Here is a 288,358-nt window from a genome sequence, read left to right as displayed (position 1 = left end):
CCATCTTGGAAGTGGAGGAAAATTGTTGTGATAAAGAGTCAGTCCTTACATTCTTAGTACCGGGTAAGAATGAGACAATGTAATTGAAACTAGACAGGAAAAGAGCCCATCGCACCCTTCTGGGAGAGATGTTTTTAGCCTCAGACAAGAATGTGAAATTCTTATGGTCAGTAAGAATGAGAACCGGCACAGTGGTACCTTCGAGTAAATGTCTCCATTCTTTTCAGGGCTAAAATGATCGCTAATCGCTCTCTGTCACCAATCTCGTAAATTGCACTCCACAGGTGACAATTTCTTGGAAAAGTAGCCACAAGGATGCATAAACGCTCTCAGAGGTAGGACGTTGAGACAGAAGGACGCCAACTCCAGTCTCAGAAGAATCAACCTCAAGGATAAAAGGTAATGTAGGATCAGGATGTGCCAACACAGGAGACTCTCAAAGGCCTTAATGGACTCCAGAGACCAACACTGTGGGTTACTTTTCTTTCTGGTCATAACAGTCAGGGGCTTGACCAGAGACGAGAAGTTACGAATAAACTTCCGATAATAGTTGGTAAAGCCAAGAAAACGCTGTAATGGAGGTAAAACCATGGGTCGGGGCCACTGTAGGACTGATGAAAGTTTCTCTGGGTCCATCGAAAAACCAGCAGTGGAAATGACATAACCCAGGAATTTAACCTGTTCACGATGGAATTCGCACTTCTCCAATTTACAATAGAGATTGTTCTCTCTTATTTTTTGAAGCACACGACAGACATCTGTGTGGTGGCTCTCCAGGGACTTGGAAAATATGAGGCTATCGTCGAGATAAACCACCACACATAACTGCAGCAAATCTCGGAGGACATCGTTAATAAATTCCTGGAAAACTGCCGGGGCGTTACAAAGGCCAAAAGGCATTACGAGGTACTCATAATGGCCTGTTCTGGTATTAAACTCAGTTTTCCACTCGTTGCCCCCCTTAATCCTCACAAGATTGTATGCCCCTCTCAAATCAAGCTTCGTGAAAACCATTGCTCCCTTGAGGCGGTCAAATAACTCCGTAATCAACGGAATCGGATAGGCATTCTAAATCGTGAAAGATTGAGAAACCTATAATCAATACAAGGTCTCAGTTCACCACTCTTCTTCACAAAGAAGAAACCAGCACCAGCAGGAGACAAGGATTTACGGATGAAACCTCGAGAAAGTGCATCTGCAACATACTCCTCCATGGCCTTATCCTCCAAGACCGAAAAAGGGTAAACCCTAAACCCAGCCACGAGGGGGTATGGCACCAGGTTGAAGGTCAATTGCGCAATTATACGACTGTTGTGGAGACAAACTACCCGCTTGACCTTTGTCAAAGACATAGCTAAAATTGCGGTACTCTTCCGGCAGGGAGGAGAGAGAAGTGCATGGGACCTTGGCTACCTTCTGGAAGCATGTCTTACTGCATTGTGGCGACCAGGAGAAAACCTCAGCATGGAGCCAATCAAAAGAGGGGTTGTGCCTCTGTAACCAAGGATAACCAATAACCAGCAGAAACTTAGGTGAAAATAACTTTTTAATTTGATTAGCTCATGGTGAAGAGCCCCTAAGGCCATGGACAATGGAACAGTCTCATGAGTCACATGGGCAGGCTGTAGAGGTCTCCCGTCAAGAGCCTCAATGGCAAGTGGAGTGTTATGCAGCTGCAGCTGAATCGAGTGCTTCGATACAAAGTCAGCAACAATGAACAGGCCTGCAGTCCCAGAGTTGATTAAAGCCTGTATCTCGAAGGGACAACTCAGCCCAAGAAAGGGTGACCAAAACCAGGGGCTTATCCTTGTGGATAACTAGGGATGAAACAACACCACCTAAGGTCTGTCCTTGTGTAGTACGGGTAAATATATGAATGAACCTATGAATAAATGTAACACAGATGTTAACCCCTTGTTACACCTTGACAGGACCTCAAAGTTCGGGCGTTCCCTGGACGGGTAGGACAAGACTTCAAAAAGTAACCTGCCTGGCCACAATAAAGGCACACTCTCTCCCTCCTACTAAGGGTTCTCTCATCCATAGAGAGACATGTGAAGCCCAAGTGCATGGGTTCATCTTCACTGACCGACTCCGTACCAGGAGGCATGGGAGGTAAGGGAGGCAAGGGTGGGACTGCAAAGCTCGGAGACAAATATACAGGAGGCTTCCGCAAGCGCTCCTTAAAAGAGAGTCTTTCTCTGAGTCTGGAGTTAATGAGGATGGCAAACGTGATCAACTTCTCCAGCTCAGTGGGTATATATCTCGGGCTGCTATCTCATCCTTGATGGTATCCGAGAGACCATGAGAAAAAGCAGCCACGAGGGCCTCATTGTTCCAAGCAACACCTGCTGCCAGAGTACGTAATTCAATGGCATAATCGGCAACAGTTCTCTTACTCTGTTTGATGGTCATGAGGCACTTGGCAGCAGCAGCGGAGCCTGCGGGAACGTCAAATACCCTTTTAAAGGAAGCCACAAACTCAGCATAACTTAAGACAACAGGTTTTTGCGTCTTCCATAGAGGGTTTGCCCAGGCCAAGGCTCTCTCAGAAAGCAAAGATATCATGAAACCTACTTTGCTTCTGTCCGTGGGAAACGCCTAGGGCAGCATCTCAAAGTATTTCTCAACCTGGTTGAGAAACCCTCTGCATTGGACTGGATCACCCCCAAATCGCTGGGGAAGTGGAGCGGAACCAAACATACCTCTTATAGAGGTAATACTCGAGGCGGGTGCCTGCACAGAGACTGGAGCAGCAGCAGGGATGGCCTGCAACACAGGTTGTACCGGAGCAGTCACAGTGGGAGATTCCAGGTGAGCCGTGCAACCCTGGAGCGTTTGTAACGCCATGGCAAACTGATCCATGCGGTGATCCTGCTCATCCAATCTAGAAAAATATTACCAACAATTGGATTGACTGCAACTTGTGAATTCACGGACTTCTCCTACTGTCAGAAACCATGAATCAGACTGAGACAAAAGTACAGTTAAATCACATTTGTTTAATAATAATAAAAATGGTAAACAGACTAAACGTAGTCAAAACATAGCCAGAGTTCAGGAACCGGAAAGGGATTGTCAGACAAGTCAAAACGTCAGGGAGCCAGAGATGAACGTAGTAGAACAGCAAGCAGGATCTGGTTGGAAGGAAGGAATGTCAGCCAAGCAAGTCTTTAACAGGAACACAGTAGAGCGTCTCTAGAGATGTGACCAAGGCGAATGCAGAGATCATCTGGGCTGGGCAGCTTAAGTAGGCAGGACTGACGAGCAAGATATCATCAACAGGTGATTCACTGTGGAGAGATAGGAGCTGGCAATTAGCCGACAGTTGAGCGGCCAACTCAGAGAAGGAAGGGCTAAGCCCAGCCCTGACACCATCATCCTGTTTTGGTTGTTTGTCACTCTAATCTTTGCAAACCTCAGCACTCTCCCTGGATTATGAATGACTCGCTTTTGTCTCTTAAGTACATCCAGGCAGACATCATGCAAGCCTCTGCGGATTATTTCCGTCTCAATGAAGGTTCGGTCTCTTCTCCTGTGACTCTTTGGGAGACATATAAAGCGGTTCGTGGCTTAGATATAAAAATATTGAACAAGATCTTGGCCAACTGTTTAAATTCCTTTCTACCTCGCTTGATCAAGAAGGATCAGATTGGTTTTGTTCCGTGACAACAGGCAGGAGATGCGATTAGAAGAATTGTACAACTCCAACATATAGCTCATAGCTACTCTTTCGCTTTTGTCTCTTGATGTGAAAAAGGCCTTTGATACCTTTATCATGGCCTTACCTTACGACCGTATCCTTGCATTATGGTTTTGGTGCTTCTTTTTTGAGATGGATGATGGCATTGTACGACTCACCTCAGGCTAAAATTAAGTATTATGGGTTTGAATCATCTCTTTTCCCTATTAGGAGGGGGGCCGTCAAGGCTGCCTACTTTCTTCGCTTTTATTTATCTTGGCGTTGGGACCCTTGGCGGAGGCGGTTCATACTCATCCAGATATAACAGGTATCAAGGTCGCCGGCTCAGTTCATAAGAGTTCATTATTTGCTGATGACATCTCGATGACCTTGACTTCCCCCAGAGTTTCCCTACCTAATTTACTATCCCTTCTGGACATGTTTGTGTCCCTTTCAGGACTTCATGTCAACCCCCACTAAATCTAAAGCTATGTCAATTAATCTTCCTCCCTTGGACCTAGCGGCTTTAAAAGATGCTTTTCCATTTCAGTGGCTGTCCTCTCTGCCTTATTTGAGGATTTGGCTTTCTCCGATGTATGCTAGATTGTATCAGGCCAAGAAAGTTATCCACTATGTTGTCTTCCCGGACTCATCTCCCATTAGGATAGTGGGGGTTCGCATGTCCTACATTCCGAAACTGCTTTATTTTTTCAGAGTCTTGCCAGTCCCCTCACATATTATGCGCATACATCAACACAAACTTTTGAGGTTTATTTGAGGATCCACTTGACCTAGAATTAGTAAACAGGTTCTGTACGCCTGTAGGGTAAACGGTGGATTTTCCGTCCCCAATTTACAAGCATATTATACTACAGCGAGTATAGCCCCACTAGCTCATCTCCACAAGAAAAACCAAATGCTGTTATGGGCAACAATTGACTTAGTGGATTTGTATCCTGTACCTATCTCCTCTCTGCCCTGGATCCTCCCTATTTATTGTCCTACTGTGGTAGGACCATGTTTAACTAATTCCCTTCGCCTGTGGGATACAGTCAAATTTTCTGCAGGCTTGATCTCTCCATATCTCCCTTTACTTAGCCTTCTTCATTGCCCCTTATTCCCACTGGGTTGCGACAACCCGAGACAATTTTCCTGGTGGACTAAAAATTAATTTGTTGATGTGCACCCCTACTAGGATATTGATATTTGATCCCCTACATTCTTATTATGACATTCCCCTGCAAGAACACTATAGTTATCTACAACTTAGGCACTTTTTTCAGCAGCTTATAAAATTCTGACCTACCCCATACACCTTGACCCCCTTTGAGAGCCTTTGTAGAGCCCGACCTCACTCTCCAGGTTTGATATCATTGATCTATTCTTCAATAATCTCCTCTAAAAAAAAACCATTGAGGTCTTACTATCTTCAGTGGGAGAGAGAACTAGGGAAATAGCTGGATCCAGATGACTGGCAGAACATGACTATAACATTATCTAAGTGCTCAAAGAATGTTTTTATACTTGAGAACGCTTAAAAAATACTTTACAGATAGTATTATACGTCAGCTAGGTTGGCCCGTTTTATTCCAACCTTCTCCCCTCTCTGTTTCCGGGGATGTTCCCAGGACAGCACACATTTGGTGGTCCTGTCCAAAGGTATGCAGGTTATGGGTCAGAGTTTACACTCTTCTCTGAAATGTATTTCATATCAATCTTAAAAGGGACCCCTACGAAGCTCTCCTTTGCAAACCGATTGTGGAACTGCTTTGTCCAGAGCGTCAACTGGCTCTACATCCTTTTTACTGCAACTAAGTTAACTATAGCAAGGGCTTGGAAAACTCCTGTACTTAGTTTTGAGGAGGTAAAAAACTGTATGAATGATATTATGGTAAAATTAAAAGTTGATTGCTATCCTAACAGAAACACATGATAAATCCCTTCGGGTTTAACAAACGTGGGTTGCATTTGTCCAAACTTCCAGATTCAATATCGCGCTCCTCTCTATTTAATACGTTCCTGACGCATGCCCCGTGGACTCCCTCTCTTCTCCCCTTTTCTTTTTTTCTCCTCTCTTTCTATCTTTTTCTCTCTTTAGATTCTTTCTCCATGCTTACCTTTTAAATTTATCAGGCCACCAGGTGCTGTGCTGGTTGGGATAGTTATGGTTCAAACATTGCATTTTTGTGTTGCATTTTCCTTTATGTGCAAATCTATTGAGCATAAGGTGTTGTGTTCAGCTGCATTCAGTTTTATGTTTGGACATTTTCAGTTTTTTTTTTTTTTTTTGCTGCATGTAACATTTCTTTGAGTTCCAAGTCACTCCAGACTATGAAGTTTGATTCATTGCTCTTACATGAGGCCTTCCATGAAACTTGTAGGACTCTAGTACTTTTCTTTATACTTTATGTTCTATTTTGCTCAATATGCAATTTAACCAATGAATTGCTGAGCTTATCCGTTGGAATTAATATTAATAAATCTTTTGTAAAAGAAAAATGCAAGTTCACAGTTGATGATTTCCTAACACTTGCTGGGATTTGTTGGGCTCAGTTTTTTATACAACACTTCAGAGTAACACAATAACCTTACTGGAGCTTAGTAGGTGTGATCTTTCCAGTAATACAAACATCACACTCCCCTAGAATTCATTAAGGCTGGTGCAGGCAGATTTTGCAAAAGTGTCCCCATATGTTCTAAAAGTTATGGAGAATGTGCCAAACTCATGTACCTGTCTAGAACTTGTACTTGAACTTGACTCATGTTCCACCATGCCATGTTTAGAATGCACGTGAGACACTTACGCGAAATCTGTCTGAGACAGTTTTTCTCTCTATACGTCAAAAGAGAGATGGTCTTAATTAGCTCCACTTTTAAATTTGGCGCATTTTAGAACCACCCAAATTTAGTGCAGGAGACAGAACCAAAAGTGTTGCAAGTGCTTCATGAGTTTGAAGCAATACATTAAGAAGAGGGATTAACGCCAGAAAAGTGGTGCAGAAGCGTTAATAAATTACTTTCAATGTTCCATAACTCTGTAAACACAATTTGTTTCATACAGTTTGAACATTTGCCAATGTGAAAAGCTTTGAGCTGATGGGATCACATGGGCTTAATGTTCTTTTATTTTTCAGCAGTTGATTATGTTGATTTGAGCACTTAGGAGTTCCATTCTTGTTTTTTTTCTTTTCAATAGCTTTCCACCATATGTATGCTACTACATTTTATAGTAATGAGTTTATCCACAATTGCCTTAGTTTAAATTATGGGATATGTCTCAATCTGGTCTTTTCAAAAAGATTTACTGGATAATATCTATAGTAATCTGTAAGAATGACCATTTGAAAATGTTACCTTGACCCTCTGTTCTGTTGACAACTCAAAAATGTTGGATTTCAAATTACTTTCTGCTGCTGTGACAATGGTCTCCAGGACAAATAGTGAGGGTGAATCTACCTAACAGGGGCACAGACAGCAATGCTTAAACTACGAAATGCGTAGGAAAGGTACTGTAGTGCTTAGATGTTCCAGTGGACATTGTTGCTTGTTGCTTAATTCTCCAGGAAGTGGAACCTTCATCAAACTACACAGACCTCTTAAAGCACAACCTCCCACCTTAGTGTAGCCCACATACAGTAATACTTACCTTCTGCTCTGTTCTTCACCACATGGCCCTACCCAGTGCCACACAATATTTGCAGGTGAAAGTCCCTGCAACACTTATGCCCTGTACACACGATCGGACATTGATTGGACATTCCGACAACAAAATCCATGGATTTTTTCCAACGGATGTTGGCTCAAACTTGTCTTGCATACACACGGTCGCACAAAGTTGTTGAAAAATCTGAACGGTGATGTAAAACACGCACGTCGGGACTATAAACGGGGCAGTAGCCAATAGCTTTCGTCTCTTAATTTATTCTGAGCATGCGTGGCACTTTGTGCGTCAGGATTGTCCACACATGGTCCGAATTTACGCAAACGGGTTTTGTTGTTGAAAAATTTCATAGCCTGCTCTCAAACTTTGTGTGACGGAAATTCCGATGGAAAAAGTCCGATGGAGCCCACACACGGTCGGAATTTTCTACAACAAGCTCTGATCACACATATTCCGTCGGAAAGTCTGACCTTGTGTACAGGGCATTACTGTGTATGCATCTAACACCTACTGTGTATGCACATCATTTTTTATGGCTGAAAGCTGCACTCTTCTGGATGGCTGTGGACTGCCAAGAGAACAGACCAGTAATAGGACTATACAGTATGGAATGCACAGTGCAATCCCTAGATAGCAGCTGTGAAACCAGGTAAAAACCTACTTACTTTCACTTTCCATTCCTTAATTCCTACTGTCCCTGTTTGTTTTAATTATTTTTCTATAGGTTGGCTTAAAAAATAGCTCTACCCAATAAGGAAAAGAAGGAATGATTCGATTATATAAAGGGCAAAAACGACTGGTGTTTACTTCAAAAGTCTGATTTCCAATCAGAGATTTTATAGTGACTATCTAGGGATTGCTAGAGAACTGTGCCATGTAAGACCAAAAAAAAAAGCATAAACTGTCTTTGTATTCTAGTACTGTTAGACAATGGAATAGCAAGAGTAATGGTTTGGTGTACTTTAAAAGACCCTGAGATTTCCCTGCAAGCGAAGAGGTACATTCTCATCTTCTACATCCTGTGTCTCTTGCCTCCCCACATTCCAACAGTACAGCCTTTATCAGTGGCTTCAGCATTCAACACATCTTGAAATGTCAGATGAATGTACGCTGTGTTTGCTTCTGACCTTTGCATCACTGCTGAGTCCTGTAGGGGTCAGAAAAAGGAACCATGGTGTGTGGAGATAGGCACATGAGCGTCGTTTGGAAGAGATGGGTGATGACCTCCGTTGCCTTCAGCCTGTGGTACCTACATTTAAAAAGGGATCAAAGTCTTTACCTATTAACAACAAACTGATTAGTTTAACTTCTATAGTGGGAAGATACCACATAGAAGGGTTTGTGTTACAGAATATTTTAAGCAACGTACAGCAAAGTTGTCAAACAAATCTGCTATCTTTTCTTTTTATGAGGGAGAAAGACAAAACTCAGGCAGTGAGTGGCTGTGGATATAGTATACTTGGACTTTGCAAAAGTGTTAGACACATGGCTATTGTGTAAGGTAAAGTCAGTTTGTAGAAGGATAGAAAACTGGCTAAAAGTCTGTATTCAAAGAGTAGTGATTAATGCTTCATACTCTGGTCTAAAGGTCATTAGCGGTGTACCACAAGGTTCAGCGTTGGGACCCTTACTTTTTAACATATTCATAAATGATATAGGGTCTGGGATTAAAAGTACCATTTCAGTGTTTACACAAGATACCAAGCTATGTAGCGGAAACACATCCTTAGAGGGTGTCTTCAACTTACAAGTAGACCTCAATGCACTGCTTCATTGGGCAACTATATGGTAAATGAGATTTAATGTTGATAAATGTAAAATTATGCACCTGGTACATTCCAGGAGGAGTACAACTGAGGGAAGTCAATGTCTGAGAAGGATCTTGGTGTTCTGGTAGATCATATACTTAATAATAGCATGCAATGTCAAGCTGCAGTATTATGTACCTGGTGCATCATGGGTCGCCTACTGGACTGTATGTAGGAGGTTCCAGAGTACAGCTGGTGTGCTGGCATAGAATCAGCTGACAGGAGGCGCCCGTGAGGTGTTTCAGGATCAGGATAATGCTGAGACTGGAGCGTGGTAAGAAGGAAGCCTAGGTCATGAGTTGGGTGGGTAGCAGAGCAAACGTGGTCAGGTGGATATACGGGGTCGAAGACAGGAAGCAAACAGGAAACAGGTCAAGGACAAGCCGGATCGGTAAAAGGAGACACAGGAACAGGAATATCATGGAGATAACACATTGGAGGAGCCGAAGATCAACCAGCAACTAAAGCCACTAGCAGACTTCCTTATATAGGCTCATGTGACCTGCTGGAAGAGATGTTGGATCCTAAAGTCCTTCTCCTGCCATAAGTGCTAGTACAGATGCTGGGTCCTAGAGCCCTTCTCCTGCTGTTGTTTCCCTGACAGTGTCCCCCTCCCCCACGGGCAGCCTCTGGATGCCCATTTGGGCAATTTTCTCTGGGCACTTGGCCCGAAACTCTCAGAGGAGTATGGGGGCATGTACATTGGCTTAAGGTTTCCAGGAGCTCTCTTTGGGTGGATACCCCTTCCATTTAATTAGGAATTGGGGTTGTCTCCCTCGCTTCCTCTCCAATAGTCACTGGTGGTGGAGGTGGCTCCGCTCTCCCTGGAAATGGATCTGGAACAGTTGATTTAAGCAAGGTGTGAAAGATCGAAAGGATCCTATATGAGTCAGGCAGAGACAGTTCCTACGCCATTGGGTTTATTTTCCGTTTGATCTGAAAGGGGCCAATATACCTTGGCCCTAGCTTCCCCGAAGGGCAGGCCAATTTTAGGTTGGCAGTAGACAGCCACACTTTGTCCCCTACCTTGAAGGAAGGATTCCCCTCCGTTTCCGATCAAAGTGTTTTTGTTATCTACTTGGGCTTTCTGTATGGACTCCTGGAGGACCTGAAAATTGCTTTGTATGTGTCAGGGCTGGGCTCAGCCCTTCTTTCCACTGAGCTGGCCGCTCAGCTGTTGGCAAATTGCCAGCTCCTATCTCTCCACAGTGACTCACCTGTTGATGATATCCTGCTCGTCAGTCCTGCCTACTTAAGCCGTCCAGCCCAGATGATCTCTGCCTTTACCTTGGTCAACATCACAGAGACTATCTCCTGCGTTCCTGTTAAAGACTTGCTTGGCTCCAGATCCTGCTTGCTGTTCCACTACACTGATCTCTGGCTTCCTGACTTTCTGGCTTGTGTGACTATCCGTTCCGGTTACCAAACTTTGGCTATGTTTTGATACGTTTGTTCTATTTACTTTTATTATTAAACATGTGTGATTTAACTGTACATCTGTCATGGTCTGATTAATTGTTTCTATCAGTATGAAAACCAGTCTGTCCTTCTAGGCGGGTACAGTAGTTTTAAGCATGGTTTCAGGCAGGGCAGCAGGGTGGAATCCATAATTGGCCCAGAATGGGGACTGGTTTGTAGGAGAATGGACAGAGTTATTATAGGCAAATTCCGCCAGTGGGAGCAGGGATGCCCAATCATCTTGGGAAAAAGCTGAAAAGGTATTGCTCCAGGGTTTGGTTTGTGCGTTCCGTTTGCCCATTACTTTAGGGATGATAGGCGGATCCTAGGCAGAGTTCCACTTCCAAGGCTTTAGACAGGGCTCTCCAAAACCTGGATTTAAATTGCACCCCCTGGTTCAAAATGATGTTCTTTGGAAGTATGTGAAGTCTGATGATCTCCTTGATAAAAGTATTAGCCGTTTTGGCCGCAGAGGGAGTACCAATCATGGGTATGAAGTGGGCCATTTTGGATAGTTGGTCTACCACAACCAGGATGGTCGTGAATCTTTCAGATGGAGGAAGGTCAACAATAAAATCCATAGAGATCATCTCCCAGGGGCGATTAGGGATAGGCAAGGGTCTCAATATCGTGCATAACTTGACATAGGATCTGCAGTCCTGACTGAGGTTAGGCCACCAAAAGGATCGCTGAATGAGCTTGTTAGTTTTACAGGCCCCAAAGTGCCCTGCAAGTTGGTGGTCATGTAATGTCCTGAGACCTTACTTCCTGCGTTATAAAGATCTTGTCCGGGTGCCAAAGTAATCCATCCAGCCTCCTTAATTACTCATGTTTGGATTCAGGGCAAGGTGCAGAAGCTTGTTCAATGGATGCCTTTAGGCTGGGTTAAATTAGCAAAAAATTTTGGGCAGATAAGATGGTGCTAGGGCCCATCTGGTTGAGGTCTTAGGCATTTTGCAGATCTTAGATATTCCAGATTTTTTTGATCTGTGAAAATCATAATTGGGTGTATAGCACCCTCCAGCAGGTACCTCCATTCTTCGAGGGGGACTTTAATTGCCAGGAGTTCTCTGTCACCCACATCATAGTTTCTCTCAGCCTGATTCAGTTTCCTGGAGCAAAAGGCTACTGGGTGAAACAGGGCCTTTGGGCCCTGACGCTGAGAGAGCATGGTTCCCGTAGCTACTTTGGATGCGCCTACCTAGAGGACAAAGGGAAGAGCTGGGTCTGGGTGTTGCAACATGGGAGCAGAAGTGTTCAAAGGATGTTTGAGAATCCTGGTTCCAGCAGAAGCGTGAGTGTAGGCTAGTGAGCTGGGTGATCAGGGCGATGATAGTCGAGAAATTTCTAATGAATTTCCTATAAAAGTTAGCGAAGCCTACGAACCTCTGGACCCTTTTCCTGTCAGAAGGTGCATGCCATTCCAAGATTACTGAGACTTTTTGACGATCCATGGAGATCCCCTCAGTGGAGATTATGAGTCCTAAGAACTGAATAGATTGTTTCTCGAACTCGCACTTCTCTGCTTTGGCATATAAGCCATGGGTTATTAGGGTCTTTAACACTTTTCTGACGTGATCTCGATGGAGTTCAAGTGAGGCTGAGAAAATTAGTATGTCGTCCAGACAGACGATTAAGAACAGGTCAAGGTATTCCCTGAAAATGTCATTCACAAAAATATTGGAATGTTACGTGGGCGTTCCAATATTGGGTACCCACTAGGTGCCTAAAGCGTGTTCGGAAGGCTGTCTTCCACTCGTTACCTTCCCTAATACGAACCAGGTTGTAGGTCCCCCGTAAATCCAACTTTGTGAAAACCCAAGCTGTTCGGCACCTTTGGCATAACTCAGGAACAAGAGGGAGTGGGTATATGTTCTTGATGCTAATTTTATTAAGGTCCCTATAGTCAATGCATGGTCTAAGAGAATGATCCTTCTTCTCCACGAAGAAGATGCCGGCTCCAGCAGGCGAAGAGGAGGGGTAGATGAATCCTTTGGCTAGGTTTTCATCTATATATTGTCGGAGGGCCTCCAGCTCCTGTTCGGATAAAGGAAAGTATCGCCCGAAGAGTACTTCTGCTCCAGGTAGCAACTCAATCGGGCAGTCGTAGGACCGATGCAGGGGCAGGGCATTAGCACCTTTCTTGTCAAAGACATCAAGAAAATCAAGGTAGGCTGAAGGGAGGGCATGACAGGGATCTGGTGTAGGTTGAACGAAGAAAAACACTGAAGGGTTTACAGGCGTGGGGACGCCAGAGTGTTGGTGACAGTAGGGAGATGAGAAGATGATTTCTCCCTTGGGCCAGTCAATTTGCGGGTTGTGGGCCCGCAGCCAGGGGTAACCCCCAGGATGGCTGGGAATCTAGGAGACCTGATGACATCAAAGCGGAGTAATTCCTGATGGCCTGCATCCATGGTGGCAAGGACAGGGATAGTCTCCTGAGTGGCAGTACCATCTGCTAAATGTACGTCAAGTCTTTGTTCCTTTTAGTTTGAGGAATATGCGCAAGTTCTTGGCGAGGGTGATAGCCAAGAAACAACTACAGGCTACAGAGTCAACGATCGCCCGCAGCTTGGCTTCCTTTCCAGCCACCTGCAGAGAAATGGGGAGAATTACATGAGTGGATACAGTCCCGATAACTGGAGGTACGAGGGGCTTGGAAGACTGGTCTTACTTGGGCAAACAGGACAGCTGCAAAGGAAGTGGCCCGAAGCTCCACAGTAGAGACACAATTTACCTTGTCATCTGGGTGCTCTATCTTTAGGAGTTAAAGCAGGGCGGAGTAGGCCAATTTGCATGGGTTGCCCGTCAGAAGTATTGGTAGACTGGGGAACAGAGACTGGGATTGTTGGTCCTGAAACCTTTGGCATGCATTACCCATGTGGGCTGGAAGCTCTGAGTGCATTCGGACCGTCGCTCCCGCAGCCATCGGTTTAGTTGGTTAGAGAGTTGGATGAGATTCTCTAATGATGCGGGAGCCTTGATCCTAGCTAACTCGTCCTTGAGAGCTTCGGATAAGCCTTGCCGGAACTGGTATTTCAGGGCGGCATAATTCCACCCTGTATCAGCTGACAACTTGCGAAACTCCACAATATAATCCTCCACTGTTCATCTGCCTTGTTCTAAAGCATGAAGAGCAGAGTTGGCAGAAGAAATCCACTGTGGATCATCATATAGGGTAGCCATAGGTTCAAAGAAGGTGGCAACTGAATCCAGTACTAAGTTCTTTTGCTCAAGGAGGTTATGAGACCAGGACTTTGGCTCATCTGATAAGGTTGAGGTGATGAAACCCACCTTGAGGGTCTCAAAAGAAAAAGTCCTTGGTTGCAAGGCAAAGTAAACTTCACAGGCATTTTTGAAGGCCTTGAATTTCTGTCAGTCACCTGAAAAGCACTCAGGAGTGGGGACTCAGGGATCCCTGATGAAGTCACGTGATCGGTGACGTCATGCGTAGGGATGGAATAGGCTTTTTCACATTGACTGAGGCATAACGAGCTCGCCGCTCGTAGGAGAGAGGATTCGTTTTAATACCCTGTAATGTGAGTACACTACTATATGGTTATGAATAAAGCTCCACTCTGTTGAAACCTACTTCACTATCCAGTACCTTTTTGTCCTTCATTACCGGTTGTTACATACACTTGAGATGTGGAGGCAGAGATAGGACCCGTGCTGGTCCAGGACCCCAGCTAAGATCATAGCTATCTGAACTCAGCTGCCATAAGGTTTACCCAACACCGCCAAGCGTGGGGACAGAAATAGGATTTACGCTGGCTCAGGACCCTGAAGTAAAGTATCATAGCTACCTATAGCTACCTCTTTGCGGTTTACCTAGCACTGCTAGGTAAGGGGCCATTACTTACACTAGTGTGTTTCATGCACGAAGAGGACACAGAGTGAATTGTACTTCAGACACCCCACCTCTGTTTATTTGAGCACATAGGACTTTTTTGTTATTGCACCATAGAGGACATTAGCACATTGCACTTTAAGTTGTTGCACCTATGCACCAAGTTGCATGCTACTTGTGGTTTTTCTGCTACTGATCAGCAGATTATTTAGGACTACTATTGCTGGGACACTTTATTATTTTTTGATTGATTAGAGATGTTTAGGTCACCTTAGCACTTGCACTTTATGTGTATTTTTTTTTGCACACAAATATTTATTAAGGATGTATTCATTTATTTTTGTTTATATGAATTGAATGTTTTTGCAATACTTACTATTTACTGTTTACATGAAGCTGGTTTTGCACATTGATATCTACCCACACAAGATTTTAGCATTCTTTAATATTGCACAAGGTTTTCAGTGTTTATATAAATTTATGCGATTTTGTTCACAATGGGGTATCAGCATACAGTGTAATTGATGTTCCCCAATAGGGGCTTTTACCACATTTATAGCAGTTTACACGGAGATTATACCCAGCAGCCCGCTGTTTTGGATAGTGCAGCACCTCCCCCCCCCCTCCATTTTCTACTTATTTTGGGTTTTTTGCTTGGCCCATTTTCGGTGCGTGCAGCTGTCCAGTCGCACACGTTTTTTCTTTTTCCAATAGGGTAGCGCAGGAATACCTATATAGCAACACCAAGGATTGTTGATCCAGGAAATATCTGGGTGACCGGGAAGGCATAGGCGTGCGCACAGGGTGTGCCGGGTGTGCCCAGGCACACCCTAATCCCCCCATGCGCATTATTGTTATCGTTCTGTGTAGCAACAGGAACATGGGAAAGATCTCCCTCTTACCGGCTCTGCCATAAGAGAAGTGTTTATCCTTTTCTCTTTCACTGTGCCAGCAGAGAGATCAATGTTCCGGGGTCATATATATGTAGATACATACACATGCATGTACGTTTGAGCTTAAGGGTGCACACCCTAATGCATTAGGCTGCGCACACCTATGCGGGAAGGTATTTATTTTTCCCCTGCTGGAGCTGGCGAATCCTCTGGATTCTGCATATGGAGGTTGACTATTTATTTATTTAGTTTTATTTATTTTTATTTTTTCTATTGGTTGAACTTGATGGTCCTGTGTCTTTTTTCAACCTAACTAAGTTAAAGTCAAACCATCTTCTTTCCAAAGTTCCAAAGGGACCCCTTTATATGGAAGTCTACATTTTACAGTTGTCGATAACATCCTTAGTAACCTGTTAATCCACAATAAAGGGGGGGGGGGATTAACTAGGTACATAAGTGGTTCTGTCAAGCCTACAGTTACTGACAGCACCAGAGAAGGACACTGTTGTATGGGTAGATATGTGGGAGGGGCAGTCAGTTTGAAGGACTATCCAGATGTAAAAAAAGAACTGGGCCTGACGTAAAAAAAAAGTGTAGGATGTCTATCAGATCATAGCTCTTTTTTTTTTTTTTACAGGGAACTATAAAAAGTAGACAAACCATTGACAACACAACCTCATCCTATTCTTTAGTATAGAGTAACTGCTTTGTTTTAGAATTAGAAAGTCAATTAAATAGTTTTTATTCAAATGTGTTATTTTGTTATAAGTAAATAATACATACAGGCATACATTTAAAAATACTGTCGTAGAAATGGGTATACCTGTTTTATATCTTCTTGTCCATTTTCTTTCGTCCCCTCCCCCAGAAGACCCACACTCCCTACTTGCTAGGATGGATGGTCCTTGTCAGGAAACAATTCCAGGAGGTTCTGGCTGAGGAAGCTGCAGCCTAATAACACAAGCCTGGCATGTATCCTAATTAATGTATGTCACACTGGCTGTGTCAGGGTAAGAGCGCAATGCTCTGAAGATGGGTTAGAGTTTGAATGACACTGAAGTTGTAGGTTATGCTAATGAGAGCAACGTGCCAACATTTTTTTTATGACACTCACATTACATATATGGCATACTGTACTAGTAACATGATTACATACAATTTGTGGAATAGAGGGTGATCAGAGCATGTGCCTGTAAGGTATGTCACACTTAAATAAATATAAATTATAATTGCCAAGTTCCAATGCCATTGCTTACATTCAGAGTGCCTCGCTTTCAGATCTATACAGAATTATTTATAATTGAAAGCATTGATGTTTGTTGCTTATATTTGGTAATCATGTAACAAGACAAATTATGGTGAGTTTGACTTAAAGGACTTCAAAAGATCTCTATTGAACAAGTGTGAATCACAGTAGGCCCTGCTTAAAACACAAGGAGTTTGCAGGTCTCATTTCCATCACAATCTAAAAAATCAGGGGTCATGTCTCATTTTATGTAAAAACAAAAAGAGAATAAAACACTGCTACCTGTGTAACCTTTATTAAAACATATTTGTGAAATGAAAAGCAATAAATATGCACTCACATATACAAGATATTAAAAAGCGTATTGATAAGTCTTGAGCTAGTGGCAACCTTCCAGGTGGTCAATGGTGAGCAAACCCCTCCTCATCCATGTGATATACACAGACAATTGCTTATGTTGGCTCTTCCTGTTTTTTCCCTGTTCAACTTCATGGTACCAAGCACCTTATATCACATCCACCCAGAGGTGATTGCTCAACATTGACCACCTGGAAGGTTGCCGCCTGCTTGAGACATATCAATACGCTTTTTAATATCTTGTAAATGTGATTGCATATTTATTGTTTTTCATTTCATAAATATATTTTATTAAATGCTACACTTGGCAGTGCCATTTTTCTTTCCTCCTTTTTGTTTTGACATGGTTTGCTGGTGGGAGCCTCCCCAGATCCTGCTTGGAAGAGTTTTCTTTATGTCGTTTATCATTTCATGCCTATTGTTATTTTTGGCAGATGCACTAGTGCCCCCCTTTACAAATCTATTTTTATGTCTCATTTTAGAATAGTGGGCAAAGTCATACAAAGTGTCCTATTTTTCCCCTGATCCAAGTGTACATACAAGAATTTATGGTTTACAGCTCATATAAAGACTAATATTTTAGGCCATTTATTTCAAACTACATATAACTGTCTCAAGCATGTTGGTTAGTTCAGTGGAAACAATGCCTTCCATAGATTGCAGCTTACCAGTAAGGTTATAAGGTGATGTGGACTTAAAGGAACCCAAAAGCCCACCATAAATCCTTATTAAGAAAGTAGGGATCTGCATGTCTCACCCTTATGCATCCACTACCCTAAAATGAGGAATAAACCCTTTGAATCTAGCCATATTAATAGAAGTATTAATAATGTCCTTCCTGCTCAATATAACTTTTAGCTGGACAGCTCTGATGTCACTGCCTGGATGAGAGTAGGGTTGTCATTCCTTTACAATATGACAATTAGACCTCATGCACTCTAGGCATTCAAAATGCCACTTTTGGGAGAATTTGACATTTTTTCTGCATCTAAATGCCCCTCAATGTTAGCCTGTGTCCATGCACACATAGGCGATTACAGGTGTTCAGAAGCAGAAAAAAAAGTGCCAGCACATGCAAGAGCAGCAGCATCTTGGTTGGAAAAAAAAAAACAAAACAAAACGCTTGAAGCTCCTGAATGCGTCTAAATGCGTTTACAAAAACATTGCTTTAGGTGTGTTTTTAAAGCTGCTCTTCTCCTGCCAGGAGAAAGGCATTCATGTGAGCTGGGCAAACACTCAGTGTGTATTAGGTCTTATGCCGCGTACACACGGTCGGACTTTTCGTCTACAAAAGTCCGACAGCCTGTCCGACATACTTCCGACGTACCTTCGGCGGACTTGCGGCAGACTTTCTTACGAACGGACTTGCCTACACACGACCACACAAAAGTACGACAGCCTAGTACGCGGTGACGTACACCAAGTCCGACGAGACTATAAAACGGAAGTTCAATAGCCCGTACGACACCCTTTGGGCTCCTTCTGCTAATCTCGTGTTTATCTCGTGTTAGTAGAAGTTTGGTGAGAGACGATTCGCGCTTGTGAGACTCGTATTTTTCAGTTCGTTTTAACTGTTGTTCAGTCTGTGCTTGTGAGGTTTGTATCTGCTTTTCAGTGCGTTTGGTCAGTTGGCATTGAGAAATCTTTGTTTTATTGGCCGCTCGTTCCTGATTTTCAGGTCGTTCTTCACAGGCCTTGCTGTTCTTCAGTGCGTTCTGTTTAGTGCGTTCTGACCAGCCGACCGTTTTGAAACCATGTTACCTGTACGTACTCGTCGTAGAGCTCGTGCATTGTATGTGCTTGGTGCTGTAGTTTATTCTTCAGCCCAAGACCAGTCCATGAACAGGGCGAGGAGGAGTTCATGGACCAAGAATTGGTTGCTTCAGCATGACCAGTTCTGTCACATGCCTTTGCTCCGTGAGATCCGTGAGAATAATTCTGAGGATTTCAGGAACTTTCTCCGGATGACGGACCCCGTTTTTGACCGTTTTTTGGCTTTGCTGACCCCCTATATCAGCAGGCAGGATACCTGCATGAGGCAAGCCATCACTCCGGAGCAGAGGCTGGTCGCTACCTTGCGGTATTTGGCCACAGGGAGAAGCCTGCAGGACCTTAAGTTCTCGACAGGCATCTCCTCCCAGGCTCTGGGGATCATTATCCCAGAGACCTGTTCTGCCATCATCCAGGTCCTGCAGAAGGACTATATTAAGGTAAGATATTTTTCTTTTATTAGCATCACATGTTCTTTTATGTAATCTTTGATAATGTAATGTATTTCTTGCTTCAAACACTACTTACCATCATTGCAATATAGTGTGAATGTCCCCTTTTTATCCTCACACATGCTGGATTTTTTTCCTGTTATTTTTTGTCATGCATGTATATTTTCCTTCAATAACCTTCCCAGCATGAAGTGATGGGAACATATCCACCTAGTCTACTCATTTTGAATGTATTTTGTTTGAGTGTATTTAGTGTGCTTATAATTAGCAATTAGCTAGATTTCACACCCCCCCCCCACCTAAACTCACTCCAAATAGTGTGCTGCTAATTAGCAATTATCTAGATTTCCCAACCCCCCCACCCACCCCCACCTAAACTCACTCCAAATAGTGTGCTGCTAATTAGCAATTATCTAGATTTCCCAACCCCCCCACCCACCCCCACCTAAACTCACTCCAAATAGTGTGCTGCTAATTAGCAATTATCTAGATTTCCCAACCCCCCCACCCACCCCCACCTAAACTCACTCCAAATAGTGTGCTGCTAATTAGCAATTATCTAGATTTCCCAACCCCCCCACCCACCCCCACCTAAACTCACTCCAAATAGTGTGCTGCTAATTAGCAATTATCTAGATTTCACAACCCCCCCCACCCCCACCTGAACTCACTCCAAATAGTGTGCTGCTAATTAGCAATTATCTAGATTTCACAACCCCCCCCCCCCCCCACCTAAACTCACTCCAAATAGTGTGCTGCTAATTAGCAATTATCTAGATTTCCCAACCCCCCCACCCACCCCCACCTAAACTCACTCCAAATAGTGTGCTGCTAATTAGCAATTATCTAGATTTCCCAACCCCCCCACCCACCCCCACCTAAACTCACTCCAAATAGTGTGCTGCTAATTAGCAATTATCTAGATTTCCCAACCCCCCCACCCACCCCCACCTAAACTCACTCCAAATAGTGTGCTGCTAATTAGCAATTATCTAGATTTCACAACCCCCCCCACCCCCACCTAAACTCACTCCAAATAGTGTGCTGCTAATTAGCAATTATCTAGATTTCACAACCCCCCCCCCACCCTCGTAAAAATTTGCTTGAATGTTCTGTGGTGTTGATTTGTCTAAAGCAAATATATGTTGCAGTTTGCAAAATGCATGTGCACTCTACAAGTGCATTTGTTCCAGTGCTTTAGTAAATGAGCAGAAGCTCTGCTGATTTCCATCATCAAATCATATGCAAGCCTCAAAGTGTTTTCATTAATTGCCCTTGCATGTGATTGTGTACTCCTTGCAACATGAATGCCTTTTTACATTACCTCATTTACTGTAAGCTGGTTAGCAACTGAACCTGCAGAGTGCGACAACTGCAGTCTTGTAGCCTTTTTAGTCCCTAAATTCCTGCGTGTCCTAAAAGTAATCTTTTTTAGGGATTTCACAACCCCCTAAAATGTAATCAATGTTCCATCAGAGGGGGTGAGCAATCTGATAAGTGTGCCTTTCCATATTAGTTATTCCAGAAGAATTAAATTATTGAATGTTATACTGATGCTGGGGAATAATGTTTTTAATTGTCTAATTTTCTTGCAATGTTAGCTTCCAAATTAATTGATTTTGGTTTTCTTGTTTGATTCCCCAGTTTCCTTCAACGCCACAGGAATGGCAGACTGTGGCATCCCATTTTGCCAGCCGTTGGGACTTTCCCAATTGTGGAGGGGCTATAGATGGGAAACATGTCCACATTGTGCCACCACCCCATTCGGGGTCATACTATTTTAATTATAAGGGGTTCCACAGTATTGTTTTAATGGCGGTGGTGTCGGCACACTATGATTTTTTATATGTGGACGTGGGGAAGAATGGCCGGATGTCGGATGGAGGAGTATTTGCCCAGACGGAGTTCTGCCAGCGTCTCCAGAGTGGTGGCCTGGGATTGCCACCTGATGCGGATAACGTGGAAGGACTCCCCTTTGTCTTCATTGCCGATGAAGCCTTCGCTCTCAGCAAGCACCTCATGAGGCCATTCCCCCAAAGAACCCTCACCCCGGAGAGGAGGGTTTTTAATTTCCGGCTGGCCAGAGCTAGAAGAGTGGTTGAGAATGCGTTTGGAATTCTGGCCAGCCGGTTCCGCCTGTTTCAAACAGCCATTAATTTGGCGGAATACAAACTTAATTTTATCATTTTATCGTGCTGCATTCTGCACAACTTTTTAAACAAACATTCTCCGAATTATATAGGCACAGTTGGGCCTGAGGCCGGACAAATAGATGCCAACCTTACGGGCCTGGATACTGTCCGTACTGGCTTGGCCCCCCAAAGTGCCCGTCAAGTTAGACAGCAATATGTTAATTATTTTATGGGTAGGGGGGCCATTGCAATGGGCCAGGATATATAATTTTTTACAATAAAAAAAATATTGATGAAATCTTGCATTATATTTATTGCTTGCCTTTCTTTTGGGCTGTCTCCTAGGTTATGGTCGAGCAGTTGTAGTGCCAACTGTATTTTAATTTTAAATGTCTAAATAAGCTCCATTGCCACTGTAAACAACTTTTTTACAATTATAACCAAACTGATACTGAGCCTTGAAATAACAAACCACACATTTATTTAATTCCTATAAGGAGATGTTTTTATTAATGGTTGTTATGCATTCAGTTCTGCATTTAGTATAAAATGTTCATAGACAAAAATATAATGATATCTTAATAATGTAGAAAAATATAATTATATTTAAATATTTCTACCTAATCCACAAAAAAATATTTTTGGCTTTTTGATTTTCGCAAACAGGCTTTTTTTTTTGTTTTTTTTTTGTTTTTTTGAAAATCAAGTTTTGTTAGTTTTTTGGTTTTTTTAAAATCAAGTTTTATTTTTTTTGGTTTTTGAAAATCAAGTTTTTTTTTTTTTTTTTTTTTTGAAAATCAAGTTTTGTTAGTTTTTTTTGGTTTTTTAAAATCAATTTTTTTTTATTTTTTTTGTTTTTTTGAAAATCAAGTTTTGTGATTTTTTTAGTTTTTTTAAAATCAATTTTTTTTTTTTTTTTTGGTTTTTGAAAATCAAGTTTTTTTTTTTTTTTTTTTTTTTTTTTTGAAAATCAAGTTTTGTTAGTTTTTTTTGGTTTTTTAAAATCAAATTTTTTTTATTTTTATTTTTTTTTGGAAAATCAATTTTTGTTATTTTTTTAGTTTTTTTTAAATCAAGTTTTTTTTTTTTTTTTTTGGTTTTTTAAAATCAAGTTTTTTTTTTTTTTTGGTTTTTTAAAATCAAGTTTTTTTTTTTGTGTGTTTTTAAAATCAAGTTTTTTTTATTTTTTTGGTTTTTTTAAAATCAATTTTTTTTAATTTTTTTTGTTTTTTTGAAAATCAAGTTTTGTGATTTTTTTAGTTTTTTTAAAATCAATTATTTTTTTTTTTTTTGGTTTTTGAAAATCAAGTTTTTTTTTTTTTTTTTTTTTTTTTTTTTTTTGAAAATCAAGTTTTGTTAGTTTTTTTTGGTTTTTTAAAATCAAATTTTTTTTATTTTTTTTTTTTTTTGGAAAATCAAGTTTTGTTAATTTTTTAGTTTTTTTAAAATCAAGTTTTTTTTTTTTTTTTGGTTTTTTAAAATCAAGTTTTTTTTTTTTTTTTTGGTTTTTTAAAATCAAGTTTTTTTTTTTTTTTTTTTGGTTTTTTAAAATCAAGTTTTTTGGTTTTTTTTTGGTTTTTTAAAATCAAGTTTTTTTTTTTTTTTTGGTTTTTTAAAATCAAGTTTTTTTTTTTTTTTGTGTTTTTTAAAATCAAGTTTTTTTATTTTTTTGGTTTTTTTAAAATCAATTTTTTTTTTTTTTTGGGGTTTTTGAGAAAATCAAGTTTTATTTTTTTGTGGATTTTTTAGGTATTTACGAGAAACAGCCCTCCTTTTTTAAATTAGGTTAAACAGCCATTTCTGTTCAGCCAAAAAAAGAAAGAAAAGGCCCAGAATGGGGTCAGCAAAACAGGAAATGAAGGACATGATTGATGTTTTGGGGTTTCAAAAAGGGCATTTAGATTCGACCCAAAACATCAATCATGTCCTTCATTTCCTGCTGCATACGATCCAGCCGATTACGCATTTCATCGATGTCCTTATTCCAGGCCATTATTTGACCAATTAGCCTTTGGGCACTTTCTGAGGTGAAATAGTCACTTCTTGTTGTACCTAAAGTGGAATGAAACCAAAAAATGTATTTAGAAATATGCACACATACATAGTTTACCTTACCATAATAAAGCTGTTGTCTCAGACACTGACCTGGTGGGGTGCCCATGTAGCATAATTCCTCCACATCCTCGGGGGTGGTGCTGTTGCTTGAATCAAGCACAACCAGATCCCCTAAAATAGAGTAGACAAATTACATTAAACAAAAGGCAGCCATGCATAGATTAACGTAAGCTGGTGTGTCAGACACTCACCTGGTGGGGTGCCCATGTCGCCCACCTCTCCTTCCTCCACATCCTCAGTGGGACTTGGGCTGATTTCCCAATCATGTTTGGCTTGGGGTGGACTGTCTTCTTGTTGGCTGAGTGATTTTTCCCCTATGTGAAACAAAAAATTATTAATCTACTTAGCACACAGATATTTTAGTACATAGTAATTTTCCAACATTTGTAGTGAAGTGGTTTGTGTAGAGTTCCTATTTTACCTCAATATTTAAAATTATAAAGACATATCGGATAGATAGATATCTAGATATCAATATCTCAAAATATAGTTAATAATCTTTTGATCTCTCTCTCTCTATATCTGGAACAAAATCTATAAATATCTAACTAAATGTAAAGAAAAAAAAAAAAGATAACTTAAAATATTCAAAAAGAATGTTTTACATTTCTATATCTATCTATCTACCTATCTCTATATTTCTCTCTCTCTATATATTTCTCTCTCTCTCTCTCTCTCTCTATATCTATATATATATCTATATATATATCTATATCTATATATATCTATATATCTCTATATCTATATATCTATATATCTATATCTATATATCTATATATCTCTATATCTATATATCTATATATCTATATCTATATATCTATATCTATATCTATATCTATATCTATATATATATATATATAGATATATATATATCTATATATATATATCTATATATATATCTTTATATATATAGATAGATCTATCTATAGATATGTAACGAGGTTTATTAAAAGATCGTTTAAAACGATGAACAAAAAATCGTATAGGAAGGAAAAGCACATGGAGCAGTATACAAGGTAATAAACACAAGAGAAAAACACGACAAGTACTTACTTTTTTTAAGAACTTTCCGGATACGTCGGTATTGATCCGGCTCCCTGAGTTTCAGGTCAGACCATCTTTTTCTCAGTTGATCTCTGGAGCGCTGGACCCCAAAAGATGCCTGCAAAGTGTCCACGACCTTCGCCATTATTTTGGCCTTGGGCAAATTTGGCCGTGCGTACGGCCCATACTTCCCATCATAGTCGTCTTTGTGAAGAATGGCCACCATCTCCACCATCTCTTTAAAACTCATATTAGAGGCCTTAAATCTAGGCCTCATAGATTTTGTTGACGTTCCAGCCTCCGGGCTGTCTCCACTACCTGAGGTCGTCAACATATCAGGTGTCTCCGCCATTATTTACTCCACTACGCGCCGTAACAAAAAATGGGCGGAGAACATGAGTTAAAATCGAACGTCAGGGGCGGGCGACGCAGGCGGAGTTTCACACATGCGTAGTGTATAAAGAGGGGCCTTGCGCACGTGTCGTACGTACGTTCTGTGCGTCGAATTAGGGGGCGGAGAACATGAGTTAATTTCGAACGTCAGGGGCGGGCGACGCAGGCGGAGTTTCACACATGCGTAGTGTATAAAGAGGGGCCTTGCGCACGTGTCGTACGTACGTTCTGTGCGTCGAATTAGGGGGCGGAGAACATGAGTTAATTTCGAACGTCAGGGGCGGGCGACGCAGGCGGAGTTTCACACATGCGTAGTGTGTAAAGAGGGCCCTTGCGCACGTGTCGTACGTACGTTCTGTGGTAGGTGATAGTGGACCAGGACGTTACAAAACGAAGGTAATTTTAGATATATATTTTTTGGGTTTTATGGTCATGACTTTGTAGCAAGCGGCCTATATGGCTTGATAGATTGATGAGGCCTACATAGGGAGAAGATGATGAGGGGTTAGCAGAAACCTATAATAAAAGTGTTTTTTGTCTTGTGACTTCATCTTTTCCAGATATAATGAATCCCCTATTTAAGGATCCAGAGTTCCTTACAGCTTTTATTTCGAAATATCGAGAGATGAGGAATTTGTGGGAGGTGAAACACCCTCAGTATTATGCAAAGCATGTGAGGAAGTCAACGCTGGAGAGACTTCTGTCCTTTGTCCAGGCGACCATCCCGGAAGCAACAATGGAGACATTGCTCAAGAAAATTGGGGTCTTGAGGAACATGTATAAGAGGGAGCATAAGAAGATCCAGGAATCAAGGAGATCAGGAGCATCAGCAGATGATGTTTATGTACCCAGGCTGTGGTACTACAATCAACTCCGTTTTCTGGATGACCAGAATGAAGCCAGGCCATCACTTTCAACCCTTCCCTCCACCCTTCCCTCCACCCTTCCCTCCACCCCAGCAGAGGCTGTTGAGGAGCAAGCTGGGTCTTCCATCCTGGATGAACCAGATATGACCATCTGGAGTCAGGTAAATTATTTTAACAAATATTTACTGTACTAATATTAATGATGTTAACTGGATGTTATAATTGTCTAAAATAATTTTGCACTCAAAATTGTGTATACATATCAATTGACAGTAGTGGCTAAATATGTTTGGCACCTGCTTGAAATAATTAGGGTGTCTGATTAGACTCTTTTATTAAAGAGATGTATTCACATTGAATTTGCTATTCATGAGAAGCAAACTGTGTGTCATTGATGAACCCAAAAAAATATACTCAAACTATTGTCCTTTTTTCATACACAGGATGAGTCCATCCAGGAGGAATGTGGGGAAAGTGGCAGGCAGGAGGAGACCGGGCCCATGGACAGCCTGGAGGAGGCCGGATTCACCATCATCCTGGAGGAGGCTGGGCCCAGTGTCAGGCAGGAGGTGGCTGCTCCCAGTGAGGTGGCTGCTCCCAGTGAGGTGGCAGGGCCAAGTGAGGTGGCTGGGCCCAGTAGGAGCCTGACCGAATCCCAAGTGCCTCCCCTCCACCTTCCCAAAAAAAGGGCCAGGAAGGGGATGGTCACACAGGACGCATCCCTGCGCCTCATGCAAGAGGCCACCCGTTTTTTAAGGAGCCCCCCCGAAGCGGAAGAATCCTATGGCTGCTACTTAGCCAGCAGGCTTCTTCAGATGGATTGGGAGCAGCGCCTCATTTGTGAGCGCCTATTTGGGGAAACAATCCATAAGGGGCTGCAGGGCACGCTAACACAAAACACCCAACTACATGAGGCAGCCCCCCCTCCTCCTCCTCCTCCTCCTCCTCCTCCTGCCACAACTGAAACACCAGAGCCACAGCCTCAAAAGAAGGCTACAGGGAAGGCTGCAGGGCAGCGTGGAGGAAAGGCTGCAGGGAAGAGAAGAAAGTGATGACCTGGGTTCAGTCTGGTCTGACAGAAGACGCAGGCTGTTGTAGGACCACAGTCTGGGGACATCTAGATCATCTGCTGGTGCTGTTGATCTCTGGGATTCTTGGACCAGATTGTGCTCCCTCTTATATGGACTCCGCAAGATCCCAATTTTCTTGTACACCGACTTTTTCCAGCGTTGACTTCCTCTTTATTTTATTTTGACCATGAATAAATGGATCTTTTTTGAGTTTAGCAAAAGACTTTATGTGTTTTCTTTTAAATCATTGATTTTACACACAATGTTAAATTAACAAGGGACAACAATCTCATTGAGTTTGGAAAAAACACACCAAAAATACATTACTAATGTTAATAATGTTCAAGTGCTAAGTCTTGAAAATCAAAAAATTTACATAACCAAAAACGGTGCTTTGGGTTAACTTTATCTAAAAACTAAAAAATAATCACTATAAAAAAAAAAAGAATAATGGGTTCTTTGTGGTAACTTTACAAACCTAAAAAAAAAAAAAAAAAAGGGGAAAAAGTATTATTAGTATGGAAACATTGTTTTTAAAATGCATACTATATCATTCATGAGATCAAAGAGAAAAAGAATCCAGAAATCAGTTTGGGAGAACTCTGATTATGAACAGCAAAACACCTTCGTTCTTTAGAGCATTCGTAAAGAAGAAATAGATTTTGCAGCGTGATGAATGTGCTACCTACAATACGAACACTAGTTTTACTAGACCGAGTGCTTCCGTTTAGTTTTTGCTTATGAGCATGCGTCGTTTTTTTGTCCGTCGGACTAGCATACAGACGAGCGGACTTCGGGGTCCGTCGTAGTTACGACGTAAAGATTTGATGCATGTTTCAAATCTAAAGTCCGTCGGATTTAAGGCTAAAAAAGTACGTTCAAAGTCCGGAGAAGCCCACACACGATCGGATTACCAGCCAGCTTTAGTCCGTCAGCGTCCGTTGGACTTTTGTAGACGAAAAGTCCGACCGTGTGTACGCGGCATTAGAATGCACTGATGTAATTATATAAGTGTAGGGTTTAGGTGTGTTATGACTTCACCATGCAACGTATACAGTACACGGAGATTGCAGCATACAACTCCCATCTTTTATATTTAAAAATTAGAAATTTTATACGCACATTTGTACATGATTGATGATTATGATTGGTGGCTTTGGAGCAACACAGAATAACGCTTGGCTAAAGTAAACCTGTCAGACTTTGTTTTGTAGAAAAGCCCTTCTGGGTACCCCTCTGTAATAGTGATTTTACTTTGTTATAAAGGCTTGCCTTCCCCATGTTTGGGGTTGAATACTGCCCATAAACTAAGCCTTGTCCACTGATTACTGTGGTCCAATGACAGTGGCTCAATGACCTATAAGAGTGTCCTCATTAAACAGGGGAAGATTGGTGGGGGTTAGCATAGGTGGAGCTTGTAGAAGAGAGTGTTGGACCCTTAGGGCTCATTCACGGGGGCATTAAAAACACAGCATACAGATACATACAGAATGTACATATCCGTATAGAGCAGTATACAAATCTACAGGCCTATTCAGACGTGTGCAACTGGCAACGAAAAAAAATAGGACACAAACTGCAACTAGGGTCGTAAATGTCAGCGTTATTTACACTGCATGCATGTAAAGATTTGTGACAATGTTTACATGCAGACAGTGTACAGCGTTAATTCACCCTATTGGCCGCCATGTCATTACCAACAATGTGTAGCCAGTGACCACACTATTGATGTTGACACCTTGGCCCTGAATGAGGCATCCCTGTGGCAACTGCACATGCGCAGAATGACCTGTGCCTTCAGTCATTCAAAATAAACCAAGTTCACTCTGCTCATGCGTCACCGCACTAAAGCCTCTTTCAGAACTGACATGTTAAAATCATTAGTGTGTAATCAGTGGTGTAGGAACTGCTGGGTACACATTGTTGATATTGACATTCTGATTTTAAGCAGGGACCAATAGGGCACATTAACACTGCATGCCTATGAACCAGTGGCAGCCGCTCCATTAAGGGCGCCGCTCCCCTAATCCATGCGCCCGGCCCCTAATCTACATGCAGGGCACTGGACACATGGATTTCAATGGGGTTTTTTTTAACCACATGATTAGAGCCTTAGGCTCTAATTGCCTTCAAAAAAGGGTGGGCTCGGGGCATTTAAGCCTTTTTTTTTTAAATAAATTTATAATGAATAATATGTCACATTCAAGGGAACTTATCATGGATATCGGAATTTAACCTGCAAAAAAAGTATTCGGTTGAGCACTAAACTTATCAACCTTTCATATCCCCACAGGCAGAACTTCAAGTTTATACTTGAGGTTTAGTGTTCAAAATGTTTGAAAAACTTGAAAACAATTTATAGTACATGACCACCTGATGCAAAATTCTGTGAAAATTCTGTGAAGATCAGTGCCATTATTTTTGTCTAATAGCTTTACATGAAGCCTATTAGAATGAATTATGGCCCTGTAAATATTTCTACTTTAACCAGTGTAACTCCATTTTTTAAATTGATATAATGTATAATAATTGTCATACAAGACAATTCACAATTAAACTGCAATTTAATTCGATAAAAATACCCTTGCTTTTCAATCTGAAGACTTCCTTGATTTTCGGTAATTTGCAAAGTAACTCAAATTCAAATTTATCTTTATTGCTTACAGTATTTCCTGCTGATAACATACTGCAGGCCTCTGAGTTATGTAATCAGTATTTCACAGAATGTTAGCCCCCCCCCGCTACACATAACACTGAGCACTGATTCTAAAGAAGGTCTTATTAAAAAAAGAAAATCACAGTTCACATAAATCAACAGGACATTTATTAAAGCAGCACTAGCAAGTAACATATCTGAGTAAAAAGTCCACTTTTCTTGCTATGAATAGCCTAGTTTGAATTGCCTGTCAGAGCCTACAACAGGGTAGTCAATGGAAGGGTTGCATGTGAAGTCTAGGAATCGTGTCCTGGATTCCTGCAAAACTCAGAAGCCGAGCAGTGAAGAACGGTGGCATCCTCAAAGCTCTGGGGTTTGAGAAAGGGGAATTCTTCCCCAAAACACGTTGCCATCGAGACCCCGCAAGCCAGATGCATTACCCCAGAGCTGAAAGGTTGCCACAGCTCTCCACTGCTCGACAGGTCCACCGTATCTCAACTCCGCAGGAATCCAGGACACAAATTCCAGACAACACATGCAACCCTTCTGCAGGCCTTGGAGGATTACTCAATGTCATCTACCCTGCTGCAGGCTTTGAGAGGCGACTCACTTCTAAGTGTTCGTGAGTACATTTTATTTTATTAATAATAAATATTTTTTTTAGTGCATGCACAAGGTTGTCGTATCCTACTTTCTTTTTATCCTTGTACAGTATGCAGACTGTCCCAGCCTGTTTCAAGCAGACATACCCTTCCTGAAGTAAGCCCTAGAGCACAAGTCATATGCTTTTTTTATTTTGAACCCTAAACCTCTCCCACCCAGCCCCAGCATCCATTTAGCAGGGTCTGCCCGATCATGTGACCACTGTGATTGGCTGTCATAGTGGTCACACCAGCTCTCAATCATTACTAGAGACTGGGAGCTGTCTGACGGCTCAGTCACTGTGCTCGGACTTTATGTGCAGAGCGGGCGCCTTAAAGTCCACCCCCTTTGCTGCTATGCATATGCGTTACGGAGACAGCAAGAGGTTAAATTGCACCTGACATAAATTTGACCATAGCAGGGCCTAAATATTGCCAAAGTGAATATTATAGCTAACACCTTTTCGGATTACTTTTTTTTACCAGTCTGTATTTCATAATTAGTAGATATACCGATTGAACTTTGTACTTGCTATGTATGTGTTTCCACAAGGTTTATTGAGTGTGGGGGCGCAAACAAACTGAAAAATTCTGAAAAAAAACCCCATCAATTGCAGCCTCACTGTACCATCAATCGCAGCCACTGTGCCATCAATCGCAGCCACTGTACCCATCAATCGCAGCCACTGTGCCCATCAAATGCAGCCACTATGCCATCAATTGCCGCCACTGTGGCATCAAATGCAGCCACTGAGACCCATAAAATGCACTCACTGTGCCCCATAAAATGCACCCACTGTGCCCATCAATTGCCGCCACTGTGTCCATCAATTACCACCTATGTGCCCATCAAACGCAGCCACTGTGCCATCAAACGCAGCCTCTGTGCCCATCAATTGCCACCACTGTGCCATCAAATGCAGCCACTGTGCCTTCAAACTCAGCCACTGTGCCATCAAACGCAGCCACTGTGCCCATCAATTGCCGCCACTGTGCCCTCAAATGCAGCCACTGTGCCCTCAAATGCAGCCACTGTGTCCCATAAAATGCAGCCACTTTGCCCATCAATTGCTGCCACTGTGCCATCAAACTCAGCCACTGTGCCATCAAACGCAGCCACCGTGCCCATCAATTGCTGCCACTGTGCCCATCAATTGCCACCACTGTGCCCATTAATTGCTCCCACTGTGCCCCATCAAAGGCAGCCACTGTGCCATATCAAATGCTGCCAGTGTGCCACCCTCCATCTGCACTTACCTGTCTCGTGGGACAGCTCCTCGATGTCTTCTCCCGTCCTCTGCTATGATTAAATGCCTGGCGTCCAATCACAGCGCCTGTCGTTTCAGCCATTCAAGTGACGGGTAACAGATCTGAGCACCTGATTGGCGGAGAGGCAGTTTAGTGTTAGGAAAGCGAATATTCATTCACTTTTCTAACACAGCTGAGTGACCTGCGAGCGCCCAGCATGGTGCTCACAGGTCACCTTTTTTGACGCCTATTGGAGCCTATGGCTCTAATCAGGTGCTTCAAAACCACCCCCTGCTGCTGTATTTCAGGCACCCTGTACCCGAAAAGGGGCTCCTGCATGGGGAAGGGGACTCAGAGAAGGGGGCAAGTTGTCAAAGAAGAATACTTTAAGTGTTTTGGGAGGAGGGAGGATTAGAGGATGCTGTATGTGCTAGGGGGCACTTTGGGAGGGGAGAAAACATGTGCTGGGGGGCTCAGATTTTTTATTCAACCCCTCCTTCTAGCACAATTTCCCCAAAGTGCCCCCTAGCACATACAGAATTGTCTTATCCCCCCCCCCCCCCTCCAAATCACTGCAAGTATTCTTTTTTGACAACTTGCCCCCTTCCTTCCCTCTTCAAAGACAAACTGGCTGCTATTGAGGGGACAATCATGGTGTCTGGGATCCAAGGCACCTTGATAGAGATTCTGGGCAATTGCTCCAGGTGCCTATGCTAGTGTCCCCCTGTCAGGCAAGTTAGCATAGCCAAGTGCCTTAACTTTCTTCGGCACTGGGCTCCAGGACTCAGGGCTGGTTCACACCACGATTCACATACAATGCCTTGCAAAAGTATTCACCCCCTTGGCTTTTTACCTATTTTGTTACATTACAGCCTTTAGTTCAATGTTTTTTTAATCTGAATTATATGTGATGGATCAGAAGACAATAGTCTAAGTTGGTGAAGTAAAATTAGAAAAATACATACATAAAACTATTTTTCAGAAATAAAAAACTGATAATTGGCATGTGCCTATGTATTCACCCCCTTTGTTATGAAGCCTATAAAAAGCTCTGGTGCAACCAATTACCTTCAGAAGTCCCATAATTAGTGAAATTATGTCCACCTGTGTGCAATCTAAGTGTCACATGATCTGTCATTACAGGTACACACCTTTTTGAAAGGCCCCAGAGGCTGCAACACCTAAGCAAGAGGCACCACTAACCAGACACTGCCATGAAGACCAAGGAACTCTCCAAACAAGTAAGGGACAATGTTGTTAAGAAGTAAAAGTCAGGGTTAGGTTATAAAAAATATCCAAATCTTTGATGATCCCTAGGAGCACCATCGAATATATCATAACCAAATGGCTAAGAACATGGCACAACAGCAAAACTGCCAAGGGACGGCCGTACAACAAAACTCACGGCGCGGGCAAGGAGGGCATTAATCAGAGAGGCAGCACAGAGACCTAAGGTAACCCTGGAGGAGCTGCAGAGTTCCACAGTAGAGACTAGAGTATCTGTACATAGGACGACCATAAGCTGTACGCTCCACAGAGTTGGGCTTTATGGCAGAGTGGCCAGAAGAAAGCCATTACTTTCAGCAAAAAACTAAATGCCACATTTTGAGTTTGCAAAAAGTCATGTGGGAGACTCCCAAAATGTATGGAGGAAGGTGCTCTGGTCTGATGAGACTAAAATTGAACTTTTGGCCATCAAAGAAAACGCTATGTCTGGCACAAACCCAACACATTACATCACCCAAAGAACACCATCCCCACAGTGAAACATGGTGGTGGCAGCATCATGCTGTGGGGATGTTTTTCAGCAGTCGGGACTGGGAAACTGGTCAGGGTTGAGGGAAAGATGGATGGTGCTAAATACAGGGATATTCTTGAGAAAAACCTGTACCACTCTCTGTGTGATTTGAGGCTAGGATAGAGGTTCACCTTCTAGCAGGACAATGACCCCAAACACATTGCTAAAGCAACGCTTGAGTGGTTTAAGGGGAAACATGTAAATGTGTTGGAATGGCCTAGTCAAAGCCCAGACCTCAATCCAATAGAAAATCTGTGGTCAGACTTAAAAATTGCTGTTCACATGCGCAAACCATCCAACTTGAAGGAGCTGGAGCAGTTTTGCAAGGAGGAATGGGCAAAAATCCCAGTGGTAAGATGTGGCAAGCTCATAGAGACTTATCCAAAGTGACTTGGAGCTGTGATAGCCGCAAAAGGTGGCTCTACAAAGTATTGACTTTAAGGGGGTGAATAGTTATGCACATTGACTTTTTCTGTTATTTTGTCCTATTTGTTGTTTGCTTCACAATAAAAAAAAATCTTCAAATTTGTGGGCATGTTCTGTAAATTAAATGATGCAAATCCTCAAACAATCCATGTTAACTCCAGGTTGTGAGGCAACAAAACATGAAAAATGCCAAGGGGGTGAATACTTTTGCAAGGCACTGTAGGAACATGCTGTGCATTCCTTTGCAATTCACATGCTGTGCAATTTCAGGTAGCAACACAAAAATAACACTGCTCTGAACTACGATATCTGGATAACAGGTCACTGGTAACCTTGCAGACGCGTTTCGGCACAAGCCTTGTTTACAGCTGTGCAATTTCAACCCTTTCACTTGAATGGGCTGAAACTGTGTCAGTCTTTACCAAGAGCTGTGCATGCGCTAATTTGCAAAATGCACAGTAACTGGATCGCATGGTACTGCTGATCATGCATTCTAGTGCAGGCAAACACTGCATTTGCAACCTGCATTTGGGGAGACATTAACCCCTTGGCACTGGCCACACACAGATATGCGGCCTCTCTGCGCTTGGGCCTTGGTGCCAAGAGGCCGCATATTTGAATGAATTCCGATCAATAGCGCTGTCCTGAGAACGCACACGCCCTGAGCGCCCCTTCACAATTACCGGCATCTATCCAAAAGCTCCCAATTGCTGCAAGCGATCGGAGCTTTCAGATCACGTGACCGCCAGGAGGCACATCGTGAAGAGGTTAAGTTGACACCGACTACAGATCGCTATGGCAATGCATTTTGAATGCAGTATGGGAAACACACACAAAATGCAGGTTTCCCTCACAGCATTCTGGTATAAACAGACCCTTATTCCGGATACACAGGATTTCATTTGTATCTCAGGAAGGTCCCACCAAAACCAGGACAGTTGGGAAGTATGGATTTGTATTAGAAGGGGAGAGGATTTGTGTTTTGGGGGGGGTTGTACTGGGAAGGGGGATTTATTTGGGTAGTAGAATTTGTGACAGAACTGGAAAGAGTACTTATGCTGGCATGGGGGAAAGAGGATTCATGTTGGGGAGGATGGGGGGAGAGGATTTGACCCAGAATGGAGGGGGGGTTGTGCTGGAAGGGAGGAATTGGAGGAGAGGATCTGTGCTAGAGATGGGGAGAGGATTTTTGCTGAGAGGGGGAATGGGTGGGGATGGATTTGTTCTGGGGGGATTTGAAGAGATGTCCTTCACGTTGCACCCATCACAAACACAGGCATAATGAGAAGAAGGTCCCAGGGCTGTGGACATTAGGTGTGGAGGGGTGGCAAGTGGACGGTGGAGTGGAAGAGCATCAAAAATCAAAATGCACCTTCACCTGTGTAGACAAAATTTGTGCACCAGCTCTTCTAGCACTGATAACCACCTCCTGACTTGCCCCCCCCTCCCGCCGCCACTCCTCACCTCTGCTAGCCCAATGCTTCCAGTCTGACCTTCCAACCTCCATCAGTATCCCCAGTGTGAGCCACTTGCTATTAGAGCTCTCCTCCTGCACCACTGCAGCTCATATTCCTGGGGTCAGCAACGGGTATGTTGGTTCTCCTGTCATTGGTGATCTGCTCAGGGTCCGCTCACTGAGCCTGTCAGTAACATCCTGTTTAAAAGCCTTTCGGATGCTGGGAGTGCAGGTCTTACATGCCAGTAATCTATAACATTTATGGCAGTACCGAAATACAGGTGAAAACCAGTGGCGGAACTACTAGGGTCACAAAGGTTGCACTTGCGACTGGACCCTGAAGTTCTACCACTGTGGGGGGCCCCAAGATGACAGGAAGGAGGCCACTGTGGGACCCTAATAAAGTTCCCCACAATGAGGGTAAAGGGCCCCAGGCCCAGGACCAAAGGTTAGGGGGGCCCTTCATGGTTTCTTGCACCGGGGGCCTGAAGATTATAGTTACGCCTCTGTCTCTGATTTTAGATGGGCTGTCAGGAAAAGCATGGAATCCAGGCAACCAGAAGTGACGCCAGAGTGGGCGGGACATGTTTCAGTCGCTCTTTCTTCAAACCAATGGGGGAATGCAAGGATAAGAGACATGGAGGAGCTCAGCTATGAGGAAAGATTAGAGGAATTGAATCTATTCCCTCTTGAGAAGAGGAGATTAAGGGGGATATGATCAAATTGTACAACCCCTGGCAAAAATTATGGAATCACCAGTCCCTGAGGATGTTCCTTTAGTTGTTTATTGTTGTAGAAAAAAAGCAGATCACAGACATGGCCAAAAACTAAAGGCATTTCAAATGGCAACTTTCTGGCTTTAAGAAACATTAAAAGAAATCAAGAAAAATAATTGTGGTGGCCAGTAACAGTTAGATTTATAGAACAAGCACAGGGAATAAATTATGGAATCACTCAATTCTGAGGAAAAAATTATGGAATCACCCTGTAAATTTTCATTACAAACACTAACACCTGCATCAGATCAAATCTGCTTGTTAGTATGTAGGTAAAGAGGGTAAATCATCACGCAGTGTTGCACAAGATGTTGGTTGTTCACAGTCGGCTGTGTCTAAAACATGGACCAAATACAAACAACATGGGAAGGTGGTTAAAGGCAAGCATACTGGTAGACCAAGGAAGACATCAAAGCGTCAAGACAGAAAACTTAAAGCAATATGCCTTGAAAACAGAAAATGTACAACAAAACAAATGAGGAACAAATGGGAGGAAACTGGAGTCAACATCTGTGACTGAACTGTAAGAAACCGCCTAAAGGAAATGGGATTTACATACAGAAAAGCTAAAAGAAAGCCATCTCTAACACCTAAACACAAAAAAACAAGGTTACAATGGGCTAAGGAAAGGCAATCGTGGACTGTGGATGATTGGATGAAAGTCATATTCAGTGATGAATCTCGAATCTGCATTGGGCAAGGTGATGATGCTGGAACTTTTGTTTGGTGCCGTTCCAATGAGATTTATGCAGACGACTGTCTGAAGAAAACATGCAAATTTCCACAGTCAATTATGATATGGGGCTGCATGTCAGGTAAAGGCACTGGGGAGAAGGCTGTCATTAAATCTTCAATAAATGCACAGGTTTACATTGAAGTTTTGGACACTTTTCTTATCCCATCTATTGAAAGGATGTTTGGGGATGATGAAATCATTTATCAAGATGATAATGCATCTTGCCATAGAGCAAAAACTGTGAAAAAATTCCTTGAAGAAAGACACATACGGTCAATGACATGGCCTGCAAACAGTCCGGATCTCAATCCAATTGAAAATCTGTGGTGGAAGTTAAAGAAAGTGGTCCATGACAAGGCTCCAACCTGCAAAGATGATTTGGCAACAGCAATCAGAGAAGGCTGGAGCCAGATTGATGAAGAGTACTGTTTATCACTCATTAAGTCAATGCCTCAGAGACTGCAAGCAGTTATAAAAGCCAGCAGTGGTGCAACAAAGTACTAGTGATGTGTTGGAGTGTTATTTTGTTTGTTTGTTTTTCATGATTCCATAATTTTTTCCTCAGAATTGAGTGATTCCATAATGTATTCCCTGTGCTTGTTCTATAAATCTAACTGTTACTGGCCACCACAATTATTTTTCTTGATTTCTTTTAGTGTTTCTTAAAGCCAGAAAGTTGCCATTTGAAATGCCTTTAGTTTTTGGCCATGTCTGTGATCTGCTTTTTTTCTACAACAATAAACAACTGAAGGAACATCCTCAGAGACTGGTGATGCCATAATTTTTGCCAGAGGTTGTATACAGTGGGGACAGAAAGTATTCAGACCCCCTTAAAATTTTCACTCTTTGTTATATTGCAGCCATTTGCTAAAATCATTTAAGTTCATTTTTTGTCCTCATTAATGTACACACAGCACCCCATATTGACAGAAAAACACAGAATTGTTGACATTTTTGCAGATTTAAAAAAAAAAAGAAAAACTGAAATATCACATGGTCCTAAGTATTCAGACCCTTTGCTCAGTTTTTAGTAGAAGCACCCTTTTGATCTAATACAGCCATGAGTCTTTTTGGGAAGGATGCAACAAGTTTTTCACACCTGGATTTGGGGATCCTCTGTCATTCCTCCTTGCAGATCCTCTCCAGTTCTGTCAGGTTGGATGGTAAACGTTGGTGGACAGCCATTTTTAGGTCTCTCCAGAGATGCTCAATTGGGTTTAAGTCAGGGCTCTGGCTGGGCCATTCAAAAACAGTCACGGAGTTGTTGTGAAGCCACTCCTTCATTATTTTAGCTGTGTGCTTAGGGTCATTGTCTTGTTGGAAGGTAAACCTTCAGCCCAGTCGGAGGTCCTGAGCACTCTGGAGAAAGTTTTTGTCAAGGATATCCCTGTGCTTGGCCGCATTCATCTTTCTCTCAATTGCAACCAGTCATCCTGTCCCTGCAGCTGAAAAACACCCCCACAGCATGATGCTGCCACCACCATGCTTCACTGTTGGGACTGTATTGGACAGGTGATGAGCAGTGCCTTGTTTTCTCCACACATACCGCTTAGAATTAAGGCCAAAAAGTTCTATCTTGGTCTCATCAGACCAGAGAATCTTATTTCTCGCCATCTTGGAATCCTCCAGGTGTTTTTTTAGCAAACTCCATGCGGGCTTTCATGTGCCTTGCACTGAGGAAAGGCTTCCGTCGGGCCACTCTGCCATAAAGCCCCTACTGGTGGAGGGTTGCAGTGATGGTTGACTTTCCACAACTTTCTCCCATCTCCCGACTGCATCTCTGGAGCTCAGCCACAGTGATCTTTGGGTTCTTCTTTACCTCTCTCACCAAGGCTCTTCTCCCCCGATAGCTCAGTTTGGCCGGACGGCCAGCTCTAGGAAGGGTTCTGGTTGTCCCAAACGTCTTCCACTTAAGGATTATGGTGGCCACTGTGCTCTTAGGAACCTTAAGTGCAGCAGAAATTTTTTTGTAACCTTGGCCAGATCTGTGCCTTGCCACAATTCTGTCTCTGATCTCTTCAGGCAGTTCCTTTGATCTCATGATTCTCCTTTGCTATGACATGCACTGAGAGCTGTAAGGTCTTATATAGACAGGTGTGTGGCTTTTCTAATCAAGTCCAATCAGTATAATCAAACACAGCTGGACTCAAATGAAGGTGTAGAACCATCTCAAGGATGATCAGAAGAAATGGACAGCACCTGAGTTAAATATATGAGTGTCACAGCAAAGGGTCTGAATACTTAGGACTATGTGATATTTCAGTTTTTCTTTTTTAATAAATCTGCAAAAATTTCAACAATTCTGTGTTTTTCTGTCAATATGGGGTGCTGTGTGTACATTAATGAGGAAAAAAAATGAACTTAAATGATTTTAGCAAATGGCTGCAATATAACAAAGAATGAAAAATTTAAGGGGGTCTGAATACTTTCTGTCCCCACTGTAAATACATAAGTGGTCCATATAGTGAACTTGGTGTTGAGTTATTCACTTTAAGGTCATCACAGAGGACAAGGGGGTACTCTTTACGTCTAGAGGAAAAAAGATTTAATCTACAAATACGGAAAGGTTTCTTCACAGTAAGTTGTGAAAATGTGGAATAGACTTCCCTCCAGAGATGATTCTGGCAAGCTCAGTAGATTGCTTTAAAAAAGGCCTGGATTCTTTCCTAAATGTACATAATATAACTGGGTACGGACATTTATATGTAAAGTCGATCCTGGAAAAATCCGATTGCATTTTGGGGGATCAGGAAGACATTTTTTCCCCTGCTATAGCAAATTGGATCATGCTTTGCTAGGGTTTTTCACCTTCCTCTGGATCAACTGTGGGTATAGGATTGGGTATATGGGATTGTATTTTTTTTTTTTGGTTTAACTGGATGGACTTGTGTCTTTTTTCAACCTGACTGACTAACTATGTAACTATATGAGAGTCAGGGGCGGGACAAATATAAAAAAATGCAATACAATATGATCATTGCTGTGAGCATATGAACATGATACATTAAGGACAATGGAGAGGATTTACTAAAACTGGAGAGTGCAAAATCTTGTGCAGCTCTGCATAGAAACCAATAATCTTCCAGGTTTGATTGTCAAAGCTTAACTAAACAAGCTGAAGTGAGAAGCTGATTGGCTACCATGTACAGCTGCACCAGATTCTGAGTGCAGCAGTTTTAGTAAATCTCCTCCAATGTAAGTGTGGTTGATGAGTTGATATATCCAGAGGGCTGCCGCTGCAGGAGGGTTTCCCCTTTTTTTATATCCACACAAGCTGGTATGCTTAGGGGCTAGTGCAGATGCAGGGCATGGTGCCACTTTATAACAACTATAATAGAGTATGAATTTCCAGCTCCTCGTTCAAGCCTCTGGGGGACAAAATATTCAAGGCATACGTATATTCAATAGGTCTCCCTCAGGCAGAGCTTACGGAATCGCTCGGCCTGAGGGAGGTCCCGAGGAGCAGCTTCAATGACCCAAACTTTTAAATCTTTAGTGGATTTATGGTAGTGTTCCAAGAAATGTCTGGGTACACTATGATGCCTTTGCCTTTTGAACTGAAGTGGAGGTGTTCATTGAAGCCCATCTGCCTATGATGGGAGTGAAATTGGGTAACAAAGTGTATTTCGGAGGTATGAGGATAAATGGAATGACGTGGTTTTGGGACATTGCCTTTGAATAAATTGCAAGCAGTGTCAATGATGTCCATGTATCCTTTCTCAAGGAATTTGGTTTTAGGGACCTCACTCTGGGTGTCAGTCTGAGGCTCTGGTGCAGTAGTTCTACATTTCCAATGTCACTGGGTGTGGCCACACCTAACCCATTCCTCCTTTTTAAAGATCTGAATAGGTTTTCATGTCACCTCATGCTCAAAAGGTTCTATAGCATCCAGTCCGCAAAAAACAAGAACAAAACATCGAATACACTCACTAGTCCCATACCTGTAACCACACCCAGTGACATTGGAAATTAGTTTGCTTGTCTAGCACTACTAGAGGAACTGTACTTGGACAACAATCCAGATGCCTACTTTCTTCATAATTCTGATATTGAGAACATTACTTAAACCTAACATATCATGAGTTCCCCCCAGTACAGTACACCAGCTTATGGCCTAAATCCACTTTTTACCCCAGCCAAGCCAAGGGAGCATGCATTGAGACATTCTACCGAATTGTCTTTTGCAATCTCCTAAACATGTGTTCCTCGATCAATAAGAAGAAAACCACATCTTAGAAAACTGCCTCTGAGAAAAAAGCTCTAGCCACACTCACCAACAACTATGACCTTGTCATCAAACCTGCAAAGGAGGAGGCATAGTTATACAAAGAAGAGTTGACTATGTCTCAGAAGCACATAGGTTGCTGTCAGAAACCAATACTTATATCAACCTCAGCACCGACCCACTACCTCAATTCACCATAGAGGCAATCAACCTAGTCAGAAACTTACTTACGGACCACATCATTACTGAATTGGAAGCCTCCTTTCTGGTTAGGGAATTCCACCACACTCCCTATTTCTACCACCTCCCAAAAGGTGCAAAAGAGCCTTACCAACCCCTCAGGTCAACCCACTGTTGCCGCAATGGATAGTATAACCAGTGGGTTCTCCCAGTATGTCGACCAATACCTCCAACCACTAGCACAGGCTCAGCAATCAAACATTAGAGAACTTCTCTGTCCATAGCCCTCCTACATTTGGATCTCCTTGGATGTTCAATCCTTATATATTTCCATCCCACACAATGTCGGTCTATGTGCCTTGCAGTTCTTTCTGTGTGAGGACCCAATGCTCAATCCCAGACAGGCCTCATTCATTCAGGAAGCAACATAATTTTGTCTAACCCATAATTACTTCCAATTTGATAGAGAGTTCTTCTTGCAAGTAACCGAAAAAGCCATGGGCGCCAACTTTGCACCCTTATATGCGAAGCTCTCAATGGGCTTCTGGGAACATAACCACATCTGGCACCCCTTTTTTTCCCCCATAGTATATTATAGAAGATATGTAGACTATATCATCTGGGATGGTAGTACCGTACAAGTCAGTTAATTTGTCACCTTCTGCAACAATATGGGCCTCTCCTTCACCTCGGTCATTTACCAGGATAAACTTGCGTTCCTAGACCTAGATATGTACCACATTGACAAACAGATTCATGCCAAGAATTACACCTAGCCTTCAGCTGGGAACTCATTGCTTCATTATGATACCTGCCACAATCCGCAATGGCTAAAAAATATTCCAAACAGTCAGTTCTGCAGACTGAAGAGCAACTGCACCAGAGCCTCAGACTACGACATCCAGAGTGAGGCCTGTAAAACCAAATTCCTTGAGAAAGGATACCCCATGGACATCATTGACACTGTTTGCAATTTATACAAGGGCAATGTCCAAAAACCAAGTCATTCCACTGATCCTCACACCTCCGAAATATGCTTTGTCACCCAATTTCACTCCCATCATAGGCAGATGGAAAACATCGTCGGAAAACACTGGCCACTTCTGAGACAGGACTAGCATCTCCAGTCCCTGCTACCAGATAAACCAAAGTTTGCCTACTGAAAGTTATCCAGCATTAAGAGCAAACTGGTCCCAGTAAGCTTAAAATAAAAAAACCCAAGCCACCTAGCCAATCTATACCCACCTTCCTGACTATCACTGGGATGTACCGATGCTGCAAGCCTCTTTGCCAAACTTGCAGCTTTGTCCAACACGGGCAAAAGGAGTTCCATGCCAAGGGCAAAACATACCCCATTAGGGAATTTTACACCTGTTCCTCCGAATATGTGAGTTATTGCTTATCCTGCCCATGTGGTCTCCTTTATGTGGGTAGAACCATTCGAACACTGTGCAAGCGCTTCGGTGAACACCAATGCTTCATTTCAAATTGCAAGGACCGTCATAGTGTACTCAGACATTTCTTGGAACACCGCAATAAATCTACCAAAGATTTAAAAATGTGGGTCATTGAGGCTACTCCTCTGGACCTTCCTCCGGCCAAGCGATTCAGTAAGCTCTGCCAGAGGGAGACCTATTGGATATACGCCTTAGATGTTTTGTCCCCGGGAGGCTTGAATGAGGAGCTGGAAATTCAGATTATATTATAGTTGTTATATTGTGGCATTATGCCACTGCATCTGCACTAGCCCCTAAGCATGCCCACTTATGCCAATTGTCACCATGGGTTTTGCGTATGTGCCTGTGTGGATGCCCCCACCTGCAGGGGCAGCCTTCTGGATATTTCAACTCATCCACCACACTTACATTGTCCATGATGTATAATGTTCATATGCTCACGACTCGGAGGGTGGTGAGCATAGAGGACGTCAATGAGTATGGGGCATGGGGACCTCTAAATAAGAGAAATTTAAGGGCCTCTAAGGAGTTTACCACGGCAGCTTTTACCAGAGTGCAGGGGTTGTTAGGGTCTGGGTTCAACCACCAGAAAGCCGTGACAAGCTGAGTGGCCAAAAAAAATTTATAACAATCCGGGAAAGCTAGGCCGCCCTGGGAGGGGCGCATTAGAGTGGACATTTTACATCTAGGAGTTTGCAGGCCCCAAAGTAACGAAGAGAAAATTTGTTTGAGGCGTGTAAAAAAAGACTTAGGAATCAACTGGGAGAAGTGTCTGAATAAGCAGATTTTGCCAGAGCAGAGGTTTAGATGGACTCATCCTAATAGCATCACATGCTATTCCCATAGAGATGACTGATTCCATCATTACATCAGGGGAACCCCGCAAAACGCGTAGACCATTTACAAGTGCATGTATATATTATATTGATGTAGCTCTGAAATAGCCCGAAGGTTACTTCAGGGCTACATCATTGCCCAAAGCTGGTAGTCTCTCCGCATGCCTCTTTATGGCTAAATCCCACCCTACCTCAGTTTTATATCCTACTGGGGCCACAGGCCTGGACTAAATGTAATATTAAGGTGATATTACAAGTAGTTACCAACCAATCCTTGACTCCCCTGCCTCTACTCTCCTCTACTTATACTATCCCTGTGTCCTATCAATTTTTATATTTCCAACTCTCCACTGCTCTCTGCAGTCAGTTCCCACAGTGCGCCCCACAGGTTATTCAATCTGTTCTAGAGAGTGTACTAAGATCGGAATGTACGGATAAACCCACCAACCATCTGTATTCTCATCTCATTACTGTATGCCTGCCTGTCTTGGAGGGTCTTAGGGCTCGATTGCCACAAGATGTACCAGACCTTGACAATGATGATTGGGATGATGTATGGGATTTTCCCTTTTGATCCCTATTCCCTTTAGATCTAATTCAGTTCAAAATAGTTCCTCGTGCTTATAGATTGCATAAAAACGAATTCCATTTTTTCTCCCTGAGTGCTGGAGGTGTTGAGGGGTCCCTGGGATATGTCATATATATTTTGGACCTGTCCTATAATTAAAAAATTCTGGGAAGAAGTGTTGTAGTTAATACATTTAGTTATCTCCATCCCTTTTCAACCTTCAATGTCCATGTATATATATTGGGCCTGGTGGAACATCTATTACCCACAGTGGTTGAGCGCACTTTGGTTAGCCTGCTTCTATGCAAGAAAAGCCATTGCACTACACAGGAGGAAACCCACTCCCCCGTCCCTTACATTCTTGAAACAACTGGTCAATAACAGCTTACCATTCTACAAGGATACTAACAACAGAGACTGCCCTAAAAAATATGATGGGGTTTGGTCCAAATGGTCAGCAGAACCTTCTACGGCTTCCGATATGTCCACAGAATTATGTTGCTTTTTTAAATACATTACCATCGGGGTATTCCCTCGCCATAGTGACATCTCAGATCTATAGACTATTCATACCTACAGTGCCTTGAAAAAGTATTCATTTTGTCATGTTACAACCAAAAACGTAAATGTATTTTATTGGGATAGACCAACACAAAGTGGCACATAATTGTGAAGTGGAAGGAAAACGATAAATGGTTTTCAAATAGAATAAAAAAATTTGAAAAGTGTGGCATGCATTTGTATTCAGCCCCCAAGTCAATACTCAGCCCCCCTGAGTCAATGCAGAATCACCTTTCACTACAAATACAGCTGCAAGTCGTTTGAGTATGTCTACCAGCTTTGCACATCTAAAGAGTGAAAATTTTGCCCAATCTTCTTTGCAAAATAGCTCAAGCTCTGTCAGCTTGGATGGAGAGTGTCTGAACAGCAATTTTCAAGTCTTGCCACAGATTCTCAACTGGATTTAGGTCTGAACTTTGATTGGGCCGTTCGAACACATGCTTTTATCGAATCCATTCCATTGTGGCTATATACTAATTAGGTGACTTCTGAAGACAATTGGTTCCACTAGATTTTAATTAGGGGTATCGGAGTAAAGGGGGCTGAATACAAATGCACTCCACACTTTTCAGATATTTATTTGTAAAGAATTTTGAAAACAATTTATCATTTTCCTTCCACTTCAAAATTATGTGACACTTTGTGTGGCTCTATCTCTATCACATGAAATCGCAATATAATACATTTACGTTTTTGGTTGTAACATGACACAATGTGGAAAATCTCAAGGGGTAAGAATAATTTTTCAAGGCACTACACCTGTTATGCTGCTTATGCTATCCAAGTGAGCCATGCCTTATGTCCGACTGATGTAATCCTCTCTCTCTCTGATTCTTCTTGCAGTGAAATTTGTTTTAAACTAATACTATGCAGCCCTTATTTGATAATATAATAAACATGTAAAGCCCATATAGCTGAATTTGAGGTCCCGCCTAATGATACATTAACCACTTCAGCCCCGGAAGGATTTACCCCCTTCCTGACCAGAGCACTTTTTACAATTTGGCACTGCGTCGCTTTAACTGCTAATTGCGCGGTCATGCAATGCTGTACCCAAGCAAAATTTGCATCCTTTTCTTCCCACAAATAGAGCTTTCTTTTGATGGTATTTGATCACCTCTGCCATTTTTATTTTTTGCGCTATAAACGGAAAAAGACCGAAAATTTTGAAAAAAAAAATGATATTTTCTACTTTTTGTTATAAAAAAATCCAATAAACTCAATTTTAGTCATACATTTAGGCCAAAATGTAATCGGCCACATATCTTTGGTAAAAAAAATGTCAATAAGCGTATATTTATTGGTTTGCGCAAAAGTTATAGTGTCTACAAACTAGGGTACATTATCTGGAATTTACACAGCTTTTAGTTTCTTGAGGTGCTAAAATGGCAGGGCAGTACAAAACCCCCCAAATGACCCCATTTTGGAAATTAGACACCCCAAGGAAATTGCTGAGAGGCATGTTGAGCCCATTGAATATTATTTTTTTTGTCCCAAGTGATTGAATAATGACAAAAAAAAATTACAAAAAGTTGTTACTAAATGATATATTGCTCACACAGGCCATGGGCATATGTGGAATTGCACCCCAAAATACATTTAGCTGCTTCTCCTGAGTATGGGGATACCACATGTGTGGGACTTTTTGGGAGCCTAGCCGCGTACGGGGCCCTGAAAACCAAGCACCGCCTTCAGGATTTCTAAGGGCGTACATTTTTGATTTCACTCCTCACTACCTATCACAGTTTTGAAGGCCATAAAATGCCAAGATGGCACAAAACCCCCCCAAATGACCCAATTTTGGAAAGTAGACACCCCAAGCTATTTGCTGAGAGGCACGTTGAGTCCATGGAATATTTTATATTTCGACACAAGTTGCGGGAAAGTGACCAATTTTTTTTTTTTTTTGCACAAAGTTGTCACTAAATGATATATTGCTCACACAGGCCATGGGCATATGTGGAATTGCACTCCAAAATACATTTAGCTGCTTCTCCTGAGTATGGGAATACCACATGTGTGGGACTTTTTGGGAGCCTAGCCGCGTACGGGGCCCCGAAACCAAGCACCGCCTTCAGGATTTCTAAGGGCGTAAATTTTTGATTTCACTCCTCACTACCTAATCACAGTTTTGAAGGCCATAAAATGCCAAGATGGCACAAACTCCCCCCCCAAATGACCCCATTTTGGAAAGTAGACACCCCAAGCTATTTGCTGAGAGGCATGTTGAGTCCATGAAATATTTTATATTTTGACACAAGTTGCAGGAAAGTGACCAATTTTTTTTTTGCACAAAGTTGTCACTAAATGATATATTGCTCACACAGGCCATGGGCATATGTGGAATTGCACCCCAAAATACATTCTGCTGATTCTCCTGAGTATGGGGATACCACATGTGTGGGACTTTTTGGGAGCCTAGCCGCACACGGGGCCCCAAAACCAAGCACCGCCTTCAGGATTTCTAAGGGCGTAAATTTTTTATTTCACTCCTCACTACCTATCACAGTTTTGAAGGCCATAAAATGCCAAGATGGCACAAACCCCCCCCCCAAATGACCCAATTTTGGAAAGTAGACACCCCAAGCTATTTGCTGAGAGGCATGTTGAGTCCATGGAATATTTTATATTTTGACACAAGTTGCGGGAAAGTGACAATTTTTCTTTTTTTTGCACAAAGTTGTCACTAAATGATATATTGCTCAAACATGCCGTGGGCATATGTGGAATTACACCCCAAAATACATTCTGCTGCTTCTCCTGAGTACGGGGATACCACATGTGTGGGACTTTTTGAGAGCCTAGCTGCATACGGGGCCCCGAAAACCAATCACCGCCTTCAGGATTTCTAAGGGCGTAAATTTTTGATTTCACTCCTCACTACCTATCACAGTTTTGAAGGCCATAAAATGCCAAGATGGCACAAACCCCCCCCCAAATGACCCCATTTTGGAAAGTAGACACCCCAAGCTATTTGCTGAGAGGCATGTTGAGTCCATGGAATATTTTATATTTTGACACAAATTGCAGGAAAGTGACCAATTTTTTTTTTTTGCACAAAGTTGTCACTAAATGATATATTGCTCACACAGGCCATGGGCATATGTGGAATTGCACCCCAAAATACATTCTGCTGATTCTCCTGAGTACGGGGATACCACATGTGTGGGACTTTTTGTGAGCCTAGCCGCGCACGGGGCCCCGAAACCAAGCACCGCCTTCAGGATTTCTAAGGGCGTAAATTTTTTATTTCACTCCTCACTACCTATCACAGTTTTGAAGGCCATAAGATGCCAAGATGGCACAACCCCCCCCCCCGAAATGACACCATTTTGGAAAGTAGACACCCCAAGCTATTTGCTGAGAGGCATGTTGAGTCCATGGAATATTTTATATTTTGACACAAGTTGCGGGAAAGTGACAATTTTTCTTTTTTTTTTTTGCACAAAGTTGTCACTAAATGATATATTGCTCAAACATGCCGTGGGCATATGTGGAATTACACCCCAAAATACATTCTGCTGCTTCTCCTGAGTACGGGGATACCACATGTGTGGGACTTTTTGAGAGCCTAGCTGCATACGGGGCCCCGAAAACCAATCACCGCCTTCAGGATTTCTAAGGGCGTAAATTTTTGATTCACTCCTCACTACCTATCACAGTTTTGAAGGCCATAAAATGCCAAGATAGCACAAAACCCCCCAAATGACCCCATTTTGGAAAGTAGACACCCCAAGCTATTTGCTTAGAGGCATGGTGAGTATTTTGAAGCTATTTGTTTTTGAAAATGAAGAAAGACAAGAAAAAAAAATTTTTTTTTCTTTTTTCAATTTTCAAAACTTTGTGACAAAAAGCGAGGTCTGCAAAATACTCACTATACCTCTCAGCAAATAGCTTGGGGTGTCTACTTTCAAAAAAAGGGTCATTTGGGGGGGGGGGTTGTGCCACCTGGGCATTCCATTGCCTCAGAAACTGTGATAAGCAGTGAAGAATGAAATCAAAAATTTACGCCCTTAGAAAGCCTGAAGCCAACTTTGTGCAAAAAAAAAAATTGGTCACTTTCCTGCAACTTGTGTCAAAATATAAAATATTCCATGGACTCAACATGCCTCTCAGCAAATAGCTTGGGGTGTCTACTTTCCAAAATGGGGTCATTTGGGGGGGTTTTGTGCCATCTTGGCATTTTATGGCCTTCAAAACTGTGATAGGTAGTGAGGAGTGAAATCAAAAATTTACGCCCTTAGAAATCCTGAAGGCGGTGCTTGGTTTTTGGGGTCCCGTACAAGGCTAGGCTCCCAAAAAGTCTCACACATGTGGTATCCTCGTACTCAGGAAAAGCAACAGAATGTATTTTGGGGTGTAATTTCACATATTGCCATGGCATGTTTGAGCAATATATCATTTAGTAACAACTTCGTGCAAAAAAAAAAAAAAAAGTGTCTTTTTCCTGCAACTTGTGTCACAATATAAAATATTCCATGGACTCTACATGCCTCTCAGCAAATAGCTTGGGGTGTCTACTTTCCAAAATGGGGTCATTTGGGGGGGTTTTGAACTGTCCTGGCATTTTATGTACAACATTTAGAAGCTTATGTCACACATCACCCACTCTTCTAACCACTTGAAGACAAAGCCCTTTCTGACACTTTTTGTTTACATGAAAAAATAATTTTTTTTTGCAAGAAAATTACTTTGAACCCCCAAACATTATATATTTTTTTAAAGCAAATGCCCTACAGATTAAAATGGTGGGTGTTTAATTTTTTTTTTCACACAGTATTTGTGCAGCGATTTTTCATTTTTTTGGGAAAAAACACACTTTTTAAAATTTTAATGCACTAAAACACACTATATTGCCCAAATGTTTGATGAAATAAAAAAAGATGATCTTAGGCCGAGTACATGGATACCAAACATGACATGCTTTAAAATTGCGCACAAACATGCAGTGGCGACAAACTAAATACATTTTTAAAAGCCTTTAAAAGCCTTTACAGGTTACCACTTTAGATTTACAGAGGAGGTCTACTGCTAAAATTACCGCCCTCGATCTGACCTTCGCGGTGATACCTCACATGCATGGTGCAATTGCTGTTTACATTTGACGCCAGACCGACGCTTGTGTACACCTTTGCGCGAGAGCAGGGGGGGACAGGGGTGCTTTTTTTTTTTTTTTTTTCTTTCTTATTTTTTTGCTTTTTTATCTTATTTTTAAACTGTTCCTTTCATTTTTATTTTTTTTTTAATCATTTTTATTGTTATCTCAGGGAATGTAAATATCCCCTATGATAGCAATAGGTAGTGACAGGTACTCTTTTTTGAAAAAACTGGGGTCTATTAGACCCTAGATCTCTCCTCTGCCCTCAAAGCATCTGACCACACCAAGATCGGTGTGATAAAATGCTTTCCCAATTTCCCAATGGTGCTGTTTACATCCGGCGAAATCTAAGTCATGAAATGCTCGTAGCTGCTGGTTTCTTAGGCCATAGAGATGTTTGGAGCCACTCTGGTCTCTGATCACCTCTATGGTCAGCTGGCTGAATCACCGGCTGCATTCTCAGGTTCCCTGTTGGAACAGGAGAGCCAGAGAAAAACATGGAAGACGGTGGGGGGGGATTCCCTCCCACTGCTTGTAAAAGCAGTCTAGAGGCTAATTAGCCACTAGGATTGCTTTTACATGAAAGCCGACCGCTGGCTGAAAAGAATGATACCAAAATGATACCTAAACCTGCAGACATCATTCTGGTATAACCACTCAAAGTCCAGCAACATACCAGTACGTTGCTGGTCCTTGTTGGGCATATATTGTAAACTTTTTTTTCATGCAGCCTGTGGGCTGAACGAAAAAATGAGATTGATCGGTGGGTATGCCCACCATTAGAATACCTCCCTTCATCCACCCACTTCTAATGATGGGCATACATGCACCGTATATATATGCCGAAGCATGGGGGCCTCCTCCCGGAAAAGTTAGGAGCAAATCGCTCCTCCGCCCTCTGCTGCCCCCACGCTTCGGCATATATGCTGAAGTATGTAACTGTGGTGGTGAAATCACCTCCGACAGCCCTGGAGTCACGGCTTTATGTATCGTGGGAGCAAACGCTGTTGCTGTCAAGATAAATAAATCCGCGCTGCAACTGAATGGCGTACCTGCTAAGCAAATGATGGTTAACAATAAAACAAAGTAACATCACAGTATAACAGTAAGACTTACCATACCTGCAAAGCAAATACAAAAAAAAATAGTAAAAAATAAAACATTTAACGCAACCTGTGCCTAAAATATATATATGCTGAAGCATGGGGGCATCCTCCCACAAAAGGCAGGAGTAAATCGCTCCTGCACCCACTGTTGCCCCCACGCTTCGGCATATATGCTGAATTATGTAACTGTGGTGGAGAAATCACCTCCGACAGCGCTGGAGTCACGGCTTTATATATCGTGGGAGCAAACGCTGTTGCTGTCAAGATAAATAAATCTGCGCTGCAACTGAATGGCGTACCTGCTAAGCAAATGATGGTTAACAATAAAACAAAGTAACATTACAGTATAACAGTAAGACTTACCATACCTGCAAAGCAAATACAAAAAAAATTAGTAAAAAATAAAACATTTAACGCAACCTGTGCCTAAAATATATATATATGCCGAAGCATGGGGGCATCCTCTCACAAAAGGCAGGAGAAAATCGCTCCTCCACCCACTGCTGCTCCCATGCTTCGGCATATATGCTGAAGTATGTAACAGCGCTGGAGTCATGGCTTTATGTATCGTGGGAGCAAACGCTGTTGCTGTCAAGATACATAAATCCGCTCTGCAGCTGAATGGCGTACCTGAAAACAAAAAAATGGTTACCAACAAAACACAGTAAACAGTAAAGTATAAAAAAATTGCATATCTGAAAAGCAAGCATGGTAAAACATAATAACAATAAAACATTGCTGAATATAATACAGTAAAAAAGAGCAGAACAATAGAGAGAGAATAGAGAGAGAGAGAACAAAAAAACGACAACTATTTTTGTTTTTTTAATTAATTAATTTATTTTTTTTTACACTTTTTTTAGTAACTTTAACTTTTGTAACTGGTACCAGGTTTGGGTCTCTCAAAATGCGATGGCATCTTGGGAGACCCTGTGAAAGTGTGTCCTAGTCTGTGCAATGCTGTACCCTACGCTAAAACTCAACTAGTGTATGGTAGCGTTCAAAACATTCACCAATGCATAGACCAGGATTGTCAGGACAGGAGGGACAATAATACCGGGTGTCACGCCTTAATCTGCGCTTGCTACAGACACAATGTATTCTTTGGGGGGCTCGTTGGGTAGGGGTACTCGAGAGGACATAAGGAAAATGCCTCTCATGCAGCCAGTTTACTGCATTTGGTTGGGGAAGGTGAGGTGGAGCACCGTCTGGAAACAGAAGGGCTCTGACGATCTCTTCCTGGAATTTAAGGAAGGATCCAGTCCGTCCTGAAGCTCTGTATAGCACATGAGCGTTCAGCAAAGCCAACTGAAATAAATAAACAGGCACTTTTTTGTACCAGCGTCTGGCCTTACGGGCAACTAGGTACGGCACCAACAACTGGTCGTTGAGGCCCACCCCTCCCATATTTTGGTTATATTCGTGGACACAGAGGGGTTTCTCCACAACACCAGTCGCCGTAGTAATTTGGACTGTCGTGTCTGCATGAAGGGAGGTAAGAACGAAAACATTCTTATTATCCCTCCACTTCATAGCGAGCAAGCTATTACACTGCAAGCAGGCTCTCTCCACCAGCCTAAGACGGGAATCTACAAGCCGCTGGGGAAAGCCCCGGCGATTAGGTCGCACGGTGCCACATGCTCCAATCTGTTGATCAAAAAGGTGACTAAAAAGTGGCACGCTCGTGTAATAATTGTCCACATACAAGTGGTACCCCTTTATGAATAAGGGTGACACCAAGTCCCACACTATCTTGCCAGCGCTTCCTATGTAGTCAGGGCAGTTTGTCGGCTCTACGTGACTATCTTTGCCCTCGTAAACCATAAATCTACATGTATAGCCTGTGGCCCTGTCACAAAGCTTATACATCTTGACCCCGTATCTGGCACGCTTGCTGGGAAGGTACTGTTTGAATGACAAGCGGCCAGAAAATTTAATCAGGGACTCATCAACACAGACAACTTGATGGGGAGTAAACAAGTCTGCAAAACGCTGGTTGAAGTGGTTTACGAGGGGCCGAATTGTGTAGAGCCGATCGTATCCAGGGTCTCCACGAGGACAACAGAGTTCATTGTCATTGAAGTGCATGAACCGCAAAATCTGCTCGTATCGTGCTCTGGTCATGGAGGCAAAGAACAAGGGCATATGGTGAATTGGGTCAGTGGACCAATATGACAGCAACTCACTCTTTTTAGTTATGCCCATGTTGAGGGAAAGGCCCAGAAAGATCTTAAATTCGGAGACCTTAATTGGTCTCCAATCTCTGGCAAGGAAGGACTGGGGAATAGTGGCGATGTGTTGACCAGCGTATAAATTGCTTTGGTCCACAACAGATCTATAGAGATCTTCGGTGAAAAACAGCGAATAAAAATCCAGTGGCGTAAAATCAACTGGTTTTCACCTGAATTCTGGGTTGGCCAGTGAATGGGAGAAGTACGGGTGCTGCAGAAGCGGTGGGTTCCCAATTCGGATTGGTGAATGCAGCAGGAAGGGCACTATGGGCACTATGGGCCTGTGTTCGTCTTCTTGGTGGCAGCGGGACACTACTAGTGCTTGCCACCTCGCCAGCTTGAACTGCACTTATGGGACTCGCCACGTCACCACGTGATACTGCAGTGCTGGATGTACGACCAGGGTGTACTAGGCCGCTGGTGCTTGCCAGTTCACCAGAAGGAATAGCGGCGCTAGTACTGCTCTGCTCCATACGAGGGACCTGCGGTTCTTGCACTTCAAGGACAGAAGAAGAAGATTGGGGTCTGGTATGCCTGACCTTAGCAGGGACCACAACTCTGTCGTCAAAGCTATCTGTCATGGAGCCGCTGTCCTCTACAGGTTAGTATTCTGAGCCTGAATCTGACAGATGAGTGACTTCCTCTTCACTATCTGTCGTGCTCAGAAAGGTGTAGGCCTCTTCACTAGTGTACCTTCGATTTGCCATTTTGGGCTCTAAATTTAGGGGTACACTGGTGAGACTCACAGGCAAAAAAGCTCCTGACTGTTAGCGACTGATTCAAAACGCTACCAAAAAACTGTTAGCGATCACAGGGATCAGGCCTGACTCTGTGAACGCTGCAGTTATGTGTGCTTAGTGTTTTGTAAGTGTCAGTGATCGATCGATACTGCACTTGGGTGGGCTGGGCAGGGCTGGGCAGGGCTGGGCCGAGGGGCAAAACGCAGGTGCTAGCAGGTATCTGGGCTGATCCTGCTAACACTGTGTTTATGGGAACCCTAAACTGCTGGGGATGCTAGTATAGATCTGATTGGATCAGATATTGATCCGTTCAGATACTATAGCACTAAGGGAGGTGTATGCTGCGTGCGTGGGTGTTAGCGGTACTGGCGCTAACCTGACGCTGCCTGGGGCGACGCAGACCTTATCTGACCATAAAAACGTAACTTATATCATCACTGGGCAATTAGGGGGTTAAACCTTTATAAGGTAATAAATGGCGGGTGCCCTAAAACTATATTAAACTATAAAAAACAAACTAACTAACCAGCGTCACCCGTAACACTTATACGGTGATCACTGGTGAAAGGGTTAACTAGGGGGCAATCAGGGGGTTAAAATCTTTAGTAGGTAGTATACGGGGGTCCCTGTCGCTATAAAACGCTGACGGCGAACCTATATACTTACCTTAACTAGCATCACCAGTGACACTAATACAGCGATCAGAAAAACGATCGCTTAGTGACAATGGCGACGGGGGGTGATCAAGGGGTTAACCTTTTTTTTTTTAGGGGGGTTAGGGGGGTACCCTAGATCTAAAGGGGGTTACCCCAGACCTAAAGGGGGCTAACCCTAACTGCCCTAACACTTATAACTGTCACAAACTGACACCAATGCAAATAAACCTGCTATTGGTGTCAGTGTGACAGGGGGTACAGAGGGGTGATCGGGGGGTGAAAGGTGTGCCTGGCATGTTCTACTGGAAGTGTAGTGTTGGTGCACTTACTTGATGTCTTCTCTCCTCGGCGCCGGAACGAAAAAGACCGGCTCAAGGAGAGATGACATCACTTCCTCTGCCTCTGTTTACAATACAGAGGCAGAGGTAGATTTGCATTGGCTGGGAGCGATCGCGAGGGGGGGGCCACGAATGGATGGCCTCCCCCTCACGTCTGATCGCTGCCAGACAGAAGCCGACCGCCTCGGGCACCGGGGGGGGGCATGTGGGAGGCAGATCACGTACAGGTGCCTGCCTGCCCGTGCCATTCTGCCGACGTACATCGTCGTGAGGCAAGTGGTTAATGGTATATCGGTACATAGGGAAGCCCTTCCTGCTGCCTGCTCAGTATGGCTTCATATAGAGTTTCACTTACAGAGAAGCTTCTGCTGTCTTTTGAAAATTCTGCGATTTACAAAGCGCACTTTACAAATTGCTTTGTAAAGCGCAGAATTTTTCAAAGACAGAACACAGCAGAAGCTTCTCTGTAAGTGAAACTCTATATGAAGCCATACTGAGCAGGCAGTAAGGAGGATTTTTCTATGTACCAATATACCATTAATGTATAATTAGGCGGGACCTGACGTATTACGCAAGCATGCTACAAGCCGCGGTCATTTTCATTATTGTGATTTGATGCTTAAAAATATTGGATGCTTATAAGTATGTTGTTTTATTAAAGAGATTGAGATTTCCATAAGATCCTTCACTATGGGATCCTTTATTTTATTTATACTTTGCCGAGTTATTGTCATCCGGCAGTTGATTATGTGAATGGTCGTGTTGCCAGTTGCTTGAGCCTTTTATGATATGGAGCTTGAAAATATAGCCGTTAACTTGATGTCCAGTGCCAAGCTAGGGTTAGACCTGTATTGTATGCGCATATGACCTGTCAGGGCTTGACTCAGCCCTTCCTTCTCTGAGCTGGCCGCTCAGCTGTCGGCTAATTGCCAGCTCCCATCTCTCTCCACAGTTACACAGCTGTTGATGATCCTGCTTGTCAGTAATGCCTACTTAAGCCGTCCAGTCCAGAGGAGCTCTGCCTTCACCTTGGTCACATCACAAGAAACTCCTGGGTTCCTGTTTAAAGACTGGCTTTGCTGAAATCCCTTCTGGCTACAGATCCTGCTTGCTGTTCCACTACTTTAATCCCAGACTCCTGGCTTGGATGACGATCCCCGTTCCGGGTTACTGAACTTTGGCTATGTTTTGACTATGTTTGTTCTTTTTACTTTTATTATTAAACAAGTGTGATCTAACTGTGCTTCTGTCTCAGTCTGATTTCATGGCTTCTGACAGTAGGCGAAGGCCATGAATTCAGAAGATACAGTCAATCCACTTGTTGGTAATATTTTTTCCAGATTGGATGTGCAAGATCACCGCATGGATCAATTTGCCATAGCGTTACAAACGCTCCTGAGTCGCACGGCTCACCTGGAATCTCCCACTGTGGCTGCTCTGGTACAACATGAGTTGCAGGCCGTCCCTTCTGCTGCTGCACCAGTCTCTGTGCAGGCACCCGCCTTGAGTATTACCTCTATAAGAGGTATGTCTGATTCCACTCCACTTCACCATCGATTTGGGGGCGGTCAAGTTCAATGCAGAGGGTTTTTCTCAACCAGGTTGAGATATGGTGGGGACAGAAAGTATTCAGACCCCCTTAAATTTTTTACTGTTTGTTATATTGCAGCCATTTTTTTCGTCATTGCACATGTACACACAGCACCCCATATTGACAGAAAAACACAGAATTGTTGACATTTTTGCAGATTTATTAAAAAAGAAAAACTGAAATAATCACATGGTCCTAAGTATTCAGACCCTTTGCTGTGACACTCATATATTTAACTCAGGTGCTGTCCATTTCTTCTGATCATCCTTGAGATGGTTCTACACCTTCATTTGAGTCCAGCTGTGTTTGATTATACTGATTGGACTTGATTAGGAAAGCCACACACCTGTCTATATAAGACCTTACAGCTCACAGTGCACGTCAGAGCAAATGAGAATCATGAGGTCAAAGGAACTGCCTGAAAAGCTCAGAGACAGAATTGTGGCAAGGTCTGGCCAAGGTTACAAAAAAAGATTTCTGCTACACTTAAGGTTCCTAAGAGCACAGTGGCCTCCATAATCCTTAAAATGAAGACGTTTGGGACGACCAGAACCCTTCCTAGAGCTGGCCATCCGGCTAAACTGAGCTATCGGGGGAGAAGAGCCTTGGTGAGAGTGGTAAAGAAGAACCCAAAGATCACTGTGGCTGAGCTCCAGAGATGCAGTCAGGAGATGGGAGAAAGTTGTAGAAAGTCAACCATCACTGCAGCCCTCCATCAGTCGGGGCTTTATGGCAGAGTGGCCTGACGGAAGCCTCTCCTCAGTGCAAGACACATGAAAGCCTGCATGGAGTTTGCTAAAAAACACCCGAAGGACTCCAAGATGGTGAGAAATAAGATTCTCTGGTCTGATGAGACCAAGATAGAACTTTTTGGCCTTAATTCTAAGCGGTATGTGTGGAGAAAACCAGGCACTGCTCATCACCTGTCCAATACAGTCCCAACAGTGAAGCATGGTGGTGGCAGCATCATGCTGTGGGGGTGTTTTTCAGCTGCAGGGACAGGACGACTGGTTGCAATCAAGGGAAAGATGAATGCGGCCAAGTACAAGGATATCCTGGATGAAAACCGTATCCAGAGTGCTCAGGACCTCAGACTGGGCCGAAGGTTTACCTTCCAACAAGACAATGACCCTAAGCACACAGCTAAAATAATGAAGGAGTGGCTTCACAACAACTCCGTGACTGTTCTTGAATGGCCCAGCCAGAGCCCTGACTTAAACCCAATTGAACATCTCTGGAGAGACCTAAAAATGGCTGTCCACCAACGTTTACCATCCAACCTGACAGAACTGGAGAGGATCTGCAAGGAAGAATGGCAGAGGATCCCCAAATCCAGGTGTGAAAAACTTGTTGCATCTTTCCAAAAAGACTCATGGCTGTAATAGATAAAAAGGGTGCTTCTACTAAATACTCAGAGAAAGACTCTCTTAAGGAGCGCTTGTGGAAGCCTCCTGTAGGTTTGTCTCTGAGCTTTGCAGTCCCACCTGTGCCTCCCTAATCCTCCCATGCTCCTGGTACCTAGTCTGGCAGTGAAGGTGAACCCATGCACTTGGGTTTCACGCGTCTCTCTGCGGATGAGAGAGCCTTTAGGAGGAGGGAGAGATTGGGCCTTTATTGTGGCCAGGCAGGTCTCTTTTATTTTTTTTTCAAAATAAATTTTTATTACTTTTTTCCAGTTGACAATAACGTAATATAGAATTACAGTATATCTTGCAATAGTTATTCAAAATCATTAAAGAACAGTATTACACATGTTACAATGTATAAAACAGACATTGTGGTACAATAACAATAGTGTAATATGGGGACATATTTAGGAAGTGGGATGAATAGAGTAGTAGGGGTAGGGGGAGGTGAAGGAGGGAGAAGGGGAAGGGTAATGAGAGCATTGTTTGTAATATGCTTATATTAGGTCGTCCATTCCAGTGTGCATCATTTCAGAAGAATAATTTTGTGAAAAGAGATTTATGCTATTCTGCTATTATACCAGTTTTTCCATTGGGACCAATTTGCTTGTATTTTGTGATGTGATGCCGAACCTCTTGTTCCTATGAGTTCGTAGGTATAGTGTGAGTGGACTAGGGTAATCACTTCCAGTATAGTGGGGACGTTATGTGTTTTCCAGTTTCTGGTTAGAAGTAGTCTGGTTGCAAGGAGAATGTGCGTGAGGATCGTTTTGAATGCGTGAGGAATCGTATCTGGTATCATGTTTAGTATAGCCAGTTGTGGCGTTAGGGTGATATTAAAGTGTCCAATGTCTTGTATTAAGTGTGTTACTTCTTTCCATAGGTTTGTTATTATTGGGCAGTGCCATAGAATGTGTAATAGAGTTCCTGTGTGATTGCATTGTCTCCAACATAGGGCTGAGGAGTTGGTTTGGAATTTAGCTAGTTTGAGTGGTGTCAAGTACCATCTGAGTGTGATTTTGTTTGTAAGTTCCCATAGAGAGGTGCATCTTGTGGCTTTGTGAACCGTTTTTAATGCCTGAGTCCATTGTTGGTCTGAGAATTGTTCGTGGGTGTCTGTTTCCCAGTCAGTAAATGGTTTGGATTTGTTAAAGGTATTTTTTTCTTGTAGTGTGGAGTAGATAATAGAGATGCCCTTAGATTGGGATTCTTGTGTGAAATAGAAGCTCCAGAGTTTGTTTGGTAGGGATCCTTCTATACTTGGGTTTCTGGATAAGCATGATTGAATGCGCAGGTAGGTGAGAAAGTCTGATGTGGGTGCTTTGTGGGTGGATTGGATTACTGTAAATGGTTTATGTTGAATTGTGTTTCTAAGTTCTTCCGTGGTTGACGTCTGTGGGAGTAGCCAGTTGGGGATGGTTAGGTCAGGGGATAGTAGGCGTAGGGTTTGTATTGGAACGTGTATAGGTTTAGTGGTTAGTGATAACCATTTAGTGTTGTGGAGGATTTTCCAGGCTTTGACTGACGCCTGAATGGTTGGGGAGTACAGATGAGTATTCGTGATCTGAGCAGATGTACTGTATAGCCAGCATGCGAGGTTTGGCCCTGGCGTGGCATTGTTTTCAATGTTGCCCCATAGTGTGTTTTGGTGGGTTTGAGTCCACTCTTGGAGTTGTGACAGGATAGTAGCTAGGTAGTAGTCTCTTATGTCAGGGTAGCCCATTCCCCCTACTAGTCTGTGTTTGATGATTTTAGAGTGACTGGATCTCGGTTTTTTATTTTGCCAAATATATCGACTAATTATAGTCTGCAGAGAGTTTAGGTAGGAATTGGATAGAGGAATAGGTAGTGTGCGAAATGTGTAAAGTATTTTAGGTAATATGAGCATTTTGAAGGCTGCCAGCCTACCTGACCATGAGATTTCAAATTTGGCTAGTTTAGCGGTTTCCTGAAGTAGCATTTGTTTAGTATCTATGTAGTTGCTGTTGAAAAGACCTTTTGTTGATTTAGTGAGTGTGATGCCTAAATAAGATATACCTGTTTCTGCCCACGGGTATACATATTGATTGCGTAGGATATTGCTGGTTACTGCATCTAGGCCTAAGTCTAATATGTAGGATTTGGTAGCATTGACCTTGTAATACGAAATACAACTGAATTTCATTAGTACATCTTGGACCGAAGCCAGGGAAGAGATTGGGTTGGTGAGCATCATTACGACGTCATCCGCAAACAGGTTAATTTTATGTTCTATATGGCCGATTTTAAAACCAGTAATATTTCTGTGAAGTCTAATGTGCTCCGCCAGGGGTTCCATAATTAGGTTGAAAATAAGTGGCGAGAGGGGGCATCCCTGGCGGGTGCCATTAGTGATCTGGAATGGCTTTGAGATCATGCCTTCTGTGTAGACTTGGGCCGACGGGGATGAGTATAAAGCTAGTATTGCTGACAAGATAGGACCCTGGAAGCCAAATTTGTGGAGCGTCGCTTGTAGGTAGTCCCAGTTGACCCTGTCGAACGCCTTCTCTGCGTCCAGAGATAGGAGCAGAGAAGGCGTTCTGTTGGTCTCAGCATGGTGGATTATGTTAATAAGTCTTCTGGTTGCGTCATGGGATTGTCTACCTTTTGTGAAGCCGGATTGGTCTGGATGTATTAACTTGGGCATGATTTGTACTAGTCTAGCTGCTATGCTTTTGGCGTAAATCTTTGTGTCTATGTTAAGGAGCGAGATTGGGCGGAAATTTTGGGGTGAGGTAGGTTCTTTCCCTGGCTTCGGTAAAGTGATTATTAAAGCGTTAAGCATTTCATTTGGGAGAGAAGAGGAGGAGGCAGCGTCATTGCATACTTGAGAGAAGTGGGGTGCCAAGGTGGTGCAAAATTGTTTATAATATTCGCTAGTTAGACCGTCCGGTCCTGGCGATTTGTTGGATGGTAATGCAGAAATTATATTTAGGATCTCTAGGTGGGTGAATGGTTTGTTAAGCTCATGAAGTTGATGTTGTGAAAGCTTTGGAAGTCTAATTTCCTGTAAAAATGTGTTGATGTCTAACATAGATGGTTGGGTGGTGTTAGTGTCTTCTTTTAGGTTATACAGTGATTGGTAGTAGTGGCTGAATGCATCCGCAATAGCTTGCGGGTCAATGAGTTTTTGTTTTGTGGCTGGATGAAAGAGGTGTGGTATCTTTGATTTGATGTGGCGTCCTTTTATTCTGAGTGCGAGTGCTTTCCCTGCTTTATTGCCTGTAGTGTAATGATTTGCTTTGAATTTTGTTTGGATTTTAGTGTGGGATTCTAGAAGAATGTTCCTAAGTTCTTGTCTAAGGAGAACTAATTTTTCTTTTGTTGTAGGGTCTGGAGTGGATTGGTTTTGTTTGTCTAATAGATTAATATTAGATATGATAGTATCTAGACGCTGTGATCTCCTCCTCTTTTCTCTTGCACTAAGTTGTATAATAATTCCTCTAACAAACGCCTTATGGGCATTCCATAGAATGATGTTGTTTGAAGTCGATCCTTTATTCAGTTCAAAAAATTCTTCCAGGTGATTTCGTATGTATAGGGAGTTTTCTGGGGATTGGATGATTGACGCATTGGCTCTCCACATCATATGGCGAGGATGCGAAGGATGGTCAGCTATATCTATCGACACTGGGGCATGGTCAGACCATGTGATTGTTCCAATGGAGGAGTTTGTGGTTTTAGTAAGGGTCCATTTGTCAACAAGAAAATAGTCAATCCAGGTGTACGAATTATGTCTGCTGGAAAAGAAGGAGTAGTCTCGTTCTGAGGTGTGGTGGCATCTCCAAACATCGTATAGGTCGTTGTTTCTTATGAAGGTGGTCATAGGGGATGAGGGTCTGGAGGTACGGTTTGAGGTATCTAATTCATTGTCAGGTGCAATGTTGAAGTCACCGCACACAATGAAGTTTCCTTGGCGGAACTTATTGAGTTTTTTCATAAGTTTGGATAAAAATTTAATTTGGCCAGAATTGGGCGTATAGACATTGACGATGGTATATCTGGTGTTATCTAGGGTACAATCCAGCGCCAAATATCTCCCTTCCTCATCGATCAAGCTATTGTGAAGCGTGAAAGTGAGGGAATTTTTTACTGCTATCATGACCCCATTTTTCTTATTTGGGCCTGAGGCTTTGAAAATGTTGGTAAATTGATGGTGTGTACAACGGGGTTCAGCTGAGATTTTGAAGTGAGTCTCCTGGAGACAAAGGATATCACATTTAGAATCTATAGCTGTTTTCCACATGGAGGTTCTCTTGGCAGGGTGATTGAGTCCTTTGACGTTAATTGAAAGGAATTTTGGCATCTTGTGTGATTTGTAGTGGTGTCAAACAAAATGAGTGGTACTCACGGTTGGAAGAGGCAGTTGTTTGGTCCTGGGAGGTTACGTGGAGCGAGTTTTGGTTGTTCTTCAGTAGTAGCTCTCCGGAGGGACGAGTGGAGAATGAGTCAGGTAGGAGAAGAGAAAGGAAGGTTAAACAGTGCTTTATGATATAAGCAATACTAAGTGTAGATATAACTGAGCAACTGCTACAAACAGCCTGACAACACTAGGCTGTGTTAACTGTGCGGGGTAGAGTTTGTGGGTTAAGCTGCGCGAGCAAGGCATCCGACCGGATGGTATGGTGACTGTGTGAACCTAGGTATCGCCTATCAGGTTCGCTTCAGCGTGCATTGTATGTTTGCTTGGGACCTGGGGTCTGAGTGGGACCTCTGTGGTTATTAATTGATACTTCAGGTGCTTCCGGGATAATGTCCCATTGTTTGAGAAGTTTTATTCCTTCTTGCACTGTGGTGATGACGTGTTTGGCTCCGTTTTTGGTGATGATGATTTTTGTTGGGAATCCCCATTGGTATGGGATTTTGTGGTTATTTAGAGGCTTGGTTATGGTATTCAGTTGTCTTCGGAGTTGTCGTGTGTATTGCGACAAGTCTGCAAACAGCTGTAAGTTATTGAATGGTGCTGGAAGTTTACCCAGATGTCTGGTTTTATATAGGAGTTGATCCTTAGTGTGGAAGAAATGAATCCTCATTAGAACATCTCTGGGTATGTCTGCTGCTAGATGTGCTGGTTTGGGGATGCGATGTATGCGGTCTATTATTGTCTCCATTGGTGACAGATCAGGTAAAACCGTGGAGATCATCTTTCTGGCATATGAATTGAGGTCATGTGGCAGGACGGATTCGGGTATACCTCTAATTTTGACGTTATTACGTCTAGACCTGTCTTCTAGGTCCGCCATCTTGGATTTCATCCATTGCTGTTCAGCATGGGTATGATCTTGTGCATCTACAAGATCATTCACTGTTGTGGTTAGGTCATTCGTGTGTTTTTCAATATGGTGAATTTTGTTCCCCATAATGTGTACATGGGATGAGAATTGCTTGAACATGGATGCTATTTCAATATGCAGTGAGCTCTGCAGGGAGATGAGCATCTCCTTCATGGTAGTGTCTAGAACAGGTTGATCTGATGTGGGGAAAGCTGCTATAGCTGATGGCTGAGGTAATATTGAGAGAGATGCAGGGCTTACCTCAGTGCTGTTTTCTGTTGAATCCATTCGCATCCTCGCTTTTGCTGGGCTGTTGCAGGCTGATGAGGAAGGATATTGAAGGGATGTCTCTGGAGAGTGTGGATGAGGCAGTATTTCAGTGTCATCTGCATCAGGGAGGTCTGTGTAAGCTGATGAATTCTGTGCAGGGCCGCGGGCGCCATCTTGGATTTCTGTGTCCAGCTGCAGTGAAAAGTAATCTGTCAGTTTCTTTGGCGGCCTGTATTCTTTCCTCTTGCGAGTCGGCTGAGACATTGCTGGTCCCTGTGGCAGTGTCTCTGTCTGTTTAGGGGTCAGATGGAGCTGTAGAAGCGGCGATGTTCGCTTAGATCGTTCCGGTCGGTGCAGGAGCTGAGGATTCAGACGTCCATCTTGCTCGGCGGTTAGCCACGCCCCCCGGCAGGTCTCTTTTTGAAGTCCTGTCCTACCCGTCCAGGGAACACCCAAACCTTGAGGTCCTGTCACGGACAGACCTTAGGTGGCGTTGTTTCATCCCCAGTTATCCAGAAGAATAAGCCCCTGGTTTCGGTCACCCTTTCTTGGGCTGAGTCGTCCTTCGAGATACAGGCACTAATTGACTCTGGGGCTGCAGGCTTGTTCATTGATGCTGCCTTTGTATCGAAGCACTCGATTCCGCTGCAGCTGCGTGAAACTCCACTTGCCATTGAGGCTCTTGATGGGAGGCCTCTACAGCCTGCCCATGTGACTCATGAGACAGTTCCGTTGTCCATGGCTGTAGGGGCTCTTCACCATGAGATAATCCAATTTCAAGTTATTTCCTCACCTAAGTTTCCGCTTGTTATTGGTTATCTTTGGTTACAGAGGCACAACCCCTCTTTTGATTGGCTCCATGCTGAGGTTCTCTCCTGGTCACCACAATGCAGTGAGACATGCTTCCAGAAGGTAGCCAAGGTCCTGTGCACCTCTTCACTCTCCTCCCTGCCGGAGGAGTACCGCGATTTTAGCGATGTCTTTGACAAAGGTCAAGCCAGTAGTTTGCCTCCACACCGGCCGTATGATTGCACAATTGACCTTCAACCTGGTGCCATACCCCCTCGTGGCCAGGTTTACCCTTTGTCGGTCTTGGAGGATAAGGCCATGGAGGAGTATGTTGCAGATGCACTTTCTCGAGGTTTCATCCGCAAATCCTCATCTCCTGCTGATGCTGGTTTCTCCTTTGTGAAGAAGAAGAGTGGTGAACTGAGACCTTGTATTGATTATAGGGGTCTCAATTGTCTCACAATTAAGAATGCCTATCCGATTCAATTGAGTTATTTGACCGCCTCAAGGGAGCAACGGTTTTCATGAAGCTTGATTTGAGAGGGGCACACAATCTCATGAGGATTAAGGAGGGCGACGAGTGGAAAACTGAGTTTAATACCAGAACAGGCCATTATGAGTAACTTGTAATGCCTTTTGGCCTTTGTAACGCCCCAGCAGTTTTCCAGGAATTTATTAACGATGTCCTCCGAGATTTGTTGCAGTTATGTGTGGTGGTTTATCTTGATGATATCCTCATATTTTCCAAGTCCCTGGAGAGCCACCACACAGATTTCTGTCGTGTGCTTCAGAAACTAAGAGTGAACAATCTCTATTGTAAACTGGAGAAGTGCGAGTTCCATCATGAACAGGTTAAATTCCTGGGCTATGTCATTTCCACTGCTGGTTTTTCGATGGACCCAGAGAAACTTTCAGCAGTCCTGCAGTGGCCCCCGACCCGTGGGTTTACGTCCTCTGCAGCGTTTCCTGGGCTTTGCCAACTATTATCGGAAGTTTATTTGTGACTTCTCATCTCTGGTCAAGCCCCTGACTTATATGACCAGAAAGGATGGTAACCCAGAAAGTTGGTCTCCGGAGTCCATTAAGGCCTTTGAGAGTCTCAAGGCTGCCTTTGTTTCTGCTCCTGTGTTGGCACATCCTGATTCTACGTTACCTTTTATCCTTGAGGTTGATGCTTCTGAGACTGGTGTTGGCGCCCTTCTGTCTCAATGTCCTACCTCTGAGAGTGCTATGCATCCTTGTGGCTGCTTTTCCAAGAAATTGACACCTACAGAGTGCAATTACGATATTGGTAACAGAGAGCTGTTGGCGATCATTTTAACCCTGAAAGAATGGAGACATCTCGAAGGTAGAAGGTACCACTGTGCCGGTTCTCATTCTTACTGACCATAAGAATCTCACATTCTTCTCTGAGGCTAAACGCCTCTCTCCCAGAAGGGTGCGATGGGCTCTTTGCTTGTCAAGTTTCAATTACATTGTATCATTCTTACCCGGTACTAAGAATGTAAGGGCTGACGCCTTGTCACGACAATTTTCCTCCACTTCCAAGTTGGAGTCGGTTCCAGTTCCTGATCGTATTCTGGCTACGGTTGGCACCAGTCTCACTTCTCCTTTGGGTGACAAAATTCTTGCTGCTCAGGTCCATGCTCCTCTTGAGAAACCTTGTGACCGCTGCTTTGTCCCAGAGAGTCTCCGTACTGCCGTGTTCCAGACTTACCGTTGTCCCAAGGCAGCTGGCCATCCTGGGAAGAATCAACTTGTTTGGGCCATTTCCCAACAATTTTGGTGGCCTAGTCTACGTGCTGATGTAACTGCCTTCGTAGCTGCCTTTCCTGTGTGTGTTCAGAGTAAGACTCCACGACACCTTCCAGTGGGCCTCCTACAACCCATACCCGATGGAGAGAGGCCCTGGACCCACCTGTCTATGGATTTCATTGTGGAGTTACCCAAGTCACAAGGCAACACTGTTATCCTTATGGTGGTTGACCGGTTCTCAAAGATGTGTCATTGTATTCCACTTAAGTTGTCCACTTCTAAGGAACTGGCCTCCATTTTTGCTCGGGAGATCTTTCGCTTACATGGGCTACCCAAGGTGATTGGCTCAGACAGGGGTAGTCAGTTTGTGTCCTGGTTCTGGCGATCCTTTTGTGCACAGTTGGGAATTCAGCTTGCTTTCTCCTCTGCATATCACCCGCAGTCTCAGGCCGCAGAACGAGCCCATCAGTCCTTGGCGAAATTCCTACGTTGCTATATTTCTGACCATAACAACTGGTCAGACCTGTTACCGTGGGCAGAGTTTGCTCACAACAGTGCCTTGAATTCTGCTTCCCAATTGTCCCCGTTTATGGCGAAATATGGTTTCCAACCTTCCATGTTGCCTGACTCGTTTGTTCCTCAGAGTATTCCTGGGTTAGAGGAGCATCTCTGTGCTCTTCGTTCCACTTGGGCACAAGTCCAGGAGGCTTTGCGTCATGCTAATGATAGGTACAGACTCCATGCTGACCGCAGACGCCTGCCTGCGCCTTCCTTTTTTTTTTTAACAGAAGGAATTTTATTGATATATTCAATCATTTACATGAATATCAAGCGTTACAATATACAGTGATGTACATTAGGCAATACAAGTACTCAAGATAGTCATATCATAGGTTACAGGGAAACGTAATAATTTGTTCGTATTATGTGCCATTTCAGCGTTAATTCTCAGAATGTTCCAAAATTACATTGAATTTCAAATTCTAGTTCGTTATAACCTATGCTTATTGATAAGTTAGGTACATAGACTTAATTTAACGGTTATTGCCAAGTATCCCAGGTCACAGGAACAGATAATATAATTTGTGGAGGGAGAAGGGACCGGGGGGGACGGGAGATCCCTAGGGGAGGGAGAAGGGAGGGGGGGGAAGAGGAGGACATCCGTGGCATCTTCTGAATATGGGGGACGAGGGAACCCGGGGGAGAGATAGCCCCCACATGGGCAAGGGTGAGAGTGGTAAGGATGGATCTGTACCCATTCCTACACCGTGAGGCCTCTGGCCTCGACCCATGCTGACCATATTTTATGAAATTTCTTAGGACAGTTACGACCCATGTACGTCAGTTTATAGAGGGGGAGGGCGGCGTTCACCAGGTCCCGCCAAGTGGAGATCCGAGGTGATTCTGCCATTTTCCATTGGAGCAAAATAGTTTTCCTGGCATAGAATGCCATGTAGAAGACAGTTTTTTTATGGGTGCTAGTGGGCAAGTTGTCTGTAATACCTAACAGCAGGATCAGAGGATTTAGCCCAGCTAATATACCGCTGATCGAGGTGATATCATCAGTTACCTTTGTCCAGAACTCTTGTATTCGTGGGCAAAGCCACACCATATGTAAGTAGTTGCTAATGCCTTCATTGCATTTAGGGCATTTATCAGAGGTATGATATATTAATGCCAACATTTGTGGCGTATAATGTACCCTATGAAGGAATTTCAACTGTACAAATCTATCTTTTGCTGATATCATAAGAGGAATGAACTGTTGCAAGCCCTCTATCCAGTCCTCCTCAGTCAGGGCAGGAAGGTCCTGCCGCCAGGCCGAAAAGGCCCTATTTGCTCCAGAGCCGGCCACATACGTCAGTCTAAGGTAAATGGAAGATAGTGTTTTGTCTATAATACGTGATGTGAGCAGTCTCTCTACCTGGTGTGGTTCAATCTTGATAGAGCCTGGGAACTGTGCCCTAAGGGCATGTCTTAACTGTAAAAATCTAAAGTACATCCAGGGGGGAAGCTCAAATTTATTCCTCAGTCTTCCAAAAGGGAGCAAACACCCCTCTGGCATGACATCCCTCGGAGTCCGCACACCAAATCTGGCCCAGATCTGTGGGTCTGGTACCGTCCTCAGGTGAGGTAGTGATGGGTTACCCCATAGGGGTGTATGGGGAGAGAACGTCTGCGGTTCCTCTATATGCCTCGAAACTTGTTTCCATACCTGCACCGTAGTCTTCACAGGGGTAGTGATTTGTGTGGTGGATCTAGGCCCTCTGTACACCATATTGCTCAACCCAAAGTATAGCAGTCTCGAGATTAACCGAAGGATTAGATTGGTCTTGCGTGAACCACCACCGCACAGATACAAGGACCGCAGCCCAGTAATATTTTTTAAAATCAGGGAGGGCGAGGCCACCCCCTGACAATCCAAGCTGAAGCGTGGACCTTGCTACTCTCGGTACCGAACCCCTCCATATAAATGACGTGACCGTTTGTTCTAATTTGGTGAAGGAGGCGGGTATATTAATGGGGGTATTTCTAAAAACATAGAGAAATTTGGGGAGAAATGACATTTTGATTAAATTAACTCAGCCTATTGGGGTGAGTGGCAGATTCTTCCATACAGAGGCCTTCTGTATTAGCTTTTGAAGGACCGGATATACATTGAAGTCCAAATATTTAGATAAATTTCTGTGGATCTGGATACCTAAGTATTTAAAATTATCTACCCACTGCAGGGGTGCTGGAAGGTTTGGGGGACGTCCCCCCCGGTCTCATCATGGATGATGGCAAGGTACCTGCCTCCAGGGACGTCAAAAGGACCCCTCTAAGTCTTACAGCCAAGGAGGCACAGTGTGTCTTAAAAAACTCAGCCGGGAGACCATCATCTCCCGGGGTTTTACCAGCCTGCATAGAGGATATTGCCATCTGAATCTCCTTTAAAGTAATTGGGGCCTCCAATTGTAACCATGCATCATCCGAAAGAACAGGGAACTGTATGCTGTCTAGGAAGGACTGAAGTTCTGTTGGTGTGTGGTCGGCTCTGGAGGAATATAGATCTCTATAGTAATCTGCAAAACAGGCATTTATGTTGTTGGATCTGATAGCAATCTTCCTGACTCGTTCCTAATGTTTACGCAATATGCGTCGTATCTGTAGGTTCTCTAGAGAGCCAGGCCAGCATGTGGCCCAACCTCTCGCCCTGCTCAAATACCCTTGGTGATTGATAAAGTAGCTGCTTATTTGCTGCAGTAAGTCTGATGAGCTGTACTTCTCTAAGGGCTACTAGCAAATCTTTTCTCCGGCTCTCCACCCCACCCTCAGTATATTCATGTTCCAACCTCTGGGCAATGGCTTCAGCCTGAGCGAGCGAAGCTCAGGAAGATGAGCGTGCCCACCCCACGGCCGACCTGTATTGTTGTCTAATATGAAATTTAAACCCTTCCCATCTGGCCTGGGTCTCCGTGCCCAAAGGGTCAGGGGCCCAGTATGCCGTAATAGCCGATTCCACCACAGGCTCGACACGCTCATCTAAGATCCAATATCTGGATAGGTGCCACAGGTGATCGCCTGGAGCCACTCTCATGTGTAGTTTCAGGAGGATAGGTGTGTGATCAGAAATTCCCCTCGGGAGAGTAGAGATTTCTTGCACCTCAGCCAGGATTGGGTTACTGACATATATGAGATCTATGCGAGACATAGCCATATATGTGGCTGAGTTACAGGTATAGCTCCTAGTCCCTGGATACTTCCATCTCCAAACATCTGCCAGGCCGAGTGTCGCCGCCCAACGGGAGAGTGGAGATTCAGTTGCTGGAGCGGGGGATAGTCTATCCATGCTGGGGCATGGTACCATATTAAAGTCCCCAGCTATAATTAAAGCGGTAACTGAATGTGATGCCAGTATCTGTGCTATCTTATGAAGGAGTCCTATGGAGGCTGGAGGTGGGTTGTACAATCCCACCAGTAACATGGGTAGACCATCTATACTCGCGTGGATAACCACGTATTTGCCCTCAGGATCCAGATGCAGGTCAAGAAGCATAAAGGGAAGAGCTTTACGTATTAGAATACTGACCCCCCTCGCATGTGTGGAGTGGGTGGCATGGTAACAGTGGGCGACCCATGGTTTCCTAAGGCTAAGGACCATGCCACCCACCAAGTGTGTTTCTTGAAGAATGCATATATCAGGGGAATATTGTTTAAGGAATTTAAACACTAGGGCATGTTTGATTTTGGAATTCATCCCCCGGACATTCCACAAAAAAAATGTCAGGGGGGCCATAAGGGGAGACATGAAAATATGTGTGGAAACCTCAGTCCCGCATCCGGATCCCTGCAGGCAGCCCCCCGGCGGGGTGTCCACCACCAGCAGCCCGCTGGCACTTGCAAGTGTAGCTGCAGCATCTGCGATATACATATATACATCATTCCTTCCTTAATCATGTAACCAGAAAAGGGCCTTTTAAAGCAATAAAAACAACAGAAAAAAAAACAACCAACATAAACCCCAACCACCCCACCCCCCCACCCTGTGCATCCATTCAAACTTAAATGCACCTGGATCCCCTTAACAAACATGGTCATTGACCCTATGAGGACGTGAACATAAAACAAGCAGGCGTTAAAAACCCGGGCACCCGGTGTATAGGGGGGTGCAGCAGAGATGCTGCCAACGGAACGGAATACAGGAATCTCCTGGCCGAGCCAGGGGTACTGAGCTTGAAGTGGTCCTGTGGATTGTCAGTTTACAGGAGTAGAGCGTGTTCACCCATTGAGCCGCGTCTTCCGGTGTGTTGAAGAATCAAACTGATTCGCCATCCGCCACCCTCAGGCGTACAGGAAACAACGTGCTATATTTGATATTTCTGGATCTAAGGGATTGTTTGACCACATCGAATGATTTCCTTCTTTTTTGGGTGTCCACGGAGAAGTCCGGAAAAAACATGAGGCGGGCGGCCTCATGGCGCATAGTATCCATCTTCCGGGCCTCGCAAAGTATTAGATCCCGGTCTCTGAAGTTCATCAATTTAAATATGAATGTACGTGGCGGTGCTCCAAGAGGTCCGCGGGTGGGAGGCATCCTGTGCGCCCTCTCCACTACAAAGTGTGGGGAAAATGGCGCCTGAGGGAAAAGCGTGCGGAGAAGGCTTTCAGTGAATGCCGGGGTATCCGGACCTTCAGGGAGGCCAATGATCCGTAGGTTATTGCGCCGATTACGGTTCTCGGCGTCTTCTGATTTGGCCTCCAGATGTTTCAGCCGGACCTGAACCGTATGTAAGGTAGCCATGTGGTCTCTGACGACCTCCTCCATATCCCCCACACGGGTCTCCACCTCATCCACCCACTGGCAGAGCTTTTCACTGTCCTTCCGCATCAGACCCCTTTTCGATTTGTAAGGAGTCGATCTTAGTGCAGCTTGGCAAGCATTGATGGCTTGCATTAGGGCTGAGAATCTATCTTCTCCCATGAGGGCAGGGTCTGCCTCATGTGTCTGCGTTGCCATGTTAGAAGTTCCCTCCACGTGTGCGGCCGCACCAGAGGAACGGGTCGAGACTCCCTTGTGCTGTGACTTACGATTGCCGCCCTTGTTTTTATGAGAAAGGACCATCTACACATGCCAGTGGGTGAAGTTAGAGGGGTCTCGAGCAGGTCAGGATTAGGCAACAGGATAAATTCCCCTCCGTTGGTGCAGAGCTCCGCTCCTAGACGTCCGACCCGATCGCCATCTTGACCACGCCCCAATCTGCCTGCACCTTCCTACCAGGTTAGGGACAGGGTCTGGCTGTCATCTCGCAACCTCCGACTTCGCGTTCCCTCACTGAAGTTCGCACCTCGGTTTATTGGGCCTTTCCGTATTCTTCGCAGTATTAACCCAGTGGCTTGCGCATTAGAACTTCCTTCTAATATGCATATTTCTAATGTATTTCATGTCTCCTTATTAAAACCTTTGGTCTGCAACTGCTTTACCACCTCAGGGCCACGTCCTCACCCTGTACAGGTTGAGAACCATGAGGAGTATGAAGTACAGTCCATTGTTGACTCCCGTAGGTTCCATGGGCACATACAGTACCTGGTGCATTGAAAAATGTACGGTCTGGAGTAACACTCTTGGGTCTCATCCTCGGACATACATGCCCCTGTCCTCCTCTGTGATTTCCATAAATGTTTTCCCCTCAAGCCTGGTGGTCCTCCAAGGGGGAGGGGTCGTTGAGGAGGGGGTACTGTCAGGGCTTGGCTCAGCCCTTCCTTTTCTGAGCTGGCCGCTCAGATGTCGACTAATTGCCAGCTCCTATCTCTTTCCACAGTTACCCAGCTGTTGATGATCCTGCTCGTCAGTAATGCCTACTTAAGCTGTCCAGTCCAGAGGAGCTCTGCCTTCGCCTTGGTCACATCACAAGAAACTAACATGCTAACATCCCTTCTGGCTACAGATCCTGCTTGCTGTTCCACTACTTTGATCCCAGACTCCTGGCTTGGCTGACAATCCCTGTTCCGGTTACTGAACTTTGCCTATGTTTTGACTACGTTTGTTCTTTTTACTTTTATTATTAAACAAGTGTGATTTAACTGTACTTCTGTCTCGCTCTGATTTCATGGTTTCTGACATGACCGCTTTATAATTTAAGGGTCCAACCCTTCTGGAAAGAAGACTTGCTAGAATCACTGTGGTGTTGTGTGTGTCACCTATCACACTGAAGCTGCTGCGGGGCCTTTATCTGTTTCTTAAATTCAGCTATATGGGCTTTACATGTTTATTACATTATCAAATAAGAGCTGCATAGTATTATTTTAAATATTTGAATTTGCAGTCAACAAATTGATACTGGCTGCTATTTTATGTTTAACAATTTCTATTGCAGATAACTTGTGTATTATTCACAGAGTCAAGGAGACTCTGCTGATCACAGACCGGAGTAAGGGGCCGATTCTGGCCCCTTACCATGTGTTTAGCTGTCAGCCAATGACAGCTGAGCATGTAATGTAAGCAAAAGATCGGTAATCTGCTTTTTTTTTTCCCCTCACGCGGTAAAAAAAAAAGCAGATCCCTGGCTTCTGACAGAGGGACATTGGTCCTAAACAGGGGGAGGCACTGCTACTATGCAGTGCCCTCTGGTGCCACCTGCCAGTGCCCACTAGTGCCATCTACAGGTGCATACCAGTGCCACCTATAAGTGCCCATCTGTACTGCCAACCAGTGCCCATCAGTGCCTCATCAGTGCCACCTACCAGTGCCCATCTGTGCCACCTACTAGTACTGGCTATCAGTGCCACCCATCAGTGCCACCCATCAAAGCTACCTATCAGTGCCCACCAGTGCCACCTTATCAATGCAGCCTCATCAGCGCATATAAATGAAGGAGAAAAATTACCTGTTTTCAACATTTTATAATAAACTATAAAACTTTTTTTTATTTTTCCAAATTTTCTGTCTTTTTTTAGTTTTTTAAGCAAAAAATAAAAAAAACACAGCAGTGATTAAATACCAAAAGAAAGCTCTATCTGTGTGAAAAATATGACAAAAATGTAATTTGGGTACAGTGTTGCAAGACAGCGCAATTGTCATTTAAAGTGTGACAGCGATGAAAGCTGAAAATTGGCATGGGCAGAAAGGTGGTTTAAGTTCCCAGTGGTTAAGATTCAATAAACAGATTAAAAAAAAAAAAAAAAGTTGTGGCTATACTGTATATACAAACTAACTACTTGAAGACCAGACTGTTTCACCCCATTCCTGTCCAGGTCATTGTTCAGTTTTCAGAGCTGTCACATTTTGAATGAAAATTACTCAGTCATGCAAAGCTGTACTAAGATGAATTTAAAATATTTTTTTACGACACATGGAGCTTTCTTTTGGAGGTATTTAGTCACCACTGTTTTTTTGTTTTTGCTAAAATAAATAAAAGAAAATAAGATTTTAAAAACAAAAAGGTTTTTCTTAGTTTCTGTTTTGAAACTTTGGAAATAAATAATCTTTCTTCATACAGTAAGGCACCTTTCACACATGTGGACCGTTCAGCTCCGCCTGTCAGTTTCTGCGGCGGATCTGAACGGTCGCTCGATACAGCTCTATGGAGCATCGGATGTCAGTGTTGACATGTCCGCTGACATCCGATCCGCAAAATCCAGATGGATAGATGTTCTATTTTCCATCCGTCTGGTGGATCGGATCGGATGAAAACGGACAGGCAGTCCGTAATCATCTGATCCCCCCACAGGGACGAGTGGACTCTCTGTCCCTGCACAGAGTGCAGAGATGGACTTGCCATCCGCCGGCTCAGCGGGGATCAACGGACCGATCCCCGCTGAGCAAGCAGAGCAGTAAAAACGGACAGCCCCATGTGAAAGGGGCCTTAGGCCAAAACGTATTCTGCTACATTTCTTTGGTGAAAAAAAATTAAAAATTAGGTGTATATTATTTAGTCTGTGTGAAAGTTAAGAGTTTACAAACTATGGTATATATATATATATATATATATATACACATACACATACATATACACACACACAGTGGGGACGGAAACTATTCAGACCCCCTTAAATTTTTCACTCTTTGTTATTTTGCAACCATTTGCTAAAATCATTAAGTTCATTTTTTTTCCTCATTAATGTACACACAGCACCCCATATTGACAGAAAAACACAGAATTTTTGCAGATTTATTAAAAAAGAAAAACTGAAATATCACATGGTCCTAAGTATTCAGACCCTTTGCTCAGTATTTAGTAGAAGCACCCTTTTGATCTAATACAGCTCTGAGTCTTTTTGGGAAAGATGCAACAAGTTTTTCACACCTGGATTTGGGGATCCTCTGCCATTCCTCCTTGCAGATCCTCTCCAGTTCTGTCAGGTTGGATGGTAAACGTTGGTGGACAGCCATTTTTAGGTCTCTCCAGAGATGCTCAATTGGGTTTAAGTCAGGACTCTGGCTGGGCCATTCAAGAACAGTCACGGAGTTGTTGTGAAGCCACTCCTTTGTTATTTTAGCTGTGTGCTTAGGGTCATTGTCTTGTTGGAAGGTAAACCTTCGGCCCAGTCTGAGGTCCTGAGCACTCTGGAGAAGGTTTTCGTCCAGGATATCCCTGTACTTGGCCGCGTTCATCTTTCCCTCGATTGCAACCAGTCGTCCTGTCCCTGCAGCTGAAAAACACCCCCACAGCATGATGCTGCCATGAAGCACCATGCTTCATTGTTGGGACTGTGTTGGACAGGTGATGAGCAGTGCCTGGTTTTCTCCACACATACCACTTAGAATTAAGGCCAAAAAGTTCTATCTTGGTCTCATCAGACCAAAGAATCTTATTTCTCACCATCTTGGAGTCCTTCAGGTGTTTTTTTAGCAAACTCCATGCAGGCTTTTATGTGTCTTGCACTGAGCAGAGGCTTCCATCGGGCCACTCTGCCATAAGGCCCCGACAGGTGGAGGGCTGCAGTGATGGTTGACTTTCTACAACTTTCTCCCATTTCCCGACTGCATCCCTGGAGCTCAGCCACAGTGATCTTTGGGTTCTTCTTTACCTCTCTCACCAAGGCTCTTCTCCCCTGATAGCTCAGTTTGGCCGGACGGCCAGCTCTAGGAAGGGTTCTGGTCGTCCCAAACGTCTTCCATTTAAGGATTATGGACGCCACTGTGCTCTTAGGAACCTTAAGTGCAGCAGAAATTTTTTTGTAACCTTGGCCAGATCTGTGCCTTGCCACAATTCTGTCTCTGAGCTTTTCAGGCAGTTCCTTTGACCTCATGATTCTCCTTTGCTCTGACATGCACTGTGAGCTGTAAGGTTTTATATAGACAGGTGTGTGGCTTTCCTAATCAAGTCCAATCAGTATAATCAAACACAGCTGGACTCAAATGAAGGTGTAGAACCATATCAAGGATGACCAGAAGAAATGGACAGCACCTAAGTTAAATATATGAGTGTCACAGCAAAGGGTCTAAATACCTAGGGCCATGTGATATTTCAGTTTTTCTTTTTTAATAAATCTGAAAAAATTCTGTGTTTTTCTGTCAATATGGGGTGCTGTGTGTTCAAAAAAAAAAATGAACTTAAATGATTTTAGCAAATGGCTGCAATATAACAAAGAGTGAAAAATTTAAGGGGGTCTGAAAACTTTCCGTCCCCACTATATATATATGAAAATTGATCATTCCTGATGTTTTGACTATCTGTCTTATATCCTGAGGCCTTAAAATGCCAGAACAGTACAAATACCCCCAAAATGGTCCCTTTTTGGAAATTTGACTGTCTGAGGTATTTAGTAAGGGCTCATGCACACTGCAGCTCAAAAAAAGCTGCTGTTACAGGCATTTGATCTTTTGATCTTTTATTTCAGCTTGAAGAAGCTTGTAATTTTTGGGCTCTTTTGCGTGTTTTTATTGAGCTTCTTTGAGCGTTTTTTTTTTTCACAAACCCTCCCCTCTGCTCAATTTTCCTTAATTTTTTTTTGTGTGTTTGAGCTTCTTTGAGCTTTTTTTATGCTCTTTCAAGCTTTTTTCACGTGTTTTTAGGCATTTAGGTGTTTTTTCTGCTTGAAAGCTCATCTGAAAAATGTGAGTTTGGTGGGGTTTATTTTTCTGCCTGTAGGAGTATATGGAAAAAGCTACAGTGTGCATGAACACATTGGCTAACAGGGAGGGAAGTTTCCAGTCAAAAAAAAAGGAGCTCAAAAAAGCTCAATAGCCTGCAGCTTTTTTGAGCTCCTTTGAGCTGGAGTGTGCATGAGCCCAAGGCTTGGTGAGTTTTTAGAAGTTGTCATTTTTGCCATTTCCAATTCTTTGGAAAATGATGAAAATAAACATTTTTTTTTTTATCACAATGTTGTCATTTTAACAAGGTAAATCACTCACACAGCATTGGTATATTTACAATTACACCCAAAACCATATTCTGCTACTCCTCCTGAGTATGGGGATACCACACGTGTGAGACTTTCAAAAAACAAAAAAAACACTCTAATGCACCTATCACTGATATCAGCCAACATGACATGTAATGAACTCATGCAGATCATACAAAACAGCTTGTCAGATTACATGCTACAGAAAAATGGCAACTGATCGCTCATAGGACGCTGACTCACTGTGACCAAAACTAAACTATGTAAATGTAAGATGGCTTCAGCTCTGCTCTGCACCCACAGGAGAGGACCCTCAATAAGCCTGGTTTGGTCATGTTGAGTCGTGTCTCGTGTGTAATCGGTTGCCGTTTTTCTGTACCAAAATACATTCTGCTACTTTCAAGTATGGGGATACCACATATGTGAGACTTTTTCAATGTTTCACCTGATTATGTACCCAGCATAGTAACTTAAATAAACCAACACTGTATAGAAACAATGTACTGTAATGGTCACTTCTGTAGGAATGGTCAGGGAATATAGCTTAGTGTAGCTTCTCCTACAGAAGTCTGTTCTGAAAAGCCAAGCAGGCCTCACCTACTGGTACGTGGCTGCCCCCATAGCATAATGCTATGTTCAGTGGCCTAGATGTACAGGAGTCCATCCAAAAGGGGGAACAAAAGTGTACCTGTGGTTCCAGTAGTGCAGTTGTCCACAGAGAATTGGTGGGACTGGTGTCTCACAGAAACATAATCATTGGAAGGTGCAGATGGGTCAGTACAGATAGTAGGCAGAGACATGGTTAGCAAGCAGGCAAAGGATTGGTCCAGGAAGCAGGCAGAAACAGGGACGATACACAGTTCAGGTAGCAGGCAGAGATATGGTTATCAAATTACTTTAGGATTAGTCCAGGTGACAAGCAGAAATGTGGTCGATAAACAGGCCAGGAGGCAGGCAGAAGCATGGTCAATATGCAGGCAAATGTACGGTCCAGGAGGCAGGCAGAAACATTGTTGTGAAAACAGGCAAATGGTTCACAGTACATCAGATACAGGCAAAATGCAGGTAGCCAGACTTAAAAAGAAAAACAGCTTTACCATATCTTCACTAATATTATAGTAAGGTATGGTAGTGACTGAAGCACTCTACTATGCAGAGGCCAGTTGTGAGGGACATTGGGGACAATGGTAACATGTATCATGCCTTACAACATCTTTGGTGCATATTAAACGTATTTATTGGGGGTTTTCAGCGTGTTCAGTAGGAGGGATGATATGTAGCTTGCTGACTGCATCAAAAGCTTTTCAGGTCCAGGGATTTGCTGGTAAATAAAGGCTGTATAACTTCTTCTTGGTATTTTAGGAAGGAGTTGTGTCTTCCTGTGGCCCTGTATGTGATGTAGGAGCTTTAAGTGGCCAATTGGAATAGATAGATGAACACTTTTTATGCCATTAAATTGATCCTCAGGTTGCTAGGTAGGGAATCAACATGTGGTCATTATAAATCTGCACCTCTCATGAATTGATTGTAGTCGTGTATGCAATGTATGCACTTCCCGCTTATCCTTCCACTTAAGGGTTAAAATTTCCTCATTGTGGAAACTTGCCGACTCCCCCTTTTAGCTTTGTGTTCACCAGTCTTTGAGGAAAGCCCTTGCGATTTACTCCCACTGTACCACACACCGCTTGAGTTTGCTGCAGATAAATGTGTTGGAAAAGTGGCAGGCTGGTATTAACATTGTTCACATGGAGGTGGTAATAGGGGTGATATAAGGTCTAACACAGTTTTTCTGCTGCTGCTCATATAAGTTGGGCATCTAGGAGGCTCCATGTGGCTGTCTTCATAATCACGGAAGTCATATGGTTTGTGCACCCTGTGGCCCTCTTACAAAGTTTATATAACTACACTCCATATCTGGCATGTTTACTGAGGATGTATTGTTTGATGCCTAGCCTGCCTGTAAAATGGATGAAGGATTAATCAATGCGGATATGTTTGTCAGGAGTACAAATTTTGGAAAAATGTGGGGGAAAATAATTGATAAGTCACCTAATTTTGTAAAGTGTGTTGTATTCAGGGTAACGTCAGGGAGGGCACATAAAATTCTTGTTAAAATGCACGAAACTCAAAGTATTTTTTAACGAGTCCTGGACATAATGGAGGAATACAATGACATATGATGAATGAGGTGTTTGAACTAATAGAACTGCAAATCATTTTTTTTGTGTGTCCCATATTTAGGGTAAAGCCAAGAAAAATTTTAAATTCTCCATGGTCTTCCAAACGGGTGGGCATACACGGAATTGGGATTATCGGTGATGTACTGCTGGGCAAACAGATTACATTGGTTCACAAATGAATTGAATAAATCACTGGTGAAATAAAAAAAAAAAAAAAAACTGAAGAGGTGTATAATTTGAGGTTTATTTTTGCCTGAATGGGGATGATAGGTGCTGCTGAATTAGAAGATAGACCTAAAGAATTTAAAAGTGCCTCTGGGACACTAGTAGGGGCCCTAATCCTTTTTGGTTGATGTGATACCCCACTACTTCTATTTACATTTCATCCAGATGTACTGCACTGCTGGTGCTCCTCACACCAGCAGAATGTACTGCCCTGCTGATGCTTGCCTGCTGCTGTTCAAAATGCTTCATTCTTTTTGTAGGAACCCCTTTCGTTGTCTGAATCAGAGGCTATTACTGAACCGCTGCTCTCCATTGGTTCACATTCACAAACCTGAATCTGACTGTGAAAGCTTCTCCTTGCTACTTTTTTGCTCATAACCTGAAAAAAAATCCTTACTTGTGAACCTTCTTTTGGACATGGTGTTCAGGACACCAGTTCTGGCTGGTGATCAGGTTACGCTGGATCTTGTGACACTGTACTGATGTGGCAGTGTTGGCTTTACTGGTTTCTCGGACACTGGCACTGGTGTGACTAGCAATCCGAACAGTGTTGCTGGCTTAACTGCCTCTGTCGACATTGGCACTGGTGTGATGGTGATCAGGACACTGATACTGGAGTATACTCATTTGGCGTCACTGACACAGGTATGCAATCAGGGTCACTGGCTAGCTGCACTGGTCAGGGGACTGTAGCTGGTGCCAAATCACACTGGTGTGGCTATCATTAAGGGACACTCTAGCTGGATTCACTTGTGTTTTGGTGGAGAAACACTGTGCAATACAGGGGTTAAAGCATTTGTTACCCTAAAAAAAATAAAAGGATCCTGTTGCTTTAAAGTATGAATAACAGCACAGTGCTTGTGCTGTGTAATTTGGCCCTTTCTATCATCTAAAATACCTGGCTGATCCTGCCTGGTTCTGCTTTCCCCTCTGTAAATTGACCACGATTTATCATGGCTGCTGAGCTTTGACACCGTGCTCAGTTTACATACCTCCGTCATCCGCTGTCTCTCCTCTGCTTCTCTCCCCCTCCCTCTCTGCCTGTCATATTGTGTCAGTACCTGCCCCTCCCACTGCTGAATTAACTGACATTTTTAGGCATTCCTGTGTGTTCGATAATACTATGTGCCCATGTGCATGTGCTTTATGAAAAAAATGCAGTTCTATACCTTATTTCAGAGCGCCGCTCTCGTGACTGCCTATTGCTCTCCTCTTCTCCTCCTCCCAACATCAGTGGGGGATTCTCAGCCCCTCCCGCTGTAGCTGTCAGATCGGAAGAGGGAACATTGGGCAGTCACGTAAGCTCCGATATGAAATAAGGTATAGAACGGCTTTTTTTTTTAATAAGGCACACACACACATGGCACACAGGGGATTGCCTGAAAATTACCAAGTGGGTTTACAACCACTGTCATTTATTAAAACTGGAGAGTGGAAAATCTGGTGCACCCCTGCCTAAAAAACCAATCAGCTTCCAGGTGTCTTTGTCAAAGCTTAATTGAACACTGAAGTTAGAAACCGATTGGCTACCATGCACAGCTGCACCAGATTTTGCACTCACCAGTGTTAGTAAATCAACCCCCTTGTATCTGGGATAAAATAACTCACAGATCACTAGCTGCAAATGCTCCTCTCTCCTTTCACAGGTATGGTCTTTGTGAGAAGAGAAAGCCGATGGCTGCACCTTGCAGCCTTAGTTTACATTGTGTGATCGCTGTGATTGAACACATCATTCAAATGCTACAGGGCCAATTTCATTGGTCCTGTGATCCGTATGCCCGGGGGATGCAATGATCACAAGGTACACCACTGCAGGCTCTGTGAGTTGTGCAAGAGTGGCTGATGTGGGAGACTGTGTGTGTGTGTGTGTACATATATACACACAGTGTGTATATATATATATATATATATATATATATATATATATATATATATATATATATGCCCTCCCACATTAACACTACTCCTATCGAGCTATTTTTCTACATGGGCCAGATAGGAATACGCAATAGTGGTTTTCCAAAATACTTGCAACATACAGAATTTATCTGATCAGGGTAGGGATAAATATTATTATATTATACAAGATTTATATAGCTCCAACAGTTTGCGCAACGCTTTACAATATAAAGGGAGACAATACAGAAACAATACAATTCAATACAAGAGGGTTAGAAGTGCCCTGCTCCTGGGAGCTTACAATCTAATAGAGAGGGGCTGGTGAAACAAATGGTAATAACTGTGAGGGATGAACTTATGGAAGAAATAACAGCTTCAGTTATTAGCTGAAAACAGGATAGGCTTCCCTGAAGAGATGAGTTTTCAGGGATCACCTAAAAGTAGAAGATAACCAGACAGATTGGGGTAGGGAGTTCCAGAGGATGGGAGAAGCTCTGGAGAAGTCCTGGAGACCAGCATGGGAGGAGGAGACAAGGGAGCTAGAGAGCAGGAGGTCTTGGTGAGAGCAGAGAGGAAGAGAGGACGGTTTGATTAAAATTTGGAGACAAGATTGCTGATGTAGCTCAGGGCAGAGTTGTAAATGGCTTTGTATGTTAGTTAATGTTTTGAATTTCATTGGTTGGACACTGAATGGTTGGTAAGGTGGAAGAGTCTGGCAGCAGCATTCATTACAGACTGAAGAGGGGGATAGTCTACGAAGAGGTATGAAACACCAAATTTCCAAGCTTAGGAGAAGAGAACTGCAGCCCCCCTAACAAGGAACATCACCACAGTGAGGTTCAGAGAACAAAAGAAATCTATTTCAGGGGAAGTGGCGCTATTCAAAAGGTGATCAATTATATGTGAACCCACTGTGCTATTAAATCTAAACCAACTTCCGTAACCACGCCGATGTTACGGAAGTTGGTTACATTTGTGTAGCGGAGCATTGAAGCTCCTTTGTTTTTAACAATTTTGCAATAAATCCTTTTACCTTATGGATTCACGCTATGAGGCTCATCTTTCCTGTATCTATGTGGACGCCTGCCGCTGGGGATTTTTAGAAAGACTTCCGTGAGGTGGAAGATTATGGCACCCACTTGAGGGGCTATCTGCCACAAGGGGACACCGCTACTGGATTTCAGCTAATAGGCTTGTTACCCCTGCAGGGGTTAGTTGCTCCGATGAGTGCGGGCACAAGTTGCGGGAAATATTGAAGAGTCACCATTATTATTTTTTAATTTATGCATGGATCATCACTCACAGACTATTAATTTTAGTGTATAGTCATATACACATGTATATTTGTTTGGACTTTTTTATGTCATTTTTGATACCATTTATTGCCACTTTCTATTTTACATATTTATATTTTTTTGGCATTCACCAACTTGAAACTTTTTCTTTGTATTCACATGGGGGCACTTTTTATTCATTAAGTTACCCCCCTTTATTTAGTACATCATATCATTTGATGTGGGGTATTATCACTGTAATTTTATTTATTGTTCATGAACTTTCACTTTTATATATTATTCATATCTACTTTAAGCACTTTGCAGTTTTATGGAGAGTTGTTTAGATTTAATAGCACAGTGGGTTCACATATAATTGATCACCTTTGAACAGCGCACACTTCCCCTGAAATAGATTTCTACGAAGAGGTATGCCTATGGAGGAGAAAGTTACAATAGTCAGGGCAAGAGATAACAAGGGAGTGAATAAGTTGCTTAGTGGTTTCAACAGTTTAAAAGGGACGTATTTTGGGGATGTTACAGAGGTGAAGTCTACAAGATTTGGACAGCGATTGGATTTGGGGCTGAAAGGACAGATCAGTGTCCAGGATTACACCTAGTACCCTGGCATGAGGGGAAGGACTAATAGTTGTAATATTGATCTTGATAGAGAAGTCAGGGGAGGGGGCACGGGCAGGAGGGAATATTATGAGCTCAGTTTTAGAAAGATCGTATTTGAGAAAGTGGTGTGACATCCATGCTGATATATCAGTTAATAAGTTAGTAATGCGAGAGGAAACTGAAGGAGTGAGGTGAGGAGTAGATAGATAGATTTGAGTGTCATCAACATAGAGATGGTACTGGAAGCCGTGGGAGTTTATCAAGTGACCAAGGGAGGTGTAGATGGAGAAGAGGAGGGGCCTGAGGACAGAACCTTGGGGGACCCCCACAGAAAAAGGAAGTAGAGAGAAGGAGACCAAGTTATAGGTAACAGTGAAAGAGCACTGTGAAAAGTAGGAGGAGAACCAGGAGAGAGCAGAGTTCTGAAGGCATGGAGAGTGGAGATTTTTGAGGAGGAGGGGACAGTATCAAAGGCCACAGAAAGGTCTAGTAGTATGAGTATGGAGTAGTGGACACTGGTTTTAGCAGTTTGAAAAAAGAGAATAAAAGTGATGAAGGGTTTTACAGGTAATTGTTTGCTGATTGGAGAGACAGGCGGTTGAAGACAAGGACACTGTGAAAGTAATGAGGTTGTGATCAGACAGAGGAAATGGGGTGTTGGTGAGGTTGCCAGGAGTGCAAAGATGGGAGAAAACAAGGTCAAGAATATTACCATCAGAGTGAGTGGAGGACTGTGTCCACTGTGTTAGGTCTAAAGATGAGGTTAAGTTGAAAAGTTGAGATGTAGTCGTGCTGTTAACATTATTGGGGATGTTAAAATCACCAAGAATGATAGTGGGTATTACAGAGGAGAGAAAGTAGGGTAGCCAAGCAGAGAAGTCATCAAAGAAGCGTGACATCAGTCCAGGAGGCTGATAGATCACTTGAAAGGTGCTCATGGGAATAGAAGCAAACCAACTCCACTTCCTTTCCGACCATTGGGTCTGGGTGAGTCCAGTGGAGGCCTGCATGGGAGAGGACTGTGAGAGAAGCAGGGTCAGATGCTTGAAGCCAGGTTTCTGTAATTGCAAGTAGTGGGAGACAAAAAAAAGTAATGGACAGGGGTGAGCTTGTTACACACAAAGTGAGCATATTCCAGAGGGCACATGAGAAGGGGGGGTGGATTTTGGGAGCAGGGGGATTGAGAATAAACTGAATGGATTGCAGCTACTGCTGGAGGAAAGAGGGTGCCGGGAGTGGGGGTGAGATACTGGAGGACCCGGATTAGGGGAGATATTCCTAAAGATTAGGAGGAGGAGGGTTATGCTGGCCATACACTATACGAAAAATCGGACAAAATTCAGTCATTTAGCCAGTTCATTCGTTTTTCGGCCAGTTAATGGGCACAAAATTGATAATCGTTGGGATGTTTTTGAGCCAGAAAAAACAAAGGACAAGTTTGGAAATTGTCTGCTGAATGCACGATAAATTGAAAGGTTAATGTGTTTCCTGTCCAAACTGTCTGCACTAGGTATATGTAAAAAAACGAACAAAAAAATGCATTCATTTATGTCCACTGAATGATTTATCAGTCATTACATGATGGCACTATCGTTTACGCTCACAGCCGAATGTTCGTTTTTCGAAAAATGGGTTCGGCCGATTTTTCGTATAGTGTATGGCCAGCATAAGGAAAGTAAGATGGGAGGGCAGTGCACATACCTCCCTGTCCTGGTGTTTTGGTCACAATGTGGGTTAAGTATTTGCAAGAGGTGATGAGAACAGTAGTAGGGAGAGGGTAAAAGTGAGGGTAGAGAGGGCATATTAAAAGGGTAGATGGAGTAGGAAACAGACTTGTAAGAGATGCTTTCCAAAGTGTTGGTGTGGTTGCAGTCAGTCCACAGTGGAGCAGAGTTCTTTGTTGCTTCTTCTTGCGGCTTTAAGTATCCTGCTTTAGTTGAACTGCTTTAGTTGAACTGCTGTGTTGAACTGCTGTGTTGAACTGCTGTGTTGAACTGCTGTGTTGAACTGCTGTGTTGAACTGCTGTGTTGAACTGCTGTGTTGAACTGCTGTGTTGAACTGCTGTGTTGAACTGCTGTGTTGAACTGCTGTGTTGAACTGCTGAACACTCCTGCAAAAAAAGCACTCACGTAGGAAAAAATGCCCTGACTGTGCCCCCTGTCTGTGACTTCCCCCATAAGTTGATCTAAATTTATAGGGAAATGGGGCAGGAAAGGATTTACCAACTAGGAACTGATATGGAACACATAAATAGAAAGATTACTCATGTTTTACTTTATACAAATGAAAAATCTTTTGAAGAGATCTGGCAAGCCACTGGAGAGATACAATGCTTCTTATCTCTTTCCTACTAACTCCTAAACGGATGCACACCCCACTGAAGACCCTACATTTCTTGATAAATGGGGAAAAGACCTTCGACTTACCCTGTCAGAGAAACAAGAAAGCACAATTTTATTCTTCGCCCACAAAGCCTTTTTTATGTGACAAATATCAAGAGATTTCCCACAAACTTGTGACCAGATGGCACAGGAAGACACCTGTAGTCCTCGCCAAACATTTTCCAAATAGTATCCCATTATGTTAGTGCTCACCTAGGTTTTTTCATACATATATTTTGGAAATGTCCTGCACTATGCCCCTTTTGGCAGTCAGTTTTGGAGATTATTCAAAAGGTAACAGATTTTGCTCTAGATAATAAAGAGGTAGAAGAAACTGCTATTAATTCACCTACCAAGCCTTGTAGACCAAGCTCCTGGAAACATACCAGCCCACTGACCCTAAAACAATGGTTTGGCAGGGTGCTACCCATGGGGACCAATTTTAAGATCCCCCTTTAACGTCTGGTTCTTCCACAATCCCCCCACTACAACCCTACCTTTCCCTGGACAAATCCCAAAATTAAAAATAAAAAACACTTGTTGATATGTTCCCTGAATACTTAAAGTGGTTGTAAACCCTTACAGAGCACTTTTTGCCACAGGTAAGCCTATAATAAGGCTTACCTGTAGCTACCCAGGATATATCCTAAACCCACAATGTTTAGGAGATATCCCCTGTCCGCTGCATGTGCCAATGTCATCGGCACATGCAAACTGAAGCAATGGCGCGTATGTGCCGCTGCTTCAGTGAGTGTGTCGTTACCGGTGGCTCCCGCGCGAATGACGGAGTGACGTCATTGTGGCTCCGGCCAATCACAGCGCCGGAGCCGCGATACCCGGAAGTAACTCCCAAGGGCTTCGATCTCAGGTGAGTATTACATAACGAGCTAGTATGCTAGGCATAATGAGCTAGTATGCTATGCATACTAGCTCATTATGCCTTTGTCTTGCAGGTGTTAGTTGTTTTTTTTCAAAGTGGGTTTACAACCAATGTAATGCTGATAATTTCATTATTTTAATTTTCTTAATTTAATGAAGATTATATTGAGATTAATAGATGTTCCTTGTGCCCTGTTAGACTGTATTTTTTGTATTTTTCTACGGTATATTTACAAATCTTGCTGGACTGGATGACTTCAAGCACACAGAATACGTGTTAAGTGCTTTGTTTTTCCTGTTATAATGAACCACTCTTCTAAAAAAATAAATAAATAATAATAATAAAAAACATGAAAAATCATTCCTAAATAAAATGAAAGATAACAGCACTATAAAATATATAAAAATATATATTTGCAAAAAATAAATTTTCCCCAATAGTCCTATACAACTCAAACATTAATAAAGACTGTATGACAACAATTCATACAACCCAGTCTTTGACTGTAGTCCCACAATCCAGATGGAAAAAGACAGCTTGAGTCTATAGAAGATTTCTGAATCCTTCCACTCTCTCTTGGTACAAACGATGAAATGCTTTTGCCAGTGCTCGAAATGGCTGATCAAAGTTTTCCAGCTCCTTCTGCAATGACATCATATTACATAGAACAATCGCTCAGTTAACATTAATTTATTTAAAAAAAAAGAAAAGAAAAAGGTTTATAAATAATCTCTAGAATGTATTACTGTTCAGGAGCCCCTACAGTCCAGACTTTTTGAAGGTTTACGGAACTTTCTACTGTTAACCTTAGCAATGCCACACTGTATGATGTGGGATAAATTGGGAAGAGTGAAACTCAAAAAGAATACATCAATAGAAGTGTGTTAGATATTTGCATCTGATATTTCTGAGAAGAAGGGCCACACAGTGTTTTAACCCAAATGAAATCAATGGGTTTGTGAAAACACACTATCAATTCTCCAAAAGCCAAAAGGTTCAGCCCCCCCCCCCCCCCCCCCGATCTCTTTTATCACCCAATAATCTTATCAGTAAGGGGTGGAGGTAAAGCATAGGGACACAACCATCCTTAATGATTTTCCATCCTCTTTTAGAGAAGACCCCTCTAGAAATGGTACATACTGTACATTAAGAGGAGATTAGAAACTAAGCATGTTGAGATCATATAATTTGTTATAAACCGAAGAACCACTTTCAGTGTTGGTAAGGTTGAATAAAGACATCAGTCCATCCAGTTCAACCTGTGTGGGTGTGTGTATGCATTTGTCTCTCTACCATAGTAATACATTTTGCTCAAACTTAATCAAAGAGTTAATGTTACCACTCAAAAAGTACTCATCATATCACTATATAAAGACCTAGTTTCTAGTTTGTGAAAAAAATAAGACTTATTCTAAACAAGTGATAGTGCAATTAGCTACTGAAAACTTGATGCTGCCAACACCAGATTAACTGAAAGAAAAAGGGGTGGATTAACAAAACTCTCTTATGTAGAGAAGCAAAAAGGTAGAAGAATAGTTCTCGAGATCGACAGCTGTTTGGTACAGCATGCAGCCAAGAATAGTTTGTCTCGCTTATCTGCTTTATACACAAGATGTAATTACCGCGGATGTCTCAAAATACTCCAATCCGTGGCTCACTGCCCACTCTTCAGCTTGATTCTTCTCCACCACTCTGCGGCCAGTTAGGTCTGTTTTGTTTGCCACCAGAACTCCTAATGAGAAAGAAGAACAGATAAGCGATGGATCTGAACCAATACTACAGGGACAGAAGGCAAAATAAGAAACAGAAAATGAGAACCAGAAAGCAAACACAGTGAATAGATGCAAATTTTGAAAAGCATTGAGGGAAAAAAAAAAAAAAACGTCAGACATCCATATTTCCCTTCATTATTATGATCACCACAAGGGACAGAAACTGGGCTAGTAGCAAAGTTCTGCAGCCACTGAAGTGGGTCAATGGTTGACGTTCCACAGGAAGCCACAGCTATATTGTCAGGCAAAGCTTTTGCTGTATTCATAAAGCTACATCTTGTCACTAGCCTTGCCTATGGCCTAGTCCCACAGATAAAAAAAAGTTTGTGTTGGGTCTTTTGAATTACCCCCCATGATAGTGTAGGAAGTTACGTTGTTTAGAATAGTATAATAAGAGAGCAGCATACATGTAAGGCCATGTCCAATAGTATGGAAATATCAAGACCCTGTCTTGAAGGCTCCACCTGAAGCAGTTCCAGGTATTTCCTAACAGAGGAGGCTGGTCCTAATGCAAAATTGAACAGCATTATATTTCAGTCAAAGCATGCCTTTTGTTTGTTCAAGGATCAAACATTGCCATTAAAAACAGAGGATAAGCGGCAGGCATATCTCAGAAATTTGGTTACTGCTGTAGCCAATAAAAATAATAAGGTTTTCACTGCCATTTGCACAGGCAAGAAAATCAACACAGTTCTAAATAGCTTTGTTTGCTCTGGATCAAGTACTTCACTTGCTTCTTTTAAGTGAAACATTTTTTCCCCCCAGCTCTTGGGATGCTTTGCATCAGCAAAATACAGCGGGTAAAATAGGTATTGCACATATCACCATTTTTCTAGGTAAATATATTTCTAAAGGTGCTACTGACATGAAATTTTCACGTGGGTAACAACCCATAGTTACATAGTTATTCAGGTTGAAAAAAGACACAAGTCCATCTAGTTCAACCAAAAAAAATAAAAAATACAATCCTATATACAAAATCCCACCCACAGCTGATCCAGAGGAAGGCGAAAAACCTCTCCAAGCCATGCTCCAATTTGCTACAGCAGGGGAAAAATATCCATCCTGATCCCCCGAGAGGCAAACGGATTTTCCCTGGATCAACTTTACCTATAAAAAGGTTAGTACCCAGTTATATTATGTACATTTAGGAAAGAATCCAGGCCTTTTTTAAAGAAATCTACTGAGCTGGCCAGAACCACTACCTATTCCACATTTTCACAGCTCTTACAGTGAAGAAACCTTTCCGTATTTGGAGATGAAATCTTTTTTTCCTCTAGTTGTAAAGAGTGCCCTCCTGTCCTCTGTGATGTCCTGTATGTATTTTTTACATGTTGATCATTTCCCCCCTTAACCTCCTTCTCAAGAGGGAATAGATTCAGTTCCTCTAATCTTTCCTCATAGCTGAGCTCCTACATGTCTCTTATTAGTTTGGTTGCCTGTCCCTGCACTTTCTGCAGTTTCCTTATATCCTTTTTGAGAACTGGTGCCCAAAACTGATCTGCATATTTCAGATGCGGTCTTACTAATGATTTGTACAGGGGCAAAATGATATCTCTTAATACAAGAAAGGACTTTGCTCGCTTTGGAAACCACAGCTTGGTATTGCATGCTATTATTGAGCTTATGATCTACCAAACCCCCAGATCCTTCTCCACTATGGATTCACCGTTGTACTCCCCCTAGTATGTATGGTGTATGCATATTCTTATGCCGCGTACACACGTGCGGACTTGCCAATGGGCTAAACTCCGTCCAAAACCCCAGATCCTTCTCCACTATGGATTCACCCGTTGTACTCCCCCTAGTATGTATGGTGCATGCATGTTCTTATGCCACGTACACACGAGCAGACTTGCCAACGGGCTAAACTCCGTCGGCATTTCCGTCGGGAAGATTTAGAACATGTTCTATATCGGAGTCCGTTGGAAATCTTGACAGAAAAAGTCAGATGGGGCATACACACGGTTGGTTGATATTCTGTCTCTATCATTTAAAATACACCTATGATAAAAATTATAGACCCTTCATTTCTTTTAAGTGGGCAAACTTACAAAATCTGCAGGGGATCAAATAATTATTTTTCCCACTCATGACAAATGTACACATAGGTATAAAATTTAATGCCGCGTACACACGATTGGATTTTCCGCCAACAAATGTTGGATGTGAGCTTGTTGGCTGAAAGTCCGACCATCGAACATTTGCTGTCGGACTTTCCGCCAACAAATGTTTGATAGCAGGTTCTCAAATTTTCCGCCAACAAAACTTTGTTCTCGGAAGTCCGACGCACAAAAGTTTACGCATGCTCGGAATCAAGCAGAAAGAGCTGTACTGGCTATTGAACTTCCTTTTTACGGCTCGTCGTACAACTTGTACGTCACCACGTTCGTAATTGTTGGCCAACATTTGTGTGACCGTGTGTATGCAAGGCAAGTTGGAGCCAACATCCTTCAAACATAAATCCAATGTTTTGTTGTTGGAAAGTCCGATCGTGTGTACGGGGCATTAGGATCAAAGAAAAGAGGAGCATTAACTGACAGGAGGCACATATCAACAAGCTATGCAAAATTAAGTTGGCGGTTGTCACTAACCTGGGAGGTGAGGGCTCATGGTTTTGGATTTCACTCTCTGCAGCCATCTTGAACAGTCAATAAAAGATGCCTCACTGGTTACATCAAACACCAAGCACAAAGCACCAGGCTGGTCCCACTGACAAGGTAAAAGCATATCAAACCATTAACGTACCATCCCTGTGGGCTTTCAATAACATGCACACTGCCAGATTTATGTCCCCAGATAGGTGTTATGAAATAAGGATGGTGCTCTCTAATTGCCAGCGATGCATAAAGAATACAATACTGGTAGTTGATACAAGAGGTCCTGTGTGTCTTTGGCATGTGCCCAGTTCTGTAAACTGAAATCTGAAGACCTATCTTGCTGGTGTGTTCCGCCCACATTGAGGACATGCACCATCAGTGAACCTTTATGTGATGGCTGTTACATTTATTCACTTTTGCTAAAACATACCATGTCAAAATACACAGTTTATATCACTAGGCCTCTGTTCATGCCAGGAAGAGCTTCTAGTCCTCTGCTGCTGTTCACACAGCATTTTGAATACTGCAGACTTCTGCCAGTCACAGGCTGTGTCACACCCCTCCAGGAAAAAAAAACAGAGAAAGAGGTGCCTTCTAAGTGCAGACAATGTAGTATTTAAGTAGACAAAAGGTATAAAAACACTCACATGGAGGTAAGTATGTGTCAGTATGTAGGGATAGTCCTGCAGTGGTGTTTCTCTATGTAATCTGGTTCCCGGTAGCCACTCGTTTTCCCTTTAGGAGCCGTCCACCGGCTCTGTGTGTGATAAGTCCAGGGAGGAAGGCTGGAACGCACATGGACCGCAGCGGTGTGGGACATCACTGGAAGTGATGCAACGCGTTTCAGATCATGCGCACTGTCGGTGAAGAAGACAGGCCCGCTCCTTTCTCAAGCTCGAGATGGTGGACAACGACTACAGGGAAATGAGCAGCACAGCTACCCGGACCAGCGTGCATAGGGACACACAACTGCGGGACTATCCCTACATGCTGACACATACTTACCTTCATGTAAGTATTTTTATGCCTTGGTCTAATTAAATACTACACTGTTGCACTTAGAAAGCACTTTTTTTCCTACATGTTTGGAGTGAGATCCGCTTCTCTCAAGAGGCCTGCCTTGAGCTGAGGACTGTCTGCCATTCCTGCTGGATATCACCATCCACTCTACTTAGTGTATAACTTTTACCCCTCCCTTGTCTCTTGCCACACCATTCTTATCCAAGACTCATGGTTTCTGGTATCTTTGATCACAGTTTGCGCCATAACCATCCCCGTCACACCCCTGCAGCCTGTGTTTTAGAATAAGAGGGAGGTGATTCCTCCATTAATCTACTGTACATGTAATATCCTGCCATCATTGTATTTTGCTGGTTAGTGGGCATGGGGGAGGAAGGAGGAGTGGAGTGTCATTTACCACTGTGTATATGCCCACATCTTTTATAGTCACATGGGCTGCTTAGATGCAATAGGGAGGAAGTGCTCAGCAAAGAAACTTACTGAAAACTGGGCATGTGCAGAGTTGCCACTACAGCTGCAAAATCCCTAGCTGAATTGGGGACATGAACAGAAGGTGGAGATAATAGAGAGCAGCAGGATCATCCAGTTTTTTTGCAGAATACATATAATGAATATCATAGTGACTGAGTATGAACAGCATGTAACACAGCATTTATTGATAGTTTTTTATGATGTGGATTTAGTGACACTTTAAACAGTTAACTAAAAAAGCCCTGACGTTTTAGGGATCTTTGATGTAATGATGCACATGTGTCATTGATTATGCTAGAGATCAAATTGAATGCCCCTTTCAAAAATAGATACAAGCATAAGTACTGATTAACAAAGTATATACATTCATGTGAAAAAGTAAACACACCCCATGGAAATTGTTGACTTTTTTAACATATTTGAATAGGGGAATACTAGATCTTCATTCAAACACTACCTACAGAAAAAGGTGACATTTAAAAATAAATTATATGAAATGGATATGGTGTATTCATTCTCATCACCTGAAAGAACAAAAATGCAGATTAATCATGTGAAAAAAAGCAAGTACATCCCTACTAGGGATGAGCCCGATGTACGAGTCGAACGTAAGTTCGACACGTACATCGGGTGTTTGCCTGTTCGCTGAACAGCAAACAATATGCGGTGTTCGTGGCAAATTTGAAAGCCATGGAACACCATTAAAGTCTATGGGACACTAACATGAAAAAAGTGCTCATTTTAAAGGCTTATATGCAAGTTATTGTCATAAAAAGTGTTTGGGGATCTGGGTCCTGCTCCAGGGGACATGCATCAATGTTTTTAAAAAACTGTGGTTTTTTTGGGAGCAGTGTTTTTCTTTAATGCTTAAAGTGAAACAATAAAAATTAAATATTGCTTTAAATATCGTGCCTGGCAGGTGTCTATAGTATGCCTGTAAAGTGGTGCATTTTTCCCGTGTTTAGAACAGTACCACAGCAAAATTACATTTCTAAAGTAAAAATTGTCATTTAAATTGTCATTTTATCGAGGCTGTAATGAATTGTTGGATCTCGGCAATATATATGACACTTTTATAAAAAAAAGATTCCCCCCCCCCAGTCCTTTACCAGGCCCTTTGGTTCTAGTATGAATATTAAGGGGAACCCTGAACCAAAATGTAAAAAAAAAAAAAAAATTGCGTGGGGGTCCCCCTAAAATCCATACCAGGCCCTTCAGGTCCGATATGGAAATTAAGTGGAATCCTACGCCAAATTAAAAAAAAAAAATGGCATAGGGGCTCCCCCAAAATCCATACCAGACCCTTAACCTGGCCTGCCGCAGGAAAAGAGGGGGGGACAAGAAAGCACACCCCCCTCCTGAAAAGTACCAGGCCACATGCCCTCAACATGGGGAGGGTGCTTTGGGGTCTGACCCCAAAAGCACCTTGTCCCCATGTTGAGGGGGACAAGGGCCTCATCCCCAAAACCCTTGGCCGGTGGTTGTGGGGGTATGCGGGCGGGGGGGCTTTAATAAGGGGACCCCAAGATACCGGCCTCCCCCCCATGCGAAATGGTAATGGGGTACATTGTACCCCTACCATTTCACACAAAAAAAGTGGCAAAAATGTTAAAAAAGACAGGAGACAGCATGGGACAAGTCCTTTATTAAAAAATAAAAATGTCCCGCCCTCAGCTATAAAAGAACTGTCACAGAGAAGAAGCGTCAGTCGGCGGGAGCCTCCCATGGAGGCGGAGCAGTCGCAGCTTTTTTTTTCTTCTTCGATACCGTCGGGCGGCGTGAATTTACATCACGGGACATTTTTATTTTTTAATAAAGGATTTGTCCCAAGCTGTCTGTCTTTTGTACCATTTTTGACAATTTTTTTTGTGAAATGGTAATGGGGTACAATGTACCCCATTACCATTTCATATAGGGGGAGGCCAGGCTCTGGGGGTCCCCTGGTTAAAGGGGGCCCCCAGGGCCTGGTACGGTTCAGGAGGGGGGGGCGCTCTCTCGCCCCCCCTCTTTTCCTAAGGCCTGCCAGGTTGCATGCTCGGATAAGGGTCTGGTATGGGTTTTGGGGGGACCCCTACGCCTTTTTTTTTTAAATTTGGTGCAGGGTTCCCCTTAATTTCCATATCAGACTTGAAGGGGAACCCCCACGCAATTTTTTTTAAAATTCTGGTTTGGGGTTCCCCTAATATTTATACCAGACCCAAAGGGCCTGGTAATTGACTGAGGGGGAACCCATGCTCTTTTTTTCAATGAGTTTTATCCATATTGCCGAGACCTGACAATTCATTACAACCACAATCAGTTTTAAATGACAATTTTTCCTTTAGAAATGTCATTTTGCTGTGGTACTGTTCTAAACGTGGGAAAAATGCGCCACTTTGCAGGCATACTATAGACACACCCTAGGCACGAGATTTAACAGAATATTTCATTTTTATTGTTTCACTTTAAGCATAAAAAAAAAAAAAAATCACTGAAAGAACGTCCGTTTAAAAAAAAAATTTTGCATTGATACATGTCCCCTGGGGCAGGACCCAGGTCTCCAAACACTTTTTATGACAATACCTTGCATATAAGCCTTTAAAATGAGCACTTGATTTTTCATGTTCGTGTCCCATAGACTTTAACAGTGTTCGCGTGTTCTGCCGAATCTTTTGCCTGTTCGCAAGTTCTGGTGCGAACCAATCGGGGGGGGGGGGGGTGTTCAGCTCATCCCTAATCCCTACATTTACCTCCAACACAAATCCATGAAATCAGAATCAAATGTTCTAGATTAGGTTCCAATGGCTAGAAGCTACTCAAAGTGGTTGTAAAGGTAGAAGGTTTTTTTTATCTAATATCCTAGAAGAGGAGGATCAGGGATCAATGGTTTTGCACGGAGCAGGTAAGAACAACATGTTTGTTATTTAAAAATATAGCATTTGCAGTCACTTTAAGGAGTATGTAGATGGAACAGTCCTAATTTAGCTCTCAGATATCTAGGTTCTCTTTGTAATTTATGTGTATGCTGACATCATTTAACCACTTCAGCCTCGGACCATTTGACTGGCCAAAGACCAGAGCACTTTTTGCGAATTGGCACTGCGTTTTTTTTTTTTTTTTTTTACTAGTAACGGCGGCGATCTGCGATTTTTATCGTGACTGCAACATTATGGCGGACAGATCGGAAACTTTTGGAGCTATTTTGGGACCATTCACATTTATACAGCTATCAGTCCGATTAAGAATGCACTGATTAAAACTGAATAAAAGAGCTCTCTAAGGCCCTCACAAAGGTTGTGGATGCCTAGGAGTCTGGCAAGGAATTTAACAAGATAATCAAATTATTTGAAAGCAATCATTCCACTGTATGGAAAATAATCTACAAGTGGCGTAGATTTCAAACAACTGCTAATTTGCCAATTTCACTGGGGTATCTACAGGTAATGCTTGCAACAGTTGATGTCCAATTACATGCATCTACAAATCAGAAAGAAACTGAACTAACTTAACCTGCATGGGAGATGTACCAGGAAAAAAAATTGAATTTTGATTAACCAGTGAATTCCATATTTTGGAGTATAGTGCAGGACACAAAGTCACAGACAATGTTTTATATGCTGCTACCTTCAGGTGACTCTGTAGGAATTTTATAGCAAGCAAGAAGGAGAAACAGAGGACAGACAGAGGGGACTTGCGTATTGTACTCCAAGATGTGGTGTCCATTGGTAAGTCAACATTCGCATTGTTTTAATTGTATAGTACAGGACACTAGATAGCCAACCACAGATCACAGACCATGGAACACTGAGCAATACACTAAGGGGTGGCCAACAACATAGCAAATAGAGATGGGCCTAAAACCCCCCAGTCTGGTTTGCACCAGAACTCTCGAACATTGCAAAAGTTTGCAAAAACTGCAAGCCCTATCAAAGTCTATGGGACCCGAACGTGAAAAATGAAAAGTCCTAGTTTTGAAGGCTTATGTGCAAGTTATTGACCATAAAAAGGGTATGAAGGCCCGGTTACTGCTCTGGGGGTCATGTACCATTGCAAAAAAAAAACTTTTTAAAAAGATTGTTTTTAAAGGAGCAGTGATTTTAATGATGCTTAAAGTGAAACAAAAAATGAAAAATTCCTTTAAATACAGTTGTGTTCATAAGTTTACATACCCCGGCAGAATTTATGATTTCTTGGCCATTTTTCAGAGAATATGAATGTTAACACAAAAACTTTTCTTTCACTCATGGTTAGTGTTTGGCTGAAGCCATTTATTATCAATCAACTGTGTTTACTCTTTTTAAATCATAATCACAGAAACTACCGAAATGACCCTGATCAAAAGTTTACATACCCTGGTGATTTTGGCCTGATAACATGCACACAAGTTGACACAAAGGGGTTTGAATGGCTATTAAAGGTAACCATCCTCACCTGTGATCTGTTTGCTTGTAATTAATGTGTGTGTATAAAAGGTCAATGAGTTTTTGGACTCCTGACAGACCCTTGCATCTTTCATCCAGTGCTTCACTGAAGGTTTATGGATTCTGAGTCATGGGGAAAGCAAAAGAATTGTCAAAGGATCTGCGGGAAAAAGTAGTAGAACTGTATAAAACAGGAAAGGGATATAAAAAGATATCCAAGGAATTGAGAATGCCAATCAGAAATGTTCAAACTCTAATCAAGAAGTGGAAAATGAGGGGTTCTGTTGAACCCAAACCATGGTCAGGTAGACCAACTAAAATTTCAGTCACAACTGCCAGGAAAATTGTTCAGGATGCAAAGAAAAACCCACAAATAACTTCAAGTGAAATACAGGACTCTGAAAATGTGGTGTGGCTGTTTCAATTTGCACAATAAGGAGGCACTTGAAGAAAGATAGGCTGCATGGTTGAGTCGCCAGAAGAAAGCCATTACTACGCAAATGCCACAAAGTATCCCGCTTACAATACGCCAAACAGCACAGAGACAAGCCTCAAACCTTCTGGCACAAAGTCATTTGGAGTGATGAGACCAAAATTTAGCTTTTTGGGCACAACCATAAACGCTACATTTGGAGAGGAGTCAACAAGGCCATGCTGGCTGCCTCTGGAGGACATCCTACCTCGTTGGGGTTATGCCTCCCCCTCACTTTCCACCTCTGCTCTATCCGGTACCCAAGTCGCATCAGTGACCTCATCATCATCATCCCCATGACTGCCAATTGTTTTTTTATCAGTGTTCTCCCCTCTCTGTAGGTTCATGTTACTCCCTTTCTCTACCTCAGAACCAACATCCGAATCAAGTAATGTCTGTGCATCCTCAAGAAGCAAGTGGCTGACGCTGTGTTGGGGTTATGCCTCCCCCTCAATTTCCACCTCTGCTCTATCCGGTACCCAAGTCGCGTCAGTGACCTCATCATCATCATCCCCGCCCTCATCACTGGAGCCAACTTGGCAATACGCTGTGGCTGGGGGAACATGACTGCCAATTGGTTTTTTATCAATGTTCTCCCCTCTCTGTAGGTTTATGTTACTCCCTTTCTCTACCTCAGAACCAACATCCAAATCAAATAATGTCTGTGCATCCTCAAGAAGCAAGTGGCTGACGTGGTGTTCAAATAATTCAGCTGACTCCTCCATGCATGATGCTGGGGCTGTCAGGAGTAGCTGTGGACAAGAAGGCAGAATAAGCTACTCTGGCAGCTGCAGTGGACTGTGCAACAGTGTCAGCTTGGGTCATAGGGGATGAGGATGATTTGGTAAGCCAGTCCCCCACCTCCTCTACATGCTGTGGCTGGATAGCACGGGCAACATCACTAAAACAGAGACAAATGTGCCCTGCCTGAGGATGGACCACGTCCACCCTTGCCTGTGGACACAGACGCTGCTGGCGCCCTCATAGTGGCACGGGAAGGTCTACCTCTCTTTGTTGGCATCCCAGACATAATGGGGGGGCTTGTTACCCAAATTTAATATAAACTGGGAAAAGTGCGATTGGACACATGCTGACAGAAATGTAAAAACTATAAAAAAAAAATAAAATAAAAACATAAAAAAGGGGGAAGCTTTTCGCCAACTCTAATAGCAAACAGATCCACAAAAGAAAGGGTTAACAGACCTTAAAACACTCAGATGACAGCTTGAAGCACCTTGCGACCAAAGCATCAGCAGAGGCCTGAACATCTACCCAGTAAAACTTTTTAAAAGTATGAACAGAAGACCAGGTGGCAGACTTGCAAATCTGCAAAACAGATACTTGATGCTGAAAAGCCCAAGAAACATCCACAGATCTGGTGGAATAAGCCCTAATAGGAAATGGAGGAACCTGTTTCCTGGGGACGTAAACCCTGGAAATGAGTTGCCCGAGTCACCTAGCAATGGTGGAAGAGGAAGCAAAATTCTCCTTTCTGGGGAGGGCATAAAGGGACTTTTTCTGAAAAAAAGATATTGCAAGTAGGTAGACATTAACCACATCCAGGCAATAGATTGAGATCTCCTTGGTGTGTTTTAGAGCAGAACATAATTACACAAGTAAAAAAGGCGCAGTACAAAGTACCTCAGTCAACTGTTCCTATAAGTGCAAGGGCAGAATCTACACAAACATATATAAACCATATACATAGGTGGAAGATCAGTCTATCAAGGCAGCCACCAAAAAGGACCAGAAGCCAAGTCCACTGTACTGGAAAAAAACACAAGGAAAAGGGGCGCCACTGAGTATGTATCAAACACAATTTATTGATAAAAAGCAATATCCACTCACATGTAGAGCTGAAATGTTGAGTTCAGGTACATTTCCAGCAGGAGAAAGAGAGGAGGACTACAGGTAGCGGCGAATCCGTATGTACTGACATCACATCTCGTCCACTGGTGATGGGATGCAGTAAGCTGACCTGGTAGTCCAAAAAGCACACCAAAAAGAGGAGATCACAGGGGAGCAGTCAGAAATGTTGTGGGTTCCGGGAAAGGGGAGATCAGGGTGTCAGAGCTGGTCTTCAGCTGTGTAGCAGTGTGGAGCAGTGCCTCGTCTGGCATCCGTGATAGTAAGATGACATGGCCCTGTGATCAGAGCTAGATCGAGGCTTGAATGGCAAACACAGTGGCGCCGGGCAGTGACGTCACTACTGTGCGACGCGTTTCCTAGTCAGCTCGCTATCGATGGGAAGAATAGCGGCACTCCTTTGTCAAGCATGGGAGAGGGATGCTGGGCAGTGACATTTTATAATCAATCAAGGGGCGGGGCCAAAAGGAGGAATAATAGACACACATAGGTAAACATAATGACGCACAGAAGGACGGAACACTAAGAACATGTTATGGGGAATGTAACTGAACCAATCAGGATACATTATTCTATAGGTACATGGCTACAACAAGCAATAACATATCATAAATATAGAATATGTAAAGGGAGATAAACAAGATTATACAATTCGATCAATAAAACATGCATTAGCCACAGATAAAAAATGCATTAGCCACAAATGAAATATGGATATAATTAATATTAAATGGATGGACAAAAGAGGTCACATATAAGATATATGTATGTGTAAGTGTAATAATTGTGGAGCATGATAATATTAAAAATCAATAAATTGGGAATAAATAAGATTGTTAAAATGGTAATTAAAAGTAATAAAAAGTGGATATATGGCATATTATCATCAATAACAACATGTTGGGGATAAGGGCACAAAGCCAAACACATGTAGGAATGAGAGGATGCGAACCACATGTGCAAAGGCCGCCAAGACAAGCATGATACATGTGGGGAAGGAAAGGGGGGGGAGAAGAAAAAGGGGGGGGGGGGAAGAAAAAAGGAGTGGGGGGGGAAGAAAAAAGAAGAAAAAAAGAAGGGGGGGGGCAAAAAGAAAAGGAGAGGGGAAGGGAAGGAAATGGGCAAAGGGGAATGAGTGATGATACTTACAGGGTTGCGAACCCGCCACCCCCACACATATATGTAAAGGGGAAATCTATATACATCCGCACATACACATATACACACATATGTGAGGAACCTGTGGTGAAGACAATAATTGAATAGTTAAAATATGTAGTGGAAAATGTAGTAAACAATAAGGGATGGAAGAAAAAAAAATAGATATATATATATATTTTTTTTAAATATAATGATAAAGAGTCAGGGAAACATCTGATCAGTGAGAACTTATAGAACAGTGGCTATCTCTATACTCTTGTTGAGGCCGCCAGGCGAAAGAACATCGAGAGCATAGATCCAAAAACTCTCCCAGAGTTTTTTTTAAATGTTCCGCTGCAGTATAAGATTTGGGGATTTGTTCAATAACCCAAACCCGGAGACCCGTGGTGGATTTTTTATGGAATTCCGCAAAATGTCGCGGAACGCTGTGCATGTCCTTACCACCCTCTATTAATCTGCGGTGTTGGCCAAAACGCTGTCTAAGAGGGCAGATCGTTCGGCCAACATAAATGAGACCGCAGGGGCAAGTAAGGCCATACACCACAAAATCAGAAGAGCAATTGTAAAAGGTTTTGCCCTTAGAGTAGAAGGACTTTTGTCCATGTGTGATAAAGGAACAGGTTTTACACAATATCTTTTTGCATTGATACATGCCAACTAGATATATAATGCCCCGTACACACGGTCAGACATTGATCGAACATTCCGACAACAAAATCCTAGGATTTTTTCCGACGGATGTTGGCTCAAACTTGTCTTGCATACACACGGTCACACAAAGTTGTCGGAAAATCCGATCGTTCTGAACGCGGTGACGTAAAACACATACGTAGGGACTATAAACGGGGCAGTAGCCAATAGCTTTCATCTCTTTTATTATTCTGAGCATGCATGGCACTTTGTGCGTCGGATTTGTATACACACGATCGGAAATTCCGACAACGAATTTTGTTGTCGGAAAATTTTATAGCCTGCTCTTAAACTTTGTGTGTCGGAAAATCCGATGGAAAATGTGTGACTGAGCCTACACACGGTCGGAATTTCTGACAACAAGGTCCTATCACACATTTTCCGTCTGAAAATCCGACCGTGTGTACGGGGCATAAGAGTGGTGGGATGGTCTGTAGTATGGATAGATGGTGTGGTTAATAATTTACTAGGGGCAATTTTGTTTTTTAGGTTCGGAGCTTTGTGGTAGGTTACTCTTGATTTCGTAGGGAGGATAGTTTTGTGGAGAGGATCCTGTAGTAAAATACTCCAGTGCTTACTCATTATATTTTCCATCTTTCTGTATTGGAAATGGAAGGTGGTGATAAATCGGGTAGAATGATTAATCTCACTTTTTTCTGTTCTAGTGGGTTTGCCTTTGGAATATAGGGCACATGCTTCATCTACTGAAACTTTGGGATATTGTTTGTCTGCAAATTTCTTTTTCAGTGGATTGCTAGACGCAGCATAGTCAGTATCCAAGGTACAGTTCTGTCTTAAACGACAGAACTGCCCTTTGGGTATGTTTTTAATCCACTTCGGGTAGTGGCAGCTATGGAAGTGCAGATAGGAATTGCCAGCCGTCGGCTTGGTGTAGTTTCGGGCAATAATATTTCCATCTGCGTGACTTATATCTAAGTCAGGCTGATAGAGTCAAAAACATGGGTGAAGGCCAATCCATATGAATTATGATTGCAGTGTTCTACAAATGGGGTGATCAGGTCTGCAGGGGCATCCCAAATCATGATAAGATCATCGATATACCGCCCAAAAAATACAATATTGGCTGAGTAGTGATTGTTGTGCCAAATATACTTTTTTTCCCAATATCCCATGGCCAAATTCGCATAGGATGGAGCAAAATTAGCTCCCATGGCGGTTCCCTGTAACTGTAAGAAGAACTCGCCATCAAAATCAAAATAATTATGGCGCAAACAAAAATTAGTGGCCTCCAAAATGAATGAAGCTTGTCTGGAGTTTAACATAGGATCCTGAGCAAGGAAGAATTCCAAGGCTTGTAGGCCAAATTGGTGTGGGATGGAGGTGTACAATGACGTGATGTAGCTGCCACTACCCGAAGTGGATTAAAAACATACCCAAAGGGCAGTTCTGTCGTTTAAGACTGAACTGTACCTTGGATACTGACTATGCTGCATCTAGCATTCCACTGAAAAAGAAATTTGCAGACAAACAATATCCCAAAGTTTTAGTAGATGAAGCATGTGCCCTATATTCCAAAGGCAAACCCACTAGAACAGAAAAAAGTGAGATTAATCATTCTACCCGATTTATCACCACCTTCCATTTTCAATACAGAAAGATGGAAAATATAATGAGTAAGCACTGGAGTATTTTACTACAGGATCCTCTCCTCAAAACTATCCTCCCTACGAAATCAAGAGTAACCTACCACAAAGCTCTGAACCTAAAAAACAAAATTGCCCCTAGTAAATTATTAACCACACCATCTATCCATACTACAGACCATCCCACCACTCTTATACCTTTAGTTGGCATGTATCAATGCAAAAAGACATTGTGTAAAACCTGTTCCTTCTACTCTAAGGGCAAAACCTATCAGTTGGACCAATTTTACAATTGCTCTTATGATTCTGTGGTGTATGGCCTTACTTGCCCCTGCAGTCTCATTTATGTTGGCCGAACGATCTGCCCTCTTAGACAGCGTTTTGGCCAACACCGCAGATTAATAGAGGGTGGTAAGGACATGCACAGCGTTCCGCGACATTTTGCAGAATTCCATAAAAAATCCACCACGGGTCTCCGGGTTTGGGTTATTGAACAAATCCCCAAATCTTTTACTGCAGTGGAACGTTTTAAAAAACTCTGCGCCAGGGAGACTTTTTGGATCTATACTCTCGATGTTCTTTCGCCTGGCGGCCTCAACGAGAGTATAGAGATAGCCACTGTTCTATAAGTTCTCACTGATCAGATGTTTCCCTGACTCTTGGTATCATTATATTAAAAAAAAAAAAAAAATCTCTAATTTTTTTTCTTCCATCCCTTATTGTTTACTACATTTTCCACTACATTTTTTAACTATTCAGTTATTGTCTTCACCACAGGTTCCTCACATATGTGTGTATATGCGGATGTATACAGATTGCCCCTTTACATATATGTGTGGGGGCGGCGGGTTCGCAACCCTGTAAGTATTATCACTCCTTCCCCTTTGCCCATTTCTTTCCCTTCTCCTTTCTTTTTGTCCCCCCCTTCTTTTTTTCTTTTTTTTTTTTCTTCTTTTTTCTCCCCCCCCCTCCCCTTTTTTCTTCTCCCCCCCTTTCCTTCCCCACATGTATCATGCTTGTCTTGGCGGCCTTTGCACATGTGGTTCGCATCCTCCCATTCCTACATGTGTTTGGATTTGTGCCCTTATCCCCAACATGTTGTTATTGATGATAATATGCCATACATCCACTTTTTAATAATTTTATTTACTTTATTTATTTTAACAATCTTATTAATTCCCAATTTATTGATTTTTTATTATAACATTATGATGCTCCACAATTATTACACTTACACATACATATATCTTATATGTGACATCTTTTGTCCACCCATTTAATATTAATTATATCCATATTTCATTTGTGGCTAATGCATTTTTTATCTGTGGCTAATGCATGTTTTATTGATCGAATTGTATAATCTTGTTTATCTCCCTTTACATTTTATATATTCTATATTTATGATATGTGATTGCTTGTTGTAGCCATGTACCTATAGAATAACGTATCCTGATTGGTTCAGTTACATTCCCCATAACATGTTCTTAGTGTTCCGTTCTTCTGAGCGTCATTATGTTTACCTATGTGTGTCTATTATTCCTCCTTTTGGCCCCGCCCCTTGATTATAAAATGTCACTGCCCAGCATCCATCCCCCATGCTTGACAAAGGAGTGCCGCTATTCTTCCCATCGATAGCGAGCTGACTCGGAAACGCGTCGCACAGTAGTGACGTCACTGCCGGCGCCACTGTGTTTGCCATTCAAGCCTCGGTCTAGCTCTGATCACAGGGCCGTGTCATCTTACTATCATGGATGCCGGGCGAGGCGCTGCTCCACACTGCTACACAGCTGAAGACCAGCTCTGACACCCAGATCTCCCCTTTCCCAGAACCCACATTTCTGACTGCTCCCCTGTGATCTCCTCTTTTTGGTGTGCTTTTTGGACTACTATGTCAGCTTACTGCAGCCCATCACCAGTAGAAGAGATTTGATGTCAGTACATACGGATTCGCTGCTACCTGTAGTCCTCCTCTCTTTCTCCTGCTGGAGATGTACCTGACTCAACATTTCAGCTCTACATGTGAGTGGATATTGCTTTTTATCAATAAATTGTGTTTGATACATACTCAGTGGAGCCCCTTTTCCTTGTGTTCAGAGCAGAACATAGGAAAGGGAGGACAAATATCCTCATTGAGGTGAAAGGAAGGGACAACTTTGGGCCGCAAGGAGGGTCTGGGTCTCAGGACAACCTTGCTTTATATAAGACAAGAAAGGCCTCCTTGCAAGAAAGAGCCACCAACTTGGAGGCACACCTTGACAGAAATAATGGCCACCAGAAAGGCTACCTTACCCTTGAGATCTGTCAATGAGATATCCCACATAAAATCAAAGGTACTGTAAAATGTTTAAAATGGGATCAAGCGATGTGGAGCTTTTCTTTACATGATTAACTAACCATGGAGTGATTTGCAACCCTAACTACCCTTGGTATTCGGATGAAATCCCTTTGATTTTCCAAGGCTTGTGATATACTTCTTGATGGTGAGTTTTAACCCCTAGGGGAGTGACTCACGCGGTGTGGATCTTAGTGTATGGTGCACACTTATTAACATCAACTAGGACTACCACCTATCAGAACTTTTATCACCAGGTGCCATCCAACTGCTGTTCATAAGATTAAATACATATGAATGCCGGTCATGTTTTAACGATTGACAGGAGCTCTGCTATAGTATTGGATGTTGCACAAGATTATGCTTTTGGACTATCCTTTTTACTATAAGTTTATGCATTTATGTGATTTTTATGCATCATTGAGTTATATGACATCATTCACATGATTGTTGTATTTTTGTGATTAACTTTATTAGTCACATAGCGCTGAGTGGGGTGAGTAGGCCTAAAGATTACACTTAGATTAGTTGAGGGAGAATATTCACTGAAGGGAATGCGTATACGAGTCTGAACTGAGAACAAGAAATCACCAGGGCATCCACTGCGAAAGCCAAAGGATCCCTGGGCCTGGCCAAAAACTTGTTGAATCTGAAGACCATGATGGCCACGACCATTTGGTGTTCCCCCATCAGGAAGATCTTGGGGTGGAAGGTCCACTCATCTGAGACCAGACTTTGGTGACTCAGGAAGTCAGCATGCCAATTTTCCACTCCCAGTATGTAGATAGCAGAGAGTGTTTGAATATGGCTCGACACCTAGGAGAGAACCAGGCTTGCTTTGTTCTTGGCTGCCTGACTTCTGGTGGTTCATGTAGGCCACAGCTGTGGTGTTGTCTGATTGCACCCTAGGACACTCCCAGTCCTCTCAGACCTCTATGTTCTCTCAGTCCTCTAGACTCGCTCAGCCATCTCGACTCTCCCAATTTTTTAGGCAAGGAACATCTTGACCTGTCTCTTGAGGGGAGCACACCTGTCTCTAATGGGAGTCCTGAGCTATGCCCAAGCCTATAATTATAAAGGCTGTGTGCACCTGCACACTTAGCCTGCTGGTCCCCAGTAAGACCTGGATGTTGGGTTGGAGGCTTCTTCCCTCCCAAAGTTCTTTGAGGCCGCAAAATGCTGGAAACCAATCTGAGAGTTACAAAACCCAGATTTTGAGTGCTCCAGTTTTAGTAAATCTTCCCCAATATGTGTTGACAGCACATGCCAAAAAAAAAAACTTTGAACAGTGGACCTAATAGCAGTTCTTGTATGTAAAAATAAGACTAAAAAAAAAAAAAAAAAAAAAAAAAAAAAGGAATAGAAAGTTGGAAAGCCACTTGTAAGCTTATTTATTGCAGCAAGCATAGTCAGCACCTCTCTTTCATTCAACTTCTTCTTATTTAGACCATTGTTATGTTATCAATGGTCCTGCTTATTACATGACTATTCTTTTCATGAAGCAATCAAATTTCTCAATCTTATGAAACTTTAGAGAAGAGGCTCAAACCAGGTAATTGACATCTGCGACATAGTTTCCTCTTTTGTTCACATCACCTGTGATCCCACAAAAAACTTTTTTTGGCTCGAAGGCTCTGGCTCAATCTTGTAGGCCTCCCTAACCAGGTGGTTTGCATTACAATCACAATCCTTATGGATAGAGAGACCAGCACTGATCAAGGAGGTTCAATGGCCAAATAAAGGAAAGGATGCAGCAAACGATGGTGAAATGGAGTGCATCAATCACATACCTACCAACTATCCCGATGTCCCGAAGATCCAGGCTGTGATGTTTAGAGGGAGGGGTGCAGTGTATACAGAGAGGGGGAACAGCCTATGCATTGGGTGAATTTATTTTGGGATAATTCCCAGGTGGTGTTGATTTGTGGTTTCTAATCAGACCATTAGGCCACACCTAACATTCATCAAAATTTAACCACACCCTTTTTTCAGCAGCACGCTACATGCAACACAGTTCAGGTTTTTCTTGAAGTGGGAGATATGCACAAGTTGCTCTACATCCTACATGCACAATACTAAGTAGATATAAAGGGCACATGATTGACCTAATGCACTCCCTCCAGGGAAAGAAGAGGTAACAAGGCAAAGTAAAAGGATAAAAACAAAATGCATAAAGGGGCAGAGGGTGGAGTTAGGTTACACCGGCTTCATAAATTCACGTTTACATTTATGTTTTTTCCTTTTTACTTCTAAGACCCTAAACATATTGTGATATCGCACTGTCCAATTTTTGTCATCTATCTTTCATTTTTATTAAAGTTGAAAAGAAAAAAAAAAAAAAAAAGACTTACCAACATTTCTGTCATCTCATAAAACATTGCCTTCCCAGGAGAGTCACACAGAAAGAGTTCCTAGAAATAAGGCATAGATTTAGTATGGAATTAAATTATAAGAAAGTCCTAGAATACTCAAATTCTTTAACAAAAGAATAGTATACTTGGTCATATAAAATAACCTTATTTGCCATTTTACAGCCTTGCGGAGCATTAACTAAGCCTTGTAAACATCCATGACATATCTGCCCATACTCTAACAGATTTTGGACCTGACAGACACTTCTACAGTAGTTTAGGCATTCACTACATACAGTAAGTAGGGTCTTCGACCAGAGGGGTAGGAGGAACTTCCCTCTGCAGACAGGAACACAAGTGCATTGCTCGCGCTCGTTCCTCCACCACTCAGAAACCGCTGCTTTGTATTTTTGTCAATGAATATTAGACAGGTTCTGATTGGCTGATGTGGAGATTGTGACACCATCTGATCCTCCCCTCCACCTCACCCAATCTGGGCCTGCCTAATATTCATTGACAGATTACAAGGCGGTTCTTGAATGATGGAGCAGAAAAGGTTGCTCCTACCCCTTCGGAAGAAGACACTGCTTACTGTATGTAGCAAATGATGCTGCAGTGGACTGCGACATCATACAGTAATGCCATGTATAGGACTGGTTTAACCAAGATGGTCCACAGTAAGTCTGATACAAATACTGTAACAGCTGACTTTTATTAAAACGGGCACTAATCTGTCCAGGGGTCCAGCCCTGTGCTCACCGAAACATCTTCAGGTCCCCAGCTGTCAGGAAAGGGTTCACCTGCTGGTAGCACTGTGGCTCCCAGATCTATAGGCTGCAGTTCCGGTGTCCACCAGTGGGTGTCCCTCAGCAGCCAGAAGCTCAGATCATCTCATGTAATCAGTTATCACCTGATGCTTGTTGCAGGATGTATAAGCCCTGCCTATGCTCTTCCTTCCTGCCTTGGTGTTTGTCTCCATGTGCCCCTGACCGGCGTTCCCACATCCTGATCCTGGACCCTGAACCTGCAGCCTGATCCCTTCCTACCCGTTTGCTCCATCTTCTGTTACCTTCTCTTTGTCCTGTCTTGTTCCTAGCTTCCTTTGCTTGATCTCCGTGTATGACCCTGGCTTTGTTAAAACTACGCTTCGCTGATCCTGTTTTCATGTAATGTATATACTTGGTTTGGGCAGTTGTTCATTGGGTGTTTGGTTATCTGGTTTGATTTACACAGTTTTGGTAAATTGGAGGTGCATTTACCTTTATTTATTTTATATTATTTTACACTTTACTTGTGTATGGTATTCTCTGTGGCAGACCACACATTTCTGGTCACACCTGTTTCTGACACCAGTGCTTGCATGTTTACTGTGGGTAGTTGGCTGTGAATCCTTGCAGCTTCACAGCAACTGCCCACTGCGCATGTGCAAGCCACGCTGCACTTTGTTTATAGTCCCACAGTCTTCTGGGCCTGTGACATGTCCCAGGTGATTACAGGGGGAGGTGAGAACTTCCGGTGGATAGCAGCAGCAATCAGACTGGAAGTGGGAGCAGGTACCTCAGGTACCCCCGCTCTCCCACCTTCCTGAAAAAGTGCCATAATTAGAAGAGGAGGGGGGAGGAGGGCATCAAGTGAAACTTGCACTTTTAGGGTGATGTTCTGCTTTAATTTGTTAGTCAAGTCCATCTAAATCTGCTAATGCATCTAAAGCTACTATCTCACCGAATGACAATGCTGTTACCAAATGGTGTCTCCATTGCTCCTCCAGGGTGGAGACACTCTATGACAGGAAGTGTGTTACTGGCCATGTCACCAGGTGAAAATAAAGGAAAAAAGCTTAAGTCCTCATGCACACAGGGCGTCTTTCCTGATGCTTTTAGGAGCGTCAGGCGTTTTTTTTTTTCTTGCAGCTTCCAAATGCTCCTCCATGTTATGCTATGTGTCCATCCACATTCTGGCTTTTAGTGGCATAGGCGTTTAGAAGCTGTAAAAAAAAAACCCCAGGGCCAGCGTGTTCCGAAGACCAGCGTGAGAGCTGTAAAAACGATTGACGCTCCTAAATGCACGTTAACGCTGAATACAGTGTTTAGCCGGGTCAAGCTTCCCTCCCCCTTCCATCCTCTCTTTGGCCCCCTCTTCCCTTTTCATCCTCCGATCTCGCCCTTTTTTCCCCTCCCCTCCTCCTATTTCTCCTCCCCCCATCCCCTTACCCCTCCCTTCCCACCTTCTTGTCTCCCCATTTGCTTCCATTACACTATTCAACTGAATCTAAACATCATGTTCCTCTGTTGAACACGGTATTCCAATATACAGATTTATACATCTGACAATATCTGCAAATATTGATGGACTTTGGAGGATTGAGTTGTGTTCCCCATGGACTTGGCTGACTAGGTGATATCAGTGTCTCACACATTGATTATACAGGTAACTATAATATCACAAACATTTAGTTTAGTATAAAATAATTTTCAATTCCTCTGTTTAGGATACCCACGTTGGATATACCATCTGTATACGATAAAATCATAAATTAATGTAAAATACTACATTATGAAATTAAAATAATATTCAAATATGTCCTTTACTCACAAGATAACACTATAATAATAAAATGTATAAATGTCCTAATGAATGTTTGTAATCAATTACAGTACCTTCTAGACTTTAGAGGATTCAAGGCCCTGATGAAGCGGGGCAGCCTGTAAAACGCATTGGCCAATATATGGAATCTTTTAAAAAAAAAAAAAAAAAAAAAACCCCAGTGAAAGTGAAGTGCCCTATCGTCCACACTAATCCCTCCAAAAAACAAAAAGGAGTAAGGGGTTAATAATAACCACCTTCTCCTTTACCCTTGTGAGAAAAAAAAAAAAAGGAGATTGACAAGTTTGTGTAAGAGGCCATTATTGGCCATATCACCCAAAAAAAGAAAAATACAAACCCTTGAAAAAAGCCCTTTGGACACACTATCTCCCCCAAAAAACTAGAGAGTAAGGGGCTACTAGTAACCACCTTCTCATTAACCTTGTGAAAGAAAGAAAAAAAAATATACACCCTTGAAAAAGCCCTTCTCAGCCACACTATCTCCCCCAAAAAACTAGAGAGTGAGGGGCTATTAATAACCACCTTCTCATTAACCTTGTGAGAAAAAAGAGAAAAAAAAAATAGATAGGATCAGTATTCAAATTATTCAAAATTCCACTTCTGTGTCAACCTCTTAGGCTATACAAAGTCCCTGGACCACTTTCTAATCTCACCTACTTCATGGTACTTCCCTCCTACCCTAACTCTGTGGTATAATGTACCCACTCTGCCCATATCTTTTCAAATTTCCCTTGTTGGTCCTTCACTACATAGACCCATCTCTCAGCTTCCATTATTGAGTTAACTTCCTTCCTCCAGTCCATTAGAGTAGGGCAGTGGGTCTGTCTCCAGAATTTAGGTATTGCCGATTTAGCTGCATTTAATAAGTGCGGGGTGATGCTTTTCCAATAGGCTTTAATAGACACAGGCATCCCATGGAACAAATAGTGTAGAGGTGTAAATTCCATGGGTCTGGGGGTCAATTTCTCAATCCATGGGGCAATTGACTACCAGAATGGTTTAATCATGGGGCATGTCCACCACAGATGGAGGAATGTGCCTTTCTGTCCACAGCCTCTCCAGCACCGGTATATAAAATCCTAAGGCCTAAAGATATACTACCATGACCGTCACATGTGTGAATATGTTTTTAACTTATATGGTTTAAATGTCTTTCGATATAAAATAAAACTGTATGTAATTTTACATTCGATGAGTTGGTGTTTAACCACTTCCCTACCGTGTATAGTCATATGACGGCGGCAGGAACCCTTTGCCATATGACGTCTTTTCTTCCTGAGTCTCTATATTGCGCGCGCCCGCTGTGTCACTAGGCACCCGATGCATGTGCGGCCGCCGGGCACCTGCGATTGCCCGTGAACACAGCAGGACTGTGGATCTGTGTGTGTGAACACACAGATCCACATCCTGTCAGAGGAGAGGAAACCGATGGTGTGTTCCCAGTACAGAAGAACCCTGATCGCTCGCCTCCCCTTGTGAGTCCCCGCCCCCTACAGTTAGAATCACTCCCTAGGAAACATAATTACCCCTCGATCACCCCCTAGTGTTGACCCCTTCCCTGCCAGTCACATTTACACAGTAATCAGTGCATTTTTATAGCACTGATCACTGTATAAATGTGAATGGTCCCAAAATACTGTCAAAAGTGTCCGCAATATCACAGTCACGATAAAAATCGCAGATCGCCGCCATTACTAGTAAAAAAAAAAAAGGAAAATGCCATAAATTTATCCCCTATTTTGTAGACACTATAACTTTTGCGCAAACCAATCAATATACGCTTATTGCGATTTTTTTTACCAAAAATATGTAGAAAAATACATATCGGCCTAAACTGAGGAAAAACATTTTTTTTTTTTTTTTTTTATGGGATATTTATTATAGCAAAAAGTAAAAAATATAGTGCTTTTTTCAAAATTGTCGCTCTTTTTTTGTTTATAGTGCAAAAAATAAAAACCGCAGAGGTGATCAAATACCACCAAAAGAAAGCTCTATTTTTGGGGGAAAAAATTATCAAAATTTCATATGGGTACAATATTGCATGACCGCGCAATTATCATTCAAAGTGTAACAGCGCTGAAAGTTGGTCTGGGCAGGAAGGGGGTGAAAATGCCCTGTATTGAAGTGGTTAATATAACCTAGAAGGCACACACAAAGTCCCATTCAATTTCATGTTTTTTTGTATTAAACAGATAATGTTGTCGTGTTGTATCTAATTTTATTTTTTAGTTGCTATTATGCACTACAGCACTAGTCAATTTTTACTTCAGTGTGGGGGTTAACAAGTATATCTCAATGTGTATTGTACATTATCTCACAGAGAAGTAAAAGGACACGTTTTCCTCTGTGTGGGGTTAATGTATGCAGACTCCAAAGGATACTGTATACGCTTGCCTCGCACAGGAGGAAAAAAAAAAAAAAGAAGACACTGGAAAAAGCCGATTCTATTTTTTTTTACCTAGTGCCAAGAGCAACAAGAGAAATAAAAAGATAAAAAGGTACCTTAGAAAAATGTATTCAAAGAAAAAAAATTTGTTAAAAGGCAATAAGCAGAGTTAATGCAGAAACAACAAAATATATTGCATGCATTGATCCTGCCTTGATACTTCTCTCTCCGGTGATACAAAAAAATCTGCAAACTAATTGCGGATGGTCATAACACGTGCAGTTGACCACAAGTCCATAAACTGAACACGTTGACTTGGATTTTGTGGCTCCGGTTCAACAATGCCTCTCTCCTTGTCCTGCAGAAAGTTATGAATTTACACAACAGGCCAGTACCACTTTATTGGCATTTTCAACGTCCAGATGCATGCATGACAGGAGTACTCTCCACTTTGCGGTGCAGATGCTGAAGGCACAGTCAACAACAGGGGGGGGGGGGGGCATGGCTGAGCCCATAATTGAATAATTTTTGTTTCTGGCTATGGCCGTAGCCACTGTATGGCCTCATTAGATTTTCTGCCAGTCTTAAGGCCTCATCCGCTACCATGACCAAGGGTAGATTGGGTTCTTCTGTACAAGGCAGAGGCCTGCTGGGTGAAACGTGAAGGCGTCCTTCATGTAGGCAATGTCGAAAAGCCGACTTGCAAATGACGAGGGCATTACCTTGGCTTTCAGGATAACACAACACAAATGTAACATACCTGATTGTCACAAGCAGCCACTCCTCCGGTGACACACTTGTTTGCATCTGAGTGTCCATTCTTGCCAGCCTTGATCTGAGCCTCTCCAGCAGGTCATCAAATGCAGAAACGGACATCCGCGTGAAGTTGAAAAAAATTTTCTGGATGCATGCGTAGTTGGGCATGCAAATTGGAAAATTACCCCAAAAAGCGACTCTGGAATATAATGCTTCCAGAAACGATGACGATGGCTGATTCGCTCCTCCTCAAGCTGTCTCCTTCTCCTCCGTAATGCAATCAGGATGGCCTCATCGATTTTCCGTACGTCAGGATCCATTACAGCAATCAAATACTCGCAGATGCTCTCAGATACTCGCTCCCCAACCAAAATGGAGCAGAGTAATGACGATTACAACATATATTTATTTATATGCATTGTGGAAAATTTGGGAGTGGAAAATAGAAGAGGGAGTCTTTAAAAAAAAAAAAATGCTTCTAAGCGCCAACGCGGCTAAACGCTCATTAACGCTTGTGCAAAACGTGGCTAAAAGCAAGTTTTTAGTGCCACTTTTTCCTGGCAGCAGTACTGGCCTTGCAGCTCATTTTTTTAAATGCCCTATGTGCATGAGAACTAAAAAAAGAAAAGAAATGCAGCCACCACATTTGATGATTGGTAAGTGGCAATATATAAATATATTTAAGTTTTGTTTTGGGGATAAATACCGCTTTAACTCTCCAACATCTACCAAAGTACACGTTTTGGGTTGACTGACCGTTTGATAGTTCTTAACTGACATTGCAGTTTAAAAGGCATCCATTTGCTGTTTTCAAACATAAAACATTCCATAATAAAAGGGAAAAGACCATTAAACATCTTCGCATTGCTCAAGTTCAATGGTTTGTGGCTTTCTGCTAATGTTCCTTCATGTGTTGCTCTTGGATACAAGTGAATAGCAGCTCTGTCGTGAATTTCATCTTTGGATGCCGATAGCTTACAACATTTTTGCAGATACAGTAATTGATCACAGAGGTGTCAATTACATTCTACGTTGATTTTTGGTGTACTTAGCAACCTGTTAAGTCAATTTATGACCATTAATAATACAATAGGACTATAGTATTTCCACACAGCTACATACACCCACATTCTGCATCTTGTTTGTTCACTTTCATACTATGTATGACAAAGTGCTGTTTCTTCTTTTATTGAAGGACACTTTTGTAAGCCAGTCAAAGTTGTTTTCAGAGTACCTGACGGTTCTTTTTTTTGCACAAGCAGCTAAAACCCAAACATTCATCCCTTTGACCATGAGCCCTGCAACCACAGATTTTTCATCTCTCAATTTACAAAATGCTAATTGGCAATCAATCAACTTTTGCAGCTGTATTTGAAATTGAGATTTCTTTCAAGGTTAACTCCTTTTTCATATAGTGTTCTTGTGATTTTTTTTGTACCACTGTAATATTTAAATTATACATGTCCCTAAAATAAATGTGGCTAGTAGGAAGTACTCCTATGCTGTAGATATACACTTTTTTTTTTTTTTTTACCCTACTCCTAAGAAACCTTGGAGTTCTGGCATGTGCTATACGCTAATGACCCAATTTCAGGCTGACTCATGTTATTAGTCATTCCCAAATCTTTTATACAAGTAGAAATAAGCAGATCAAATTTCTATAGCATCTTGGCAGAGATTTTTCAGGATGGTGGGTATTTCACCTATCATTTTAAAAGGAAATATGCTGCAAATGTCAGGACATTACATTTCAATGTTAGTAGTTTTAAGTCCAGGACTTTTTGCAGTGAAAACATTGAAAATGAATTGCATAAGTATCTTTTTAACCTTGAACCTATCTACCTTTTTCTTATTTGAAACTCTTAACGCTTGATATTTTCCCCCCTAACTAAAAACCTAATTTTAATGCCCAACTCTAGCCAAAACTTCTTTTTATATTTTTGATGGTGGGGAAGGGTTAGAATCTGTCAGATTTTCATTTCTGTGCCTCCTTTGTGGAGATTCAGCCGGCATCCTGCTCCAATGATACTTTTTAACAGGGACAGAAAGTGAGAGATAAGTTTACAGTTGTCAACAAAAAACAATGGGTGAAAATCTTCCACTGGGGACACCCAGTCTTCCACTGGGGACACCTGGGACACTGGGGACACCTGATCCAACCTGATCCACCTGACTGCTCTCACCACATCAAGAGAATGTTGTGACCTTTCTTCCGCAGAATGAGGTTCTGGAAAAAGTAAAGGCAGAACAATATCCTGGTTTAAATGAAAACCTGACACTACCTTCGGTAGGAAATTAGGTTGAGGATGCAATACAACCTTATCCTTATGAATAATCAAATATGGCTCTTTATAAGAAAGAGCAGCCAACTCCGATACTTTTTTTGCAGAAGATATGGCAACCAGAAAAACGAATTTCCTTGTCAAAAGGACCAAGGGAATATCTTGTATCGGCTCAAAAGGCTGTTTCTGTAATGCCGACAGGACTAAATTCAAGTCCCAAGGGTTCAGGGGTGACCTAACCGGAGGATTAAACCGCGTTACCCCCTGAATAAAGCTACGAACCAGAGAGTGTGAAGCAAGTGGTTGTTGAAAAAACACTGACAAGGCTGACAACTGGCCTTTGATAGTGCTCAAGGCCAGCTCAATTTCTAATCCCATCTGTAAAAATTCAAGGATCCTACCTATGACATATTTCCTGGGGTGCCAACCCCTGGATTCACACCAGGGGACATATGCCTTCCAGACTCTATAATATATGACTCTGAAGGCCGGCTTCCTAGCATCCAAACCATTAAATTTAGCGTTTGTAAGGTAGGATGGAATACTGGACCTTGCGAGAGAAGGTCTGGCTGTGGTGGTAGGGTCCATGGGTCCCCTACCGCCATCTTTACGATCTCTGCATACCAAGATCTCCTGGGCCACAAGAATCACCTTTTTCCCTTCCTGCTTGATCCTGCGAAGAAGGTGCGGAAGCAGCAGAACAGGAGGGAATGCATAGATCAGAGAAAACTGATCCCACGGAAAAACCAAGGCATCTGTTCCGCATGCTAGCAGATACTTTGTCCTGGACACAAAGTTGTTGATCTTTTTGTTGAACCTGGACGCAAACAGATCCACGTCCGGAATTCCCCATCTTTGACATATTGACAGAAAGATGTCAGGGTGAAGAGACCATTCTCCCGGGAACAACTGTTGGCGACTCAAGTAGTCCGCCTGCCATTTCTCTATTCCTGCAATGAAGACTGCCGATAGGCAAGGAATGTTGTCTTCTGCCTAAAATAGGATATGATTCACGTCTCTCTGGGCTGCATGACTTCTCGTGCCCCCTTGGTGATATAGCCCACTGTTGTGGCATTGTCGAATTGGATCCTGACAGGGCAATTCCGTAATCTGAGCCTTGAGGGCCAGGCATGCTGCCCGAATCTCTAGAATATTGATGGGCAAGGTCATTTCTGTTTTGGACCATTTCCCTTGGACAGACACTTCTTCCAGGACTGCTCCCCAGTCCAGAAGGCTGGCATCTGTTACCACCTTCCAGGTAACTGGTAGGAAGGATTTCCCTTTTTGAAGATTCTTGGATATCAACCACCAACTGAGGCTTTGACGCACTTTGGGGGATAAACACATTGGGAAGTCCAGAGCTTGGACCCTCTTGTTATAAGTTGACAGGATACTGTTTTGCAGCAGTCTCGAATGAAACTGCGTATAAGGAACGGCCTCGAATGAAGCCACCATCTTTCCCAACAATCTCAGGCAAAGATTGATAATAAAAAAAAAAAAAATAGAAGGATTCTTCTTTGCTTTGACCACCTGAATCAGTTCCCTTATGGAACTGATCTCTGCCTAGGGCAAGAGCACCCTCTTCTGAGCTGTATCTATGATCAGACCCAAGTACTGCAATCTCCTTGAAGGTTTTAAGGAGGATTTCTCTAGGTTGATAATCCAACCTAGGTATTCCAGGTAGCTGACTGTGGTGACCAAACTTTGGTTTAAACGGGCTACCGACTGATCTATCAAGAGTAGATCATCTAAATAAGCTAGAATCGTTATACCCTGAGCCCTTAATCTGGCTAAAGGGGAAGCCAGAACCTTTGTAAACACTCGAGGTGCAATAGCTAGACTGAAAGGCAGAGCTACAAACTGAAAATCAAGATTTTCTAACTCGAAGCATAGATATTTCTGGTGAGTGGGAAAAATAGGTACATGGAGATAAGCATCCTTGATGTCGAATGATTTCTAGCAGTTCTCCACCTTTTAGAATGGAGACCACTGATTGGATTGACTCCATGCGAAAAGAGCGGATATTCAAAAACCGGTTTAGATCTTTGAGATCTAAAATGGGTCTGACATGCCCGTTTGGTTTTGGTACCGTGAAAAGGTTTGAATAAAACCCTAACCCTCGCTCTTCCATGGGGACCACCGATATCACTTTTTGAAACAAGAGATGATCCAAAGCCAGAAAGAGAGACTTATTTTTTTCTGGATCTCTGGGAATGGTTGATCTGAGAAAACGAGGAGACAGGAACTCTTGGAACTCTAGTTTGTAACCTAGAGATATTGAGGAAGCCACCCATTTGTCTCAACACCGTTCCTGCCAGACCCTTGAGAACTGCAGAAGTCTTCCCCCCACTTGAGCGGGTGGGGGCGCCCCTTCATAAGGAGGTTTTAGTATTTTGTTTTGTGGGTTTCCTCCCCCAGGGCCTCTTTTGACCCTGGGGTTGACCCTGAGGTTTACCTCTTGAACTTGACGGTGGAGGATGTTCCTGGCACTGGAGAAGAAGCTGGTTTAAAAGAAAAACGCTTAAACTTCTTAACTGGTAAAAGGGAACTTTTTCCATTAGAAATCCTTTGGATGTATTTACCCAGATCGTCTCCAAACAACCGTTCACCGTGAAATGGAAAACTAGCCAAGAGCTTTATGCATGGCGCTTCGGATGACCAACTTTTCAACCATAGAATTCTACGCACATGCACCAGCCCGAGCATAAGCCGTGAGGCCTGGAGAACAGAATCTCTCATAGCGTCTACTGTAAAACATAACGCCTCTGATATCCCGGCCAAATCTTGGGCCTGCTGATCAGGAATAATCTCAAGCACCTCTTTAAACCGGTCTTTTAAGGACTGACATACCCGATCGCTGCCAGCACAGGCTGAACCACAGAACCTGCCAGAGATATATTGTTTTTAAATAGGAATTCCAACTTCTTATCTGTTGGATCCTTCAGCATTTGAGCATTGTCTACCGGAAAAGTTAAGTTTTTGTTCACAGAGGATATAGCAGCGTCAATTGCTGGAATCCCTCATTTCTTATTAAACTCTTCCTGGATAGGATAAAGTATTGAAAACTTTTTTGGAGCAAAAAACTGGTTTATCTGGGTGCTCCCACTCAGAATACATAAGCTTTTTTAGTAATGAATGGATAGGAAATGCATGAATAGCTTGGGGAGGCTTTAGCGAACCCAAACAAGAAGTGGGCTCATCGACTGACTCCGCTACTGGCAGCAAAAATGTGGAGCGGACCAATTCAGTGAGAGATTGTACCAACAACCCTTTCCTGTGAACCTGATCCATCCGTATTAGACTCTTCAGAAGAGGAGTCATTAGCCTCTTCCTGGTCCCCTTAGAGAAATTCGTCATTTCTCGCCCCTGTTCCTCAGTTTGAGGGTCCCGGGTAATGGATGGGGACCTGTTACGCTTAGTCCCACTCTGGGATGCGATTAATGCATTAATCTTTTGTTCCAAGCCTAAAATATTACCAAACGTAAGTGCAAAGTCTGAAATCTTCCTCCTTAGTGTCCTTAGTGAATAGTATTGGTGGATCATATATAGATGTCAATTGCATAAAATCAAACACTGCTTCCTAGATGTACTCTAATAACAGTGCAAATAAATGTGAAACACAATGTGTATTGTGGAAAAAAAAAAAAAATCCAAACAAAATGGCATAATCGCAAAAAAAAACACCACCTCTCAACTAATGTGCTCACCTCTATGTTTCACCTCTCTTACTAGGTCAAATTTTGCCTTCCCCTATATGCTGGGGTATGCAGGTTGGGCTCCTCTGACATCCTCCTCCTCGTTTGTTCCACTGTATATCCAGGTACCCCTGATGAAGTCACGTGACCGTGATGACACGTGTAGGGAAGTCAGGTTACACTGCTGCACCCAGGAAGTGAGGTGGGAACCTTTGTATCCAGCTACCCACTGAAGCAGTTTGTTTTAAATGTAAGTTACTATTTATAAATACCCATTTTGAAATGACTACACCAGGAGGACCCCCTTTTTTTTGCATGAATCTTTATGTGGAGGAAAAACTGCAGTTTCAAAGGGCCACACACCCCACTAAAGAAAGGGTATCTGGATATACAGTGAAACAAACGAGGAGGAGGAGGGCATCAGAGCCCACCCTGCATACCCCAGCATAGAGTCCCTGACAAAAGTCTTGTCGCTTGTGTACAAATTGACCTGAAGTGCCGCTAAAATATATTTCTAATCAAGATTTTGTTACAAGAAATGGGTCATTTTAATCCCAACAGCTTTTGTAATAATGTTTCAGTGCAAAACGAAACTGACAAAAAGTATTCTAATATTCACAGCTTGGTAAAGCCCATTGAGTCAATTTTTGCCAAGACATAAGTGTTGTCGCCTTGTTCACCTGTGACTAATAATGGGTCAATTAGGTCTCAGGTGTCTATAAAAAGAACACCAGTACACTAGACCTTCTCAACTGCAACTAGAACTCTGCAAACATGCCGAAGATTCACCCGGATACTAAAGTGTTGATTATCAAGAGGCTGAAGACCAGATACACTGCTGATGTGGCAGACACCTTCAATGTGTCTCAGCGTCAAGTTCAGAGGATAAAAAAAAGATTTGAAGAGACTGGAGACATTTTGGACAAGGCCAGGTCAGGCCGACCCCACAAGACAACTGCTCGAGAGGACCGTTTGTTGGCTCGAAAATCCAAGACCAGCCCATTTTCCACTGCAGCAGAGCTCCACGAGACCTGGTCACCTGAAGTCCCTGTGTCAACCAGAACAGTTTGTCGGATTCTGTCTCGAAATAGCCTCCATGGTCGAATCAGTGCCCATAAGCCAGCACTAAACAAAATACAATTGAAAAACCGTGTGGCATTTGCCAAGGGCCACAGCCTGCTAAAAGGATGGACTCTGGAAAAGTGGCAGGAGGTGGATTTTTCAGATGAATCTTCTGTTGAATTACACCACAGTCGCCGCAAATATTGCAGGAGACCTACTGGAACCCGCATGGAGCCGAGATTTACCCAGAAAACAGTGAAGTTTGGTGGAGGCAAAATCATGGTCTGGGGTTACATCCAGTACAGGGGTGTGCGAGGGATCTGCAGGGTGGAAGGCAACATCAATAGTCTAAAATACCAAGAAATCTTAGCTACCTCTTATATTCCAAACCATAAAAAAGGCCAAATTTTGCAGCAGGATGGTGCTCCATCGCATACTTCCATCTCCACATCAAAGTTCCTTAAGGCAAAGAAGATCAAGATGCTCCAGGATTGGCCAGCCCAGTCACCAGACATGAACATCATTGAGCATATGTGGTGTAGGATGAAAGATGAAGCATGGAAGAAGGAACCAAAGAATATTGATGAACTCTGGTAGGCATGCAAGACTGTTTTCTTTGCTATTCCTGATGACTTCATCAATAAATTGTATGAATCCTTGCCAAACCGCATGGATGCTGTCCTTCAAACTCATGGAAGTCATACAAGATATTAAATTTGGATCTACAGCACCACTACTTAATTTGCTGACATATTTTTGGATTTTCAGTAAAGTTGTTCAATTTCTGTATAGGCGACAAAACTTTTGTCTTGCCAAAATTTGACCTGTTTGTCTTGATTAAATGATAAATCTTTTTTCAGTGAAACTAATTTATTTCAGTGCATTAAACATCATTTGGGAGGGCTTTAGCTTTTCATATGAGCTATTTCTAACACCAATTGATTAATTAAAAGTCAGGTTAATAGCAGGAGTTTCTACAAAATAAAGAAGCGACAAGATTTTTGTCAGGGACTGTATAGGGGAAGGCGAAATTTGACCTAGTAAGAGAGGTCAAAGATAGAGGTGAGCGCATTAGCTGAGAGGTGGTGGGGATCACCAGCACTTTTTTGATTACAGATTATTATCCTAATTATATGGACTCACCTATGAATTGCTTATACATGCTGCACTTTTAAAGGATTTTTTTCAGTTTATGCGATTTATGCTGCGACTGTGTTTTTGCGATTATGCCATTTTGTTGCGATTTTTTCACATTTATTTGCACTGTTATTAGAGTACATCTATTCACAAGTGTTTGATTTTATGCAACTGATATCTATATATGATCCACCAATACTATTCACTAAGGACACTACGGAGGAAAATTTCAGACTTTGTTTGCACTTACGTTTGGTAATATTATGGACTCACTTATGAATTGCATACACATGTTGCACTTTTAAGGACTTTTTCACTTTTATGTGATTTTATTGTAAGATTATGATTTTGCGAATATGCTATTTTGTTGCGATTTTTTTCAAAGTATACATTTTGTTTCACATTTCACTTATATTTGTGTATTCACCAATATTATTTACCAAAGACACTAAGGGGGAAGGTTTCTGATTTTGTTTGTACTTTATAATTTAACACAATTTTTTTATTGACACTACTAAGGGCACTAGGCACAACAACATACACTCTAAGCATTTGCTTCACATTGTGGGAACACAATTAGGTTGTATGCAGCCACCCATCACAAGACAAACCATATATCAATACTTACAAGGTAGCGCGGTATATCCTACACATTTTTTTTCATACTGATAGAATTATTTGTCACCAGGATAATCTCAACCGAATGATTTGCTGTCTCCTTGGTACCAGGGTTCGGCATGTGTGGGACTGGGTTGATAAATTACTGGGAGGGATGACCCAGCTGCCTTGGCCAATGTTGGAACCAATGACAGAATAAATGGAAGGTGAAGACTCCTTAAGAACAAATTTAAAAGAATTAGGCTGCAAGTTGAAGGGAAGGACCTCCAAGGTGATCATCTCTGAAATATTGCCTGTGCCATGCGCAACACAGGAAAGACGGGGAGATTAGAGAACTGAATGCATGGATAAAGACCTGGTGTAAGAGGGAAGGATTTATGTTTCTAGAGAACTGGGCTGACTTTTCATTGGGGTACAACCTATTTGATAAAGATGGTTTGCACCTAAATGGAAGGGGGTCTTTTGTGCCGGGGGAGAGGTTTATGGGATAGCCGGAGGAGTATTTAAACTAGGATTGAGGGGGGGAGGGAGAACTAGATTATAATGGGGCAGACAGGGGTCAGTCCCTATTGGTGGGTGGAATGGGGAAAGATAGGGTGAGGAAAATTGCAGATGATAAGCAGGTTTGCATGTTACAAACAACCATTGGAAATGGAACTATGTGTACTAAAAGAAAAATATGCAAAATATGTGTGCAAAATGTGACAATGAATAAGTGTTTGTTCACCAATGCCAGAAGTCTGCCAAGCAAAATAGGGGAGTTTGACGTTTTGGTGCACGAAGAGAACAATGATTTAATTGGTATTGCTGAATCTTGGTTTCATTCTTAACATGACTGGGCTATTAATATTCCTGGCTATGCTCTCTTTCAGAGAGAGGGTAAAAAGGAGGGGTGGTGATCTCAAGAAGGGTGTGAAGGAGGACCTAGTTGGAGATTGTGATGAGGCTGATCCATCCACCAGCAACTGCTCCTGCATGGTAATCCTTGCTTGTTAAACCTATTACAGATGCCCTCAAAGAGCAAGTCCACCAACAAGTCAGCCACACCAACTCGCCTGCCATCAGCCCCGTCCGCGTAGCCTGATGTATCCTTAACGGGAAGGATCCAAGCCTTGCTGGCCAAGCTGGAAATGGAACCCAGAGAAGCCCAGGCGGTGGCGCCGCCAACCCCACTGCCCCAGGATAGCACCACCACAATCCTAGCAGCAACTGAGCAGAGTAAAACCTCCTTGCTTGTGAGAATTGATCGCCTCACTGAAGAATGTAGAATGTAATCTTATAAGGAACGATCTTGAAAAATAAGGGGGAGGCTGACCGAAATCAAATCTGGAATAATGGTCACAGAAAGCCTTACTACTACTCAAACCACCATAGTTGATTTACACGCACAGTACAGACCCTCATCTCTAAGTTGGATGATGCTGAGAATAGGCTAATAAAAGTAATAACCCCAGAGAGTCCTGGTTTTCCCTGCAGGGCAGGAAGGTGACCACCCACCAAAATTTGCAGAGGAGTTTTTCAAGACTCTCCTAGCCCTAATGGAAGTTTCTCCCAATTAGATAAGATTCTTTCTGAAACCTGCAAACACCCCACGCTTCAACATGGCAATGCCTCCATTCTACTTTTCCCAGATTTCTCAGCTGAACTGCAGAGGAAGGGGAAACCTTTAATGATGTCCGCAGATGGCTCTGAGATAGGAATATTAAATATAGCCTGCTCTACCCCAGCTGCCTTCATGCCCAGCATAACGGATCGGTCCGCTTCTTTGACACTCCTTCGGACGCCGATGACTGGCTGATCACCTTGCGGTAAGAGTTGAACTGGAGTCGAGGCGTCTTGTCCTCTGTGTTCGGAACAAAAATTAAACTTTTACTTTACTTGTCGACCACAAGGCAAAAGTCTCTGGACACCTACCCCCCCCCGCGTGGGGACGTGACATGTTCTCTATGACCCGGTTATCCTTAGGGGGCGGTCTGGGGGATTTCCCTGGATACATCTGCCCCCCCCCCCCCCCATTAGCTGTTTTTTCCAGTGCCTTGGATTTTTTCCTCAGGATCCAAATACATATTCCTACAAACATAATGCTCAAGATCTGGCACAGAGGTTCTGCAGAGTGTTCAGCAACAGCTATGAATTTTGGGCTCTTTCCCTCTCCATGTACCAAGCCCATATCATTCTTTTACCTAAGCCAGGAAAAGATCCCAAATTATGTACTTCCTACAGACTGATTTCCATTCTCAATTATGATTTTAAGGTTTTGACCAAAGTCCTGGCTACAAAGTTGATGAAGCCGTTACCATCTTTGGTCAGTATTGATAAAACTGGTTTTATACCGGGGAAGTCCACTGACATCAACTTACGTAGGGTCTTAACTCATATGCAGCTTTTGTCGAATGAGTCAGCCTTGGGGGTCCCGACCCTGTTGGATGTGGCAAAAGCATTTGACTCTGTTGATTGGGTTTACATGTCCTCTGTACTGGAGGTAATGGGTTTTGGGCCTCGCTTACATACCTGGATCAAAATATTGTATAGGACTCCTACCGCACAGGCTTCACGCAAGGCTCCCCTCGTGAAAGCTATTCAGGTAGACCTCATTTCAGAAAAAGTGATGTTATGCGCGGATGATCTGGTCCTTGTTCCTAATGACCTGAGTCTCTCCCTCTCTCCTTGTATCCCAAAACTAGCCTGAAAGTTGATTGGGACAAATCCCAAATAGTGCCCATCAATAAAGAAGCACTATCTTTGACCTTGATCTGCTCTCTACTGCCAAATATCTGGGGATGACGATCTCCCCTAAAGCCAATGATCATTGTTCTTTGAACCTCCTGCCGCTACTAGAAGCGACAAAACAACGAAGGGCAGCCTGGGCACATCTCCCTCTCTCCCTTATAGGCAGAATCAATCTTTCTGAATCTCCCTCTCTCCCTTATAGGCAGAATCTAGTCTTCTTAAAATGACGCTGCTTCCCTCTATATCATACATTTTCCAACATGCTCTGATTTGGGTTCTGAAGAAGTACTTACAACAATTTTTTTTTTAACAGAAAAATACTTCCAACAATTTAACTCTGCAATGATATAATTCCTTTGGGGTTCCCATCAACCCAGATTTAAATTAATGATATTACAAAGACCATGGACACAGGGTGGGTTGGCTTGTCTAAATCTTTATGCTTAATATACTGCTGCTTTGCTTGCACATGGGCATAACTGGTTGGGGGCAGACAACACTAATGCAGTGTTGGTGTTGGAAACGGCGCATCTGGGCTCCTATGAGTTTTTGCGCAATTTACTGTACAGAGGTTCCTCAGCCCCCTTCTTTACTACCCAGTCGATGAAAGCTGTTCAAGGTCTGGCAGTTGCAACACCCTAAAAGGTCCCATCAGTGGTCACCCCATGCACTTCTTTAGACGAACCCCTCCCCTCATCAATTCTACATCATACACAATCCTAATATATGGTCCTCCAAAGGAATCAAGTATCTTAATCAAATATGTTTAGATGGTGTTCTAAGAACTTTTGACTCCTTAAAATCTCAATACTCCCTCCATAACTCGTATCTGTTCTGGTACCTTCAATTGTGCCATGCTTTTCACTCGCAATTCTCTACTCAACCTCTCTCCTTTATGGTGTCGGGATGAAGTCTCTGTTGCGGGATGACTCCCCGATGAAACCTTTCTCTACTATATACAAAGCCCTTCAATCTACTATACATGATGGACTTGACAAACCTTTATTGTGCTGGCGTGGGGCGGTCCCGGAGTTAGATTCCGAGGATGCCCAGAGCCATGAAAACCTAGCTGGGCTTGCTGCTATTTTTTTCCCACAAATCTATATTACTCAACTGGAAATCCCTTCAAGCCCCTACAGTTGATTTCCATAGTCAATAAGATAGTGCCACTATATAAATATACTTATGAGTCTAGAGCAGGGGTCTCCAAAATACAGCCCGCAGGCCACACTCACTTCAGGGACCGGTCTCTTTAAACTTCGTTGGGTTGCGGGACGTTCGCTGCATACTCCACTCCCCCCCCCCGCATTGTACAGAGCAAGTCCTGCAAACTTACAAAGCCCGCCCCTCCGGGCGCTGTACTGTGCTATTGGTTGCTAGGACCGCCTAGCAACCAATGAAGTACTTCATTAGAGTCCTTTTGTTAAGACATCTTTTACCCAGGGTGCCTATGTAATTGCAGGACCAGAGCTGTGAGGTGCAGCTGATCTGCACTGAAGTTAGCGATTGCTTGCTAGGTATTTCAGAGGCACAAGATAGAGATTTCTGATGGGGAGGCAAATGTGCTGGGGGGGTTATGAGGGGGACAAAAAAAAAAGTACATGGGGGGCTCTGAGGGGGACACAAATGTACATGGGGGGCTGTGATGAGGAAAAAATATGCGGGGGGGCTCTGAAGGGTACATAAATATGTGTGAGGGGGCTGTGATGGGAACATAAATGTGCATGGGGGCTCTGAGGGGGACAAAAAAAGTGCATGGGGGCTCTGAGGGGAACAAAAAAAGTACATGAGGGGGCTCTGAGGGGGACAAAAAAAGTACATGAGGGGGCTCTGAGGGGGACACAAATGTACGTGGGGGGCTCTCAAGGGGATGCAAATGTATGTGGGGGGCTCTCAAGGGGACGCAAATGTATGTGGGGGGCTCTCAAGGGGATGCAAATGTATGTGGGGGGGCTCTCAAGGGGACGCAAATGTATGTGGGGGGGCTCTCAAGGAGACGCAAATGTATGTGGGGGGGCTCTCAAGGGGTCGCAAATGTATGTGGGAGGCTCTCAAGGGGACACAAATGTATGTGGGGGGCTCTCAAGGGGACACAAATGTATGTGGGGGCTCTCAAGGGGACACAAATGTATGTGGGGGGCTCTCAAGGGGACACAAATGTACGTGGGGGACTCTGAGAAGAGACATAAATGTGTACGTGGGGGCTCTGATCAGAGATATAAATGTGTACGTGGGGGGGCTCTGAGGGGGACACTAAATGTACATGGGGGGTTGTGATGAGGACATAAATGTGCCTGGGAAGGCTCTGAGGGGGACGTAAATTTGTGTGAGAGGGCTATGATGGGGGGGCTCTGAGGGGGACAAAATTACTTGGGGGGCTCTGAGGGGGACAAAAAAGTACATGGGGCTCTGAGAGGGACAAAAAAAGTACATGGGGGCTCTCAAGGGGACACAAATGTACGTGGCGGACTCTGAACAGAGAAATAAATGTGTACGTGGGGGGCTCTGAGGGGGGACACTAAATGTACATGGGGGGCTGTGATGAGGACGTAAAGTGCCTGGGAGGGCTCTAAGGGGGGCATAAATGTGTGTGAGGGGGTTGTGATGGGGACATAAATGTGCATGGGGGTGCTCTGAGGGGGACACAAATGTGCATGTGGCTGTGATGGGGACACAAATGTGTTTGATGGGGTCTATGAAGGGGACACAAATGTGTTTGATGGGGTCTATGAAGGGGAAACACAAATAAGTGAGGGTCTCTGATGGTGACACAAATGTGAAGGGAACTCTGATGGGGACACAAATTTGCAGGGAGACCCTCACGGGGATAGAGTTGTATAGGGATACTCTGAAGGGAGCAAAGATGCAAGGCCCCAGGGCATGATGCTCCAGCATTTAGATGCCGGCAAAGGATACAGGAGCACCATCCAGCACCGCTGCCAGTTACCTGCCAAATTCTTTTCTATTCTGCTGCTGCAGTTTCAATTATAAATAACAGATTTTTTTCGACCCTCGAATTTGTTGAAAATTTACAATGTGGCCCTTCAAGTGAAAAGCTTGGAGACCCCTAGTCTAGAGGATGCCCCAGTGAATTCTCCAAGGTCCTGGAAAATTAGGACCGAATCTAATGGAGACGGTAGTTTCGGTCACCACGCTCCCCTAACAAATCTGTGTATTATTCTCTGGTATTGGAGGTAGTGCTGTGGGACTAATCCCTCCACTATATTTTTATACTGTATCTTCAGTGAAACAGATTGGTTGCCCCGGGCATGGGTTGCCGTACTAATTGTGTGTTGTGTTACGTGCTGTATGCATGGTGTGTGTTTTTGTGTTTTTTTTCTTTAAGCCTGGGTAACAAAGCCAATAGGCTTTGTTTTGTATAACTACACTTTTTAAGTTAAATAACAAAGAATTTGCAGAGAAAAAAAAATTATAAAACCTACTACAAGACAATTTTATGGTCCAGTTCATTGAGGGCCTGACTAAGAATGATGCAATGCTGGACCTGGTAATCTCAAACCATGCAACTCTTATTACTAATGTTCATATAAAAGAGCATCTGGGTAGCAGTGACCAGAACATGATTTCATTTAATATAAGCTGAAAGCAAAAAACACAAACTGGAAAGATAAAAACACTTAAACTTTCAGAGAGCAAATTTTCCAAGGATGAGGGCTCCTCTCCAAGACTTAGACTGGGAGAGAATATTGGCATTGATGAAACATGGATTATACTTGGATTTTGCAAAAGTGTTTGACACCGTTCCCAACAAACAACTACTGTGTAAGGTTAAAGCAGAGTTCCACCCAAAAGGTAAAGCTCCGCTTATCTACCATCTCCTCCCCTCCGATGCCACATTTGGCACCTTTGGGGGAGGGGGGGAGCTGGTACCTGGTTTTGACAGGTACCTGCTCCCACTTCCTGGTAATCTCACTCCTCCTTCCTCCGCCACCGGGCCATTCACAAAGCACATCGTACATGCGGGGTAGGCAGCAGCAGCACCCGAGAGCCGATTAAAAGATCGGCTGAGGTGAAGATACCACCAGATCCCTGGATAGATAAGTGTCCTAATATTAAAAGTCAGCAGCTACATTATTTGTATCTGCTGACTGCTGACTTTTCATTTTTCTGAAGGAGCCTGGACCTCCTCTAAGTCTACAGGCCTGGAAAAATCAGTTTGTAAATGGATAGAATACTGGCTAAAAGACCATATTCAGAGAGTAGTGGTTAAAGGATCATACTCTGTAACGGTACACGCCAAGGCTGCCCCCTATCCCCCCCAATATATATACTAACTCTCCAACCCTTCCTCAATAGGCTACGAAATAACCCCAACATACAGGGAGTGAGCGTGAAAGAAAAGGAATACAAGGTCGCAGCTTTCGCTGACTACATCTTGCTTTCTCTAACTTCCCCCCGAACCTCGTTACCCAACCTCCTTAAAGATATTGATACTTTCGGTACACTGTCCAATCTCATAATCAATCATGCGAAATCACATGCCTTAATTATATCCCTCCCTCCGCAAGAAATAAGTCATTGTCAAGACTCCTTTCCTTTCAAGTGGGAGAAGGAGGCGATCACATACCTTGGTATTCAAATCCCATCCCGCCTGTCAGAGCTATACATGAAAAATTTCCACACTGCCCTCCTCAAGGTTCAAAAACACCTGAGAGACTGGATGGGATTAAATGTTTCTTGGTTTGGACGCTCAACTCTAATCAAAATGATCATCCTAGCGCGTAGGTCTCTATTCCTAGCGTGGAACAGAGACCTACAAACACCTCTAACCAAGGAGGAATGGAACACTGTGTACGAATACGGCCACAAATGCTCACTGAATGTTGCCATTCAAGAGAATTGTTACAAAGTGGTTACCAGATGGTATAGGACTCCATCCCGCCTTCATAAATTTTCCCCCACCATCCCTAACATATGCTGGAGATGTGAGAAAGCGGAGGGTACCAGGCTCCACATCTGGTGGGATTGCAATAAAATACAACCCTTCTGGAAAGAGGTCCATAGCCTTATAACCCATGTTACTACATTCACCTTAGATTATTCTCCTGCAGAGTTCCTCCTTTATCACACAACTTTAGCAGAAAAAAAAGTATTACAAATCGTTAGCCATGCATATGGTGAATCCAAATGATACCACCAATACGTTCCATAGAATGGAACTGCAAAAGTAAACTCGGGCCTCTTTAGCGGACCGGAGGAAATGGGGGGAGTTGGGGGGCAGAGCCACATTAGAATGATCTACCAACACCCCCTCTTCTCCCCCCCCCCATCACATTTATATCTGCTCCCCCCCTTTTCCAACCAAGCCCTTCCCTACTCTCTCCCTCCCTGCTGCTTCCTCTGCCCTTTTCTCCCCCCTTCTTACTTTTCTTTTTCTTCTTGTTCCCCACCCTCTCCTTCTTCACACATTCTTTCAACCTATTCCCCTCCCTCTCTTGTGGTCGAATGCCCTGAATTCGACAGGGACCTTTACAATACCCCCCACCCCCTCCCTGTTGCTTATCCTCTTGTCACTAAAAAAGCCGTCTCAGGGTACACTACGTATGCAATTCTGACCTGGAGCGAACCCCTAAACTACCTCCTATTTTTGGTTGCTCCGGGAGGGGGGGGGGGGGGCGGGATTGGGGGAGGTGAGAAATGCACAAGTTTTGTTCCTTTGTTTTGTTCATCCCAGGCTGTTCTACTAAGCTGTATCCTAAGACTCTAAACCCAATCTGATGTTAAAGTGGGGTTCCACCCAAAAAAACAAAAATACCTGAAAAATTGTAAAAAAAAACCCCAAAAAAATTTGAATATATTTTTTTTTTTTTACTTGCCTCTAAATGCCTGTTGCTAGGTGGTCCCTCGTAATCTGCCTCTTCCTTTGCCTGGGCTGGTGACATCACTTCCCCCTCGGCACAGGAAGGGCTCGGCTCTGCTCCCTCCCTCCTGTCAATCATCTGGGACCCATTACAGGTCCAAGGTGATTAAGCGGCCAATCACGGCGCGCGTCGCCGCTCGCGCAGTGGGTGCCAGGCTGTGAAGCCACAGCCCGGCGCCCACAGTTGAAATGCCGGCGCCGACGAGCGGAGGGGAGGGACGAGCGGGGCTTCGATCCCCCGCATCGCTGGACCCAGGGACAGGTACGTGTCCAATTAAAAGTCAGCAGCTGCAGTATTTGTAGCTGCTGACTTTTAATTTTTTTTTTTTTTTAATGGAGCCCCTGGGTGGAACTCCTCTTTAATGATGTGACTTTATTGACTTTATGTACTGTTTTCTTTGTACCCTTTCTTTACTGAATAAAATAAAAAAACTTTTATGGAAAAAAAAAGACCCATACTCTGAATAGTTTAGGGTTGTTCGTGGTGTACCCCAAGGTTTAGTGTTGGGACCCTTACTTTTTAACCACTTGACGACCGCCGCACGACTATATACGTCCTCAGAGCGGCACGGGTAGGCAAAAGGGCGTGTATTTACGTCCTTGCCTTCCCGCGGGTGGGGGGTTCGATCGGACGGTCGCCTTTGGTCTGGGAGCGACGAGAGATGAGGGGAAGGCCATCCGATCGTGGCCCCCCCCTCGTGATCGCTCCCAGCCAATGAGAATCCTCCCCTGCCTGTGTGTAGTACACACAGGCAGAGGATGTGATGTCATCTCTCCTCGACTCGGCAGTTTCCGTTCTGGCGCCGAGGAGAGAAGACATCAATGTGAGTGCACAAACACACACACACACTCAGTAGAACATGCCAGGCACACATTACACCCCCGATCCCCCCCCCCGATCGCCCCCCAATCACCCTCCCCCCCATGTCACACTGACACCAATCAGTTTTTTTTTCTGATTACTGCATTGGTGTCAGTTTGTGACAGTTAGTGTGTTAGGGCAGTGAGTATTAGCCCCCTTTAGGTCTAGGGTACCCCCCTAACACCCCCTAATAAAGTTTTAACCCCTTGATCACCCCCCGTCGCCAGTGTCGCTAAGCGATCATTTTTCTGATCGCTGTATTAGTGTCACTGGTGACGCTAGTTAGGGACGTAAATATTTAGGTTCGCCGTCAGCGTTTAATAGCGACAGGGACCCCTATATACTATCTAATAAATGTTTTAACCCCTTGATTGCCCCCTAGTTAACCCTTTCACCAGTGATCACCGTATAACCGTTACGGGTGACGCTGGTTAGTTCGTTTATTTTTTATAGTGTCAAGGCACCCGCCGTTTATTACCGAATAAAGGTTTAGCCCCCTGATCGCCCGGCGGTGATATGCGTCGCCCCAGGCAGCGTCAGATTAGCGCCAGTACAGCTAACACCCACGCACGCAGCATACGCCTCCCTTAGTGGTATAGTATCTGAACGGATCAATATCTGATCCGATCAGATCTATACTAGCGTCCCCAGCAGTTTAGGGTTCCCAAAAACGCAGTGTTAGCGGGATCAGCCCAGATACCTGCTAGCACCTGCGTTTTGCCCCTCTGCCCGGCCCAGCCCAGCCCACCCAAGTGCATCAATCGATTACTGTCACTTACAAAACACTAAACGCATAACTGCAGCGTTCGCAGAGTCAGGCCTGATCCCTGCGATCGCCAACAGTTTTTTGGTAGCATTTTGGTGAACTGGCAAGCAGCAGCCCCAAGCAGCGTCAGGTTAGTGCCAGTACCGCTAACACCCACGCACGCACCGTACACCTCCCTTAGTGGTATAGTATCTGATCGGATCAATATCTGATCCGATCAGATCTATACTAGCGTCCCCAGCAGTTTAGGGTTCCCAAAAACGCAGTGTTAGCGGGATCAGCCCAGATACCTGTTAGCACCTGCGTTTTGCCCCTCCGCCCGGCCCAGCCCAGCCCACCCAAGTGCAGTATCGATCGATCACTGACACTTACAAAATACTAAACACATAACTGCAGCGTTCGCAGAGTCAGGCCTGATCCCTGCGATCGCTAACAGTTTTTTTGGTAGCGTTTTGGTGAACTGGCAAGCACCAGCGGCCTAGTACACCCCAGTCGTAGTCAAACCAGCACTGCAGTAACACTTGGTGACGTGGCGAGTCCCATAAGTGCAGTTCAAGCTGGTGAGGTGGCAAGCACAAGTAGTGTCCCGCTGCCACCAAGAAGAAGACAAACAGGCCTGTTGTGCCCATAGTGCCCTTCCTGCTGCATTCGCCAATCCTAATTGGGAACCCACCACTTCTGCAGCGCCCGTAATTCCCCCATTCACATCCCCAACCAAATGCAGTCGGCTGCATGAGAGGCATTTTCTTTATGTCCTCCCGAGTACCCCTACCCAACGAACCCCCCCAAAAAAGATGTCGTGTCTGCAGCAAGTGCGGATATAGGCGTGACACCCGCTATTATTGTCCCTCCTGTCCTGACAATCCTGGTCTTTGCATTGGTGAATGTTTTGAACGCTACCATTCACTAGTTGAGTATTAGCGTAGGGTACAGTATTGCACAGACTAGGCGCACTTTCACAGGGTCTCCCAAGATGTCATCGCATTTTGAGAGACCCGAACCTGGAACCGGTTACAGTTATAAAAGTTAGTTACAAAAAAAAAAAAGTGTAAAAAAAAAAAAAATATATAAAATAAAAAAAAATATTTGTCGTTTTATTGTTCTTTCTCTCTCTATTCTCTCTCTATTGTTCTGCTCTTTTTTACTGTATTCTATTTTGCAATGTTTTATTGTTATTATGTTTTATCATGTTTGCTTTTCAGGTATGCAATTTTTTATACTTTACCGTTTACTGTGTTTTATTGTTAACCATTTTTATGTCTTCAGGTATGCCATTCACGACTTTGATTAGTTATACCAGAATGATGCCTGCAGGTTTAGGTATCATCTTGGTATCATTCTTTTCAGCCAGCGGTCGGCTTTCATGTAAAAGCAATCCTAGCGGCTAATTAGCCTCTAGACTGCTTTTACAAGCAGTGGGAGGGAATGCCCCCCCACCGTCTTCCGTGTTTTTCTCTGGCTCTCTTGTCTCAACAGGGAACCTGAGAATGCAGCCGTGATTCAGCCAGCTGACCATAGAGCTGATCAGTGACCAGAGTGGCTCCAAACATCTCTATGGCCTAAGAAACTGGAAGCTACGAGCATTTCATGACTTAGATTTCGCCGGATGTAAACAGCGCCATTGGGAAATTGGGAAAGCATTTTATCACACCGATCTTGGTGTGGTCAGATGCTTTGAGGGCAGAGGAGAGATCTAGGGTCTAATAGACCCCAATTTTTTCAAAAAAGAGTACCTGTCACTACCTATTGCTACCATAGGGGATATTTACATTCCCTGAGATAACAATAAAAATGATTAAAAAAAAAAAAAAAAAAAAAAATGAAAGGAACAGTTTAAAAATAAGGCGAACGCAAGCGTCGGTCTGGCTTCAAATGTAAACAGCAATTGCACCATGCATGTGAGGTGTCACCGCGAACGTCAGATCGAGGGCAGTAATTTTAGCAGTAGACCACCTCTGTAAATCTAAAGTGGTAACCTGTAAAGGCTTTTAAAGGCTTTTAAAAATGTATTTAGTTTGTCGCCACTGCACGTTTGTGCGCAATTTTAAAGCATGTCATGTTTGGTATCCATGTACTCGGCCTAAGATCATCTTTTTTATTTCATCAAACATTTGGGCAATATAGTGTTTTTTAGTGCATTAAAATTTAAAAAAGTGTGTTTTTTCCCCCAAAAATGCGTTTGAAAAATCGCTGCGCAAAAACTGTGTGAAAAAAAAAAAATGCAACACCCACCATTTTAATCTGTAGGGCATTTGCTTTAAAAAAAAAATATATAATGTTTGGGGGTTCAAAGTAATTTTCTTGCAAAAAAAAATAATTTTTTCATGTAAACAAAAAGTGTCAGAAAGGGCTATATCTTCAAGTGGTTAGAAGAGTGGGTGGTGTGTGACATAAGCTTCTAAATGTTGTGCATAAAATGCCAGGACAGTTCAAACCCCCCCCAAATGACCCCATTTTGGAAAGTAGATACCCCAAGCTATTTGCTGAGAGTCATGTCGAGTCCATGGAATATTTTATGTTGTGACACAAGTTGCGGGAAAGAGACAAATTTATTTATATATATATATATTTTTTTTTTGCACAAAGTTCTCACTAAATGATATATTGCTCAAACATGCCATGGGAATATGTGAAATTACACCCCAAAATACATTCTGCTGCTTCTCCTGAGTACGGGGATACCACATGTGTGAGACTTTTTGGGAGCCTAGCTGCGTACGGGACCCCGAAAACCAAGCACTGCCTTCAGGCTTTCTAAGGGCGTAAATTTTTGATTTCACTCTTCACTGCCTGTCACAGTTTCGGAGGCCATGGAATGCCCAGGTGGAACAAAACCCCCCCAAATGATCCCATTTTGGAAAGTAGACACCCCAAGCTATTTGCTGAGAGGTATAGTGAGTATTTAGCAGACCTCACTTTTTGTCACAAAGTTTTGAAAATTGAAAAAAGAAAAAAAAAAAAAAAAAATGTTTTTTCTTGTCTTTCTTCATTTTCAAAAACAAATGAGCTGCAAAATACTCACCATGCCTCTCAGCAAATAGCTAGCTCAGCAAATCCATTCTTGTATTAAGAGAGGTAAAGCCTCTAGAGAGATATCATTTTGCCCCTGTACAAATCATTGGTAAGACCTCATCTGGAATATGCAGTTCAGTTGTGGGCACTAGTGGGACTCGGAAGCACGCCTGCAAGGGTGACCACCAAGGAGAATGCTTCTCCAGCGTGGACACTCGCTGCAGGGGGGGGAGCCACCAGCGCCGCTGAGGCACCCCAGAAGAGGATGATCGGGGCCACTCTGTGCAAAATGAACTGCACAGTGGAGGAAAGTATGACATGTTTGTTTTTTTTAAAAAAACAACCCCTTTACAAAACCTTTAACATTAGGGGCGATCAAAGGGTTAAATGTGTTCCCACTGTAGGGGAAATGGGACTGCCTGGGGGAGGAGACAGATCGTGTGTTCCTAGTATATCGATCAGTCTCCTCTCCCCTGCCAGAACAGGGATGTGTGTGTGTACAAACACACACACATCCCCGTTCTGACTCTGTCAGGAGGGATCGCGGGCACGTGCATTGGCCCCTCAGTGACACGGCGGGCGCCCCATATACCCCTTAAAACGGCCGCCATACAGCTATGGCAATTCGCGCAGGGGAGCAATTCTGCCGCCGTTGACGGCGGGCGGTCGGCAAGAGGTAAAGGCTAAGTTCACCGTTTTTATTTTTCTTCTAAATTCCAGCTCCCCTATGTAAGAATTCAGCATTAATGTACTTCTTTTGCAAAAATAAAACCGCTTTCCATTTATTCTATACACGCGCTCATTAGCACACCTAACCCTGGTCAACTACTTCCTGTGTCATGACCTAAAGTCTGTCCAGGAAATAAGGCAGAAGTAATGGATAAGCGTTTTTGCACAGCCATGAAGTAGTGAGGTAAGCATGTGTAGAATAAATGGAAAACGGTTTAATTTTTGCAAAAGAAGTACAATAATGCTATATTGGTACATACAGTAAGGGAGCTGGAATTTAGAAAAAAAAACAAAAAAAGTGAACAAAGATGAACTTAGCCTTTAAGGTAAAAACGTCCCATTGTTTGCATCACCCCCGATCTTGATCTAGTGCTGTGCCCATTTGCAGTGGCTCTCTCCTCTTTCTCTACTCACAGAGGCAGTAGTGGGAGCTATTGGCTCCTGCTGCTGTCAATTAAGTCCTGTGAGTGTGGGGCTAAGCCACACTTTGTGTCAAACGCATAAGGCCCAGCTTGGGAGTGAGTAAGCAGGTGAGCCCCCCTAGAAAGCATTTTTCTATACTGGGGCACTGAGAAGCAGAGGAGCCTGGAGCACCGGTGAGGGACCCGAAAAGAGGAGGTTTCGGGTCGCTCTCTGCAATTGTATTGTAACTATAAGCTTGTTATTTTAATTACAAAAAAAGTTTACAAATACTTTAAACGGAAAGTCCATCTTCATCCTTCAGGCATGATGACCCCCTCCCACTCATTTACTTGTTGTGAATGAATAAATACTTTGCCTTTGCTTCTACAGAGAGTCACGACCAGGCATTTAATACTGGAGTCTATGCACATGAAGTTTTGGCCCCTGATGTCATCTCTCTGTTGGATCCTAAAAATACCTGGAGACTGGACAGCCAATAAAAAAATGTTACACAGGCAGTGACGTGAACACCTGGAAGAAAGACCTCTCTTCCTTTGCAAAGAAGAAAGAGGATTCGGGGCCTGAAGCATCATGTGACCACAGATTTAAAAGTTGTGTTTATTTTACCTATTTAGTTAAATTAACTCAGCAGAGCCATTCCCCCACCCCCCCCAAAAGCACCCACCCTCCGCCCCCATGTTGAGGGCATGTGGCCTGGTATGGTTCAGGAGGGGGGCGGCGCTCGCTAATCCCCCCCCCCCCCCTTTCATGACCTGCCGGGCTGCATGCTCAAATAATTGCCTGGAATGGATTTTGGGGGGACTCAAAGGGCCCAATATGGACTGGGAGGGGGACCCCACCTCATTTCTTTCCTGAATTTTCTATTGAAGGCATCGATGTGGTTACATTTTAGTTGTCAGCGGGGAAGCCAGCTGACGACTTATCGGTTAACCACTTCACTCCCGACCCATAGTCAAATGACGTCCGCAGATGGGATCTCCCATCCTGGGAGGGCATCATATGACGTCCTCGGCTTCTCGCCGCTCCTGCGGGCCCCCAGCGCGGCAATCGGGGAAGAGGCATGTCCCTCGGACACAGTCCATTCCAGGTCTGTGTAAAGAGCCAATAAAAAATGTCTTTACCACGTGACCGGCTATGTCCAATCACAGCCGGACACATGCACGTTCCAAGTGAAATTGGCTCTTTACCACGTGTCCGGCTGTGTTCAATCAAACTGCGGTAACGATATGTTACTGGGTTCTCCTCCTCACACACCGATTGTGTGTAAGAAGGAGATTGCGGTAACATCTCGTTACCGCTTGCAGTGTACACTAATCATACTGATTGCCCCCTCTAATAAAGAGGACCTGTCACCAGCCATCAAAGTAGCCGAATACCTGTCACAGCCCACATAAGTACCCGAGTACCTGTCACAGCCCACCTGAGTACCCGAGTACCTGTCACAGCCCACCCGAGTACCTGTCACAGTTCATCTGAGTACCTGTCACAGCCCATCTGAGTACCTGTCACTGCCCTTCAGAGTACCTGCCACCACCCATCAGAGTACCCGAGTACCTGTCACCATCCCATCAGAGTACATGAGTACCTGTCACCAGCCCATCAGAGTACCCAAGTACCTGTCACCAGCCCATCAGAGTATCCAAGTACCTGTCACCAGCCCATCAGAGTATCCAAGTACCTGTCACCAGCCCATCAGGTTACCCGAGTACCTGTTTCGAGCCCCTCAGGTTACCCGAGTACCTGTCTCCGGCCCATCAGAGTACCCGAGTACTTATCTGCAGCCCATGCCTCACAGAATATACGTTGGGGTAATTCCACTGTCCTGGTGCCCAAGGGCCTTCAAAAAGTGTGATAGGTAGGAATAAAATGAGATGTGTAATTTATGCTCCTAGAATGCCTGAAGGTACTACTTCAATGTTGGACTGGCTGTGTAAAAGTCTCACACATGTGGTATCTGCATACTCAGGATGAGTAGCAGAATATATTTTGGGGTGTCATTTTTGCTAGATACATGCTATGAGTTAGAAATAGCTTATAAATTGACAATTTTGTGTAAAAAAAAAAAAAAAAAATAGGTTTTAATTTTCTTTCCATGTTTTCTGAAGACTTGTGTAACAAAAATTAACCATTCAAAAGACTCATAATGCGTCACAGAATATACGTTGGGGTGTTTGCTTTCCAAAATGGGGTAATTTTGTGGGTAATTACATTGTCCTGGTGTGCCAGGGCCTTCAAAAATGTAATAGGTCATTAGGAAATTAGAGGTGTAATTTATGCTCCTAGAACGCCTGACGGTGCTCCCTGCATGTTGGACCTCTCTGTGGGGCCAGGCTGTGTAAAAAGTCACACACATGTGGTACTCAAGAGGAGTAGCAGAATGTGTTTTGGGGTGTAATTGGAAGTATGCATATGCTGTGTGTGAGAAATAACGTCTTGCTATTATGACAATTTTGTGGAAAAAAAATCTTAATTTTCCCAAGAATTGTGGGGAAAAAATTACAACTTCAAAAAACTCACCATGCCTCTTACTAAATACCTTTGACTGTCTACTTTTCGAAATTGGGTCATTTGGGGGGGGGGGGGGTATCTGTACTTTCCTTACATTTAAGGGCCTCAAGAAATGAGGTATGATCAGGTGTGATCAATTTTCGATGATTTGCACCATAGCTTGTAGATTCTATAAACTTTCACACAGACCAAATAATACACACTAATTTGGGTTATTTTTACCAAAGAGCTGTAGCAGTATACATTTTGGCCCAAATTTATGAACAAAAATGACTAATTTGCAACATTTTATCATAGAAACTAAAAAAAAAAAAAAAAATATTTTTCAAAATGTTCACTCTTTTTTCACTTGTCGCAAAAAATAAAAAACCCAGTGGTGATTAAATACCACCAAAAGAAAGCTCTATTTGTATGAAAACAATGATAAAAATTTTGTTTGGGTACAGTGTTGCATGACTGAGTAATTGGCATTCAAAGTGTAAGAGCGCTGAAAGCTGAAAATTGGTCTGGGCAGGAAGGGTGTGTAAGTGCCCTGTATTGAAGTGGTTAAGGACACGGCGGCCGGCTTCCCAGCCCACTGCTTAACACCCAGCTATTCTTCACACAGAGTTTGAACCAGTCAATCATTTTCCGATCCGAATCGTTCTAAAAATGTAGAATTCCTTAGAAAATTAATAAACAAAACTAATCCCTAAACCACACTAAACAAATTCTAAAACGAAACAAAATTAGTAACATGTCTAGTCATCAATTCCAGGAGTCAATGGGCACCTTCTGCAATACAAGTGCGCCACACTGTGTACGCAATGCGCATGCGCAAGATCAGGTATCCAGGAAGAAGCTACGAGTGGGCCACCCACACTGAAGATGGGAGGCGACAGTGAGTAATTTCCACAACTGTCTAACAAAAAAAAGAGTTAATTTACTAAATATGCCAGAATGCATTGTGCAAAATGGGACCATCGCAGGGGTTTTTTTTAAAGGCTTGAACTCGGCTTTAATATGAGGGTTTGGTTTAAAGTCAATGGCCAATATTGGATTGTACATTTTTAGAACTCTGTCCCAGAGCGGTATGAGCAGGCATTTGTTCCATATGTGAGACATCTCCAGCATGGTGTCTGGGCATGCCGGTTCCGTGACATGCAAGTCTACATTACACTGGCTAGATGTGATTGTGTACTTCCTCGCCTGGATTCTGGCTAATATAAACATTTTGTGTGTTAGTGCAATCACCTTATCCCCATCTGTGGGTGATATGGACTGCCCAAATTCACTCTCCTATTTAGCTACGGATTCTTGAGGAACATTGCAGACAGATATTTATAAATCATTGATACTACATGGGTTTGTCTCTGTTCCTAAAGTATTGTTCAAAACTCGTAAAGGTTCCAGTTGGGAAGGACAATGGGAGGAACAAACAAAGTTAGAGAGTTTAAACTTCCCAAGCCAGGTTGACTGCTTCCTATTTGTAGGTAAGGGAAGTTCTAAGAAGGGGACAAGGTACCATTCTAAATAAATTTGAGTGATCTGAGTACCATCTGCTCTGCTCCAGGCTAGAAATGTAGGGGAATGTAAGGCTGGTGGGAGCCCTGGATTAGAGAATAGAAGTGTCATTGGTCCTGACCTGGAGGATAATAGGGGTAAACATCCCCTTTTATGAATGTCATCCCATACTTGCAGAGTCGTTGATACTGTAAGGGGTAAGGTGTCTGAAACAGGTTTCAACTCTGGAGCAACTTAATATCCTTCTAAATAGCTGATTATGTGGTACATTTTGAAAAAACTCCACTATGTCTTCCTATTCCATTTGTATAGGGATGTTTCAGCTGAAAGGTTTTGTGTTGTGGGGTTCCAAGTGATTTGTAATATGCTAAATAAAATTTTTGCTGGGCCAATTAGAAAGCGCAGTGTGCTTTGCGCATGTGCATTAGGGAACCAGCTGTGAAGCCGAAAAGGCTTCACTGCCGGGTTCCCTTACCGGCAGTGGGGGCGGCTGCACCCGACAGCCAATCTGAAGTATGGTGGTGGTGCCGACATCGCGGGCTCCCTGGACAGGTAAGTGTCCTAATATTAAAAGTCAGCAGCAGCAGTATTTTGTAGCTGCTGACTTTTACATTTTTGGTGGGGTGGACAGACCTCCGCTTTAAGGAGCTTACAATCTAACTCACATTCATACATATACTAGGGCCAATTTAGATAAGAGCCAATTAACCTACCAGCATGTCTTTGGAGTGTGAGAGGAAACCAGAGTACCCGGAGAAAACCCACACAGGCACAGAGAGAACATGCAAACTCCAGGCAGGTAGTGCCATGGTTGGAATTTGCACTAGAAAATTATTAATGTTATTCAGAATATAATGCAACTTTGTTTAAGTCTAAAAGTTAACAAAACGTACCTTGATATGACATAGCTACAGCAGGAGGAGGAATATTTCTAATACTGAATTACAGCAGAGTACACTGTGTATAATATACAATTATGGGCATGTGTCTACAGTTCAGTAATGATTACATAAAGCAAGTAGGGGCAATATGCTTATCTCCCGTTGTGGCTGGAGGAGGAGAGCACAAAAATGCTTTGCATTTATAAGGCTGTAACCTACCTATCCTGTTGTGTTACTGCAGTATGTGTAGCTGCTGGCTTTTTTTTTTGAAAGGACCTCTGCTTTAAAAAAAACCCTTATAGATTAGATCATCACACCACAAGAAGCTTCCTTTCTGGTTAAGAAATTTCATCACACACCCTATTTTTATCACCTACCCAAGGTGCATAAAAACCTCACCAATCCCCCCGGTCGCCCAATTGTGGCAGCAACAGAGAGCATCACTACTGGTTTTTCACTATATGTTGACCAATTTCTTCAACCTCTCGCTCAGTCACTACAATCCTACATAAGAGATGGTATACATCTATTGGAACTTCTCTCCCCCTACACATGGGAAGAATCTTCTCTCTGGATATCCCTCGATTTACATTTACTCTTCACCTCTATACCTCATGATGTTGGACTACGAGCCATACACAATTTTTTATGCGAGGACCCCATGCTCAATCCTAGACAGGCCTCTTTCATCTTGGAAGCCACTTCCTTCTGTCTCACTCACAACTATTTTAAATTTGAAGGAGACTTCTTTGTACAGGTCACTGGGACAGCTATGGGTGCCAATTTTGCAACTTCGTATGCCAATCTCACTATGGGCATCTTCCAACATTTGGCACAATAACCTCTTCTCCTCCAACATCATGTTCTATGGAAGGTACATGGATGACGTCATTATTTGGGATGGTAGTCCATCTACGATGCAGGATTTTGTTTCACACTGCAACTCAAACAATATGGGTCATTTTTTCATGTCTGTCATTGTCAAAGACAGCTTAGCCTTTCTTGATCTAGAATTGTATCATGTAGGTAACAAAATACATGCTCAAAATTACACTAAACCAACACTAGGTAATTCATTTCTCCACTATGACAGTTGCCACCAACCTTTGGTGGCTTAAAAAACAGCCAATTTTGCCGATTGAAAAGCAACTGTACTCAAGTCCTAGACTATCAAAATCATAGCACAACTCTTAAAGCCAAATTTAATGAAAAAGGCTCTCAAACAGATATTGTTGAAAGCAGCATACTCCAAGTATAGTGATACTACTACGTTTCCCATCGTATTACCCAAACTGATACCAACATTATTCGATTCATTACCCAGTTTCATTCTAGCTACAGGCAGATGAAACACATTATCAAAAAACATTGGCCATTATTCCAACAGGATCAGCGCCTTCTTTCAGGCCTTACTGACAAACCGTGGTTGTATATTAAAAAGCTTCCAATATCAAAAGCAAAGTGGCTCCAAATAAAACCCCCACCCCTTGCTAGCTTCATTCCTACTTTTCTGGCCCTAACTGGGATGTTCCAGTGTCGCAAGCCTCTCTGTAAGACCTGTCATTTCGTCCAACACAGACAGAAAGAATTCCAGGTAAAAGGGAAAACCTACCCTATTACGGAATGCCATATGTGTTCATCTGAATAAGTGGTCCACTGCCTCACATGCCCCTGTGGCCTCTTATTTAGGGCGTAATATTAGAACATTACTCAAACGTTTTGGTGAGCATCGTTGTTTCATCACAGGTAGCATTGACACACAGCGTGCCTGAACGTTTTTTTTGTACATCCTAAAAAGCCTACGACTGGTTTAACCCCTTCAGATCCGCGCTTTAGCCGAATGACAGCTACAGCGCAGATCTACTTTGCTGGGAGGGAGGCCGTCAGTAGACATCCTCCCCTTTGCACGCTGCTCGCTGTGATCACTGAGTCAATGAGACTCGGGTGATCACAGATCCTGGCCCCTTACCACGTGATCAGCTGTCAGCCAATGACAGTTGATCACGTGATGTAAACAGAAGATCGGTATTCTTTTTTTTTTTTTTTCCTCACGCTGATAGCATGAGGAGAAAAAAAAGCCGATCACCAACTTCTGTGCAAGGGACATCGGTCCCGAAGAAGAAGAGGAGAAGCCGCCTCATCTGTGCCCACCAGTACCACCTGGCAGTGACCACAGTGCCAGGAATCAGTGCCCACCAGTGCATAAGTGCCAACAATCAGTGCCACCCATAAATGCCTACCAGTGGTGCCAATCAGTCCCTCATCAGTGCCACCTAGTAGTGCTGCCCATCAGCATCACCTATCAGTGCCTATCACTGCCACCCATCAGTGCCCATCACTGCCATCTATCAGTGCCCAGTGCCAGCTATCAGTGCCCTTCAGTGCCACCCAATCAGTGCCACCTCATCAGTGCCCATCAGTGCCGCCTATCAGTACCGCTTATCAGTACCCATCAGTGCAACCTCATCAGCGTACATCAATGAAGGTGAAAAATGAAGGGTTTGCAAAATTTATTAACAAAATATAAAAACGGTTTTGTATTTTTTTTTTTTAATTTCGGTATTTAAAAAATTTTTTTACAAAAAATTAAAAATCCAGAGGCGATCAAATACCACCAAAAGAAAGCTCTATTTGTGGGAAAAAAATATATACATTTAATTTGCGTACAGTGTTGTATGACCACGAAATTGTGGTTCAAAGAGTGACAGCACTAAAAGCTGAAAATTGGTCTGGGCAGGAGGTGGGTTTAGGTGCCCAGTAAGCAAGTGGTTAAAGGTATGGGTTATTGAGGCCATTTCCAGAGATCTCCCCCCTGCTGAACGGTTCCAGAAACTGTGCCATAGGGAGATGTACTGGATTTATTCCCTTGATGTTTTAACACCTGGTGGGATCAATGAGGAATTAGATGTAAACACGCTATTTTAATTAATACTTTATATGCCATTACATTATCCCTATGCTCCCAATGCCAATATATACATAATGAGCTAACACTAGAATTGTTTTATATTTTATATATATTTTTTTATATGGTATTGCTAAAATATGCCATGTAGCGTCCCCACCGCTACCGGGACTTGTAGTCCCATAGATTGTTTCTTAGGCGTATTCTTATTTTTCTATTTTTTATATGTTCAGTATCATGGAGTTATACGTCGGTTATCCACTTTATTACCACTCTCCCCACTTCCTTTCCTTATCGTGGTTCCCCGCTGGTTTTTAATCTCATTGAAGTCCCTTCAGCCATTACTTGGTATTAATTTCTTGCTTACAACCCAGTTTAACATCGTTGGCACCCCGCCCCTTTTCCTATATCTGGGATCCAGCAAAGACTCATCTCCATCGGCATGAAGAAGGAGCCTTCTTCATGCCGATGGAGATGTCCCGCCCAATAGACGTCGCTTCCGGCCCATGCGCTCCATGCTGGTTCTGGGCGCATTTGCGTTGACAACATCCACGAATCCAGCGTTCCATGCTGGTTTGCTACAACACAGCTATCTCTCCACTGGGTCTCCTGTCACGTGGTTTCCCTCTGCTGGACAGCTGGGATTAACACCTTGCTGCGGACCTGAGCAACCTAGGACTACCCCTACTGCTGGACTCCTTTACACATAATATGAGCCTTTTACTTCTACCTCTAGTTAGTGTTAGTGTAGTGTAGTGTTAGTGTTTTAACCCTTTGGGTAAAAAAGTCCTAATGCTGCCAATTTAGAGGCCCCTTCTTTTTTATCCTGTTACTGAGTAGTGTAGCTGGCTGGCTGCGGAATGAGGGGTGTGATTTATGTTGAAGTGGGCTTGTTCACATTTAACATGTACAAGCCTAGTGCACCCTCCCACAATCTCTCCAATTCCCAAAGATTCATGGGAAGTGTAGTTTGATTATGGTGTAGAGAGAGAGGAGAGGATATGATGTAATCCCTGTTCTAACAGCTCCTTCTTGGCAGAACAGAAGCTGAATTTTTTGAATTACAGAGAGGACTTCCTGAAAATTCAATTAGACTTTTCTCTTCAAAAGTAAGGAAATTCACAAATGTAATAACTGTTTAGTGTTTTGCGAAAGTGGGTGTACTAATGGGGAATTTTTTGCCAATACTGGAGTTCTGCTTTAAGGATTCTTGGCTATCTCTTGGCAAACTCGAAGTTTCAGCTCCCTCCATATATTTTCTATAGGATTAAGGTCTGGAGACTGACTAGGCTACTCCATGACCTTAATGTGCTTCTTTTTGAGCCACTCCATTGTTGCCTGGGCGGTATGTTTTGGGTCATTGTCATGCTTCAAAACCCATCCACGAACCCATCTTTAGTGTTCTGGCTGAGGGAAAAAGGTTCTCATCCAAGATTTTACAATACATGGCCCCGTCCATTGGCCTCTCAATGCAGCAAAGTCGGCCTGTACCTTTAGGGGTTTCAAGACAGTTGCTGATTTTTGAAGGTGCAAGCCTTGGGGCTATCATCCGTATCTGTTCTTCACTACTAGCTTTGCCACTGATCTGTAGAAAGCTTGTGCATGCCAGCTGTTGGAACTATAAATAAACTCATTAATATAGTAAGAATAGGGACTACTGCTATTGAGCATACACTTTTAAAAACAGGCCAGCCATGATACCTCATATTTTTTTCCCGACAGGTTCCCTTTTAAAACCATGGCCACAAGTCTTAGGGCTTATAAAGTGGCCTCTCAGAATGTATTTACTTGAAAACACCAGTTAGTTGAATTTGCCTGGATCCACTGATCACTAGCATCAGTCCCAAATCTGCTGATGAATAGAACTTGTCCAGAATCTGCTGATTAATGGACCTGCTTCCTGAGTGTTAAGGATTAGCTGTCCTGTACAAGAACTGAGCACTCACCACATTTAAGAATGATTTATTTTATACTCCTGTTAGAAAGCTAGCTTTTCATATATCTGTGAATTAACGTTGATGTAACAGAGTGTAAACTGTTTTACACTTATTAACTCATTAGGTTTCATCAACTGTATATAGCATTGTGTATACAAAACATTTAGATGTTAATTTAGATTTAGCGTTATGCTGGGTCTCTGTATTAAGTATAAAGGAACCATGCAATTTTCTTTTCTAAATCAAATTAAAGGCATATAATGCCTTATAATAAAAACTGTGGTATCTGTAGAATTCAGAAAACATTTATTTATTGCACTTGTTTAGGAAAAAATGTCTTACAAAGTCTCTACATAACTGCAAAAAAAGCTATGCCGAGCAAAAAACAAACCAACAACAAAACAAAAACAACAGAAGTATATCTCTGCACATATTTCTATGTTTAATCTCTTTTAATCTCAAGCCACACTGGTGAGATGCGGGAACCAGCGGGATTCCTGTGCGGGTTCCCGCATCGCATCTGACTCGCAGGCACACACTGACATGTGCGAACCACTGTGTGTGTCAAAATAAAGTTAATGACACCCCCAAATCGGTTCGCAGAACACAATGCGAACTGTGGAATCAGATTGCATGGGTCTGAACACCCATGCTATACGATTCCAATAGGGACCAAAAAAATGGTCCTGCACCATCTTGGTGCGAATGTAAAACTGTATGGCTGAATTTGCATCGCACATACATCGCATGTGATGTGCACGGCAATGCAGTGTGAATCACATGCAATGTCTGGCAATGTATAAGTGTGAACCCAGCCAAAAAGTACCAAGTACAGAAAAATATCCGTCTACATAAGTTGTACTGGTTTATCCGTAGCCATTTTTATTCTGTAGATCTTCTAAAAACACAGATCAAAGGATTTTTTTCTCGGCTCTAGTAGCAGGGGGCAGGGATCGGACATCACACACAGTGCAGAGCCAGAGTACAGAGTTCCCTGATATCAGAGTGGAGGGACACATGTCCCTCTACACAGGCTTACATGCTCTTAGAAAAAATACACAAAGCTAAGGCTATGAGTCACCTGCTGTGTGCTGGAGGGGGGTGGGCCGTCTCCCTGCTGGCTGTTGTGTCTGGAAAAACGGTCAGAAGTGACTCATGTCAACAGAGAGAGGACAGATCCAAGAGGAGCCACACTTGGTGCTTTGGATTTAGGCTAGTACACGCTATAGCAGGATGTGCTTTGTTCATTTTTCATGTCTAAGGTTTTTACAACCACTTTAAGTGCTAACAGGATTTCTGGCAGACAAACACGTGTTTTCTGTACTTGCAGCATTTGGAAAAAGACAAAACATGAAAAAACGTGCATGTATTGCAAATAAATATATCTATTTTTTTTTTTGCCCAGAGAACCAGTTCACCCATTTATGTCAGGAATCCCTGTCATGGACTAGTTTGTAATGCAGCAGAAGTACTCATATACACACCTACTGTGGGGTTCTTGTGATCTTTCACATACAGAAAACCTGATGTACTGTCAATACTTATGTGTTTCTTACAGCCATAAGATTGAATCCTATGGTCTGGCAATACTCATATTGAAAAAGACTTCATTTACAGACTGACATATGCTGTCCATGTCCATTGGAATGTCCTGTCATGAAGGGGGCCACAAACACACGATTGTCTATTATTGGTGCAAAGAGTCAACAGTTTTTCTGGAAATGTTGTCAAGCTATGCAATACGTAGTATACAGAGAAAAAATGTGTAATAAGTCCACACTGTAAGAAACAATCAATCCAGTGGAATTTTTTCTCTGTATACTACGTGTTTGGATTTTGAACTCTTGTTCCACCACTAGGTGCATCATTTAGGTTTTGATTACACCTACACCTCACTCTTTTTTGAGCGCTGCATTTTTCTTTTTATTTGTATTTCATTGTTAGTCACAATGTATGCAATGGCTGTTTCCCATTTATTTTTGTTTTTCTATTAGAGCGCAGTGTTTTGTATTTTCTTGTTAAGCTATGCAATATAATACCAACTTTACCCACACACGTGTACTTATGATTTTAAAGTGGTTCTAAAGGCAAAAGGTTTTTTTTACCTTAATGCAATTTCTCACCAATACAATGCCTTCCTCCCAGGCATCCCCAAACATTTCTAGGCTTCTGCTGCTGTCAGTTAAATTCTGTTAGGTAGGAGTGGGGGGCATGGCTGAGTCACACTGTGTGAGTCTAGGGACGCACACAGCCCGGGTCAGGAGCCTTCCTGCCCCCTCAGCACACAGCTTGCTGAGGGGGCACTCAGAGAAGAGGAGGAGCCAAAAGCTCAGGTGGGAGACTCGAGAAGAGGAAGCCACCACTCTGTGCAAGTTCATTGCACAGAACAGCTAAGTATAATATGTTTGTTATTTTAATGCATAAAAAATAAAAAATGAAAAAAAAGCTTTTTTTTTACAACCACTTCAAACATCACATTAAAGTTGTGTTTGCATGGTTTAATCTGGAGTATTTCTGACCTACCATTTAGCTCATGAGGTTTAGAGAACCTAACAAACCTTCCTTGCTTACATGACATAAGCATTACAAGCAAGTTCTGAAATAGCCCTTACCTAACATTTATCTATTATAATATAAGGTTACTGAAAATGATCCATCTTAGCCACATATGCAAACACATTAGGGCACAATAATATGCAAGCTTATTCAAACAAGACAGAAAGAAATGAACAGTTTTGCCCCCTACTGCCACTAATCACAATTTATCTGTAAAGATTCTAAATTCATAAATGCATACTGCAGATTATTACTGCTACTTACAATCTGTTTTAATGTGTTACTAAACCTAGGACGCTGGATTCACTATATCTGGTCTCCCACGGTACATGGAAATGCAACTATTTTAGTAAATATAAACTGCCAAATACCTTTTCTCATCATCAGTATATAGCAGTCTTTTGACTTCTATCATTGTCTGGCCAAGCACTGATTAAAGCTTGTAGTATGAGTTTTTATTTATCTCTTGCTGTTCTATGAGGCTGCATGACCCCTGAACCTTTGTCTGGAAAATGCTGATTGGCCCGGTGCTGATCACGTGCACACTCCCAAAAAAAAAAAAAAGTTCTCTAGCAATACACACCAAACTGAGCATGTGCAGAGTGCCCCTAAGGCTCTGTACTATCAGGAGTCAGATTGGGGACAGTAAAAGTAGTGGAGGATCAGAGAAGACAGGTTCAAAAAACCTTTTTACACAGTGTGGAGGATTAACCCCTTAGGTTCCACAATGAGTGTAACAAGCTTGCTTTACTTCATATACAGATGTACACTACTGTTGTGGGTTTAGTAACACTTTAACCCCTTCCCGCTGAGCGTACGCAGATGTGCGTACTCGGCTTTCGGGAATTATACCGGGATGATGCCCTCAGCTGCAGGCATTATCCCAATACTGTTTTTTAGAGCCGGCGATCGGCTTTCCAGGTATAACAAATGATGCGGCTGAAAGCCGCTTGGCTGTTATACCGGAGGAATGGGAGGGGACGTCTCCCCCTCCCGCCGCCTCCTGCTGCTCTTACTGGGCCTCCCGTTCCACCGTGAGGCCCGATCAACAATCCGCCACCTCCGGCAGCTAGGGACAGACTGAAACAAAGCCGTAAGCGGCTTTGTTAAAGTCTCCTAATTGTAAACATGGAAGCGACGTCATGACGTCACTTCCAGTTTACTCAGCTGCCAATGGCGCCAGTTTTAAAAAAATATACAGTAAACGGCGATCTGAATACTTTGAGGTGTAAAGGAGGGATCGGGGGTCTTTTAGACCCCCGATCCCTCCATAAAATAAGAAAAAAAAAATTTTAAAGCACCCCCGTCGCCGCGAGCTCGCACAGCAAAGAAGACGCATACGGAAGTCATGTCCGCATATGTAAACTGTGTTTAAATCACACATGTGAGGTATCACCGCAATCGTTAGAGCGAGAGCAATAATTCTAGCACTGAACCTCCTCTGTAACTCTAACCTGGTAACCGTAAAAAAAATTTAAAGCGTCGCCTATGGAGATTTTTAGGTACCGTAGTTTGTCACTATTCCACGAGTGCGTGCAATTATAAAGCGTGACATGTTTGGTATCTATTTACTCGGCATAACATCATCTTTCACATTATACAAATTAATTTTCTAGATTCTCTGTTAAAAAAATATATATAATGTTTGGGGGCTCTAAGTAATTTTCTAGCGAAAAATACGGATTTTAACTTGTAAACACCAAATGTCAAAAATAGGCTTAGTCATGAAAGGGTTAAGGGTCCTTTCACATGGCCGTTCAGTTCAAATTCCCCTGTTGGTTTTTCAGAAGGATCTGAATGGAAGCTTCATTTGTGTCTATGAGCAAGTGGATGTAACCAGAAGTGTTTTTGTTTACATCTGACTACCTCAGAGTCTCTGTCTAGATCAGACAAAAAATGGAATTGCTTTTCAAAACTTAGTATCTTAACTATAAGCCTGATGGATCGGAGGTAGTCGGATGTAAATGTCCATTTACATTCACCTGCCCGTGGAATTAACATGGGTGCCTTAACGTCCAGATATCCAAACAAGAAAACTTGCTGCTCTAGGTGAGAAAATGCCTGATGATCTGGATAGGTGCCCGCCTCCGCATGTAGTCAAGGATAGAAATGGCCGCACTCCGTACTCGATCAAAATTCTTTTTTATTCAGAACATCCCAAGTGTTGAGGAATTTTGTCAACACTTGGGATGTTCTGAATAAAAAAATAATTTTGATTGAGTACGGAGTGCGGCCATTTCTTCTATTATTGCCTTAACCTCCAGACAGAACAACTGAATGGACGTGGATTTCACAAAGGTGACTTCCATACAGCCTGGCTCCAATATCGGATCTGTTGGCCAGTATGAAGGGGGCCTTGCTGTATCGGTCAGATAGTGAGTAGCCATTTTAAATTAAATCTTACAGAATAAATCCTTTACATACCACACTATCACCAGTATCTGGAATTGGTACAGTTTTCATAATAACATCCATGGTAGTTGTCTGAAAGAAAGTTAAAAAAAAAAAAAAACATATTTAGCTGTTCACATACATATGCCACTGTAGGTCCTGTTTATAAAACAGCAGCATGGACTCATATCAGCAACAATAATGCAGGTTTAGAAATAAGAAAATGTGGTAATAAGGAAGAAGCTGGCAACTACAGGCTAGTGAGTTTAACCACTGAGAACTTTCACCCCCTTCCCGCCCAAGCCAATTTTCAGCTTTCAGCGCTGTCGTACTTTGAATGACAATTGCGCGGTCATACAACACTGTGCCCATATGAAATTTTTATAAATTTTTGGAGACAAATAGAGCTTTCTTTTGGTGGTATTTAATCACCACTGGGTTTTTTATTTTTTACTAAAAAAATTAAAAAAAGACCGAAAATGTTTAAAAAAAAAAAAAAAAAATAAAAAAGTTGTTCTTATTTCCTGTTAAAGTTTTGCAAATAAGTTATTTTTCTTCTTCACTGATGTGTGCTGATGAGGCTGCACTGATAAGGAGGCAACGATAGGTGGCACTGATTATCAGGGCACTGAGGATCAGTGCCCTCATTATTTGTGTAAATGTCCCCTGTCAAACTTGCCTGTTACTGGCTCTCCTCTCCTCATGCTGTAACAGTGCATGAGGAAAGGAATGCCGATAACCGTCAAGTTTTTGTTTACATGTGAGCAACTGTGATTGGACACAGCTGATCACATGGTAAAGGGCCTCTGTGATTGCCCTATACCGTGATCTGTGGTCAGCTGTGTGCTCCCCAGGGGGTGCACATGGGGGGGGAAGAGAGCTGTGCTGTAGCCGTCTTTCAGCTATGGCACGGGTCTGAGGTTGTTAACATCTGTAGTAGTAAAATGCGTGGAATTACTTCTAAAAAAGATCAATGATCATTTACAGTGGCTAAGTGGTTAGCACTTCTGCCTAGCAGCACTAAAGTCATCAGTTTGAATCCCAACCATGGCACTATCTGCCTGGAGTTTGCATATTCTCCCTGTACCTGAGTGAGTTTCCTCCAGGTACTCCGGTTTCCTCCCACACTCCAAAGACATGCTGGTTAGTTAATTGGTGCCTGTCTAAATTTACCCTAGTATATGTATGAATATGAGTTAAGGACTTTAGATTGTAAGCTCCTTGAGAGCAAGGACTGATCTGAATGTACAATATATTATATATATATATATATATATATATATATATATATATATATATATATATATATATATATATATATATATATGTGTGTGTGTGTGTGTGTGTGTGTGTGTGTGTGTGTGTGTGTGTGTGTGTGTGTGTGTGTGTGTGTGTGTATGTAAAGCGTTGCTATAACGTTGCTATAAAAGTACTTGTAATAAATAATTACATTTAACATGCATAATTTGCTCGACCCAAAGCAGCATGGTTTTACTGAGGGCAGAAAAGTGCTTTGATTGTAACATTGTAATTAGTTTCAGGAAGCAGACTACAGCCTGCGTGCCAGATCCAGCCCGCCGCAAGATTCTATCTGGCCCTCTGATGTAAGGGGAGACTCCAATTGACATTGTTCCAGCAGCAGTTCCAAACATCTCTAATGCCCTGTACACACGGTCAGACATTGATCGGACATTCCGACAACAAAATCCATGGATTTTTTCCGACGGATGTTGGCTCAAACTTGTTTTGCATACACATGGTCGCACAAAGTTGTAGGAAAATCCAATCGTTCCAAACGCGGTGACGTAAAACATGTACGTCGGGACTATAAACGGGGCAATAGCCAATAGCTTTCATCTCTTAATTTATTCTGAGCATGCGTGGCACTTTGTCCGTCGGATTTGTCTACACACGATCGGAATTTAAAGGATCGGATTTTGTTGTCGGAAAATTTTATAGCATGCTCTCAAACTTTGTGTGTCGGAAATTCCGATGGAAAAAGTCCGATGGAGCCCACACACTGTCGGAATTTCCAACAACAAGCTCCGATCGCACATATTCCGCTGGAAAGTCCGACCGTGTGTACAGGGCATAATGGTCTTGGGGAGACCGATTTACCTGTGCTAGGTGAGGCTGCTTTCTAGCAGTCACGGATAGTTGGTAAACAGGCTACTTACTCACTTGGGTGTGGAGCTGGATGCACATTTATTTGAAGATTCTGCACAATTTTTTATTACTTGCCACTGTTATCACATATGGATGGAAGTTTGCTTTTTTATATATGGATTGATTTTTGCACTGGGACTTTGTTTTAGTTTTTTCTTTTTATATTATAAAAAGATAATATAGAACAAGTCCAGAGATGGCCAACAAAAATAGAGAACAGTTTGAGGGATAAAACATATCAGTCAAAAGTATACCAAGAGAGATTGCAGAATGTGACAGACCTAGCTGGGACAGAGGATTTTGGAGGGGACTGAATGCCAGCCTCTTGTCTACCGATTATGGGCCCAGGTATTTGGGGGAACGGTGCTTGTTGTGAGCTGTATGCTTGGGGACCCTTGAGGTGGCGTTACTTTAGATTCAGGTCCATGTCCCCCAAGACACACAGACTCTGGGTACCCTAGATATTAGTGACTCCCGTCACAATAGCATAGGGGCACAAGGTGAATGAGAACCCCACTATGATCTGTTTTAGTCAGACTCAATGCTGTATATATGTATATATAATGTGTGCTGTCTCATTATGTTGTGTACTATTAACCCCTTTCATACTCGGGGTGTCGTTACACAGAAAATTTAAGAAGTACCATTATAATTTAAAATCTTTGTTAAATCCGGCCTAAGGGACCAAGAAAATAACAGCTGTAAGTTTCTAATTTTATCATTTCTGGAGTGACAATTGGAAATAGGAGGGATACCGCGATGTGTGTGGGAATAAAAATGAGGAGAGTGAAACATGTCATCTTCCAGGCATGTGGTGGTGTGTTCCAAATTTAGCGTGGCTAATAAAGTGGGTTTGGCTTCACAGCATATAGCTTGCCGTGTTGCACCTTTCCCTCTTTGTTTTTCCCTGTTTTAGAAAAATAGGGCAGACTAGTACACTGAAGAGAAACAGAGAGAGTAAAATAAGTCATATCATGGTTATCAGTGTGAGAAAAGTAAGCCCCATTGTTTATGTCAATGTGATAAAACAAGCCCTACATTGTTGGTGTAAGCAGGAGCGAAATAACTGCAGATCTTCGGTGTCAGCGGCAGAAAGAATAAGCATTGGCATTCAGTGGTTACTTACCTGAGCATAGATTCATTACCATGCTGCCACTCTGCATCTGCCAGGAATACACAGTACTGTCAGATGATCACTCCACTGCCACTCTGCAAAATGTTAAGCATTCTGGATCCTGCAGGACAGCCTGTGGGATATTAACACTGCAGGACAGTGTCCAAAATCACAGCACTGTTCCGCAAGACCCAGGACACTTGGCAACTGAGAGAGACTGTACCTACTGTATTTGTGGAAGATGTTGGGGAAGCAAAGAGTTTAACTCCTTCACAGTAAGGCTTCTCATTTTAATTTGTTCTGTTTACTCACAGGCACTTGTATTTGTAGAATATGCTTTATCCAGAATTCTTAAGCCGGCCATACATGTATCAAAATTTGTTCGGTTCAGCAGGGACTGGAAAAATTTTAATCCATGTATGTGCACCCTGGTTTTACACAAGTCAGTCAATAAACAACCAGTCTGTTGGGTTTTTCCCGAACAATCAGTGCCGCCGGCTATAGCTGGCAAAAAGAATCATTGTGTTCTGCTGGTAAGGCGCTACAGTAGTGCTGCAGGAAGGATTCCCCCAGCAACACTGGCTGTGTTGATGGGGGAATCATGCAATTTTCTTTCCTTCCATCCGTTAGTTCTGTTGATAAGCAAAGACAGGGTGGGGTGTAATGATAAAAAGTGTGTGCCTTAATGGCACACCCTTACAACTGCTTTTTAAGGTGCTGTTATAAGGTTTAATAGTGATCACAGTTACATGCTAGGCATTAAAAACATTCATGCAGGAAAAGGAGCCCAGACCTGACACCAGAAGTGAACCTCTTTTCTCTATACATGCAAACAATAGAGTATGTGTATGCACTATCAAAGGTTATTTAAAATGAACTTATACTGAGAGAAACACATACTGTAACTGTCATTGTTGACCCCTTTTTGAAAATACCAGTTACCTGGCTGTTTCGTACTTCAATGCTATCCAAGTCACTGACATGGAACAAGAATGCCAGGGTTAATTCAGAAATCCTGATCTGCATACTTTTTCTAGGTCTGTGTCTCAAATTATAGGTTATCATGGACCAAGCTGACAGCCAGGCAATTCGTATTTTCAGAATAAGAGCATGGCAAACACCACTCACCATTTTCAGTGTAAAATAAAGTTTACAGATGCTGTCTACTGTAAAATGTGTGTAATCAACTAATGATTATGTTGTGTACACACACACATTGATGTAAAAATGCATTTCCCAAATGGAAGAAACACAAATCACTGGTTACTGATGAAGCAGCATCCGCAGATCTCCCACTTGTTAATATAAAAGGTCGGACAGCTGCCGCTCTCTGTCCAGATCTGCAGCGCCCCCCCCCCCCACTCTCCTGTGAGGATGACAAAGGTGGCCGGGCGGGAGAACCAGGGGAGGACATTCAGACTGATAAGCTCCTCTGCCCTGTCAAAGGTAGGACTGTGCAGGGGAGGCCTCCACTGAGAGGGGCACTGCAATGTAAAAGGGGAGCTGTGATGTGAAAGAGGCTCTGCCATGTAAAGGGGGGACTGTGATGTGAAGGGGAATGGAGGACACTGTGGGACTGCTTTAAATGGGGGGGGGGATGTGATGTAAAGGGGAGTGGCACGGTGAACACTGATGTAAAAGGGGGGGGGGCTGTGATGTTAAGAGGGGTTGATTACGCTGATGTACAGAGGGGGCCAATGATGGGATAGGGGAACTGAGGACACCGATATAAAGAGGTGACTGTTACGTAAAATGGACTATGATTTGAAGAGTAGGCTGAAGACAGGGGAAACTGTGATGTAAAGGGGGGCACTGATGTGTTGAAGGGATACAGACTACTGCCGGAAGAAAATTTTACTGACTGAGCCTTTGTATATTTTAATTCTAGACCCCTGTAAAACCGTGCCTTGAAGAAGTGTTCATACCCCTTGAAATTTTCCACATTTTGTCATGTTACAACCAAAAACTTAAATGTATTTTATGTGATAGACCAACACAAGTGGCACATAATTGTGAAGCAGAAGGGAAATGATTAATTGTTATCAAAAGTTTTACAAAGGAATAGCTGAAAAGTGTGGCGTGCCTTTGTATTCATTTGTATTCAGCCCCCCTGAGTCAATGCTTTGTAGAACTACCCTTCACTGCAATTACAGCTGCAAGTCTTTTTGGGTATGTCTCTACGAACTTTGCACATCTAGAGCGAACATTTTGCCCATTCTTCTTTGAAAAATAGCTCAAGCTGTGTCAGATTGGATGGAGAACATCTGTGAACAGCAATTTTCAAGTCTTGCCACATATTCTCAATTGAATTTAGGTCTGGACTGGGGCCATTCTAACACATGAATATGCTTTGATATAAATCATTCCATTGTAGCGCTGGCTATATGTTTAGGGTCGTTGTCCTTCTGGAAGGTGAACCTGTGCCCAAGTCTTTTGCAGACTCTAACAGGTTTTCTTCTAAGATTGCCCTGTATTTGGCTCCATCCATCTTCCCACCAACTCTGACCAGCTTCCCTGTCCCTGCCAAAAAGCTCAATTTTGGTCTCATCTGACCAGAGCACCTTCTTCCACATGTTTGCGGTGTCCCCCTGATGGCTTCTTGCAAACTGCAAATAGGACTTCCTATGGCTTTCTTTTTGCCAATCCTCCATAAAGACCAAATTTGTGGAGTGCACGACTAATAGTTGTCCTGTGGACAGATTCTTCCACCTGAGCTGTGGATCTCCAAAGAGCCTCCAGAGTTACAATGGACCTCTTGAGTACTTCTCTGATTAATGCTCTCCTTGCATGGCCTGTCAGTTTAGGTGAATGGTCATGTCTTGGTAGGTTTTCAGTTGTGCCATACTCTTTCCATTTTTGAATGATTGATTGAACAGTGTTCAGTGAGATGTTCAAAGCTTGGGATATTTTTTTTATAACCTAACCCTGCTTTAAACTTCTCCACAACTTTATCCCTGACCTGTCTGGTGTGTTCCTTGGCCTTTATAATGCTGTTTGTTCACTAAGGTTCTCTAACAAACATCTAAAAGGTTTCACAGAACAGCTATATTTATACAGAGATTAAATTACACACAAGTGGACTCTATTTACAAATTAGGTGACTTCTAAAGGCAATTGGTTTCATTAGATTTTAGTTAGGGGGCTAAATACAAATGCACAAATTTATAATTTTCCATCCACTTTACAATTATGTGCCACTTTGTGTTGGTCTATCACATAAAATCCCAATAAAACCTATTTACATTTTTGGTTGTAACATGGCAAAATGAGGAAAATTTCAAGGGGTGCGAATACTTTTTCAAGGCACTTTAGATGGATATCAATATTACTCACTGATCATGCTTTATAGTCTTACCATAGTGTAGTTCTTCTGGAAGTGGCTCCCATCACTCCGAAACAGCTGGATCAGTGTGCTTTTTCCAACTGTTGAGTCACCTGTTTTTGAAAAACACACAATTGTCACATCATTATAACCTCCATAGTATAAATTGGCAACATCAATCATTTTTGCTTGTAAAAAAAAGTATTTAATCCCTTATTAAAAACTCCAATTGTCCCAATAACTTTACTTCAGAGCCCAGTTTGGGTGCCATGTCAAAAATTGTATTTGCTTCTTTAAAAGCTTGTGCGCATGATCATGGACACTCTACTAAGAAAATACAGTAATGATGGTAATAGATTGGCAATGTAATATGGCAATAGAGATGGTCTTTAATTTAGGAACAAGTTGGCTAAATACCATGGCCCAATGACACATGTGCTTAAAAGGTTTTAAAAAGGGGGTAGGACATTGGCCACAGTTCCTGCACCAGGTCTTTCTATCCTTTAATATGCAGCATTCTTATTAGTTTATTTGTTGGCTTTTGTGTATTTTTCTGACATTGTGCTACATCCACTTCTGTTCAGTTACTATGCTTAATCAAGAATATCTGATTGCTAGAGGCAGTAGTAACACAGATGTTGCATATTACCACCATCACGGTGAAATATGCTCTCCTAGGATAACTTTCTGAAAGCAAAACTCCAGTAAATCTTAGGTTGAAATTTTTTTTGTAAATCAGCACCAGGGACGATACCGAAAGGCCCAGCAACATTCTACAGATTCGGGCAGCGTACCTAGCCCTAAAGGCCTGGACATTCAGGTTGTGGGATTCTCCTGTCAGGATTCAATCCGACAATGCCACAGCAGTGGCTTATATCAATCACCAAGGGGGCACCAGAAGTCAGGCAGCCCAGGGAGAGGTAAACCATATCCTAACCTGGGCAGAAAAACCATGTGCCGTGCATATCGGCAATCTTTATTTTAGGGATAGAGGATTGGCAGGCCGACTACTTAAGTCGCCAGCAGTTGTTACCGGGGGAATGGTCCCTTCATCCAGACATCTTCCTGGCTCTATTCCAAAGATGGGGGATCCCGGACGTAGATCTGTTTGCGTCCAGGTTCAACAACAAAGTCAACAACTTTGTGTCAAGAACAAGGGATCCACTTGCATGCAGAATAGATGCATTGGTGACCCCGTGGGATCAGTTCTCACGGATTTATGCATTCCCTCCTATTCTGCTGCTACCTCAAATTCTTCGCAGGATCAAGCGGGAAAGGAAGTCGGTAGTTCTTGTGGCCCCAGCGTGGCCCAGAAGATCTTGGTATGCAAAAATATTAAAGATGGTGGTAGGGGCCCAATGGCCCCTACCACCACGTCCAGACCTGCTATCGCAGGGACCAGTGTTCCATCCTACTTTACAAACGCTAAATTTAACGGTTTGGCTATTGAAACCCACATTCTGAAGAATCATGGGCTTTCAGGCTCAGTGATATCTACTTTGATTAATGCAAGGAAGCCAGCTTCCAGAGTCATTTATTATAGAGTCTGGAAGGCATATGTCTCCTTGTGTGAATCCAGGGGTTGGCATCCTAGAAAGTATGTCATAGGTAGAATTCTTGCCTTTCTGCAAATGGGGTTAGAGATGAAACTGGCCCTGAGTACTATCAAGGGCCAGGTCTCGGCCTTATCGGTATTATTTCAACGTCCGCTTAGTTCACATTCTTTGGTCCGAAGCTTTATACAGGGGATAATGCGGCTTAATCCACCGGTAAGAGCACCCCTGAACCCTTGGAACATGAATTTTGTTCTGTCGGCATTACAGAAACAGCCTTTTGAGCCGATACGACATATTCAGAACCCTGTTCTACGGAATAAAATTCACTACAGTCTTTGGATGTAGTGAGAGCAGTCAAAATCTAATTGAAGGCGACTGCTCAGATTCGGAAAACAGATGTTTTGTTTGTGTTGCCTGAAGGTCCTAGGAAAGGAAAGGCAGCGGCCAAATCCACTATTGCCAAATGGATTCGGCATGTAATTATTCAAGCTTATGGTTTGAAGAGGAAAGTTCCACCTTTTCAAATCAAAGCGCACTCCACCAGGGATGTTAGTGCTTCGTGGGCAGTGCATCGCCAAGCCTCCATGGCTCAAATCTGCAAGGCCACAACTTGGTCTTCAGTCCATACATTCACCAGATTCTATCAGGTGGATGTAGGAAGGCATGAGGATATCGCCTTTGGGCGCAGTGTGCTGCAGGCAACAGTATAGGTCCTCAGGTCTGATTGCACCCTACTTTTGTTAGTGTCCCCCCCCCCTCCCCTCAGATAGCATTACTCTGGGACATCACATACAGTAATTACTGTGGCTCTGTGTCCCGTGATGTACGATAAAGAAAATAGGATTTTTATTACAGCTTACCAGTTAACCGAGTACATCACGGGACACAGGAGGTCCCTCCCCTCTTTCTGGTTACACGTGTATTGCTTTGCAACTGAGGTACTCACAGTAAGGGGTGGGGTTATATGGGGAATTGAACTTCCTGTCTAGGGTGTGCCAGTGCCCATCACCTGAAGATGCCATATAACCCATACAGTAATTACTGTGGCTCTGTGTCCCGTGATGTACTCCAAGAAAAGGATTTTACAGGTAAGCTGTTATAAAAATCCTATTTTTGTTGCTTCCAGTTTCGGTCTGATGTAAACAAGTCATTACCAGCTTGAACAAGCATCTGATCAAACCAATCTTGGTTTGATCAGATGCTTTGGAGGCCAGATAAGGGGTCTAAAAGACCCCAGATCTCTCCATAAAGAGAACTTCTCATGGCCCATGCCATCACAAGGGATATTATTCATCCCTTGTGAAATAAATATTTTTTTTAAAGATAGTGTAATTTTTTTAAATTTTTAATAAAATTTTAACTGCCCCCCGCTCCTTCATGCAATTGTGAACACACAAGTTATGTAAACAGCAACAAACCTGCATTTTGTTTCGCGCCAGGGACAGGGTGTGGTTGAAGTGGGCCCCATCAGGCAGGCTGTATGGAGCTTCATAATTTGTAACAGCGGCCCTGTCCTTTCTAATTGTCACTGCTATGTTTGTTGAAAGCTTCATTTCTTTTTCACCTCGAATACTCAACACCTGTGCTCTTCCAGTGCTACAGGGCTTTATACAAGCTGCTGATCCTGTCACATGCACATGTCTGACTATAGTGCTCACTATGCCCGTCCTTTCCACCTGCTCTTCCATTCAATAAAGCTGTACTCTTGCTTCCCGCAATGAAAAGTGCTGCAAGAATGGAGGAGGCAGACTTTCATTCATTCATCCATCCTCGATTCAAAGAAGAACCTCTGCTAACTCATTGGCACATTTCACCTTGTACGGCTGTAATACGAGTGTCCACTCTTCCACAGGTTCTTCAATGAAGGTTTCACCTCTGAAGTTTTGATCATCAAAACTTACTGCAAGTTTTTTTTTTTTTTTTCTAACCTGGTAATGTGAGTTATATTAACCTAAAGCTGGGTATACATGTTCAGTTATTTTCATTCAACCAGCAGGATAGATCCCCAGATAAACACAACAATGTGTGGTGTGGGGATCTCACCCACCGTGCTATTGTACTCTGACAGGGGGACTCCCAACCCCCACCAAATATGAATGTTGGCTTTCCAGCAGGACTGTTTGAGAGAAGAATCGGCTTCTGTTGAATAGACAGAGGTACACAGATACGGGTGTACTCGGCTTTAGTCCCCAGTTAAGGTCCCTCACTACTGCCACTTCTAGGTACTGAGGACTGCTAATCCAGTACTGCAGATACTCCCTCACTGGTCGGTCCTCTGCTGCTTATAATGACATCACTTCTCTTTTGGGTCCTGAGTGGAGCCTGCTACTGGACAACCAATAGGAAGTGTCAATGACATGCAGGTGCCCTGACAAAATAGGCAACTTGGCAAAAAAAAAAAAAAAAAAAAAAAATCGAACCACGTCATTTCCGCTTTCTTTAAACCATCATAATTGCCGATTTGGACGAATTGGTGTTTGGATACAACACTGGCTACCGAATACAGTCAGGTAAAGGAAGATTTTGCTGTTTTCCCAGCACAGTGGCTAACGAGGACAAAGATGACGCAGCCTCGGAGGCGGCTATTTTCTTGGTTAGTTTTGGAGCGGAGTAACAATCTCCGCTCATAATATCGTGCACCAGACTCTATTTGGTTGCCGGTGTTGTGTCCAAACAGAAATTTGTGAAAATAAACAGCAATTAGTCAAAATCTGCAATTCATGATGGTTTAAAGAATCGCTTATTGCGATTTTTTACCAAAAATATGTGGAAGAATACATATTGGCCTAGACTGAGAAAGAAATTCGTTTTTTTATATATTTTTTGGGGATATTTAATATAGCAATAAGTAAAAAATATTGCTTTTTTTTTCAAAATTTTTTTGTTTATAGTGCAAAAAATAAAAACTGCAGAGGTGATCAAATGCCACCAAAAGAAAGCTCTATTTGTGGGAAAAAAAGGACGTCAATTTTGTTTGGGTGCATCGCCCGCGCAATCGTCAGTTAAAGCGACGCAGTGCCGTATCGCAAAAAGTGCTCTGGTCAGAAAGGGGGTAAATCTTTCCGGGGCTGAAGTGGTTAAGAATGTAAAAAAAAGGCATTTTGATTTTTTTAAAATACAGCAATTGTATAAGGCAATCTGTATAACACTGAGTGATAAACTGCACAGTTTCTCCAGTGCTGAGAGTTCAGGTAGGAGATTTCCACTTCAGCCTGAATACACGCCCACATGTGTGATGCCAATATCATGTGACCTGGCTAGCTATGAGAACAAGTAATTATTCCTTCCAGCATAAAAGACACAACTGAGCATGTGCAGATCGGCTACCCTGCCTGTGTTAGCTGGCTTTCCCCAGATAGACAGTGCAGGAGGGAAGGATCTGTGCATACAGGATGAAACGCCTTTTTTACACAATGCAGAGGATTATTCCCTTAAGTTCCACAGTGAGTATAACAAGCATGCTATGCTGCATATACAGACAAATTTTACTGTTGTGGGTTTAGTAACACTTTAACCAAGCTGTATTAGTTAAAGTGGAGGAAAATTAGAGTTACTTACTGGTAACGTCTTTTAGGGAGTCTTTCAGGACAGCAACCTATGAGAGACCTCGGCTCCTCCCTTCTTAGGAAACACCGCCCAGCCTAGATTTAAAAGGCATGCTTCCCTGCCAGCTCCTCAGTTCTTCAAGAGCAACTCCAGCCAGCTGGGGAGACGCAAGAACACATCATACACCTTAAATTGCTTTTTTGATGGTTCCTGAGTGGGGAACCCAAAAGGAAAAACCAACAAGGGTGGGTACAAGGTGCTGTCCTGAAAGACTCCCGTAAAAGATGTTACCGGTAAGTAACTCTAATTTTTCCATATCGTCTTTCAGGACAGCAACCTATGAGAGGATAAGCGGGCACTTACCATTAGGGTGGGACTACGGGTTACAGGATTTCAAAGAGCCCGATCCCTTTGCTGACAACAAGGTCAGCCTTTAGTGTCAGGTAAAAGGTAGGAGAGCTGAATCACGTTACCGCTGCACAGATCTGGCGCGGAGTAGCATCAGCTTCTCTGAGATCTCTCTACATTTAGGCTTGTCCGATTGTTAGCTAATGTCATCTTGCCCAGGTATTGCTAGAGATTTTAACCCTTACTTTTTAGGAAGGAAACCCTTATTAACACATGAACCAAAGTTCAAAGGAAGATCCCACAAGGGCCTACAATGAGTAAAGTTTGGTCCTACTTGGAAAACTGCAGACCTAACACTGGTCCAGCTGCTGTAATGCCTCCAAATCTCAGGTAAGTGGAGCATAAAATATAATCTTAAGGGATCCCTCTTAGTAGCCAGACCACCTGGTTCCCAAAGCCTTCAGGACAGAGAACCGTGGTTCTTTAAGCCAGTGTAATACAATGAGAAAGACCGAAGTGTTCTATGCCCACCAGTAAGACTGTGGGTGTGCGAGATGGAATAGCACCTGGGGAAAATGCCAGCTCTAAATGATGGCATCTACTCAGGAGAGCCAACCCTTTACTGGTTTAGGCCCAAAGAGGAGGTTTTATGGGAGGAAACCAGAGTTCCCGAGGGAAACTAGAGATCCCAGGGTTAACCGCCCTTTAGACGCTTCCTATGGAAGTGCCTTCCACTGCAAAACGAGGACTCCACTGAGTTTAGTCATAACTTCCGTCACCAGATGAGATCGGGTGCATTCAGGGTGCTGTGGCCATAGCCCAGCCTTCCTACCTGGGTCACCCTTTAATTTCACAGGAAGGGCTCTGTTCCTGTCTTTTATGCGATTCAAGAACCACCTCCGGCCCAGGACAAAGAACAGGTCCCCCGCGTGAGGGATATCGCACAGTCTTGAACATGCTGTTCGTTACCCACCACTTGGGGGGGGGGGGTTGCCCGTCCCCTTACTGACCGTGCATTAATGTGTGTCTGCAATTGTGTCAGACTATATTCTGAGATGCGCAACACCCCTTTCAGAAGAAAGTTCATTCTCTTGAGCATGGAATCCAACAATACCCTTCCATCTCCCAGGACTAGGCCGGTAAGTCTGGATCTGTGGAAAAAAACTGCGTCTGAAGGGAGCAGAGGGTACTGAACCAAAGCCTTCCGAGAAGCTGGACTCTAGACTTCCCCGGCTTCCAACGGATCTAATGAACAGGAACACCCTTTTCCACTGCTCTATCGCTGGTCGTGGAGCAGGAGTGTTTTTCCTGTCCTCCTGCAACCACCTCCTCCAGAGAAATTTTGTAATGAGGGGGTCTACTGGATTAGCCTTCTCCAACTTCTTAACAAGTGTTCTAGAAACTTGTGCATCTTACTAGGGTCTCTTCACCTAAAGGCCTTTAACCCTCCGTGATGCCATACAGGGGGCCACCCCCTGATATCGGGCCCTGGTCACCAGAGATCCCTTGTTTAGTTTCCTATATCAGGTGCATACAGGTGATGTGGCCACCATGCACCATCCGGCCGGCAACCCTGTAACAACAAAACACTAGTAAAAACATGCAGGGTGCTAACTTGGTTGGGGTTCAAACTCATGACCTCAGTATTTAAGGCACAGATTAGGTGCAACACCTTCAATGCAAGCTCTTTTTCCTCACTGTTTGTGAGTCGACCAGGAGAACCTGAAGACCCCTGCCTGAAAATTTTAGGCAAGCTGGTTTTCTGGTCCTACACAGGCAAAGTTTTCACTGCAGTGTCTATAGTGCAGACTCTGTGTGAGCTTACCCTTCTGGTCACGAGTGCATTCTACTCCAATGCGTCAGGTATATCAAATGCCAGCCTGAGTTTGGGGCATGTAAGATACCCCACACAAACACAGGGAGAACCCACAACTTGATGCAAGCACTAGAATGTTGGGGGATCTAAACTAACCACCCCAGTGTTGCCAAGCAGAAGTGTCAGCCACCCAGGCCTTCACCCCTGGCTAGACACGCCCGAGTCACCAGGAGACTGCTCAGGGAACGGACTCTCAGCCCCATCAAATCAGTGACCCAGAGCTGAAATGTTAACCGCTGAGCCACTTCATAAAGTGACTTGTCAAAGGTCAGTAGGAGCTGACATGAGGACAAGATCCTATGTCTCAAGGTAGACTCCCATGGCTGCACTGATTGTGAGCCATGACTTGCCTTTCAGCGGCCAGCCTTGTGTTTTTCCACACCGTGCGATTTCAGCCATACCCACTCCATACACCTTGTGCAGGAGGGAGAAAAAATTATTCCTCTTCACCCAGTCCCTACTGGTTACAAGGGGGAAAAAAAACAAACACTCAAAGGATGTGTATGGAAAGTACCATCACTTCAGGCTTACCTGTGAGGTGCTGGTGCTGTGGTCTGCTTCTGCTGCCTGTGCAGGTGTCGCAGAAGAGTCCATCCCATCCCTTTGATGGTCCACAGCCGCTGCTGGGTCTTCCCCTTTTGAAAACCAGACCAGCAGGGATGCCAAGCCAAAGTTCTAACCTCTAGGCCACAGAGCTGCCACATGTCCAGCAGAAGGTGCAGGTGCTGTGCAGTACCTAGGATACGAACGGCTTTCCCTCATTGGGATCTGAACTCAGGTCCCAGTATACCAATCAGAGCCTTTAGCCTCTGAGCTACCATCCATGCTCCCTGTTTACGCCATATGGAGACTATAACCAGCGTCTCCAGTGCCCGCTGATGACGTCATATGCCCCAGAAGTGACCCCGCCGGATGCTTCCTGTGGGCCAGCTTGGAGCGCAATAGCTCCGCCCACTCGCACGCTGTGGCTTCCTTCTTTCCCCTAGTCTTACCAGCCATGCTGTCGGAAGGGAAAGGTATGCCGCCATGTCGCCTATGAGATCGCGCTAATGGGGCTGACATGTATGCAACAAAAAATGAAAACCTCTGGTCCCCCCCCCCCCGAGGGGGTGACCAGAAGAAAAGGGTACGGTACCCTACAACTGCTGGTGAGGTACAGTCTGAGGCAGTCCAAAACCCTGTGACCTTCCCCCCCCCCACCAGCCAGACCCATAGGGACCACCCCCAGGAGAGCACATAGAACCACCAGCCCTCGGGTCCCATGTGCCATCTCCCCTCCGACCACCAAAAGGGAACCCCATCTGTGGAGCTACAGGTGATAGACAGGTAAAGGACGCAACCCCCTGGTCCTCCTTACCTTAAGATGGCTGATGTCGGCAACATCAGAAGCCGCTGCTTCTGACATGCTCCTGCCATGAAAAGGATGGTCTTGCCTCTGGGCCCTCCAACCGCCTGTGCGACCCTTCCGGGTCCCCATCAGCCAAAGCCCGGCCCGCCTTCAGCATCTGCGGCTGGAACCGGAAGCCGCGGATCAAGGAGAGGTGCACACCCCCCTGCCGGAATTGATCTCACCTGCTACCTGGCCCCGCTGTGAGCTCCATTGCGGCTCGCATCAGAGTGCAGGGGGGGGGGGGGAACAGCGCCCCCTCCTAAGTCTCCACTGAGAACCTGAAGGCGGGCCCCTGAAGCATCCCACGACACAACTTTCGGAGAGCTGGGTGGCAATAGAAACAACAGTGTGGCTGCCAAGTAACCCCTCTCCGAGGCATAGCACAACTATTTCCCAGAGACCTCTGTCTCCTTCCTGGACATACAGGCTTCAGCCTCTCTGGCTGTCTTTAGCCACGGATCCTCGCAGAAACTGAGGAGCCGGCGGGGAAGCATACCTTTTAACTCTAGGCTGGGCGGTGTTTCCTAAGAAGGGAGGAGCCGAGGTCTCTCAAAGGTTGCAGTCCTGAAAGACGATATGGGAAAGTGTGCACTAACCTGTCTATGAAGTGTGGGAAGATTGGTTAGGAAAGGATTTTAAAGCTTCCAGCAGGTGCATTTCCTATGCATAATTTGCGGTTTAGTCACACCATAGCTTACATTTTGCAAGCTGTAGACCACAGACCAGAAATAAAAGGGACATGGACAATAAAGTGAAAAGGGCATTTTGTAGATATATTATCCACATGTGTATGGTCGAAGTGTTTAACAATGATGCCTGAGAACTATAATGCAAGCTGAGAAGTTTTGAGACCCATGTGAGACAGTTAATATGTAAAATGAATTCTGAGCAATTTGCAGTGGTGTAGGTGCTACGTAGGAGCAGTCAGCGAGAGACAGGGGTGTGTGGGAGTCAGCCTCGTATGCTTGTCATTTCTGTTAATTGTACATATTTTGCAACCCCCGTTTCACAACTATATTCTGCTGAAATGCTCAGCATTGTGGAAGTGGGATATTTCTTAAAGGGATGTACTGCTTGTATAGATCTTTTGCTTCTATGAACATTAATCTTACATTGCTTAAAAGGGTATAAAATACCATTCATCCAAAATTATATTTCAAAAACATTACATTGCAACTAGTGTCACCTTCCTGTAATCCCCTGTACAGCTGTATTCTGGGATATATTGGGCTAGCACTGGAAGCCAATGTTTTGAAATACTTCTGCGCTTGTATTGTCCAACCAGCAAGCTGGGGGGAGTGATCTTGACCAAGCTGTGTAGCTGCTATAGTAACCATCAAGGACCTGGCTATGCCATTTGGCAGGAGAGTCTTAACCACATGGTAGGCTGCACAAATTTACACAATTCTTTTGTAGGTAAACCAACCCTTGTCATCTTTAAACTCAAAAAAACCCTTAAATTTACTAAAACACTGAAAAATAGATATGCAGAAGTTGCTACAAACTGATATTTGATGTTATTAATAATAACCAGTAGCAACTAATCATCTTTTGCATCTGACTTTGGGAATGTAAGATATGACCGGATTACTGGACAAACCCACCAATACATGTTTGTCATCATTGGTCAAGACGAGTGACAGCTCACCACCCACCACTTGTAGTGATTTTCCGCTCTATGTATGAACGTAGGATTTTGTCTGTGCCTATTTATTTTTAGGCATAAATCAAATGCCATTCACATACAGTGCAGGTAGACCCACTAGTGGACATTAAAATCATAAGAAAAAAAACATAAAATGCAGATACACATGCCTGTGCATGCCATCGCCTGTTCAACCCAGGGTACCTAGGCATCATAATGGGATGATTAGTACATAAGAAAAAAGAAAACTGATGCAGCCAGCACATATAATGATTGGTAAGCTGCAATATATTAAACTTTTTGGTTTTGGGTTTAATAACACTTTAACTTTTTGTGTTCCGGTCCACTTCAAAGCCTGGTTTCTACAGTATCTCACAAAAGTGAGTACACCCCTCACATTTTTGTAAATATTTTATTATATCTTTTCATGTGACAACACTGAAGAAATTACACTTTGCTATAATGTAAAGTAGTGAGTGTACAGCTTGTATAACAGTGTAAATTTGCTGTCCCCTCAAAATAACTCAGCACAGCCATTAATACGTGAATAAAAATCAATCGGCACAATAATGTGAATATACAGTGGGGACGGAAAGTATTCAGACTCCCTTAAATGTTTCACTCTTCGTTATATTGCAGCCATTTGCTAAAATCATTTAAGTTCATTTTTTTCCTCATTAATGAACACACAGCACCCCATATTGACAGAAAAACGCAGAATTGTTGACAGTTTTGCAGATTTATTAAAAAAGAAAAAAACTGAAATATCACATGGTCCTAAGTATTCAGACCCTTTGCTCAGTATTTAGTAGAAACATGAGTCTTTTTGGGAAAAATGCAACAAGTTTTTCACACCTGGATTTGGGGATCCTCTGCCATTCCTCCTTGCAGATCCTCTCCAGTTCCGTCAGGTTGGATGGTAAACGTTGGTGGACAGCCATTTTTAGGTCTCCTCAGAGATGCTCAGTTGGGTTTAAGTCAGGGCTCTGGCTTTCAAGCAGGCATTCAAGAACAGTCACGGAGTTGTGAAGCCACTCCTTCGTTATTTTAGCTATGTGCTTAGGGTCATTGTCTTGTTGGAAGGTAAACCTTTGGCCCAGTCTGAGGTCCTGAGCACTCTGGAGAAGGTTTTCGTCCAGGATATCCCTGTACCTGGCCGCATTCATCTTTCCCTCGATTGCAACCAGTCATCCTGTCCCTGCAGCTGAAAAACACCCCACAGCATGATGCTGCCACCACCATGCTTCACTGTTGGGACTGTATTGGACAGGTGATGAACAGTGCCTGGTTTTCTCCACACATACCGCTTAGAATTAAGGCCAAAAAGTTCTATCTTGGTCTCATCAGACCAGAGAATCTTATTTCTCACCATCTTGGAGTCCTTCAGGTGTTTTTAGCAAACTACATGCAGGCTTTTATGTGTCTTGCACTGAGGAGAGGCTTCCGTCGGGCCACTCTGCCATAAAGCACCGACTGGTGGAGGACTGCAGTAATGGTTGACTTTCTACAACTTTCTCCCATCTCCCGACTGCATCTCTGGAGCTCAGCCACAGTGATCTTTGGTTTCTTCTTTACCTCTCTCACCAAGGCTCTTCTCCCCGCTCAGTTTGGCCGGACGGCCAGCTCTAGGAAGGGTTCTGGTCGTCCCAAACGTCTTCCATTTAAGGATTATGGAGGACACTGTGCTCTTATGAACCTTAAGTGCAGCAGAAATTTTTTTGTAACCTTGGCCAGATCTGTGCCTTGCCACAATTCTATCTCTGAGCTCTTCAGGCAGTTCCTTTGACCTCATGATTCTCATTTGCTCTGACATGCACTGTGAGCTGTAAGGTCTTATATAGACAGGTGTGGCTTTCCTAATCAAGTCCAATCAGTATAATCAAACACAGCTGGACTCAAATGAAGGTGTAGAACCATCTCAAGGATGATCAGAAGAAATGGACAGCACCTGAGGTAAATATATGAGTGTCATAGCAAAGGGTCTGAATACTTAGGACTATGTGATATTTCAGTTTCTTTTTTAATAAATCTGCAAAAAGGTCAACAATTCTGTGTTTTTCTGTCAAAATGGGGTGCTGTATGTACATTAATGAGGAAAAAATTAACTTAAATTATTTTAGCAAATGGCTGCAATATAACAAGCAGTGAAAAATGCAAGGGGGGTCCAAATACTTTCCGTCCCCACTATGTGTGTATATATATATATATATATATATATATATATATATATATATATATATATATATATATAATGTGATTGTGAATATTCCAAAATAAATGTGTATTATTGTGTATTATTCAAAATGTGTATTATCCAAAAAAACAGTATAAATATATGTCTCAAAAGTTCATGCATAAAGTGACTGATTGAAGAAAATCCAGCTGTATTCCGCCCCAAGTGCAGATAAAGGTAAGTGTTCTCCACCATTGGTATCACAAGCTGCTCACCTCAAAGACCTGTAGAATCAGCAGTTGTCCCCTCTGGGGATAATCAAGACACCCGGTACACTCTGGATGTTGAGGGCATGTGGCCTGGTATGGTCCAGGAGGGGAAGGGCGCTCACTCGCCCCCCCTTTCCTAACCTGCTGGGCTGCATGCTCGGATAAGGGTCTGGTATGGATCTTCGGGGGGGGGGGGACCCCATTTTTTGTTTGGTGTGGTGGTTCCCCTTAAAATCCATACCAGACCGCAGGGTCTGGTATTGTCTTGGGGGGGGGGGGGGGGGAACCTCATGCCAGTTTTTATTCTTATTTTTGGCAAGGGGTTTCCCTTCAAGAGCCTCAGCACACAAGCCACACCGCAAGTAGGATCATCATGTTCCGACCACTGATTTTGAATAGAGGCATGAGAAACGCCTAATGCGGCTGTATCCAGCGTTAAGCCACGTTTAGCAGCTTTTACCAGAGTCAGGCATTTTTACAGCTCTAATGCCGTGCCTCAGAACACACTGGTCCTGGGTTTTTTGCCGCTTGAAAACGCCTATGCCACTTACAGCTCCTAAAAGCCTGTGTGCGCACGAGGCCATAAAATAACACGGAAAAGCATTTTTAAGCTGCAAAGAAAAAAAAAAAAAGTCAGACGCTGCTAAAAGCAGCTGTAAAAACGCCCCGTGTGCATGAGGCCTTAGACAAGCGCTATAACACACAACTTAACAGATAGCACTTCTATCCTGCAAAGGCCCTCTGACCACTCATGATCCCTTTGTGGGCTGTCTACACTCAAAAACTAACACCTTATAACCCATTTGTGTATATTGCTAATTAGTTTTCTACTTGTACATCATGGATACCATTGTAGTTTCTGTCAGTACAAGTTCATTTCCCCATCCCCAGTGCACTGGTAAAATTGGCTACTTTTTTACATAATGAGTAAGAAATTGAGAAATAGACAGCTGCCAACAGTGTAAGCAGCAATTATGTCTTCATATTGCTACAATCATAAAGGCTAGTACACACAGGTCGAATATCGACTGGTTCAACAGGAACTGGCCAGTATTCGGCCCATGTGTACAGCAGTCCTTCTGACAAAAGCCGGTATAAGGACTGGCTTTTGTCGAAGGGACATGCTGGAAAACCAGCAACCGATCAGAGCTGGCATACAACAATGTCTGCGAGCACTGATTAGCCACTTGCCGACCACCCGCCGCAGTTATACTGCGGCAGAATGGCACGGGCAGGCGAATCGCTGTCATTTTACGTCGCTCCTCAAGACGGCCGCTAGGGGAGCGCGCGCACACGCGCAGCTCGCCCCCGGAGCCGATGCGAGTGCCTGGCGGTCTTGATAACCGCCGGGCTCCCGCGATCGCTTGTAAAACGGCAAGAACCGGGATCTCTGTGTGTAAACACAGAGATCCCGGGTCTCTGAGGGGAGAAGTGACAGATCGTCTGTTCATACAGAGTATGAACAGTGATCTGTCATCTCCCCTAGTCAGTCTCCTCCCTCTTCAGTTAGAACACACACTAGGGAACACAATTAACCCCTTGATCGCCCCCTAGTGTTAACCCCTTCACTGCCAGTGACATTTTTACAGTAATCAATGCATTTTTATAGCATTGATCGCTGTATTAATGCCAATGGTCCCAAAAATGTGTCAAAATTGTCCAATGTGTCCGCCATAATGTCGCAGTCCCGATAAAAATCGCAGATCGCCGCCATTACTAGTAAAAAAAAATAAATAATAAAAATGCTATGAATCTATCCATTATTTTGTAGACGCTATAACTTTTGCGCAAACCAATCAATATACGCTTATTGTGATTTTTATTACGAAAAATATGAAGAAGAATACATATCAGCCTAAACTGAGAAAAATTAGCTTTTTTTAAAAAAAATGGGGATATTTATTATAGCAAAAAGTACAAAATATTGTGTTTTTTTCAAAATTGTCGCTATTTTTTGTTTATAGCGCAAAATATAAAAAGCACAGAGATGATCAAATACCACCATAAGAAAGCTCACTTTGTGGAAAAAAAAGACGTCAATTTTGTTTGGGTACAACGTCGCACCACCACGCAATTGTCAGTTAAAGCGACGCAGTGCCGAATCGCAAAAAGTGGTCTGGTCGGGAAGGGGGTAAAATCTTCCGGGGCTGAAGCGGTTAGTGGGTTCTGGCTTTGGTGGTGGGCGAGGGGTCCCTCTGTCAGAACACGAAAACACAGCAGGAGAGATTGCTGCACTAACATCGCTTGTTTTGCACAGCTATCTCAGTTTTTTGGGTTTTTTTAACAAAAAAAAAAAAAAAAAACTGAATGTGTGTAACAGGCATATACAGTACTATCAGGCAAATTCACTCAGTAGATATGGAGATGGATATTAGGTTAGCCATGGGGAAGACAAGTGATTAATCAGAAAGTCCACTGTAAACATCTACATTATTATTTTTGAAGGAGATGCTGGGGATGTCATATTTCATAAACAAGCTGAATGTACACTGCTAGGTATAGGAAAATTAGCTTATTAGGTAAGTTGGGGGTGTGTGCTCTAGGAAGCACTGAAAAAACTGCAGTCTTTTTCTGCAAAGTTTTCTGAAAAATCACAAAGTGCAATTCTAGCCAGCCAAACTTTAAAATATATTTTTTAATTGGTTCTACAACAAGGTTGGTCTTTATTGAAAAGAAATAAAGAGGAAAAACAACATTATACAAGCATTTGGTGCGAAACAATTGTTTGGGCAGATGATACATATAATCATATTATACAGCGTAGAGAGTTACAGGGGTATCCGTACCCAATAGTAAGCATCACAAGTGTCAGGTAATCAGTTAAAAATTATTTCTAAATTCTTAGTGAGCATAAGAAGAAGGACTGGGAGGTGGAGAGAGGGGGAAGGGTAATAGAGAAGGGTGGAGGGGGGGGGGGAGCGAGGAGCATAACCAAGTGTTTCCCAAAATTGCCAATTATAATTGCAAGTCACATCAATCGGGGTCTATGCTGTATGTGGGATCTATCCATGGCCTCCAAATCCTCTCATACTTCAAGGGGCATCCTCTGCTCATATATGTTAACTTGTATAATGGCAATATTGCATTGATAGAGTTCTCCCATGATCTTATCGTGGGGGGCAAAGGTGAAGTCCATTTCAGCAAAATTTCTTTTTTGGCGTAAAAGAACAGTAGTGAGATCAATATCTTAGTATATCTTGGCCTCTGCTCCTCATCTTGAATACCCAGTAGGGCCAGTTCGGGTGTCAAAACAATGGACAACTGGAGACGAATATTAATTGCCTCACCCACCTCAGCCCAAAACCTCGATAGATGGGGGCAGGTTCAAAACATGTGAAAAAAGGTGCCGTCAATTGACTGACACCGTGGGCAGTTCGGGGAGCGAAGCGGAAACATTCCATGCAGTCTCTGGGGCGTGTAGTAAACCCTGTGTAAAAACTTAGTTTGGATCAGCTTGTCCCTAGAGGAAATGACTAATTTAGAACTATCCTCAAAACATTCCTCCCAGGCCTCTCTGTCTAATTCAGGCAAATCTGTTTTCCATTTATTCCACAAGGCTTCCATTTTAAGTGATTCCTTGTGAATGAGGGTGAAGTATAGTGTGGACATGATCTTATCGAGGAATTCCTGTGCCAGCAATTCCTCAACAGGATCCATCGTAAGATTTGGGATTAGTGGAAACTGTGCCTTAATTGCATGACTAAGCTGATAGTACCTAAATTGCATCCAAACTGGGAGGGAAAATCTATCCATAAGTGTTTTAAATGGAAGGATAGACCCTTGTTGGAGCACGTCTTTTAACAGCTTAATCCCATAACGGGCCCAAAGTTGTGGATCTGGGACAGTCCTTAGATGATGGAGAGAGGGATTCCCCCACAGGGGACAGAAGGGGGACCGCTGATTAGGGTGTAGAAACCATCGCCTAGCCATTGCCCACACCCGCAGGGTCACCACAGTTGGGGCTGGCAGTGAGGGACACGCCGATGAGCCCCTATATACTAAGTTGCTCAGCTCTGTAAGAGAACCCACCATGGCCGCCTCCAAACACACTGCAGCATTGGCTCTAGACTGCTGAAACCACCACCTCACCGTAACCAACATAGCCGCCCAATAGTACACTAAAAAATTAGGCAGGGCCAGGCCACCCCTACACACAGGAAGCTGGAGAGTCTGTCTAGCCACCCGAGGGGAAGCACCCCTCCACAGAAAAGAGCCAATGCTACTGTCTATCTCTCTAAAAAAGGAAAGAGGCAACCATACAGGACAGTTCCGGAAGAGATAGGTAAACTTAGGGAGATAAATCATCTTCAGGATGTTAATGCGTCCTAATAGATTAAGCGGGAGGTTAGCCCACCGTGCACAATGGTCTTTAAGGCGCCGGACCACCGGCTGGAGATTAAGGCGCTGAAAGGAGCCCAGGTCCCTCGATATTCTAATTCCTAAATAAGTAAATTCTTCCACCCACTGCAAGGGAGTGCGCGTCCCATTCACCCTGGCCTGCTCATCCAGGGGGAATAAGGCGGATTTGGCCCAATTGATTCGGATCCCTGAGAATTTTCCAAATTCATCAAAGGCTGCCAGGGCCGCTTCTAATGATAGTCCAGCATCCTGCAGGTAAAGTAGAGTGTCATCTGCGTATAAAGATATTTTCTCCTCCAAAGGTCCAACCCGGAGTCCAACAATCTGGTCCGAGTTCCTGATCAGAACCGCCAGCGGTTCCAATGCCAAGGCGAAAAGGCTGGGTGATAAAGGACACCCTTGACGGGTACCCCTTTGGAGGAGAAAACATTCCGACAGGTCATTGTTTATACGTAACCTAGCTCTAGGTGCACTGTATAGCATCCTAAGCCAAAGGAGGAATTTTGGATCAAACCCAAACCGCTTCAGAACTTCCCAAAGGTATCCCCACTCCACGGAGTCAAAAGCCTTCTCCGCGTCCAGAGAGGCTATGACTCTTGTCCCTGCGTTGCTATGAGAAGTGGACAGGTTAAGAAATAAGCGGCGGATATTAATATCGGTGCCCTTACCCACCATGAACCCCGTCTGATCTGCATGTACAAGATCGTCCATGACTCTTCTAAGTCTGGTGGCCAATATTTTTGCCAACAATTTGGCATCCGCATTAATTAGCGAGATCGGCCTATAGGAGGCACACCGGGGTCCTTGCCAGGCTTGGGCACTAACACCACTATCGCCTCATACATTGTTTCAGGCAGCCTACCTGATGTCATGAACTGCTTCAGCATTGCCCAAAACCTGGGTGCCAGCAATTCCTGATATGTGGAGTAGAACTCTATAGGAATTCCATCTGGTCCTGGGGTCTTGCCAGATTGCATCGAGCCTAATGCTTCCTGCACCTCCTCCAAAGAAATGTCCTCCTCCAGTTGCTCGCCCTGTGCTGCTGTAAGGGTAGGTAGTTGTATCTGGTCTAGATAATGCAACAAATCTGCATCGCTGTTTGAGACCCTAGAGGAGTACAGGGACTGATAGAATCTTAGGAACCTCTCAGCAATATCAGCTTGTAGCGTTAGAAGGCGACCATCAGGATCCCTCAAACGCCCTATATGGGTCACTGAATGCTGTCCCTTGGCCAGCCAGGCCAGTAGCCTACTGTTTTTGTCCCCGAACTCGAACACCCGCTGAGCACCCTCAATCATTGATTTCTTGGTGAGGTCCAATCTGAGCAAGGATAGGTCCCTCAGTGTGTCCTGCCAAACTATATAACTATTTTGCCCCGGGCTTCTCACAAACTCCGCCTCCCTTAGCTGCCTGTTCCTCCATTTGCCGCAGAGACTGCACGGACTGCCTTTTTCGCCGGGCAATCCTGGTAGCATACTCCCCCCTAAGCCATGCTTTGAAAGTATCCCACAACACCTTGGGGTCTGCAGAGCCCGAGTTTTCTACCCAAAAATTGCAAAGTGCCTCGGGCATTACCTCCCGAATCTCTGGGTCCTCAATCCATCCCCGGGACAGCCTCCACACCCGCACACCCACCCCCACTGAGGTTCTAATGGTGACCGATAGTGGGGCATGATCAGAGATGCCTCTAGACAGAATCTCCGCAGATACCACTCTTTGTAGCATTGCTGAGGAGACAAAGGCCAGATCTATGCGTGACATAGTCCGGTAGGATGTAGAGAGGCAGGTGTATTCTCTGTCCGAGGGATGGAAGTGTCTCCACACATCAGTCATTTGAAAGGTCGTGGCCCAGTGGGGGAGACAATGCCCCGGGGAGCCAGAAGCATGAAGCCTATCCAGTTCCCTGGACGGCACCAAGTTAAAGTCACCCACTAGTAGCACATTATCTACATTATACATCGTGACCTGCTGCATTATCCGATGAAGCACATCTACATCTGCAGGGGGAGGGAGATAGATTCCAACAATCACATAGGGGGTCTCAGAAATCAATGCGTGTATAATAACATAGCGCCCTCCAGGGTCTAATTTAAGATCTTCCAGATGAAAAGGCAAGGATCGATGGATCAAGACACTGACCCCCCTGGCAAAATTAGAGTAGGGAGCGTGGTAATGAGCACCGACCCACGCCCTCTTTAGACTCATGATTTTGGATCCCATTAGGTGTGTTTCCTGCAGTATGCAGATCTTGGGGTGTAGTTTCCGTAAATAGTTGAGTACCAGCGAGCGTTTAATAGCAGAGTTAAGCCCCCGTACATTCCATGAGACTATTAAACATTCAGCCATCTAGATACCCTACTATGATTTAGCAAAGAGGAAGCCCTGGTCTCCCACAGGGTCTCTGGACCAAGGGGAGCAGGTCGCCTCCCCAGGTACATCAGAACCTGACCAAACATCTCCTCCCACGAGTAGTATGATATTCCCATCAATACCACTATGGGTAAATTTCTTTTGCAATAGACCACCTGAACTTGAACATTAATACAGAAGGAAATAATAAAAATATTACAAAGAAAAACACAACCTTGTGTCATAACGGTTAACCTTCCCCACCCCCCACCCCATGCAACTCGAAACAGTGAGTTAAACTTGGATCCCATAACCCCTCAGTCCAGAGACTACAAACCGCACAGGTTGGGGACGTGCGTGCAAAAATGGAACAGAGTCCAGACTATAGTGAGCACTAGAGCTCAAAAATTAGAATTTACAGTCCCGAGCCAACATCCTGGAGTGAAGAAAAAGGAGAAAAAAAAAAAAAAAACCCATAGAAAAATAAGTGAAACTGCAAACATGGTTTTGTAGGGTAAAGTCACAGCAAAGTAACTGCTATCTCCTGCCAAGCAGGGGCACATACTTAGAGGTCAGTTGCCGTAACAGAACAGTACCGTGGAGGGCTGTACAGCGGGCCCTTCCGCAGGATCCAATTCCCGATGGCTATGATCTGCCAAAGAACCAGGCAAGTACACTGAAGCATGGGCACAATGTTCAGGGAACACTCGCAGTTTGTATACCGCCCGTTCATTTCTTGCAAACTTGCCGGCATACAGGCAAGAAATAGAGATCAGATACTCTTGAAATATAGCATGTGTCTTACCCGCATCCTCGGCAGCAAGAAAGGGAATAACAGGTGCCCTCCTCTCTGTGGGAACTAGTGTCAGTTCGGCGGCAGAGCCTCCAGCCACGCAGCAGCATCTTTGGGCACAGTGAAAAAGCGTACAGTCTCACCATCCACTACCCTCAGCTTGGCCGGGAACATGACGCTATATTTAATTCCTTTGGCGCGCAGAGCTGCCTTTACACTGTCAAACGAGCGGCGCTGTCGCTGAGTTTCAATCGTGTAATCCGGAAATATTAGCAGCTTGCGGTAGGGGAGAACTCCAGCCACCCGGGCAGCCCTAAGTATCTCGTCCCGATCTCTGAAATTTAGGAGCCGCAGTATGAGCATGCGGGGTGGGGCTCCCCCCGGTCCCGGACTGGGTGGAACACGATGGGCTTGCTCTACTGCAAAATATGGGGAGAGTTGGGCCATCGGTAGCAGGGTGCGTAGGAGCTCCTCAGTGAACAAAGTGGGGGATCTTCCTTCCACCCCTTCCGGGAGTCCCACAATCCTCAAATTGTTCCGGTGGCTTCTATTCTCTGCATCCTCCGCTCTATATTCCAACGCCCGTACCCTAGTTTGCAGAGTTCTAATGGAAGCCGCATGGTCGGTTACTGTGTCCTCCACCTCCCCCACACGCCGCTCCGCTTCCGTCACTCTGGACCGGATTTTATCCAAATCTTGTCGGATCAGTCCCACGTCCATCTGCACTTCCTCAATCTTAGATGTGAGGACCGATTGGCAGGAGCTGATAGCTGCCATAACCTCTGGTATGCCCGGAGTTGAGCGAGCTGCCTCCTCCACGTGTTCAGTTTGGGACGCCATATTGTGCAGGCATACAGGGGAAGCAGGGCCCGCAGGAGCTGAAGTGGACTCCGTAACGGCCTCCGGAGGAAATTTCAGCTTCTTAACCCTCTTCTGACTCCCAAAGGATTTAGAAGGCATCCAGATACACCAGGCTTGTGTCGATCCACGCAGTTACTGAGTACGGATGTATTAGACGGATCACACTCCAGGAGAGCTCAAGAAGCACGTCTGCTCAGTTCGCCATCTTGGCCACGCCACTTTAATTGGTTCTAAAGGCAACACATACTGACCTTAATGCATTCACTGCATTAAAGCGGAGGTCCGCCCACCCCTGCGGAAATTAAAAGCCAGCAGCTACACATACTGCAGCTACTGACTTTTAATAGGACACTCCACTGTCCTGGAGTCCAGCTATGTTGGCATCGCAGCTGTTTCCGTCAGCTGTCGGGGTGCTGCCACCGCCATTGCCGGCAAGGGAACCTGGTAGTGAAGCATTACAGCTTTACGCCAGGTCCCTACTGACCCGGCGGCAGGGGAAGGAGGAGGGAGCCGAGCTGCTGACATAATGCCTCCCGGAAGTAGAGACAGGTATCTGCTCCCCCCCCCCCCAAAAAAGTGCCAAATGTGGCACCGGGAAGGGAGGACATAAATGAGCGGAAGTTCTACTTTTGGGTGGAACTCCGCTTTAAAGGTAAAAAATGTCCCAGCAATTGTATTGCCATCTCACCTCCCTACATACTTTCCTGAGTCCTCTCTCGATCCAGCGCTGTACCTCCCTGCAGCAGTGCTGGCCTCTCCTTGGCTCCTGCTGCTGTCAATCAAACTCTGTGAGGAGGAAGTGAGGGGTCAAGCCACGCTGTGTGTGTTTTATTTATTCCTGTCCCTGTGAGGGGAAAAGCCTGGACAGTAAGACACAAACAGCAATAGAAAACAAACAGGCAGTATCCTCTTTTTATAGCAGTGTGAGAATTAGGGTATTGTTTTGGTTTTGTTCTTCTGACACTGTCATCAGGGTAGGAAGGAGAGATCTCTCCAATGGGGATACTGACATCAATAACAGCTACAAGAGGGTTTAATCCGTTTCCACTCTATTAAAAAAAAAATGGATAGAGTTGGACATTAAAAGTGATTGTAAAGTCTCAATTTTTTTTTTTGTTAAAAATAACAAACATGTTATACTTACCTACACTGTGTAGTGGATTTGCACAGAGCAGCCCGGAGCCTCATCTATCCGTGTCCCTCTATGGTGCTCCTGGCACCTCCCTCCTGACGAGTGCCTACACAGTAATCAGCTTGCAATGGGGGCACCCGAGCCAAGCTGCAGCTCCGTATATCCATTCAGACACAGAGCTGCGGTCCCGCCCTGTCCCCTTTCTCTCCTCACTGGCTGATTGACTTTGACAGCAGCGGGAGCCAATGGTGCAATGCTGCTGTCTCAGCCAATGAGGAGGGGAGTCCTGGGCAGCCAAGACAATCTTACAACATCGCTGGATAGAGAGGGGGGCTCAGTTAAGGGTTAGGGGGGCTGCTGCACACAGAAGGCTTTTATCTTCATGCATAAAATGCATGAAGATAAAAAAAAACCTTCTGCCTTTAAATTCACTTAAGCTTTCAGCACTGTCACATTTTGAATGACAATTGGGCAGTCATGCAATGCTGTACCCAAACAAAATTTTTATCATTTTTTGAGACAGATATAGCTTTCTTTTAGTGGTATTTAATCACCAGTGATTTTGTTTATTTTTTGCTAAACAAATGCAAAAGGACCAAAAATTCTGAAAAAAAAAAAAAGTTTTTCTTTGTTTCTATTATAAAATGTTGTAAATAATGGTATTTTTGACTTACCGTAAAATCAATTTCTCTGAGTTAATTGACAGAGACAGCGCTCCATAATTCAGAACCGTAGGGTTATACCACCCCCTACAGGAGTAGGACACTAGGCAGAAAAAAATATGGGTAGTCCTAGGTGGTATACACCCCTCTCTCTGCTCTAGGCCTTCAATTTAGTAACAAGCAGTGTCAGAAGTATTAAAACTCCTTAGAAGGGTGGGTGCTGTGTCTGTCAATGAATGGATTTTACGGTAAGTCAAAAATCACATCTCTTTCATTCATTGACAGATACAGCTCTCCATTATTCAGAACCATAGGGACGTCCCAAAGAAGTGCCAAACATGGGGGGTGGGACAACGAAAAATCCCAAGGCTAACACAAGAGCCAACCAGGTAACAGGAGCTCAAACACAGAACAAACTGGAGCCCAACCTGAACAATACCCCTTCAAGAGGGAATAGACCCTCTAAACAGCAGCCTGCAAAACCCTGTGGCCAAAAGAGGCATCCACAGATGCCAACACATCCACTTCATAGAACATTGTGAAAGTGTACACCGATAACCATATGGCCGCCTTGCATACTTGCGCAACGGACACCTGATGACAGAAGGCCCAAGAAGCACTAAGCGCCCGAGAAGAATGTGCCATAACAGGGAAAGGAGGAACACGATCCCTGACAGAATAGGCCAGAGTCATCATCTGTCTGATCCATCCAGAAGTCACAGAAGAAGCAGACAGCCCATTTCCAAATTCTTTAGGGTGTGTTGACCAGGGACACAAGGAAGGCAACACAATGTCCTTATTCAAAAGGGAAATTTGAGGAACGATGGAAAAAAGGCAAAAAACCACCTTAACCATGTGTAATACTGTGTAAGGTACATGACAAGATAATGCCACCATTTGACACCCTGCGAGCAGAGGTGATAGCCACCAAGAGGCTACCTTCCGTGACAGAGTAAGCAGTGGAATCCCCCGAATATATAGAAAGAGGGGCTTCTGTAGAACCAAAATCACCAAGTTCAGATCGCACCGCGGTAGAAGAGACCGCACCGCGGTAGAATGGACCGGTGGAACCAGACGTCGAACCCCTTGAATAAAAAGGTATGCACCAGGGAGTGCGAGACCAGGGGATGTTGAAGAAGACCACCCAGGCTGACACCTGGCCCTTGATGGCACTCGAGGCCCATTCCTGCTCAACCCCCCCATGAAGGGAGGTCAGAATCCGAGCCACTGAGAAGAACGAGGATAAATGCCCGGTGACTCACACCAGGATATATGCACTTTCCACATCTGGAGGTAGAACCTCCTAGGAAGTAGACTCCCTAGCCATCAGCAGTGTCAGAACTGCAGCACCTGGCTCATCACAGCCAGTCCGTTAAAACCAGCGACTCTAAAGCAGGATGGAAGAATGGCCCTTGGGACAGTAGATTCTGCCTGAGGGGCAGTCGCCAAGGAAAGTCGGCGACCAGGCGCACCCAGTCGGTGTACCCAGACTGATGGCACTCATCCGGAGCCAATAGAATGACTGGAATCCCAGCGGCCATGATTCTGCGCAAAAGCCACAGCAGAAGCTGGAGAGGAAGAAAGGCGTAGAGCAAACGTTACAGGCCTCATGGGCCACCAGAGTGATTAAGGTGCCCACCAGAGGATCCTGTGACATTGGCAGAAACCTTGGTACCATTCGGTTGAGTCAGGACGCAAACTGATCTACCTCAGGAGTGTCCCATCGGAGACATATCCGATGAAACACAGCCCGGTGAAGGGCCCACCCCATGGTCCAACCCTAGCCGACTGAGGCATCCGCTTGTCATATTCCACTCCTGTATGTTGGAGAGGCCCGGAAGGAGACGTTCTGCCCACCGGAGGATACTGGCAACTTCCAGGGCTGCCAACACCCTATTTGGCCCACCCTAGTGTTTGACATTAGTCACCGCTCTTGCATTGTTCGATTGGATCCATATCAAGAACCCCCGAAGTCGATCTGTCCACGATTCAGACATAGTCTGATCGCTCGAAGTTCCATAATAATGCTCGGTAGTCTGGATTCCACCAGCGTTCAACGACCCTGAGCAGAGCTCAGTCCCAGGAAACCACCCCACCCGGACAGACTGGCATTGGTGGTCACCCTGTTCAATACAAGGGGAGAAAGGATTTACCCCGCTGAAGAACCAGAGAGGGAAGCCACCAGACCAGGGAACCTCTGGTTTCCTGGCTCAGCCGAATCCCATTGTCCAGAGACCTAGGGCACTTGTCCTATTATACCAGGATCTCCCTGAAGGGAGCTTGTATGGAACTGTGCAAATGGAATCGCCTCAAAAAGGTAGATACCATCAGACCCAACACCCACATGCAGGTCTGCAGGGAGGCCCACTTGCCGGACAACAGTAAATGAAAGCGCAGCATGCAACTTTTGGAGTTTGTCCAGGGGAAGAAACAATCTGGCCAGAGCTGAAGCCCAGGTCAGGCTCAGATAATCCAATGTTCTGGAAGGGGCCAAAGTAGACTTTAGATAGTATATATGAAATCTGTCAAGCTACATTGCCCCTCGGGGTAGTCAAGGACTCGCAGACGAAGATCATCCGGGCAGCCCAGGACCAAAAACCCCCACTGACATAACCACGCCAGATCCGGGGCCAACACCTCGTGAACTGCCAAAGAGTGGTGGCAAGACCATGCGCTGATTATGCTCAGCACCCACAACAAAAAACAGAGGAAGTGCTGGGGTCGGGCACATAGTGGAACGCGTAAGTAATTAGTGATGTCGATAGAAGCCAAAAAGTCCCCATGATGAAGGGGTGCCACCGCCGTGGAGTGGGGTGCCACCAACCACCCAAGGTGGGCCACGTCAGTGGCGGCAGAGCCAGATATAGGATCGTTCGAGACAGAGGAGGTAGGGGAGGGAGGGGGGTACCATTACTAGGCTATATGCCTAAACGCCACCACAAAAAACTCAGGAGGGGCCACCAACTGAGCCCCCCACTGCCCGAGGCCCGCACAGGGGATGCCGAATTCCCCGCACAGGGGCACAGACAGAGGCCCCTCACAGGGGGCAGAGACTGTGGCCCCTCACAGGGGGCACCGACCGAGGTCCCACACAGGGGGGCGGCAACCGAGGCCCCTCACAGGGGGGCACCAACCGAGGCCCCTCACAGGGGGGCACCAACCGAGGCCCCGCATAAGGGACGCCAACCAAGGCATAGAGGGCGCCAACGGATGCCGCCCACACGAGGCACCACTGAGGCCCCCAACAAGGGGGCCCAGGCCAAGGCCCCTCACAGGGAGCGCCAGGAGCACCCACGCTAGGCCCACCTAACGGACCCCCAAAAGGAGATCGCCCTCAGAGCATCCATAGCGCCGCCCCTCTGGTAGGAGGCGAGTAAACAAGCGCCGTGCATTTAGTTTAAAAAAAAAAATGATAGAAAAATCTGCATTTTTGGTCAGTAATTTATGCCCCATGCGCACAAATGCACACAAATGTCCATTTACATATTGTGCAGAACAAAATGTGCAACGTTTTCGCGCGTGCGTGCAAATTTGTGCGAAAATTGCGCAAATGCATATGCACGAAAATACATACAAAAAAAACTTCTGAAAAAGTAGATGCTCAAACAGGAGTATCCTGTGCAAGAGGCCTTAGGTTCGATTCACACAGGGGCAACACGACTTCAGCACGACTTTGCAAGGCGACTTCAACGCGACTTCAGCACGTCTTTAAGCAATTTACAATGCGACTTCAAGTCGCCTCCAGGACAGGCGACTTTGGCTGTGGCCAATCACAGAATAATCAGCTCTCTGGGAGGGAGGGGTTTGCCTGGGTAAACTAATTTCTTTTCATGTAAAGTCTCTTCAATATAGATGGAGATCCGACTTGGAGGCGACTTCCATTGAATTCTATGGGTACAGGTCGCCTAGAAGTCGGATTGAAGTAGTACAGGAACCTTTTCTGAAGTCGGAGCAACTTCAGTGGTGTACATTAAGATGCTCTCATTGACTATAATGCATTTCCCAAAGTCAAGCGACTTGGGGCGACTTGAGGGCTGACAAGTCGGATCCCAAGTCGTTGTAGTGTGAACCGACCCTTAAAGTCTGGTTAAAAAAAACAAAAAAACAAAAAAAAAAAAACAACAAGTATGCCCTCATAACTCAAAACGAACCTTCCTTTTTAGTTGCTGTGATCTGACTTCTTGTTAAAACAGTGGTTCTCAACCTGGGGGTCGAATGATGATTTGTCAGGGGTCACCGAATCCTGGGCTGTTCCTAATGCCTGAACCGCTCTCCCAGCCTTTTTGTGGCCACCCAGCAGGTCTGTCCCTGGAGCCTGTGGCTACCCAGCTGGGCTGTTCCTGGAGCTCGCAGCTGCCCACTCAGCCTCTTCGCAGCCGCCCATTCAGTTCACGGCATGGCTGGGGGGCAGAGACTAGAGGTCAGCTGACTGGTGAGGAATGTGAAGTGGGAGGGGCTGGAGGAGACCCCATCTCCTGATTTCGGCATAGGTGTCACTGCTACAAGAAACCACAAATAGCAGTGAGAGGGAATGGAGAGGTTATGGAGCTTGCAGGGTACATTATAAGGAGGAAGAAAAACACAGTAAGAAACAATTTAAAGTGGAGTTCCACCCACTTTTACAACTCTTCAGCATCCCTCACTAAACTGTGCACTGTAAACAAATTGGATATTTTTTAATATTTTTTCTCAACACCTACTGTATATCTGTATTCATTTTTCACTTCCTCCTCCCTGGCCGCGGCCCATTGCATGATTTCCTGTTTGCAATGTCTTCTGGGAAGGGGCGGCAACTTCCTCTGAAACTGCCGTTGCAATGGAAACCTGACCTGAAACCTATCACACTGCTTGTGCTGCACTGAGCATGTGCGAGATCTGCAAGAGATCCAGGAAAAAATATAGTCTGGCTTCAGATGCCCACACTTAAGATGGCCACGGTCTGCTGTAAGTTTATAAAATAACAAACTACTGCTATAAACTAACAAAACAGACCTTAGTTTACAAACTAACTTTACTAGAATACATTAAGCTTGTGTATTATAGGGGTATTTTTATTTAAAAAGTCTAATTTCGGCCGGAACACCACTTTAATGAAATATAGATTACAAGGCAATGAAGTCGTGGAAATGTATGGATTATTGTTGGAGATTAAAGCAAAGCATACATGCATAGTTTTTTTTTTTCAACCAGTGGCCAACGGATTCCCCTCAAGGTGGATGCTGGAATCCTCTCCACTATGTCATTGTATTCTGACAGTGGAGGAACTAAATTTTTTCAGCAATTCCAGGAAAAGGGCAAGTCATGGATCAAAATCCATCTATGGCCAGCTTTAGGTTATCTTTATCGTATCATTTAGACCCCTTTCACACTGAGGCACTTTACAGGCGCCATAGCATTAAAAATAGCACCTGCAAAGTGCCTCTCCTCTCACTCCAGTGTGAAAGCTTGAGTGCTTTCACACTGGAGCGGTGTGCTGGCAGGACGCTCAAAAAAGTCCTGCATGCAGCATCTTGAGGTGCTGTAGGAGTAACGTATATGAAATCAATGGGCAGCGTCGCCGAAGCGCAGCTGCGCTTTTAACCCTTTTTCAGCTATTAACAGGGGTTAAAAGCACCGCAAAAACGACGCTAAAGCGACTTGCCGCCAACGCCCGGCGCTGCTCAGTGTGAAAGTGCCCTACGTATCACATTAAGTTGAGCTACAAACACCTAATTTCATTCAATCACTAAAAAGTCCATGTGAGACCTAGCATTATCAGTAACAAGACATGCTGCTTCCACATCTCCGTGGGGAAAAAAAGAAAAAATCTCAGGTTTGTTACTCTGTGCTCTTTCTTTCCCAATAAAAGGTCTCTCTCATTCCTTAATACAAGAGCAATAAACTCTTTGGTGGTCTGTAATTACAGAGAGTAATTCTGCTGCTCTCTTGTCTGTTTAAAGGCACTCGAGACGTGCAATTTCTTTACCCATGTAATCACGTACCCTGCCGCGTGGTATTGTGCACATTATACACAATATGATAATGTATATAATCAAAGAGCTGCTATGTAATGTTGCCACTTTCTTGGCCACTTTAGACCAATAAGTAGTTGTGATTTTGTGTCATATAAACAGAATGCATAGATGATCACAGCTCCACCATGCTCCTTAGGTGGAGGCATGGGAAACCCCAGGTGACAGCAATAAATGCTACAAAGCTTATGCGAGTTATATCTGTAACAAGGTTTTTGAACAGATAGTGTACAATTACAAGTAGTTTAAAAAACTGGTTATAGTAGAACAAGAGACAAAATACAAACACAATATTAAAATTAGCAACATAATTATGTATAAAAAAGCTAAAAAACAGGAAACAAATTAAGCCCAGGTTCACACTGAGCTGCAAGAATAAAGCTGTGCGAGTTCAGCTGACCTTGCACGATTTCACTCCCATGTCAGTCCTGATTTCGGCGGCAATTTCATAGACATCTGTGCGGATTTCTGCACAGATGCCAATGGAAATCGCACCCCGAAATCGCAAAAAGTAGTACAGAAACTACTTTTTAAAATCTGACATGTCAAATCGCACGTCAAAACGCACCAATTATGTAATAAAGACAGGTTATGTCTAGTTAACCTTTTGAGCTTTTTAAAAACTCCTAGGTTGCATGGAGCCTATGGCCCCTTTCACACACGTTCTCGTTCAGGTCCGCCTGTCAGTTTTTTTCAGGCGGACCTATGGAGCGACGGATGTCAGCGGTGACATGTCCGCTGACATCTGATCCGCTCCATCCAGACGGATCGAAACCCTATTTTCCATTGGTCTGGTGGATCGGATGAAAACGGACAGGCGGTCCGTTTTCATTCGAACTCCCCATAGAGGAGAACGGAGATCTGACAGGTGAGTCTCTGCACAGTGAGTGGAGACAGACCTGTCATCCTCCAGCTCAGCGGATCGATCCTTGCTGAGCAAGCGGAGTCCGTGAAAAGGGAACCGTATGTGTGATACGATCGGAATTTCCGTCAGAAAAAACTTGGATGGTTTTTCCGACGGAATTCCGCTCAAGCTTGCCTTGCATACACACGGTCACACAAAAGTTCTCTGAACTTTGGACCGTCAAGAACGCGGTGACGTACAACACTACGACAAGCCGAGTAAATGAAGTTCAATGCTTCCGAACATGCGTGATATTTTGTGCGTCCGAATTGCATACAGACGAACGCATTTTCGGATAGGAACTTTTCCCGACCGGAAAAGTTTTTTCTGACTCTAGAAGTTGAAGCTTCAAAAACACTTCTAGACTAAAATAATGTGCATTAACACAAAGGATAACACTATCTGCTTCTAGAAGTGTTAATAAAATGCTCAAAAGCTGCTGCTAGGAGTATTTGTTTAAGCTAGTGTGCATGGAGCCTTAGGCCTCATGCACACGAGACGCTGTTAAATTCGCGTTCAGAGGCAGTTGGACACTTTTTTCAACTGCCCCTGAACCCATTCAATGTTATCCTATGTGTCCAAGTACACAGTCTCGTTTTTTGGCGTTCTTAGGCAGTTGCGTTTAACCTCGTTTTTCCAGAAGCAAAAAAATGGGTTCAGACGCAAAAGTTTTCCACGTTTCAGACGCCAAACGCTGCTAAACGCCGGTACCGCATTTAGCCGCGTTTGCGTTTATAAGTGTTTTTTACAACCCGACTTTGGGGCCACATATCTCGGGGCCACTTGGTGCTAGAAACTCCAAATTTGGTGTGCTGGCACAATTGGACTAACACTATAAAATATTCAAATTGGGGGTTCCTAGCACCAAGTGGCCCCGAAATATGGGGCCCCAAAGTCAGGTTGTAAAATGTCATTCTCTGCTGCAGAAAAGTGCTGGACATTTTGCGACCCGACTTTGGGGCCCCGTATCTCGGGGCCACTTAGTGCTAGGAACCCCAAATTTGCGAGTTCCACTGTTAGCACACCAAATTTGGGGTTTTTAGCACCAAGTGGCCCCGAGATATGGGGCCCCAAAGTTGGGTCACAAAATGTCATTTTCTGCTCTGCAGATGCTTCTAGACGCAAACGCGGCTAAACGCGGCATGCAAACGCGGCAAAACGGGCGTTTCTAAACGCCAGTTTCAGCTTTTAAAAACATGTGTTCAGAAGAGTTTGCACTGGCGTCTCGTGTGCATGAGGCTCAATTTACACAAATCCATTTTTTGATGCATTTTGCATTTTACAGAAATGCAAGCAATTTTGTTGAACCATAAATTTTGAAAAATAAATGTTTTTCACTTTTTTCTGTCAGTAAATTTTGTAACTAAGTAATTTTTCGCCTTCACTGATGTGCGCTGATGAGGCGGCACTGATAGGCTGAAATGATGGGCACTGATGAGGTGGCACTTATGTGCACTGATTAGGTGGCACTGATGAGGAGGCACTAATATGCCGCACTTATGGGCACTGATAGGCGGCACTGGTGGGCACTGATGGGCATTGATTGACAGCAGTGATGGGCAGCACTGATAGGGGGCACTGACTGGCATCGCTAATGGGCACTGATTGCTGCCACTGGTGGGCACTGATCGCTGGCATTGGTGGGCACTGTATGGTGACACTATTTTTCACTATTGTAATCAGGGCACTGATGATCAGTGCCCTGATTACATTCCTAAATGTCCCCCTGCATGGAGATACCGCTGATCGGCTCTGCTCGCCACACACTCTGTCAGTGTGAGGCGAGGAGCGCAGATTACCGGCACTTCCTTGTTTACATGTGACCAGCTGTGATTGGACACAGCCGATCACATGTTTAAAGAGCCGCGGCTCTTTCCAGAAAATATATAAAAAGTGAAGGTAGTGCTGTGCTATGGACCTAAATACTGTGCGTAATAAAGTGCAAAGGTGCTCAATAAAAGATATAATTGAAAGAGGCAATGTTCAAAGGTCAAAATATATCCAATCCTAGGCAGTATAAAAACGTATCGCATGCCCTGTGATTTCTTCGGATAAAACAATAAAAGTGTATCAATAAGACAATAAAAGTATATCAAACACTCAAATGATTCTTCATAGAGCAGTGATAGAAAATATATCCATATGGTGTACAAATGAAGTGAAAAAACAGTGCTCAAAAGAAGGTGCACTAAAATTGCAATAAATCCTGAAGGAATAGGTAAAATCCTAAACGGCATATAAAAGCATACAAAAAAGTTTCCTTCATATAGGTATATGCTGCAAATGTTCTTATAGGTGAAAACAAAAAAGATAAGTAGTGTCCTTATAAGGTGCAAAGTAGGTAAGTGGCTGTATATTTAGCAGTGTCAGCATAAAATAACAAAGTGCTGGTGCTGGTGACAATCCTTTGGCATAAAGTACTGATGATAGGTGACTTCCTGGTTCCTGTACAGAGTAATGTATAGATGTACCCTTGCCTTACCGCTGTAAGGGAACAGCATGTGGGTATATCTCAATGTGTTTCTTGGCAGCCTCCTAGTATGGCATATCCGGCTCCACTGGTGTGTTTCTCTAGTCTGGAATCAGAGTCCCCCCTATTGTCCCTGGTGTGTCCGCATCCAATGAACCTCGCAATGGGGCATGGGGGGATATAAAGAGGGATGCACAATAGCGTAGTATTTCCAAATGTTTATTGACAAAACAGTAAAAGTAAAATCAAGGTACTGACAATAAAAAGTATTAAACAGGCACATAACAAACGAGCTGCGAGCTCGCCCATGTCACTTCCGATGCCTCATGTTCCCGCATGTGTTCGTCACTGTCACATGATAGTGACGTGGACAAGCTCGCAGCTCATTTGTTATATGCCCGTTTAATACTTCTTATTGTGAGTACCTTGATTTTACTTTTACTGTTTTGTCAGTAAACATTTGGAAATACTACGCTATTGTGCATGCCTCTTTTCATCCCCCCCATGCCCCATTGCAAGGTTCATTGGATGCGGACACACCAGGGACAATAGGGGGACTCTGATTCCAGACTAGAGACACACACCAGTGGAGCCGGATACACCATACTGGGAGGCTGCCAAGAAACACATTGAGATATACCCACATGCTGTTACCTTACAGCGGTAAGGCAAGGGTACATCTATACATTACTCTGCACAGGAACCAGAAAGTTACCTATCATCAGCACTTTATGCCAGAGGACTGTCACCAGCACTTTGTCATTTTATGCTGACACTGCTAAATATACAGCCACTTACCTACTTTGCACCTTATATGGACACTATCTTTTTTTGTTTTCACCTATAAGAACATTTGCAGCATATACCTATATGAAGGAAACTTTTTTGTATGCTTTTATATGCCGTTTAGGATTTTACCTATTCCTTCAGGATTTATTACAATTTTAGTGCACCTTCTTTTGGATATATTTTGACCTTTGAACATTGTCCCTTTCAACTATATTTTTTATTGAGCACCTTTTATTGTTTTAGCTGAAGAAATCGCAGGGCATGTGATACATTTTTATACTGCCTAGGATTGGATATATTTTGACCTTTGAACATTGCCTCTTTTAATTATATCTTTTATTGAGCACCCTTGCACTTTATTATGCACAGTATTTAGGTTCATAGCACAGCACTACCTTCACTTTATATATTTTCTGGGTTCTGATATTCCCTTGTGTTGCAGCATATTGTTAAAAAACGCACACATTTGGTAGCGCGGGAATATCATTGTATTATATACCGCGGCTCTTTCCACAGATTGAGGTCGCAACGTGTACTAGCAACACGGTGCGGCCGCTATCGCCGGGCGCACGAAAGTGGGCGTTCTGGGAAGCCGTCATATGACGGCGTCCCAGAACAAGAGCTACACCACCCCGCTGTCATTTGACAGTGGGCGGGCGGAACCAGTGAACATGAGTTCCTATGGAACATGGTCACATCAATGCATTTTTGTGCCTCTGCATTTTTGGAAAGGGTTGGGGACTTTTTCCCCACAAAATGCAGCATTTTGCATGTAATAGACTTCAATGGACCCGCATCCAAAACACAAGTACATCGATTTTGCATTTTTTTTTTTGTTTCAGCTGTACATTTACTGTATATAACTGGTTGCTAAGGAGGGGGCCGGGAAGCCGGCCATCTCATCCTTAACAACCGATCAGTCATCAGCTGTCATAGGGCTTCCCACAGACAGCTGAATGTAAAAAAATAAAAAGAATTGCCGGCTGAAAAAAACAAAAACAAAAAAAAAAAAAAACTGCGGGGTCCACCCCCCAGGCCCATACCAGACCCTTGGGTCTAGTATGGATTCGGAGGGGACCCCCCACGCCAAAATGTAAAAAGCAAATGGCGTGGGGTCCCTACCAAAATCCATACCAGACCCTTATCCGAGCATGCAGCCCCCGGCAGGTCAGGAAAGGGAGGGGACAAGCGAGCGCCCCCCCCCCCCTTCCTGAACCATACCAGGCCACATACCCTCAGCATGGGGGGGGTGGGTGCTTTGGGGCGGGGCTCTGCGCCCCCCCCACCCCTAAGCACCTTGCCCCCATGTTGATGGGGACAAGGGCCTCTTCCCGACAACCCTGGTCGGTGGTTATCGGAGTCTGCGGGTGGGGGGGCTTATCAGAATTTGGAAGCCCCCTTTAACAAGGGCCCCCCCCCCAGATCCCCCCACCCCATGTGAATGAGTGTGGGGTACATTGTACCTCTGAGAAAGGAATGAAAAAACTGCGCTAAGATAAAAATAAATTAAAATTGGCTGGGAGAAATTGCTTCCAAATATGCAATCCCTCGGGAGCTGCAATTCTCATGTATAACATCAATACAGAAAGAAAATTGGTACCCATAAGATTCTGACCAAGAATCAAAACGGTATCATGAATATATGGCTCTTGTTCTGGGACGCCGTCATCATGTACAAAGTTTTTGATTCCCAATCAAAACATGACTTGCTGGAGAAACCCTTGTTGGCAAGTACAGAGGTAAGACGTAGTTGATTAGCAGGTTTGCACACATCTCAGGAGGGATTTTGGTCCACTCTTTACAGATCTTCTCTAAATCCTTAAGGTTTCTTGGCTATCTCTTGGAAACTCGAAGTTTCAGCTCCCTCCATATATTTTCTATAGGATTAAGGTCTGGAGGCTGGCTAGGCCACTCCATGACCTTAATGTGCTTCTTCTTGAAACACTCCTTTGTTGCCGTGGCAGTATGTTTTGGGTCATTGTCATGTTGGAAGACCCATCGATGACCCATCTTCAGTGTTCTGGCCGAGGGAAGAAGGTTCTCATACAAAATTTTACAATACATGGCCCCATCCATTGGCTCCTCAATGCAGCAAAGTCAGCTTGTACCTTTAGCAGAGAAACAGCCCCAAAGTATCAAGTTTCCACCTCCGTGCTTGACTGTAAGGATGGTGTTCTTAGGGTCATAGTAGAGCTGCACAATTAATCGTTAAAAGATCGCGATCTTGATTCACCCCCTCTGACCATATGTATTGCAGTTTTTCCCAATTTTTTCATGTAACAAGTATAGAGAGTTCTCTGCTCACTCTGGCAGTCTGCCAAACCGGGCAGCCTGCCAAGTTTTTAAAGCGGAATTCCACCCAAAAGTGGAACTTCCGCTCATCTGATTCCCCCCCCCCCCCCCTCCGGTGCCACCTTTTAGGGGGGAGGGGGGTGTAGATACCTGTATTAGACAGGTATCTGCACCCACTTCCAGGAATAGACTCCCGCGGGAGTCATGCCCCCTCCCGCACCCCCCCCCCCCCGCTGTCTCCTGAGAAACACACAGGTCCCAGGAGATAGCGGGGACCACTTAGAACGTGCAGCGTGACTCGCGCATGCGCAGTAGGGAACCGGGAAGTGAAGCTGCAACGCTTCACTTCCTGATTCCCTCACAGAGAATGGCGGCGGCAGCAGCCGAGAGCCGAGCGATTGATCAGCCTCGGCTGCCGACATCGCTTGACTCCAGGACAGGTAAGTGACCATTTATTAAAAGTCAGCAGCTGCAGTGTTTGTAGCTGCTGGCTTTTAATATTTTTTTTCTAGGTGGACTCCCTCTTTAACAACATTGTAACTCTTCTGTCTTAGATCAAAGGGATAAAACTTGTGTGAATATGCAGGAAGTTTAACCACTTAGTCTAAAACTTTTTCTGACACTTGTTTCTTACAGTTAAAATCAGATTTTTTTGCTAGAAAATTACTTGGAACCCCCAAACATTATATATATTTTTTTAGCAGAGGCCCTAGGGAATAAAATGGCGATTGTTGCAATATTTTATGTCACACTGTATTTGCACAGTGGTCTTTCAAACGCAATTTTTTGGGAAAAATACACTTCAATGAATAAAAAAAAAAAAAAAAAAAAAAAAAAAAACCAAAACAGTAAAGTTAGCCCAATTATTTTGTTTAATGTGAAAGATGATGTTACGCCGTGAGATTCGAGAGAATCCTGATCTTCTAAGCAAAAGAAATTGAGATTCTCATTTTAGCCAGAATCGTGCAGCTCTAGGTCATATTCAGCATTTTTCTTCCTCCAAACACAGCGAGTCGAGTTAATGCCAAAGAGGTCAATTTTGGTCTCATCTGACCACAGGACTTTCTCCCAATCCTTCTCTGAATCATTTAGATGTTCATTGGCAAACTTCAGATGGGCCTGTACACGTGCCCTCTTGAGGAGAGGGACCTTGCGGTTGTCTCTTTCTCACCAAGCGTCTTGCTGATTGTCTAGTAGGCCATTCCAGTCTTGTGCAGGTCTACAATCTTGTCCCTGACGTCCTATGAAAGCTCTTTGATCATGATGGTGAGGTTTGAATGGAAGAAAGACTCTGTGGACAGGTGTCTTTTATACACACAATGAGTTTTTGTTTGGAGCACCTTCTCGAGTTGACAGGACTAATCTGTGTACCACATGAACACATACTGTAACCAGTGTGTGAGAGCCAGAATAATTGTTGGTTGGTAGGGGATCAAATGCTTACTTGTTTTACTAAAACGAAGGGTGAAAAACAATGTAGTGTCAATCTACACAATCACAGCAGCGTAAAGGAATAAAAATTATTCAAAAGTGTCCATAATTAAATCAAAAATAATGTCCATAATCAATATATTCAAATATCCAAAAAAAAAAAAATAATTGTGAAAATAGTGCAACTCTTCATAAAGTGTAAAATTTTGGACACCGTAGATCCTTCACCAAAGTGCAAAAATGCCAATCCACACCCTTATAGAATGAGGCTCACCAGATTGTAGATTTCAATCGCACGTGTGATTAAATCACTTTCAGCTTTATAAAGATGATCAACCGGATCTCCTCAGATTCAAATGGATGACAGCTCTCTCCACATGTAGAGATAAAATCAACACAAAGCCTCCAATAGTGTAAAAACCTCTTGGGTAACAGTTTTAATGAAAATGTAATGCGCTTAAATCACAGATAAAAACAAATCGCTTTTGGTATATGTTAGTTACATGCGGGGTTCCTGCGTGCTGCGTCTCCAACCCCTCCTCGCTCGCACTCACAGATAACACTCTCAGCGTCAAGATTCAGTTGCCGTGTAGCCACGTCCCTAACATGTTTTGTTACTTCCAACTTGATCACAGGGGATGCTTTTTCATTAAAACTGTTACCCAAGAGGTTTTTACACTATTGGAGGCTGTGTTGATTTTATCTCTACATGTGGAGAGAGCTGTCATCCATTCAAATCCGAAGAGTGGAGATTGGGTTCATCGTCTGCATAAAACTTAAAGTGATTTAATTACGCATGCGATTGAAATCTACAATCTGGTGAGCCTTATTCTATAAGGGTATGGATTGGCATTTATTTTTGCACTTTGGTGGAGAAGTATCTACGGTGTCCAAAATTTTCCACTTTATGAAGAGTTGCACTATTTTCACAATTGATTCTTTTCTGGATATTTGAATATATTTATGATGGACATTATTTTTGATTTTATTATGGACACGTTTGAATAATTGTTATTCTTTTGCGCTACTCTGATTGTGAATATTGACACTACATTGTTTTTCACCCTATATTTTATTATTTGCATTTTAAGTAGCAGCACCTATATTTAGGTCAATAGCGCAGTGCTTATATGAGAATTTACTTACCGTATTTTACTCACTGAACTGCAACTCAATTTATAACATTTGTATTATGTGTTTTTTCTGGATTTTTGGTTGATATTCTGCCTCTATCATTCAAAATACACATATGATATAAATTATAGACCCTTCATTTCTTTGTAAGTGGGCAAACTTACAAAATTTGCAGGGGATCAAATAAATATTTTCCCCACTGTACATTACACATTCTTTGGTAGGTTCAAGCGGTTCTAAAGGCTTTTTTTTCTCAAAAATAACAAACATTTATACAGAACAGCCAGAACCTTCTCGTTTGTGGTCCCCCTGCCAGGGTTCTTGGCTCCTCCCCATCTTTGTGTGCTCCTATAGCAAGCCGCTTCCTATGGTAGCACACCTGCAAGCTTGATCCCAAGTCAGGCCGTGTGCATCTACAGTATTGGCAATAAATGACTCAAGTGCAAATAGGAGCAACAAGTGGTTAAAAGGATGTGGGGCAACCAGCCTAAATCCTACAAAAGCAGCATAAGTCAAACACTATAAACAATGCCTGCATCTTTCGCTCTCTCTGGGACTGCATGTGCAGACCTGTTCAACAGACATCTGTTGCAGTGTACTGACCAGCATTACAGATGGAGGGGTCACAAATACACATAAAATCTGTCAAGCAGATTTTGTTAATTGAGAGATTGACCTCATTTGCATCTAAATGTGTCACTAATTTGCTTGATAAAATACCTCTCAATGTACAGAAAAGTAAATGCAATGCTAGAATCTTTTTGGGTACATTCACACCATATGCTGTGGGACTGCATTGTGCGTCTATTCCAGTGCAGTTCCACCAAATGACTAGGCAAAATGCCTTTTCTCCCTATCTGCTCGGTTCACAGCGTTGCAGTGGTGTGCGGACACAGTGATCACTAGGAACAGAAGATCTCTCTCTACTCCCCTGGCAGAACGAGAATCTGTTTAAATTGACAGATACCCGTTCTGCCTCTCTGTGGAGCGATCACGTGTGGCCAAAGGACATCGCGGCCGACGGGCACGCAACTTATAACATCCAAGTGAAACATTTAACCCCAACATATCAGAAAAAAAAAAAAAGTTGGAAAAAAGGATCATGTCCTCGTATCAGTATTTTGTTGAACCACCTTTGGCTTTATATACAGCCTGTTAGTCTATTGGGATGTGTCTCTACTAACATTGCACATCTAGACTTTGCAATATTTGCCCGTTCTTCTTTGCAGGACTGCTCAAGTTCAGTTAAATTTGATGGTGACTGTTTGTAGACTGCAGTCTTCAAGTCATTCCACAGATTTTCAACAGGGGTTTAAGTCTGGACTCTGACTAGGCCATGCAAAGACATTCACCTTTTTCTCCTTCAACCACTGTGTGGTCATTTTTCTATGTGCTTTGGGTCATTGTCATGTTGGAAGGTGAACTTTCTTCGCATTGACGTCTTTCTGGCAGAGGGCAGCAGATTTTCCTCAAGAATTTGATGGTATTTTGCCCCATCACTTTTCCCCATCCTGACAAGTGTTCTAGTCCCTGCTGCAGGGAAACAACCCCATCACAGGATATTACCACCTCCATGCTTTACTGTTGGAATGGTGTTATTTGGATGGTGAGCTGTATTGGATTTCCACCAGATATATCGTTTGGTATGCACTAATTAAATTTTCGTGTCATTTGATCACAACACCTTTTTCCATGTGGCCCCAGAATCTTCAAGGTGCGTTTTGGTAAAGCTCAGTCGTGGCTGCATGTGGCGGCCTTTCTTGAGGAGTGGCTTTTTTCTTGCAACTCTCCCATACAAGCCACATTTGTGGAGAATTTGTGACATTGTTGTCACATGAGAAGTAAAAGGAGTATGCTGGGATATAAACCCAGTTGTTGCTGGACTTTATTGGCATGACATGAGACCAAACACATTTTTGGATAAGAAAATATATACAATTTTATTTATAAAATTTAAAATTACAAAAGGAATTAAAAAAATCTCTGTTGTGTTCTGATATGAACACATTAGAACAAAATACTGCACTATGATACACAAAAACACTTTATATTGTGCATATATCACAAACTTGAGGTGTACTAGGTAATTATATCCTCCCAAGGGTCAACGCATTTAGCTGGATTGCGTAGGATATACCAGATGCACCATAGATGCCGCCAACTATGGCGCATCCGGTGGGGGGGGGGGGGGGGGGGGGACCTGCAGTGGCTAGCCGCTGCCTCTTGCTGACTTGTATCCAGATGAATGCCTTCCATCTAAGGACTTTTTGTTAAGCTATGTTCAGAGATTCATGGTATACCCATTTGAGACACTTCTCTATCTTGGGTGTATACAAGTACTAAACTATATACTGTGAAGTGTGAAATTTTTGGCCCATTTTGATCAATGAACTGCAGGCTGTTTTTGGGAGTGATAGCCCCTGTGTCCTCCCCACAGGCGTTTTGATGCCTTTGTCTTTCCTCCATATGTTGATAATATGATACCTTACCTATGGGTCCTGAAGAAGCTGCGCAATCCAGCGAATCGCATTGACCCTTGGAGGATATAATTACCTAGTACACCTCAAGTTTGTGTACAGTACACTGTGTGAGAGCTGATTGGAGGAAAGGGACACCCCCTTCCACATAGGTAGAGGAACATGCAGAGCTGTATTATGAATAGACAAGCTCAGTGCTCATCTCCCTCTAAGCTCCCTCCCCAACACAAATTTTCAGCTGCTATCTCATGTGTCAGAGAACTTGTCAGAAGGGACTCATGCTGATCCTTTTTCCAAACTCAGTGATTCTGCTTTTGAGGTTTTTTTTTTTTCTGACATACTGGTGTTATATCTTTTACTTTGATGTTATAAGTTGTAAATACAGCTGGATAAAACAAAAACTGTCTATCTTCATTTTAGGCTGCAAAGCAACAAAAATGTTATTATTTTAAAAGGGGGGTGATTCTTTTCTATACCCACTGTATATGTAAGCAGTTTTACAAGCATTGTATTTTTGTCTACCCAGTCCTGAGATTTACATGGCTCTGCCACACAGCACAGCAAAGATAGAGGGCACCCCGTACGGTTACGGTGACATTGTCATAACAATATAGAACGTCTATTGCTGACCTCCTGCTAAAAATTCTTGTTGCCTTGCTGTGCCTGGAATCATTGCTGTGATGGTTGAATATTTTTTACTAATTTTCACAAATGTTACAGATACACAGATATGCAGTTAAGTATGTTACACAAATTAAATATATATCCATCTGAATAAATTGGGTACATACAGGTTGATACATTAAGATCAGGTCTAACAATACCTCAGTATGCGGAATGGATAACTGATGAAATCTAGATAAAAATATGATGAAAATGTGTGAACCAAAATAGCTGTATTAGGGTGTGTATCAATTTTGCAGAATAGAAGAGGAAGCATTGCCATAATATATTAGGGTGCATTCATACTTGCAGACTGCCTGCGTCCAGGGCAGAGAGATTACATGCAAGTGTGCGCAATTAGCTGCGGGAACCAGCAGCCTCCCATTGCTTTCAATGAGGCTGCCTCTTGTAGCTAATTGCTGGGATTCTCGCATGCAGTCGATCTGCAGGTGCATTCGCAAGTGTGTGTGTGGGTTGGGGGGGGGCGAAATGGCTGAGTTAATGAAAAATGACTAGACTGCTCTCATCCTGGAGTGGGTGTCTCTCAACAACAAAGTGATACTCTCATGTCAGGGGAAGTGGTTAAAATTTATGGGGAGATATTTAGTCATGTTGGGCTACCAAATGACATGAAACTGCTCCATTTTGGCAACTGGCTTCTATTTGCTCATGGATTATCTGTGTTGTTCTAATTTTTACAGGTTACATTGGCAAAGTGTCGAAGCTCTGGCAATTGACTGCATAGCTACCGTGATAACAAATGTTACCAATTTCAATTGTTTGTTGCTCATTCTCAACAGCTTTTGTTGAGGACAGTGATACATTGATTTGCTCTCACAGTTCGTTTAGTTAGTACAGAGAGCATCTGGAACACTCTGGTCCAGGCTGATTTAGCAAATTGGTATGTCCACCAGGTGTGGATAAATGCTCCCTGCTCCCACAATTTCAAAAGCAGGCCAAGGAATATCCCGCAACATATGTAACAATTTTGGTATGGTCCAGGTACAAGGCTAGGATCTTGTAATTAGTTGTCACAGCAATCACATTTTGGGAGCATGGCCAGTTTGTAATATCTGTTACTAAGGGTTATATTGAGGTCTTCCTTCTATTTCCATGTGTATGCTGGTAATTCAGATGTGTGCATTATTAAGCATTAAATATAGCAGACAAATTCTGGGGAATGTGGGTCCCAATGACACTTTTACTTAGTGTAGTGGATACAGTAAAGGTGGGTTGGTTAGGATGATTGAAATGAAATGTTTAACGTGCAAGTATCTAAAAATTTCTGTGTTCAGAAGGTTATAATAGTCTTTCAGCATTTGAAAGGATTGAACCCTGCCTTTGGTTAGAAGTTTGAAAAGCTAAGTGATGCCTAGGGACTTCCATTCTTTAAAACTGAATTCCAAGAATTCAGCTCCTTTGTAAAAAGCGAAAGCACACTATAAGTGCATGACATCTCCTGGGCTTACTGTAGCTCTATTATTTACATCTGACAGGTTTATTGTATTCCTGAAAGACGGCTGCTATATTTCAGGAAGCCCAACACTGATGCTTTAGGTCCAATCATTTTTAACATTAGAGACGGCGTAGCTGCTATGCCTGCCCTCCCCTCCTCCTGCCCAATCACAGAAGCCTTTGTATTATGTGAACTCATTCATAAAATACAAAGGCTTCTCTGAATGGGCAGCAAAGGAGAGGGGCAGGCATAGCTGCTGTGTGTGTGCGCGTGTGTGTCTCTCTCTCTCTCATAGCCCCGGCAGAGCCAAAAACCCATCATATGTAAATAATAGAGAAGTTTCCAGGCGAGTCAAAGCCTGGGCGAATGCTGGGTTATAGAATGGACAGCAGGGAAAGAAGGCCACCACACTACTTAGTGTTATCCAGTTTACTTAGAGTGTGAGAGGTGATTGGATAGTGATCTGTTTTCTGTCCTGGAGTCTCATCCAAAGAAGACTATTCATTTTTAGATCTGTGATAGGTGAAATAGCATTTGGATTTCTGGAGACAAACTGAAGTATTTGCCATTGGAGAATCTGTAAAATGTGTGTGTGTTCGTGTGTGTGTGCGCGACGACTTGGACTGGCAGCACCTGGAACTTGTACAGAAGTTTTTGAAAGTAAAGCCGGATATGTGATTTTCTTAACTGCAGCCACGTGTTGCAGGAAAGAGAATTGCTATATTCCCCCAACAACACAATCAGCGTTGATGGGGGAATCCCTCCTGTGGAACTATTGTGTTCTTCCAGCAGGGGGCATGAAGAGCCGTCCTGGCTAGAAGAACATGCAAGGATTACTGCTTGCGGCTGCAGATGCTGTCAATAATTGCATGAAAATTTGGCATGCTGATTGTACCCAAGTTGATCAATCAGCTTGGGTACATTCAGCCTGCCCATAAATGGTGCGAATCTCGGCCGGTTCCTGTTGAACCGGTCTATAGCTGGCTTAAGACATTTTCACATGAAAAAAGGATCATTTCCTTGTATCAGTATTTTGCTGAACCACCTTTGGTTTTATTTACAGCCTTAGGTTTGTTGGGATATGTCTCTACTAACTTTGCACATCTAGACTTTGCAATATTTGCCCACTCTTCTTTGCAGGACTGCTCAAGTTCAGTTAAGTTTGATGGTGACCGTTTGTGGACTACAGTCTTCAAGTCATTCCACAGGGGTTTAAATCTGGGCCCTGACTATGCCATGCAAAGACAATCACCTTTTTATCCTGTGCTTTGGGTCATTGTCATGTTGGAAGGTGAACTTTCTTCGCACTGACATCTTTCTGGCTGAGGGCAGCAGATTTTCCTCAAGAATTTGACGGTATTTTGCCCCATCCATTCTTAACTTCTATCCTGACAAGTACTCCAGTCCCTCATGCAGGAAAACAACCCCATCACAGGATATTACCACCTCCATGCTTTACTGTAGGAATGGTGTTATTTGGATGGTGAGCTGTATTGGATTTCCGCCAGACATATCGTTTAGTATTCAAGCCAAATAATGAAATTTTCGTGTCATTTGATCACAACACCTTTTTCCATGTGGCCCCAGAATCTTCAAGGTGCGTTTTGGTAAAGCTCAGTCGTGGCTGCATGTGGCGGCCTTTCTTGAGGAGTGACTTTTTTCTTGCAACTCTCCCATACAAGCCACATTTGTGGAGAATCTGTGACATCGTTGTCACATGAGAAGTAAAAGGGGTATGCTGGGATATACCCTGCTGTTGCTGGACTTTATTGGCATGACATGAGACCAAACACATTTTTGAATAAAAAAATATATACAATTTTATTTATAACATTTAAAATTACAAAAGGAATTTAAATTGAGCTTCCACTGTGGTGGTGAAAATCTTGCATGCTGCATTTTTAGTCAGTTAAAAAAAAAAAAAAAAAAAACGCACCAAAAACACACCTCCCCGAAATGCACTAAAAGCTCAGCTCAAACGCAACAATAACGCACCCGTGTTACATTTTTGATGCGTTTTTTAAATCACATCACCTATGAGAAACACACTATAAGCACAGAAAGATCATGTGCGTTTTTGGAGCCTTTATCGGCAAAATGCAGAAACCACCATTTTCGGCCGATGTGTTTCAGCCTCTGAAATTTCAGTGCAACTCTAGTTTTTAGCAAGCAGACGGCTCTTTAACCACTTGCCGACCACGCTATAGCTGAATGATGGCCACAGTGCGGCCCTTTACCAAGAGATCAGCTGTGTCCAACAGAAGCCGGTTATCGGCACTCCTTTCCTCATGCCGACAACAGAAGACAGCCAATAACCAGCTTGTGTATAAAGAGACATGTACATTGATAATTAAGATAATCAGGGCACTGATGATCAGTGTCCTGATCATCAGTGCAGTCCCAACAGTACCCACCAGTGCTGCCAATCAGTTGCACCTACCAAAGCAGCCTCATCAGTGCTGCCTATCAGTGTCCATCAATGCAGCCTCATCAGCACACATTAGTGAAGGAGAAAAATGACCTATTTGCGGTATTTTATAATAAACTACGAAAATGTATTTTTTATTTTTTCAAAATTTTCGTTATCTTTTTCGTTTATTTAGCAAAAAATAAAAAACCCAGCAGTGATTAACCACTTTAACTGCTTGCCACCCGCCCACTGTCAAATGACAGCGGGGCGGTGCGGCTCTCATTCTGGGACGCCGTCATATGACGGCATCCCAGAATGGCTGCTCTCGTGGCCGCACTGTGTTGCTAGGACATGGCGTGACCCCGATCTCTGGAAAGAGCAAAGTCCGCGGCTCTTTAACCATGTGAACGGCTGTGTCCAATCACAGCCAGTCACATGTAAACAAGGAAGTGCCAGTAATCGGCGATCCTCGCCTCACACTGACAGAGTGTGTGGCGAGGAGAGCCGATCAGCGGCATATCTCCACGCAGGGGGACATGTAATATCTCCACGCAGGGGGACATGGGAATGTAATCAGGGCATTGATCATCAGTGCCCTGATTACAATATTGCAAAATAGTGTCACAAGTCAGTGCCCACCATTGCCAGCTATCAGCGCCCACCAATGGCAGCAATCAGTGCCCACCACTGCCCACAAGTGCCACCAGTGCCCATTAGCAATGCCAGTCAGTGCTGGCAATCTGTGCTACCCATCAGTGCTGCCCATCAGTGCTGTCAATCAATACCCATCAGTAATGTCCATTAGTGCCACCCATCAGTACCGCCTATCAGTGCCGCCCGTCAGTGCCCACCAGTGCCGCCCGTCAGTGCCCACCAGTGCCGCCCGTCAGTGCCCACCAGTGCCGCCCGTCAGTGCCCACCAGTGCCCATAAGTGCAGCATATTAGTGCCTCCTCATCAGTGCCATCTAATCAGTGCCCAAAAGTGCCACCTCATCAGTGCCCATAAGTGCTACCTAATTAATGCCCACCAGTTCAGCCTATCACTGCCCGTCATTGCTGCCTCGTCAGTGAAGGTGAAAAATTACTTAGTTACAAAATTTACTGAAAGAAAAAAAGTAAAAAACTTTTTTTTTTTCAACATTTTTGGTCTTTTTTTTTTTGTTTGTTTTTGTAAAAAATAAAAAAAAAACAGCAGTGATTAAATACCACCAAAAGAAAGCCCTATTTGTGTGAAGAAAATGATAAAAAATTTGTTTGGGTACAGTGTAGCACGGCCACGCAATTGTCATTCAAAGAGCGACAGCGCCGAAAGCTGAAATATGGCTTGGGCAGGAAGGGGGTGTAAGTGCCCTGTAGGCAAGTGGTTAAGGACCGGAAGGTTTTACCCCCTTCATGACCAGGCCATTTTTTGAGATACGGCACTTCGCTACTTTAACCGTAAATTGCGCAGGTGTGCAACGATACACCCAAATAAAATTGGTGTCCTTTTTTCCCACAAATAGAGCTTTCTTTTGGTGGAATTTGATCACCTCTGCGGTTATTTTTTGCGCTATAAACAAAAAAAGACTGACAATTTTGAAAAAGAAAAAAAGTATACAGTTTAGGCCAATATGTATTCTGCTACATATTTTTGGTAAAAAAAATTTAAAATTTTTTTTTTTTTAAATCGCAATAAGCGTATATTGATTGGTTTGTGCAACAGTTATAGCGTCTACAAAATAGGGGATAGATATATGGCATTTTCTTTATTATTATTTTTTTTACTAGTAATGGAAGTGATCAGCGATTTTTAGTGGGACTGCGACATTGCGGCGCACAGACCAGACACTTCTGACACTTTTTTTGGGACCAGTGACATTATTACAGTGATCAGAGCTAAAAATATCCACCGATCACTGTATAAATGACACTGGCTGGGTAAGGGTTAACACTAGGGGGCGATCAAGGAGTTAAGTGTGTCCTAGGGAGGTGTTTCTAACTGTGGGGGGAGTGGACTGACTGGGAGTACATCGCTGTTCTTGATCACTAGGGACAGACAATCTCACTGCACTCTCCTGTCAGAATGGGAATCTACTTGGTTTAGATTGGCAGATCCCCATTCTGCCTCTCTAAGGAGCAATCGCGGGTGGCCGGCGGACATCGCGGCCGCCGGCCACAGTATATCGGGCTCAAAAGGACGTACAGGTACATCGTTTCGCGCATTAGGGCCGCCCTGCCACATGTATATATGCGGTGGGCGGTCCTTAAGTGGTTAAATACAACTAAAAGAAAGGTCTATTTGTGTGAAAAAAAACAATAAAAATTTAGTTTGGGTACAGTGTTGCATGACTGCGCAATTGTCATTCAAAGTGTGACAGTGTTAAAAGCTGAAAATTGGCCTGGGCAGGATGGGGGTAAAAGTGGTTAAAATATGTAAGCCCAACCACTAAATTCTCATATACCCTCTTGCATGTCCTTGTTCAGGTTTCTCCTCTTATATGATGGGAGCGCTCTGTCCTTGTCTCCCAGTTGTGCTCCTGCAATGTCACCTTCCTGTGGCAGCTACTAGCAGCCATTTCAACACTCATTACGCAGACACAGTCCACTGCTGTCACCATTGGGAAACCCGCTCTGAGAAATTCTATGCAGCAATCTTTGGAGTGCATGTATGTAGACAAGTAATGGTTGAAAAGTGGCTGCAGGCAACCAGCAGCACCAAAATACAACAAGAGATGAAAATTATTATATAAAAATGCCATTGCTGATACATAACACTTTAGCAAACGTAACCACTTCAGCCCGGGAAGATTTGGCTGATCAACGACCAGGTCATTGTTTGCGATACGGCACTGCGTCGCTTTAATTGACAACGTCATCCGGCGCTGTACCCAAACAGAATTGACGTCCTTTTTTTTCCCCACAAATAGAGCTTTCTTCTTGTGGTATTTGATCATCTCTGCGGTTGTTATTTTTTGCGCTATAAACTAAAAAAAAAAAAAAAAAACCACAATATTTTGTACTTTTTGCTATAACAAATTTTCCCAATTTTTTTTAAAAAAAAGCTAATTTTTTTCTCAGTTTAGGCCGATATGTATTCCTCCGCATATTTTTGGTGATAAAAAAAAAATCACAATAAGCGTATATTGATTACTTTGTGCAAAAGTTTTTATTATTATTATTTTTTTTACTAGTAATGGTGGCGATCTGCGATTTTTATCGAGACTGTGACATTATGGCGGACACTTGACACATTTTTGGGACGAATGACAATTATACAGCGATCAGTGCTATAAAAATGCACTGATTACTGTATAAATGTCACTGGCAGGGAAGGGGTTGACACTAGGGGGCGATCAAGGGGTTAACGTGTTCCCTAGTGTGTGTTCTAACTGTAGGGGGATGGGACTGACTATAGGAGATGACAGATCGTGGTTCCTAGCCATTAGGAACTCACAATCTGCATCTCCTCACAGAACAGGAATTTGTGCGTTTACACACACACACGTCCCTGTTCTGCCCCTCGTGCCCACAACCGACAGTCGCAAGCATCGGCACTCCCGCAGTGCTATCCCGCGTAAAGGAGCCGACGTACAGCTACAACGGTTTGCGGGATCGTGCCGACCTGCGTCAGTATAATGACGGCAGCTGGTCGGCAAGTAATTAATGTCTTTCAGTTAGCCCTCGTTAAACAGGGCAAATCGCATGACAAGTCGCACCCTATTGTCGGCAACAGCACTGTTCAAATCGGTGCAACGCCAAATTTGCGGTGATGCATCGATTTGAAAAAGTAGTTCCTGCACTACTTTTGCCGATTTCAGGTGCGATTTGCATAGACATCTGTGCATGAAGCCGCACAGCTGTTCTCAAAGTCACACCTGAAGTCGAACAGACATGCGGCTTTGAAATCGTGCAATTTCAGATGAAGTCACATCGGCTTAGGGTTTACATCTACATTGTTCTTACTGAAACAAAAATTACTCAAACCAGACACAGCAAAGCTACTAGCATTTTCACAAGGCAGGCCACATATCAACTGCAAGGCCTTATACCTGTTTCAGGACTGTGAACCACTCTAAAACAAACCCCAATTCAACTCTGTATCTATAAGCTTTGTAGAGAAATCATTTTCACAACACAGACACTGATAGCTTTTTTTTACTATGAAAACAGTTCTCGGTAGTAGAGATGTGCAGGATGGAAAAATTTGTTTGGTTTCAAATTTGTTTGTTAATAATTTGTTTCATCATATTTGTTATGTTAGGATGATTTGTTCTCAGAATTTGTTTTGTATATTCAGATTTGTTTCATATATTAGTTTTCGAATTGGAATTATATTGCAATAAATACAGTAATGCCGCGTACACACAGTCGGATTTTCCGACGGAAAATGTTCGATGGAAGCTTGTTGTCGGAAATTCCGACCGTGTGTAGGCTCCATCGGACATTTTCCGTCGGAATTTCCGACACACAAAATTTGAGATCTGGATCTCAAATTTTCCAACAACAAAATCTGTTGTCGTAAATTTCGATCGTGTGTACACAATTCCGACGCACAGTTCCACGCATGCTCGAAATCAAGCAGAAGAGCCGCACTGGCTATTGAACTTCATTTTTCTTGGCTCGTTGTACGTGTTGTACATCACCGCGTTCTTGGCGATCACAATTTCCGACAAGATTTGTGTGACCGTGTGTATGCAAGACAAGTTTGAGCCAACATCCGTTGGAAAAATCCATGGATTTTGTTGTTGGAATGTCCGATCGTGTGTACACGGCATAAGTTATAAAAGTAAAATAAGATGATGATACCTATTTAGGCTGCTTTATAGAATAGAATAGAAAATATTGAATAGAAAATATTCTATTATATTTTACTTTATTCTATACTAGTCTATGATTTTCTATTCTATTTTTTTATTATGTTCTTTTCTATTTTATTCTATTATTTTCCTTTATTTTCTATTATATTCTATTGTGTGTGATTGTATACGTTGCTATAAAGCAACCCAAGTGGAAAGCATCATCTTATTCCACTTCTATACCTTACTGTATTTATTGCAATATGTTTCAATTTTGAATTTGAATATGGATAATTTGTTGAAATACGTTAGTATTGTGTATTATGAGTGTCACTCGCGCAAAGTGTTAAAGAACAAAAATCCTCTATTGTGAATGTGAAATTAAAAAAATATAAAATTTTGTATCCAAGAGATATATCCGAATCCCCAAACAGCAAAAATGTTGTCCGAATTTTGATTCGTAACGAAATAAATCACTAATGTCTACTTGGCAGGCTGCTAGCCTAATGTTATTAAAGTGGGGTTCCACCCAAAAAAACAAAAATACCTGAAAAATTGTAAAAAAAAAAAAAAAAAAAAAAAACCATTTGAATATTTTTTTTTTTTACTTACCTCTAAATGCCTGTTGCTAGGTGGTCCCTCGTAATCTGCCTCTTCCTTTGCCTGGGCTGGTGACATCACTTCCCCCACGGCACAGGAAGGGCTCGGCTCTGCTCCCTCCCTCCTGTCAATCATCTGGGACCCATTACAGGTCCCAGGTGATTGAGCGGCCAATCACGGCGCGCGGCGCCGCTCGCTCATGCGCAGTGGGTGCCAGGCTGTGAAGCCACAGCCCGGCGCCCACAGTTGAAATGCCGGCGCCGACGAGCGGAGGGGGGGGGACGAGCGGGGCTTCGATCCCCCGCATCGCTGGACCCAGGGACAGGTAAGTATCCAATTAAAAGTCAGCAGCTGCAGTATTTGTAGCTGCTGACTTTTAATTTTTTTTTTTTTTTTTTAATGGAGCCCCTGGGTGGAACTCCTCTTTAACAACCAGAAGTTATTTCTAACCTGTTCACACCACATGCAGTCCAGTGCGTTTTTTTTCTGCATCAAAAATGCATGGAAAGTAGGTTATATGGTTTTCAATGGCATAGTTCACACCAGTGCTGCAGTTCCAGTGCGTTCCAGGTCCAGAAAAAAAAGTAGAACATGCTGCGTTTTTACTGTACTGGAACAGTGTAAAATGCACCAAAAACGCACTGGAACACACATGTCCTTTTTTAAGGTTAAGAAAAAAAAGAGGGGGAAAAATGCATTAGGACTGCATCAAAAATGCACTGGAATGCACCAAAAACGCATCAAAAACGCGCATGCAGAAAACCATCTGGAACGCATCCAGACTGCGTTTCTATGGTGTGAACTGGCCCTTACTGCTCGTTAAGAATATGTAAATAGTTTAGTGTCCACATACCAGGCACAGATGTACTTTAAGAACACTGGCCAGTTTATCAAAAATTGTTAGTAGCCCTCCAATAGAAAGAGTCTAATACTCATTTAAAGCAGAGTTCCACCCAAAAGTGGAATTTCCGCTAATTTGTTTCCTCCCCCCCTCCGGTGCCACAATTGGTACCTTTCGGGGGGGAGAGGGGACAGGATACCTGTCTTTGACAAGTATCCTGTGCCTACTTTCGGCAGCCACAGCTGTGGATATTGACATCACCGCTCTGCTGACCACTCAGCTCCCTCCTCCTCCCTCTGTCGTCGGGCCAGTAGAAGAGAGGAGGGGAGCCTCCTGCATGCGCAGTAGGGTTCCCGCCGTGAAGCCGTAAGACTATACTGCCGGGTTCCCTTACCCGCAATGGCGGCGGCATGCCCCCCGACAGCTGATGGAAACATGAGCTGCGGTGCCGACATTGCTGGACTCCAGGACAGGTGTCCTATTATTAAAAGTCAGCAGCTGCAGTATGTGTAGCTGCTGGCTTTTAATTTTTGCAGGGGTGGGCGGACCTCCGCTTTAATCTAGGAGGCATGAAAAAGACAGACTTACCTTTTTTATTAGCTCCTGTGCAATTCCTCCCTGCCAGTAGGAAGGCTCCCCAAAGCCAGCCCACTTCACTGATTATGCGGCCGCCTCCATGCCAACTTCATTACATACTACCAAAAGGAGATTTGTAGCAGCTGACCAGGGTTCAGGTTTTTAAAAACTAAAGCAAGAGGGTCAGAGTGACATTAAAGTGAAGCCAAGTCCCGCTGTCTTTGTCAATGAATGCAGCAATGGGATTCGGGAGTGAGCCTGCACGGATGCCCCCATGGAAACGGTCTCTCCGTGAGGGCACTCAGTGAAGGGTAGGAGCCAGAAGCGCCGCCGGCAGACTCCAGAAGAGGAGGATTGGGGGGCTGCTCTGTGCAAAACCCTTGCACAGAGCATGCAAGTATAACATGTTTTTAAAATTTTTATAAAAATAACAAACAACACCTTTACAACCCCTTTAACCACTTAAGGACCCCCCCACGTACATATACTGCGGCAGGGCAGCCCTTAAGCGCAAAATCATGTGCTTGTACGTGGTCTGTTCTTCCTTGTCTGGGGCGCATGCGCCACTGGAGATCCGTTCCCGCTGTGATTGGACACAACGTGAGCCAATCAGCGGGTCCGGCAGACCTGATGTCCGCCAGGAATCCGGCGATCGTTCGGAGAGAGGCAGAGGGGAAAATGCTAAGCAGAAACAAGGATCTCTTTTCCTTTAGTCAAAGCACATCCCCCACAGTTGGAAAGCATCCCCTAGGGACACATTTAACCCTTTGATTGCCCCTGATGTTAACCCCTTCCTTGCCAGTATAATTAGTACAGTGACAGTGCACTTTTTTTTTTAGCACTGATCACTGCATTGGTGTCACTGGTCCATAAAAAGTGTCACTTAGTGTCAGATTTGTCCGCCGCAATCCCGCTATAAATCGCTGATCGCTAACCATTATTAGTAAAAAATAATTTAAAAAAATAAAAAGCCCCTAAAGCTATCCCATAGTTTGTAGACGCTTTAACTTTTGTGCAAACTTTTTTTTTTAAATTGTTTAAATTTGTTTATAGCACAAAAAAAAAAAACACAGAGGTGATCATATTTGATCAATACCACCAAAAGCAAGCGCTATTTGTGGGAAAAAGGACATCAATTTTATTTGGGTACAGCGTCACATGACTGTGCAATTGTCAGTTAAAATAACTCAGTACTTTTTGCTGTACTGAAAAAATGGCCTAGTCAGGAAGGGGGTAAAACCTTCCGGGGCTGAAGTGGTTAAGACAGCTAGAATTTTCTCTAGGTCAGCAATGACAACCTCATTGTTTGCCTTGTTCAATACTTTGTAAGCCACTGACCAGGAACAAGAATACAAATTAGCAGTTTTGACTTTGCCCTGACTTAATTTTCTGCAGGTCAGGGAGTGACAAAGCATAGAAAATCTTTAAAGGTGACCTAACACCACCAACCCCCCGATCTCCCAATCGCCGCTGTATTTACCTCCCCTGAGCCTGAGCTGTCAGGGCTCATGTAAAATGCTCCACCAGTCTGGTGAAATCCCTGCTGCTTTCTCTCCTCTCTGCTCAGTGCTACAAGGATGGACCAGACAGATTCTAATTGGTCAGCACAGTCCATGTGGAAGTGGAACTAAACCCATCAATTTAACAGTTTCCCAAAAAGTACCATTCAAAGCATGCTGTGAACAATAACTATCACAGTTGCTTGTGCTTTCAAATATACTGTCAAGCCATCAAAAGGCTGGTGTCACAACTGAGCCCAAGTGTAGTACCATGTTAACTGCTGATCAAACAGGCCAAGATGGCAGCTACTTTGACTGTAAAGGGTTTAGCTATACTGTGTGTGGCCCTGTTGACTGCCCCCTCCCCACTATACCTTGATGAAAAAAAAAAAAAAATCAAAGGAGCTGGGCAGAAAATTGTCAGCCAAACAACACCTGCATCCAACCAGATTCATGTATAGTTCAGGTACTTGACAGCCAATGGGGCCAGTTGTCATAATACAAAACCAGCAGCAGGAGATTTGTTTGCTCCATGATATGCAACATGGAAACCTGAAGGATGAACAATAAAAAAAAAAAAATCTATAGGTGTATGGCACACGGGTACAGAAAGCTGTTGTCCATACACCTTGATCGATTTTGATCACTGCAGCTGAAACAATTCTCAGCCCAGTAGTTGCCTCTCCACACTAGCAGATTCCACTTTACGGCTGCCCAGACGAGTTCAAACTACTCCAGGCCGAATGCTGCATCAATGCCGGCTGCTGCTCTGGACTTGCTGCTCCTGGTTGCTAAGCAACCAATGCTACAAGCCTGATCTGCTAACAGTATTCATATAAGCGTTGTTCCAGAGAGAGCATCTCTGCACCTGCAAACCCTGACTACATGACAGTTCGCTAAGCTTTGTGTATTATAAACACCTGCTATGTTTTTATCCAATACAATTATGTTTTTACTATTTTTGTATCTCAGTGTTGATCTCCTTCAACCTTTTCTACATGCACTTACTGCAACATAAGCTGCACATCATTGCTCGGAACTTGTTTACTGTATTGGTACCAATTATGTATGAGCTGCATTTGTTTGAAACCAGGTTCAGGTCTAAACCCAGAAGCCAGCTGTCATTCTTGGTCCAAGGAGATATGGGAAGGAGATTACCCACCCTGCAGCTGACTTTACAAAGGGGCTGGGTTGCTCCTGACATCACTGACCAAATATGGCCACATGAACATATTAGGACAATATAGCTGACCATATTAACATGTTCCAAAGGTGAACTTATCCTTCAAAATGTATCTATACCCAAAAACAAAGATTTAATATATTGCAAAAAGTTTAAATGTGGTGGCTACATTAGGGTTTTTTTTTTTCTCATTATGTTTGTCTGGTTAGCAAATTAACACCTCCTGTCTTCAGGTGTCTCCACTCTGGATGGAGGAGCAATGAAGACACCTTTGAGCAGCAGCATTGTCAGTCAGGGGGGAGGGTAGTGAGGGCACATGAAGATTTTCAACCCCAATTCCAAAAAAGTTGAGATACCGTGTAAAATCGACATAAAAAACAGAATGCAATGATTTGCAAATCTCATAAACCCATATTTTTTTCCTGATAGAAAACATAACAAAAGTTTAAACAGAAAATGTACCATTTTAAGAAAAAAATAAGGTCATTTTGAAACTGGTGGCAACAACACATCTCAAAAAAGTTGGGACAGGACAACTAAAAGCTGGCAAAGTACAACTTCAATTCAGTTGGGACAGGACCAGGTTTATCACACTGTAGCATCCTTCTCTTCTAACAACACTCTGTAAACATCTGGGAACCGAGGAGACCATTTGCTGGAGTTTTGGGAGAGGAATGTTGTCCTGTTCTTGCCTGTTCATATAATGCTCTAAAACCTGGATATATCCTTCAGCATTACTAGTGCCTTCCAAATGTGCAAGCCTGCCAATTCCATACACATTAATACACCCCCATACCATCAGAGATGCAGACTTTTTAACTGTCTGATAACAAGCTGGTTCCCCTCATAGTACAGAAAACACGGCACCCACGGTTGGCAAAAAAAATCAAATTTTGATTCAGCTGACCACAAAAAAGTTTTTCACTTTGCGACAGACCATTTCAAATGAGTTTTGGCTCAGAGAAGGCAGCAGTGTCTCTGGATCATGTTCAGATATGGCTTCTTCTTGCATGATACAGCTTTACCTTGCCTTTTCGGATGGCACAGAGAACTGTGTTCACAGACAGTGATTTTTGAAAGTATTCCTGAGCCCAAGCAGTGGTGTCCTTCACAGAATCATGTCTGTTTTGTTTTTTGTGTTTTTCTGGGGGGTGGATTTCTTTAGATTCTCTGAATCTGATGATGAAATGTACTGTAGATGATGATACATTTAACCCCTTCCCGACCACGCTATAGCTAAAGAGGGCATCTATTAACGTCCTCCCGTGATCGCGGTTCCCGCATGCCCCCTGCAGTGTGTGGGCGGCACACTCTGTGATCGCGGAGTCCTTCAGACTCAGCTGATCACAGTTTGGGGTAAAGGGCCAATCACAGCAGCCCTTTACCATGCAATCAGCTGTGTCCAATGACAGCTGATCGCAGATATCAACAAGCCGGTGATGCGATTTTCTTTCCTCACGCTGAGACTGTGAGGAGAGGACAGAGCTGATAACCGGCTTTTGTTAAAGGGACATCGTCACGGATAATCAGGGCAAGGATTATCAGTGCAGTGCCAACAGTGTCCACCAGTGGCTCCTCATTAGTGCAGCGTATCACTGCAATCTCATCAGTGCCCACCCATTAGTGAAGGAGAAAAATTAACTGTTTGCTAAATTTCAAAACAAACTATGAAAAAAGGTTGTTTTTTCGTTGTTTAGCAAAAGAAAAAAAAAAAAAAAAAAAAAAAAACAGTGGTGATTAAATACCACCAAAAAAATGATTAAAATTAAATTTGGGTAGGGTTGCATGACCGCGCAATTGGCATTCAAAGTGTGACAGCACTGAAAATTTTAAAAATTGGCCTGGGCAGGAAGAGGGTAAAAGTGCCCAGTAGGCAAGTGGTTAAAGTCTTTGCAATTTTTCACTGAGGAACATTATTCTGAAATGGTTTGATTATTTTTAGATGCAGCTTTTCAGATTGGTGAACCTCTACCCATCTTTACTTCTGAGACACTCTGACTCTCTAAGATGCTCTTTTTATACCCAATCATGTTACTGACCTGTTGCCAATTAACTTAATTGATTGCCTAAATGTTCTTCCAGCTCTTCCTTATTAATACCACTTAGCTTTCTGTTGCCCTGTCCCAACGTTTTTGAGACGTGTTGCTGTCATCAATTTTATAATGGCCTTATTTTTTCTTAAAATGATACATTTTCGCAGTTTAAACATTTGATATCGGGAATAAAATATGGGTTTATGAGATATGCAAATCATTGTGTTCTGTTTTTATGTAGATTTTTACACAGCATCCCAACTTTTTTTTTGGGCTTGGGATTGTAGATGGGCTTGACTAACAAATGATTTGTCTCATCTATCTAACAGTGACTTTGTCTGGACAGCTCATTCTGCTAAAGGAAGTTGAAAATGTAAACATTTACTGGCCAGATCACAGGTGAAAATAAAAGGGAACATGTTGTAATATATTACATTTTTGGGGTGTAATTCCATTTTAAGAACGCTAAAAAGAAAATGAATAAAAATGTAAAATTTGTTTACTTGCTATTCAGGCTGCAACTAGCAATTATTTTCATAATCGGTTGGTTAATCTAAGCAATATCCAGCCAACTAATCAGATAAAAACCTCAAAAAAAGCGTGGTGTTTAATTTAGCTATAATGTAAAGTGTAAAAAGAGACAATTTATTCTTAAATATCTATATGTAGTGCTAAATATAAATAACCAGCTATATATGGTTAGAGAACAAAATATCTATTCCACTCTGAGAATAACAAAAGTGGTGTATTTAAATCTTTTATATTAGGTCACTTTTACACTGAGGCGTTACAGGCTTTTTGCACTAAAAATAGCGCCTGAAAAATGACTCTTCTGCAGCCCCAGTGTGAAAGCCCGAGTGCTTTCACACTGGAGCGGTGAGCTGGCAGGACAGGAAAAAAATTCCTGCAAGCAGCATCTTTGGGGCGGTGTGGGAGCGGTGTATACATATACACTTTGCAAGCGCTTTTAACCCTTTTTCGGCGGCTAGCAGGGGTTAAAAGTGTCTAGCTAGCGGCTGAAAAGCGCCACTAAAACTAGCAGCGCTTTGCCATCAACGCGGCCAGCGCCTCAGTGTGAAAGTGGCCTTAAAGTAGTACTAAAGGCTGAGACTTTTTTGCATGGATATAATAATTTTAAATATAATGCACAATACTAGTAAACGTTTACTTTTAGGCTCCTTTCACACTTGTGCAACTTGGGATCTGACTTGTGAGACCCTTAGTGCCAGTTCACACAGGGGCGACTTGTCAGGCGACCTAGCCGCCTGACAAGTCGCCTCCCGTTCTGTACAATGGAACCGTTCTAATAGGAGCGACGCAAGTCGCTCCGACTTAGAAAAAGGTTCCTGTACTACTTTGGGGGCGACTTGAGGCGACTTGCATAGATTTCTATACAGAAGTCATTTTGCAAGTCACCGTGGAAGTCGTGTGCAGGTCGCCTCAGTGAGGCGACCTGCAAGTTGTGCCGCCCCTGTGTGAACCGGGGCTCAGTCGCAGGACATGTGAAATTCAATGTATTTCTACCAACACTACTTAAGTCGCTGTGACTTCAGAAAAGGTTCCTGCACTACTTTGGTCTGACTTTTGATGTAACTTTGGTACAGAGAATTTAAAGGGGTTGTAAACCCTTGTGTTTTTTCACCTTAATGCATCCTATGCCCCCCAGCCCCCCCATTTTAATTACCTGAGCCCTGGAACTTGACCCGGCGGGGACGCGCTGTCCCTCTGTCCAGGGTTCTCGGCTCCTGATTGGATAGATTGATAGCAGCGCAGCCATTGGCTCCCACTGCTGTCAATTAAATCCAATGATGTGGGCGCCGGGGGGTGAGGCCAAGTCATACATTCGGTGGCTATGGATTTTGAATGATGGACTTGGGAGGTAACCCCCATGGGAGAGCACTTCTCCTAGGGGGTTAGCTGATGCGGGGAAGAGCCGCCGAGGGACCCCAAAAGAGGATATTCGGGGACACTATGTGCAAAGCATGCTGCACAGTGGAGGTAAGTATGACATGTTTGTTATTTTTTTTTTTTAAATAATCAAAGTTTTACAATCACTTTAAAGTCAGATCAAAGTTACACCAAAAGTCGCTCCAAAATTGCACTGAAAACTGTGCAACTTTGGAGTTGCACTAATGTAAAAGGAGCCTAAATGTAGTTGTAATGCTATAAATTACTTCCAGTCTATCAGCCTTCAGCTTCTCTGAGTTCAGATGCTGATCTTCCCTGCACAGAGCCCTTAAAGTGATTGTAGACATTGGATTTTTTTAAAAAACAAACAAGTCACACTTACCTGCTCTGTGTAATGGTTTTGCACAGAGCAGCCCCTATCCTCCTCTTTTGGGGTCCCCTGCCGGTGTTTCCGGCTCCTTCTGCCTTCAGAGTAGCCTTATAGCAAACTGCAAAGTATAGTATAGAGTGCCCCTATAGCAAGGAAAAAAAAACCTTCTGCCTTTAGAATCACTTCCTTCTCCTGCCCAGGACTACATGTTCCATGAGGCATTGCTCCTCACAGATTCACATTCACAAGTTCTCAGGCACTTACTGACATGTATGGACGGTGTACTGAGCTGTATGTGTGCTGCACTGTATTTCCTGATATGTAAACAAATAATGCATTCTGTACGCAGGCCGACTAATCGGCTGACCAACTAATCGATTATGACTATAGTTGACAACTATTTTTATAATCAATTATACTCGATTATGTGGATTTGTTGTTTCTGTCCTACTTGCTATTAGTAAACCACACCTCCCATCTATGTAGCCACACTTATACTTCACATGCTACCAAAGTGTCTTAAAGTGATTGTATACCTCAGACATGAAATATGAACAAAGCATATCCCTCTGTAGTATGTATTTGTCTCAATTAAGAGCATTAAGTGCCATTTCTGTCTGCTGCTTTGTTCTTCTGCTATCTGCATGAGTCGCTTCCAATTTTCCTGACACCAAGCGAAAAAAAAAAGGTGATGGGGAGGGATCTCCAGCACACAACCATTGATTGACAGCCTCAGCTCGTTTCCTGTGTGCTGTGTGAAGGGATGGTGTCCCTTCCCTTCAATCAGTTCTCAAAGTTCTCCCTGAGCTCTGAGAAGTGCAATTCCACCTCCCCACCCCATTTTTTTTTTTGACAGCTCAGACAAGCTTTATAAATTTTATACTTTGATCGGCTGTAGATAAGAGAAGACTGAAGATAGACAGTTACAACCTATGTAAGAGGATCGGTTCATTCTCTGTGTATCACCTGAGGCCAGTCACTTTACTGAGTATATGTGAGGGTTTTCAAACACTTTAAAGCTGAACTAAACGCCTAGAAATACTCATCTTTTCCTTCCAGCGATGAGGTGGTTAAATCCCTTGCCACAAGCAAATGTTCTCCTGCACTCGCAATGGTTAACCCAGGAGGTATACAGTGTGAAATTCCCTTCTGAACACTGATGGTGTTGCTGCCCTCTCAGGACAATGGGTATCCCCCGACTGAAAAATATCGAATAAAAGAGAAGGGCACACTGACCTAGTGCATTACCTCAATAAAATGTATTACAAGATAAAAACAGCAAAAAATATACTCACAAACGCATATTGTGTGAACGCATATCATAGCAAGTGCGATTGACTGCCCGAAGGTCTAGTCAAGTCCATCGGTACTGTCGGAAGACCAGGAGGCGTCCAAATGCCTGACGCAATTCACCACCCTGGCTCTGATTGAGGGTTCGCCCTTGAAACGCGTCAGCCATTTGGACGCCTCCTGGTGTTCCGGCAGTACCGATGGCCTTGACTAATACCTCCAGGCAATCGATTTCACTTGCTAGGATATGCATTTGCACAATATGCGTTTGTGAGTATATTTATTGCTGTTTTTATCTTGTAATAAACTTTATTAAGGTAATGTGCAAGGTCAGTGCGCCCTTCTCTTTTTATTTGATATTTTCTAATCCCTTGCCAGCCACTGTCATCTTTCCCCTGGCATTTCTATTTTCTGGGTTTGCAGCCTCTTAACAACTCCCCGACACCGATGTGTGGTGGCAAAAGGGTTGGCTTTAATGCCCACACCTGCGTCGCTGTGTGGCGATGTTTATATGCTGAGAGTGCGCTCACCACTCTGAGCTAAAGATCGGTAGCCGGCAGTACAGGCTTTCAATCATGTGACAGTGGCCACATGATTACTGATCCTTCCCACACATTCTGAACTTTTTAAAGTCATGCTGCGGCAGGCGGGAAGGGGGTTAGTTGGCTGGTCTGGGAATTATTTCATTCTGTGTCATTCCAGCACAGCTTGAGTGTGCCAGTGTTCTATCAGCTTACCGCTAACCGTCAGATCATGTAACAGAAGTGACATTCTGACCAAAAAATACTTACTGTGCATGCGCTATGCGTTCCACATCGCTATGCATTCCAAACACTACATGTTCTGACGGGTAGCGGAAATCTGAACACCCATGCGGACATCTTACTACACCCAACTACGTCTTGAATCAGAGTCATTTTAGCAATAAAGTGAGCGTATATAAATAAATATACTATGGGCCAGTTCACACCATAGAAACGTAGTCCAGATGCGTTCCAGATGCTTTTCTGCATGCACGTTTTTGATGCAGTCCAGTGCATTTTTTCCCTCTCTTTTTTCTTAACTTTAACCGGTTCCCGACCGGCTCACGCACATTTACTGCGGCACAATGGCAGAGCTGCGCAAAATCCTGTACATATATGGGGTTGCCTTTAAGAGCCACCAGAGGGTGCGCATGCACCGGCTGCAAGGCGGGGGGACCTGATTCGCGTGGCCGGCGATCGCCGCCGGCCACGCGCAAACGTGTGCACGAGAGCCAGGCATGGGGATTTGTGTGTGTAAACACACAAATCCCTGTGGTGTCAGGGGAGAAGAGACATCGTTTGTTCCTACTAAGTAGGAAAAACAATATGTCTCCTCCCCTAGTCAGTCAAATACCCATACAGTTAGAACACACTGAGGGAACACATTTAACCCCTTGATTGCCCCCCAGTGCTAACCCCTTCCCTGCCAGTGACATTTTACATAGTAATCAGTGCATATTTATAGCACTGATCGCTGTACAAATGTCAATGGTCCCAAAAATGTGTCAAAAGTGTCTGTCTGTCGCAAAACTAAAATATTAAAAATGCCCTAAAAATGGCATAAATCTTTCCCATAGTTTGTAGACACTATAACTTTTGCGCAAACCAATCAATATACGCTTATTGCGATCTCTTTTACCAAAGATATGTAGAAGAATATATATTGGCCTAAACTGATGAAGAAATTTGTTTTTTAAAAACATTTTTGGGGATATTTATTATAGCAAAAAGTCAAAAATATTTTTTTTTTTCTTTTCAAAATTGACGCTCTTTTTTTGTTTACAGCGCAAAAAATAAAAACCGCAGAGGTGATCAAATACCACCAAAAGAAAGCTCTATTTGTGGGAAAAAAAGGACGCAAATTTTGTTCGGGTACAGCGTCGCATGACCGCGCAATTGCCAGTTAAAGCGACGCAGTGCCAAATTGTAAAAAGTGCTCTGGTCAGGAAGGGGGTCTTCCGGGGCTGAAGTGGTTAAATAAGGACATGTGTGTTCCAGTGCGTTTTACAGCATTCCAGTACAGTCCAGTGCAGTGCAGGAAAAATGCAGCATGTTCTACTTTTTTTTTTCTGGAACTGCTAGCACTGGTGTGAACTATGCCATTGAAAACCATATAACCTACTTTCCATGCATTTTTGATGCAGAAAAAAAAAAAATGCACTGGACTTCATGTGGTGTGAACTGGTTCTCTATTGATATCTGTGATGCTGTTTGGGATGTTTAATTTTGAAAGTGTAAAGGTTTAGCGCTGAGTAAGGATAGGCTCAGGCTTGTTCGCAGCTCCACATGCTCGAGACCGCCAGGAAGCTTACACTGCACAGCGCTAACCACAAGCACTGAGACATTTCCGGATCTGTGCAGCCGCGGATCCGAAAATGTCTCACTGCTCGTGATTAGCGCTGTGCAGTGTAAGCTTCCTGGCGGGCTTGGGCATGTGAAGCTGCGAACAAGCCTGAGCCTATCCTTAGCACTGAGCAGTGCCGGGTGTGCCCACATGACCTCTGCCACCTTCCTACTGCTGGCATCCAGCTTCTTTCAAAATGTAACATCAAAACAGCATTGCAGTTGTCAATACACTTATTTACGCTCATTTTATTGCTAAAATTACTCTGAAATTCAAGACATAGCTGGGTGTAGTAAGGTGTCCGCGTGGGTGTTCTATCAGATTACCGCTATCAGATCATGAAGTGTTTGGAACGCATAGCTCATGCGCAGGAAGTATTTTTTTTTGGTCGTAGTGTCTCTTCAGTTACATGATCTGATGGGTAGCAGTAATCTGATAGAACACTGGGAACTCATGCTACACTGTGCATGCGCACCTGAGTGAAATCAATAGAAACCTGGGAGCAGGTAAGACCCCTTTCACACTGAGCCGCCATGGGCGTCAGCTATTTTTAGCGCCGCTTTACTGTTGTTTTAGCAGCGCTATTCGGCCGCTAGCGGAGCGGTTTTAACCCCCCGGTAGCAGCCGAAAAGGGGTCAAATCCGCCTGCAAAACGCTGCTGCAGCGGCGTTTTCCCGGCTGTATGGCGGCGCTGCCCCATTGTTTTCAATGGGCAGGAGCGGTGGAGGAACAGTGTATTCACCGCTGCAAAGAAGCTGCTGGCAGGACTTTTTGTGACGCCCTGCCAGGGCAGCGTCCCAGTGTGAAAGCCCGAGTGTTTGCAGCTGAGGCTTTTTTCAGGCGCTATTTTTAACGCTGTAGCGCCTGAAAAACGCCTCAGCGTGAAAGGGGTCTAAGTGTTTATCGCAGAGGTGACACAGTAAGTGTCTTGTACAATAAAGAGCTGCCTGCTCACTGTTGTTTTATTAGTTTCCTTCCACTATAATACTATAGACAGTATACAACACACATAGAAGATACCAGAAGAGCAATGTCAGGACACTTACCGGCTACAATACACTTAGCTGACAGTTTCACCATTATGCTGGCACCCTCCTTCCAATGCTGATGTAACCTCCCCCCCTTCAATGGCAGGATGCAGGCTGTGCACAACCACCGTCCTCTATCCCTCTGAGCTCAGCCCTGGCTTCCCCAGCAGCTCGGCTTCAGCTTCCAGAAGGCTTTGTTTACACTCCTGTATCCCTGAGCAGCGTGCGCGTGCACAATCTCCCATTCACACACTGCACTTGTGCACGCCCCCTTCCCTACGCACTGCGCATGTGCGGCTTATTCCGCACGCTCCCGTAGTGCCGCACTGCGCATGTGCGGTGTATTATGCACGCTCCCCTAATGTGCCTACTGTAATGAGCGTATCAGTAAAGTGTGCAGCCTGGGAGCCCATATGATTAACCCTTTTATGAACACCAGTTTATTAGGCAGTTACACAGGTTTGAAGTGGAAGTAAACTTCCAACTTTAAATTTTACCTATAGGTAAGCGTATAATAAGGCTTACCTATGGGTAGTAGTAAATATCTCCTAAGCGCGCACCGTTTACTGTATATGCAGCCAGCAGGATTGCCAACCGCCAGTAAATTTGCTGACAGTTTGTAAAAATCAGTGATTTTTTTTTTAACAAATGCCAGTAAATATCAGGGGCTGATCATTTCATGCTGTGTTGACTTTTTAAGTGTAAATCAAGCAATTACCTTGTTATAGGTATTGTCAGTGTTTCAATATCATGTTTATACTGATCAAATATTCACTGTGTTAGTTTTCAATAGGAGTTTTGTCATTTCTCAGGCTACCAGTAAAATCTGTGCTCCCAAAGTAAATGTTCCATGTTTGCGGGAGGTTGGCAACCCTGGCAGTCAGTGACATCACTGGTGCATGCGCTCTGAAGGAACAGCCATCCGTGACGTTCTTTCAGAGCCCTGTGCCGTGAACGGCGGCTCCAGCCAGTCACAGACCCGGAGTCCCCAAACCCAGAAGCAAGACGGCCTCCAGTCCAGTGATTACACTACATCGCTGGAAGGCTTTGTTTTCAGGGAAGTTTCACATAATGTTCCAGTATGCAATGCATTCTACAACATTTTGGCTTTACCTTGCAGGTAAGAAAAAAAAAAAAACGTTCTGAGGTTTACAACCGCTTTAAACAGTTTTGTGCACAGAAGTGGGTGCCTTAATCCGAGTAACCTGGCCTGACCTCTCTAGTGTCAGCATGAAATACTAAGCCTTGACTCACACACAGCTCATCCCACTAAAAGGCTCCATTCACGCAGGCATGTGCGTATTTTCTGTATGAACACGGGTTCTCTGCAGAAAATACGCATGCAAAGTATTTGCGTTTAGATGTGCACAATTCTTCTTTCATACAAATGATTGGCAACACATTTCTGCATTTAGAGTTTGTGCGCGTTCACATGTAAAATCTGCACATCTGTGCTGTGTAGGACGCAGAGGTGGCCTATTTTTTTTTCTGCTCAGCTAAATGCAGCGCACATTTAGCAGATAGACATAGCTATGTGTGTGGGCTTGGTGATCATTATAGTGCTGTGTTTAGATGCGTGCAAAACTATGTACAGTGCACATCTAAACAGGGTATTTGCTACTCGTGTGAATGAGCCCCACAATACTGGAGTTTGCTGACCCAAGTATCTCTCTATGCTGTGTGTACCTGGCATCCCATAATATTCCAGAGCAATGCTTGTAAAGAGAGCAACCACTTTTCAGCTACCCCCACCCCCAGGAAGAGAGTGTATGGTGACCTTAAAGTGTTACTAAACCCACAGTCAGGCTCGGTTTACACTGGAGCGACCTATCAGGCAACTTAGATGCCTGACGTGTCACGCTCCATTCAGTGCAATGGAATCGTTCTAATCGGAGCGAATCAAGTCGCTCCGACTTAGGAAAAGGTTCCTGTACTTATTGAGGGCAACTTCGGAGCGGCTTGCATTGCCTCCTATTAAAGAAGTTGTTTGAAAGTCGTGCTGTGTGGGGCAGCTTCAGAGTCGGGGACTCTGAAGCCGCCCCAGTGTGAACCAAGACTAAAATCAGTCTGTATATGCAGTAAAGCATGCTTGATATACTCACTGTGGAACCTAAGGTGTTAATCCTCTGCATTGTGTAAAAAGGCTGTTTGATCCTGTCTTCTCTGATCCTCTCCTCCTCCTTTCATTGTCCCCAATCCATCTCCTGATAATACAGAGCCAGGGGACAGGCTGCACATGCTCAGTTTGGTGTGTATTGCTAGAGAGTTTTTTTTCTTAGGAGGATGCATGTGATCGACCGTATACCATAGGTGTGAATCAGGCCTTAGGCCTAAGGCATAAGGTAGGGGTCTGAAAGTGGCGGCCCTCCAGTTGTTGTGGAACTACAAGTCCCATCATGCCTCTGCCTGACGGAGTCATGCTTGTAACTGTCAGCCTTGCAATCCCTCATGGGACTAGTAGTTTCGCAATAGCTGGAGGGCCGCCAGTTTGAGACCCCTGATAATTCACACCTATGCAGGTTGCATTTTGCATATTCCAGGTGCATTTTGCATTTTTCAATACACGCTTTTCATCCATTGAAGTCTATGGAACCAAAAACCAGAAAAAAGTCCCTGGCCCTTCCCATAAAATGCACAGATGTGAACTACATCCATAGGAAACCATGTTGAATGGAATGTGGTGTGTTTCTGCAAAACTGAAAACGCACTAAAAAATGCATAGGTGTGAACCAGGCTTTAGTCAGTACTAGGGTTAGTGATAGGGTCAAGGTAAGGGTCAAAGGACAAAGTCAGGGGCAAAGGACAGTGTAGGTATATCAGCTGCAGTCATGATCATGATTTAACCACTTCCTGGCCAGGACATAAATACGCTGGACAGGAAGTGAATTTTGCCAGATTTCTTTGAATCAGCTGAAATTCAAGACATGGGTGGCTCTGCCGACACAACCTGACTTAATAAACTTTGATTAAGAAATCATAGGAGCTGGGTAGAAAAAGTCAGTCGAACTTTAACTGCAGCCAAAATCAGCTGCATTCACCGTTTGGGAACTCTGACAACTGAGGGCACCGGCTGTCAGAATACAATAGTCAGCTGTGGGAGATGAGGCAGAGCCTCAGCTGCCATGTTAATGCCATGAACATAAAAATAAAAACGATCGACTTCGAGGGTCGTAGCTTGGCGAGACCCCACATTGTGGGAGTAGGTAGCTGAAGTCCTACCCCACCACTGGTCAAAATTTCTCATATCATCTATGGTTCCCGAGATACAGGGCTCCTTGCGCAGCCCGTCAGAAGATACATGCCGAGCGGCCAGTTTAAAGTGGTTGTAAACTCTAAAAAAAAAACTAGCTCATTATGAAATACTTACCTTAGATCGAAGCTTTTGCAGCTGGGTGACCGGCGACATGTCTCCTGGTGTTATTTCTGGGTTTGCGGGCTCCGGCGCTGTGATTGGGCGCAAAGACATCACTCCAGCGCATGCACGCGGGAGCCGCTGGTCACGGCACAGCTCCTGAAGAAACGGCACGAGCAAGCCGTTTCTTGAGTGTGCATGTGCCGATGATGTCGGCACATGCGGATACAGAGAATATCAACTAAAGGGTGCAAGTTTAGGAGATATTCATGGTACCTACAGGTAAGCCTTATTATAGGCTTACCTGTAGGTATAAGTGGTGTAACAGGGTTTACAACCACTTTAAATACAAACTGGCACACTCTGTTTGCAGCAGACTGAGAGGATGAGCTCACAGTGCCTCACTTCTTGTCAGAGGCACTGAGCTCAATGGATAACTTGGAGCCTTGGACCAATGGTAAAGCATCATTGACCCAAGCTGTCCAATAAAAATATTGCAGTGGAGGCTGGCCTCTCACTGCAGTGTCATAGAAAGGGGCGTGTGTCTAAAAGTCAAATGCTCCCTTCCAGCCCAGCCCTCTTAAATACAAGGAAAAATATGGGTTTATGTGTAAAAGATTTACCCATAATCCCATGTTTTTCTCACACAGTTAAAAGGGAGAATGTGAATCTGCTGCTTCTAAAAAGGTACAAGCTAAATCATATATTATTATGCTATATGTTATAAGATAATAATTTATTATTTATCTATTTACTGTGAAATTACTGGTTTGATGTTATAACTTTAAACTTCAGTAATTTATCCATTAAGCCACCTGCTTGAGTACCTTTTTTCGAAAATATAGTAAATTACCTTAAAAATAAATATATAATAATTATTTGCATATTACTTAATTACTTGCTTAGTGTAATTAACTCCTTGTCACCCAGGCCAATTCTGACACTACATGTAAAAATCATCATTTAATTGCTAGAATATTACTCAGAACCCCCAAACATTATATATACAGGTGATACTCGAAAAATAAGAATATCGTGCAAAAGTTCGTTTATTTTACTAATGCAACTTAAAAGGTGAAACTAATATATGAGATAGACTCATTACATGCAAAGCAAGATAGTTCAAGCCGTGATTTGTCATAATTGTGATGATTATGGCTTACAGCTCATGAAAACTCCAATTCCACAATCTCAGAAAATTAGAATATTGTGAAAAGGTGCAATATTCTAGGCTAAAGGTGTCCCACTCTAATCAGCTAATTAAGCCATAACACCTGCAAAGGGTTCCTGAGCCTTTAAATGGTCTCTCAGTCTGGTTCAGTAGAAATCACAATCATGGGAAAGACTACTGACCTGAAAGTTGTGCAGAAAACCATCACTGACACCTTCCATAAGGAGGGAAAACCTCAAAAGGTAATTGCAAAAGAAGTTGGATGTTACCAAAGTGCTGTATCAAAGCACATTAATAGAAAGTTATGTGGAAGTGAAAAGTGTGGAAGAAAATGGTGCACAAGCAGCAGGGATGACCGCAGCCTGGAGAGGATTGTCAGGAAAAGGCCATTCAAAAGTGTTGGGGACTTTCACAAGGAGTGGACTGAGGCTGGAGTCAGTGCATCAAGAGCCACCACACACAGACTGATCCTGGACATGGGCTTCAAATGTCGTATTCCTCTTGTCAAGCCACTCCTGAACAACAAACAACATCAGAAGCGTCTTACCTGGGCTAAAGAAAAACAGACCTGGTCTGTTGCTCAGTGGTCCAAAGTCCTCTTTTCTGATGAGAGCAAATTTTACAACTCATTTGGAAACCAAGGACCCAGAGTATGGAGGAAGCATGGAGAGGCACACACTGCAAGATGCTTGAAGTTTAGTGTGAAGTTTCCACAGTCTGTGTTGATTTGAGGAGCCATGGCATCTGCTGGCATTGGTCCACTGTGCTTTATTAGGTTCAGGGTCAACGCAGCCGTCTACCAGGATAGTTTGGAGCACTTCCACAGACGAGCTCTATGGGGATGCTGACTTAATTTTCCAGCAGGACTTGGCACCTGCCCACACTGGCAAAAGCACCAAAACCTGGTTCAATGATCGTGGGATAACTGTGCTTGATTGGCCAGCAAACTCGCCTGACCTGAACCCTATAGAGAATCTATGGGGCATTGCCAAGAGATAGATGGGAGACATGAGACCGAACAATGTAGAAGAGCTGAAAGCCGCTATTGAAGCATCCTGGTCTTCCATAACACCTCAGCAGTGCCACAGGCTGATAGCTTCCATGCCACGCCGCATTGAGGCAGTAATTGCTGCAAAAGGGGTCCAAATCAAGTACTGAGTACATATGCATGCTTATACTTTTCAGAGGTCCGATATTGTTCTATGTACAATCCTTGTTTTATTGATTGCATGTAATATTCTAATTTTCTGAGATTGTGGATTTGGGGTTTTCATGAGCTATAAGCCATAATCGTCACAATTATGACAAATCACGGCTTGAACTATCTTGCTTTGCATGTAATGAGTCTATCTCATATATTAGTTTCACCTTTTACGTTGCATTAGTGAAATAAATGAACTTTTGCACGATATTCTAATTTTTCGAGTATCACCTGTATTGTTTTAGCAGGCATCCTAGGGAATAAAATGGCGGTTGTTGCAACTTTTTATGTTACACAGTATTTGCGCAGCAATATTTCAAACGCATTTTTTATGGAAAGAAACTGTTTCGTGAATAAAAAAAAAAAACTAAAGTTAGCCCTATTTTTTTGTATAATCTGAAAGATGATGTTATGCTGAGTAAATAGATACTTAACATGTCACGCTTTAAAATTGCGTACACTTGTGGAATGGCGCCAAACTTCAGTACTTAAGAATCTGCATAGACAACACGTTACATTTTTTTAGAGGTTGCCTGTTTTTCGCGTTGCAGAGGAGGTCTAGTGCTAGAAATAATGCTCACGCTCTAACGTTCGCGGCATATGTAACCTGTGTGTATCTGGCTCTGATACTAGCCAGTGCCTCACCAGCCACTGACCTCACAGCATGTCCCTGAGTGATAGGGAATTCTATGGATCTTTATGTATATATGGCCATCTTTAGGGTTAATAATATCCAGCCACCTGGGAGATCGATACTAGCCATAACAAGGTCAATATTTTCCAACCACCAGGAAGATGGTAAAAATGAAAAGGTTAGGCTGAATTCCAGGCATAATTCCCTGCAGTGGGGCTTCTTCTGCACTGTAAGGGTTAAATAATCATTTAGGTCTGGGGGAACAAGAAAAGCAGTTTTACTTTCCCAATCCTCCGCTCTCACAGGCTTCCTCCTTGCTGTAATATGGGTTTCGGCAGCCTCTCCTGCACTCCACCAGTCACAGATACTCTAACATCATCAAGACTGATTCAAGGTCTATAGCCCTGCACAGGAAATAAGTGTAGGTAAGGGCCGGCTGCTGTGAGAGCAGAGAATCATGGAAGTAAATGTGCTTTTTCCTTCCCCTAGACATAAACAAGCAGTTTACCCCTGCAGTGGAGTGGGAGCCCCTCTGCAGGGGATGAGTTTTCCTGGAGCCAGGCTTTAATATTTCCCAACCACCTGTCAGGGCTAGGCTATTAGCAGCTCCCTTCTCCATGCTCAGGCTGCTCAGCTGCCGGCTATTTGTCACAGATCGTTGATCCTCCAGTGGCTCACTTGGTTATCTTTACCTGCTCGTCAGTCCCGCCTACAGCCAACCCCTTCTGGCTATTTAAACTGCCTTGTTCATTCCTTACTTGCCTTCTCCTTGGTCAATCTGGAGAGTCTCTGTTGTGTTCCTGTTGAAGACTTTGCCCGGCTGACATCCCTTCTGGTTCCTTATCCTATTCTGCTGCCTCCGACTGTGCTGATCTCTGGTTTCCTGATTTACTGGCTTGTCTGACAATCCGCTTTGGCTTCCGATCCCTGGCTATGTTTTGACTACATTTACTGTTCTGTAACATTTTTACCATTATGTTAAAAGATGTGATTTTTACTGCATTTTCTGTCTCAGTCTGAGTCATGGTTCCTGACAGTAGGCGAAGGCCATGAATTCAGAAGATGCAGGCAATCCACCTAGTGGTAATATTTTTTCCAGATTGGATGAGCAGGACCACCGCATGGATCAGTTTGTCATAGCGTTACAGATGCTCCTGATTCCTACTGCTCACCTGGATCCTCCCACTGTGGCTGTTCCAGTACAACCAGTGTTGCAGGCCATCCTTGTTGCTGCTCTAGTCTCTGTGCAGGCACCCGCTTCGAATATTACGTCTGTAAGAGGTTTGTCTGGTTCCGCTCCACTTCCCCAGCGAGTTGGTGGTGATACAGTTCAATTAAGAGGGTCTCTCAACCAGGTTGGGATATACTTTGAGATGCTGCCCCAGGTGTTCCCCATGGAGAGAAGCAAAGTAGGCTTCATTATTTCTCTGCTTTCTGATAGAGCCTTGGCCGGGCAAACCCTCTATGGGAGATGCAAAAACCTATTGTCCTTAGTTACCCAGAGTTTGTGGTTTCCTTTAAAAGGGTATTTGACGCTCCCAATACTCCACTTCTGCTGCCAAGAGCCTCATGTCCATCAAATATAGTACGAGTACTGTTGCCGATTACACCATTGAATTCCGTACTCTTGCAGCAGAGGTCGCTTAGAACAATGAGGCCCTCGTGGCTGCTTTTTCTAATGGTCTCTCGGATAACATTAAAGTTGAGATAGCAGCCCGAGACATACCTACAGATCTGGAGAAGCTGATCACATTTGCCATTCTCATTGACTCCAGACTCCGAGAGAGATCTTCCTTTAAGGAGTGCTTGTGGAAGCCTCCTCTACGTTTGGCTCCGAGCTTCTCAGTCCCACCCTTGCCTCCCTCACCTCCCATGCCTCATTGCCCACGCCAATGAAGTAGAACCCATGGAGTTGGGCTTCACACCTCTCTCTGTGGAGAGGGCCTTTAGGAGGAGGGAGAAATTGTGCCAGGCACTTTTTGAAGTCTTGTCCTACCCGTCTGGGACACGCTGGCACCTGAGGTCCTGTAGGGGACAGACCTTAGGTGGCATTGTTAGACTCCCAGTTATCCTGAAGGATAATGCTCTAGTTCCGGTTGCCCTTTCTTGGTCTGAGCCGTCCATCGATATACAGGCTCTAATGGACTCTGGGGCTGCAGGCCTGTTCATAGATGGTGCCTTTGTGTCTAAGCACTTGATTCAATTGCAGCTTTGTGCCACTCCACTTGCCATTGAAGCTATTGATGGGAGACCTCTACAGCCTGCCCATGTGACTCATGAGACTGCTCTGTTGACCATGGCTGTAAGGGTTTTTCACCATGAGATAATCCAATTCCAAGTAATTTCCTCACCGCATTACTAGGGATGAGCTTTCTGTTCAGGTCGAACATGAGTTCAACTCGAACATTGGCTATTTGCCCGTTCGTCGAAAACCGAACATTATGGGCCATTCGCGTCAAATTTGAGCGGCGCGTAACGGCCCATAATGCACTGCGGGAGAACAGTGCATTGCTGTATGATGATTGGCCAAAGCATGCACCATGACCTACATGCTTTGGCCAATCCCAGCGCCCTCAGCTAAGAGAGCCATAATTGGCCAAAGGCAGGGTGCCTTTTGCCAATCATGGCTCAGGGGGACTAAGTCCACGCCCCACACTATATAGGGCTGCCTGCACGTCGGCCCCATGTAGTGTGTTGTTGGCGTTTATGGAGAGAGAGTGTAATTTAGATTGAACAGGCAGACAGGTTATTCAGTTAGCTGTAGTGTATTTAATATATACACACACACAGACAGTCTTGTATATTTATATATATATCCACTGTATCCAGTTTAGCTATATCTGACTGCAGGCCGTTCCTGGTGTACTTTTTCTAATATACTTCAGGCAGGCAGGTTATTCAGTTAGCTGCAGTGTATTTAATATATATATATAACAGTCTCGTGTGTGTGTGTGTATATATATATATAGAGAGAGAGAGAGAGAGAGAGAGAGAGATCCACTGCATACAGTTTAGCTATATCTGACTGCAAGTCGTTCCTGGTGTACTTTTTCTAATACACTTCTGGCAGGCAGGTTATTCAGTTAGATGCAGTGTATTTAATTATATATATATATATATATATATATATATATATATATATATATATATATATATATATATATATATATATATCCATCCACTGTATCCATTTTAGCTATAACTGATTGCAGGCCGTTCCTAGTGTACTTTTTCTAATATACTTCAGGCGGTGTACACAGTACACAGTACTGTGCACCCATAGTGCAGTTGCTACTACATTTCTGGTGGTGTACACAATACAGTACACCCATAGTTGTTATTACACTTCTGTTGGTGTACACTGTACCGTGCACCCCTAGTGCAGTTGCTACTACTTTTCTGGTGGTGTACACAATACAGTACACCCATAGTTGTTATTACACTTCTGTTGGTGTACACAGTACCGTGCACCCCTAGTGCAGTTGCTACTACTTTTCTGGTAGTATACACAGTACACAATACATACAGTACACCCATAGTTGTTATTACACTTCTGTTGGTGTACACAGTACCGTGCACCCCTACTACTACTTTTCTGGTGGTGTACACAGTACACAATACAATGTAGTGTGGTTTTGCTAAACAAAATTTACAGCATGTCCGGAAGGCCACCAAGGAGAGGCAGACACTCACAGGCCACTAAAAGAGGGCAAGCAGGCTCTGTGTCTACAGTCGACCGTGCTGGTCGTGGACACGGTACCGTGGGGCATGCTTGTCCTTTTTTCTGCAGCTGGCCGTGTTATTGAGCCACAACATGCAGAAGAGTTGGTGGAATGGATAACAAAGCACTCCTCATCCTCCTCATCCTCTGTCACCCAGGCTGCCTGCCAATGCAGCTGCCAAAGCGGCCTATTCCATTGGCTCCATGTCAACAGTCACTCCTTCCCTAGCCCCACCATCATGCATAGAGGAGTCCCCCGAACTATTCGACCACAGTGTCGGTTACATGCTGCAGGAGGATGCGCAGCGATTTGAAGGCTCCGATGATGTTACCCAAGTTGAGGAAGGGAGTAACCTGAGCCTAGAGAGAGGGGGTGCCCAAGAAGGTCAAGAAACTGGCAGTCATGTTCCCCAAGCTGCAGCATACTGCCAAGTTTGCTCCAGTTAATGAGGAGGGAGGGGTTGATGAGGTCACTGACTCTACTTGGGTGCCTGATAGAAGAGAGGAGGAGGAGGCACATCTCCAACGAGGCAGGATGCCCTCCAGGGGGCAGCTTAAGGGCAGCCACACTATTGCATCACACACCGCAGAGCTAAGCAGGTGTAGTGCACTGCTGACTCCCCACATATTTTGAAAAGTTCTTTGGTGTGGGTCTTGACACATGTGCAGCAGATCGCACCGTTGCTGTTTGCAACATATGTCTGAAGCGTATCAAGCGTGGCCAAAACAGCAGCCACTTGGGCACCACATGCTTGACCAGACATATGACGACCTCCCATGCAGTCTGTTGGCAACAGCACTTAAAAGACCCACATCAGAGAACAAGGCAGACTTCTCCTTGCTCCTCATCAGCTGGGATCTCCAACCCCACTATACCTCCAGTCCTCTCAGAAACCTGCACTGAGAGGAATGAAGGTATAGAAATAGGTGTCCCAAGTACTTGCGGCCACCAACATCCAATTTTAGCAGGCAAATTTCCCTACCCCAGTTGCTAAACCGTCGAAAGAAATTCGGTCCCAGCCATCCACATGCTCACCGTCTGAATGCTAGCTTGGCCAAATTGCTAGCACTGCAACTGCTGCCTTTTCAGCTGGTAGACTCTGCCCCCTATCATGAATTTGTGGAATGTGCGGTACCTCAGTGGCAGGTTCCCAAACGCCATTTCTTTTCACTGAAGGCCATTCCGGTTCTCTACCAGCATGTGGAAGGCAATGTCTTGGCCTAGTTGGACAGGGCTGTCAGCAGCAAGGTGCATATTACTGCTGACTCATGGTCCAGCAGTCATGGACAGAGACGTTTCCTTTCTTTCACGGTGCACTGGGTAACTCTGCTGGCAGCTGGGAAGGATGCAGGACAGGGTTCAGTATTGTTGGAGCTTGTTCCGCCACCACGCCTCCAAAATGCTAGTGGTGATTCTGCCACAGCTCTCTCCTCCACCCCTTCCTCTTCTTCTTCCTCTATGGCCTCTTCCTCTGCAGATTTCTCTTCTGAACCAGCGGTGCTCCATAGGCGTTCAAGGGGCTACACAAGCATTCAGGCAAAAAGATGCCATGTGGTGCTTGAATTGGTCTGCTTAGGGGACAGGAGCCACACTGGGGCAGAGATTCGGTCAGCTCTGCAGGGGCAGGCTCAGAGGTGGTTGACGCCATGCCAGCTTCAGCCAGGAATGGTTGCATGTGACAATGGCACCAACCTCCTCTCTGCCGTCCGACAGGGACACTTGACCCATGTTCCCTGTTTGGCTCGCGTCCTGAATTTGGTGGTGCAGTGGTTCTTGAGCAGGTACCCTGGCTTACAGGATCTCCAGAGGCAGACCAGGAAAGTCTGTGGTCATTTACGCCGGTCATATAATGCCAGTGCTTGGCTGGCTGACATTCAAAGAGAATGCAACCTGCCCAAGAACTGCCTCATGTGTGACATGCCCACCAGGTGGAACTCAACGTTGGCAATGCTGCAGCAGCTGCACACACAGCAGAGGGCCATCAATGAATACCTGTGTGAATATGGCACCAGGACAGGGTCAGGGGAGCTTGGCTTTTTTTTTTGGCCACGCCAGTGGCTACTGATCAAGGATGCATGCACTGTCCTGTCACCATTTGAGGAGGCCACGAGGATGGTGAGCAGTGACAGTGCATGCATCAGTGATACTGTCCTTCTTGTCTTCCTGTTGGAGCACATGCTTCGTGGAATAATGGACAGGGCACTTGAGGCAGAACAGCAGGAGGAAGAGGAGGATTTCCTTACCTCTCAAGGCCCCCTTTATCCAGATACTAGTATACCTGCAGGCCTGCCGATCAAACAGGAAGAAGAAGAGGAGGATTGCGTCAGCATGGAGGTGGAGGATAACACTCAGCATCAACAGCAGTCTTCAAACGATCGTTTGCAGTCCCCAGAAACCCATGGAGTTGTACGTGGCTGGGAGGAGGTGGTTGAGGATCATGTGTTCCTTAGTGACCCAGAGGACTCAGGATCGAATGCCTCTGCAAACTTACACTACAAGGCCTCCCTGATCCTGCAAAGCCTGCAAAAGGACCCTAGGATTCGTGGTATCAAGGAGAGGGATCATTACTGGCTGGCAACCCTTCTTGATCCACATTACAAGGGTAAGGTTGCAGAACTTATCCAGCCTTCGCAGAGGGAGCAGAGGATGAAACATCTTCAGGAGGCCTTGCAGAAAGGTTTGTGCAATGCATTTCCAGAGCCTGGGAGGTTACAATTTCCTGGTGCTGGACAACGTGTTGCTGAGGCTTCGTTCAGTCACAGAAAGAGCGGTGGAGAAGGTGCCTTCAGACAATTCTTCAGTCCTCAGCGCCCAGGTCTGATCAGATCCAGCAACCATCACCAGCGTCTGAATTACATGGTGCAGGAATATCTAGGGACAAGATCAGATTCTGAGACCTTTCCACCAGAACATCCACTGGGTTACTGGGTCTTGAGGATGGACCACTGACCAGAGCTTGCTCAATATGCAATTGAGCTACTGGCCTGTCCTGCATCCAGCGTTCTTTCTGAACGCACATTCAGTGCTGCTGGAGGCTTTGTAACCGATCACAGAGTGCGCCTGTCCACAGACTCTGTTGATCGGTTCACATTCATAAAAATTAATCAGTCTTGGATCACCAGCTACCAAGCACCTGATGCTGATGTAACCAATTGATTTTTATATGGATGTGGGATCCCTTGAAGACTGCATATGCTGAGTGACTATCCTATTCCTCCTCAATCTTCATGATGATAGCTTCTAGGAATATTTTCAGTTCAGGGCACCACCACCACTGCCTAAGGCCCAATTTTTCTGCCCCTATTTAACAGGGGCGTGTAATTACAATTTTTGACCTAATATTTCACAGCAGGGCCTGTTCCTGTGCTCAACAAAAGTATCTGTGAGGCTTTACAGTGTTGTGCCACCACCACCACCACCTGAGGCCCAATTTTTATGCCCCTGTTTAACAGGGACGCGTAATTACAATTTTTGATCAAATATTCCACAGCAGGGAATGTTCCTGCGCTGAACAAAAGTATCTGTGAGGCTTTACAGTGTTGTGCCACCACCACCTCCTAAGGCCCAATTTTTATGCCCCTGTTTAACAGGGGCGCGTAATTACAATTTTTGATCTAATATTTCACAGCAGGGCCTGTTCCTGCACTCAACAAAAGTATCTGTGAGGCTTTACAGTGTTGTGCCACCACCATCACCACCGCCTAAGGCCCAATTTTTATGCCCCTGTTTAATAGGGGCGCGTAATTACAATTCTTGATATAATATTTCACAGCAGGGCCCGTTCCAGCTAAGAGTAACTGTGAGGGCTTACAGTGTTCTGGTATCACCAACACCTAAGGCCCAATTTTTCACAGAGTGTATAGGGCAGGCCGTATAGTATATACAGGCGGTCCCCTATTTTCAAACATCCATCTTACAAACGACTCCTACTTCCTACAGGAAGTGAGAGGAAATCTTCCCCTAGGAAGGGAAATTCTCTCCTATAAGAGTTAATATGGGAGAAAGGTGTCTCCACTGATGCTTTATCACCAATCCTTGTTTCTCTAATAACCCAAAATTTTCTAAATCCAATTGTCATTGGGACAGAAAGTGAGGTGAAATCTTCTGAACAGGGGCACAGACAGCAAAATAAATGTTACAGGGGTGATGATAACCCTTTCCTATGTTATCCAAAAAGCTTAAAAATAGATTTTTTGGCTGGAGCTACACTTACAAAATGTACCTGTTCCAAATTACAAACAGATTCAACTTAAGAACAAACCTACAGTCCCTATCTTGGTTGTAACCCGGGGACCGCCTGTATACTGCTGTTGTTTAGAGTATATAGGGCCTGGGGGCCCCACGCCTTTTTTTCTTTTGATTTGGGTGCGGGGTTCCCCTTAATATCCATACCAGACCTAAAGGGACTGGTAATGGGCTGGGTGGGGGGCAACATTTCATTACAGCCGCAAACAGCTTTAATTGACTTTTATTCCTTTAGAAATGTCATTTTGTGCAGGGACTGTTCTAAACACGGGGAAAATGTGCCACTTTACAGGCATACTATAGTCACACCCCTGGCACGATATTTAAAGGAATATTTCACTTTTATTGTTTCACTTTAAGCATTATTAAAATCACTGCTCCCGAAAAAACGTCCATTTTTAAAACTTTTTTTTGCATTGATACATGTCCCCTGGAGCAGGACCCGGGTCCCCAAACACTTTTTATGACAATAACTTGCATATTAGCCTTTAAAATTAGCACTTTAGATTTTTCACGTTCGAGTCTCATAGACTTTAACGGTGTTCGCACAAATTTTTTGCATGTTCGCATGTTCTGCCACAAACCGAACGGGGGGTGTTCGGCTCATCCCTACTCATTATCCAGTGGTCATTGGTTATCCTTGGTTACAGAGGCACAGCCCCTCTTTCGATTGGCATCGTTCTGAGGTCCTTTCCTGGTCACCACGATGCAGTAAAACATATTTTCAGAAAGTATAAAACAGTGGCGGCCCAATTCAGTTTAACGGCATATAGTTCTGTTTGCGTTACTGCCAGTTTAACGCCATATAGTTCTGTTTGCGTTACTGCCAGTTTAACGCCATATAGTTTTGTGGCGTTACTGCCAGTTTAACGCCATATAGTTTTGTGAGTTACTGCAAGTTTAACGCCATTTACTTCTGTGTGCGTTACTGCAAGTTTAACGCCATTTACTTCTGTGTGCATTACTGCAAGTTTAATGCCATATAGTTCTGTGCGTCACTGTATGTTTGTCACATTATATTGCACTATATTATAGTGTATCCGTGGAGTGTGTCTGTGTAGTGTGAGTACTCAAATTAAAGTGCACCAAACACCACTTTACATTGATTAAAGTGCATCTATGTACAGATTTCCACTTCTTCTTTAACTTTGCTTATAAGCACTGCCCCCTCCCTCCCAGTAATGTCTGGGAGGACAACAAGGAGAGGCAGACATTCCCTTGGCACTGTAAGGGGGCCAGCAACAAATATGTCCACAGGCAAAGGTGGACATGGCGGTCAGTCCTCAGGCAGGGCATAATTTCCTCTGTTTAGCGAGTTTGCCTGTGCTATCCAGCCACAGCATGCAGAGGAGGTGGTGGACTGGCTTACTAAACCTTCCTCATCCTCTGTCACGCAAGCAGAGACAAGTGTGCAGTCCCCTGCAGTTGCCAGAGTGGATAAACCTGCCTTCTTGTCCACATCTATTCCTGCCATAGCCCCAACATCAGCCATTGGGGAGTCAGCTGAGTTATTTGACCACAGCATCAGCCACTTTCTCCTTGATGATGCCCAGCCATTACTGGATTCAGATGTTGGTTCTGAGGTTGAGGATGACAGGAACATGAGCCTAGAGTGAGGGGAGAACACTGGTAGACAAATTGGCATTCATGTTCCCCCAGCTGCAGCGTATTGTCAAGTTGTCTCCAGTGGTAATGATGATGATAAAGATGGAGGAGATGGAGATGATGATGATGATGAGGTCACTGATGCAACTTGGGTGCCAGATAGAGCAGAGGAGGAAATTGAAGGTGAGGCGGCACAACCCCAAGGAGGCCGACATGAAGAAAGAGAAGAGAGCAGGAACCCTATTCCATCACATTCTGCAGCTGTTATCTCCTGGCCCACTCCCCAAAGCTCAGCTGTCTGGGCCTTTTTCAGCACATCTGCAGCAGATCGCACTGTTGCTATCTGCAAACTGTGTCTGAGGCACATCAAACGTGGCAAAAACACCAGCCATTTGGGTACCACATGCTTAACAAGGCATTTAACTTCCAACCACTCAGCACGTTGGCAAGAAGAGTGGTGAACTGAGACCTTGTATCCATTATAGGGGTCTCAATCGCATCACGATTAAGAACGCTTATCTGATTCCATTGATTACAGAATTATTTGACCGCCTCAAGGGAGCAGCAGTTTTCTCGAAGTTCGATCTGAGAGGGGCATACAATCTCGTAAGGATCAAGGAGGGCGACGAATGGAAAACTGCGCTTAGTACCAGGACAGGACATTATGAATACCTCATAATGCCGTTCGGTCTCTGCAACGCTCTTGCAGTTCTTCAGGAATTCATCAACGATGTGCTCCGAGATATGTTTCAGCAATGTATGGTGGTTTATCTCTACGATATTCTCATATATTCAAAATCTCTAGAGAGCCACCACACAGATGTCTCCCATGTACTACAGAAGTTGAGAGATAATAACCTGTATTGTAAATTGGAAAAGTGCGAGTTCGATCGTGAACAGGTTAAATTTCTGGGTTATGTCATTTCCACTGCCGGTTTTCGATGGACCTAGAGAAACTATCTGTAGTTGCACAGTGGCCTCGACCCGTAGGTCTATGTCGGCTACAATGTTTTCTTGGCTTTGCCAATTATTAGCAGAATTTTATCGTAACTTCTCTTCTCTGGTCAAACCCCTGACTGATATGACCAGAAAGGACGGTAACCCACATAATTGGTTTCCAGATTCTATTAAAACCTTTGAGTCTCTTAAGGCTGCCTTTGTTTCAGCTCCTGTGCTGGCCCATCCTGATTTTACGTTACCCTTCATTCTTGAGGTTGATGCATCTGAGACTGGAGAAGGCGCCCTTCTGTCTCAACGTCCTACCTCTGAGAGCGCTATGCATCCATGTGGCTCAGTGGCGGCTGATGGTAATTATTTTTGGGGCGGGCGGGAAACATTGCAAATGCAACCACCCCTTCAGGCCAGGTCGGTCAGTGCACTTACCTCAACTACGGGCGGCTTCCTCGGCTCTCCTCCGCGGGCATCATGAGCAGGCATCTCCTCCCTCCTTGGCGGCCAATCAGAACACTTTTCCTTTCAGCCAATCGGGAAACGTGTCTCACACCCGCGCTTCCTGATTGGCGGAGAGGCGATTCAGCGTTAGAATAGCGAATATTCTTTCACTATTCTAACACACCTGGGTGGGCTCTGAGCGCAATTCTCTGCGTCTGGAGCCCACCCTATTTTGAAGCCTATTCGAGCCTCTGGCTCTAATCAGGTGCTTAAAAAAAAGAAAAAACGCCGCTGTAATTGATGTGCCCGGAGTCCTGAAAGTGACCGGACGCATGAACAGGGGGTGGCAGCGGTGATGGAAAGGGGAGGTGACGCCTGTGTGCCTTTAACCACTTCCAGACCGGCTCACAACGATATACGTTGGCTGTTTGAAGAGGAATACTGGGGTTATGGTAGCAGATAGCTGCCATAACCCCGGTATCCTCTTCTTCAGCCAGGGGTCAGATAAAGTGGTCTCAGCGGCGGATTCACCGCAAGATCACTTTTATTGGGGGTGGGAGAGGGCCCCCCTCCCGCCGCACTCCGGTGGTCTCCGCCGCTTACTGGAGCCGCCAGTAGCGACAGAGACGGTCGGGTCCTCTCTCCTGCTTGGCTGGCTGCCGAGTGAGGGGAAGATGGCCCTCACTCGACTCCATATCATTGACAGTATTTTTTTCAAACTACATTTTTTTTTAATTGCATTTTTGTGTAAATATGAGATCTGAGGTCTTTTTGACCCCAGATCTCATATTTAAGAGGTCCTGTCATGCTTTTTTCCTAATAGGAATAAAAGTGACCCATTTTTTTTTTTTTAAAGGACAGTGTCAAAATAAAAAATAAAATAAATAATAATAAAAAAAAAAAAGCGCCTCGTGCCGCTGAGCTCGCGCACAGAAGCGAACGTATACGTGAGTAGCGCCCGTATATGAAACTGTGTTCAAACCACATATGTAAGGTATTGCCACGATCATTAGAGCGAGAGCAATAATTCTAGCACCAGACCTCCTCTGTAACTCAAAACTGGTAACCTGTAGACATTTTTAAACATTTTCTATGGAGCCATCTATGAGTGGGCGCAATTTTGAAGCGTGACATGTTGGGTATCAATTTACTCACAATATAAAAAAAAATTGGGCTAACTTCACTGTTGTCTTATTTTTTAATTCAAAATGTGTACTTTTTCCAAAAAAAGTGCGCTTCTAAGATCGCTGTAAGATCGCTGCGCAAATACAGTGTGACATAAAGTATTGCAAGGACTGCTATTTTATTCACTAGGGCAGTGATGGCAAACCTTGGCACGCCAGATGTTTTGGAACTACATTTCCCATGAAGCTCATGCACTCTGAAGTGTACTCTAGGGTGTTAGAAAATATATATATAATGTTTGGGGGTACTAAGTAATTTTCTAGCAAAAAAATCCTGATTTTAACTTGTAAACACCAAATCTCAAAACGAGGCTCTGTCCTTAAAGTGGGTGTTAACCCATTTTTGTTACATTCTGCAATCCTCTCTGTGGCATTATACTAATTATCCCTGTGCCTGTGTTCTGTAAGGTAAAAGGCAGGATTGTACCTGTATGAGCTCCGTTCCCGGTGCTCACCTGATTTCTCTCCTGCCTTGTCTCTCCGACTCACAGCTGCAGTGGGCAGGGCTGAGCCCTCCCGCTGACGTCAGCTGGGGAGGAGGGGGAGAGAGGAGGAGAGTTTAATGCTGCAGAGAGGATGGCAGCATGTAATATGTGAAATGAGATAGCAGGCTGCGGCTTACAGAATCACGCAAACACACCACAATGTCAGGGGCTCAGCAGCCATGATTATCATGGTCTATTTGCAGAGGGGAGGGCATAGCCAGGCAGGATCAGCCAGGAATTGCAGGTGATACAGAGGTCCAAATGACACAGCACACGCACTGTGCTGTATAACATGATTTAAGGGAACAGGATTCTTTATTTTTTTGGGGGGTTAACAAATACTTTAAGTGGTTAATGGACTGGCCGCCCCTGGTGTAGCTACTTTTCTAAGAAATTGTCTCCTGCAGAATACAATTACGAGATTGGGGACAGAGAATTGTTTGCTATCATTTTAGCTCTTAAAGAATGGAGGCATCTGCTCGAGGGTACCACTGTGCCGGTCTTCATTTTGACTGACCATAAGAATCTCACGTTCTTGTTTGAGGCTAAACACTTATCTCCCAGAAGGGCACGATGGGCCCTTTTTTCTGTCAGGCTCTAATTACATGTGGTGGCCTAGTCTTCACGCTGATGTAACCGCCTTCGTAGCCGCTTGTTCCATGTGTGCTCAGAGTAAAACACCACAACACCTTCCAGTGGGCCTTCTTCAGCCCAAACCCAATGGAGAGGGGCCATGAACCCACTTGTCCATGTATTTTATTGTGAAGTTACCCAAGTCCCAGGGCAACACAGTTATTCTTATGGTGGTTGACCGGTTCTCAAAGATGTCCCATTGTATTCCACTTAAGAAGTTGCCTACATCCAAAGAACTGGCATCAATTTTTGCTCAGGAGATCTTTTGGTTACATGGGCTACCCAAGGTTATCATTTCAGACAGGGGTAGCCAGTTTGTCTCCACGTTTTGGTGAGCCTTTTGTGCACAGTTGGGAATTCCACTTTCCTTCTCCTCTGTGTAACACCTGCAGTCCAATGGGGCCACAGAACAAGCCAACCAAGCCTTGGAGCAGTTTCTACGTTGCTATGTTTCTGACCACCATAACAACTGGTCAGACCTCTTACCTTCGGCGGAGTTTGCTCACAATAGCGCCATCAATACCGCTTCCTAACTGTCTCCGTTTATGGCAAATGATAGTTTCCAACCATCCATGTTGCCTGACTCATTTGTTCCTCAAAGAATTCCTGCATTAGAGGAACACCTCTGTGATCTTCGTTCCACTTGGGTGCAGGTCCAAGAGTCCTTGCAACGTCCCAGTGATAGGTACAGACTCCATGCTGACCGCCGACGCCTACCTGCACCTTCCTACCAGGTTGGGGAGAGGGTCTGGCTGTCATTTCGTAACCCTGACTTCATGTTCCCTCATTGAAACTGGCACCACGGTATATTGGGCCTTTCCGCATTCTCCATAGGATCAACCCAGTGGCTTACGCATTGCTTCTAACATGCGTATTTCAAATGTATTCCATGTCTCCTTAAAACCTTTGGTGTGCTACCGCTTCACCACCTTGGTACCATGTCCTTGTCTGGTTCAGGTTGGGAAACATGAAGAGTATGAGATACAATCGATCATTGACTCCCGTAGGTTCCGTGGGCGCATACGGTACCTTGTTCATTTGAAAGGGTACAGTCAAGAGGAACATTCTTGGGTCTCATCCTCGGACGTACATGCTCCTGTCCTTCTCCGTGCTTTTTATAGAAGTTTTCCCCTCAAACCTGGGGCCCCTCCGAGGGGGAGGGATTGGTGAGGAGGTGATACTGTCAGGGCTGGGCTATTAGCAGCTCCCGTCTCCATGCTCAAGCTGCTCAGCTGCCAGATAATTGTCAGCAATCTTTGATCCTCCAGTGGCTCACCTGGTTATCTTTACCTGCTCGTCAGTCCCGCCTACAGCCAGCCCCTTATGACTGATTCGTGGTTCCTGACACTACCAGGGAAATGGTAGTCATGAAATGGTTAATATTATCCAGACAGATTCTAGTGTACCTTGTGTTCTAACCTCCATTCTATTTCTCCAGATACTTCAATCAGTGTTGCTCTACATTTCCATAGGACAGAAATTCTGAACCAGGGTGCCACAGCATCCTGGTGTGCTGTCTGGTTTTGTCATGGGTGCGGCGCAGTAGCTGAAATTTTTCCACAGCAGCATGTGTTTTATTAATAAAAATACAAGGCTTCCTGTGAATGGACAGGGTGCATCCCGCCTTTATTTTGTTCTGGGAAAAGGATGGGAAGTCCCAGTCCCACTGGAACACTGTATAGTGTACGTAGCTCATGCTACATTCATTTTATACAGCTTTCCCAGCAGGCACATATATTAGTAAAGGAATTAGTTTGTTTGGACCAGCTTGATTTAAAGAAGCAGCTTAATATTTTATTATAGCATATACAATTGTGACTCAAGTCATATTGTAATTGAATGTTTTTAAAAATCACCTTTCCTTTTCAATCTGCAGGGCTGTAATTTTTTGTAAAATGCAATGCAAATGAAAATGTAATTTCCTGCTTGTGTGATTGGCTCACTGATTTTTGGCACCCCCTGCAACAAAAAGGGCATTTTTGATGAGATACTCCCAAATGGAAATCACATCTAAAGGGAAGTAGGCCCTGCCAATTTCCTCACTAGAGCCCTGTAGGTGCAGCAGCTTAATGATAATTATAAAACCACTCCCATACAGATTCACTCAGCACATGGACACAGACACACAAACAGCTATACCTTCAGAATAACAAAAGGTAGGAATCTGCAACAACGTTTGTAAAAATCCTTGCAATGTACATGGATCACTCAGAGGAGAATGTTTTTTTTTTTCTCAACGAAAGTGGAGTTACTCTTTAAGGAAGCACACATATTATGTGGTTTATAATTGGAGGGGTAGCCTCTATCACACACACCTTAGTACAACTTTGCCCTCCCTTGCAACTTTACATATAATTTCTCCTGTGACAAACCCAACTGGGACAGGGGCTTTTGGAGGGGACTGCAGGGTAGCTTCTTTCCTACTGACTATAGGCCCTGGCTTTTGAGGGAGCTCTATTCTTTGGGAAGTGTGTGCCAGGGGAACATTTGGAGTGGTTTTGCTTTGGATTCGGGTCTATGTCTCCCCAAACACACAGACTCTGGGAATCTAGGATCTGGATACAGATTTTGGACCTCTGTGCCCAAACCAGCAATGACTGCTTCACCCCCCCCCCCTTCCCTCCTAGACTCAGAGACTCAGAATAGATGTTAATATAATCAGTGCAAAACAACCTGACCCTGGTGTCTCCTGCTATATTCTGTCTACTAAGGTGTCTTTCTCTCATATAATAGTATAATTTTCCCATTGTGTGCCTTGTAGGTGTGAGTTCCCATTGTTAATTGAGTCACCTATTTTCTGTCCGTCTGCTATTCCTCTTGGAGATGTGAGTAGCATTGTGTCCACTTTACCTTGTTACTAAACTATTATGGGATGTTTATATGTTTATTTTAATTAGATTTTGGGGGGTAGGGAAGGGAGAAATACCTTTTTGGGGACCCCTCCCCTCACTCCCTTATTTCTGGCTTTGGGCATACACAGTTGCCCACAGCCTCCTGAAATACCCCCGTCATGGATCTCAGGAGGCCATGGGTACACTGTAAAACATGTGCAGCATAATCAGGGAGGCCGGTTGTCTATTCATGGTTTTTGCAATTACCCCTCTGATGATGCAGCACATTTTTTTATTTTAATTTTTTAAGCACATGATTAGAGCCTGAGGCTCTAATTGACTTAAAAAGGGTGAGCTCAGGCACAGAGCACTGTGCCCTGAGCCCACCCAGTTGTGTGACATTAGTGAATTAACATTTGCTAATGTCTTCCTGCTTCTCCTCCGGGACAATCAGGAAGTGGGTCCTGAGACCAGATTGGCCAGGGAGTCTTAGGACATTAATGCAGCCTGATCAGTGCCCATCAATGCAGCCTGATCAGTGCCCATCAGCTCAGCCTTACTTGTGCCCATCAATGCAGCCTTGCCAGTACCCATCAGCGCAGCCTTGCTAGTGCATGGGGAGAGGAGAGCCGCCGGTTTACACAGAGCGGGGTTCTCCTGCTTACCCAACATGGCCACAGTGTCACACTAAGTCCCGCCTCCTGGACCAGGTCCTACGATGGATGTCACACATCCTGGCATTGGACCAGTGTGACGTCCATCATAGGAGCTGGTTCAAGTCAGGCCCTGTATAGACTGGGTCAGCCCCCCTCCCGACGCCACTGCTTCTGTGTGCAGCAGCCCCCTTTGCCTCTCTAAAACTTACCTGAACCCCATCTAGATCCAGCAATGTTGTAGGAATGTCTCAGCTGTCTGGGACTCGCCTCCTCATTGGCTAATTTTACCAGTCTATTTAGAGAGTCAATCTGGTAAGTATACATCTATCCTTGATCCCAGGTCACGTGGTCTTTTTGGAAGTTTTGTGTTGGACAGTCTCAGCTTCCTTTTTTACAGTGGATTTGATTTCTCACATGGACTTTATTATCTATAATGGACTCACTTTAATATATATGGGGGAATCTTTTTCCTTTTTTGTTTATGGAAAATTCACCAATGTGACACATTTGTATTTGTTTTGTTCATTTTTGTTTTTGCCCATATGATTTTGTAGATTTATTTAGCGCAACAAATATATTCTACTATTGCTCTGACTGTGATAAACATCTCATGGTACTGTTTCAGCTTCTTAGCACTTTTGTTAGCACTTAGTTACTTTTGTACATACACTCAGGCGCGGCATATAGGTTTCTTATATATTCTAGGCATTTCCCTGATTGGACAAGGTGGAGTATGTCAAACAAAAATCAATACAGCGCTTACAGTTGTGATATATTAGTGATAAACAACAACAAAAAATGATCAATATCTAACACAGTCTCTTGCAACGTGCTAAGGTGCTCCAAATAATTAGAAAGTGCTGAAGTACTTCATATAAAATTGCTGTGCCACGTACCACACTTCCCACTTGTGTCCCCACTCACCAGAAACAATGGACCCTCAGCTTTGCAGTATGGGGGTCAAACACGCTGTGATTTGGGGTTGGTAGGTTGGAACTCTAGGACTTCTCAGCAGGATCTCCAAATCGAGTTCTATGTTCAAGCCAAATAGACTCATAGTACCTAGCCTATGGATCAATTGGGTTTCATTTTAAGAAATGGCCTTCTTGAGATTAGACCCTCTCCAGTGCACCTCTACCTTATCAATTCCACAAAAGGTCAACCCTTTTGGGTCTCTATTGATGGCAAACCCGGATGAGTTCATTCTCTGTCCAAAGTCTGTTATTATCAGCAATCTCATAAGTAACAATTATGATTGCGCAATAAATCTGATCTTTAACAGTACTTCCCTATAAGCCTCTATTTGTTTTTTTATCAAGCCTGGTGGATTTTTTGGTCACCCCCAAGACCCTCTATGTTTGGAGATCCTGCTCAGAAGTCCTGGAGTTCCACCCTACCAACACCATATCACAGTGTGTTTGACCCCCAGACTGCAAAGTTGAGGGTCCATTGTTTCTGGTGTGTGGGGACACAAGAGGGGAGTGTGGTACACGGCACAGCAGTTTCATATAAAGCACTTCAGCACTTTCTACTTATATGGAGCACCTTAGCACGTTGCAAGAGATTGTGTTACATATTGATCATTTTTTGTTGTTGCTTATCACTAATATATCACAACTGTAAGCGCTGTATTGATTTTTGTTTGACATTTTTGAGGTTTTAGCACCTTGTGGACAACAGTTGCAGGTCCTAATCACATATATGCCTTTCACATTCACAACATAGCGTGAGTATTTATGGTTTTATTATTTTAAGGTGGAGTCTGTGATGTCACCACTCCACTTCTTCACCTTGTCCAATCAGAAAATGAATTGCATTTGTTGTGAAAATGCAAAATGTTCTCTGAATAGCACCCGTGCCAAGCAAGAGACAACCTGTGTGGACTATGAAGCAGGTTAGCCACTCAGGCTAACTGCTACAAGTTTGGCTGTCTTAAAGTATAAAAGGGTCAGGAGTAGCATGGTGGAAAAGAATAAAATACCACTGTTAATTAAATAGTGGTGTGGAGGAGAGCAAAGTTTGGAGCAGTAGATCTCAAGAGGGTCAGGACTTGTGAGCTTAAGTAGAATAAAGTGTGGATAGGATAGTGAGATGAACAAGGGTAAAGGATGGATATGTCAGGAGTAGAGAAGTGGGGAAAAGTAAAGTATGGACACATCAGGAGATGTGACATAGAGAAATATACAGTAAGAAGTGTCAAGATCAAGAACAATGAGAATAAAGTATGGATAGGTCAGAGGTCATGCAGAGAAGGTCATAATGGGGAGCAGAGTAAAGAATGAGTGTGTCAGGAGTCATGAGGTGGACCAGAGTAAGGGATAGATGGCTGAGGCATATTGAGATGGACTAGAGGTAAAATGAGATGGACTAGAAGTAAAAATTAATGGGTCAAGAGTAGTGACGTAGAGCAGAGTAAGAGATGGATGGGTCAAGAGTAAGGTGGTGGACCAGAGTAAGGGATTGATAGGTCAGGAGTAGTAAGTTGGACCAGAGTAAGGAATTCATGGGTCAGGAGTAGTGTGGTTGAACAGAGGAAAGTTGAATAGGTGAGGAGTAGTGGGGTGGAGCAGAGTTAGGGATGGATGGGTCAAGAGTAGTAAGGCAGAGCAGCCCAAGGGATGGATAGGTGAGGAATAGTGAGGTAGAGCAGCGTAAGGCATGGTTGAGTCAAGAATAATGGGGTAGAGCAGCCTAAGGGGAGGATGGATAAGGAATAGTGAGGTGAAGCAGAGTAATAAATTAATAGTTGAGGAGTAGTGAGGTAGAGCAGAAGAAAGGTGAATTGGTGAGGAGTAGTGAGGTAGAGCAGAGGAAAGGTGAATAGGTGAGGAGTAGTGAGGTAGAGCAGAGGAAAGGTGAATAGGTGAGGAGTAGTGAAGTAGAGCAGAGTTAGGTATGGGTGGGTAAGGATTACTGAGGTAGAGCAGCCCAAGGGATGGATGGGTCAGGAATAGTGAGGTGGAGCAGAGTAAAAGATTAATAGTTGAGGAGTAGTGAGGTAGATCAGAGTAAGGAATGGATAGGTCCGGAGCAGTGACGTCAAACAGAAAATGAGGTTAGTCATATTGTAATAAGGGTTAGAGCTGAGAACTAGGGGTTTTTCTCACCACCAACTTTCTATATTACCTTTTTTTCTCTTCAGCATACATTACCTCATTATGTAGCTGTCCATTAGAGAGAAAGAGGAATCAACAACTCTCTATTTGTGGGAACAAAGAAACATTTTATTAGAAGAAATGAATACATCTAAATTTCATCATATGCTGGGTTGTGCCCTGTTTGAGTTTTTGAACTCCAATATGTTGTCAACAATTTCCATGAGGTGTACCTACTAATTCACAACTGTATCTCACTTAGACCTCATGTACACTACATACGGGGAAAAAAAATTTAAATATATTTTTTTTTACACAAAGTTGTCAATCAAAAAGATATTTCTAACACACAACATAGGCATACTTAGAATTACACCCCAACATACATTCTGCTACTCCACCCAAGTATGGCAATACCATGTGTGAGACTTTTTTACAGTTACAGTCTAGCAATAAAGAAAGACCAAAATCCAAGGAGCACCTTTATACCTATCTCATTTTTGGAGGCCCTGGGGCACCAGGATAGCAGAAACACCCACAAAATGACCACATTTTGGAAAGCAAACACCCTATGGTGAGTCTTTTGAAGCTTTCATTTTTTTGCCACAAGTTTTTGGAAAACGCAGAATGAAAATGTATTTTTTTACACAAAGTTGTCAAGCAATAAGATATTTCTAACATACAGCACAGGCTTCTTTAGAATTACACCCGAAAACACATTCTGCTTCCCCTCCCGAATATGACAATACCACATGTATGAGACTTTTTTACAGCTTAGCCACAGGTTTAAACAGCTTTTTTCCCTTAATAAATGAAATATTAATTTAAAAACTGCATCATCTTGGATTTACTCTGGTTATCTTTGTGTGATATTACAATTTGTTTGATGATCTGAATCATTTAAGTGTGAGAAATATGCAAAAAATAAGGAAGGGGCAAATACTTTTTCACAGCACTGTATATATATATATATATATATATATATATATATATATATATATATATATATATATATACATATACATACACACACACACACACATATACACACATATTATATATATATATATATATATATATATATATATATATATATATATCACACACACACACATATACATACACATACACTGTTTTTATATATATATATATATACTGCAGGTCAGGGGTATTTATTACATAATGGGTCAAGGGTGCATAATGCACAGACAGCAGGGGTCAGAACTGTATGGCGCATAATAGATAACATAGATAGTCACTTAATATGGTCCACAGGATCACCGCCCCCTCCTATGTGCCAAACGCTGCGCTCACAGATCTACCCCTCACTGACAGCTGCTGCTTAAATTCAAATAGTGCAAAAAATAATAATAAATGATTCACTAAAACCTGCCCTTACCTCAAGTGAAATCAAATAGCAGCGCTAATTATAACAAAAATTGTATGTACATGTGTATAATTACCACAATAAACTAAAAAGTGACAACCTATTAAGTATCACAGGGAGTGCGCAGGCGCGGTGTCATCATTACCGCGCATCTTACGAGAGAGGAGGGTATTTAAGAAAGATTGCTAGATAGCGCAGCCAATCCCATGAATAAGTCCCTTGTGACGAAACATGTCGGGGCGTGGCTACGAGGCAATCTGACGCGCTAGACGTAGGGCGCTGTGACAGGAGGCGCCGTACGGGAAAGCGGGGAAGCGGCTCCAGGAGACTCGGGGAACGGGTGAGAGTGTTTCCGAACACCTAGCTGCCTGGGTCCGCCGTGACCACCATACGTCCGTTGACCATTTGGAGAGTGTTTTTTTTTTTTTTTTTTTTTTTTTGGTGATGACCATGTTTGCTGTGCTATTCTGCTTGATTCAAGTTTATGAAATGTGAGTTTAATGGTGGAGGAGAGTGTTGCTTTTATTAAAGTTTATTGCGTTACTGCACTATTGGTTCGCTTTTCTTTGTTTCATGTGGAGAGTACGCTTGTATATGCTCTGGACATCCAACAGGAATTGAGTGGAAATTATCACTGTACCCCTTACTGTGTGGGAATAGCCTGTGAGCCGAACACGAGAGTGTAAGGCAAAAGTAGCTGGTGAGTTTGCTCGCTGAAGGGGAGTGGAGATCACAGTTCACAGCGGTGTGGTGGAAGATTTTTGTTCACTGAAGATCTATATTATTTATGAATCATCACTCATATCACTACGTCACTGCCTATTGGACTTTTATGTTATCAATTTAATATACACTGTATGAATTTTATTACACTAAAATATTTTTTGATTATTTTTGAGTGATACTTAATAGGTTGTCACTTTTTAGTTTATTGTGGTAATTATACACATGTACATACAATTTTTGTTATAATTAGCGCTGCTATTTGATTTCACTTGAGGTAAGGGCAGGTTTTAGCGAATCATTTATTATTATTTTTTGCACTATTTGAATTTAAGCAGCAGCTGTCAGTGAGGGGTAGATCTGTGAGCGCAGCGTTTGGCACATAGGAGGGGGCGGTGATCCTGTGGACCATATTAAGTGACTGAGTTATTGAATATATTAACGCGTGCAGCCATGGAAGTCTTTAATTTTCTTGCCAACAGACAAATGAATCCAGATAATATTGGAGTAGGAGCACGAAGAGTATCACTAATCGAGCAAATGAAACTTTTGAAATTAAAGAGTTCATCACATGTAATTCATCATTTGTTGTGTACTTGATGTGGTGCCTATGCGGCCTGTTTTATATAGGACGCACGAAAAGACTACTAAGGGTTCGTATTTCTGAGCATTTAACCAATATAAAAAATGGTTTCAAGTATCACAGCGTGTCCCTCCATTTTAAGGAATACCATAACCAGGACCCCAGTCTACTACAGTTTTGCGGGATAGACATTGTATATCCATCGTGGAGGGGCTCAAACAGAATAAGGGATCTGTCTCAACGAGAAACCCGGTGGATATACCTTTTTAGATGTCTTTTCCCGGGGGGTTTAAATATAGAATTGGACCTCAACTGTTTCATTAATGATTATTAATGATTAATAATTAGTGAGTGATTGGTAAGCGGTTGAGGTCCTTCTATATATGTCACCCTGATCTTAGATATAGAGAGGTTGAGAATCTATAACACCAACGCAATTATGAGATTTACCTACTAGTGGGAGTGACAGGGAGGGAGGATAGACTGGATGATAACATATTGCACTTTAGTAACCTTAGAAGGTGAATCTGAGATAAAAAATGTGCGCCGGTAGGGTTCTGTTAGGATACCCAGGAGTACCTGGGATGGACCGTAATGGGTTAAGTTTTTATTTTTATTTTATTTATTTTTTGAACCATTCAGTTTTAATGCTAATTATAGCTTTTTATAGTAATAAATAAAAAATTTTTTTAAAAAAGATTTTTTTAAATGTTTTATTAGATGACACTCTATACCTGCAATATAGAACACACGTAAGGATGGTTGGTTATCTGCATTGCCTATGAGATGGGCTTGCGGGATTACCGAGCAGTTCTCTTGCAGATATATAGTTTCATACTTAACATTTGCAGTAACAGAAGTTTTAAATGTATGCTGACTTGTGCACATAAAGCAATGTACACGTATGGTGCGAGTGGAGACACAGGGAGTGCGCAGGCGCGGTGTCATCATTACCGCGCGTCTTACGAGAGAGGAGGGTATTTAAGAAAGATTGCTAGATAGCGCAGCCAATCCCATGAATAAGTCCCTTGTGACGAAACATGTCGGGGCGTGGCTACGAGGCAATCTGACGCGCTAGACGTAGGACGCTGTGACAGGAGGCGCCGTACGGGAAAGCGGGGAAGTGGCTCCAGGAGACTCGGGGAACGGGTGAGAGTGTTTCCGAACACCTAGATGCCTGGGTCCGCCGTGACCACCATACGTCCGTTGACCATTTGGAGAGTGTTTTTTTTTTTTTTTGGTGATGACCATGTTTGCTGTGCTATTCTGCTTGATTCAAGTTTATGAAATGTGAGTTTAATGGTGGAGGAGAGTGTTGCTTTTATTAAAGTTTATTGCGTTACTGCACTATTGGTTCGCTTTTCTTTGTTTCATGTGGAGAGTACGCTTGTATATGCTCTGGACATCCAACAGGAATTGAGTGGAAATTATCACTGTACCCCTTACTGTGTGGGAATAGCCTGTGAGCCGAACACGAGAGTGTAAGGCAAAAGTAGCTGGTGAGTTTGCTCGCTGAAGGGGAGTGGAGATCACAGTTCACAGCGGTGTGGTGGAAGATTTTTGTTCACTGAAGATCTATATTATTTATGAATCATCACTCATATCACTACGTCACTGCCTATTGGACTTTTATGTTATCAATTTAATATACACTGTATGAATTTTATTACACTAAAATATTTTTTGATTATTTTTGAGTGATACTTAATAGGTTGTCACTTTTTAGTTTATTGTGGTAATTATACACATGTACATACAATTTTTGTTATAATTAGCGCTGCTATTTGATTTCACTTGAGGTAAGGGCAGGTTTTAGCGAATCATTTATTATTATAGATAACATAGATAGCAGGGGTCCGAAATGCATAATGCACAGAGTGCAGGGGTCAGGCTTGCATAATGGACAGAGTGCAAGGGTCAGGAGTATGTATAGCACAGAGTGCATTGGTCAGGCATACGTAATGCACAGAGTGCAGGGGTCAGGCTTGCACAAAACACAGAGTACAGGGGTCAGGAGTGCGTAATGCACAGAGTTTATCAGTCAGTCATGTGTAACACACAGTGCAGGTGTAAGTAGGATCCACAGGGGACATATCCTCCCACTTAGCAACTACATATACTACAGCCAACTAGCAGACTGTGTACTAGTGTGAGTTTTATAGTGCCAAGCATTGCAAGAAATGTATAAAAATATCACTCTGAGTCTCAGTCTTACTCACTTATTTTTCCAAGCCAGACAGCCGCCAGGGGGCTGAGGAGCTTGTTTGTTCAGTGACTTCAGTCCTGCTTCTGTCCTGATTGTTGCAGTCACTGTGTGCACACAGATTTCTGAGGATTCCCGCTCTTTCAGGTAGGTGCCTGTCCTCTGTTTTCTATGAGAGCATGCAGACAATGCCATGCTGACCCCAGAGTCCCCTGTCCAAGGCCCACCCAAGGTTCCAAGATTCACACAACTGCATCTTATGTGCACTAAAAAACTGAATCTTAGCACACTAAAAGCACATTAAAACTACTCAACATTAAAATCTATCAAGCTTTTGTTATTGGTGGGGGCATAAGAGGGCAGTTCATGAAATGTTTTAAAAATCCTGCTTCCTGAGTATTGTGGTAAAAATACGCATTACATCATAGATAATATCAACACATTTAAAGCGCAATATACAGGTACAGTATCTCACAAAAGTGAGTACACTCCTCACATTTTTGTAAATATTTTATTATATATTTTCATGGGGAAACACTGAAGAAATGACACTTTGCTACAATGTAAATTAGTGAGTGTATAGCTTGTAACAGTGTCAATTTGCTGTCCCCTCAAAATAACTCAACACACAGCCATTAATGTCTAAACCGCTGGCAACAAAAGTGAGTACACCCCTAAGTTAAAATGTCCAAATTGGGCCCAATTAGCCATTTTCCCTCCCTGATGTCACATGACTCGTTAGTGTTACAAGGTCTCAGGTGTGAATGGGGAGCAGGTGTGTTAAATTTGGTGTTATGGCTCTCACTCTCTCGTACTGGTCACTGGAAGTTCAACATGGCACCTCATGGCAAAGAACTCTCCGAGGATCTGAAAAAAATCTGAATTGTTGCTCTACATAAAAGGTGGCCTAGGCTATAAGAAGATTGCCAAGATCCTGAAACTGAGCTGTAGCATGGTGGCCCAGACCATACAGCGGTTTAACAGGACAGGTTCCACTCAGAACCGGCTTTGCCATGGTCGACCAAACAAGTTGAGTGCACGTGCTCAGTGTCATATCCAGAGGTTTTCTTTGGGAAATAGAGGTATGAGTGCTGCCAGCATTGCTGCAGAGGTTGAATGGGTGGGGGGGTCAGCCTGTCAGTGCTCAGACCATACGCCACACACTGCATCAAATTGGTAGGTGTGACTGTCGTCCCAGAAGGATGCACAAGAAAGCCTGCAAACCGTTTACTGAAGACAAGCAGACTAAGGACATGGATTACTGGAACCGTGTTCTGTGGTCTGATGAGACCAAGATAAACTTATTTGGTTCAGAAGGTGAGGAGTAAAAGGTGAGAAGTACAATCAGGTGAGGAGTACAAAGACAAATGTGTCATGCCTACAGTCAAGCATGGTGGTGGGAGTGTCATGGTCTGGGGATGCATGAGTGCTGCTGGCACTGGGGAGCTACAGTTCATTGAGAGAACCATGAATGCCAAAATGTACTGTGACATAGTAAATAAATAAATGTAGCGCTATGTGTAAAATTATAAATATAAAGTGCAAATCTCTAAAATAGCTAAATCCTACATATAAATGAATAGTCCACAAAATGAAAAAATGAAGAAATAAAACATGAAAAACTTTTCTCGTGATCAGTGTATCCACACAATTCCACCACAGTGATTGTTCATCCTCAAAAGGAGTGCACACCACCACCAATAAAAATGTGCGCTCACCTCCCAGATGAGTCAAAACTCATATGCAGATCTCCCCACAAGCTCTTTGCTCTCACTTCCTCTTCCCAATCAATGGTGGGTAATCCAGATGGCTCTTTTCTTAATGGTAACTCAGCTCATTAATATCCAAAGAAGCGGATCATCTCCCAGCTTGGCTCAAGATTTCATGAGTTCAGGACATGTAAATAATAAGTATAGAGACCATAGTGTTCTCTGTATACAAATTTATTCAAAGCCCCCAAACAGACAAGTTGCACTTACAAGATAAAAACTTTTAAAATCACATAAAAACCTCCAGAGTAGCACCACCGTGTCCACATACACAGTGCCTGGCTGGACGTGACTATCAGCTCCTCCCTTATAGACGCGTATCGGCCAATCACAGGCCTTCCTCAGTAGATGGGTGGGCTGATCCCTCTAAGCTAATTTGTAGTGTATTGTTGCTATAGCAACCCTCCGGGCGTCGCCGCAGCTCAGTCTGCGGTGCAGAAAGAACCTCCCTCTGCCTGTGTCTCCAGGACACACAAATTCCAAGACCAGGAAGTGTTTCCCTTTCACTGCTAAATTGCAGTAAGATCTAAAACTTTCTAAGCACCCGCAGACAGTTTGTACTGTGACATACTGAAGCGGAGCATGATCCCCTCCCTTCGGAGACTGGGCCGCAGGGCAGTATTCCAACATGATAACGACCCCAAACACACCTCCAAGATGACCACTGCCTTGCTAAAGAAGCTGAGGGTAAAGGTGATGGACTGGCCAAGCATGTCCCCAGACCTAAACCCTATTGAGCATCTGTGGGGCTTCCTCAAATGGAAGGTGGAGGAGCGCAAGGTCTCTAACATCCACCAGCTCCGTGATGTCATCATGGAGGAGTAGAAGAGGACTCCAGTGACAACCTGTGACGCTCTGGTGAACTCCATGCCCAAGAGGGTTAAGGCAGTGCTGGAAAATAATGGTGGCCACACAAAATATTGACACTTTGGGCCCAATTTGGACATTTTCACTTAGGGGTGTACTCACTTTTGTTGCCAGACGTTTAGACATTAATGGCTGTGTGTTGAGTTATTTTGAGGGGACAGTAAATGTACACTGTTATACAAGCTGTACACTCACTACTTTACATTGTAGCAAAGTGTCATTTCTTCAGTGTTGTCACATGAAAAGATATAATAAAATATTTACAAACATGTGAGGGGTGTACTCACTTTTGTGAGATACTGTACATTTAAAATAAGTGTGTTTTTCAGGTTATTTTCATGTTTCCCATGTGCCTGCAAGAAGAAAATGCATGCAAAATTCACATTGAAACATGTCCTGCGTTGCATTACATTTCAACACAATTAGCATAATACACTTTAAAGAAGCGTATGTTTTCTAAAGTGATGATGTGAACAGGCCCTAAGTAGTGTGTAAGGTATGCTTTAATTTCGTGAGGAGAATGGCCTGAGGTCCTTAGGTGCACAGCACCACTATTGGCTACACAGATAGCAACAAAAAGAAAACGCATAACTGCCAGTCACTCAGGGAGCCCCCTCTGTGCTCCGAACAGTTACATAACTGTTATGGGCACTCTGATTGGCTGGCAGGATGTAAATCCCTGAATGCGGTTTGTGTGTATCCAAGGAATTACACCCGTGCGCGTGTTTACTCAAACGCAGCATGTACCCCAGTACAGATAGCATACAGCCATTCATTACTATGGGCAACTGTACAATCAATCTGTACCTCCCAGGCACCTAATTACACTTGCAACTTATGTTGTATATTCTGCGTTGTGCATGAGGCCTTGTTGTATGTTTCATAGTCCCGATCCCCGCACTCTTTACACTATGATTTATGTTGCATACTCCTGACCACTGTTCGCTGTAATTTGCTGTGCAAATTACATGGTCATTTTCTTGACCATGTGGTTTCTTTTCTCAACATCTGATGGTTGCTCTGTAGTCCCCAATTGTTTAAATGGCTAAAAGTGGTGTAGTGGGTAGCATGTTCTCCCTGTGGTCTGCGTGGGTTTCCTCCGGGTACTCCGGTTTCCTCCCACACTCCAAAGACATGCTGGTAGGTTAATTGGATCCTGTCTAAATTGGCCCTAGTATGTATGAATGTGAGTTAGGGACCTTAGATTGTAAGCTCCATGAGGGTGTAGGGACTGATGTGAATGTATAATGTATATGTAAAGCGCTGCGTAAATTGACGGCGCTATATAAGTACCTGAAATAAATAAAAATAAATAAATAAACTAAGGACAACAGAGTGATTTTGTTCCAAAAGAGGAACATTGGAAGCTTTGGATTAATAATGCAGTGATAAAGAGAGAGACACCAAATACAAGTCTCATAGGGGGTAGCAAGGCTTTTAGGGCCCCTTCCCCAGGAGTCCAGGCTTGGTCACTGCAACCCCTCTTTCTACATCACTGCATGTAAGCCGTTTATATAAAAAGAGGAAAGACATGACTGGCCAATGTTATTGGCCAGTTTACTCACTAGGGGGCAACATTCTACCAAATATACACATATCTGCTTGCCTAATTATTATCTCAAATCTCAAGGTGTCATTGTACCAAGCTTAAGATATATCTTGCAATGCAGATTTATTTTTGTATTGCATTCATTTTGTACAAGCATGTTTATAACTTAATATTATTATATTGAGCTGTTTACATTAAAGATAGTAGCTGCGGCTAAAGAAATAATGAGTCTGACGCAATGTTAGTTTTTGTAGTTTTTGAATGGAGCATTCTTTTTTTTCTGTTGGGATTTATTCCAGTTTATCTAAACAAAGCCAATATAATTTTTTTCTATACACAAGGTAAGATGCAATCTGTCTGTGCTTTGCTAAAGCTGAGCTAAAATTAGCAATGATATTAAAAATGTTCACATAACTTAACCCCATTTAATTTTCAGAAAATTAACAGCCTTTTCTGTTTTAAAGGGTAACTGCAAAAAAAATGTATGCCCCTCCCCCTCATCAAAAATGTAAGTAAAGACCTTAGACGCATACATGTCAGAGTACTCACTGCCCCAGCCTGCCCAGCACCAGGTGATCCCCCTATCCAACATCCATGAAACTCTCACATATGCCCTAAGCCTTGTCATAGAGAATAGCCATCTCCGTCTTATGTATATTGTATGTTTTCAGGATTGCTATTATTTCCTATGGCCAGACTGTGTACATGGGTGACATTCAGAGGACGCAGAGCCACGGATATATATGGGGAGAGGGAGTATGGATATTGTTTGGTGGAAGTATAGTTACAAACATTTATACTGTGTTGGTGATTTGGGTCCGTCTCTCACCTGACACAGCCAGGCACACAAATTTCCAGACATACAGCAGTCAAGAAATAGTTTTCATACTAGTTTTTGTTGTTTTTACTGAGGGGATTATAACTTGGATGGGGAAAGGGTACCTATGGGATGCCCACATGAGCAATAGGAATTCTTCAGGGACATAAACTATACACATCCAGTATATACACACTTCTTCTCTTCTACCTCCAGCACAGATTTGCTTGTAGAACTACTAATCCCAGGACCAGCTAGCACTGAATTGCGGGCCTGACATTGGCTCAGCCAGGCCCAAAGCAAATGCCCTTCAATGGTAGGGACCACAGGCCACTGTCCCATGTGGCTACTGATCCCAGTACCACCTCTTCAGGCCCTGCCAGCCCTCCTGGCTGCAGCTGCCTTTTTTCACTGCCCATGCCACCACAGTCCTCCTTAATGGCTCTGCACCCATCCCAGACTGCTTGCACCCAGTCCTCTCAGGCGTGACTCCCAGTCCCCCTGACAGTGTGTCACTCACCAGCCCCTCCGGCTGTTCCTGTTGTTCCTCCTGGAGACTTGCCTGGCAGTGTTCTCCCGCTCACCTGGCCAGGACACCTGCGTGGTTTTAGGAAGGCCCCATTCACACATGATCCCAGGCCCAAGGTCACCCAGACTGGGGTGCTCCCTCAAAAGCCATGACAGCCTAACACTCCATCTCCAGCTTCCACCTGAACAACTCCTCCCCAGCTGGGCTGACCCTGGGTATTTGAGGAGGCCTGCCCCCTGCCAATCTAAGTTGGGGATTGGTCCAGGCCCTCAGAATTATTCTGGCAGCTCCATTTTACCTCCCCTCCCATCTTTATAGAAGGTTCCAGTTCATTCTAGAAATAGGGGGAGGTCTCAGTGATGCTGCCTGCGAGTCATCCAGCTCTCCCTGAATTTCTGCCCAACCCAGGACACAAAAACAGACAGGCTTAGCTGCCTGTCTGTTTTTGTGCCGGTGGGGTACCACAATATATATCTATATAGATATATATCTATATATAGATATAAATCTATATATATACACTAATATATATATATATACACTAATATATATATATATATATATATATATATATATATATATATATATATATATATATATATATATATATATATATATATATATATATATATATATATATATATATATATATATTGTGGTAACCCACCGGTGTATGCATCCAGGATTCTCAACCAGGCAGGTTTAGGGGCTTCAGGGTATTTGCTTGTTTGAGAGGAAACTGGCTTTTCAGTTTCCTCATTATTTAGTAAGTTCCACTTTACGGGGATTTCTTAGAGATCCGGGTGGGATGGAATCCCCAGTCCTGGGTCTGGGTTTTGAGACTCACTGATTGTTCAGGTGTGTGTGGGCCTGAGAGTAGAGTCAGGACCATGGTTCTGGACCCCACCCTCCTGAGGAGTCCAGGCTTGCAAGGGAGAACCCATAGAGTGCAGGTGTGCACTGGAATAGCCAGAGAGTGCAGGCTGCACTGTGAAAGCCAGAAACTAGAGTCTGAGGTCGCTGACAGTAGTCAGGAGAGAGATCTGGGTGGGATGGAATCCCCAGTCCTGGGTCCAGGTTTTGAGACTCACTGATTGTTCAGGTGTGTGTGGGCCTGAGAGTAGAGTCAGGACCATGGTTCTGGGCTCCACCCTCCCAAGGAGTCCAGGCTTGCAAGGGAGAACCCATAGAGTGCAGGTGTGCACTGGAATAGCCAGAGAGTGCAGGCTGCACTGTGAAAGCCAGAAACCAGAGTCTGAGGTCACTGACAGTAGTCAGGAGAGCTCCATGTGGGAGCCTGAGCAGTGGTGCGTCTGCTGCTGAAGAGAGCCAGGTGGCTCAGGATTTTGTTTGCAATACTGCAGGAGGCTGAATATCCTTTTATTTGTTGCTGGTGGTGAAAACCCCCTGTGAGGGAAACCACTTTTGTTTTCATTTCTGGAACTTTGTTTGTTTGTCTTTAATAAAAGTGGGCCAACAAGCCCTGAAAAGGAAACGTTTGTGTGGATTGGTCTGGCTAGCGGGTGCTACACTTGAGCTAAACAACCCCCAACTTTCCATGATAGATAGCCCTCAGCTTCTTTAGCAAGGCAGTCATCTTGGAGGTGTGTTTGGGGTCGTTATCATTTTGGAATAGTGCCGTGCGGCCCAGTCTCTGAAGGGAGGGGATCATGCTCTGCTTCAGTATGTCGAAGTACATGTTGGCATTCATGGTTCCCTCAATGAACTGTAGCTCCCCAGTGGCAGCAGCACTCATGCAGCCCCAGACCATGACACTCCTACCACCATGGTTGACTGTAGGCAAGACACACTTGTCTTTGTACTCCTCACCTAGTTGCCGCCACACACGCTTGACACGACCACAGGACACGGTTCTAGCAATCCATGTCCTTAGTCTGCTTGTTTTCAGCAAACTGTTTGCAGGCTTTCTTGTGCATCATCTTTAGAAGAGGCTTCCTTCTGGGACTGACAGCCATGCAGACCAATTTGATGCAGTGTGCTGTGTATGGTCTGAGCACTGACTTTTCAGATCCTCAGAGAGTTCTTTGCCATTAGGTGCAATGTTGAACTTCCAGTGACCAGTATGAGGGAGTAAGAGCGATAACACCAAATTGAAAACAACTGCTCCCCATTCACCCCTGAGACCTTGTAACACTAACGAGTCACATGACACCGGGGAGGGAAAATGGCTAATTGGGTCCACTTTTTGGACATTTTTACTTAGGGGTGTACACACTTTTGTTGCCAGTGGTTTAGACATTAATGGCTATGTGTTGAGTTATTTTGAGGGGACAGCACATTTACACTGTTATACAAGCTGTTCACTCACTACTTTACATTGTAGCAAAGTGTCATTTCTTCAGTGTTGTCAAATGGAAAGATACAATAAAGTACTTACAAAAATGTGAGGGGTGTACTCACTTTTGTGAGATACTGTGTCTGTGTGATTATATATACCAAGAGAGCTTCCCCTGCTGTATTCTCGCATGAGCTGTTGATTAGTGTGGTGGAGTAAAGTTTGGGTACACACTAATGCCCCGTACACACGGTCGGATTTTCCGATGGAAAATGTCCAATCGGAGCGTGTTGTCGGAAATTCCGACCGTGTGTGGGCTCCATCGGACATTTTCCATCGGATTTTCCGACACACAAAGTTGGAGAGCAGGAGATAAAATTTTCCGACAACAAAATCCGTTGTCGGAAATTCCGATCGTGTGTACACAAATCCGACGGACAAAGTGCCACGCATGCTCAGAATAAATAAAGAGATGAAAGCTATTGGCCACTGCCCTGTTTATAGTCCCGACGTACGTGTTTTACGTCACCGCGTTCAGAACGATCGGATTTTCCGACAACTTTGTGTGACCGTGTGTATGCAAGACAAGTTTGAGCCAACATCCGTCGGAAAAAATCCTAGGATTTTGTTGTCGGAATGTCCGAACAAAGTCCGACCGTGTGTACGCCCTATTATAGTTTTAGGTACAACTGTTTATTTTTTGGTGACACTAGAATTTTAAAAAGGGGTGTATTGTTTATGATATAAATATATTTATGTTCCTTTTTATTCATTTTTTGTAATGTGTAGCCAGCATGCATTGGGATGCAAGCAAGACCAATGGCTTTTCTTTATCCAAGCATTACTGTAAAATAAACTTAAATAGCAGGTTATACAGACTGAGGATCAAAGCAGAGGAGGGACACAGCTTCACCGCTGTTTCAGCAAAGACAGGAATGTTTAGTTTAGTTAGTTATACGCGAGCTGCCAAAAAGCATTAGAAGGCCCAGATGCTTTTCAAAGTGAGATTCACAGGTACACCCTGTATAAAATGTTTATTTGTAAAATGACAATTTTATGTGTAAAACGTTTTACTTTATTACCTTGTAAACGAATCACACAGTTAAGCACCGATTCCTGCTGCTGCCCGCCCCCCACCACCGCCACCTGCAGCTTCTGCAACTTCCAGTTTCCCTCCTCTCCTCTCCCGCCGGATGCTGCTGCAGCACGCAGGGGGATGTTTCAGGATAGAGAGCAGGGAAATATTTAGAGTCCGGTAAATATGTAATTTACAAGCCCCTTCCTTTTCTGAATGAACACAGTGAGTGATCGGTCTCAATCAATCACTTTGTTTATTCATAACTGAAGCCTAGTAAACTCTGTTTACTAGGCTTCAGTTTGTGAATGAACAGGAAGCCGTTCAGCACTTCCCAATCATTCACAGTCCAGTGCAGCTGATGCTCCAGAGAAAGGGACTGGGTAATCACTGTCCTCAGTCCCATTCTCTGTTTCAAAAGTAAGACATCAGATATTTCACCAAAGCCCCCCAAGGGGGCTCCTAAAAAAGCTGTAAAAAATATTTTAAAAATAACATTGTCAAAAAAAAATAAAAAAATAAAACAATTGTAGAAAATAATAAAAAATAACAAAAACTACTGACACTGTCCACTGCCCTACTGACACCATCCCCTGCCATACTGACACCATCCTCTGCCCTACTGTCACTGTCCACTGCTCCATTGAATGACACTATCCACTGTCCTACTGACACCAACCTCTGTCCTACTGACATGTCCACTGCTCTACTGACACCATCAACTTCTCTACTGACACCATCCACTGCCCCTTTGACACTGTTCATGTTTTAATGCATTTTAAAATGTTTGTTTACGCCTATTTATAAGGCCCCTTACACACGGGCTAGGCTTAGTTGGAGTCTGCCTGCTCAGTGGGGAATCTGTCCGCTCATCACTGCTGAGCAGGCAGATGGCTGATCTGTGTCCGCTCTGCTTATGGACGGTCAGATGTAAACAGACCTGTCCATGAGTATATACTGTGTATATGTGTATATATATATATATATATATATATATATATATATATATATATATATATATATATATATATATATATATATATACTTACACTGTCTACACACACACATGTGTGTTTGAGCTTTGAGGTGCAAACCCTAATGCAAGAGGCTGCGCTCACTTATGGTGGGGAACCAGGCATCCAACACACCCAAAAGATTCTTTGGCAGTGGTAGGCTGAAGATTAGTAGCACATGCAGCATGTCAGGTAAGTATTACATGTTCTTTTACAGGCTCTGCGTCATATTATTTTTTGGAAAGTGATAAAGTCACTTTAATCCCTTTGCAATCCATCTGCTTATATTAATAGATGTGTAGATGGCAACAAGATAATTTATTCAAATAGATTTTCTAAGAGTATAAAGAGTAGCTTCTTGTCATTCTACAGTAGACATTGCTATGCTACTGCTGTGCATTCTTTTACTATAAAGTGTACCCACAGAGCATTTTCTCAGGGCAGGCTTAAAGCTGGGTAGAGATATAGAGTTCACTTAATCAATAGATATGATGGTGTTAATCTTGATGAGAAGTGACTGTCACTTGAAAAAGTAAACTTGCGTCATAAAATCTGCTTCTCCTACTGATTCTTAATAGGTCATCTGGAAATGTCACTTAGTAAAATATAGTGAGAATGACCCCCTGACCTATTAGTAATATGTGAATCCAGTTTAAATCCCTGTCTAGCCATTGAATAATATAGTTCTTTTTTCCATTTTTATACACCAGCAAGAAACTAGCAATTTAAATTCTTATTTTTTTTTAAGTTTCTACCTTTGTTTTAGTTCTCTGTAGGCAAAGATCTACACTACTTTGAGGGCCTTTTTCTAAACAACTTTGACACACTATTTCTGGCTGACCAGATCTGGATGACCATAGGGGTAAAAACTAAAAAAAACTAATTAATAATAATAATAATAATAAAGTAAGAAAGTAAATGTAACCAAGATCAATAGAAGTTTTAGAATAATTTCACAATATTGGCTATAAACAAAAGATAGGCCATCAGTGTTTGGAGGAGAGAAGGTGGCTTATCCAAGCTCTTTACAGTAAATTGTTTAGAGTGACCTGAAACTGACCTAAAACCTGCCTGAAATACATCTTGGGTCCAAGACCCAAAGGGATTGAAGGGGACACAAAGATCAGTTTGCAAATTAACACAGCTACTTGCAGGCACCACAAGATGTCCGTACTTCCGCACTGTTATTAGAGAAAGAAAAGGAGTGGAGGGGGTATATTGTCTTGAACTAGTTAAGGATCTAAGATGTACCTGGTATGTCATTTAACCCTTTATTGTATTATCCTTTTTGTTACACTAAAATGAATCTGTTACTAAAATAAATATTCAAAACCAAATTCATTTCATCTGCTTCGTGGGACAATGGACTCAATGCCACAATGATGATATATCCAAGAGTGTCAAGTGTTGATTTCTTGCATCCTGGACAGTATGACTTAGGGGGCACTGATTGCAGTGGGAGGCTAGTAATCTGCCACCTTAAATTGTTAGATTCTGCAAGATCTTCAGGATCTGCACAGTGTGGTCAAAGTTGATCAAGCTAAACCAGAATAAAGATCCCTTCTCAAGGCCTTTACAGGGTTCAAAACTACAATCTATGCCCAAGGGGAACACAACTCCCCAATTCCCTAACCAAACTTTCTTCTAAAAGGAATGTGAAGGTCAGGACCCGTGGACTTTTTTTTCTTTGAAAATTATTATTAAATTGTAGATTACAAAACAGAGCCTCTTGGGCATACCCAGGCTCGGAGACACAAACATCCTAAAACAACCCAGAGTTGTATGCTAAATCCATCTATAGAAATTGGGGTACAGGAGTTTTTCCCGGCAATCTTCAGTGGCAGGACCAGTGGACTTTGATGGTGCATCTATACAATTTCTTCCTTATCTGTCTTGGCTAACACTGTACATGGCATGGTTAGTTAAACCACTATTTGAGGTAATATGTAAGGCAGGTGCAACAGAGTACAAGTGGGGTCATCCCTTCTACATTGCAGTAAAGCAATTTGCTCTGCATTCCCCAGATAAACTTCCAGTGCTGTTCAGATGTCTGGACATTGAGCCGATTCTTGGCCCTGAATGGCTGGATCCCTCACAACAACCCAGGAATCCTAGCCAGCTAACACTGTTGCCCCAGACACAGCAGAGAATCCATCCTGCAAAACAGATGCCTGCCAGCACCAGAGACCAACTAACATTTATGGCTCCCTGCTTCTACAACATTTGTTTCTTACCCAGCATCACTGTACACTGTTGTGGCCTTACAAGCAGGATAATCCTGTTGAGTATGGATCGCTGAACATCAATAGACTATCCCATCACCTCCACATAATAGTCCACTTCCTCTGCAGCGATCAGGCATTGGGTCACAACACTTTTGCTTATTAGTGTAGTTACTGCTTCTATAGGTTCCAGACTGCTCCTGGGGTAACAGACTGTTCCAATTCAGTCCCACGGCCATTCAGTTGAACTGACCCACTAACTACACAGTCATCCAAATGCCATGGTTCTTTGCAGATAGTGATGAGTCAAACGTACCTGGGTTTTGTTCAGGCAGGACTTTACCAAAATTCAGATGCCAAATCTGGACTCCACTGAAGTCAGTTAGAGCCGAATTTTAAAAATCAGTAATGGCCCTTTAACAGGCGAATAGACAAGGGATTGTTAAACAAATGGCACTGCCCTGAGGAGTATTGATTTGAATAATGATTCAGAGTGAAACATTAAAAATACTACATTTTCCACAAAGTGATACTACATTAGATTTTTTTAAATAAAAAAGTGTTGGACTTACCTGCTCTGTGCAATGATATTGCACAGAGAAGGCAAGTACTTAATCTTCTGTCCACCACTGGCGCTGTCCACTTCTTCTTGCTACGGGTGCCCCATTAGAAAGCCGGGTGCTTTGGGGGCACCCATGTGCACGTGCTCCCGAGCCTATGGCTCCTGCTTCTCTTAATGTCTCCTGTGGGACCAGGGAGTGAGAGGAGCCCTGCGGTGGCTGGGACAGCGCTGGAGCTGTGAGACTAGTCAGGTAAGTGCTTAGGGAGGGGGTTAGGTAGAACAGTTAGTGGGGCATTTTTAGAGAGAACGCATTAAGGTATAAAACATTTTGTATTTAGAGCCACTTTAAATACCATGATGAGGGGGGGGGCCCTGAACTGACATGTGAAGTGGTGCATCTATATGATGTATGCAGGCTACTATGGCAAAGCTGACATTTACAAAGAATAGAATTGTCATTTAAATTGTCTGTATATGACAGCTCATATATAATTACTTCTGTTTGTAAGCAGGATTCCCTTCAACCATATCAGACAATTATCACACATGAGGGACTGTTATAGATGTTAATGGGAACCTCATGCGAAAAGAAGAAAAAAGCATTGGGACCCTCCCTGGTGCAAATATATGCAAATATGTGATATGTGCAAGCTGCTACAGCAGAGAAAATATGCAATTTAAATTGCCTGTAAATGACAGCTTGTGGCTGCTTGTAAGCAAACATCTGGGGATCTATACCAGTCCTTTATCTCAGATGAGGGTCTGGTGTAGATTTTAACAGGGACCCCATGCAAATAAAAAGAGAAAAAAAATCATTGAGTCTCTCCAAAAACTCCATGCCAGACCCTTATACAAGCTTGTGCCCCCTTAACCATACCAGGCCACATACAGTGGGGAGAACAAGTATATGATACACTGCCGATTTTGCAGGTTTACCTGCTTACAAAGCATGTAGAGGTCTGTAATTTTTATCATAGGTGCTCTTCAGCTGTGAGAGACAGAATCTAAAAAATTCAGAAAATCACATTGTATGATTTTTAAATAATTCATTTGCATTTTATTGCATGACATAAGTATTTGATCACCTACCAACCAGTAAGAATTCCGGCTCTCACAGACCTGTTATTTTTTCTTTAAGAAGCCCTCCTGTTCTCCGCTCATTACCTGTATTAACTGCACTTGTTTGAACTCATTACCTGTATAAAAGACACCTGTCCACACACTCAATCAAACAGACTCCAACCTCTCCACAATGGCCAAGACCAGAGAGCTGTGTAAGGACATCAGGGATAAAATTGTAGACCTGTACAAGGCTGGGATGGGCTACAGGACAATAGGCAACTAGCTTGGTGAGAAGGCAACAACTTTTGGCACAATTATTAGAAAATGGAAGGAGTTCAAGATGACGGTCAATCTCCCTTGATCTGGGGGCTCCATGCAAGATCTCACCTCATGGGGCATCAATGATCATGAGGAAGGTGAGGGATCAGCCCAGAACTACACGGCAGGACCTGGTCAATGACCTGAAGAGAGCTGGGACCACAGTCTCAAACAAAACCATTAGTAACACACTATGCCGTCATGGATTTAAATCCTGCAGTGCACACAAGTTCCCCCTGCTCAAGCCAGCGCATGTCCAGGCCCGTCTGAAGTTTGCTAATGACCATCTGAATAATCCAGAGGAGGAATGGGAGAAGGTCATGTGGTTTGATGAGACAAAAATAGAGCTTTTTGGTCTAAACTCCACTCGCCATATTTGGTGGAAGAAGAAGGATGAGTCACGTGGCTTCGGAGGGGGGCGGGGTCACCCGTTTAAGTCACGAGTGGCCCCCACCCTCAGCTATATAACATCTGTCATCGAGAAGAAGCGTCGCTTGGCGGGAGCCTCCCATGGTGGCGGAGGTGTTGCGGCTTTTTTTTTTCTTTTTTTGGCTCATCAGGAGGCCTGAGATGGACCTACATCGTGGCACATTTTTATTTTTTTATCTTTTAATAAAGGACTTGTCCCAAAGTGTCTCCTGTCTTTTTTACTATATTTGACCCTTTTTTTCTGAAATGGTAGGAGTACAATGTACCCGTTACCAATTCACATAGGCGGGGATCTGGGGGTCTTCCAGATTTCGATAAGCCCCCCGCCCGCATACCCCCATGACCACCGGGAAAGGGTTGTGGGGATGAGGCCCTTGTCCCCACCAAAATGAATAATAAATAAAAATAACGGGTACCGTGCTTAGGATGAATGCAAAGGTTGCCGCCTTCCCTGAAAAGCTCCCAAAAGAAAGCTCTTATGAATAAGGAAATTAACAGAAATGGGATTAATGGCGCTACCTGTGTCCCGAAGAGTGATCAGTCAAGTCACTTTTTATATGACATACGTGAAATAGATGGTGTAATTATAAACCTACACCCTACATGTGGTGGTGAAAGGATTTGGGGATCCACCTATTGAGGACAAACCTCTATCTTGAGCCTGAAGAGGATGAGTCCGCAGTAGTGATCCTATAACACCACTATAAAAATACAAAATTAGAGTTAAAAACGAATTAACCAGTAATATTTAGTGAATACACCCTCGTATTAATCCAAAAAAATGCAAAAGTATTGTAACATAAGTCCTGAGACTATATATATCCAGTGACTATAACGTTGTAAAATGTCCAACCACCACTAAGTGATATAAACCATACCATGCTCCAAAACTGTTGTATTAAGTGTAATAAGGAAAAAAAAAATTTAAAAAACAAAAATAAAGTGATTCAAAAAAATATATATATACACATCAAAAGCAAAAAATCACACCAGTTGCACCAAAAACAAAAATCGCATCAATTGCAAAAAACGCATGTGTACAACTGTTCCAAATGTGAATAACTGTTCATGCTTAAAAGAAATAATTGCAGGTGACTTTCATTCACAATTCTTGACAGGGGACTTGCATGCTCCCCCTCATGGGTCCCCACTCAACAGCTCCTATAACCACTGCAGGGGTAGTACGCATATAGATCCGCAATCTAGGCTGGTGTTCCCAGGTTCCAGCATCTGCAGTCTCTCAGGCGTCCCTTGGATTTCCAGGCAATGGCAGATATATGCAACTAGGTTTCTCATAAAAAGAAGAAATTGGCTCCCATAGTGTAGTATCCAAAAAGTCAGTTTATTAAAAATCGTTAAAAAAGTCAAACATAAAACCAAAAAATAAATAAAACCAAAGTCCATGCAGCACAAGGTCAGCTTGCACAGAAACAACTCTAACTGGTAAGTAGCAAGGGTAGACCGAGCTGTGGGTTTGCAGCGTGCGCTCCAACTGCGTTCCACCCACTAGCTCTTGTATCCTGAAGTGATGTAGTAAGTGTGGCGGTGCCGTACGCGTTTTGTCATAGACGTCTTCATGGCGTACACATCGGACATTTTTGACACTATTTTGGGACCATTGTCATTTATACAGCGATCAGTGCTATAAAAATGCATTGATTACTGTGTAAATGACACTGGCAGTAAAGGAGTTAACCACTAGGGGGCTAGGCTATTGGGACTAACAGCAGATCTCCATCCAGCAGCACCTCCCTAGACCTCAGCTCAGGCAAAGAGAGCGAGCACATGGCCTGCCTTAAATATTTATATCTTATCCCAGCACGCACCAGTGACTTACTGGCTTGGCTGAAGAAAATATACATTTTTATAACTTAGTTTTATTTGTGAAATCTCATACTATAACCAGTGATACCAGTGACATCTACTGGCAACAGTGAGAAATCTGAAGCCAACCTAAGTTTTGGGAAGAACCAGGTGAAAAATTATACAATCAGAATGAGCTAACTACAGCCCAGCCAAAATTAAATTTTACATAGTAGCTCCTTGTCACAGACACTGGCTGTAGGGACCTCTTCTGTCCACATTCACCCTGTTATTTATTTGTTATATATCTCTTTTTGTTAAATTTTGAAAGACTGTTTTCTTGTATGTGCCCTAAAGACATTTCCTGTTTTGTTTTTTTGTTTTTTTAACTATACATGTTCATTGAAAGAGCTGACCACATTGGTCTCTGTTCCATGTACTCCTATGTAGGTGCCAGGGGTGGGATCCTCCACCAATCAAAGCTTGCCTGGGTGCCTGGCTGTTGATTAGCTTACTCTTAATTAGATCACTGTTTAATTAGGTTATTGTTAGCTGCTAGCGGTTCATTAGATGTACTGATGATATTATTGTTTAAAGTTTGCATTGTTTAGGAAAATGTGATCAAGCTCTTATATGAGTTTGTGGGGTATAAATTCTGTGTGGACTTACACGAAAGTGTTCCAGTTTGCACCTAAGCTAGTGTCGTCTAGTTCTTGGGTGCAATTCTCAGCTAGAATACCTGGTTCCTTGTTCCAGAGTGGAGGAAGCTGTATCTTGGCAGAGGCACCCATATATAAAAAAGACACATGAAACTCATACAGACATATATAAGACAATCTGTGCAAAGAAAGTTCTCGGGTGCATAGTGTTCCAAAAGGATCATGGAAAAGTATTCACACACAATATAAACATGTAATAATAGAAATGCATACAATGTTTCAACAGGATATGAACATATATTGATAGAAATGCATACAATATTTCCTACGCGTTACGGAGAAAAAAACTCCTTCTTCAGGGATATTCTGATATGCATTGAATACTAAGTGTAGTAATATGTCCATAACAGACAGCTGGAAACAATGGATCAGAGGGGAGTGACCAGATGGCCATGGAAATGTAGGTGTTGAAAAGGAAGCTTTCTCATAGCTGGGGGAAGTGTGCAAGCAACACGATTCCCTAGGTGCAGTCCGGGACCGCAACAGCAGGAGGCTCAAAGGGATGCTGTGCATGTATAGATGAGGACAAACTAGGAACAACTTCAGGGGACGTGCTGATTATAATCCCCAATGGCAAGTGGTGAAGGATAACAGGGATGGGTGCATCAAAAGCCCATGTTACAGGCACACTGATTGATTACAAAGATCTGGAGCAGCCCATAGATGCGCATCCCACGGGGGGGGGGGTCACAGTCTAAGATCCTGTCTGATAGTAATGTGTAGCCTCGTCCAGGACCACAGCACTGAATTGTTTTATTTATATACCATCCACGGCCAGCCTTCCAAATGTCCTAAAATGACTGCGTGCTTTATTTTCATACTCACAGAAGAGTCTTAATTTAAAAAAAGCTGAACATTAGCAGAAATGCTGGCATGAATCACTTCTAAGGCACAGAAAGAGATTGGCCTCCTGATCGTGTGGCTATAAAGTTATGTGTGTAGAACATAAGATAGCCTGGAGCAGAGCTGCAGGCTGCGTCTGTTTGGATGAGCGGTAAAAGCCCAGGGACATTAGGTATTTTCCCAGGTTGCTAACAAGGGTCAAGCCAGAGGAGACACAAAGCAATGCTGCAGCTCACTGAGTCCTTGACATACAATGATTGAGTGATATTTACCAAGCTTGGGCTGGCCTGTCAGTCTTCTGTATAAATGCTCACTTGCCTGAGTGGCATACTTGGCATATACAACTGGGAATGGTGATTGCAGCTAAGTGACACTAAACTCACATTTTAATAAAAAAACAAAAAATGTGCAATATGTTTAAAAGTAGGTAGAATGTTCCTTCTATCTCTTTCTTCCATTACTTTATTTCAGGTACTTATTTAGTGCCATCAATTTATGCAGCGCTTTACGCAGCACTTTACATATGTATTATACATACGCATCAGTCCCTGCCCTAAAGGAGCTTACAATCTAAGGCTCCTAACTCATATTCGTACATACACATACTAGGGCCAATTTAACTCAGCAGCATGTCTTTGGAGTGTGGGAGGAAACCAAACTACCTGGAGGAAACCCACGCAGGCGCACAGGGAGAACATGCAAACTCTATGCAGGTAGTACCATGGTTGTGATTTGAACCGATAACCCTGGTTAAAAAAACGAAACCTATCATTCTAAAATACCACGCATACCACAGCTTTTTAAGTCTCTTACCAATGTTTTCAGACTTTTTTATCCTGTGCATGCTTCCTATCCTCCACTGATGCACCCCATCGCTACCAGTGTAGAACAAGCAGTGCCATAATCTCCAGTCACATGCTCCACTCCATCATTCTATGTGTATTACAGTCCCCATAGTACTGCACAGGCCTACATGTAGATGTGTAGTCCATCTCAGGGACGAACAGGAAATGGTGACTACGTTCACATAAACAAGGTGGGGGGGTGGGGGGGGGATGTAGAATTAACATAACCACCCTAGAACTAGAGGTATGAGAATAGCAGAAAAAAAGTTAGCTTTGCCCAACTAGACTGAGAAAGAACAAGGATGTGTCTGACCAGGTTTGTTGGTTTTTCATAGTACCAGTACTTCTTGGTGTGGTCAAACTCTAAGGCCTATTGGGTTGCATAGTCATTTATAGACACACCAGACAACCTCACTAACAGGAAAGTAAAGGTAAAACTATGAAAATGATTTAAAGTGGTGGTAAAGGTTTTTTTTACCTTAAAGGGTTACTAAACCCTCATTTTTTTTTAATAACAAACATGTCATACTTACCTCCACTGTGCAGTTGGTTTTGCACAGAGTGGCCCCGATCCTCCTCTTCTGGAGTCCCTCAGCGGTTGCTGGTGGCTCCTCCTCTTCTCGAGTGCCCTGTCGGAGCATTCTCCTTCGGGACACCTGTGAAGCGTGCTCCTGTGTCCTGCTTCTGCGTCTATTGACACAGAAAGCAGGACTCTGCCCCACTCCCCGACGCCCGTGTCATTGGATTTGATTGACAGCAGCGGGAGCCAATGGCTGTACTGCTATCAATCTATCCAATCAGGACACAAGACACCAGCCATAGCTGGTGTGCTCGTCCCTGGGGCGAGAGACAGGCTCAGGTAAGTAAAACGGGGGGTCTTGGGGGCTGCAGCATGAGAGAAGGTTTTTCACCTTAATGCATAGAATGCATTAAGGTGAAAAACTACGAGGGTTTATAACCCCTTTAATGCATTCTCTGCATTAAAGGATATCTAAAGCTTTTTTTTTTTTTTTAAACAAACATGTCATACTTACCTCCTCTGTGCGGTTACTTTTGCACAGAGTGGCCCCGGTCCTCCTCTTCTGGGGTCCCTCAGCGGTGCTCTTGGCTTCTCCTCTTCTCAAGTGCCCCGTTGGAGAGCCGCTCTCCCTTGGGGCACTCGTGCAGATGATGTCATATTGATGAAACGCATTGATAGGTGCCTGCAGTTTGGAGCAGTGAGCACTATGCAATCTTTCTGCTTCTTCTTTGATACCAGCCTGAGAAAAGGAGATTTATGTGGTGATCCTTGGGCTCAGTGATCCATTTCTGAGGATTCCTTTTTATGAGTTGCTGAGTGTTGAGTTTCTTCATTTGCCTGTTTTTGATCCTGGGATTGAATGGAATATGATTTTTGACCATTGTAGTTAGTGTCAGGTCACCTGAGGCCAGATGACGGATGCACACTGCTGGGGTTAGGAGCTCATTGCTAAGGTTGTGGACCCTTCGGCTGGTTGCTGCGGATGGAGCTCTGGATGGTTCAGGAAAGCAGCTCCAACTGAACACTGGCACGGACCAAGCAGGAAGCTAGAGCGTAAGATTCCCCAGTCTAGGAGCCAGCAGGTATTCACTAGAGCCTCTAGTGTTGAGGATGGATTTGGCTGCAGCTGACTCTAGGTCGCGGCCCCCGGGGTCTCTCAGCTCATGTTCACAGACTGGCTCTGGTGGACAGAGCAGAAGCAGCAGTTCAGGGTTAAGCACAGGAAAGTCAAGAGAACAATCTAAGGTTGGAGCAACTAGCTGACAGGGATGGTCAGGAAGGCACGCCAAGGTCGGGGTTACAAGCAGACATAAATGGTCAGAAGGACACACTACGGTCAGTACACGGAAGTCAGAGATAACATACAGCAGGACGCCACACCAGAAGCCTAAACACAACTGTTGTATGGGCAAGGCTGGCTTGCAGTGCACGGAGTTAAATAGTGTTTCCTGTTAGAGGCTGGGGTGGAGCCATGCTGAGAGAAGATTACTTAACCACTTGCTGACCAGCTCACGCCGATATACGTCAGCAAAGTGGCACTGCTGCACAAATTGCCGTACCCATACGGTGGCTCCTTTAAGAGCCGTAGCAGGCTCATGCGCCCGCTCCATGGGAACGAGAGCCAGAACGGGGATTTGTGTGTGTAAACACATAAATCCCTGTTCTGACAGGGGAGGAGAGAAAGATCAGCTCCTCCTCTACTCAGTCCCATCCCCTCACAGTTAGAAACACACCTAGGGTACACATTTAACCCCTTGGTCGCCCCCTAATGTTAACCCCTTCCCTGCCAGTGACATTTACACAGTAATCAGTGCATTTCTATAGCACTGATCGCTGTATAAAGGTCAATGGTCCCAAAAACGTTTCAAAAGTGTCTGATCTGTTTGCCGCAATGTCGCAGTCCCAATAAAAATAGCTGATCGCCGCCATTACTAGTGAAAAATAATAAAAATTCCATAAAAATGCCATAAATCTATTCCCTATTTTTCAGATGCACACTTTTGCGCAAACCAATCAATATATGCTTATATTTTTTTTTTCCAAAAGTATGTAGAAGAATACATATCAGCCTAAACTGATGAAAAAATTTGTTGAAAAAAAATTTGGGGGATATTTATTAAAGCAAAAAATATTGTTTTTTTTTTTCAAAATTGTCCGTATTTTTTTTATTTATAGAGCATAAAAATAAAAACCACAGAGCTGATCAAATACCACCAAAAGAAAGCTCTATTTGTGGGAAAAAAAGGATGTCAATTTTATTTGGGTACAATGTTGCATGACCGCACAATTGTCAGTTAAAGCGACGCAGTGCTGTATCATAAAAAATGGCCCAGTCAGGAAGGGGGTAAATCCTTCCGGGGCTGAAGTGGTTAAACACGCAGGTGTGAGAGCACGGCCCTAAGCTGATACACAGACCAGAGAGGTAAGGAGACAGACAAGACATGAAACATTACTGCAGATTCATGAGTTTACCAGAAAGGGACTGGTGGAGGTTCACATATAAAAAAGTTTATGTCACATCACAAAGATTTTTTTTATCTCTTTTGGACATTTTTTCACATATTGATTGGGACTTTAATACATGTTTTTTTGGACTTTAAAGAGAACTTTTATAGTATTGGAGCACATATACGGATCTTTGCACTAAATGATTTATAATAAACTTTCCGAGTGCAGCATTTATAAACACTGCTTTATTAGTAACGCTACCATTTCAGTAGCACTGCCTATGAGAGATACTGCTATGTTAGTAATGCTGCACACAATGCAGTGTTGATGACTACAGTATGTTCTCAAAAGGTGGCCATATATGTATTGATTTGCAATTGATCTAGGTACAAGTGATCGCAAATAAGAGGTTCATCATCAATTAAAATACTGAGCAATGCAACATATACGGTATTGAATGAAAATTCTATTTATTAGATACGATCTATTCATAAAAGTACTTTAATCAATCTGTATTATGATCAGTTGTCTGACACACGTGCAAATATTCATTCAATTAACCAGAAGTGAATGATAAAATTCTTTCACGGACAATTGACTGTCAATCAAAATGGAAATCTCATTAAAGTACCAATTGAATGGAGGGTTTGCAGTTTATAATTTTTACTCAGTTTAGACATTTTAGTCACATTGAATGTTCAATCAATACATGTGTGGCTAGCTTAAAACCTTGTCTTTTTAACACTACTATCCTGAGAGATATTACCCTACTGAACAGATATGGCAATGTTAATAATGGTGTCCGGAGAGACACCGTGCTCCATGAGATATATGGTGGTAAAAAAAGACCCCTTTCACACTGGGGCGCTTTGCAGGCGATACAGCGCTAAAAATAGCGATTGCAAAGCGCCCTGAAAAAGCCGATGCTGTCTCTCCAATGTGAAAGGGCTTTCACACTGGAGCGATGCGCTGGCAGGATGCTAAAAAAAAGTCCTGCTAGCAGCATCTTTGGAGTGGTGAAGGAGCGGTGTATACACCGCTCCTTCACCGCTCCTGCCCATTGAAATGAATGGGGCAGCGCGGCTATACCGCCGGCATAGTGCTGCTGCAGCAGCACTTTGCGGTGCTTTTAACCCTTTCTCGGCTGCTAGCGGGGGGTAAAAGCACCCCGCTAGCAGCCGAATAGCGCCGCAAAATTGACGGTAAAGCACCGCTATTTTAGCGCCGACGCACTCACCGCCCCAGTGTGAAAGGGGCTGTCAGTTATATTTCTATGTTATTAATGCAAAGCCCCATGCCAAACGTGGATACTTATCTGAAAGCGACCCAGGACACACTAAGGCCCCTTTCACACTGGGGCGGTGGGTGCGTTGGCGGTAAAGCGCCGCTATTTTTAGCAGCCCTTTGCCGTCAATTTCGTGGCGCTATTTGGCCGCTAGCGGGGTGCTTTTACCCCCCCACTAGTGGCCGGAAAAGGGTTAAAACCACTGCAAAGTGCTGCTGCAGCAGCGCTATGCCGGCGGTTTAGCCGCGCTGCCCATTGATTTCAATGGGCAGAAGCGGTTTAGGAGCGGTGTATACACCGCTCCAAAGATGCTGCTAGCAGGACTTTTTTTAGCCTCCTGCCAGCGCACCACTCCAGTATGAAAGCCCTCAGGGCTTTCACATTGGAGAGACAGCAGCGGCTCTTTCAGGGCGCTTTGCAGGCACTATTTTTAGCGATGTAGCGCCTGCAAAGCACCCCAGTGTGAAAGGGTCGTAAAGTGGAGGTGGTTTAAAGCAACCTGTTGAACTTGGTCATGTGACTTGTGATGTTACTCCAGAGCTAATTGGGCCATGCCAGCAGGCTGGCTTTAATACCTTGACTCATAGTCAATGACCCTAAACAAGCATAGAGATTAGAAAATCAGAGTTGGGTCAGAACTCTTGGATACTTGTTTCAGGCTTGTGCCTCAAACTACTGAAGAACAGAATGGCAGCCAGAAAACCAAATGTTTCAAAAGAAGAATTCAGAAATGGCAGCCTCCAAATTCTTTCAATGTCTACCAGATGGCTGGTGGATTGCCAGGGGGTATAGAGGACAATATACCATTGTGATCTTATGGACAGCCAGGGTCTGACCCCTTGGTCCAGAGGTGGTCAACACCTAGGAACATGAAAAACAGGGTCATCTTGCCAAAAAGGTGTCAGTCCCAGGTTATTGCTTCCTTTTTAATCCTCTCACTATAACCCAAATCTTTTGTTTTTATTTTTAATATATAAACCGAAACAATCGCTTTAAGTACTGTCATGATCACTTAGGGCCCCTGTTCCTCATTCCAGCACCCGGGTGTTGGCTGTTGCTTTTCCCCTGTCTGAGTTCACCCACAAGATGATTGATCTGATCAGTCACCTGATATAAGCAAACCGAACAATCTATCCCTTGCTTGTGATAAAGACACTTACCTGCATTGTTCCTGATCAAGCCTCCCGTTTGTCTGCCTTGCTTTGCTGTTGGATTTCCCTGTGTATGACCTGGATTGGATATTGGACTATTCCCTGAACTCAGCCTGCCTTATTACCTCGACTGTCATTGGATCAGATATTGGACTATTCCCTGAACTCAACCTGCCTTATTACTTGGACCGTCTTAGAACCACGCTATCTGTCTGCTAAACTGCAAATAGTCTGTTGTTTGCTCTGTTCGTGTCTGCCCTAGTGTGGTGGCCAGGCACTATATTATTGTGTAAAATTCCTGGGGGCAACCAAGTACCAGTAGGCCTGCTTGTCTTAAGGGAATGGGGGCTGCTATAGGTGAAGCACACAGTAGCTAGCTATAGTATCTGACCACCTGCATTGAGGTAGACGTGACATTCGTGACAAGTACTGTGTTATGTGTAAAAAAGTAATTCTTCTTTATATTCAATAGTCAACAACACCTGATTTCCCCAATGAACTAACAGACTCTAGGTCAGAGTGACAGTGGGAATGCCTCTATTGGTTGCAGAAATGTGAAAGACATAGCAGAGAAGGAATGATTGACACAAATCATGGATGCAACCTCTCTATGCAGCTCCATACTTGCCTGTTGTTTTATGTATCTAGAGTTAATAAGGAAATAGTTGTAGGTTTGAAGAATTAAAGCCAAACAGTACTTTGCTAATTCAAGTGAAAGGTCCACTTGATAGCCTGCTCCCTTTACTGATGATACCTCTCCAGCTGCCCCATTTATTTTGAGACAGATAAAAGTAAAGAATTAGCAGGGGGTTACATTTGCAAGCAGTAGCCCAGCTTCATTCCATGCTGTTTTATAGATAGTTTCAGTTCATCTTTAAATATACACCATGCTTACTAAATTACCTTTTTGCTTTTCAAGTGACCCTTGTGTTGTGAATTGCTAGGGGGTGTATCTATCAGGGCTGGAGAAATTCCTGGAATTTGCATTATTTAATACTTTATTAGTAACTAAATAGGTATCTGGAGACACCATTACAGTTTTCTTTTTTGCCTCATTTTTATTACACCTCATTTACATTTCATAATTAGCTGATTAGCACTACTCAAAAATTAAAACTAGAGAAAGACAAAAAAGAAGAGAAATGCTTTGCTGTTACATCTCCCTTTTGAAAATATAATGTATCAATTATAATAATACAGTATAAAAATAAGAACAAACTTGTATAATCCACCAAAAGTCCATATCCAAAGGAACAATGATTAATAAAGTTCGTGCATGTTATATGGCACAAAAGACGTATAAATGGATATCCCCCAGTGCTGAGTGAATGTAGAGGAGGAGCTACGTCCCGACGACACCGCGATCTACACACCCGGAAGACACGGGGAGTTTTTTAGCCGGCCGGCGTTCCTGCATGCTTGTTTTTACAACTACTTTGTAAGTGCAATCTATACTTTTTCATTCAATAAAAAGCCGTGGATTTTATGCTATGTGGAGCCTTTATCTCTTTTATGGGGACCCATCCTATTCATTTTGGTGTGATTGACGGAGTGAGTTCCGGGATTCGGATGACAACCAGTGTCTGCTATACAGATCCCTGGCTGGGGTTGCAGCCATCCGCCCTTTAGGTCTCCTATATTCCAGAGACCAACTTTTTCTGGTAAGAGGCAGCAGTTTTGAATGGTGGAGGTCTGCCCACGCACCTTTAGCCACTGCAGCAAGTTTTGTTTTCTACATTCACTCAGCACTGGGGGATATCCATTTATACGTCTTTTGTGCCATATAACATGCACAAACTTTATTAATCATTGTTCCTTTGGATATGGACTTTTGGTGGATTATACAAGTTTGTTCTTATTTTTACACTGCATAATCTACGTTTTTCACAGGGTATATGTTTATTGTCTTTGCACAGTTCTCATACACTGTTACATTTGGCATTAGTGTTCTGGAACACATTTTTTGTTGTTCACATTTAACCACTTATTTTTATTTTTATATTTAATAATTTCATTTTTTTCCTGCTTAGTAAGCATTATCTGTGTTCTGTATATCTAACATTTATTCTAATTTCACTGCGGTGTTCATATACACTGGTTTATCTTTTAATCATTTGCACTGAATTTACCTTTTTTTGATGCTGTAGGCACTAGGTTGTTGCCACTCTCATTCCTTTAGCGCGACTTTTTGAATTATATTGGATTTATGGTTTACTACCTTTAGTCGCAGCTCATTTTATTGTGTTAGCGCAGTATTTATTTTATACCTTATAATAATACAGTATCCGACAAAAGAAAAGGAGTATATTTTAACGAGCATATGTTTAAACCACTTCAGTCCCAGATTTTTTGGGATACGGCACTGCGTCGCTTTAACTGACAGTTGCACGGTTGTGCGATGTTGTACCTAAACAAAATTTATGTCCGTTTTTCCCCACAAATAGAGCTTTCTTTTGGTGATATTTGGTCACCTCCGTGGTTTTTATTTTTTGTGCTATTAACAAAAAAAGAGCGACAATTTTGAAAAAAAAAACCTTATATATTTACTTTCTGCTATAATACATATCCCCAAAAAAATATAAAAAAAACAAATGTATTCATCAGTTTAGGCAAATATGTATTCTGCTACATATTTTTGGTTAAAAAAAAAAAAAAAAACACAATAATGCCCCGTACACACGGTCGGACTTGTCACGTACACCACGTACGACGAGACTAGAAAAGGCCGGTTCAGAACCAAGCGCGGCACCCTTTGGGCTCCTTTTGCTAATCTCGTGTTAGTAAAAGTTTGGTGAGAGACGATTCACGCTTTTTCAGACTCGTGGCTTTCAGATCGTTTTCTGCCGTTCAGTTTGTGGGTTTGTATCTGCTCTTCAGTGCGTGCAGCAAGTTCCGCGTGACTTTAATTAGTCATTGTATTCTTGTTCATTCGTTACTGTTTTTCAGGTCGCTCTTCACAGGCCTTGCTGTTCTTCAGTGCGTTCTGTTACTTCGTTCTGAGCAGCCGACCGTTTTCTAGCCATGTTGCGTATGCGTACTCCTCGTAGAGTTCGTGCTGTGCGGGGGCTTGGTGTTGGGGTCCTGACCTTGACACAAGTCCAGTCCATGAACAGGGTGGGGAGGAGTTCATGGACCAAGAATTGGTTGCTTCAGCGTGACCAGTTCTCTCATATGCCTTTGCTCCGTGAGATCCGTGAGAATAATCCTGATGATTTCAGGAACTTTCACCGTCTGTTGGCTTCGCTGACCCCTTATATCAGCAGGCAGGATACCTGCATGAGGCAAGCCATCACTCCGGAGCAGAGGCTCGTTGCTACCCTGCGGTATTTGGCGACAGGGAGAAGTCTGCAGGACTTAAAGTTCTCAACAGGCATCTCCCCCCAGGCTCTGGGTATCATTATCCCAGAGACCTGTTCTGCCATCATACAGGTCCTACAGAAGGAGTATATGAAGGTAAGATTTTTATCCTTTAACATCACATTTTATTGTATTGAATGTTTGCTAATATATTGTATTTCTTTCCTCATTCCCTAATTACCATGATTGGAATATGCTGTGAATGTCCCCTTTGTTCTCATGCATGCTGGATTTTAATGTAATTATTATTTTAGGTCCTTCATACATATTTGCCCTTCAATAACCTCCCCAGCATGGTGTCTCCTGGCCTATATTCACCTCATGTAGTCACTTAACAATGTATTTTTTCTGCTCCATAGTAGTGCTTTACCCCAAACACCCCTAAAATGTTTAGAAATATTATTTTTGCTTTAAATTCTGGCAGAGTGCCAGAGGCTTTTTTTGGTGGTGTCCCCAAATAATTTTTAGTAACCCTCCCTCCCCCAACTGCTAAGTCAGCTGATTCCAATTCTCTATCTATCCTCAATCTTCTATCTGCTGACTTTGCCAAACCCATACACACTATACCCATCTCTTTAGTGCTCAGATTTATGGATGAATTCCCCAAAGCATGTAGTGCAAGGGCCTGCCTGTATACTTTCAAATGGTACTGTTTAAAGTTTTTGTATCCTATTATTATCTTGCTAGGTAATAGCAGAATGTCCAAATGTGCTCAAATGTGTACAGTGTGCATTTATATCTTTGTATTATGACACTTCTTACCTGTCCAGTGGGCTGCCAATAGTGTAACTAAGGAGGGGCTGTTCCAAGTAATACCCTGTATTTAGGCATTCATCTCTCAATGAAGTGAAGAGGGTTACCTGTCCAAGATTTCCACACACCCCCTATAATGTTAGAAATGGCCCATGAGAGGGGGGGAGGGGGAATATGATAGGTGTACCTTATACTTTGGCGTTGTTAAATTCCCCTTAATAAATACTATCTGGAGGTTGCCCCATAATGTTTGTGCCTAATCTGCTTGCCATGTTTCTGAGCAAAAATAATAATGTTTTATTTTTTCCTCAACAGTTTCCTTCCACGCCACAGGAATGGCAGACTGTGGCCTCCCACTTTGCCCAGCGGTGGGACTTTCCTAACTGCGGAGGGGCAATTGATGGGAAACACATCCACATTGTCCCACCACCCAACTCGGGGTCGTACTAATAGTATAGTGATGTTGGCGGTGGTGTCGGCTACTTACGACTTCCTGTATGTGGACGTGGGGAAGAATAGCCGGATGTCCAATGGTGTCCAGACGGAGTTCTACAGGTGTCTCCAGAATGGCAGCTTGGACTTGCCAGCTCCAGAGGACAATGTGGAAGGACTCCCATTCGTGATCGTTGCTGATGAAGCGTTTGCGCTGGGGGACCACCTGATGCGGCCATTCCCGATGAGGACCCTCACCCCGGAACAGAGGGTTTTTAATTACCGGCTGGCTAGAGCCCAAAGAGTGGTGGAGAACACATTTGGAATCCTGGCCAGCCGGTTCCGCCTATTTATGACACCCATCCATATGGCGAAGTATAAACTGAACCATATTATACTGGCGTGCTGTATTCTCCATACCTTTTTAAGGAAACATTCGGCCAACTATGCTGGCTCAGTTGGGCCTGAGGCTGGAGTGATACTTGAAACACTGACAGCGCTTGAAAGCGGCCGTCCTGGCTTGCCCTCCCTGAGTGCCCATGATGTCCGGTTACGCTACCTGGAGTTCTTTGCAGGTAGGGGGGCCATCAATATGCCAGCAAATATGTGAAGCCTTTTTCTATTAAAAAAAAAAAAAAGAAATTCTTTGTGGACATTTACTGCTTGTGTTTGTTTTAGCTGACCCTGACAGAAATGTGTTGAGTCCAGAAAATGGCGTGATTGTGTAACCTTATACAAAGCACTGTTGGCTGTTATTTACTAAATGCAAAAACACATTTCACTACAAGTGCAGTTGCAACTGCACTGAAACTGCACTTGTAGTGCCAAGAGGATTTGCCCTTAGTAAATAACCCCCATTTTCTCTGAAAACAACAATGACATCACCCCAAAAATGTTGTAGCATTGAGACAATAATCCACACATTCTTGCTTAACAAACTTTTTTATACCTGCACAATCACATGTGCATTTACCAAAGGTTTTTCAAACAAACCAACATGTTTGTTGTATAACAATTTTTGGGGTAGCATTATCAAAAATAGAAATGTCCATTTACGAGAAAACAGGCCTGTGTAAAACCAACAAGAAAGACACAAATCTTGAACTTACAAACGTCACATTTGGTAGAACTTGAAGGCAATATCAGACATGAGTATTTAGGAACTGTGTTTGATATTGCGTTCATATGGGGTGAAGTCACCCCAGGAAAAGCCAAATTTGGAAGATGCACACCAATTTACCAATGTCAACATGTGCGACCTGCCATCACGGGGGATCAAGGGACGTGTTTTGGGGGAGCAAGCCCTTCCTCTCAGCTACTTTATTATTGAGGAAGGGGTTGCACCCCTAAAACGCGTCCATTGATCTCCCGTGATGGCAGATAGCACATGTTGGCACACTGTGTGCATCCTCCAAATTTGGCTTTGTGAAAAATCACAAAAACATTTTGCACATTGTAGCACACAAAAGAAGAAAGTGATTTGGAGGGGTTTTAAACTCGCCCCAAAACATCAATGATGTTTTTATTTTTTGGAATAACATCATTGATGTTTTTCTTGATGTTTTCCAATTGTAAATTACACCCCATGATCTCCCCGATCAGGATCTGGGCACTTTCGGATGTGAAAGGATCTGGATCCACAACATCACAATCACCTAAAAAGAGAGGAACCCCCCAAAAAAAATTAGGTCTCACAAATATGACGGCATCCATCTCTTACCTGAGCCTGTGGTCGCAGACACTCACCTGTTGTGGTGACTAGTTCCACCACGTCTTCTTCCTCCTGCTCAGATTGTGTTGGGGGGATTTCCCCTTCTTCCAGAGGGGGGGCTCTGGTCTCCTCCGATGAGGGGTGTCCTCCGAGTCTTTTCTCCCCTATGTAAAACAAAATGGTATAATTAGCACACAGATATTTGATGGCAGAACTAGAAATAGGAAACATTGCTTGGAAGTGGGGTACAATTGTCAATTTTAGCAGAGTTAAAAAATGTAGCATTTTCAGTGTCCTTTGTCAAGCTGCAATACTTTACCTGTTTGGTACAAGCTTCACAGATGTAGCCCCCCCCCCCTATAGTATACACTGGAGCACCTGTGTGGCCCCCTAATAAAAATGGTGTTCTTGTGTCCCACACTAGTGCTCCAGTGTCCAGATGTGAAAACAGCTGCTCAGTGTCCTCTCCTTACACAGAATCTAGTTTGCATTTCATTCTAGTAACAAAGCCATCTACACAACCCAATTCTTTTAAGACAAGTATAGGGCGTAAAAATGGTGGCCAAATGCATATGGCCTAAACAATGGTATTTTATAGTCCGAAAGAAAAATGTTTGATACGAACGAATAATGTGCCCATGAACCTGAAAGTTGCCATTTTAAACTGTACAACAGTTCCTAAAAGCACATGGAGCAGCACGAACGTAATAAACATAAAGAATAGGAACACAGCACAACTACTTACTTTTTTGCAGCACTCTCCGGATCTTTCTGTACTGCTCATGTTCTCGTAATTTGAGGTCTGACCATCGCTTCCTGAGCTGATCTTTCGATCGTCGTACCCCGAAATTCCGGTGCAGACTTTTGACCACTTTCGCCATTATCTTGGCCTTTCTGACATTGGGGTTGTGGTAAGGCCCATACTTTCCATGATAGTCGGCCTTCTTCAGGATGTCCACCATCTCCAACATCTCCCCAAAGGACATATTTGAGTCCTTAAATCTCCTTCTGGATCGGGACGTGTCCGGATCCGGCCTTTCCTCCTCCTCCTTGTCGTTGCTACAATTAGCACGCACCTGCTGTGTCTCCGCCATGTGCTCTTCCCCCACTGCGCCGAACGAAAAGGGGCGAGGAATAGACTAGAAAGAACGTCAGGGGCGGGCAGAGTTACACGCATGCGCAGTGTGTATAAAGCGTAACACGCGTGCGTCTTACGTACGATCTGTGAGCGGAGGAAGGAGCATTGGAGGCGCCGATCGTGATAACGAAGGTAGGATCTAAACTTGGGCCTATACTGCTTCGAAATGGAAGCCTATATTGTAACAAGATTAGGGGAGTTTGGCCTGACATTAGGGTTTGTCTCGTGTTGTGTCTTGCAGAGAAAATGGATGGGTTCAACGACCACAATTTCCTCCCCCTGTTCATTGACAAATACAGGGAGCTGCCCTGTCTGTGGCAAGTGAGACATCCTCATTACAACCATAAACAAAAGAGGCAGGCAGCACTGGAGAAACTGCTGGAGTTGGTGACGCCGGTGGTCCCCACAGCAACCATCCCTTTTTTAAAAGCCAAAATTGGTGGCCTGAGGAGCACTTATCTTAGGGAGTGCAAGAAGGTCACAGATTCCCAGAGGTCCGGAGCTGCAGCAGATGATGTTTATTTCCCCAGGCTGTGGTACTATGAGAGACTGCGATTTCTGTCAGACCACACTGAAGTCAGGGAATCCCTCTCTACTCTTCCTTCCACGCTTCCTTCCACCCCAGCTGAGGCTTCCGATGTCCAACCTGGGCCTTCCAGCCAGGAAGAAGTGGAGGAGCCCAGCTGGAGTCAGGTATAGCATTCTTCTACAGATTTCTGGGCAATAAAGAAATGATGTTTACTATAGATGTTATTATTAATCACTAATTGCTGATTGAAAAAAGTGTTTTACATATCAATAGACAGTAGTGGGCACCCAAATTTGGGACAAGAATGAAAAATGCTGGGCTCAGAAGGATAGTCTGTTATATTTGTTAACATTCAGTTTGCAACAGTCAGGAGGTGAAAATTGTGTGTGATTGATGAAAACAATACTAAAACTATGTCCCTTTTTCATACACAGGAAGACCTCAGCCAGGAGGAGGTTGTGGAATGTGGCAGTCAGGAGGAGGCGGGGATTAGTGGCAGCCAGGAGGAGGCGGGGCTAAGTGTCAGCCAGGAGAAGCCTGGGACAAGTTGCAGCCTGACTGAATCTCAGGTTCCTCCCCTCCACCTTCCATATAAAAGAGCCAGGAAGACGACTCCGAGTCCCGTGCAGGATTCTGCGTTCAGGCTCATTCAGGAGGCTTCGGCGTCCCTACGAGCCTTACCCACTCCTGAAGAGGCCTTTGCCTGCATGGCTGCCACAAAACTGCAGGCCATGCAGGAGGGTCAACGCAAGCTCTGTGAGGACCTTCTGTATAAAGTCCTACGTAAGGGGGTGAGTGGGGAACTAACACCCAAGACCGACGTCATTGAGTTGGACCATCCTCCTCCTCCTCCTCCTGCTGCCACAACTCCACCACCACAGCCACCGCATGGAAGGAAGCGTGGAAGGAAGACAAGAGAGTGATGACCCTGGGTTCAGTCTGGTCTGACAGAAGCTGCAGTCTCTTGTATGACCACAGCCTGGGGACATAGATGTCATCTGCTGCTTTCCGGATCTCTGGGACTTCTGGACCAGACTGCCCTCCCTTAGATAAGGACTCCTCAGGCCACCAATTTTGCTTTTAAATAATTGATGTCTGCCCTGGGGGTCCAAGGCTTCACCCACTTCTGCAGTTTCTCCAGCGTTGCCTCCCTCTTTGTTTAGTTGTGACCCGTTAATAAAATTTTTTTTGGGAAATTATACTCTCCTGTGTGTGTTTTCATCCAAAAAGGACAGTTTGGTGGTGACGATTCAGGTACATTTATAACATAAAATGTGAAATTAACAAGGGACAACAACACCAAACAATCTCCTACAGATTAAATAGAACAACATATCAATGGTGTTGTGGGAACTTGTCACAAAAAACACAAACAAACATTTTCGGGAGTACAAATAAAAATCCCCCCAAAAAAATAACACCCTTCAAAAAAATACAAACACAAAAAAAGAATCTACATTAAAGCCAAAAAAAATAAAAAAATATACCACAAAAATATGTTGTCAGATGTGAGAAATCAAAATATATTGAGGGAATCCCGATAAATAGTAACGAAATAAGTTTGTGAGAAGTCTGTGTGAATATGAGCAGCAAAACTACTATATTCTTGTCACATTATAAAGAAGAAGAGATTGCGCTGTATTAAACCATTTTTAACATTGCAGCGTGACGAAAGTGCTGTATCCATTACGAACGCTAAGTTTACCAGAACGAGCTGTTCCGTGTCGGAATTTCTTCTGAGCATGCGTGGCATTTTGTGCGTCGGAACAGGCCACACACGGTCGGAATTGACGCAATCGGATTTTGTTGTCAGAAAATTTTATCTCCTGCTCTCCAACTTTGTGTGTTGGAAAATCCGAGGGAAAATGTTCGATGGAGCCCACACACGGTCGGAATTTCCGACAACATGCCCTGATCGGACATTTTCCATCGGAAAATCTGACCGTGTGTACGGGGCATAAGCGCTATAGCATCTACAAAATAGGGGAAAGATTTAGGGACTTTTTTTGTTCTTACTGGTAATGGTGCCGATCTGTGATTTTGCATTGGACAAATCTGACCCTAAGTGACACTCTTTGGAGACCAGTGACACCAATACAGTGATCAGTGCTATAAAAATGCACTGATCACTGTATAAATGGCACTGGCAGGGAAGGGGTTAACACTAGGGGGCAATCAAGGGGTTAACTGTGTTCCCTGGGAGGTATTTCCACCTGTATGGGGGATGGGCTGCCTGGGAGAAGAGAGAGATCGCTGTTCCTGATCACCAGGAACAGCAGATCTCTCTCTTTCCTCCCCTGTGGGAATGGGGATCTGTTTGTTTACATTGACAGATCCCCGTGGTGGATCGGTCAATGCATGAACTGACATACCAGTACGTCGATTTGCGCAGCCAAGCCAACTTGGTCGGCAACTGGTTAAAGATTAAGCCATCTAAAGTTGAAATTTCAGGTATACTGTAGGTGGAGGATGTCTTTTTGGATCATCCATGGTAATATCTCCCTAGCATAACTTCCAGATCTTCATCCCTGTTTCATATAGTATAACTACTTAGATTGTGTAGTGTTCACCCCTGAAAGGGCTGGTGATTTGTCTCAGGTTCTTTTCTCACATTAGTACAATAGCAGCCTAGCCAATAAACAATCTAGGGAGACTGTTCTCAAAATAGTCTCTGTATCAAAACCCAAGAAAATGAACAGCACTAGGCCACCTCCATCAATGCCCCAGGCCAGGCAAGCACTAGTAAAGATATGCTAGGGATATCAGCAGCAACAGTCACTACGATCTTCCCTTCAGGTTTGTACTCACAATGTCCCCGGATACTTGGATGCCTCCCTCCCGTATCAGACAGACAATTCCTCCATGAGTCTCTTATACTACCCAGCTCTGCCACAGCTGGGACCTCAATGAACACAAGTAAAATTTTCAGCTGTACAGCCCAGAGGAGCTGCAGTTCTTCAGGTTGGGAACTTCTTTTCCTGGGCTAGAACGGGGCTGCATCAAGACCCAGAATATGTATGCACCACATACATATTCAGCCTGCTGGTTTGCATTCTCCCAACGCAGTATATTCTGAAGTGCTCCAGAAGGCAGGGGAGAGCAGTCAAACCTGTAGCATGCAGAGCCCACATGTAAGGGCTTACCGTGGTTGGAAGGTAAGCAGAGATGTATGCTCACCCTTGCAAATACACACAGCCCACGGTAACAAGGTAAAAAGCTACCTGGGCTGTGAATCTGTGCATGAGAGCTTGACAGGAATAAACCAAAGGATTGTCGAGGTGAAGCTGTAGTCAGGGATTCCAGAAGTCAGAGTTAACGATGAACAGAACCATGGTCTGAAGCCGGGGTCAGTCTTGGAACACTGCAACTTGAAAACAAGAACACAGTAACCTTTGGGAAAACAATATACAATGAACTGAACAAGCCCTCAGAGTAAGGCAATGTTTTATACCCAGCTGATTAGATAAACTGCCTCAGCTGAACCAGGAGTGACAGGTACTAATTGCAAAGCAAGATCCAGGTTATAGCCCTCAGTACTTCATGCAGAACTAGGCATAGCTGGAAAGCTGGCTGAATGATGAACTGAGGTGTGGCTCAGAGGCAAAGCAACAGGAGCAGTAAACAGCAAGTCATGGGTTCAATACCTCCTTGTGCCACTTGGGGCGTGACCACACCTGGCCGCCTGCATGGCACGGTAGGGACTGTGACAGCCCCCCCTTAGAAATGCCCTCTGGGTGTGAACAGGTAGTTCATCATAGGCGTCCATACCATATGTACCAACAGTAGTATTAGAAGACTTTTCCTTATTCCCTTTGGGCATTGTTGCTTTAGAAGTTCTTGCAGGGGAGACTTTCTTCGCTTGCAAAGCTTTTTCAAACATCTCCAGTTCCTGCTTATGGACTATAATACCATTCGAGGCATACGTGCAGTCAGGTGGTAAAACTTCCTTTGCAGGACAGGATGATGTTTCTGCACTTACCACTATGGAGCTTGGGATGACTGCAGGAACTGGTTTGGTGTCATAAGGTTGCATAGTTGCCTCTAAACCAGATGGTAAAAGCTTCTCAGGGATATTGGTTATGGATTCTTGAGGGATATCGGTATCGTTAACCACCGATGGATCCTAATAGTACCTACATAAAGATCCTTTGGTCGAGGTGGGCGAGTTGGGCAGAGAGAGATAAAGTGCCCTCTCTCTCCACAATAGAAACAAAGACCACAGCCTCTCCTCTGCTCTTTTTCACCTTCAGACAGCTTGGACCGGATGACCCCGATCTCCATGGGTTCCACATCTTCCAGGGTAGGTGTGTGTATATCCTCAGGAGCGTTTAGACTTTGTGGATTTAAAGCTTCATGGCTCGGCACGTACTGGAAAGGCTTGGAGTCATATCTGTACAGGGTATTCCTGTCCCTGGGTACCCTTAGGCCATGTGAACTAGGAGCAGACTTGGGAACCCTGGTTTTCTTTGAAACTGTAATGTGAGAGTACAGAGCAAACATGAATGATTCCCAGCTGTCCAAGACTGGACTCCTTTCCTGTAGTAGCTGATGAGCCCATGTTTTGATTTGCCCAGTAAGCAGGTTGATAGTAGCGCAATCCTTTATATAAATCGGTGGCATATGACCTAGGCTTAAGAGCAAACAAGAGCTCGCAATCCATCCTAAAACACAAGAAGGATGCACGATTACCATCAAACCTCTATGGCATAACAACAAAAGGGGTGTGACCACGCATGGCACAGTAGGGACCGTGACACCAGAACAACCCAAAGCAATCACACAGTGCTCCACTAGTTACAGTGGAGGCAAAAGGAACTAAAATTGCTTTGCTTTCTAAGCAACCTATTTGGAAGGGTGCT

General features: G+C 43.5%; 1 protein-coding gene across 1 annotated transcript; it reads right to left on the bottom strand.

Moving 5' to 3' along the window:
* Nucleotides 1-86,311: 86,311 nt before the first annotated feature.
* IFT27 (intraflagellar transport 27) lies at nucleotides 86,312-220,631 on the bottom strand. Its single transcript, XM_073592499.1, has 7 exons — nucleotides 220,374-220,631; nucleotides 156,922-157,001; nucleotides 150,320-150,379; nucleotides 106,663-106,722; nucleotides 90,287-90,404; nucleotides 87,543-87,652; nucleotides 86,312-86,562 (listed from the first exon to the last, which is right to left on the bottom strand). The coding sequence occupies exons 1-7, from the start codon at nucleotides 220,405-220,407 to the stop codon at nucleotides 86,464-86,466; spliced, it is 561 nt and encodes a 186-aa protein (XP_073448600.1). The 5' UTR covers nucleotides 220,408-220,631; the 3' UTR covers nucleotides 86,312-86,463.
* Between the last annotated feature and the right edge of the window lie 67,727 nt (nucleotides 220,632-288,358).

Source organism: Aquarana catesbeiana, linkage group LG07 (genome assembly GCF_042186555.1).
Source record: "Aquarana catesbeiana isolate 2022-GZ linkage group LG07, ASM4218655v1, whole genome shotgun sequence".
Lineage (NCBI taxonomy): Eukaryota > Metazoa > Chordata > Amphibia > Anura > Ranidae > Aquarana > Aquarana catesbeiana.
The sequence above is the reverse complement of the archived record's forward strand: the minus strand, read 5'-3'. Positions and strand labels throughout refer to the sequence as shown.

Bases quoted from the DNA above. Each gene is read 5' to 3' on its own strand.
- IFT27 (XM_073592499.1), bottom strand. From the start codon at position 220,407: ATGGTGAAACTGTCAGCTAAGTGTATTGTAGCCG. The intron at 157,002-220,373 runs GTAAGTGTCCTG...TTTCAAAAACAG, and splicing joins AGCTAAGTGTATTGTAGCCG to GTGACTCAACAGTTGGAAAA. The intron at 86,563-87,542 runs GTAATTACATCT...ATGTCATTGCAG, and splicing joins AGTATTTTGAGACATCCGCG to AAGGAGCTGGAAAACTTTGA.